Source organism: Anarhichas minor, unplaced genomic scaffold, assembly GCF_050575085.1.
Source record: "Anarhichas minor isolate MPS153535 unplaced genomic scaffold, ASM5057508v1 ptg000051l, whole genome shotgun sequence".
Taxonomy (NCBI): Eukaryota; Metazoa; Chordata; class Actinopteri; order Perciformes; family Anarhichadidae; genus Anarhichas; species Anarhichas minor.
This window is the reverse complement of record NW_027466497.1, coordinates 1607319-1895676: the sequence shown is the minus strand read 5'-3', so window position 1 is coordinate 1895676 and position 288358 is coordinate 1607319. Positions and strand designations below refer to the sequence as shown.

At 41.5% G+C, this 288358-nt stretch overlaps 1 protein-coding gene across 1 annotated transcript; it reads left to right on the top strand.

Moving 5' to 3' along the window:
- Window positions 1–80096: 80096 nt before the first annotated feature.
- On the top strand, window positions 80097–281351 carry csmd2 (CUB and Sushi multiple domains 2). The gene is made up of 71 exons (XM_076075332.1): window positions 80097–80271; window positions 94862–95078; window positions 111528–111640; window positions 136025–136219; window positions 140061–140268; window positions 172527–172639; window positions 175562–175639; window positions 177088–177175; window positions 178375–178499; window positions 182178–182299; window positions 184502–184605; window positions 186457–186569; window positions 190393–190575; window positions 192324–192514; window positions 192766–192901; window positions 195612–195806; window positions 197329–197467; window positions 199469–199656; window positions 200409–200597; window positions 201191–201307; window positions 201790–202005; window positions 203242–203430; window positions 204725–204894; window positions 205007–205163; window positions 205339–205530; window positions 209338–209464; window positions 217550–217752; window positions 217941–218132; window positions 218933–219071; window positions 219307–219494; window positions 223439–223633; window positions 224402–224518; window positions 226412–226525; window positions 229623–229718; window positions 230337–230540; window positions 231403–231527; window positions 234182–234278; window positions 235254–235358; window positions 235824–235942; window positions 237221–237290; window positions 238953–239069; window positions 239221–239430; window positions 240705–240893; window positions 243868–244045; window positions 245277–245422; window positions 245522–245602; window positions 246268–246381; window positions 252669–252857; window positions 253571–253717; window positions 255970–256158; window positions 257279–257464; window positions 257634–257828; window positions 258095–258268; window positions 258388–258561; window positions 259622–259795; window positions 262844–263032; window positions 263299–263472; window positions 264660–264842; window positions 268015–268191; window positions 270207–270386; window positions 270623–270796; window positions 271010–271183; window positions 272898–272971; window positions 273327–273438; window positions 273724–273903; window positions 275392–275457; window positions 275694–275855; window positions 276817–276929; window positions 277572–277659; window positions 280317–280449; window positions 281192–281351. The coding sequence occupies exons 1-71, from the start codon at window positions 80097–80099 to the stop codon at window positions 281349–281351; spliced, it is 10806 nt and encodes a 3601-aa protein (XP_075931447.1).
- The last annotated feature ends 7007 nt before the right edge of the window (window positions 281352–288358 follow it).

Genomic DNA, 288358 nt, shown 5'->3' with positions numbered 1-288358 from the left:
TGTGTGTGTGTGTGTGTGTGTGTGTGTGTGTGTGTGTGTGTGTGTGTGTGTGTGTGTGTGTGTGTGTGTGTGTGTGCGCAAATTATTATTTTTGAAGGTATAATTACAGATCCTGATTTCTGCTTCCGCTTGATTATCCATTTTGAATATTCATTTAGGGCCAAGGTTGCAAAAAGATGAGCAGAGCAGCCCTGACATCATTTTTTACAAGCAATTACCTCCTGCTTCTACCGGAGAAACCCCAAGCGCTCCCAGGCCAGATGGGTGTGTAGTCCCTCCAGCATGTCCTGGATCTACCCTGGGGGTAGACTTAGCAGCAAAGCTACTGTTGAATACATTGTAGTGCTGGGCAATATGGCCAAAATCTTCTATCTCCATAACGGTGATTTCATATCTCCTGAATCATATCACGATATTACATGTTTTTGGTGATTCAATAAATATATAGTCTATATGAAATAACCAAATGGTGAAGTATTTTTGTATCTGTGTGAATCAAATCATTTTTTTGTTCTTGTTTTATGAATAACTTTGTCATCTATTATACTCTAAATGGGACCATACTTTACAAGTGAACATCACACTGTATTGAAGAAGACTTGAAACTGAGAATATAAACTCATGTTTACAAATCTTACTGAGGTAATAAATCATTTTCTTATAGATTTCTATACAATCAGAGTCCCAGCAACCAATGGAGTCCCCCGCCCAATGGTTATTAGAAGGAATGCAAGTTTAAGGCTCTTCCGCATCGGCTGCACTTTTCAGACCTGGAAGTTGCCGCCTGGTCTTGTCTATGAATGTTGCACAGAAGAGGGTTTGCTCTTGCACTTTTGACTCATGAATGAAAATTAAGGTTTTTGCTAAGGTTTCTGGGAATTTTTCCGATCAAACCTCACCAACGCAAACTGTGACTTTAGCTTTGTGCCTGTTTCACACCTTCTGTACACCGTACGTGTTGTGCTCAAGAAACGAATGCAAAACTCTGAGTGAATCTGGCCCTGAATGACTCAAAGAAGCAGAAGTGCTTCAGGATGTAATGTTCTTTAGATTTAAAACAACACACACACACACACACACACCACAAGTTCACATCGACTGCAAGCTTTTCAGATGCCATCGAGGCCTGTTTGTTTGGTTTGTCTGTTTCGTTTAAGTGGTTGTTATTTACAGGAAACCGACATTTGCTGTGATCTGTATTGAATGGAAAGAAGGTGGCAATAGGAGCAAGGTAGATCCACCGGAGAGACAGCCTGGGAGATGAATGAGAGACGTATTGCTTCCCAGATTAGGTTTGTTTTCCAATCATCTTCTGGCCATATACCATATTGATTAAAACCTAATAACCTCATAAGATGATCTCCTCCACCTTTCTCATCCTCCGCCACCCCTCCCTCCTTTTCCGTCTCCTCCTCTTCTTCTTTCTCTCACTGTCCCCAAAGAGAAACGACTCGTCGGCTCTCCTCTCACTATTAAAGAAGCGCTGACAGCAAATCACTCTTCCTGACCTCAAAGTTGAGCCTTTAATTTTGATGATATCTATCAATCATGACAAGGATATCGAATAAAAAAATAAAAAAAGGATTGGCTGGGTTATATATCCGACCCACGATTAAAAGATATTACCCTGCAACACACACATCAATCTGGGAAAAGTGTCAAGCAGACAAGAGGGTTAGAGGGGGAAAACAATCTGGCAAGTTGACGACATTACCTTTGATTGGTGCAACATTTGGCTGACAAAGCTTTGCATTTATTTAGGAGAACTTGCTTGGCGTAAAACTCATATTTTAAACATTGATGCCTCCTTAAAGCTTCATGAAGGTGAAGTTAACCTTGTTGCACAAACTGCTGCACCCTGCTCTAGCGATTTGTTTGCAATTGTTACTCCATGAACCTTACATGAGCCCTGAGTCGGTGTTTACGCTGTCAACACTCTAATTTCACAGGTGTCATTCTGCTGATACTTGCGCTGTCCATATTTCCTTCATTAAACAGTCCGTAATGGGTGTTAAAGCATCACGTAAAACTTTCTCTCCTCCCATCAGCGCTCTTCAGACCCTCTTCTAAGCCTCCTCCATCTGCACCAAAACTTCCTAATAAGACATCCCATTACACTTCAGAAGCCTGATGAGGCTTTCTTTTCAGGAGAGAGACAAATTCAACGGTATTAAAAGGTGTGGCATAATGCACTCACCAACCACACACACACACACATGTATGGAGACATGCAGACACAGGGGAAAATGAGCATAACCTTCCCGTGGGCTATTTTTTACTGCTGATGGACTGCTGTTGGTTTTATTGCCTCTCATCGTGAGTGATGCTCAAATTTCCCCCTTCGCTTCCTGTTGGCTTCTTCTTCTCTTTATGTTTTCACCTCATTGTCTTGCTCACTCTCTGCTATTAAGCTTTCTTGCTTTCCATCTCTGTTACTCTCACTTTAATCTCCAATAAGAACACAATAGTAAAGATTGAGTATAAAGATAGACTATAAAGAAAACACACACACACTTCTGTCTATGTGACGTTTGTGAACCTCTGCTCATTTTCTTGGGATCATTTAAGTTCCTTCCCATTCTATGCCTTGCTCACAGGCAAACACGTCTTGGTATATTAACCTTATTAGTGGTATTTGCATTCTAATTAAAGGGGAATTTACTTGCCCAGCATGGGAGATTAAAGGAGCATAAGGACTACTGGGGCGGCAGACGGCAACCTTTAACAAGGCTCTCTCTTTCATGTTGTAATGATACAGTGGTTGGTTGCCTTTGTAGAAATGCCCCGCTTCGCCTCCATCTATCCATATTGACAACACTATTTCTACTTGTTAAACAGCTTCACAGAGGGGTGCCACATAGCTAAACCCTTAGGCACGCCAAGGTCCCTGTTTCTCAAATTATGTTCCACCAAAACAATTAATCAAAATGTGCTTAGATTATAGCTACAGGAAACTTAAAAAATCTTAAAGGAATAATCTTGGGAGTATCAAACACTTACCCCCCCCCCCCCCCCCCCGTAGACCTGAAAGTTGGCTATAAAAAGTCTGTAGTTTGTTCTTTCCTGGATTGACGGTGGCAGCTATAGAAATTTGACAAACTGTTATTGCAGCATAATCTGCTATACTCACTTTTCACAGAGGGCACTCCAAAAAAGGCCAGTTTGAGTAATAGACTCATGAGTTTGAAGGTTTATCTGATGCTAAAACTCTACACAACAGGATTTCACTGCTCTGGAAAATGACCAAGGCAGCATTTTGTATTTTACTGCGACAATCACAAGGTAATCAGTATGGCGTTCACGTCACTGAGGAATCTGCCAACAATGTGTTGGCCAATGCAGCGTCTGGTGAGCCTGGTTCAGCTTTTTTTTGCTGCAGGCGATCCTGCGTTCTGTCATCGGAACGGGTGGGCTGCTTGGCTTCATGCTCGACTGATGTCAGTCTGAACTGGGCCATAGGTATTCTCAGCAGTTAGCAGTAATGATGAGAGATTGGCATTGCTGATACATTGTGAACAACAAATCCGTGTTGAAATCAGCTTAAGGAGAGCTAGCTAACGTGAATAAATACAGTTGTTTGATGGTTTTCACAGAAATATAAATTAGATATTCGAGTGGGAATCAGGACCTGTTTAACTTCCTAACACCAGCTCTTTGCAGCTTGTAATACATAATTAAAACTACTAATGCCAAACTAAGTAGTCGGCCTGCAAGCAGTGTCTTGCACTGGTTTTCAGTCAGCCCACCCACTATTAAGACACTGTTAAATCTTTCTATTAACTGACAATCTAGCAAGTATATTCAACATACTGTAAGTACATAATTGCTCATATAAATAATGAAGAATGTTGTGACTTAGAGGGCTGGTGGGGAACACTAAGGAAAATGCAGAGAAGGAAGGATGTTGAGAGAAGGGAGCTCTCATTCTGTCCATCCCTGTTCAGTTTCTCTCCAGCCTAAATGTCAGTCTCACGTACATTTGGCCCCATATTGACTCTTTGCTATTTTGTTTCACTGGTTCTGTCAAGCCTGGTCATTTTAAGGCTGAGTGGATCACTGTATCTGTCTCCCAGATGCCCCTTGCTTGCCTCTCTGTTGAAATTTAGCTCACTTTAAAGAGACTTGGAGGAGATCTGAATTGATTTGGTCTTGCGAACTGTCTTATTCTCTCAGTTTCTCTTCTACTCTTCTCCTCTCTTGCCATGTCTTGTCGTCTTGTGTAGTCAGTAGTCCTCTCTCTGCAAGTCTTCCCTTTTCCTTTTAAATAGAAGAGTAGAAACAAAGAGGACGACGGCCCACATAGTTCCACTGCGGGCTTCCTGGGGATACTTATGGTCAGAAGTGTCCGTGGCTGTGTAGATGGTATGCAGCAGTTATAGAGCCAGACAAAAAGCTCAGACTAAAACTCTTAACAGGTCAGAGAATGTAAGTGAGTTCAGCATCGGATCAATAGGAGCCAATGATTGCTTGGAATCAGCCACACATGATAAGTCAAGGACAAATGCAGGACTTCAGTGTAGCTAACCTGATTCCACTGTGGAAAGGGATGATTCAATATAGACAGAAGCTCGACAACGCTACAGTGAAATATGAAGGCAGGGATTCAAGGCAACGGCTTGTGATTTTTTTTTTTCTTTCTTCCTTCATTTGCAAGGTCTTGATGGGATTAAGCAGTAGCCTGTTTGCTTTGGTTCACATATTTGACATGTCTCTTTTGTCTTCTCTTCTTAGTCCTGTTTTTTACGCTCACTCAGCATATATTGTCCCCGACAAAAGCTTGCAAAGCCCAATTCAGACCTTGTAGAGTGCTAAGCCTTCCATTTGGCTGCAGTCAGACCTTTGACTACATGTGCTCATGCACATATTAAAACCGGAACATATACATACTCATCCACTAAGATAAAAATGTAATATAATGAATGATATAAACTGAGGATTGCAGAGATCTACAAGCAGCTGTTGAGCTTTTAAAACTAAACACAAATTGAAAAAAAAAAAAAAAAGACTGAACAAAACGGCTCACTACTTACTGGAAATATCTCCGCAGCGAGGCAGAATGTAAGGTGGGCGGGCTTTTAACAAGTCTGACTTTCATGTAGGAGACCAGAGTTTCCTGTCACAGATCTGCAATACAACATGTATGTTTATGTTAACTATAGCTACGATCTTCCCCTTAAATTCAACTTTTTGCTGCGAAGAACTAACCAGACTTTATCCATGTAGTATTTGCCTTTACCACAATCTTTCCCTAATCTTCATCATGCTGCTACAGTTGCCATTGGACGTAAAATTGACCAGTATTGAAGTTATTGTCTGGTCTCATAAGGATGGGGTAAATGATCCAGCGGAGCACTCAATAAGCAATCCCACAATTTGTAGTCAATATCTACATCTACATCCATTTACCCTCTACTGAAACAGTTCTCCTCTTTTTTTTAATTTCAGTCTGTCTCTCTTTTAAAAATGTCATGCAGTTTCCATGTTTTTGTTTCCCGTTGTTGTCCCTTTTCTCTGCGATTGTCCTGCTGTTAACTCACTCAGACTTAAATAGCAGCCTGCTATTTATTTTTCTATGGTCCTTGCTTTCCAGTCTGATGTCAAACCACTAATTGTTGATTTAAAAGAAGAAAGACACTAGTGACGTGCCCTGAACCCTTAACATTCTTGTTTGGAGCATGAAATGGCTTCAAAATTGCTCTCTCGCAGAGCTATTTAGGTACAGAACAAATAAGCATCCATTTTTAAACTGTTTATAAGACATTTTGAGTGCTTGGGAGATGCATAATTGGACGGTGAAGTCAAAAAAATAGGGGAAGTGTTCCATTTGATTTGCATGACACTGTCAAGGATCATATTTGGACAATGTGTGTGTGGGGGGGAGACAGAATGAGAGGACAAGGACATAGAGAGGCAAAGAGAAAGAGGGTAAGAATATTTTTTTACCAAAAGCACGATCATTTTTTGAGGGTGTGGGACTCGAAATGGAAGAGCTACGGACGTACTGGGCTATGAAAATTTCATTTTCTGCCAAAGGTACTTATTTCATCAGGCAGAATGTCCTGCTCACAAACTAAGGTGGACCAGCGGGGGGTCGAGGCTTCGCATCACAACAACGGCAACACCAAATTCCTTTCAGGCAGGTAGTCCAGACCGCACTGCTCATACAAGGCCCGCTATGTAGCATATCTGTGATACAAATGAAAGCACCACATCAAACGTACGTCAGAACATTTGGACCTCATTCACCTCTTTCTTCTTCGATGTTTCTTCTTTGCAGCCATTATTCCACTCCTTCCTTCTTTCTGTCCTGTTAATAACACTCTGGGTTAGGGTTGTCCTCCTTGGCCCTCCTTTTACTGTACCATTGTCTGCCTCTCCGTTTGTTTTTGATCATGCTGTTTAGAAGAAGTCCGTCTCAACACGCTCCACCATTTTATTTTTACAAAAAGAGATTTCACCACACTGAGTCAACATGCTCGCCGAGGTGTAAAGAATAGCAAGCTGCTCTAAAAAAAAGAAATGGTGTTTTTTTCAAACTTCTTTTCTTCTTATATCTTTGATATTGTAATGGCACGTGGAGGAGTTGGCCTTGGCAGTGACTACTCTGTTAGCTACCTGGAAAAAATGGGATATTGCATCTGTGGCGATAATTAGACTGTAATCGGCAGTAATCTGAAGCGGAACTTTTTTCCAAAGTAAACACTCTGCCGAAGGACACCACAGAATGTTAATGAGGATATAGAGCCCTGTGGCGTTATGTGTGCATATTTTAGTGTGCACCAAGCAATGGTAACATAATACATGTATTGAGAAGAAAGAAGGTTGAGTAGTGAAGCCTCTCATATTACAGCCTACCTAGAAGTATGCCCGCCAAGGAGTGTCACTGTCAGTTGAAAATACACATGTATGTGGTACTCATGTTTAATATGTTAGTGATGTGAAAGATACCAAAGGTTTCTTTCACAGCTAACGGTTTTGGATATTGTTGGGCTCCTGCTTGAGAAGTCACCAATGTGTTGCATGGATCTGGACAACAGTGCCCTTTGATTGTTACCTGGAAGGTGTTCCAAGTGCTGTAGAATCACACTGCTCAGCTTCTCCGGGACAACCTGCTGTTTTGAAAGAGACTCGTTATCTGAGATTCAGAGGGAAAAAATGTGGGTTTTGCCCTAGAGATGAAACGGTGGTCGAGCTTTTTTACCATCTCAAAGATGATCAATATTGTCATGGGAATGTTAATGTGGAAGGCTAATAATCATGTTTACCTCATTATTGTGATCTAAATGGAGTGGTTCATGATTTTTTTGGCAAGTGATAGCAACAAGAATGGACTTCTATTCATGCGTCACCATGGTTGTAAAGCAAGAGTTGAGCAATACAGCAACACCATTGTCCTTCCAACCTTCATTGAGGGTCATGAACTTTGGGTAGTGATCAGAAGAATGAAAGAATGAATCTGATGCAGATTAGTATAAGTTTTATTGGGATGTGGATGTTCTCATTCTCACTAGTCAAGAGACAGCGATTTGGGAGAATCTCTGCATAGAGCTGGTCATCCTTTACATTGAGAAAATTCAGTTGGGGTAGTTTGCGCGCTTGTAGAAATGTCTCCTAGCTTCTGTCCTTTGAAAATGTCTTGGCCTCGGCACAACCACGGAGATCCAAAGGTACACCTTAATGCTGGAGGGACAACATCTTGCCTCAGGTTGCTTGGTACCCCCCAAGAAGAGCTCAAAGAACTTGCTGGGGAAAAAGTTATTTGCCTCAAAAATGGATGAGTTGGATGAAGTAAGTAGAGATATCTACAAAAAAAAAAACATCACTGAAATAAGTTGTTCTGCCTTGGTCATTTATATTTAAAAATAATGTGGCATGGCAGACGTGTATCTTTATTTAAACATGTTGCCTTTTTGAGATGTCGAAAACACATTGGTGTAATTTTCTGGCAAAAACAATGTGATTCATGAAGGATGAAGTCTCTTGTAGCAATGGTGACTTTAGCAATTTAGGGTGTCAGGCTTCAAATGAACAGTCTTGTTTTTAAGTGTACCTTTGCAGACATTGAGAACATTTTATTAATCACACACAATTTTCTGCCCCCATTTTAAATGAGTTCACACAATTTAGATCACCACTCACCGAAGGATTATTTTAGAAAAGCCTAGACACCTAGAGATATTTAATGGTGAAAAAGTTTATTAGATTATTAACAAGAAATTTGGTACTTGGATGTAATCATGTTTGGCACATGCAGCAGGGGTTAATGTATCAGTGTAGGATGGTGCGAATGAGTGGAAACATTACATTCGTCATCGGGCAGGAGCGAAAGCAGTGAAAAAACCCTTTTCGTTAACCCAATTACCATCTGAGACCAATATTACAACAGCGATGTTCACTCATTAAGTCATTGCCAACATATTTTGATTACTTACGCTGTCTCTTTTCTCTCCTTATCTCTCTCTCTCCCCTCCTCCCTTTGCTCTCGCTCCCTCTCTCTCTCTCAGAGAAAATGCATCTTATTATGCAAAGGCCAAGCTGTAGAATTAGCAAGGTAATAGATGTGATCCGCTTGCTAACCTCAGCCAGCAGTCATGCTCAGAATATCAAAGAGGGTCTTACACACAAGTGAGCTGCGTATTGCTGCGTCTGCCTTGTCATCACTCTGTAAAGGAGCATGTGTGTAAGGGTGTTGTGCTCCGTCACACATGTGTCTAACATCTGTTGCCAGGGTACAAAAGTTAGAGGTCAGGGTGTGAGCAAGTGTCATCTCTTAATATAAATACCTGGAGTGTTTGTGGGTGTGCATGTGTATGGGTATGTTAGCCCATACCCATAGTTCTGCAGTGAAGCATTAAATGTATTAAATCCCTCAATCTAACTCGCAAGCCAACTACCACTCACCAAATAAGGAGTCAGAACCATTGAAATGTCTTACGTTTCAAGGATTTTCTTCATCTTTCAGTCAAAATGAGGTCATTCACTGAGTACAAGATAGAATAGAAATGCACACACATGTGGAGTAAGTAACATTCTCAAACAGAATTGAAAGTCAATTGATTGGCCTAGCACTGGCTGCAGTGGCAGCTGTGTGGGCTGACAGGCGCTCTCGCCCAGCTGGAATGACATTGCTCCTTTCAGTTGCATATCAAATTCAAGGCTAGATTCTGATCAGCTGAGGGCTCAATCTGCATAAAAGGCATTTCAAGCCATTGCAATGTGACTTTCAGAGAGCGAGAGAGAGAGAGAGAGAGAGTGTGTGTGCGTGTGCGTGTGTGTTTGCATGTGCGTGTGTATGCATGGCATAGTGTGTGTGTAATTGTGATGAGCGCTCAAATGTGCATCTCGGATGAAATGTTGTGGCGAGAGAGAGAGAGAGTGTCTGTGTGTGTGTGTGTTTGCATGCATCTGTGTCTGCCCGTGCGTGTTCCAAAAATGCTGATTTGCACGCTCGAAGGGAGCAGATTTTCATATATTTAAGGGCAGGCACGTTGCTAAGCTATGACAGACCGAGGGCACTGATGCATTCGAAAAGCTTGTGTGAACCATAAGCTGACGGATAGTGAGAACACACACAACACACAGCTGTATTACTCTCATCCCCTGCTATCTTTACCTATCTTTTTTTTCTTACTGTGTCCGCTTTTGCTTTCTGTTGTTAATTATCTAGCATACTAGCTATCCATCCATCTATCTAGTTATTAGCTCTAGTTATCTAGCTGTCTAGGTCTGTCTAGCTATCTACCTGTTAGTGAGCCTGCTGAAGGTATGATTTCTTGGAATTGTGAAAAAATGGTGAAACTAAGAAAATAGGGAGCAAGAAATGTGGAGGCATAAAAATAAATAATACTGGAGAAGAGGAGAAGGGTGGAGAATTGGAATCTGGAGGGTGCTGAACCTATGGATTGTTATCCGCAGACTGTCAAAGGATGGAGGGGTAGACAGTAGGGGAGACTTTCTGCATGATGAAGCTTTGAACACTCATTGTTGGTTTGGAACAAGCAGAGGAGTGATATGGGGACAAGCCAGAGAGATATATAGAGAGGGAGAAATGCAGAATGTGAGAAATGTAGTCTCTCAAGAGAATACTTGGCCTTGGCAACTCCTGAGCAAAGCAGAACGTGTGCTTTTTGTTTTACAGTTAAAGTTGCATTAAGTAGCAAAAAGTACAAGACGACAAAACAAATTCAGAGCAACAATGTAGTACTTAAAATGACAAATGAAACAATGACCTCAAAGTGACTGAAAACTGCATAGATCTGCAAACTGTGATTCTACTGTTCTAGCAAACCTTTTACATTAGAGAGTCATTGGATTGTCATTGGATTCAAAGTACTAAAATATGGCCTGATGGAATTTATTGTCTATTTCTCTTTAAATTGGTACATAATTTACTAAATGAACATCATGCTGTATTGAAGAAAACTAGCGATTGAAACCATAAACTAATGTTTACAATGTTTTCTGAGGTGATCAAATAAGTGATAAGTAGGGTCATTTTCTCATAGACTTCTATACAATCAGACATCTTTTTGCAAACAGAGGAGTCGCCCCCTGCTGGCTCTTAGGAACAATGCAAGTTTATGGCACTTCCGCATTGGTTTCACTTTTCTGAACGGAAGGTTGCCGCCTGCTTATGCTCTATCTAAAACCAAAGTACTAATTATATATATTTATATATATATATATAACTTTATTAAATTACATAGTTTATCTGAATGCAGTTCCAAAAATAATGGATTGCAAATGTCTTGATTTATAATGATGAGCTATCGAGTGCTTAATGCTACTAAACTTTCACATCTTTCCATTTGAGGTCAAACAAAATGGTACATTACTGGTATATTGTCTCCCAAAGCCTGCGCAGTCTTTCAAGCATTCAGTTGTACTGTAACACTAGAGAGTGAAACACACAAATCAGCCAGCAGATTAGTCTATATATGGTTGTAATGCAGTTCAGATGAATATATGAGTGCACTTAAGGTACCAAAGTATCACTTGGGGAGCCAATGATGGAGAGAGGATTTGATTTTCTTCTCTTTTACACGACCCCGTTTTCCCACAAAGCAGGGCATTGTTCCTGTCCTCCATCCCATCTCTCTGTAGCACCAGGACGAAACCTGGCCTGACCTGCAGGCAAGTGTACAGCAAAGGCCATGAAACCATCCATCTGTATCCATTCCCTGATTCTCTCTCTCTCTAAATATGAGACAGATTTCACCTTGAACATAGACACTTTGTAAATGTACAGCCGAGGAGGTAGAGACACATGCAGACAAGCACTCAGCTCCCGTTGTGTCCTTGTTCATCCTTCACCCTTCCACTCTTTGTATCCTCTCATATCTTTTCCTCCCTACCTGTCTCTGACCCCCTCTGTCCCTTGTTTCCACTTTAACCTCCTCCTTGCTCATCTGTCTTCTGTCCGCCTCAGAGCCAAATGGGCAATGTCATACAGGGAACAGTGGGAATTCCCGTCAGAGCACAATCTATGACCGTCACCACTAGAACATTGTCGTTTAGTGTAGACCAGTTCTTGTAAAACCACAGCACGGCTAACAAAGCCCTGCTACTCTTGTTGTGCTGGTAACAAATACATTGCATTTCCTAACAGGTGCCTCACTATCACAGCTTTCCAGTGGTTCAGCTGTTAATGTGAAGCAGCAGCAGTAACGGCTCGGTCTTGGCTGTAGAAAAGCAGTGAGGATACACTGTACTTTCATGAAATAGATATGTGCCTCAAACAGGAACAAAAGAGTGAAACTCAAAACTGCAGCAATCCGGTGACAAGAAACACAACACCAGAGTGTTGATTGGATTATTTAATTAGTAAAACGACATGTTATTGTCAACAGATTTGGGAAAATAATGAATTGCTTTCGTTGATTACCGATCACAAAAGCCCAACATTCTCTCGTTCCAGCTTCTCAAATGTGAGGATTTGGTGCCTTTTTTGGTGTTACATAATTAATAACAATCTATGACATTTTAACTATTGGTCTAACGGAACAAAGAATTTGAAGATTTTATTTTGGGTTCAGAGGAAATTGTTAGAACCTTTTCACTATTTCTCACAAAGCAACAGTTGACCCCACACACCAAGCAGGAACACAGTAGTCCAGGTCAGTGTTATACCCTGCATTCGGAATGCATTCTCGGCACAGCACAGTCGGGCAACAGTGTGCTAAGGCCGTGCTCATGTAAAGCACTATTGTAGTACTAAATGTACTACTGCAGCTGTTGCTGTTATTGTTACCCCTACTAATACTGCAGGGACTACTAAACATCTGTTTGTATTAATAGTGCAAAACTTATTAACTAGTTTGGGCACACGTGAAACACTTTTCTCACTGCAACACATATTCATGACACCCTTTGCAAAAGCATGTAGTATTCCCTGCTCATTTTTTTTCTGCTGCCAGTGCCTCACTCTCCAGATTCGTCATTGCTCCTGATCACTTTGAATTAAAATCACCTCCACTTCTATTTCCACCTTCAGGCTTTGATTCTTGTCTTGCTGGAGAATAAATGTGTCAATGTCAATCCCCAGGCTGCCCATTTGCAGGCTTAAATCTGTGCTGCAGGGAGGGACAAGGCCAGAGACTAAACTGCGATTAGTCATGCTGTATTCACATATCAATAATGTCGACAGAACTATAGTTACTGCAACCACCGCTTGTTTAGTGCATGTGTGTTGGAACGCTTCAGTACGTTTGGTGGACAAGTGCTCTTTCAATTAACATGTTTTCACCCTTAGTTCACCTTTGTTTAATCTTGGGTGAAGAGGGAATGCCCTATCTGATACCAATGACTGAAAGCTGCCTTTGTGTAACTATTAGATATAGCAATAGTGCTGTTTTTTTCTTTGTGTATAATTAACAAAGAATACTATATGTTAGAAAATGCAAAGTAGTAGTTCAGAACATTAAATTATAGCGTGCCTAATCTTGCTGCATTTGATTCCTTGTCGTTTTTTTTTTTTCATTGTTCTAACTCAGATCAAACATGCTCTTTCTGTTATAAATCGTGTAATTGACCTCTTGATTTATTGGTCGATTGTGTTGCAAAGAAAAGGATTGCAAACACAGCAAGTCTTCAAAGGCCATGTGTTCACCCGTAAAGCACACACACCGACTATCTCTCTTACACACAAACACACACGCACACACACCACACAACCCAGCATGTTTTTGTGAGAAGGCCAGATGCCCTTATTCAGCATCAGTTAACAGGCGATGTGTGAAGACATTAAGAGCAGCACATTTAACATCCCCACCTTGTCTCTCGCCCTATCCAGAGTTGTTTATCTTCCGCCCTTGATAAAGTGAGAGGCCCATTGTCTGTGTGTGTGTGCGTGCGCAGGCACGCAGTGTGTGCGTGTGTGTCATGAACAATCAGTTGAAACATTTCCCACAGTCCCAAACCAGATCAATTGACCTTCCACAGACATGTGGACAATGAAGAGTGATGGACGAAATGGGAAAGAGGGTCAGTACCGTGGAGAGGCGGAAGAAACAACGGGAAAGGGGAGGAAAGCAGGGTACCATGCAGAAAGCAGAAGAACAGGAGAGCAGTCGTGGAGTTAAAAAGATGACGGGTGAGGCTGTCTACACATGATAAGCAGGATGAGCTGCTCCCGCTGCTGGGTTACAGTCTTTGCTGAGAGCTCAGCTTAACACTGATGAGTCACCATATCATTTATGTAATTTATAGCCATCCTAAAAGTTAGATGCAAGCTAAAGAAACACTAATACACACTTGTTTTGAATCTAGACTATACTGTTGTATCTTTGAACTTTGATACACTTCATCTGCTTTTAAGGTTCTTGGTCAGCTGTGGGGTTAAAGTTGGTATAGTTTGGATTTAATACTCCCAAATCTCAAGGTACCACTGACAGGAATATCATATCCATCAACTTTAAAATTGATGTGGCAAACTTGTTCGCAAACTATTGCTTATTTATACATCAAGCAAACACGGAGCAACATTAACATTCATTTGGAGTTGTGCTTCTGGCTGCTAAATGCTATTTTCACCTGCTAGTTGCTGATTTCAGCTTTTCGGTGTGGAGCAAGTACAGCAACGGCTTTTAGAGCTTTTGCAGTAAACAACGAGAGGAGCTGCAGATTCGTCTGATAACCTCTTTCAAATTGACAAAATTTAATAAAAAATGTCGAATAAAACCTGCTTCAACATCCTCAGCCATGCATGTAGCTCTTTGAGGCTTTACTTAGGCACAGGGGTTGCTGTGCTTTGAGCTCAATGCTAACTTCATGATAACATGCTTACAATGACAATGCTAAAATCATGCTAACATTTACTAATTAGAACTTATCGCAAAGTACAGCTGAGGCATGTGGCAGTGCTGTTGATTGCTGCAGGTATTTGTAGAAGACTAACAAAAATGTAACATGATGATGATGATGAAATGTCAGATCAAAATTCACCCTGACGGGGAACATGAAGTGTATCAAACTTCATTGAAATTCATCCAGTTGCTGAGAAATTTCATTAAAAAACAGTAAAAAGTGAAACTTCTGGTGGTGATAGAGAGAAAGTTGGGGGATCATCAAAGACATTAGGATTCATCCTCTGGGCACTACAGATATTTGTACCAAATGTCATGGTAATCCGTCCAACCAGCTGCCCGGTAGGCCAACAGCATGCCGTTTGCGTGAGTAAAAATTGATTGCTCAAGACAATGCGAAGCAACTCCCACTGATCATGTGTAGACGGCCTGAGGAAAAGGGCAACGTGAGATCATGTCGACTCATTCGCAAGCAGAGAGTAAGTCAGTTACAGCAAGGAGGAGAGAAGTAAACCTAACTAGTAAAGAAGGCAGACGAGAGTAGAAATGGGGGAAGGGGAATATGAACCAAAACAAACCAGTGCCAGTCCCCATAAAAGAGCATTTTTCAAACAAATCCTGAGGACAGTGAGATCTCTCAGCGCCATCTCTGGAATCCCTCTAAATCTTTCCCAAATCCGACCTTAAAAGAAACTGTGAGGAAGAGAGGGTGTTTGGGAGTACAGACCGTCTTATTGTGCCTGCTACCACTCTATCCTTACAGTATACTGTACTGGCCATGTGCTCCCAGAGCCTGTGTCGTTTATTATGTCTTTATTAGAATTCTATGCTTAAGGTATGTCCGACATATGCAAAGGTCTTCTGGTTCAAGATTTCAGAATATAAAAAGATGTCTCAAAGAGTTCATAAGAAAGCCTTTTTTTGAAATTTCCCATACAAACATTGCGACTTTTAGTGGAAAGAAGTTTGTTAAAGGAAAATATCTCTCGCTGTTACCAACGACTTCGACAGAAAAGACTTTTATGTCAAATAATGAAGAAAGAGAGTTTCAAATGTGTGGTTGAGTGAACCATGTGTCTAGTTGTCAAACTTTATTGCAAACAAAATAGTTTGTAGCTTCTCTTTCTTATTTAACCTCATTTTCTTCTCAAACTCACTTTTTTTTCTTTTCCGGTTTTGTCTCTGGGTGTTTGCTCTTCCTCTCCGCTCTCTTGGTCCTGGTGACTTGGAGACATAAATAACATCTTTATTTCTTAGCATCACCTTTAGATATGTTGGAGCACAGGCTTTCTTCACCTCCATATGGTAATACATATGGTAAAACACTCTTCAATTACAGGGTCAGTGCCAGAAAAAACACACCCAAATATTATATGTAAATATCACTACCACAATAAAGTCTAAAATATGGATATAGTGGTAAAATATAAAAAGGACAAAATGCTTACTCTGAAGAATGAGAGCTTCAGTGTTAGAATAATGATGCTATAATCTGTAAAATTAATTTTAATGTTGTTGGTGGTCGAACTATTCTGCATCCTTTTGGGTAGTTTACATTTTAACAATGCATTGTATTTTATGAGTTTATCATGTATGCACTAAACATCTATTTTCAGCAAAATGTACCTACAGCCATTATTTCCTTCCGAATGTAGTGGAGCAAGAGAAAATATCACAACATAGAAATGTTTATAGAGCTCAACACTTTTAATTAAGTGCAGGAAATGTGTGTTGTTCTTTCTGCTTTCTTTCAACTCAACTGTGGACTTATTCTCAGAGTTTGTTGTGGTACAAGTCCCTCTCATAACTCGTCAGTAACAAGTAAATACCCACAAAAACAAAACGTGACTGTGACCATGAAAAAGTAATGAATCCTCAACAATATCAGAATAACAAAAGAAAAAAAAAGAATTTCTAACTAAATCAGTCGATATTTTAATTACAAAATTCAGCACAACTATTAACTATTAATATTAATAACTATTAATCTGCTTTATTTATCTTCTTTTGAGTCCACATTTACATTTAAATGACTCAGTTCATCAAAAAATAAGTCAACTGGTCTATATATATATATATATATATATATATATATATATATACACACATTTGTATTCATCAAAAATATTTCCACCTTTCAGTTCATGAAAGAATAGACAGTTTTTGCAGTAAACAAAAGATAATCTAACAATGAATACCCAAACCGTAGCTTTGCCTGTAGCCCGGTGTTCATCCGTCAGTCCATCATTAAACCAGATTGTCAGACGAGCTGAAGCTGCTCCCTTGTTGCGGTGGTTTGGTTGAGTTTTTAATAGTTATTCAGGTAAAGTCGGTGGGAAGTCAACCAGAGATCAATCTACCTGCAGCACTTTTCAAACTGTGCTTTCTACAATAGATATGAGCTCACAACTTATTTCTATACGCACACTAAACAGATAAGGCCTCCCAGCTACTGCTGTACACAGCCGATCGCTGCCATATTGAAAATATCAGAGCATAATGAATAGAGATGAAGTCTTGTTGACAGAAAAATGGATTTAATAGATGACGTCATGAAACCATCCATGAATGGAGTGACTGTCGTGGCTATTTCAAGGTATGTTATTTGTAGCGTGGACCCAACATAATAACACGTGTATCCCTCCTTAGTAACGGTTTCGTTGCTTGGATGCAAAAGCACATTTTCTTGATCGCTGCAGCCTGGCTGAGCACAGCTATTCTTCGTAGATTTGTTTCCTCAGCAGCCTCATGACGCCTCACTGTGTACTGCACTCTGTGCTCTGATGCATTGGTTATGGTGTCCCCAAATGAACCAACAGGTGCCTCTGGAAAGCAAAGAGAGAGTCACAAACCAGCTGGTGCTCGAGACATTGACTCGAGTCTCCAGCTGCGAAGTGGCTGCTGACACCCAGTAGGGTGTCGGGACGGAGATGCTCAGAGACAAGAAGACCGGCAGACTAACAGAGCTGCGTCATAATAGCTGCTGATGTCAAAACATTATTGTTCCCCCGCATACCTCCTCCTCAGTGTCAGACTCCGTCGAAAAAGATTCTAATTCAGGAATCTTTTTAATACATCCATACATTCCTTGTGAGATTCATCCAATGTCCCCATTGTGCTTTTATGACAGACGTGGGGATTGAGGTCATCAGGCAAAATATTGTCTGAATAACTTAATGACTGATCTCTGGATAGAAAGCAATGAAATACGAAACTCTAGTCTATAAAACACTAATATTTAAGACCGTTTATGTCGTACAATTAAGGAGAATTTTGATTTAGAAAGTAGAGGACCTGTGCATTAATATGAAATATATAAAAATATATATTTTACGATGACATTTCACATTCCTCCTTGCTCAAGTGAAACTGATATCAATTTGAATTGTATTACTCGCTGCTGGTCGGTACCGACAACGCTTCTACTATTAATTAGCACAGTAATTATCAGCGCTAGGATTATTTATCATGCGCTAATGAGTCTAGTTCACTTATAGTGAGCACTGTTTATCTCCGGCACTAGACAATGTAATACACAAATGCAGCAATCTCCTGGGACGTTTGGCTTCTGTCACATTCACAGCATATTGTAAACAGTTAGATCCAATTACTGTTGGTGTGTTTCCAAACCCTTTGAAGCAGTCAAATTGTGTAAATGCTATTGGGTGGGATGAAGTCCATCGGTCGATGGTATTGGTCTGTCCTCCATCAAGAGCTCAACTCTTTTAAAATGTTTTAACGGACTGGGTTATGTTGCTTTTACACAATCAATCCATCGCACCCATACATGCACACATTTCACTGAAATACGTAGACTACTGGTGCTTTGACATCTCACAAATGTTCATATTTTTGCCACCAAACACATACTGTCACGATCAGGCTGTGCCTTCTGTGTTCTGTGTGTGTCTTTGTGTAGCTTCACCCTCCTCACTCTACCGGTCAGCCACTCCCTCAGCATCAGCCTAACTCCCTTCACCTGCCTCTAATCACTAATCAAGCACTCCCTCCTCATCAGCACAACTCCCCTCACCTGTTCAAGCCATTTTATAAACCCCTGTCTCTCAGTCACTCACTGCCAGATCATTGTTTATGTCTACCCGCCCGTTTTTGCTCGTCATGTTCCCGGTTTCCCCGTTTGCCTGCCCGGCATTGTTCCTGCTGAATTTTCCCCTTCGTCTCTTGTCTTGTGCTTGGACTCCCTGTTGTGTTCTGGTAACGATTCCTGTTTTGTGTCCATTAAATACCTGCTTCACGCTACTCTGCCTGGTCTGCGTTTGAGTCCTCCATCATGCCCCGTGACATATACTCTACCAGCTCACCTTGTCTTTATTGTTTGCCATGCAAGCTTCAGCTTTTACTGAGGCCGATGCAGTCAGGTCATGTTTCGATGCTGTCATATAATCTGCTCATATTGTATGATTTTTAGAGATTTTTTACAGCATTATTTCTTGGCCCCACGGACAGAAGAAGTCACAAACGCTGCCCTGTACCTAGAAAACTAAACCCCCTGAGAAGTGCGGGGCTGCTTTGTGCGATAGGGGAACATCACTGTTCATCATTTACACACTACTAACAAATACTGCACCTGCTGTGTCAGCATCCACACTATTGACTTTAACCTCTTGAAGTCAGCCTTCCTCATGTCCTCATGTTTGTTTATGCTGTGCTAATGGCTAATAATGACCTGCATCAAGCATCTCATTAAGGAATCTTATTGTAAAGTAGGTAACCCCGGGCACATATGTTATCTGCCCACATTTATAGTACACACACGTGTTACACAGTGTTCCTCTTGCTCTCTAGCGGTGATGCATAGGCTGTTAACTCATTTGTCACATATAATCTCACATCTTAACAATATGTGCCGTATTTTATGTGCATATTCAGCATGTGAACTGCAGTACATTATAATCTGAGGGGTGTAGAAGTGCCAGTTTGACTGTGGTTGGTGAACCTTTTTGCTCATACCCGATGTCAGAATTGTAAAGTCAAATAAAATGATTGTGGTACTGCAGTATGTCTTACATAGACGCAGAGAAAATAAAACAATCCTGCTTGAACAGGTTGTTTTTTTCTCCCCTGGTGCTACATGTATCACCACAGTGCTTCGATGTGTCGAAAGAAAATTTAGGTCAGTCACTCGGGGTGAGACATTTTGCTCCTTCATTCCTTAGGGATGGTAAACTTTGCCAGAGTCGACATTATTTAAGAAAATGGTGTATATTCTTCACTGAGCAGTATGTAGCTGATAAGAGAGAGTAAAATGTTCAAAAGATACCTTCTGTCTTAATCCACTTCTTATTGTATTTGTTTGTGCAACATCTTTGGAGCCCAGTCATCACTTTCATCAGAGAGCATAAAAAGCTGTTATCTGAGGTGCTTGTACTTCACTTGAGTATTTTCGATTCATGGAGGGCCATGAGTTGGTGTCAGACGGCGAGGAGCACTGACCGAGGTGCGGTATCTGACCCCGTATACGGTGCGCTGCTGAAGTGACACTGCATAAGCTCTTGTTAGAATAACTAACTGAAGCATTTTTAGTTGATTACATTTAGTTTTATACAGATAGTTAGCTTCAGTCAGATAGCTAACTGAAAAGGCTGGTGCTCAGTTTTCATAGCCACTGACCCATGGTCTAGGTCAGTGGTTTCTCAACTTGGGGGTCGCCTGGTTTTGGAAAAATAAAAAATAAAAGAACATATTTTACACTCCGAAATAGTTTTTCCATAACATTGCCTCGTGATATAATTTGGCTCAGAATATATTTTATTGAGTGTGAGAGGAGGTGAGTTTCTGACGGGGATCTCCGGCGGGTCAGGGGGAGACAGGAAGTCACGGAACGCATCAAAAATCCACAGAGCCTGGAGCACATTGGACGACGCCAAGGTGCTAGTTTTTCCAAACGGAACTGGGAGGTTGTGAACACCTACCTGACTATTCTGGGTGGGGGGGGGGGGGTCGCAACTCAAAAAGTTTGAGAACCACTTGTCTAGGTGGGCAGTTACCATGGTGATGCTACTCTGTTAGCTCAACTCTGTGTTTGGAAAGCCCACACTTGACATCATGCTACTCTGCTTATCTTGCATTGTACCCCAGGTCATACCTTGGCCTGTTTTCCGAAGATAATCATTCTACAGTGGGAGTGGGTCTCCTACTCTTTCTTTACTACTAGAATTTCTCGTTTGTCTGGCAGATTACACAATTTGTTTTACAAAACTACTCTACCAGCTACCAATGTCTTAATTTTGCAGTAAAATATTTAGTGGAAAATATGTATTATAATGATTATGTGTTTCCTCTTAAGCTATTAATTGGAGACAATCAAGAGCATAATTACATACCTCAATCATTCTACTCCAAAAATGCTTATTCATGAAAAATGTAGACTCCGTTTCTGTGTACTTGTTTCCCTCTTCTATGTATGGTTGATGCTGGAATTGTCAAAAGGATTGAAGATGCTGCAGTGTTCGCCATTACAAACCGTGAACTACCACCGGAGGACCTTTGAAACTTCACCCAACAACAGTCCACACCGGTAGTGTGTAGGTGCCGACAAGTAGGTGCCGATTAGTTTCATGTCAGCCATGATTAGTTGAATGCCCTGAAAAGCCAAATGTTCAAGTTTTCCATTCGTACCCAAACGCAACACGCATTTGAGGATCAGAGGAAGTGAAGAGTTTCAAAACTCCAAATCCGCGTCTCTGGTGATTTTAAACAATTCAAAAGTTTTAAACTTCGCACAGGAAGCATTTTTACATCGTTACATTAATGAACTCAAAGTTAAAAAAATATGTGGAATACTTGACTTATTCAACTTCTGTTGCATTTATTTGTAAATAAGATGTTTGGTGCATGTGGATAGGAGGACACACTTTTGATCACATTTATTTATTTACGAATCACATTACACGTTCCTACAACGTTTCAGTTTTCAGTTCTTAAGATATAGTTCATATGTAGACTCTTTTCTCTCAATACATTGGCCTCGACTTCTTTGTGGACATTGGGACAGTGACATATTTGCAGTAGGTGACATGTCTACGAAGTTATATTTTTTAAAGAAAGTGCCAGTTTTCACATTATGTGGTAAGGGACCCCCCCCCCCAAAAAAAAGAAAACGATTTACACCAGAGCCCATCAATGTCATTTTACACCACCAACTACATGTCACTGTCACAAATGCGCCACAGGATTGTGTAGAACATGCACTTCTTTCATATACACATTCCGTACCCCCAGTAATCATAAATCACAGAGCCGTCTGGGAGCAATGATTGATTCCATCACCGTGACCAAAAGGCAGAATCAGCCTCCTCTCCCTATTCCTGGAAACCCTTGCGCCTCTTCCTGCTGTGCCAACTCCGCCAATCCTGTGAAGGGAGAGTTTGTGTGTTTGTATTTGTGCATTCCTGTGTGCATGTCAGTGGGCGTAATGAAGCAGAGGATGAGGCTGACATGAAGTCTATCAGAAAGTGTCAGTTTGGGTTAATCCTGATGTTATTCTGTCTGTAAAAGTATGAAAGCGTCAGCCTTGTGGACACAACCAGACAAACACACACCCCTATCCCACCTACACACATGCTCTCACATCTCATAATTTTGACACATGAGTAATTGAAGAGGCCATTGTCAATTAACACTATTTCGCTATCTCCCTGAGAGCAGCTAACCTGTCACTGCTTCCATCGTTACAGCTACAACAGAGTTAATCACCATTCCAGTTTATTTGGTTCTCTCGGAAAATGAAGTGGCTGTCTGTGATACATGCCAGTGTAATAGTTTTAAGAACAATGTGCTCCCGGTGTCAGGAGATTTAGAAAATTATAAAGTACGTCAATAATCTCAGCGGGCTTTTTTACACTGGTAATGTGTGCTTTTAGTGACACATAGCATGTGTTCGTCTATTGTGTAGTGTAGCACTTTTCATGATTTTTAATATATTAAATATAAGTCCTGAGGGAATGAAAAGCCAGCTGTCATTGAGTGGGGCCAGATGCGATAATTGTTCAACTAAAGGGATTATAACTGAACACTTTCAGACTCCCTCCTGGAAGGCATTCATTCAAAGAGTGAAATGTTCAGACATTGGCATAGACACCGGAAAGGTGCGGGAGGGGGCTTCAGAAGTGGTTGGGCCATCTATCAATCACTTCAAACAAAGTATACTGGCACCTTTAGCTTGTCTCAAAGGTTTCAGACTTCCCTGCCATGTCTCCTAGAATCAGCTCCCAGCATATTATGTTCCTACTGAAGGCGTAAATCTTTGAAAACTGGTCAAAAATACAAATTTTCACAATTGTAAAGAGACTAAGACATTTTGACACCAGAACATTGTTAAAAATATATAGTTTGGGAAATACCAATGATTTAAATGCTGAATTAATTTAATGAATTAGACGGGGTGTAATATAGTAATATTGTCGCCATATCCGAGGTATATGTTGAAGCAAGAACTTTTTTCTTTTTAATAAAAACCATTAACAAAGACTGCAAACAGACTGTTATTTCAATAGGTCTTTACGGGTTAATAATTTTCGGACAACAATGGAAGTCTATGGCACAGAGGAATGAGCTGTCATCAGGCTTTGGCTACTGTAAGTAGGATGTTAGTTTGATATTTTCATGGGATTTGTCGTCAGTCTTATCGTTCAAATTCAAACATGTTACCCATCTCTCCCTCTGCTGAATATATTAAGTCTAGAAAAGTTCCTCCTTTTTCCTTTAAAATGTATCTGCAATGGCCTTTCTCTGTCTCTCTTCTTCTCTCTGCCCTGCGGCTCTTCCCCACGTGGGTCGACATTTCCCAGCAGTGCTTGATGTATATCTGACCTTTGATGTTGTCGCTGCGTGTCCCGGAGCCTGAGGCCCAATTAAAACTAACAACCCCGGAGGCCCTCCAACCATCCCTCAGACCCACCCTTTGTCTCACCCATTGCTTATCCTCTCTTACATACTTCCTCTGAACTCCTCCCCTCTTGCCCTCCTGCCACGGTACACCTCTGCTCTTCCCTTTCCTCCTCATTTGGGTTTCCACCCTCTCTCTTTCTTATCCTTCATCTATTTCCCCAACATTATTTGCAATCCATCCCTAACACGAGCATGTCTGCCTTGCTCTGCAGTATCATCTTCCTTCTCTATTGTCACATGGCTATGTATCATTTATGGGCGCACAGATTATTCTTTCGCTCCCATTTGGGTAATAGTTATGCTGGATACCTCAGAACACCCATTTCAGAATATTGCTCATTTCCTCACTTGAGACATGGGCCGCTTCATGTGGAGGCAATATCTAGACCTCATTTATTCCATCTAAAGCACATTTGGTAATTTCAACAAGTGCAGATGCTGCAGAGTCCCACAGCATATTCATTATGATGACTAATGGGTCTAATTAATCAGTTTACCTGAGTGTGATTTCAGCCCCCTGCTTCTCTTGTTTATCAGCTGCCATCATCTCTTCTATGGAGAGGGTCAGAACAAACAGGATATTACATGCACATAAACTGTATATGCACGGATAACGCGATAATGTCACATATTAAGGGCTAAACCTGCAGTGTCCTCGCAGCGCTTCTCCGGTCACCGCTGTGACCAGAGAGATCCCCGCCACCACTCTCTGCCTTCAGTGTCTCCTCATCCCTCTGTGTGCGCAAGTGTAGACGTACTTCAAAGTCACGTTTGCGGGCCCTCTCTTCCTAAACGGTGCCGTTTTGAGGGTCCCCACACATTACGCGTCGAGTCTCCAGCAGTGCCCGGCTGCAAACCTGTGTGTCATTTAGCCTCCGAAGGCCCTTTCAGACAGAGCGATCGGATCTAAATCAGACCTCAATGTGGACATTATTATTGTTATTAGGTTAAATTATATCTAGATCCAGTCTGGATACAAGACTAATTTCAAGGATTCAATTTGATCTGAGCGTAGAAGTAGTAGAACTACTGTGTTGATCAGTGTTCCAGCGTTTGGGCTAGACGGAAGACCGGGATTTGCTTTACTTCCCATACGAGCCGGTATTTTATTGCAAGGATATTGTAGAAAATCAAATGCAATACGTTATCAGAAACAAATTTACTCATATGGTAATTGTTGCTGAATATTTTTATATAAGATATAATCTTCCCTTAATGTAACTTTAGATTGAAGCTGAATATGGCTTCTGAAGTCTAAAGTACCATCTGCAACACTTGGCAAGTGAAACGTGTCATTTTAGAGTCTTTGAAAAACATAAAAATTATTTTACATAAGAGAACGACTGCATGTATGGATTCCGTCTGATTCCGACCAGAGGAGGCCGACTTCTGGCACTGAGCCGAGACTCGCATATAGCTTCAGGTCCTCCCACACCAGGTCCTGACCTGCTGTCTGCCTCTTTGCCCCTCTCTGTTAAATAATGCATGCAGACTGGCAACCTCCCCGAGTCCTCCTGACAGCCATGTCGCAGTATCTACCAATCACTAGTACTTACACTCTACAAGGTGAGTGAAGGTCAATGTATGTGGCAGCAGACATGTAAATGTATGGATATATGGTGTCGCTGAGGATAAAGGTGGTGTAAGAGATACAAACCTTTTGCTGAAGAAGACAGATTCAGACAGCTACAGAGACAAAGTGATTTAAATAAAGTGTCGGTGTGTAGTATGTTAGCTTAGCATCCCTCACATCAGATAGTATTGAATTATCAGAAGTGCAAGTTTCAGACAGACAGAAGCACCATTTTTTAACAATAGCTGTCAGCTAGGTTCAGATGGTCTCTATATACGCTGGGCCTCACTTTCGTACATTTTCTCTATGCCTTTCTCTTTTGCCACATCTCTCTGTAATTGGTGAACGATGTGAATCGAGGTGATTACATCATGGATAGCTCTCACCACAAAGAAGCTGCCAGACCTGAACAAGGCACCACTGCTTTTACGTGTTTTATCCTCAACGTTAGCATAATCATGGAGCTAAACATAGGCCGTAGCTCCATTTCATTTTGAAAGGATGTTAAAACATGCCTGCGCTGCAACTTTAACAGATTGTGTATATGTAGAACACACCTACTTAGGACTTGATCCCCCGTGGGAATCCTTTGTACAAGGATTTTTGTGAAAGGCTACTTTCACATTTTTAATCCGTTAAAGTGCTTTAATATTACTCCGCAGATTGCACACCCAATGGAATCCTTAATTTCTCAAAAGTCACCTTTTTTACAATGGAGAACATAATTTTTTAAGACTTGGGTCATGAAAGTCACTCAGCATGAAATCTACGCAGTTTTTGGCTGATATGCAGAATACATAGTATTTACGTCCCATATATCACTTCAGAAGTATCGGGCCAGAAGTTGCTTTTTGAGGTGGCTCATGGGATTGTCAGCCACCCTATGGAGTGTTACGACACAGGCTCATCCATCTTGCCCTACTGCATTGTGGGAAGGTGCTTTGTGTCACCGGTCGGTGGAGTGTGTGTGTGTGTGTGTGCGTGGTGGGGGGGGGGTCAGGGGTGATGGATGCTGAAGAACTCGGGGGCTGTCAGGAAATAGAGTCGACAATCTGGGCTTTCTGGGACGGCGTCACAGTGCATCATCAGGTATGATGGCGAGAGCAGAGGGAACGTGTTGTGAGGATACGTGAAGGATTATTGCTCAAGGGCGAGACGACGACGATGCTGCTGGCGTCTCTTTTATGTCTCCTCTTCACCCCCTCCCTATGAAGGAAGCAACGCCCCTCCAGGTCTTCTTAACAGCCACATTCCAAAAAAAAACAGCGCTGGGACACATTGTTGTCCTGCACACACACACTCACAATACATACACCCACGATTAGATGCAGACACTAAACAAACACTGACCCGCATGCGTACACACACATTGATAGACTCGGCACAGATACACAGACTGTGTCACACGCGCACACACACACACACACACACAGCCTGCTGTTAGTTCCCTCTCTATCTCCATGTGTGACCCCAGATGAAGGAGCAGCGGAGTTGTTGGCAGTTCTTCATTGACATTCAGGATAGTGTGTGTGTGTGGGTGAGCGTGAAGTTTACAGACAACCCCTACACATTCACTGGTGGCCAGATTGACTTGGTATTCCTCATGGCACCACTCCTAAACCACTTACTCACATTAGCAATGCTAATGCAGGGAGGTGCAGGGAGATGGATTCATCATACGAACTACCTCACTAGCTTTTTCTCCCACATGCACACACACACACACACACACATACATACAAGTAGTGGCACTGACTGGCATCTGGCATTTCAAAATTCTCTCATCCCAACTCGTCACATACTGTTGCTTTGTCAGGACCCCTTGGCGTCAGTCAGGTTTTGGAAAAAAAAACATCATGGTTTGGGTTCAAATTACTACATAAAAAAATTAAAAATTAAAACATGCACGGGACTCGAACAGCTGTTTGTAACACATTCTTGGTTTCACACGGGTCACAAACGGCTGTCTCTTGGTTGAAAGTCATGTTTTTATTTGACCCATCCACCTCCAATTCCTCCTGCCATGTGTGGGTGTTTCGGCCATTGTTTACTACGTCATCACACTCCTGGATCATGTTCCCTGAGCGTTTAATGATGATGTGGTTGGGTTTACATTGTAGTCGCTTGAAGGCCCAGTGCGTCTCATACAGGCGCTAAAGGGTGCCTTGTGCGTCGCTGTCAGACACTGAAGGGGCGTGACAAAGCTTTGGTATTTGACGCCCTGGGAGTGAGAATGGGCTGGGCCTCTGCCCAATATGGTGGTAAATAACTATGTGATTAGTGGTTTCTACATGTTGGGGAGTTATAAGGTGGCATGAAGAGAGCCGTTCATTATTACGACAATGATGTGGTACGTTCCTCTGTCGTACATCAAGATACTAGGGGTCCCTCAGACAGTTTGACACATATCTACTGTAGATATTAAAGGTGATTGAGCGTAACACTCTTTACAGCTCCAGTCAAAGGAGTGAATGAAGAAGAATACATGTTTTACTGAAGTGCTGCAGACTGGTTGTTTACCTGGGTTGCTGAAACAATGTCATCTATTGAGTTGAAGTATTGTTACTAAATAGCCGCATGTCATTGTAAGTAAAACAGCTTATGCAGTTGTGTGTGCCTCAGGTACATTTCATTATTATACCTTTGTCTGTTTTGCAGACTGCAAAATACTTTGTCAAGACATGCAGAACTGCACAATATACAGTTGGACATGACATCTTACTTGATCAGTGTTCACACATAGACACTGACACACAGATTTCTGCCCACCATCTTTACAGTTTCAATCCTAATTCTGCAATGCGAATAAACATCTGTTTGCTCCTATCGCAGGCTTATGTTACAACACAGTGAATCAATTGCTGATATGTCCATAAGACCACCCACTTAACGTTGGTGTATAATTTAGGTCTATTTTTAGTTTTGTGTGAGTGCCTCTTTGAAAAAGTCGAACCCCCCCTCTTCATTTTTGAATGTTACACTGTTAGACACCGATAGTAATTTTGCTCTCATTAAGTGAGCATTTTTCATGAAGCTTGGCAGATGAGCCCCTTCGAAACAAGATGTGAAATGTCACAAGCAAACAGATGTCGGGGATGTGCAATTACTTTCATTCCCTCATCACACAGGAGAATTGAATATTACACATTGAAATTCAGCTCGGATAGTGACCTCTGTTTTCAGATGCTGTGTGATCTCTCTAATTTACCAGTTTTTATCAAAAAAACTCACAGCACAGTGGAGGCTTCCTAAAGTGTATGGTATTATAATGAAGCCCAGCAGAAGTTGATACGCAAACCATCACTGTATTTGAGACTGCAGGAACAGTCTGAGCGTGGTCACGAATAGTTTGACAAATTACATTACAATCTTAATAATAGAAGAAATGTCCAAAGTCAAATACTTGAACAAATCCCGTCCCGTAATAGTTTTTCGGTGATGATTTCTTATTCCAAATTATAGTAATTTACACGGTACAGTAATGAGGTTTTATTCAAAATGATTCTAAATTGTGAGGTTCAGCATGTACTTTTGAAAGTCAACTGCTAGGCATCATTAGAAAATGAGAAATAAGCCAAAACGACTAAAAGCAAACGGTAATTACAGAACACGTGTTACATTTGATCACAGCAGGATTATTAAATGATCCTTCAACTGTAACCTCAGCCTGCTTTTTTTGCCTGTTTCTTAACTGTTGCGATGCCATTTGCAGTAACTTGCTCTCAAGAGGATTATATCAGAGACCGGCGTACGAACATGACATTCACCTCATGCATCATGTACGACAAGTCCCATGCAATATCTTATGAAAGAAATATGACAAATGTTTCCCCTTCTCTGTCATGTTACTCTTTCCCTATCCTTGCATTGGAATTGTGTATTCGGAATGTCTACCCTCATTTTCACATCCGTCCCTTTTTTCTTTTTTTTTTTACATTACTCAACAGCATCTTGCAGCTTTGAAATCCTGAGGTGAAAAAAGAAAAACATCTTTGATGTTCCATTGCGAAACTTCAAAGGAGAGCTGCTGTAATTGACCTTGAAGTAATTAGATAGGGAATTGTTGATCCTGACATCAGTTTTTACAGTATGAAGTCCTGCTGGTTTAAGCGAGTTCAGAGCCGCACTGCATCACTACAGTCATATGGACTCTTTGATGGAGGGTCAGAGAGACAAATAGTCTTTTATCTCCGTACACATGTTAACTCAAAGGCATATACATACAGTATGGACATAAAGATGTGCGTACTTATATATAGAATCAGCGAAGCATTTCTGTGTTAATGTGTGTACATGTACAGGGTGCTCGGAGAGTGCTGCTCCTATTGAAAAGGCCTCAGTGTCACTAATGAACCTTCAGGCACAGTGACAGGGAATAAGGTCCAAAGATATTGTGTGTGTGTGGCTGGGTGGGTCATGCGTGGCCGGCGCAAGTAGTGCACACATTTGTGTGTGCGTGCGTTTGTGTAGCTGTGCGTGTGTGGGTGAGCGATATCTTGTGTGGCCGGTGGGGCTGAGGAGGCTGCAAGCCGGCGATAGCACTGGCCTCTGTTGTGCTTCAGCTAATCTACTGAACTGCAAGGCACGGGGGGGGGGGGTGTCAAGGAGAGGCCTCGTCCTCTTAGGGAGCTCGGCCCAGCAATCTAAAACACACTCCCTGGCTTTATGTACTCCTCCTCCTCTTCTTCCACCAATGTGGAACAAAACACAGGTGATATGATCCCAGGAAGCCAGTCCTGTTGTTTTTCATACTTCCAGTAAGCCGCCTTCGAAAAGGGAGTGAGGAAAAGTTAGTGCTGTATGCAGTGTGAGGGACAAGTGGCATACTATGAGTCACTTTTAGTATTGTAAGCTATTTCACTGGCAAATCCTGTGTGTTTATGAGGTGAACAATACAAGCCCCACAATTGCTTTTTAATAACATGTTACACAAATGAAATGTACCATTTGTTTTAATTCAATTTTGTCATAATGCCCAAGGCTTAAAACTAACCATCCATCTTCTGAAACATTGGTTATGATTATTATGCTCTGAAACCGTCAACATTCCTGAACAAATACCATAACCGATATTACACCCGGAATGTCTTTAGTTATTCTCCCTAGTATAATAACGCTGCATTTAGTATATTTAATCCCCATTTTACATGTCCGAGTATCTTCCACGGATCCCTGAACTGAAGTGGCATATGCCATAGTAGCTGCAGCAAAGCATTCGGGCTCAAACAACCATCATTAAACCAAGGTTGAAATCAGTCAAGGGCCTCTTCTCCTGCCCACACCCTGCTATGTCTGCTGTGCCCCACAGGAGTAGAGTTCAGTGATTAAAATGTCTGTAATTACTCCACCGGTGTGTGCACACAGTTGTGTGTCTGCGTGTGAGTGTGTGCGGGTGTGAGTGTTCAGGAATGAGTATGTAGATGTGTGTGTGTGTCCATGATAGTGTTGTTAGCAAAAAGGACACCTTCAATGTAGCCCCTGCGGGGAGAGAGTTGGCTAAGTGCTCCCTGTGTGAAAAGTGTTGGATGATTTGACTCAAGGCATTGGCACCCAGAGAGGTGTGTAAGCAGTTTGTCAGTAGCCAAGTATCTGCAAAGCCGTTATGTGTGTTCGAGTTTATGTGCTCGCACATGTATGGCTTTCTTTATGTTTCTTATTTTCTTTGGAAGAATACACAAAAGCAGCAAATTAGAATGACAATTCAGATTCCTTCTTTTTCTGACCCAATGTTTTCTGATCTCTAGCTGCCTCACTTGAACGTTTTACTCCATAGAAAAGTCACCAGCATGTTAACAAGCCTATCTCTGAAATTGTCTCATGTTAATACGCTGAATGTCCCTGGATTGTTCTGTGCTGAAGCCTCGCTCAGAGCTGACAAAGTGGCAAGAGACAGACAAAGAGGCCTTGATTTAAGTGCCAGAACTAAGGCAACACACAAACACGGTGCGATCGCAAGGTATTGTGTCAAAACCGATGGTTTGTGTCAGGGTGCATTAAGATGGTAGTCGGCGCACAGCTTGGTTCTTTTGTCTGCTAAAATTACCCACCGGCTGTGTGTGTGTGTGTGTGTGTGTGTGTATGTGTGTGTGTTTGTGCGGATGAGGTGGGCTCGCTGTGGTTTCGTTATAGACTAACACGAGCTCTGTGGCAGTACAGTGTGACGCTGTACTTGCCTGTTATTGTTTTATACCCACTGCTCTTCATTGCATTTACGTTTGCATGTTCTTTACTATAAAGCTGAAGAGCCGTAGCTGTTTAATGCCATGTATTAAGCATTTCTCTGTGTGATGAAAGGAGATTTAAAACACTATCTGTGGGTTCTGAAGTGTGGAGGAGATTGTTATTCAGGGAATTTATGTATATCTATAAGACAAGTCTTGGACATGGTTTGTGAAATTGGCATTGTAAATGTACGCATCATTTGCATCATATTTTCTTTCAACATATATGTATTCTTACAAAACGCGTCAGAAATCATCTGCGGCATGTCGAGTTTCATTTTGAATGACATTACAAAGATATTTGCAATCATATTCTTCATGTAGAAGCAAGGAAATTGACTCACACACACTCTAGAATAGAGAATTCTTAATGAATAAAATATATGATTTGTTTGTCAGCCGGCATCCAAACAGACAACGCCCAGGATTGGGTATCACTGTTTTATGCATGCACAAGCAATCACTGAGAGCAACAGATGTCCTCTTTGTGAAAGTTAAACTCAATGTAAACAAAGATGTCTGTTCTATATTTAGATCTGCACTGGTACTGACATGGGTTTGGATGTCATTGATTTGTTCTTATAGTGCTCCTTCTATTGTTGCTCTCTCCCTTAGTAGAGAGATGCAGGATGAGGTGTGGAGGGGGGGGGGGGTAGCAGGTATGGTTTGGAGAGTGAGTCTTGCATAGCCACACAGTACCATTCTGCTATAGGAGAGAAAACGCTCTGTCTAATCACAATCGTCTAAAGGTGGCGCTAAGCACAGGGTGCGGCAACGGTGCCCTTGCAAAATAGATAGCGGAAGGGGAGGAGAATGCTGCATGAGATGTATAGCCAATGGCAGGCCCACAGTCTACATTCGGTAAATCAGATTAGAGAGTGCGGGATATAATAATGATGATGATTATGACAATTATGGTGGTGATGTTGGCCCTCCGCTTAGTCTACTTAACTCAGAAGGGAAGGTCCACTAAGAGCAGAATATCTTTTGACGGAGATGAAAAGATAAGGACGGAAGGAAGAAAGAAATTCCCACAGCCCCTCTATATATTCCTAAAATTCAAGGAATCGGTATCAGACAGGGTGCCGGCTGAAAAATATAATGTTCAAGATGTAGAATTGTTTCCACAAAAGCTATAAGGCTGAAACTTCTGGCTGTAAAAATGCTTTCACAGTTCTACACTGGCTAGGGCTGCACCAGATGTGTGATTTATGATCCACAACCACAGTAAAGAACCATGTAATAAAAACTAACGACACAATAAAGAAATAAAATGATGCGTCACAGTCCTAATGCAACAGACAGTCCACAGTGAGAAAATGACAACAGGAAATTGATTGTTAAATCCAATTGTCTCTAATAAAGCAGATAAAACACTCAATGTGCTACAATACTAATTAAGCAGATAAAATCCACATTGTGCTACAGGAAGACCTCTGTCTATATTAGTCTACGTGTTGGCATGCAGCACAAATAATCCTGTCACTGAGTCTGGATAAATGAGATCTTTATACAACCAAGACACTCTAATACATCTTTAAGGTCTTAAATTGTAGTTTCATCTGTGAGTTTTAGGTCAAACCAGGGTACAGAAACTAGAAGACGGGGGTGGCTGGAGAGAGGGAAAGAGTGGAAATGAGAGGATTTGGGTGATAGGAAGGAGAGGTGAGTAAGACATTTGTGTGAAAAAAGGCAGTTGAAAAGAGGGGCGGTGTTTGTGTGTGCGCGTGTGTGCGCGTGCATGCAGGCATGTGTGTAAGTTCATGTGAAGAATGCAAGTCTACGCCAAGGGGTCATGGGTGCAGAGCGCAGTGAGAGCGATCAGACCCAGACACCGGGGGGGATTACGGTTTAACCACCTACCAGGAGAGAGCCTGCAGAGATGGATATCAGAGAGAAGGTGAAGGAGGTAGAGTGCGTGTGCGTTTGTGTGTGGGTGTGTGTGTGAGAGGGAGAGAGAGAAAAACAGAGCAAGGAAGGAGGGATTTTATTCAAATAAAAGGGAACGTATAAGGCTAGATAAATAGGAATATTGAAAGAAATAAAACGCTTGAAGTCCAAAGACAAAATGCACGTGTGTTTAGCATATTTTAATATGCTACACATAATGAGGAGACAGTATGTAGAAACATTTTATGACGGGATTTTATATGGGCCAACTAGGGCACAGGTACAAGACATCAAAGCCACAACATTACCCCGTACTAACCCTGTGTTTTTGTAGCTTCTCCCCTCCCTTGGCTCCTCTCTTCCCACCACTTCTGCTGCTTCAGCTGACATCCCAGCAAAGATCCACACGGGCTTCTTTCAAAGCATTCATATTGTAATGAGGATACAGATTAGAAAAAGGAAAAAAAAATGTGTTTTAATGCAAAGCCTGCCGGAGAGTAATGCACTCAATCATACAAGATTTGTGTTTACCTCAGGAAACCTGTGAGACCTGGAGAGCGGAAGATACTGTGTGGTTAAAAGTGAACGTGTCAGAGCTATTGTTCTAATTACTCTCAGTATTTACAGTCCACCTGTCACAACCCTTGTTATCGGCCCTAATTCGTTACCATCCGAACCCTTTTACTTGCTTTCTCTTCTTCATCACAGTCTTCGTGATGCTTTCAGAGGGAGAGGATTTAATGCCCTTCGAAAAGGCTGGTTTGACATGTGAACTTGTGGCCCTCTGGTTCGTAAACCATCATCATCAACATGATGAACTCATGTTTCCACTCTGATGCGTCTTCAAAAGCTTTGTGATTAACCTCCTTCCCTGCCTCCCCTTCTTCCACTTCACTTTAACCTCATCGCTGCTTCATTTCATTTAAAAACATTTTTTTACCCCCCGACTCCATCGTCTCCTCCCTCTCTCCCCCTCATCATTATAATGTCCCCTCTTGGCGTGAGGGAAACTGGGGGGGACATTTAACCGATGACCAGCAGCAATTAGAGCGGCTGACCTGCTGAGTCAGTGTCCAACTCTGCCCTTGACTGGCTCGGACCACACTGTGAACCGCACTGCGAACAAACAGTGTGTGTTGGGTGTGGGGGGGGGGGGGGGGCGGGCCGGGTGCTAACAATATAGTCTAATATGTTACTGCATCAAGGTGAATGTTTAAAGACATTTCCATCCTCCCGTTAGAGTGAGCACGCGCAGTCCAGAATGTATGCGCACGTACATGAACGTGCGCAGACGCTCAGCAAAACTTGCAGAGCCGCCATTAGCGAGCCTGACAAAGCTCATTTAGGTTTGATGGTGATGAAAGGAGCACACAGCCCCGTCCCACTGAGCTTCATGAGAAACGTTGTGACAATGCAGAGTGGTCCACTTAGGAGGTGCATAGTGCCCCTCAGGGGGGTGGCAGCCTACTCTGGTGGCTCTCGTTGATATTGTAGATGTAGGCAGTGCACTAAATGCCGCAGCCATATCCCTCCATGTTTCTCAAGGCATGCACGGTGGACACCGCACCGCGCTAAGGAAACCGTGCAGCTAGTAGCGACACAATTAGAAAACAGAGTTGGCTCTGTTTGAGATGCTTGCGTTGTCATCGTGTAAGTGTGCATTTGCGTCTGTGCTGTAGGAATATTGTGTGTTTGTTTAATTAATTATGTCCTATTTTCTTCAGGCCTTAGGAGATTTGTTTACCACTTTCAGAGAGCAATATCCTCAAATGAACTAGCACAATAAGTTTCTTTGTCCTCTTTTCAAGCTTTTGCTTTATTCATTCCTTCCTTTTTTTTGTACCTTGGCTTACATTCCTTATATTCTTTCTCGTTCTTTCCCTTTACTGTTGTTTTTTCTTCGTTCTTCCTTTTCCTGATTCTTTCTGTTATGTAGTTCTCATATGTATCTGTATGAGTGGGCAAGACTGTACACAGTGTGGATTTTGCTTATGGAAGTGTATGAATATGCGAGTGTGTGTGTGTGTGTGTGTGTATATATGTGTTATTGCGCTTAATAAATGTTTTATAACAAGTATAGTTCGACATTCTGAATAAATAAGGTGATTTTTTTTTTTTTTTTTTGCAGTGAGTTATATGAGAAGATAAGTCACTTGGTGAAGTATAAGGAAATAGCAAAAATGTCAAAAGTACAATTCTATCAAGTTATTTTTGATTCTGTTTTATAAAAGTCCAAAGTCTTTGTCTCTTCCTTGCAGAGGGCAGGAGAGAGTGAGACGTGTTCATCAGCTTTTCTGTGCGACACTTGTTGTGTGCCAGGAGTCACAGTGGGCACAGGGGGTGCAGGGGCACAGATGGCAGCGCAGGTGTGGAGATGCCACCACATCAAGCACAGTCATCAACCCCATCTAAACATGCTCTGGTGTGCCTCCATTAACACACACACACACTCACACACATTTTGCATCAGATCAAATGACTTGCAAGTTATGCCTTTAGAATCCTTTCTTCCTACATCTGTCTTTTCTTCCCTGCATGTTCTTCTGACAGGAGGCTTAGCTGTCAACAGCTCTGTTCTGTTAATAATTGAATCCAAAGTGGAGTCGGACTGGCCGTAGCTCTGACACATTAAACATTAACATTAGGAGTTAATGTGTCTTTTATTGAAGCATGCAACAACCCCCTCTGCCCTGCATTACTTTCACGTCGGCACTCTGTATGACAGTTTTCTCGGAGTTTCTCTCCCTGCGTATCTCTTGTTTGTCATTTGAACTGGCAAGCATGGAGGAGTAAACAAAACAAGGCAACTGGAATGATGCCCTGAATTGGCGTCGCATGGGAGAAGTTAAAATGATGTTTGGGAAGTGACAGCTCTCCTGCTTGACACTTAAATATTTTCCATTCTTCTTGGAGGACATATGCTGTTTTTAAACGGTGAATGATGTTCCGTGTCCCTGTTTTTGTCAAGGGTGTCTTCTTGTACAAGAAATGTTTCCTTTCCGCCCTTATTCGTTCCTTTTAATCAATCGGTATGCATTTTTTAAGTAACAGAAGCTGCATTGCTCTCATTTAACATATTTTTGACCCTTCTACCGAGGTAATGAGCAAATGGCGCCCTGTACAGTAATGCGTGTGCGCTGATAGCAGCATTTATACAACACTGTACTGGATTAATTACCTAAAGAGTGCTCTTCATGCTGAATTCCTTAGAGAACAGGGTGATTTGGTTCATAATGAGGCTTCTTCATTACAATGACAAGTCCTCACGGCTCATCAGCCTGACTTTGAGAAGACAAACTCAAGTGCCGAGTCTGCAGTCTTAATTGAAGCTTTTATCAATATCAAATGAACTATAAATGCACAACGACAACTATGAGGACTTTAACGTTTAACCTCCGGCGTTTAGAACTTGTTTGAGATCAGAAAGACATCACATAATATGTTGTGTCAAGTGGTACTGAGCCTTATTATTGACTTGAATAATCTGTGTGCGAGTGCCAAATTAGGAGACAAAGACACTTGATTGCATCAGTTCTCATCTTCTTCTTCAATATTGCAAAGAAACTAATAATAATCTTGGTGGGAAAAATACACATACTTTGATGCAGTACCAACTCTACTGCACTCTGGTGTGTTAAACACTTAATGACTATTAAATACCTCCTAACGGCTTCCTGGAAACAAGATGAATATAACGAGTTCATGAAAATATATTAGAAGCAACAGTGAAAGGGGACAATATAACCATTGTGCCATTTCAGCTTCATCACTGCCAAGTTCCCTGGCTAAAAGAATAAAGGAAAGAAATTCACCCACTGGCCCCAATTCATAAAAGGGACGTTCACAGGGCGATGTTCCCAACGTGAAGCCATTTATAACCAACAGAAACCTGGAAAAACTGGCCCTCCACCTTCATCAAAAGTGGATTAAATGTCCGTCTGTGACTATAGGCGCTGAGCACCGACCGAGAAGATTATGGCTCACACGGTGCTAACAAGATTTCTTTAGTTAGTTTGACTCTCAGTCTCCACCGGAGTCTGCCTTTATCTTTGTACCTCATTCTTTCAACCTCCCTTCTGTCTCCTCTCTGATCCAGTTCTCGCTGTCACGCCTCCGCTCTTTGTAAATCGTTCTGTCTTTACCCCATGCACTGTAGCGCGCAGTTACGTCTATGTGTATCAAGGCTTTACTGTTGTGTTGCGTGGCAACCACAGTAGGCGTGTGAAGATAATGATTATATTTCTAACAACCAGACGGAAAATCAAATACCCTTAAGTCTCGCTGCAATGGGGGTGTAGGTCAGATGAGTATTTTTCGAGTCAAAGAGTGCAGTCTGAAATTCTGATTATTTCTTGTCTTTATAGCTACAGCTACGTGTCTAAAACTCAACATGTTCTGCTTTGAGGTGAATCAAAAACATGTAGGTGAAGTCTGCCGAGGGTTCAATCATCAACATTGCAGACTGAGGCCTGTCAAGTTGCCGGCCATGAAAATAGACAGCGACAGAGGAGAGATTATAGTTGGAAAGTTTGAAAGATATTTAAAGAGAGCATGGATAATAACTGTGGGTTTTCTTTGTGTATTTGTTTTGCTTTTCTCTATGATTACCATGATTATTATTGTACTTACTTCTGACTGATTTCACGGAGATGATGATGTTATTGATGTTGTTACCATTATTATGATTATCGAGAGGTGTGGCTGGGATGGCCATAATAAAGGTTATAAATATTATAGGCACGCTGACCTGCCAGTGGCTCTATCTGCCGTTTGGCGCTGGGCAGGCATTACACACTGGGTTATTCAGAGCTTTCTAGCTGGAACACAGGCTGATCCAAAAGTAACACCTGACCTTATGTATTATTACCTATGTGTTTTTTTTTGGTCTTCACGTGTAGCTACAGCCTCATACTGTTGTGTTGAGCTTGCTTACGGACTGATATTATGTAAATGTCAGAATGAAAGTTCATTATTGACCTTTGGAGTTTTACAAAACAATCATTCTTTCTAGGATGCTCTGGAAATCAAAACAACTAGTAAATGGACCTTGAATTGGTAAATTAGTTTAAACTATATAAATGCAAGATCAATCAATTATATTAGTAGTGAAAAATTACTTTATAGTAAATTCAGCTCAGAAATTAGCCTATTCTTATGGTCCAATATGGTCACTAGAGGGTCCGTCATATCACCTGGAAGTGCTCTACAACTATGTTCATATTTCTCTTGCTTTTTCTCCTCTCCTTTCCTTCTGCCTCACCGCTGTATGCCTCCATTCGCCCCGGACTTCCCCTCTACTTTTTCCACCTCCCCTCCCGAGTCCTATTGATTCCTTCGATTGTGGCAGGTGATGGCAGAGCGTTGTTTGCTGTGAGATAATTGTCCCATCATTGGCACTGTGATGAGTGCTCCACTACCCCTGCGCTTACTTATTTATTAATGCGATGTGTCACCTGCTCCACGCTCTCAAGAGGGAGAGCCAGGAAGGTTGAGCAACTGCAGAGCCGTCCCCCATCGATTAGCGGGGTGGGCTGGGGGGGGGGGAGTGCGTTAGGGTCAAAATGCGTCGTTCGGAATACATATGTGTAATCAGTGGAATGGAAGCAGGATCAACACCCTCGCCGTGATCGGTAGGTTATTCCAGTTATAAAAGCATGGAATGGTTTTATTACTCTATTGATTGGATTGCGCTGCATCGACTAATGAGGAACAAGACACAACACATCACACTTTTTTTGTGCCTCTGGGTGAAGTCTTATGTTGCCCTCTGGTGCCAATTGCTGTTTGGTAAAAGAGTCCATTTTGGATTGATTATGGGGTTGAAGCAACTGATTTTCTCCATCATTAGGTGGATTCAAACTGGTATAACAGCTCTGGCAACGGCTCACACAGCAAACGCTTTGCCGTCGCAGCTGCTGCCGCGGCTGACACCTGGCTACATCGTTAGCCACCGGTTACATCCAATCCTACTGGCCTGTAGACCACAGGCGGCTTCTACTCAGCCAATGTCATCATGCAGTTAAATAGAGCAGGTTGTAGCTTAAAATAGAGGGAACAGTAAGCCATATGACATCATATGACATTAATATAGCAACCTTAGCTAACTTGTCTATGTGTCTAAAAGCACGTAAAGAGTGTTGGGATATGGAATTGATGCACAGTATAACGTTTTGTCTTCTTTGCTTCTCATTCTCAGTCCAGCGACAAGTAAAGCTGTTAAAATGTAACATACACCCATTCATACCATGTGATTGAACTTAACAACGGCTCTGATGACTTCTGCACTGAACACTACTGCAGTGGACGAAGAATATTACAATGCACTTCACTTAGAAATAGGTTTTTAGCAGTCTGTACTTTGGGATGGTTGGCCATAAAATGTAGAAATTATCTAAACGACGCAACATATCCCATCTGCTCCCCTGATAACTGAGAAGGTGTTCATGTGACAGTTCCTGCCATCAACCTTCCCTGATTAAAGCCTTAAATATCCAGATACAACAAACTCTTCTAATGTCCTTAGGCAAAGTAGTGTAGCTGACAGCTGTGACGCAGTGGTGACAGTTTCAGTTGGCACTGATTAGCAGATCGTTTTTTCTCCGTGTGTCTGCTTTATTACTATAAATAACATACAGAACGGAGAAACCAGGGGAGACAAATTAAACTTAGTGTTTATTCCGAATCCATTTTCATATCAGTCGGTGTCCTGTCGTCTGCAATGAAATCATTCCGATATGTTGGCTAACTTTCGCAATGGCATGTTTTCTCTCTGGAGGTTTTCCATTTTGCCTCTGATCTTTGTCTACAAAGTGTGTTTAGTTGAGGATTTTGCTGTGCTGATCCATGATGTTGATCCAGCTGCAAGCTCGAAAAAAACGGTGTGTAGCATGTTGGGGGATCTCTTGGCAGAAATGGAGTACTGATAAGTATGTTTTCTTTAATGTGTTATCACCTAAAATTAAGAATTGTTGCGTTTTCATCACCTTAGAATAAGCCGTTTATCTACATACGGTCCACCTCACGGAGCCAGACGCCATGTTTCCCGACAGTATTCCAGACTGGACACACCAATTACTGGCTCTAGATAGGGCCATTCCTATTTTCAAGTTTTCAAGATGGCCACATTGGTTCTCCTACAGGCATGGCACATGGGAGGAGTTTGACTTGGTTGCTAACTGCAACCTCACCGGTAGATGCTATCAAATCCTACACCCTGCACCTGTATGCCACGTTCACTCTACACAACATTACAAGTCGTCAGTACTGTTCACGATACATACCATGCTGTCTTTTAATCAAAAGTCTTTATGTCACTGTGGTTTTCACACTGCATGACTCGCCGGCAACAGGGGGTCACACACACAACAAGATCTTCCTCTTTACATTTCAAAATAAAAGCCATCCAGTGTCTTTCTGTGGCCAGAATCCCTTCATTTCTTAGCACAAAGCCTTTTATTCTCAAATATTTGCAGTGTTGTTAAAATGCAGTGACATGCATGGCTTCGTAGATTAAATGAGTACTGGCTTCTAATTGTTTCATTGTTATTGACTAATGAGCACACGGATCTAAACCTTTTCTTGGCTAAATTAAATGACATATAATGAAATGAAACAGTCTGGGTATTGTGAAAGAAATAAGCATTTCTAATTGATGTAGAAAGAAGGGATGGCAACAGCATCACAGCAGCAGCAACAACGCTGTTGGTGTGGTGCTTACAATCATCCCCATTTAACAATGTGGTGCGTCCAAGGAATTACATTTCTAGCAGCTGAAGCCAGCCATTTAACTTTTCCTGTGACCAAACTCTGTATGCAAAATGTAAGAAGTAAAACTATAAAACACTCGCAGTCCACAACATTCCCTCCTGCTCAGCGAGGTAAAGTTCTCCACTGAGATGCCGAGCTTATCTACCCATCTCAGCATCAGAAGCAGTTTGAGTCATTAGAAGAGAGGCTTTTCTGCTGTCAAGCAGCTCTCTGATTAGGGCCCTCTTCTCTCCACTGATTGCTGGTGACAAGAGTGGGTGAAAATGTTCCTCCTCTCATAATAAGCATTACTCTCTATCCTTGACACCAGATATGGTGGTAACATGGGAACAGCATATGAGCACCGAATGAAAGGAACACACAAGGAACGTCATTTTTCTAAATTGTAACTTCTTTGTGTTTGTCCTTGCTTTCTTTCACTTCTCTAATGTCACTCTTATTGTTCATTCTTGTTCTGATTCAGAATCCTTCTTGTCAGTGTAAAGCTACATATGATACTGGCAATGAAAGGGATGGTTATGGTATCATTTTGATGCACAAAACAGCACATCTTAGAAAAATGATGTGTCGAAGACAGTATGGTAAATGGTAAATGGACTTGTACTTGTACTTATAGCGCCTTTCTAGTCTTCCCATTCACATCCATTCATACACTGATGGCACCCTCAGGACCATCTAAGCATTCTCACCCATTGACACACCGATGGCACGGCTTTCTGGTAGCAATTTGGGGTATAGTGTCTTGCCCAAGGACACATTGGCGTGGAGCCGGGGATCGAACCGCCGATCATTTGATCTACCTTCTTAGCCACAGTCGCCCATGCAAGAAAAAGTGGAAAAAAGATGAGACCCATGAACAAGCATTGCCGTTGTATAATCTTTTATGATCGAATTTATGATTTCATAAATGTGTTTTTTTTAATGGGGGCAGCATTATGTAGATGCCATTAGAAGGAAGAATTATTTGGGCTGCAGCCCACACAGAGGTCAAAGGTCAAAGGTGAGAGGTTCAACAAAACAACGCCATTGGATCACTGGGTCCAACCAAGCCCAACTGACAGGCTGCATAATTGATCATCTGCACTCAAAACGTTACTCATTCATTATCTTGTTTTGTCATTTGTCCTCAGGGCTGAAACAACCCTGTGTTGTAATTGTTAATGCCACAACATATTGTATAACTCAGGAAAAGTTCTTAAACGTCTCACAAAGATTACTAATTGCAGTTATATCAGTATAACAATTAATTCTGTAAGTTTTGATAAATGTCTTTAATCCAAAGGTTTAATACGTGGGGCATTGATGGATGGATCACAGCATATGCATTAAAATCTCTGATCAGGTTAATGAGATACGCTCTCACTGAGTTAATACGAAGCACAGTGGGGACCAAAGAGCTATTTATATTTATGTTGGGACAACCAAGGGCGTAGGTTTTGTTTTAATATTGGCAGGGACACATATATGTGGCACCTATTTACTTCAATGATACATTTATGCATTTAATTTAAATTTAAAAAACCCTGGAGAGTAATAGCCAACACAATCACACTCCCAACTCGTCAAATACCGCCACTTAGTCAGTGACTGTTGGCATCGAAGATCGATGCACTAGGTACCCTTCTAGTGTTAGTTTTAGGCAATAAAACCACTTGGTTAGGTTTAGGAAAAGAGCTTGGTTGATGTTAACTTTACCTTCTAGCGACTCATGCCACTACCGAGTGACAAACGAGTCACGTGATTAGCGAGTCACGCAAACTTACATGACTAACACTAAGGACTCTCGTGACTAACTGGTGACATGTCAACGTTTACTTTTAGTTTTTTGAAAGTCCTGTTGTTTGCATGAGGAAAAAAAACATGTAATATTATGAGAATAAAGTCTGAATCTATTAAGAATAAATCTGTCTGCTCTGCTTTGCGTTATTAAGACTGATGTATCAGATCTGAATAACATTAATTGCCTCATTTGGAACTCGCTCTGCACGAGACAAAGTTTAGGGAACAGTGCGCTGCTCTTTATCAGAGGTGGAAAACTGAATCTAACAGAAAACACTTCTGATCAGGCACCATTGTGTGGCTTCTTGTCTTCACAAATGTAACTTCACTACTTTAGATAAAGGGCAGCACGCAGCCGCTTCCACAAGCTTTTCAGTGGGAAGCATGCTGGAGAAGAGAGACAGTCCCAAACAGTGCAAAGGTTGCTATAAGGGGACACAGAGACTGTGACATAGAGCTACTGGTCAGAGGAAAGATGCCACGTTGCAGTCCAAACTTTTTACAAGTAAAACAAAGTACACTGATCAGCTCTCGCCTCCTCAGGGTCTGGGAAGTAAAATATCTGCACAAGATGTAAGCTCTCAGATAGTCTCCTCCATTTCAGCTAATCCTCCTAAATCATCTTGGAGACCTAGCCTCTGGGAGGGCACATCAGAATTATCTATTGGACGTCACTCCAAAGTTATAATGCAAAAAGTGTGCTCAATTATTGGTGGGGAATATTTTTATTCTGTATAAAAGAAAATTTCACCATGGGGTCAACAAGTGGCGAGGACGCTTAAGTTTTGAAAGCACTCTTAATGTCACAGAGTGTATTATCCCTGTGAGATGATGATTGTGAATGATTTTAAAAACTAAAAGAAAAACAAATCGGAAAAATATCCAAGGATAGGAGGCTGAAAAAAAAAAAGATCTAACCACAAAGCATTTTGGCTGGTCTCAGATTTCACCTCTAGTAGCCTACACAGTAACAGAGTCACAGAGCAGCAAAAGCAGTCAGGCGTGAAGGGCTGTCTGGTATCATAACTTGAGGGAGAGCCAAAGCCTAGAAGGCAAACTTACTCAAATGTGAAAGCCCTTTCGGTCAAGCTATTGCCTGTAGAATCTGAAACTTGATGGCTTTGGTGAGTTTGTGAACACCTTACCTAAAATAAGTTTGTGTAGGTTATGACATGCATGCAGAGTAGATTTGCCAAAACTGGATTATGGAACTCCAAAAACCTTAAAACAGATAATGATTTTATTTATGTATTTCCATTTTACTGAAGAAAAAAAATTACTTTTACTCTGACCTGTTATGAGGTCAGTCATTTTCACCAAACTGGCTTACAAGATTAAAGTTAAATACTCTGTTACAAGTAAAACTACTGCATCTAACATTTAACTTAAGTAAAAAAACAAAAGTATTTGCATCCAAATATACTTAAATTACCAAAAGTATTCATAATGCATAATGGGTCGAATAAGAATAATATATTATGGGATTATAATTATTGAAACATTGATGTATTTATTACTTTAATGTCAGCGAGAAATGGCTAATTTCACCTATTATATGTACTGCTGGACAGCTTAATCCATAATCATACATCATCATTTATTGTTAGTTGATTTACATTTTGTATTAATAATCTAATTTGCAGAGTAACTAAAGCTGTCAAATAATTGTAATTCATTAATAAAAGTAAAAAAGTACAATATTTGTGTCCAAAAGTCGGGGGGGGGGGGGGGGGGGGTACTATATTTAGAAAGTAGCAGAAATTGGATTACACCGTGAAATGAAAATGTCTTTGCGAATCATGTATTGACATAATTATCTCAAACATACTGTGATTTAAGCCGTTGGACTTGTGTTCTTAGCTGTAATGTGTAAATCAAGTGTATGAGTGAGAGGCTGTGGGTGTGTCGACGGGAAGCCTTGATCACGTCAGGCGAAAGGTTGAAAGCTTCATTGTTTTCTCGCGCGCTCAAAGCCGCCGTGGTGCTAATAAGAGAGAGAGAGAGAGAGGCCATTAAAATGTAATTTGGGCCTCGTGTTCTATTTGAGCAGAGCGGAGGAGTGTACAGATTAGCCACTCGTTCCCTGGCAGAGAGACGACGCGTACAAGCGTGTGTGTACGTGGATGTGTGTCGGTGTTTGAAGCGTGACATATTGATTGCTGACGCCCATTTATTGTTTTGGGGTCATCCTCCGCTCATTGACCTCCGTGTAATTACCTTTGGGATGACTGGGAGTGTTATTTAAACTCATGACCCTCTGATCTTGTTTACCTCCCCTCCACTGTTATAATTGCAATAAATAAGCTAATAATAGACCCTAAACACCATTAGAAGTTAACGCATTGTAGATTTTCTCTCAATATTTAATTGTCAAATGAAGGGCAACCACCTGTGCAATGTTTTATGGCCCCTTTGAGGCACTTTGTATTCATTTTGTTTTCTCTCTCTCAGCCGACTTGTATGTATAACTTCCCATTAATCCACAAGAAACTTACTGTCAAGAACTCCCATGTTTGATCAAATGAAAGTTTGAAACCAAACATCTGAACTACTGATTTTAATTATGACAGTTACCTTTTAAATAATTAATTGCTTTTCCCATGGCATTCAAATGTGCCATCAGAAGTAATCTCACATCAACGCCTCACTGATTGAATCCTGCGTTATTGCAAGGAGAGCCTTCATACAGTTAAGCTTGTTTACTCCTTCATTAATAATGATGTTTTTCCAAATAGATAATGTATAAATGCAAAGTTTGGACAGCTCTTCTTTTTTGTAAGTCAGAGCATTTAAGGGGAATGCTCCCTCTGTTATTTCTGTCCATCTGTATTCATATTCGGTTTAAGGTGACTGTGCATTAGAACTTGCTGGTGAGAAAATAAAAGACAGCCCCTCTGCACTCTTCACACTCCCTGTGGGAATATTTAGTCTGTGGAAACAGACACTTTTGGGATTGTTGGTTTTTGCTTGAAGTGATATATCTCTACAATTGAGGGTAGCTGTGGTAGAGCACAGGTACCCAAGGTGTGCCTACACTATATAACAATCCCTCTGCGAGGCCTCAGAGTGACTATTACATTTTATGCATTATGTACCCAGATACAAAGGCGTGACATTTAGAGAATACTGATTGCTTTGCATGAGTTCCCGGTCTTATTTAGCTGTTAAATTACACTCTTTTATCATTGGCTCTGCCAGCCAATTAAAATGCAAATACCACAGACTTCGGACAACACACTGGGTAGATCTAGATTTAAATGTAGGACCATATCAATTATCTAACCGTTCAAGCGCACAGTTCAAACCTTACCAGGAATCTATATATTTATTAATATTTTCATTATTTTTGAATTAACTGAGTTGAGTTAATTGAGTGAAGAGACTATATTGTAGCACGCAACATTGAATCAGTTTTTCTTCAAGTCTGTCTGAAAACAGTCGCTAAGTGAGCACAAAATCCCTTCAAGACGTTCAGAAGTTTATCTTTGGCTGACACCATACTTCAGCAGTCTGAGGGGGCCAAACCAAGTGAATATCTTTCAGAGTTACTCTCTTTTAAGTACAAAACCCTTTTTATACTTCGTGCTATCCCGCCACCACAGCACAGCACAGAAGCACTGGCCAGTGGAACACAAAGGGGATTTTTCACTAAAACGACTGTAAATTTGGACGATATTTGTATAATTTGTCTAACCCAGACTGATTATACATTTTAAAATATATTTTTGCACAGAATGAGGACTGCAGATTTTGTCAACCATCCCTTACATTGGAAGGGATATTTGAATGGCAAGTATGAACAGGAGCATATATTTGCAAATACATAGTCACAAAACTGAATGGCGGGTAGTTTTTCTAAGATCAAAAAAAGATTACATTTCGGCCAGGCATAGTTATCACAGGGCTCAGCTGCAACTGTATGGTGTGGTTGGCTTTAAATACATCACGTGATATAGGTATAATATATAGCTTCTCGCCGCAAAAAGTACACATGATTCTGCACAACCCTGGATTATGTTCAATGGCAACGCTATTCAATGTGAATGATTAAATTATGTTCCTTTCAAGGTCCTTGCAGAGAGCTTGCCTTTCTTCAATACCATTGCCTGGTAACTACACTATTGTTTAGGTAGGATAAAAAAATATAGAACGAAAAAAAAAAGTAATTGCAGCTCGGTGACCGGAGGCAAACTCTGATCACCCATATTCCAGTAAGGTACACTCGGATCTCCACATCCTAAATTTTCATCTCCCTTACATAAAGGTCACAGTACGTCTTGCAATGGCACTTAATGTTGTCACGTACATGAATCATGACCCGCAGAGCAGTCCATTATGTTCATAATTCCGAGGATAATGGGCTAAATTGTTTAAAGTGTGGACAACATTGCCTTAACCTTTAGGATACATAAAGGGAAGCTTCGTAAATATAATGTTTAAACAGTGAATAACATGCATATGACTATATATGAGCAGGATGGCTAGACTACAACAGTCTAGCTGGATTACAGCCAGGTCATACTACAACAACTCAGTCACTGGAACAATAAACAGAGAGCTAATGGGAGCCAATAGAGCTGAGTGGGCACTACTTGTGACCACCATCCACTGAAATGTTCATCCTGTTCACATTATCTTGTCACAATAAGTGAAAAGGGATTGCCAGTAGTGGTCCACTTTGTTTTTGATAGCGTTAATTTCTCTTTTTTAATAATTTTGTTAGTTTTTACTTTCAATAAATCCCATGAAAAGGCCAAAACCAGCAGTAGACTATGCTGCTAACAAGTCTTGTCTAATACAGCTTCGGCCTCCATATAGAACACCATCGTCATCCAAACATATTTTGCGTATACACTCAAACAGGTTATGTTTAGCCACAGATTGTTTTTATCTTGCAATGCAGTGCCCATTAAGAGGGATTTTACGAAAGCAGGTTTTTGTACTTGTTAAAAAGCCACATGAACTCTGATTTAGACGGGAGGAAGTAAGAGAAAATAAAAGCTCCTTCGACAGAAAATGTATTTTAATCATCACTCAGTGGATGAGTTTTTAAAAACAGGCATTTTTCTCCCAGCAAGCACACATCAGTATGCCTCGTACACACAAGGACACACTCACATAATTCCGCATGCACAAATGCTAAGTGACTGTGGGGGCACACATAAATACAGATACATTTTGGCACCTAACAGTAACCAGCTCCCTCCATCTCAGTCACGTACAGTGTTTCATTGGGCTTTACAGGTTCCAAAGCTAACCCTAGCTCTCAAAGAATATAATTCACAAAAAGCCAAAGCACACTTTCCCAATCCAAAACAATAAACAAAGAAATGTAAGTGCTGTATCCTTTTTGTAAACTGAATTTCAGAAGAAAGAATCTGGTGTGTGCTGTCGGATTAAGAGCACAGAGTACATTCAGTTACAGCAGAGCCCGCTAAAAAGAGTGAGAGCTTTGGGTTTTTTGAGGGCGAGGCCACCTACAAGCAGGTGTTTTGATTGTTTACTCGGAAGAAAGAGCCTGCAGCCCTTTCAAAGCAATGAAATACATATAATGGTGAGAGCAGAACATGCGTTCAGCTTTTACGTCTCTGTCTTCTGTGATTTGTATCTCTGTCGAACGTACCTGCGTACGCCATGTGCACCTTTATGCTATTGTTTCTGTTAAAAAGCAAAACTAATACATGAATGCATAGAAAAGGGACGGCAGCTCGTCACAGCCCCGCAGTCTCTCGGATGTATGCGCCCTTGGGTGCTGAGGAAGTGGGCGGGACACGAGTGTTGACATGAGTCACAAAAGGCATATATAAGCACACACACGCTTTTTGTTTTTTGGAAATGTTTAGCATTTTCAATTTCAAAATGTGCTTGAGGTGATTGGAGATGCATATAGCTGCTCTCTAACAGCCAGTTTGAAATCCTTTTCAAAACTTGATATTTAGGCTGGTATTAAAGAGCCATTTCAGTGATTATTTTTGGACACCTGCATAGAAGCAAAGCATAATCAAATCCATGCCTGTGTCTCACAGGAGCACTCACCTGATACTGCTGAAGTAAAAGAAAAAAAAAATGTTTCATGCTCCCTCTTAAAACCCCTTTTTAGGGCAGAACGTGAGACTAAGTGGACAAAAGCCACAACGTTTATAGTAGAATCAATATATGACTCACTCTAGCTTAGACCCATGATATCATGTGTGCTGTTAGTTTCCATTCTTCTTCAAACAGGCAAGTATGCGCATTCTTTTTTTTTTCCATAGTAACTGAGTACGTTCTATGGGCGCATGCCTGCACGAGCTTCTCAGCGCTGCCACAGCACTCTCTCTTGATGGATGGTCATTTTCATCGGCTTGCTCATGCTTAATGAACCCTGCAGTTCATGTCTTAATTGAATGCTTTTTATGCTCCCATGTTCTGCACTCTCCTCCTCCTCTCTCCCCCCCCCCTCCCGTCCCTCCCTCCCACCGTCCTTCCTGCCCCTCTCTTGTTTGCGAGGTAGGACGCTGACAGCTAATATTTAAAGGTTCTCTCACGTCTCCCAGTCTTATGAGGCCTCGGGGTTACCAAAGCAAACACACAGATAACACTGAGGGGAGATGGGAAAGCCCTTGAATACCATCAGCAAGTTCATGTGCATGGAGCGGAGCAGGTGCTGGACATGCCAAGCTTTTTAAGGCACAGCCCTCATTAGCTAATCTATAGTATGAAGTACTTCACAGAGCACTTCGCTGCAGTGGTATTGCTGCACTGCTTTCTTTTTATCTTTTGCTATTTTTCATTTCCTGTTATATTCATATCTTCTTTGCTGTTTCGTGTTCTCTCTTTGTTTCTCAATGAGTCATCCTCACAAACTGTTGGTCAAGCGAAGCTTTCTCATACAAAGTACTGTCTGTACATGGATATTCAAAATCATAAATGGTGTCCTTGCTCTATTGAGAGTTTGTACTTACATAGACTTCTTGTAAGTTGTTTTTATATATATATTTTTGACCATGATAAATAATTAGTTCCTTTGTCAAATGTCCAAAGCAATTTTTGCAGCTGAAGACAATTCAAAGAGGTCAGGTGGTCCCTGTGATTTGTGGACAGAGTGATTGGTAGAAAATCTATACAGCTTTTAGCTACTTTCCTTTTAAAAAGCTAGAAGACTCAAGGCTGTCTCTAACATGCTGGTAAACGGCTATACAACTAAGTATGAGATGATAAATAAATACGGCCTCATCGCCGCCCTGCATTCAAGGCTCTAAATCATTCCTGTTAGCTTCCAGCATCTCATCAGCAACTTCTTCAGCTCAGTGTCTCCATCAAACAAATCAGTCAATTTGTCACTACTCAACCACACCACTGAACAATGGCATTAGCTGTAATCATTTTTAAAAGAGAGTGTTAATTCATGTTTTTAATGCAGGACTTATCATTTAACATACATTAACACATAATTGAAGTGATTATTATGCAATATGTGTTCAGAAACAACAGTGAAAATTAGCTGAGAGCTTGTACATATGCTTACCAGCCATGAGTACCTCTGCAAATTACACTCTTCAGAGAGAGAACTGCCGTTATATCACAAGTCAGCAAGGTGCTTGAATGACAGAAATATGAAGGTGAGAAATAGTTCAGGCAGAGAGTTTCATTCAACGAATGCATTTCTGCAAAAGCCTTTATTTGGGCTTTTTGTTACAGCCTTAAATAGGAAAAAAACATCAAGAGGTGAAGGTAACTTATAAGGAAACTAACTTAAAATTGATCTTGTAACTTGTTAGCAAATTACTTACGAATGAAATCAATTTGCTTGCTTGTACCCTTTTATAGAGAGATGAATGACGTTTGTTTGACTATATAACATTTTAAACTGTCTGGGATCTGGACTGTACCCGTCTTATAGGGCCAAGTGTGACAAGGTGGTTTTGTGACAACAGCAGAAGATGCTTCTCCACCAGGCTCTAGCGTTAATGTGAAAGGGTTATTTAAGTTATGGCATTTATGTGTGTGTTATTTGCCAGTGAACTGTAGTAATTTTTTTAAATAAGTCCGCAATGTAGAAAGTAACTAAGTACATCTGCTCAATTTCAGTTATTTTTAATGACTAGGTACATTCCTGAGGTACTTGTACTTCACTTGAGTACTTCCATTTTCTGTTTCTTTATATTCTGTTCAACTACATTTCTTTTGTACATTTTACTTATCATTTTACTTAATGATGATCCAAATAATAAATGTATTGGAGGAAAAAGATGGTTTTCTGAGATTTAAATGGTGGACAATGTTGGGGGCTTGGGCTTAAATATGCTACATATAAAATTTTCTTTTTTTTAATTTTTCTCTAATTTGAGCTTTGCTGTTCTTCGCTTATGTAGCTTTAGGAAAAGAACGTCACTTACGTCAACTTGACTGTCATTAACGGCTCTTGTGACTTGCAAATGACAAACTAGTAATGTGACTACAACTGACGTGATAAAATGTCAACTTTTACTTTTAGTTTTGCACGGAACAAGACGAGAATGCCCACCATTTGTGGACCATCTTGCCCTTTATACTACTTCAGTTTCTCTGAGAGTGTGACTCGGGTGTGTTGAGACAGGTGAAGACACAGGATAAGATATAGGTAAAACAGTCTTTACTTGTCTGCAGAGGTTCGGTACGCGAGTAAGCAGTCAGAACAGCAAAACATCCGTAAGGGATCAGGCAAAAACGTTGTAGAGTAAAAACAGGCAGAGGCAGTGAAACCAGGAACATAACATTCCGAAAATCGCTGGAAAACTGGACACAGAGGACGAGGACGAACTGGCACAGAGAGAGGGGAACACAGGGTTTATATCATAGACTGTATATAAGAAGTGGACGTAGTCATCGTGACGTCACCCATTGGTTTGTGGACTGTCGTTATGAAGCCTTGAGTTTGACTATTTTGCCATCGCCATCTTGGATTACGGCCGTCGCCATTCGTTTTTTTTTGCAACCGATGAACAATCGACTTAACTCTGCAGAACTAAAACTACAATTAGTTGGAAGCCCGATGCGTCAAATGCAGACGCTAAACAGTGCCACGTTTTGCCATTATCAGTCTCCAAGTTAACATGATCTTACTCCCAATTGGTACAATACCGATGGTAAGTCAGTGCCCCTTTGCATCTGTAAGAGTAACTAACGTAGTATCAAGAGCAAGATCCTCCACACAGGGCGGGTGGGAGCGGTGGTGGATGGGTCAAATAAACGCAGGACTTTCGTCCAGGAAACCACTGTTTGGGTCCTGTGCTTTAAAAAGATTTTAAAAGCAAACATTGACATTTTGTCAGGTGAGTCGTTAGTGTCGTTGATCACTCACGTCACTCGCTAGTCACGTGGCTGGTTTGTCACTCGGCAGTGATGTGAGTCGTTAGTCAAGTTAACATCCACCAAGCTGTTTTTCCTAAACCTTTTCCTAAACTAAGTGGAAGTGGAAGTTTATTTTGAAAAGACAACACCATCACTGCCACAACCAAAACTGACATAAAGCGTACTTAAAGGGTACTCAAAGCGTCATAGAGTGTGGAGGAAATCCCTCAATCATAGATATGCTTTGACTACTATATTTAACACCATTAATGAGAGTCCCTCAGGGTTATTTATATGGTTGCATGGAAGGTGGTTTGTTGGGGTTTAGTTTGGTGGGCCTGTAATATAAGTTTTAAATTATTTATTTTCCAAAATAAAAGAATAATACACATTTGTCAACGCTCTTGACCCTTTTTAATGCAGTTTAGAACAGTTCAGACTTGAGCAGAGTATGTGAAACTGCTTCATTTTTTGTTCTTACTGATATCAGCTGCAGCTGGGCTAATATTATCAATTTCTACACCTGCCACGCTGGCAACCCGAGTTGTGAGACAACTTCAGCCTTGTTTGTATTCAAATACGAGTGTCACTTTAATGAAATGGATATTGCCAAGACGGAAGAAAATTTGTCAGCCGCTTGCTCCGAAAGTACAGATTTTATTATGGAGATTAGTTTGCAGCTTAATTGACACAATGAGGTCAAACAAACTGTGTCAGACATTTGTTCTGCTGGTTACCAATGGGTTCTTGTAACTCGCATATCAGTTTACTTTTTCCTTAAAAACTTAACTTTACTATCTTTTTAAGTCATATTAAAAGCAGATTCCGACCAGATTACATAAACTCTTCGTTATGGTAGGTGGTAAAGATGCATGTTAGACAGAAGATATGGAAAAGTAGCCTAAATTGAATGCAGTTTAGAGGGTTAATGTATCTGTGTTCTGGTGTTATAACACATTATTGTAAATGCCTTAAAGCGGAACAGTCTAATTAAAAAGCTAAATCTCTGACTGTGATGAGTGAAAACTTCTATATATCTAATCTGATTTTGATAATACATGGACGGATGCTTCATGTTGCAGCGGCTGAGTGGACGTGAGGTACAGCAGGGTGTGCACTTGTAGTTCTGTTAGCTGTTAACCAAAAACGCCTCCAAAAAAACCCCTAAAAAACGGGGCCGCTTAGCAGCGGTCGAGAGGTGGTCAGCAGTGTGTGCACTGGTAGTTCGGTTAGCTGTTAGCCATACACGCCGTCCAAAACAATAACAGTGTGCAAACTGTTTACGCCCCAGTGTGTCTGGGCGCAGAGTAGCGGCTGGGGGGGGTCAGAGATGCACTCAGCTATGTTATCATAGCGGACCCAGTCGGGGGCCAGTTAAGAGTGGTGAGTGAGGAGTAAACAGGCAGTATAAAATGGGCTATAAAATATGTTCTGAGAAAGTGTGAGTCACCGCAACCACAAGAGGTCCTTAAACATGCAGCCAAAGCTGGCCACCCAAAACATTATGCAGTTTGCTGCAGCAGAATGCAAGATTATGGACAAAAAAAACATTCGCTCAGTCACAGACGCACACACACGATCGAACACAAAACTCTCCCTGGGCTTACGCCTGGCGGAGATAACAATACATTTTACCATTTAAACAAATAATAGTTCTTCGTCAGTTAACAGCATATCATGAATGATGCATGATGAAACCCAAATTATTTGCATAATTGCACAAAGGCCATACTGGAGCATCGGATACCGTGATTTTAAAAACTTGCATCTGTGTGATATTAAAGCAGCATAATTAAAGTGGTTAATTGCAGCTATTTGTGTCAACATCCATTCTGTTCGAGTTGAGTCAGGTCCTTCGCGTTTGTGATTGGTGTTGATGGAACTTTTTAACAACACATTCAACGGAAACGCAAAGAATGTACGCTTAGTTCTTAATATACTGTTGACTGCCGCAAGGACAGAAATGCTCATATATTTGAGTGCTGAAAGAAAACGCTTTCATTTGGTTCAAATTAAATTATCGGATAGTGGAAAAGCCACACAGAGATAAAGAAGTGTATGTGTTGAAATCACATTAATGTAGGTCTCTCAAAGGAATAGTTTGACATTTTGAGAAATACTTTCTTGTCAAGATTTATATGATAAGATCAATACCACTCTCATAACTGCCCATTAAATGCCCATGAGCATGGGGACACAGCTAGCCTGTCTGTGTCAAACGATTTATAATGTGTTAATTAGTGAGAGTTAGTGATGCTGCTGGGTGGATTTTTTTCACCTTTAGACAGAGCCGGGCTAGTTGTTTCCCCCTGCTCCCGCTCTTTATGCTAAGCTAACTGTCTCCTGGTGACAGCGGAGTCAGTTTTCTCATCTAAGTCTTGGCAAGAAAACTAATACTTGCTATTTTTATTTGTCATTCTAAATCACAGTGTAATTACTTGCGAGTAGACAGTGTAAATTAGTGTAAATTGCACAAATCTCCCTGAATCATCCCACAAGTTTCCCTTAAATCTCTCAGCTGCGTGGTTCTAAAAGTAACATCACTTGCTCAGCTGCCAGAGGGTGATTTCTTTTTAAATGACAAAAGTGTTCAGCACAAATGTCAGATTTGCACCACATCTTCTGAAACTTTTATACTCGGAAACCTTTTCATATTTAGCAAAGAACAGATTTGACATTCGGATGAAAAGGGATCCTTTTTCATTAGTTCAAGATCATTTCATGACAAGACAGCACCATGAAAATACAGTGCCGTAACTTTGTGTGTAAGATTTCCGAACAATTAACTGTCATGCATTCTAAAATAAGTTTGAGGGGTAAGATGCAGACCTTTGCTTGTAAAATCTTGACATAATGCCCCATACACACCTCTCTCTCCTCCTCCTCCACCAATTTCTCATCAATCTCTCCACATGAATAACGGTTGACATTTGAAATTTTATTGCAAAGGAGGCAGAGAAGCCGCACAGTTTGAGCCTCTCTAATTTCAATCAAATCAGTTTGCCTGAGCCCAACCTGCCATTCAGCGCTCAGCCCACTTACAGATCAATGGCCTCTGAGCCATGATAATCTCTTGAATTGATTGGTTGGCTCATTGATCATTACTCCAACATTAACCAATCAAACATCTCTCCAACAAACAAACATGCCAAATAAAGACATCCCCCGGAAGTTTGGTCCCCGAGGAGACACGAGCGATGTGAAGAAAATATATCAACTGAAATCCCCTTTAGAAGAGAATATCAAATCGTAAGAGTGCTTAATATTTCACTGACTTGATGAAATATGCATTGTAGCCCAGAATGGAGGAAAAATGCAATGATTTGGATGCATTATGTATGAGAAGGTCCGCTGGCGAAAAGGACTGCACTGTTGAATAATCGCCATTTCACTATCACCACAGTACAATGAGATTTTGTTATTACTACGCATCACTCAATTCATTTGCAAAGTGCATACAGTTTGCATTTTGTATTTAGGGCCTCACTTGTGTGTGCACAGCATGCATATGCTCACTAATGAACTAAAGCACCGACTGGTGTCGGCTGTGTCCTTTGCCTCTGCCTCACTTGATGAATCTCACTGGTTCAGTCCCATAAGAGCAGTAGATTACCCATAAAAGTTAACTACAGTTGTATGACGCACATATTTATTAGGCTGCTAACAGGGCAAAATAACAGAGTCTGGAGAGTTGTCACTGTCCAGCAATGTCTTGCACAAACACAATTACTTGGCGTCACACCGGCTGTCGTCACACGTGGCTGTGTTTAGCTCTGAATCCAATGGCCTGAAAAACAGAAAAAAGAGATATTTGAGTGCACATGGAATTCAACGTGACACAAAAATATGGAGTGTGATCTTAAGAAGTAAATAAGCCCTCTCTGTTGTCCTTTTGAATAAACTTCAAGGATCATTACATTTTACATGTTGGACATACAGTATATCAGTGGCGGGCCGTGCATTCTATACCTGGGCCTTCTGTGCTGTCCTACTGAGCTACGGTTATTTGTTTCTAGGGGTGTAACAATACACGTATTAAACCGTTCGGTACGAGGCTTACGAACCGAACAATACGTTTGAATAATACTAGTGCGTTTGGAAAATGCAGAAGCTTAAATTGTGGGAAATATAATGTTTTCGGTGGACTGCGCTCACGTAACAGACAACGGGCTGTGTGACCTTTTGAACCCGGAACAATAACAAAAAACAGCTGAGGCCCAAAATTGCCTTCACTTAAAGACAAAGTCCATCCTCCCAAATCTTCTCCTTACATAGAGAAATAGTGGCTGAATCTGATTGGATAAAAGCTCTCTTTAAAACAAGCTGTGCTGGAAGCAGCGCTGCAGGCTGGAAGCAACAGAGGAAGACAGGAGCTGTGCAATGAGGAAATAAGCTAATGGGGAAAAAAAATTATAATACATGTATTGTATTTATGAAAACTTATTAAATTATAAAATAGCTATAATTTGTGATTTTGTTTAGGCCAGCAGAGAAGGCTTAGCTGGCCCTGACGGCCCACCACTGATATATATATATATAGTCGCTCTTGCATTTTTTGATGTCATTTGACTGACCTGATCTCCGTTTCCCAAAAGCATGTTTAGGCTAAGATTACTGTAAAAAAAACCTTCTTAAAGCAGTAGGAGTGTTTCCCAAAAGCACAACTTAAGATGCTGTTGGAGAAACACTAAAATATGTATCTCTTCCGTCTGAAATGATTGCTGAATGAATGATGTTTTCAGTTCACACATTTTCTTATTAGTTATGGTGTAATTTGCCACATGCTGATATGCTGTAGGTCAAGTACAGATTGATCACATGAAACTCATGGGGACTGTTAGTGTGCATGTGCACTCGCTTTGAGGTGCTGCCTTGGTAAAAACGTGTGAAAATAAAAGAGCTCGTAAAAAAACCACTCTTAAAACCTCTAAAATCAATATTGGTAAACTGGGCCCCGCATGGTCTAGTCCACAAACCGGAGTATCATGATTTGATTTGACATGATCTTACTTCTTAACTTTTTATTAGAACATAACATGCTAATCATTTAAAAGTGTAACTCAAACCAGAAATCATCGAAGCAGAGAAAGGCATTAGTTATTAAGTCATAATTGGTTTGGTATATGTCAACACACAGAGTGCTGAATGCCAGAGTTCAGAGGTTGGGAATTTTATTCACACCTATTAGTGCTGCTTAATGTAATTGTTAGAACGTGTTTGTTAGGAAGTGAAATGAGATTGGATACTTTTTTTTCTCCATTTCACATTTTCATATCACCGCGCACAATTCAACTACATAAAACTAGATGTAGTGACATTATTGCAAACAGAGCTTGACAAGCTACACACGTTTCTTAGACATCCTGACACAAATAAAAAGTTAAGGATTGTGCCACACATGGTGCTGACGTTGAATCAGCGGCGCTTTAAATGTGTTAATATTTGCACACAAATCTTTCGGACAGGAAATAATTGCATCAAAGCAGGAAGGTTTTGATGGGCACAGGCTCCAAGTGTTTGCTATGGACTCGATATACCCGGTGCAGCGCTTAACTCTGAGTAGCACAAACAATGAAATGCTCTCGACTCAAACAAACAATTGTATCGAGTCAGTGTGCAGGGAGGACTGTGATTTGATGTAGCATGTCTATCCTGGGAACGTCTCTTTAAAAAGGGACCGGTTTCCTAAAGTGCACTACTCAACGTTTTACAAGGGTGACTCCTCACTGCCTGGTTTCAACTCGGCATCCCCTACAGATAAAAGAGCTGACTGTCTAGAGTTCCTGGAGATTCAAGTCACGAGGTCTGGCAAGGTAGTATCTTCCCTTTGACTTAATAAAATCTTTACTGCTGCAGCAGCTATTTTCTACAGGTTTGATTACATGGTGTGTCACTCCGTAGCTGCACCCGGTTCGACATAATAAGGGGTTTCTGATACAAAAGCCACATTCGCAATCCGATAGTAGAGTCAAAACTGCACACAACCATTCACACTGCCTCTTAAAAAGGCATCATTGTATTCATGACTTGTAGTATGTGTACTCTACCTAAATTATAATTAACAGATTCAAATATTTCACTGCAAATGACGGACACATTTATTGACCACAAGAGTTCCTTGGACGCATAAAAACTAATGAATGCATAAATGTGCAGTCCCGATAAAATTTGTGAGCCTTGGCATAAGCAAAAGCCTCAGCAGATGAAGGCCAGTAACTGTTTTAGAGCATTAAGTCATGGCTACGACACAATAAATGGAGGTCGGATCTTACATTGCGAGGGGTAAAGGAACTGAATGCGTGGCTTCGTCTCAGATGAGATCCTTGATAGACAGGCGCTTCAGAGGGCTTCAGAGGGCTGGCTTATTACTGGTTTCACTTTCAAGGAGAATAAGACGGCACAATAAAAACCATGCTTCAAACCGGCTTCCCCCCCCCTCCCTCTGTGTGTCAGACTAGAGAGACAATTTTTTCTGATATAACAATCACAAGATCACTCACGGCCTGCACTGAGTCCACAAGCAATCTTCTACCTATCTTGAATCGAGCCGTCCAAAAATGGAGCTTGAATTTACAGGAACCAAGCCTTAAACTACAAAGGGCCCTGCTCCCGTCTTTGGTTTCTGAGATGAGTTGCTTCTGACTGGATCCTGCTGCTTTTTCACGCTCAGTCTTTTCTGTGTGTGTGTGTGTGTGTGTGTGTGCACGATTAAGGAACTGCGATCTGCCTCATTGATATTCATGTATGCATTTGATGTCAAACAGTCTAAATATTTAAGACACGACAGGGCAAAGGGAAGAAATCTGAAAGCAGTCACGAGATGCTATTAATGAATGATTGTCCCCACTCATCTGCACTGTAGTGTATAGGTGCTGCATGCGCTCGTGCACACAAGTCTATAGGAGTGATTAGCTACGTGCACGCTTATGATGGGATGGCTTGTGTGTGAGTATTTGGGCATGTGCATTTCCGTGTCTGTGACAGAGAGACAGACGGAGAAATCTCATAAATATGTATATCTGTGTGTGTGTGTGTGTGTGTGTGTGTGTGTGTGTGTGTGTGTGTGTGTGTGTGCGCGCGCTTGTCCACGTCACTCTGTGCACTGCTGCGTGCGTCTTCGTGTCTTCACTCACGTCCAGACGATGAAATTCAAATAAAGAATATCAAGGCGAGGATAACATTTGGATTCTGTTTGGATGACAGGAAAATATTGGCCTGGCAGTGATCTGCCTTTTGTGCTGTCACTTTGATGGTCAACAGAAAAAGAAAAAAAAAAAGATCTTTCTTGTTCTGACTTCCTCACAGACAGAATTTTCTCACCAGCTCCAGCGCCAAAATACAACTCTATCCAAACAAATGAAGTTGTCAGAAATATAATCTCAAATCAACTTTCTATATTGATATGTAACAATTTTAATTTTGATTGTTTTCATTTTAACTTGGTCTGTAATGATCGGCTTCTCGCACCAATTTCTAGTGCCATGAAATTGCGTATATAAAGCAAATGCTTTAGGGGCCTTGCTTCCTACTTACGAGAACTTAACTGCTTTCTCCATGAAACACCTCTGGGCAAAGGTATGTCCTTATAAAGAGAAATAGGGGTGTGGCAGTCTGCTGACGGCAAACAATCTGCATCCACCCGTCAATTTAGAAGGATCATGATTCATTAACATACGCATGTTGTTACAAACAGACTTCGACAGTAGTTTAGTGAATTTAGTAAATGAGGCTCATTGTTATGCGTAAACTTGTTGGAATAATCATTGACTCACATGCTGTCTTTCGATGATAAATTTAGCGATTATCTGGGGCTAAAGATACACAATGGACAAATGTACCCACCATTCTAACATGCACATGGTGCTGAGCAAAAAGGACACAGGGCAAGAGGGTGTGGGAATGGTGTGAGGGAGATGAAAAGGGAGGTCAGTCGAGACGAGCAGCCAAGAAAAGGTAGCACTGAGGCGGAAAAGAGCATGAAGATGGTGAGACTGAGAAGAAAGGCTCTAATGGCAGTAAAAAAAACAAAAAAAAAACATGTCCCTCTTTTCATTTTCTTTCTCCCTCTTGTGTCCCCGAATTGGTCCTGCTGAACCATAAATGCTGCAGCGCTCACCTCTCACCTGCCTTGTGTCTGACACAGAGCGGGTTGCGACAGTTAGACGCCGGTAGTCACCCCCAACGTTTGGTGTGGAATTCCAGTTATCAAGCCTGCTGTCGTGCGCCTCAATCCTAAATGCTCACCGGAGGTGCACAAAAGGTGGCAGGGAGGAGGAAGTGGCATTTGAAATGTGCAGAAAATACAGTGCCACGGAGAGATTGTTGATGAAAAGCATTGAGGATGGATTGAAAAGGGTTGAACTATTTCATTTCAAAAGACATTTTTTTTTGCACTCTGCCTTTGATGCAACCGAACAGAGCTTCACTTGATGGTAGAAAAGGGAATTGATTTGTAAGGTTCCTTTTTCACGAAACATCCTGCTTCTGCAAATAATGCTGCAACAAAACTAACCTATAAAAACACAATCAATTGGACATTTGCCTCCAGGCCTGGTTCCTTCTCCTTCATCTTTACGTAGTAACCCGTTCCATGTAAAAAAAGACTTTCGCGTTCTTTCAGCTGAAGTGATTCACCTTTACTCGCTTTATGAGAGTACATGGAGGCCTTTTACATTTGCTGTTTTTTTTTTTTTTTTTTGAAAAATCCTCTGACACAGTTTGGTTTGTTCAGAGGAAAGAAAGGAGTTGGCATGAGCATTAGCAAACGACGTGGCTAGATTTGGTGAGCAGAAGCTTTGCAGTGGAGATTGCTTCGCTAATTTGTGTTTCAGCGATGGAGACGATTGCTTTCCTCAGATTTTGTTAATGGTACCCCTTTCGCTGCCAACAATCCCTCCCTGGCATCAGAAGCTCATCAGAGGCGCACGTCAACTACAGCAGAGCTACGTGTGTGTAGCACAGCTATAGATCCTACTTTAATGGTGACAATAATTATTGCCCCCAAAGTTATCTACAAAGAGGATACAGTTCAAGTCAAATTAATTAATTGACCCTAGCTACAAATGTGATCTCTGGAAGATGGGACAATAACACTACTTAGCTAAAAAAAAGCAAATTCACAAAATAACAGGCTTCACGTATTTTTTTGGAACTGTATGCCGTGGTATTAGGGCTGTGTTACTGGACATGAGGTCTCATGTGATTATCAATGAGAGACAGATATGAGGAAAAAAAAGAAGGAAGCAAATTAAAATTTTTAATACACTCTAAACGGGTGCTTGAACCCAGCTTTTTAACATGCAGACTGCAGTAACACTCAGCTTTAATCAGATCATCAGATAAACACAGAGAACGTTTTGGAATAATCTATTAAGCACCCCGCTCCGTTCTCTTCCCCCTCCCCTACTCTATTTACCCCTCATCTACCTCATCACGCTCTTCCTGTGCCTTCATCTCCTCCCCTCTGTCATCCATGCGAAGAGGTGGGTGGAGGCGTTCCACATGACTGTGTGCTATATGCCGAGTTTCGCTGTGCACCTCCGTGCACCACAGGGTGCATGTTTACTCATTTAGCATGTCAAGACATGAGATGGGAAACTGTCACCCTCTCTCCTACTATGGTGATACTACCATGTGATCCACATTGGGTACCTGAGCGCTCCTGCCTGGGACTTACGCTTTATTTAGTCCAGCATCATTATTCCAAGTTCAGATGAGTAGGAGCCAAAAACCCAACCATCTATTCCTAAGTTTCAGAACTCCAACAATCTTTTCCGTTCTCCTTCTTTCCCTCTCATTTACTTCTCCATTGTTCCTCTCCCTCTCTTTTGCTTCAACTAGGCGGTTGTGCCATGTATGTTTAAAAAGCTTTGTTGAATATTAATAAATGGGTTTCATCGACTCAGTCAAATCTTTACTCATTCCACCACAACATGGCACATATCTGCTTTGCTAAAAAGAGAGGAGAGGAAATAAAATTACAGTGTGGAGCTGTTTGAAGCTAACTCAGAAATGGGCCCCTTCGGCAACTGCTGTTAAACCACACAATGCGAATGAGGCCCGCTTTAAACTTCTCTCTAATTTTTATACCCGCCTATCAGATGTAAGATGCATCACAAGCAGGCACATGGGGGACACAAGTGCACACACACAAACACTCGGCGCGAATAAAGACCCAACCTACTGCGGATCAGCTTTTTACTCACAGCAATTACAAATTATGCAAACAAATGACCACAGCGAGGGGATATTTTTTAGGATAAAGTCATCATTTATGGAACGATCAGCATGCAGTGGCTTTGAAGGAGGGAGGCTACACGCAGATGCACTCACATACACGCTGTGCTCAGCGGAAAATAAGCTGATTCAAAGATATGCACTCGACATTTGTACTCAGACACATAATAACAGTAACTGTGAGGTTCATACTGCTTTGATGAATTGGCTTCATTTGGAATAACAGAGACGCATCAATGAAGAAAAGAAAAAACGGAGCGTTGTCTTTGTACCTTTCAGTAGTTGATAAGCTGGCAATTGGACAGTGCTAGTAACAGTGGGCAAAGTCAGTATGGCTGTGATCACACGGGATGGATTTGTCACCTTTTCTGGCACGGCTACGATGCAAGGGTTGCTTCACCCAAATAAGAAAGTAAAAACGTTGCACATTCAATGGCTCACCATGAAGTCAATGAGCTGCATCCATATTGAGAACACTCACAGAGATCGACTGATATTTGGGACTGAGATTCTACTCATACACATAAAAGACATTTATGACATTTTGACAAGTCATTCTCGTTGTAATGCAACAAGTTAACTATATTGTGAAATCTGGAACATGGGCAGCACTTTTGCAAATTGGCATTGATGTCGTTCACATGGCCGTTTATTTCACAGCCAATTTTTTTTTTATGCATCGGACGTGTTCTACATCAATACAGCTGTTTATAGCGGCCATGTGACACCTCGAGCTTCAACACTGTATGTGCGAAACTGCAACCAAAAGCATGCTTTTATAATTTGTCAATTGTCTTGAGGCTTACACATACCACTATAATCATTTTGTGCATAACTGCGAGTACAGCCAATAAGCTTTGAGCGCACAGCTGAACTGTGGCTGAACGCATGCAGTTTAGAAGCTTTTAAAGGTGTGAAGCCACTGCTGTGCGGCTGATGTGCTGCTCTGCTGCAAGGCCAATGTAGACAAAGCGTTAAACTTGTTTTTTTCTTTACATTTTTAATACATGCCCCTGTCTCAATACACATCGTGATACTCAAAGTGCTGTTTAGATTTGATTTGGGAGGTGCGGATATCATTTCCTCTACAAACCTCTGTGACCCACTGTTGACTATTATGGTTGCCCTTATAAAAAGTCCAATGTAGGGGTTACTAGTCTGTTACTGTCCATCATTCACGCTCCATTTGTTAGTCTTACAATGTGTGAATATGTGTACACGGCATGAACCATGTTCAACTCAAAGAACTGTTGTGGTAGCGCCCAAAAACAGCTTACATCCACCAGCTGTTACCTCACCATCTGAAATATAATACAACAATAATGTGGCCTTAAAAAGCCTCTTCACTGATCCTACCCATGCAAAATGTATAGTCTTAGAAGTGGAAAATGATGTATATATGATGGTAGAGCAAACCAAAAAGCTGTCTGTTCCAAAGCTCTGCCATTTTGCATTGCCTTGTGATGGTCATAGGACTTATACTTAAAGACAGCCTGCCTCCCTCTCATCTAGGACAGAACAGACACAACATGTGGCAGCATGAAATTCACTCTGACACCACTAGCTACCAGTGCCAGCAAAACAAAAAAAAATAAGCTTGGTGGGGGGGGAGTAAGGGTTGGGCTCCGGGAATAAAATATGATGGAGAGGAAGTGGAAGGAGTGGGAGGAAAGATGAGGAATGATCCCTGATTGTGCTTGTCTTATGAGGGGCATCCATCAGGAGTGACACCAGGACAAATAAAACCCTTTTTTTCACCATATTCAATTATATAGCATGAGGCAGGTTTTTACACTCAAATGCACACGCGCCCATACATACACGCAAAAAAAAAGAAGCAAATGTACGTGCACAGACACACGCACATGCTCACACTTTCGATTCACGTGTGTGCGACGCATTCATTCCAATCTAATGTGACTTATATTTAGCATCATTCTCACAGAGGATTGTTTAATCTCTACTGAGGAAGATTTATTGCACAATGGCAGCACTTTTATATGTAATACAAGCTGACAGTTTCATGAAATAAAGTAAGAATCAATGGAGGACTGAGTCGCAGCTGCAGTGTGCTCGCACAGACTCCCACATAAATTGCAATTGGACGTCAATTCAGCAATGCAAATGAAAACTGGCTCCAAACTTCAGGGACAGGAAAAAAAAATTGGACTGTTAGCGGCCTCACCTGCTTGAAGGGAAAACGGGGACATCTGACTCCAGGAGGACAGTTGGCATCAATAGCCTGGGCTCCAAAATGCTGGAGGAAGAGAGGAGATTAAACAAGTGATTAGAAGAATATAAACAAGTGGTTGAAGGATGGAGAGAGAAAGAGAGAGGTGGAGAAAAAAAAAGACAGATAAATAATATCCTGAGGATGAGAAAGAAGGAATCAATGTTTAGCTAGTTTGAAAGCCAAGAAAGTGTCAATAAGGAGTAGGTCTGAGGTTTTTCGCAGATAAACAGTCTCACCATGTTCATCTTTGCCTTGATAAACCCAATGAATAAGTAAAGGGATGAATTCAGTGAACTGTCTGTGCGTAATACTTCAGAAACACAATGAAAACACAAAAAAATACGACATTTTCAAGAAAACAATTTGGACAAATAGCTTTGGAGAGTTTCCATAAAGAAAGGTAGCAAAACTCCTACACTGCAATGTCACCGAAATGCCAATGGTCCGGAAAAGTCGTATGAAGTTGTCTTGTCATGACAGTATCCGGCACTGCTTGAGTCTCTTGCTGTTATTAAATAGTGCCATTTCTCGTATGGAACCATATTAAAGCTGAGCGGAATTGAAAATGAGGGCTGCATGGTGGTGTACTGGCGAGTGCTGTCACCTCACAGCAAGAGGGGCTGGATGGTCCATGTGGAGTTATATATACTATATTCTATGTATAATGTTGTTATGTACGTTACTCCATGTCATTGCTGTGCGTTTTGACAGTCTGATCATTTGCTGTCACCTCACCTGTCTTCTCTTATATTACAAAAATAGTACACCGATATGTGTTTCTGAAAACATTTGAGGGTTGACATTCATCAGCAGCAGTGTATTCAGGAGAACATGAGGCTGGCTGTAGGGTGTTAAAGGCTGAACTGGAATCTACAAACAACAGTCTAGCATAGGCCCTCGGATTCTCGAGGTGTTTCGTCACTAGGTGCACTATACTGTTGGCTGCATCATCGGTGCCTCTCTGCTGTGTGTATGCAAACTGGTAGGGATCTAGCTGTGGGCCTACATCCAGCCGTAGTTTGCTCACCGTGAGCTTCTCCATACACTTCATCACAACAGAGGTTAGAGCAATAGGTCTAAAATCATTATTCTCCTGTGGACAGGGTTTCTTAGAGACGTGTGATGATTGCCTTTTTTTCCATTGTGTTGGTACAGTGTGAGAATTTAGGGACCTCTGGAAAATGGGGCACCAGGCAGGTGTCAATTCATCTGCACATGTTTTTAATAGAACAGCAGAGGTACCATCTGGACCTGTGGCCTTGTTGACATTGATTTGCTTCAGGACCTTGTTGACGGATTCATGGTCAATCTCTAGCCTGTCGACATCATCAATAGCAATACCATCAAGCGCCATGTCACATTCAGCAGAGAAGTCATCATTGTCAAACCGCTTGGGTTTCATGTTGGTGGCTGTTTTCATGGAGTTCCATCGTTTTTTTAGAGTTCATAGCCTGGAGGTTTTCCTCTATTGCCTCCGTATGGTGTTCCCGAGCTTCTTTCAGCCTCTGGTTCAACTCCTTTTGTACAGTTTTTAGTTGTAGGTGGTCGTTGGTCTTACATGCCTGTTTTTTTCTGTTAATACAGTCCTTCACCTCCTTTGTGATGTAAGGTTTGTTGTTAGGGTAGACTTGTATTGTCCTTTTTGGAGTCACAGTGTCAACACAAAATGTTATGTAACTTGTGGTAACTTCTGTGGCATTATCCAGGTTTGTTTACCAATGATCTGGTATATATACGTAGTATATCAACAAGTATGAACTCATGTCCAAATTCTGTATTTAGTACTATCAGGGCTTTGATAAGTTCCTTCTGACTCATTATCCAGCTTAATGAAAAGTTTGCCTTGTTTTTGCCAAAACAGCAGTGCTTTACTGGCAACAATTACTTATTTATTTACAAGAATTTTAGAAACTTTAAAGGCAGCACACAGTGTTGAATAGCTTACTGCTTTTACAGACCTGTATTAAGACACCATTATAATAAAAACATGCTCAAGTTCAATCATTCGTATTATGTAATAATTACCATTAATCAAGGTTTATTATATATTTTTGATGGGCTGTATATTATATTAATCATAAAGTCACATTTCCACCGCAGGTGAGCAAATTAGCAAATTAGAGCAGAGATCCAAATGACAATACCAGTGAAGAGGCAATCTATCATGATGCAGCAATAATAATAATAATAATAACGCCGCTTTGTCATTTGCATTTCTGCTGGAGAGTAAAATGTCTTGTGGTGCCAGGCGCTCACTCATAGCACCATCCTCCATCTTTGATGCCAGTGCGTGGGCGGGGGGGGGGGGGAGTTGTTCCAAAACAGACTTGAGAGTGAGCTCTGAAAGCCAAAAGCCTCAACAATTGGTTATCTTTAATCTTTAGTAATACTCAACAAGTCACCGCAAGTATACTCTGGTCATTTTGTGCTTTGTTGCAGTAAGAATGATACTTAACTGTGGCACTGGTTTCTAGTTTGCTTTCTATGTTTTTTTTTAATTATTATTTCATGTGAAACTCAGTGAGGTCTCAGGTGTCTCCCAGAGACTGAAGGGTTAACGTAGGGGCTTGAAAAGAGAAAGGCAGAAATGTCCTGATTATGAACAAACACATTGATTTGAGCTATAAAGAAGTCAGTGTCTCTCGTGCTCACCTCAAAACCAATCTATGGATCTGTAAGGCTGCTACTGTGCTAGCCCTCTCTTTCCACCCCCATGAAACTGCCACAGGAGGGACAACCCTTCCATATTTGTTAAGGGCTTTTACTTTTCCTTTAGACACATACAACCTTGTTTTGTTGCTTAGTTACAAGATTTTTCAGCCTCCTTACTTTGAAGAATGCCTGAGCCGAATGAGTTCATATAAGCAGAATCCACGCGTTAGTGATGAGATGGACATTGAATGCTAACGCGTGCACAAACGCATCTACCGCATCTACACTTATCCAAAGAATGAGGATCTTTTACGTGATCGAAATGCGAGACAAGGTTTCACACTTTGCCTTTTCCGTGTCTTCATACCTTTATCGGGCTGACACACTGATGTCAATGCACACTTGAGTTTACGATCGCAGACACACAGACCCGAGGAAGGAAAAAAAGGGCACCTGCCGGAGAATAACAACAGACCTGTGCAGCCTGGCAACAGCTCGGAGACAGGCTTATTAGCTGGAAGAAGAAAGAAGAATGCAAGAGGGAAAACTTTGGCCTGTGTCTCTGCCACTCACACCAGCTGAAGGGCACACAGGCTCAAATGCGCAAGCCTCATTCACACCAGACCCTCCTCCTCTCACACCCCTCCCAACACGCCGTGTTTCTGACAAACCCATATTTGCAACAGACCATCGATCAGGCTGCTAAACCAAACAATTTGGCCACTCACTTGTTTTTTCCTGTCAGCCAAGAGTGGAACATTTTTTAAATTTTTTTTTTAGTGCGGATGCTGTGGCACCGAACTGCCAGTCGAGGTATGCCAACTCCTTGACACAATAAAAGTAGTTTCACTTAATTGCTCTCTCTTAGAGGCAGTATCCTGGATTTGATTACTGAGGCAGCAAAGGTTTAAATCAATGATAAACAACGGTTAGGGTGGCTGAGTGAAAGGCTGGGAGAACGAAACACTCAGAATTCAGATTGTGGGCATATGTGGGACCTCGGTCCTACCTGAGAGACCTTGGTGTTTTTAAAGAGAAAGTCAAATAGATCCGATCGCTCATTCCCATCCACACTCCTACAGTTGATAAAAAGGTAGCTTCACCGTATCTGCATTCTTATCCTACCCTTTCTCTCTATCTTGTAAGACTTTAATAGCAGAATATTTAGTTTATGGTCAGCGCCAGAGCAAGAACAGGTAGGTGCATGTGAACCAGAGCTTCCGTGTGTGTGTGTGTGTGCGTGTGTGTGTGTGTGTGTGTGTGTGTGTGTGTGTGTGTGTGTGTGTGAGAGAGAGAAACGAAGACAGATTTAAAAATGTGTCAGTGTCTGAAATAGTTCTCATAACTTTTTCACTCTCTCTATAAACAGTACTTGCATCCCTGCATCAGCTGTTTTTCTGCCAAAAATACAACTTTTATAATGTCTCTCTCCATCACCATCACATATTTTACTCTCTCTCTCTCTCTCCCCCTCTCGCTCTCTCTCTCACACACCCAGGCTTCCCTTCTTGCATCTCATCTCTCAGCTGACACCAAGAGACCCCCATATTGCCACTTCCACCCAGGGGGAATGTGCATTGCGGCTTCAGTAATTATCCTGCTGGAATGGAAGTGCTGAGGCCAAAGGGGCAAACCTCAGAGTGCAGTAAGTCTTGCTGTTACTGTCACCACCACACGGAAGTGTGCAACCTAAATTTAAATAGGTCATAGAAGAAAAGGGCAGAGCGAGGAGAGATTGAGAAAGAGAAGATGGAGATGTAAAAATATTCAGTTTTTACATGGAAGGAAGACAATATTTTGCTTATGTGACACTGCAAAACCCTCTACTGGATCACAACAAAAACCTAAATAAAGTTGAAAAAATGGCAGGAAAGTGGATGTTTGAGTCAGAGCATTTTTACAGGAAACACTGTGAGGGGTAAACTTCCAAAAGCTTTTTCTAATAAACGTGTTTGCTGTGTGTTCACAGGTGTAACGTTGTTAAACCAGAAACGGAGCAGAGTTACAGTTTAGTGGTGGATAAATACTTCACATCCTCTTCCAAACTGCCAATGCAAACTTTGTAGTAAGAGACACCAGTCGTTAAAAGCACAGTTCTAAAAAAATGAATTCACTTACTTGCTGCAAGTTAGATGAGAAGTTTGAAACCACTCTCATGTCAGTAGTCACAAACGTTATCTAGAGTGAGCAGACGGTTAGCTTAGCTTAGTTTAGCATAACGACTGGAAACGGGGGGGAAACAACTAGTTAGGCTCTGTCCAAAGGTGAGAAAATCTCCCCACCAGCCCATCTGCAGGTCACTAATTCACATCCTATATTTTGTTTGTTTAAGCCATACAAAAACATTTGAACAGGTTAGCTGTTCCCAGTCTTTATGCTAAGCTAAGCTAACTACCTGCGGGTTCTCGCTACATGTTGAGCATACATGAGGGTGGTATTAATCTTTCCATTTAACTCTGTGAGAAAACAAATGAACGTAATTCTCAAAATGTCTAACTAAACCTTTAATGTTTGGCATTTCAATAACTGCTCAATTATGGAGATTAACGAGACCCATTTCTAAATGCGTTGGGCTACAAACACCCCAGGCGGAGGACAACAGAAATCATAATGCCAGTTGTGAGTTCGAAAATACATAAAAGATTATATGAACATTATCAACAGATTGAGGTATTTTATTATAGTATAAGTGGCAGTGCTTCAGTTGTCAACCAAACAGTTTATTTCTCCCAGCAACAAGTTGGATACACTTTTTAGATTTGGTAGATTCACTATAGAATGACGCAAATGCACAAACATCACTGCAATTCTGAGGCCTTCATAGGCAATTCATAGGCCTTATAACAATTTGCATTGTTCATACAGCTCCTAGCTGTGCTTAGTCGTTGTATAGATGGATCCAGCGGTATACTTGTCACGGTACTTGTACATACAGTACATGTTTACCCCTAGCTGCTACATATAGACTGAATTGTTAAATGATTTCCTGGCAACACGGCAGAACACGGCAGCAAGTACATTTACATATGTTGCTGAAAACATGTCTGTAAGTACCGCTTTGCCTGGTTGAACTTGTATCCTAGAGACCACAACATCTGCCAGCACTCTTCACTGAAGGACAAAAGCAGCATGTATTAGAGTTTGCTGTTACAATGTCAGTCAACATCACACTGGGGAGATGGACAGAGTGGTTTTCAAGACTGGCCTAGAGATGTTACATTCACCAGTATTTCACATGCAAAACACTTATATGCACAGCAGTCCTACCTTCATGGAAGCAATCAATACGTGGGAAAGACTAGAGATGTTCTTGGTGAATATACTGGGTGTGCTAGCTGAACCAGCAACAACATATATATATATATATATATATATATTTTTATTTTTTATTTTTTTATTTTATATATGTACTACAGAAGTCTTTTTTACTGTGGTGTTGGTTCAGTTAAAGTAAAAATAGCAAGAGAGAGCTGGGTAGCAACAATAGCTTTGTTAGATTGAGAGCTCGGTTTAAAAGATATTAGAGTGAGCCTCAGATCAGCTGTGAATGGTGTGTAACAGAGCAATAATACAGGATAAGTAGTGCTGTGATTGTGAGGGTCACTGCAAAGTTATTTCCACATCAAAGCAAGCCTCCTTAATTCCTGTTTCAGATCTGAATTCTGAGTTCTGTTAAAGATGCATATAATCAGTAAGCTTTGGGAATCCAGATAGATGTAGCCATTATAAGTCAGTTGTAGGCTCTATTGAAATGAAATACGTAGAAACAAGCAGTAAAGGTGCAATGTGGCATGGAAAACCATGGAAAGTAGCAATGTGATGCCGCACACATCGACTTACAGGTTAAAGTGCGTATTTGTTGATCAATTTAAATCTCAATAAAATATTCACCTGATGTGTTGGAGGGTAACCAGGTCTAACAGACGGGTTTTGGTTGCCAGGTCGGGGCCCATGACAAAATGGAGAGGCTGGCCGATAGGAAGGAATCACTTTGTTGGGGAAGTTCTGAGCGGCAGAATACCTGGCTGTGAAAGGATGAAAGACACTGACTTGCAGAGTTTCCACAGGGGTTGCTTAACACTCGTTAATGAACTGGTCTTTTAGCACAACACATTCAACCACACATGCCGCAAATCCGAGTTCACACTGAAAACACCCAAGCAGGCTGCACTTCCTGGTCCCCTCCCCTCCCAGTTTAGACTATTAGTATGAACACACAGTATCATGAAGTCAATCCTCCTGAGAGGAAACTGATTGGATCATTTGATTTAGGTGATGGTAAAGTCGGATTTGAAAATATGACGGGCTGACATCACACATACAAAGTCAATAGTAATTCATAATGTCTGTGCTGTCAAGTCAAACTTGATGAGTGAGAAGTAGAAAGAAAGTTTCAACATTTTCCAGTCTGAAAGAAGAACATGCGAGTGTGAACTGCTCAGCAAAGCCATGCTAGATTTGCAACATCTTATATAAAGCAGGAGGATTTATGGAAAATAATGTGATCATATACAGTGAGACGTCTTCGATACACTTCTGTTGGATCCCTGCTTTATAACTGACTAGCATTCATATCGACATCCGACCAAACTGTGCCAGAGATCTGTCAGTGTCCGGCGTTGAGCTTGATAAAAGGCACAGATTAATTGATGTCACCAACAGCAACACAATACCACTGGTGTGAGATGGAGAGACCACCAATCACTTCAACTGCAGCCTCATTTGCATTGCAAAATATAACATCACAATTAATTTGACAGTGATATATTGGTGTTTGAAAAAAAATGCTACACACAGAACCTTTGAAGCACAGTGCATGAAGGCCGAGATGACATGTTGTAGCCATCAGCTCAGTTGGTGTTGCAAAAAATGAATGTGCTCAACCAGTGATCATGATACATTCTTCATGTGCCCACCGTGAAACACAATACCCCTCCTGCACACAACTCCCAACACACACACACACACACACACACACACACACATATTGCCAAAAGATGCCAGGGTATAAACTTACCTTTGGCTCTGTTAATGGTAACTGTCTGCTGAAGGGTACAAGGTCTGGCTTTCTCCTGAGGGGCAGCTGCTTGTTTCATGCCCGCCTTGGCAGCGTCAGCCCAGGACCTGGCATTAGCATCCAGGCCATCTGTACCTGCAACTGCAATATGCACAGCGAGGGGGCGAGGATTACCAGTATACCCATTTCACATGCACATCGTCTTGTCTGGCCTGTGTCATGTTAAGTCTGACGCAGATGGCAGGCTTAATAGAACGGTGTTATTTTACTCTGCAAGGGGATTTTCGGCAGCACCCCCCCCCCCTCAAGGGATCAACAAAGTGCCATTAAATCAACAGGGCTGTGTTATCACACTGCACACTGCTGGAGGAGTGCCAGCAGTATGTATCACATATGCACATTTATTGAGTAGAGCAGAGCTGGCTTCAGGTGCAGCCGTGCACCTGTTAATAAGAAGCAAACTTTTTTTTAAAATCATGAATAGTTACAATAGTAAAGGAATGAACCCACTGCAAAGTGTGTAGGGTGTACTGTATTACTGCATGTACTGTACAAGCAACCCTCCCTTATATGAAAAATGTACAGTGCACTTGAGTTACTGTTGACTTAATTCATATCTGTGTCCAATGTTCTGTTCTGCACCAACAGCCAGTATGGAGGGCTCCCCGTGTAATTCACTTTGCCACTGCACAATAATCCCCTCATTATGAAAACATTTTCCCACTGAGTCATCCCAATGAGGAAGTACTTCCCTGCAACGCCGATGCGGAGTCACAAAGCGTGTCAACACCTACACACAGAGACGCAATGTTTGCATGCATGTGTGTGAGCGTGTGTGTGGGTGGTTGCGGGTGGGCAGAATTGTCTGGGATTACAAGTGACACTGTGCGCTGCACCCTGAATTAAAAGGTTGTTCTGATCTGGCTGTTTCTCTATCGACACGACTTTGTTTCAAGAAGTAGGTCTCAAGTTCAGAAAAGTAAACAAAGTAGTGAAGCTAAGCTGTATGTGGCAGAAACAAAAGAGGTTCAGTAAATTCGTTTTTATTTTTTTTTTTAAAGGCTGAGAGAAAAGGGTAAATCTGTGTGAGGTGGACTTTGGCTAAATTTGCACTCAGCAACTTCTGAGAGGCAGCGTTTCTGCCTGAAACAGGTGCTGCTTCCTCTCCCCTGCCTTTAATTAGCAGAGTATGACAGTGCAATTAATATAAATAATAGAGTCTCAGATGGGGATGTTTGTGCATTTGTAGCTCCAGAGGGTTTTAAGAATGGCATAAAATGATATTAACGATAACCAGAGTAGAGGCATATGAAGAGCAGGGCTAGGAGGAGACACGCGGCAGATGTATTACCTCTAGGAGGCGGCTGGTTGTTGGCCTTCAGCTCCTCACAGCTGATGGTAGGAGAGATGCCTCGGCCAAATGTTTGAAGGTCCAGCACGGATTTCTGATCTCCTGCGTAGATGGAGGAGACCTCATCGGGCACATTTTCCATTCTCCTCTGATGGGAAGCCCCACTCTCTTGGCATTCGTTTTGTGAGTGAGTATGCCCTCTTTTCCCCTCTGCACCTTTGGTCTTGTGATTCCCATCACGCCATACACCCAATAGCAAAGGTTTCTTTGGGGGCTGCAGAGCCGGGAAGTCAGCCAGTAGGTCAGGAGCCTCCTGCCGTGTTGGGGCTGCTGCTGCTGCTGCTGGTGGTGCGTTGTTTTGCGAGTTTGCCTCAGGTGCTTCTGCTTTGCCTTGGACGGGAGCCTGCGCATGGGCGGTCACGCCGCTTGCCAAAGTGGCAGTGGGCATGTCATGTGGGTAGAATGAAAGAGGAATCTCCCACTGGCTATGCATCTTCCCCGAGGCTAGAGGCTCTGTGGGACATGGTAGAATGCCAGCCTGTATGGTAGGTAGTGGTGGAAAGTCGTCTGTGCAAGAAGATGGGGAATCCTGCTCGCTGTCAGAGCTTAATTCATCAAAGGGGTGTGGAATCTCATTTTCCTCTTCATCACCATCATTGTTTTTACTCTCTGAGTCACCATCACTGTTATCAGTGCCACAACTTCTCACCCGAGGTAGAGGTACAAAATCATCATCATCGCTAGAATTGCTGTCACAACTGCTACTTCTACTGCTCACATTCTCATTCTCACTTTCGCATGTAGCAGGCTGAGGATCAAGCTGAGGATCTTCCTCAAAGCAGACGGGATTTGTCGCCGGAGGTTCAGGTTCAGGTGCAGAGCTCCGTTTGGCTCCTCTTCTGCTGGATTGGGGGACCCAAATCCTCTTAGCGTAATTTGCCACACTACTTTGTTTATCTCCCACATCTTCCTCCTGACGTGACTGAATTGTTGATGACAAGAATATTGATAACACTTAATTCAGCTGGTTTTTTTTAATAGTAAAGAGTTAATAATACATTTCTGATATTTCTGGTTTCAAATCTAGAGGCTTACTAGGCTACCGCAAAGAGCTTTTGTCCACAAAGTCATCATGCTCACCAAATTGTTGTTCCCCTTTGCCTCCTCATTTCGTTTCATCTCTTCTTCCATCACAGGGTTCAGTTCCCGTGGAGGCTTGGCAACATGGGGACTTCTGTGGACTGACAGATAAGGGCAAGGAAGGGTGAAGGCTGGAAGGGTGAAGGCTGGAAGGGTGAAGGCTGGAAGGGTGACGTTTGGACGGGTGATGGCTGGACGGGTGAAGGCTGGACGGGTGTAGGCTGGAAGGGTGAAGGCTGGAAGGGTGACGTTTGGACGGGTGATGGCTGGACGGGTGAAGGCTGGACGGGTGTAGGCTGGAAGGGTGAAGGCTGGAAGGGTGAAGGCTGGAAGGGTGAAGGCTGTTTGGCATTGCCGTTCGTACTCCTCATATCGTGCGCTCCGACCCAAATCATCTGGCTCTTTCTGCTGCTCCTCAGCCCTAAACAGACAGAGAGACGCATGCATGTGTGGGAGTGTGGCGGGGTTAACACATCTTTAATACGTAACAGACCACCACAGCAAGAAATCGCCACCGCTACAAGGTTAACTTGCTCATGCAGTCTATTCATAAAGAATGTCAGGTAATTTCACATCTCCAATGCAGTTTGTATAGGAGTTTTATAACCAGGTTATTTTAGAATCTGTAGTATCATGTAGTATAATGTAAAGTTAACTTGTACCAAGAACGTGCGCAAAACAGCTATAATTTGAGGCACTTGAAGAGTTTTCTGCTTTTTCTCATCAAGCTTTTAAAACGAATACTATACCTCTTGTTTAAATGATAATGTTTTGGTAGAACATCATATTCTACACTAACTGGTAGACCGACAGTACACACCGATGAAAAACAGAGGCCCATAGGTTAACCAGTTGATATTGTGTAAGTCACCTTCATTTTCATTGCCCCACTTGACCGGATGTCTGGTTTGAACCCAATGTCTTGCCTCAAAGAGCAGGAATCATTGGGTCTGTGGCTCTATCCCGTATGTGTGGTGCGGCACTCGCTTCAAACCATGACATTTTAATGAGGCTACTCTTTAGTCACCATCCTGTCGACTGTCGGGCCGCGATGCGGAACAGACGGTCCGGTGGGAACGGGGACACTTATGATAACGGAGACGTCACGGGAGCTCCGTGCGGCCGGTGAGCAGATGGTGTACATTAACATTATGCAGGGTCCATGACCGCACAGCAGCCTGACACTACTATGATGAGATCAGGGCTAGAACTTCAACCATAGGCCTATCCAATTTAGGCAAAGACTGTAATGACTTTTAACATGACACTGTAGGCATGCGGACAACAAAACAGCCTGTATAGAAGCTACAGGTCAAAAACTTGAGGACGAACTCTAATTTATATATATATATATTATATATAATATATGTTAGATTTGTAGCTGCAGTGAGAATGTCATAGCCCTATATCAATGAGTAAATACCACTTCACACTTTCTATATTGTGGCTTGTTTTAAAGTGAGGAAATACTGAACATGTATTAACTGATTACCAGCATGTATAATTGCATTACTAACTTCATATTAATGTTTTAAACCTGATCTATAAAGCAACAGTAAGTAATAATTAAATACATGTTATACTACTTGCCAACTCTTAATAAAGGGACTTTATTAGACAGCAGCACCTTGACGATTTATGACGATTTTTTTTCTAATCTCACAATCCATAATTCCATAATCGGATGTATTTAGCCTCACATTGATGTACTGTCTGTCCTGCCTGCTTGTTTCGCCTCTATGTGCTCTGTATATTTGTCTTGTTGCTATTTTCCATTTTGATGTGTATGTTATGTGCCTCAGTGTTTTATATGTGCTTGTAGGCTACTGTAGGTGGGTTTGTTCTGCCTGCCTGTTATGTCTGCTCTGCTCTAGTGTCGCACACTTTTATTTTGCTTATATGTGTATGGGTTTTGTCTATACGTTACTGTCTGTTTATCTATGAATTTTAATTCCATTTTAATTTGAAATTTTGTAATTTTAGGCTGCCTTCAAACATCTGGCCGGGGACATCAGATGGAAACTAGCCTCTCTGGCTCACTTACAGTTTCACTGTTGATTGGTGTGCATTGTCCCTGCAAAATAAACAAATAAAAACATTCAGAGAAATGAAGATGAGGTGATACCAAAATGAAGAACAAAATAATGCAGCTGTATTAGCTTGCAAAGGTAGTAGCATATATGAGTGTATTAAGGGAAAACACACTACAGTTGGTTAGCTATGAAGTTCCTCTCATAGACGACTCTTGAGGACCCATTTACAGCGTTTTTTATGTTACAATGGCCCAGACCTTCTGTGCGTGTCGAGCCTCACCGATGACTTGGTTTGTTGTCTGGTGCCCTGCAGTCTTTATTCATCTGTCTCTCAGGTGAACTATGTCCTCCGCCAAGCTCCTCCTTGGCCTCATTTACTCTTCCCCAGATGCTTTTGCAGACACGATCAAAGTTGTCGTGCGGAACGTGTGGGTGAATCCAGGTGGAGCGCGGAAACGGTGCAAAGGCACTCACGAAGTGTTTCGGAGTCGCTAACTCGCGAGGATTTCCTGATGGCATCATTTTCACTGTGTTTTTCACACGCACGGGCTTGTCAATGGGCTCTGTCACTCTTCACAGCGTCGGGCTGCGTATTTGTGAAGCAGCTTTTTGAAAGGGAACATTAGCTGGTGGATGTGATCTTGGCAGGTTGTCATAGCAGCTAGTTGGGATTTGAGAATGATAATTCAACGACAGCGGTTTTAGTCAGTTGAGGGTTATTGCATAACCTCATTATTGTGCGCGTGCAGATGTATTCTGCTACGTGTGAGGTCGTTCTTCGGTGCTGCTTAAACGCGGTGAACGCTTTGTCTGTGTTATTGTTCGCACTGAATGAACTCGTGCAATGCAAATTCCGCGCACCAAACCGTCAGCTTGTTGCATTACACAACTTAAAAAAAATTAAAATTGAATCAGGGAAATCGAGACCTGGAAACAGCTGACGGCTCGCCTTCAAAGTAAAGGTTGCGCGCTTTCAAACGTGTTTGCTCCAGCGACCAATTTGTGGAAAGCAAAAATTAAAGAAACAAACCAATATTCTAAATAATGAACATAATATATAACGGTCATAAAGCCATATTTCTGTCACTTTCCCACAGTTTACCGTGAATGCACTGCCAATGGGCGCAAACATTGATGTATCTATATGTAATGATTAATTATATTATTTATTTATTTAAATAAAGGCTTCTCAAACTATTTGGGTGAATGCTATAGTGTTGACACTTGTGATGAGTATACCTTGAACTTTGACTGTATTGCTGGCTAATGACGCCACTGGCTTTCCGATGTAAAATCCTTCAAGTGTATTAACTGTTCGCACTTTTAACTCTTCTACATCAAATTAAGTACATTCTTAAATACAAATCCTGTTGCAGGATTATCCTCTGGGCTGTGTACAGAGTGCTTCATCATCATTACTTTCCACTGCATACAAATCATTTTCAAGCATACCCAACCTGACACTGCTAACCTCAATACAACATTCACAGGGTCCATTATGTTTCTGCTCACAACACGGGGCTGCATTATAATACTTATTACCAATAGCATATAAAACATACTCTTAAAATTGCTTTACTTTTCAGAAATTACATATTTTCTACCTGTGCCCGTTGGTATCATAGTAACATGGATTCCAGGCCAGCCAATCAGCTCCTTCCCATCTTCAAACATTATTTCAGACTCTTTTGTCATCTATTATTTATGTTGTACGAATCATTATTATTGCTGCGTCCTTGTTATATAACCTTTAATTGATTCCGTGTAGGCTACACAGAGACACTGCACACATGTAAAGCAAAATGAAGTTGTGCAATAACGTTATGAGAGAAACATTTGCTGGTTCTATGACCTCAGTATTTGTCCCTAAATGGAGGTATCAAAGCTTGTCAAAGCACAACAAGTTTCATGCTGTATAGTCGATCAGTTGTAGGAAAGTGGCAGAAATATGACTTTGTAACAGTTCTATAGTATGTTCATTTGTCATGCTATTTGACTATTTATTCAATTTAGCTCTCCTAAAATTGATCGCTAAATTTATTTATTTTGAAGGATAGTTGTCTCCGTTTCCGGCTCTCGACTTTTTTTTAACTCAAATTACATTTTTCAAGTAATGTAACGAGCTTATTGGTGCGCTGAATTGCATTGCACGTTTTCATTCAATGCGACAATATCAAAGATCGAACTAACACGTAGCATAATACGTTTGCATGAGCACAAGTAGACCAACGAAATTAGGCAATACCCCTAAACTGACACTGGCAAATTAATTATACTTCATGCATGAACCCCTTTCCTATAATAAACCAATCCCTCACATTAGTCTAAATAATGCCGAATCTATGAACAACCTGACCAGGAGGTGCATGAGCAGACCAGGGTTGGCAAAGTTTAATGTAATGTTGCGGGAAGACTATTTATGATCCCCCACCTTAAATGTAGGGTCGAAGGCCAATGCGCATTTCATTATCTCGACTGTTTCCACGCACGGCGCATTGCGGAAAACTAATTATACCGGTCATATGCAGAAGTGGAAATGACATTCAAATTTACGGTCGAGGGTTCCAGCCTGTTAAGCATCAATTTCACGTCTAGTGAGCAGGAAGTGGACATCTATGTTAAACTGGCCGGCAGTTCCATGATTGGTCTTAATGGATGGAGACAATAGCCTCGTTGTGGACCCCTATATTTTATCATAACACATTGGTACACGGTGGATTTAATGCGGAATATTGTATTGCTATTATTATTATTATCATTATTATTACCCTTATTGTTATTGTATCGTTTTTAATTATAATGGAGGAATATTTATCTAATAGAAAAACAAATTTGTTTAGCTTGAAAAGTCGATTATTGGCCTTTTAACTTGAGTTTATCTTAATTACAAATGTGAAAGGGTGGGCAAATGATATGGAGAGGGGTCAGAGAGAGAGTGAGAGAGAGGGAGTGAGAGAGAGAGAGAGAGATAGAGAGAGAGAGAGAGACGCGCAGAGAGGGAGCAGGTCTGCAGTCTGATTCTTGGCGTCGCACAGACCCGAGACGACGCTGTGGCCAAGCGCTGCGATACTGGGAATACATACTGATTATTTCTCTCTATACAGTCAGATCACTGACTACTGACTACGTTGGTTGAGAACTTCTCGAACGAGGCGATTTTTGTCTTGGATCCGGATAACCTGTGTGGCTCTCAATCATTCAGCGTTGGTTCCTGTGAATCTCGGTCTAATGACGAGTTTAAACGTGGATTACCGGCACCGCAAATGTTGTTGCTAAAAGGAGACAAAATCAAGAGAAGGACAAATAAGTGCTGCGGGACGACCTGAAGGAGGGATCTCCTGTGTTTTTGACGTCTGGTAATATCAATTACATATGTGGAGCGGACGAGGGATTTCCGTGATTTGTTTTTTACGCGTGCTGGGTAGATCAGTGACCACTTGAATCACGTCTCCCCCGCGGTTTGCCTTCCCTCCTTTCTCTCCCTTTAGGTGTGAAATATATCCTCTCAGATAAGAGACTCTGAACCCCTCGGTCCCCGCATGACATGGTTCAGTCCAGCTGCGAGATCCGAGCCTCCTCCATGCATTGGGATTTTTCTCAGCGCCGACACCGAGTGAATCTCCCTTTTTTGACCATCTGAGAAGTATCGTGCCTGCCAGACCAGAGAAAAAGCCCTGCCATGACCGCCGCTTCAAATCGGGACGGAGCAACTGGACTTGCGAGAGAACCGGAATGCGCATGCAGGAAAGGGGACGGAATACGGATTTTTTCGCTAATGAAGGCGGGAGTGCAGGCGCACCATTGGAGCCGGGTGCTGTTCTTATACATGGGGCTACTGGCCGCCTCAGTAAAGGGTAAGTCCCCCATCTGTACCGCTGAAGACCTGCAAAATACAGCAGGTTTATCCCACTCCACCGCCCACCCTCCACAATCCCTCACTGAATGCAAATGAGCATCAGCAACACACACGCGCACTCATCCTAAAGGCGCATTTAGAACCTTGCTGCGATGTCGTTGTGCGAGAACCCAAAGTTATTAATAGAGGAGAGGTGGCTATTTTGGTGGCAGCGGTTCCTCTGGAATTGCAACTGAGCCTCTGTCCTACCTTGACTCTGTTGCTGCATTTCATTGCAGGACTGTGTGAGGTGTTTTCTGAGGAAATGAGGGTGGATTTAATGAGCTGTGGGGATGAATAAATAAACATTGTGTGATTCCTGCTACCAGTAAAGGATATTTTACAGGTACAGAGAAACCTTAGGCTGTGTTAGGTAGTCAATCAGGATGCTTATCATTATGCTGTTCAGAGTCCAAAAGAGTGTATGTGTGTGTGAGAGAGTGAATGAATGGGGTGCTATTTTCTTTTCCTTCTCAGTTTCCAACCTCAGACCCTATCAGAACTCCCACGTGCCCAAGTGCCCTATACATCAATTAATACCATGTTGTGTTCTATCTCTGTCTTTCTCTCTTATCTCTCTCTTTCTCTCTCTCTCTCTCTGTGTGTGTGTGTGTGTGTGTGTGTGTGTGTGTAGGCTACACAGTGTGCGCGAGTTTGCGCATGTGTGTGTTTGGCGGGTTAGGCCTAATTAACTGACTATGGAGTTTCTGTCCTCGGTTATAATTGCAAATGGAAATCGTGCAACCGGAGCTGGGCATTCAACAGATTATCATTACTATTCATTTACTTTCACGTCTTCGCAACATAATGGGTTTGTGAAAGGAGAGACTCGGTTACTGATCCATCTTTTTTTTTTTTTCTGTGGACATTCATGAAGAAGAAAAAAAAAAGCCTGTGGCTTTATTTAGAGCCCATTGCTTTTCGGGGAAGAGCCACACGAATGTTTGCCATCCTGAGCATGTTCTTTGGCAAAGAAAGCCAACCGTTGTATCACTGTCTTGGCTCCACACCACAGAATATACACTATTTTTAGCAAAAGGCAAGAATACTGCCACGGCCACAATATGAATTTGACAGTGAGTCATGGCGCTGTGTTCGCCCACTCGTACCTTTTGGTTGGACAGCACATACTCCAAAAGTGAGAGAAAACTGGGCACATTTTCAGCATCACCAAAGCACAGTTTGCGGCATAAGTGTGGTTTGAGCTTGATCATTACTATTCCAACAGAAGCGTCATCCCTCATGTCTCCCACCAACTACCTCCCACGTGTCACCCACTTTTGATCAAACTTGTGTCATCAACCGTGCACCCAGATGGTTTCAGTGAGATGTAGGTTTATCACACACAGCTCAGTGCCAATGATACTGACAAATCTCTCTCGACTTTCATGTGGAGTAAATCTCATTGCGGCTATATTCGTCGGAGGCTTCTTGTTTTATTTGCGTCCGGGGAGCTTTTTATTGCCCACTCCCTTGCCGTTTGAGTCTACTCTCGGAGCCAGTAAAGCGACTCTAACTTATTGCACATGTTTACAAAGAGGAATAGCTGGACTATCTATCTCGCCCTCTGTTACAACGTTTACTTTAAACGGTGTCCATAAATACGTGCACACGCCGGCGTTGAGGTGGTCTAGCGCGTCCCCCCGGTGCTTCTGCAGCCACCAGCAATTGCCCCATCCTCCCATTGAGCGGCACCAGAGCTTCACGCTATGCTGAGAGGCGGAGTGGAGAGGGAAGAGAAGACCCGGGTTTCGTGGCATTTTCCAACCCGCAGACTTTATCAAACCAAAGCAAGACTTGCCAATTAATGACCAACAGTGGCCAACAGATACATGTGATGTGGGATGCGGCATAAAAAAGGCTGTGTTTCATAAGCACCGTGTCTCAGATGTTTAATAGTGCTTTAGTAGGTGTCTTCATTTGTCAACCGGTCTCACTTTAAACCGTTTTCAACCTCCCTTGCAACACAATTACCATTCCCAAGGGCCACATAGCAAAAGATAGATATATGTGGAAGGTTTTAACAGAGATATTGAAGAGAGTAGCGTGCGCTGTCTCCATGCGATCAAAACCAGCTTTCCCAGCGGACTCGTCGCTCAATAAACGGTAATCAACCTCTATTCATTTAATCGTGCAGAGAAGGGATTGCGAGGGCCGGGTGAGAGGAGGAGGAGGAGGAGGAGGACAGAGAAGCCAGGTTGAAGATGACGTGCCTATCTGGTGCATGTCTCGACTCTCCACGCCAACTCGACCGGTATTAGATCATTCGTCAGCGGCGCATAAGACAGTCGCTCAGCATGTCCACTTACACGCAAGATCACGCGTCGTCGTCTTCCCCCTTCTCTGCCACGCTCTCCTTACAAAGGCACCGGGTTGTGCTCATGATGCAACTTGCAGTAATGTTATGATGACTGGAGGGCCCGATGCCCCTTTCCTTTTTATCTTTTTTCGCTTCATGACGTCTGCTTATATTCTCATGATGCTCCTGAAGAAAGAGACAGGGCGAAAGCGTGTCTGTGCGTGCGCAGATGTTTTGTGGATAAGGAGCGCACAGGCGCATGTGGGCGGGCGCGCATTAGTTTCCAGGCAATAAAACAGTGAGAGAAACCCTGGAATTAAGTCGTTTTTGAAGTTGCACAAATCAAAAAAAAAAAAAAGTCAAACTCATACTTGCACTTTTTCATTATAAATACCTCCAGGCACATACAACTAACTGATACCATTTTAATTGGGAACACCTATTTGGAAACACTTTTAGAAATGAAGTATCTAATATCTTCACTTCACGTCAGAATACAATGAGAGATGCGAGTAGAATCTATTAGTTTCGATTTACTTTCTCATACACTTTTACTGCAGCTTTGGTGTATTGAAATACAATTAGTAATGGGCTAATTTAGCGGGAGCTTTCAGTAACAAATGAGATCACCACAAACTCACCATAGAGTGACACTTTCAGCACCCTGGGCAGGGACAGGCGCGGCTGAATTCGCCGCGCAGCTGAAGTTCTCTTCAGCACCAGGGACAGCTCCACCAGCCAGCAGCCTCAGCAACAGCTGCTCCTCAGTGGAGGGCTAGCTGGCTCTTCAAATTGGGATTTCTCCAATGTTTTCATGGCTTTGAAACCTCAATTAGACACAGGCTCCAGACCCATGATTGACAAGATCATATTGCAAGGTTTCTGCTCTTCATTTAGTAGTGAATTAAGTAACCTTTCTATGTTTTAGGCATTTGTGAAAGTGAATTCTAGACAAAGAGCAGTCATATTCCTACATTATGTCTTTGCTTAAAATATCAGACAGGAAAGTAATCTTCAACTAATTTGATTAAGTCATTATGAGGTAAAAAAATGCCCAACATGACGTAGTTCAAGCTTAGAAGATATAGAAGATTAGCTATATCTTTGGATTTTGGACTGTTGGTTTGACTAAACAAGCAGTTTGAAGATGTCAACTTGTCCTTATTGGAATTCTGATTTTATCCTCAACCAAGGATTAACGTGGATCACAAACACCACATTGTAAACCACCATCATGGAGACATGGTGTTGCATGTTTGGTAGATGTTGGCTCAAGATATGTGGAAGCTATAATAGAGCTGGTCTAGGAGTTTTGTGAACACACTTGATCACACCTCTCCATGTAAGTCCAACCAACTTAGCAAACACAGAGTACCGTGTGTCTTATGTTGTTCATACTATGTTTTCATGATGAATATATGGGCTTCTCCCTTCCCTTTTGTTCCTCACTTCTCTCCCACATGTCTGCCTATACTACTCTCAATCTCAAATCCTCCACTATACCTGCACGCTCTGCTGCGTCCCATCTCCCATCTGCTCTCTACATTCACCGTTGAGCAATAAAGGACGGAATGGGAGCCGAGAAACAGATGATATCTATTTACTCGACACAGAAAAAAATAAATGTCTGGAATGCAAAGTAGATGAGTATTGCCACTCTGCCACTTACGCATTGCCTACTTGAGCGAAGGAGAGAGAACTTTGGAGTGGGATGGAGAGTGGTGGTCAAGATGAAGATGGAGATCATAAAGAGGTTTCAAAGGGAGGGAAAAACGGCAAAACAGCAGGACGGAATCAACTGTGAGGGGAAATGAGAGGCAGAGAGGGAAGACGAGTGTTGGAGTAGAGGGGCGATAAGCTTCCACAAGCTGAGAGAAAATCCGGGCCCTATGTTTCTCTGCCTTTTGAGCGCTGGGTGATTTTCTATTTGGAAGGCTAATTTTCTTATCAGGCATCAAGCTGACTCGTATTACAACAACTAACAGCGTGCAAGTAAGCTTGTGGGCACATGTGTGTGTGTGTGTGTGTTTGGATGAGTCTATGAGTTGCCACCCTGTTTCGCTCTGAGATGATTAGGCTAAAGTGTTGACAAGCAGGTCATTAGCTATAGCTCAACGGGGCCACAGAGAGACGTAATGTGTGTGCATGTCCATGCGTTCGTCATTGTGTGTTTCACCCACCTGCTGATGTCATCCTGCTCCTCTCTCTGTCTTCCCCTCGTACCTTCTCCCTCATGTCCTCCTTCCCTCCCATCCATCCCGCCCCCTCCGCTTTCTTCCTCCATCCTCCTCTCTGGTGATTCAAGCTGTCATCTGTCTCCAGATGGCCAGAGCTCTGTCACTGTGCTTCGTCACACACACACACACACACACACACACACACACACACACACACACACACACACACACACTAAGTCACTAATTTATGCAGACTTTCCCACAAACAAAAACAACAAATCCTGACTGCATTCATGCAGCTGCACACACACACACACACACACACACACACACACACACACACACGCTAGCCACACAAATTGGACCATTAGACCTTATGAACTTATAGCCAGATGCGCATTTGCAGAATTTCTTGATTAAAGTGGCACTTAATGAGATGATGAGGTACATCTAATTCATTTTCAGCACAATTCAATTGCTTCCTCTGTCATTTCATCGATTAGGTTTTATGATGTTGCAGTAGTAAATTAGTTAACTTTCATTAAATATTTAAATATGATGCATATACATGACAAAGCCACATTTTACAATGTAAATAGTTCAAATTTGACACAAGAAAAAAAAAAAAAGCAAATGACAAATACATGCTTCCTTCTTATATCACCTTCAGCATGTCCCTTAGGTCTGCGTTAAATTAATAAATGCGTATTTTGGCTGCTTTACTTATTAAGGGGTTTTAAATGTGGCTCTATTCTGGCAGTGCCTGTGCTTTACATTCACAACACACTCATGTGAGCTCTTCTGTGTTCTTCTGTTAGCTTTTTAGGAGTTCAACTCTATTAATACAAACACTAGATAGAGGATGGAGGAGTTATGTCAAAGTCCCTTGCTCAAGGATATGTAAGCAATGATTCTTGTTTTTGTATTATTTTCCTGCACACAATACAATCCCCAGTAGAAGACAGAAGAACAACGTGGTTGTAGTGGGCAGCTCCAAGATGTGAATATGTGCTACTACTGTAACAAGCAACTGCTGCGAGGCAAGACATGTCAGGAAAAAAAGAAACAATGTTCAATCCTCACTAGATAATTACTGGTGAAAATCAATACAATAGATGAATAGAGAAAACAAAACCACGGTTTACATCTCCTTGAGCCATGTGTGGGAGAAAAGCTACATGACAAAAATCTCGATCTTGATTCAGATTCTCTTCTCTCCAGCTACTGTAAATCCTCACAAAGTGAGAGACGGATGTAGATGCCTTGTCTGTCTTGTATAGACACAAAGCTCAGGCAGGGGGTTCTTTTGCTTCCTGATTTACACTGTTCTTATCAGATATCAGTGATCCCAGAGATTGAAGATTAGATCCTGGGCAGGGGGTATCTTGTCCTTGTCTTTTCTCCTTCCCTGTACCGCTCCTCTCTCTATTCAACGTATAGGCAATCTGTCAGTGGTCTTTTTCTGGGAAAGAGGCAGAGTCATCATGTGGGGAGAGGCAGCGAGTGTGTGCGTTCGTCCATGCATTCCTACACTTGTGAGGTCCATAAAGAGTGCAAACAGCCCTAACATTCCTAGGCTAGCAAGCTTCTATCTAAAGTCAGGCGAAAGTGCGTCTGCTCGAGTTAATCACCCTCAACGTTTGTGGTGTCCAAACCAGTTTAACTGAACGTTACAGCAGTTGTGTGCTGGCTCATAGTAAGTATTTTACTGCCAGGGAGAAAATAAATTCCTAATGAGTGGAAATGAGTGGAAAGTGCCTCCTGATGTCTTCACCACCGAAATGGACCAGACAACATTATCGGTCAAGCAGTCAAGAAATGCAGTGTCTTAAGATAGACATATTGTAAGATGGCAAACCCAACAAGGCATGTTTACATTACATTTGGGAGTTTGTTATCTTATGTTTGTGATTACCTATAAAGCTTGCTACTATTAATGATATCAAGGAACAAAGAGACAGATATCAATTGAACATTGCTTGATGCAACCTTGTCCCTGAAGTACATTAGGAAACAAATGTTTAATTTAAATTAGACACAGTTGCTAATCTGACATAGTGCCAAAGTACGTATGTTGTTCTTCTCACTATCTTAATACTTGAAAAAACAACATTGGCTTTAATTTGCACTGCCAATGCAACTATTCCCAATCTAATGCTGTCAGCATTGTAGAAATGCAATATGCAGAGACTTATTTCCTTTAAAATTAATGATCCATTTGAGAGTGATGCATGCAGCCCATTAATCATGACGGTGGTCAACAGTTGACACTCGAGCCTTCCTGGGGGGGGCAGTTAGGATCTGAGTCGAAAGGTTAAAGTGTGCTACAGTAAGTTGAGGTTAGGCTGATTGATCAGCTGCTGCTCATCCATCTCTCAGTGATGGATGGAATAGTCCTGCTGGGACGGTCATGACCTGACCTTTCGGATCAGCGCTTCCTCTCGGGGTTTAATATACACTGCTCAGAGAGGATCAAATGTTCATGAATACCCACACACTAACACACATCAGCACGCTTGTCGTACATTTAACAGATTTATAATTGCCTTTCCCCACCTCCTGTTGATGCTATTGATTGGTTAGAGTCCAGAAAGTGTAGGTTTATTAACTGATTTCTGGTGCAATTTATATGCAAATACACTGCAGGATGTGAGTAAGGTTGGCCATTCAGCATAGGTTCAGTCTAACGTAACTCAAAGGGCCAGCAGCTGTCAGATGTGAGCAGAATGGAAATTAGGCGATAATTGACCTTCAGTGTTTCACACATTAGTGTCACACCCGATTGTGCTTCTTCTCATAAGTACCTGAGAGAATGGAAGGGAAAACTGAAATGATTGGAGGCACGTATGTGTCCGTGAGAATGTGTTTTTGCAGATGTGTGTGTGTGTGTGTGTGTGTGTGTGGGGGGGGTACTTAGAGTACAATTGTGCACCACCACCAAACACAGCAAACCAAGGGAGGTGAATGTGCAATAACCACCACTGTGCAGTAAAAATGGCTTTTGTAAAGAAAATTACAAAATGAAAGCTCAAAGCCAACCAGCTTAAAACATTCACACAAAATAAGGTAATTTTAGGATGATGTGACATATCCACCTACACAGTGTGGCTTATCTGCAAAAAAAAAAAAAAATGAAGATCTAGAAACAAACAGCTTAAATTCATTCTAAAACTCCAAACATACCTCTTGGCTCATTGGGAGAGTGTTTCCAGTTGGGGAGAAACCAGGGCAGAGAGTAAGGATTGTCCATGTCTGAGTGAAGCAGGCCTGCGTTCAAGTGCTGTAGCTCATATCACAAATCCAAATGCGTGCGCACACACAGTCATAAAAACACGCTGACAAACACAAGTATATGTACATTTCTCCCGGCATCTGGCCTCGCTGTGTTTTGTGTGGGAGGCCCATTTGTATCAGCGATGAACAAACTCCCCCACAAAGTGAGGGGTCTGTCTGAAACGGAAGGACATCAACCGTAACATGCCTTCGACTCTGAATGGGCAATTTTTTATTGATCAGCGTGAGGCCTTTGTGCGTGGGTTGTTGAGGAGCTGTGTCATTCACAGCAACACCAACATATACCATGGGCTATTTATATGTATTGATAAGAAGAGGAGGTAATGAGAAAAGGAACACGATGAAGATTACAAAATCTTATCTCAAAGCAGTGTTTGAACTGCAAATGCTGGCTCGGTTTTAGAGATGGGCTGAGCGTGTGTGGGTGGCTGTGTTGCAGGTCGTTTTGGCTGGCATGATGATACTGCTGGTTAAATATGACCCAGCTGGAAGGAACTGCCTGGCTCCCTCCTTCTCTTCCTCCCTGTCTGAGAGAACACTTGCTCCATTGTGCCTCTTTAGCCAGCCATGACAACAGGAGGAATGTGTGCATGCACTTGTGCAAGAGTGAATTTCTGCGTGCTTTCTTCGAAGCTTTAATCTTTGGCTACATGTTTGCGCGTAGGTGTTGTTCATTTCCTACAACACACATTTCTCCCATTTTTGTGTATGAGCGCATGTGTTAACTATGTGTTTTGACATAGAAGTCAACAGACCCTTGACCCTAATATGTGGCAGAAGCTTTTACGTATGCGTTTGCCTAAGTGTCCTCTCTGTATGTGTTTACACAGATCAATATTTTATACCACACATTCATGCAGCAGGAGGCATTTCCAAGCTTCTAATTGTGCACCATCATGGAAATGCAAGCTCCATTTTTTGTGGCCTTTTGCAGGAAACAGCTTTTACCGTTCAGCCCACTGGGCTAAGTGGGAGCAAGCCTATCGCAAGTGCCTTCCACTGCATTTGGCTTGTCTGTAATGGCAGACGGTGTCGTCCTGGCCCAGGCATTAGCCTAATGTATGGAGGCGAGCGTGATAGCTGAGCTCATCCATTTCCATTTTAATGGTGGCCATCTAGAGGTTAATTCGGATATGATGCGGTCAAGGCGTGCATATGCGTTGACACGTCGAGAGACAAATAGTGGTGCTGAGAGGATCTATGGGGCGGAAGGGTTTATCTTGCCACCAGGGAGGCAGTTACTGGTACACATACACACACACAGACACACACACACACAAAACAGTTGGTTGTTTGAAGTTTACTCATGGGGTAGGTTATATGTGATCGTTGATAGCTTTGTTACTCGATAAACCCAAAGGGACGCACTTATTTGGTTCGAAATTATTCACCGTTTCCTCTCATTTTGTATGGATATCGGCCCTGATGGACCGCATGTATGAAGGCTTTATAGTTTCTCTGGAGAATGAGGAAAGAGCTGAACTCTCTTTCACAGCTATATGATGGGAGAGACTTGAAAGAGGTAGTTTATGGTCCAATTTAATGGATGAGTGCATGGTTCTTGTGACCAAGGTTTCCTTTGATATACATACGTTGGAACAATTGCAGAGTAGTTTCCTGTTGCACTGATTTATCATTTCAATACATTGTGTTTCCAAGCTGCATCCTTGCATTTATTAACAATGCCATAGTTCCATGCTAAGCACTGTTGTAATTCTGGAGGGCCCTTATCAAGCAAAAAGTCTTATTCTCTTCAGTTGTGTTCATTATGCGGAACATGAGACGTACAGCATTTATATTATTGACTGCAAAAACAAGACGGTCCCTGCATCTTTGTCTTTTGTCCAAAGGCAAACTTGAACTGAAATGAAGAGATCAGGCTGAGGCAGAGGGGATAAATACAACAGAAAAAAAAGATTGGAGCCCAGAAAGCAGATTTGCAGTTTTGAATTGCAAGTATTGTTTGTGTCTTTATGGTATTATGTGAATGTGATGTGGGGATTATGTTCGCCAAGAGGAAATGTCCTCCCCTTGATAGCTGCTGTTAGCTGTAACGGCATCTCAGCAGAGGAGTTACATGCAGATATGTGACGCTATACCCACACAGGGTATAGGGATTACACTTATACATGTGCAGACAACTGATACCTCCATACACAGACATGTGTGTCTCACTCCACACGCACACATAAAAATGCACTGATTAAGCATCCCTTGAAATAGACCTCTACTTTTGCTAACATTGCAGATTAAGCGCTATCTTGCTTTGAAAGTCACACTGGCTGTCTGTGACCTATAGCGCAGAAGGGCAACAAGATGCAGAAAATAGGTTTAAAAAAAAGCACTCCCCCCTCTACTGTATCTCTCCCATTGGTTGTTGCTCCTCCTCTTGGTGCCCTTCTGACATAATCCTTTTCACACACTTTCATTCCTCCCTCTCTTTGCCCTTCCGCTGCTATTTTTCTATTCCACCTAGTTTGTCCCTCACCTCACCGTTGCCTCTATTATTTCTCACGTCTTCCAGATCTATCTTCTCATTTGTCCACACATTCAGTCAGCCAGTCAGTCTGCTTTGTGTCTGTCGGCCCCCGTAGCCCTCATTCTATCGCTCTCCTTTGGTCTCTCCCTGTCTCCTTCCTCCGCTCTGAGGGGTTGCTGTCCTGCCAGAGCACAGCACACAGTGACCATCGATTCATCAAAGTGTCACGGCGCACTGCCGCAGCTCTGTATGCCCCGCTACTAAACAACTGCCCTGGCAAAGCAAACAATAGCTCCCCCACACACACACACACACACACATACGCATGGAGAACCTGGAGTGCTGCCCCGGCAAGGTCATACCTCTCCCTGTACACCCATTTGGCAGTGTTCACACCGGAGTTTGTTAGTGCCAAGCTGATGCTGCCATTGGCAGAGAGGGCTAAGCAGCGGACAACATATCTGTTGAGCAGCCACATATATCAAGCACAGTTAACATTCCAGTACAAGCCAGTGCAAACAGTTCCCATAAACATGCTGAAGGATAAAATACGCTATCTACTAGAACCAGTTGGCAATTTTCCTAATTGCTGAACCAGCGTATTTCCAATTACCCCATATTCATAATAGTTCACCTGAGCAATTTGACCTTCTACTTTAACGGGGGTCTACCGGGCTAAAACAGCACGGCCAGCAGTCCCTTTATGGGGTCTTTATGGTGTGTCAGTGGGGTCAACTGAAGGATGGGCTCCCCCCCTACAGATTTACACTGAGGGGCTACACAAGGGGTCACCAGCTCCCAAAAGCTAATTTCATAATGCACCCTGGGCGAGGCTTAAATTCAACCGAGCCCAAAGTGAAGGGTCGACTTCTTAACCAAAGGCTCTGGGTTTTCAAAGAACACAGAGAGTAGACTTACAGCACCTCGGTTTACCTCAAACGCACTTCTAAGACTACACGGTGCAGCAAGCACATCTGGCAAAGCAGACCCGCTATTACTGAGTCAACATAAAAATCAAACTTGGTGATGTTGTAAATTGCTTCTTAATGCCCACATAAGTGCAAGTGTCTGCTCTGTGTCCCATTCAATTCTGACCATCTACTTTGCAGCATGGATAAAATCTTTTTCGCTGCAGCCAAAACAGCAGGCTCTCTAAAAACATTGTATTATTCTTTTGTCCCAGATTGTGTGCGTCATTATCGATTTAAGAGTTGGTCACTTAGGCACAGATGCTCACACTTCAAAATAGCATTCGGTCGAGCTCTGGGGGACTCGGTATACTTATTCTCTGTCATGATTGTTTTGGCTTAATTGTGCCCATAAAACACAGAGCCTGTTTTCCTGCCTGGCTGATCATATATCAGTATGTAGCATAATTCTGTGGAGGACTATTGCACTCTAAACACGTTGATATCTCGCATGAGGGATTTGTCCTTTAAACCTGAAGGATCACGTATAATCTTTCCTTTTTGCGATAGCATTTCGAGTCCGTCCTGAAACTTAGTAACAATTGAGCTACTTGAACCTGCCTGGTATTGTGTTGTAATTCATCCCCAGCCCAGACATTATAACTCATTGCATATGTACATGAGGTTCACATTCCACTCTGACCCCCATCAAGCTCTGACATTAGCTGCTGTATGAGCCATTGATTAGCATTTGTCTGATAGAGGCCCGGTAATGAAGGAGATGATGAGGAGATTATTGGCCATGCTGTAGATATGAAAATCAGGTGGGAGAGGTGGATATCGAGGTTTTACCTAGATATTAGTATTGACCTGGAGGTAATTGGGAGGGTGGATGCTAACTTGCAGGGCCTATTTAAAGGCGTTAATGAAAAATCAGATGGAGACAGCTTTCGCTTTGATCTTCTTTTCTTCTCTCGTGTTACTTGTTAAAGATGAGGACTGAGAGAAGACGCAGGGAAAAGAAACATGAATACACACTATGTTGCTCAGTTATTTTCAGCATTCTATACAGTATATAGGTCATATTTAGTTACTGTTCACATCACATTTTACACTATTTTATTCATGTATTCCCACATTTCTTTTCCAAAGATTTCATTGTCACACTTGCAGATCTCCACAGCAAACAAAGATTTGAACTCACCATGCACCATTATACAGCTTGCTGAAGTGTTTTTAAGTGGCCAGGGTTTAATTGCACACACATTAGCATCTTTTGGGAGAGATCGAGTGCTTATGAAGTGCTGAAAAGTGACAGCTGAAAGAGGCCCCTGCCTGTTTGTTTTTTTGGGGGGGGGGAGACAGGCTCCGAGGAGTCAACAGTGGCATGATGACTGGAAATGCTATTATCATTCAGCTCCTACTGATGCCATTCAGACAGTCTGGATCTTTACCTCCTGACACTGTCACCCATTTTTCCCCAACCCAAGAAACATATTGTGGATACTGTTTTGATTTGCTGCCTGGGAAAAGAAATATGCTAATATTGGTTTTGTTCGTTTGGATGCAATTGTGTGTGTCAGTTAGTGTTTTTTCCAGCGGCATTTCAGAATTCATAAACACCCGATGTGGCATGTAGCCCCTGAAATCTTAAACACCGGGCTTGAATATTGCTGTGAAAACAAATGCAGCGTTCCCTCGTCTCGCTAACCAGGGATTATCCTTGTCCATGTGTAATTTTTGGCAATTCATTCTCTTTCCCCCCCCCCCCCTGTACTTACTTAAAAACAATGTTTTATTTATTTTGGTTGATAGTAAGACTGAGAGGAAGGAAAATTGGCCAATTTTATCCTTTTTTTTTGTCTTGTGTTGGTGCGTGGTGCCTTATTACCTGTAAATCCCTGCTGGTTTTTCAGACATGAGGCACAATTCAGAGTGAACATTTGAACAGATTTTTACCTGTGGGATTGCTCTTCAAATCAGAGAGCGCATACAAAGTAGCACAGAATCTGTATGTTTCACAATAATTTAATAAGGGATTCCCCCTGGAGGGTTTACATGCTTTCGAAGCTGCAGTGTGTTTACTCAAGATTCTCATTTTTTGTATTGCCCTGTCTTAATGCCCTCAGGTAGCATAGCTCATTTCATTGCATTGACTTATTCCAGACATTTACACCGTTAAGAGTATGGATGCAAATCTACAAAACAGAAATCATATCTACTGCAAGTGTTGAATAATGTGGGTTATGCAGGTAACAGATGTCCTCTAATTATATTCTCCTAATTACATTTTAATCAGGCTGCATTATCATTCAGGTTTGTGGCTGAAGCAAACAAAGGGAAAATGCCACATAATTTGTATAAATAGCATTTATTCTTGCATGATATTGTAATTCAGTCCCTCTAGAAGGATATGCCTTCATGCAGGGTTTGTATGGTCCTCAGGTTTCTTCTGCAAAGGGAAATTAATTCAGAAGATGTTACATCCCTGCTGTCTTAGTTTAAAAGCTGCACATGAGGCTACTTACAGTATATGGTGTGTGGTGTGGTCCAATGTATTCACACGTTATTCTCTTGTCAGTCCGCCACTGACAGCTGTCTGGAAGACGAAAATAACTTCAACATTCACCTTTTTTGATTGGAGGAGATAGACATTAATTGAGTGGATTATGATCTGCAGGGTGACATACACATACAGACACCAATTAGTACATCAACCCTGACAACCAGCTACACAAAATATAACTGCAATCACACGTCAACAGTGGCATGGTGACTGGAAATGCTATTATCATTCAGCTCCTACTGATGCCACTCCACTTCAGGGATTAGTTACACCTCATAGGTCCCACTCCACACATCTACTCAAAGCTCAGCTCTGATGCATGGCCACATACACAATTAGAAGTTAAGACTGAAGGCAGTTTGAGCGGCTGCTGACGAAAATGCAGGATGAGTAGAATTAATGTAGTACTCATGTGTGTGTGTGCTTCCTCTCCTGTCCTCTCATGTTCCCCTCTCCAACTATGTCATATATTGGGACCTATTACTAATGTGGTGAAAGGGCCAGTGAGTGAACAAGTGTGTGATGATGGAGGTGGTAGAGGTGGGGAAAGCTGGGAGAGGGTAAGCCATTTAGCACTGCAGTAATAATGGCTCAGGCTGCATGATGTAGGTGATAATGGATGTTGCAGCAATTGGTGCGGTTTGACTGTGGGTGTGCATTTAAGCGTGAGTGTGGATTTATATCATTTCAGTTTTTTTGATGCAGAGGCGTGTCTTTTATTTGGTTTCATACTCTATAAATACTTTCTGCACTCTGCTAGCAGTTCTAACACGCCTTGCACCCTTTTAATAACTGCCTGTTTCTTTTTTTTTCTTTCTCTTCGCAGCTCAGAACTGCAGTTACACACTTCACAGTCCCAACGGGACGATAGAAAGCCCCGGCTACCCTTACGGTTATCCTAACTATGCCAACTGTACATGGGTGATCGTGGCGGCGGAGCACAACAGGATACAGCTGGTGTTTCAAGGGTTCGCCCTAGAGGAGGACTTTGACATCTTGTCTGTATATGACGGACCACCCAGCCCGGGGAACCTGCGGACAAGGTAGAGCCTTTTTTAACTGCATGCATGTGTTTACCAAACCAAATGTTTCAAATGTGTCGTCAACAATTTGACATTTGAAGGGTATGTGTAATTTGCTAGAATGTTAAAGGCAAGGCTATAGCAAATTTCAAGGATGATTCAGGATTATTATAATATTGGTCCTATTTCCATTTTGTGGAAATGATTCCCGTTGGTAGTAATGACACTGTACCCAATAAGTTAACCCCCACCCCACTTGCAATAAAGACCATGAAGTATGTACTACATTGTTGGCCTGCCAGTCTGCATTGAAGCTCGGGAGACATATTTTTAAGGTTTCAGTTGTATACTCTGCTTCTGGATTATTTGAGCTCAGAGGGCATTCTTTTTGATAGTAATCACAAAGATCAAAAAGAAGAGAGCGCAGTCTTTTGAAGCATGGTATGTCTACATATTCAGATTCAGACTTTTTGCAACACTAGCAGTCCATGACAGTTGTACATGGTGCCTACAGGCTGAGGCAGAACAGAGATCTGGGAACGCTGTGATCTTGCCAGTAAAAGGCCAAGAAAAGTAAGGATTCAGACAGTCAGACAGGTTTCAAACAAACCCCCCACAATAGCGGAACGTTTGTGGAAGAGAGAGAATGAAAACATTGTTTTCAAGATGTCTGTTGCAAACATCCATCACACGACTTTACAGATAAACATCCTGATTTAACTGCAACCCATACTTAGAGAAGCTGAGCATGAACACAATCTAGGCTTATTAGTGACATTTTAGGCTCAATTTTGTTTTTATCTCCATATAAAGTGATTGCTAATCTGACTAAACTCTTACTCACAACCTCCCTACCATCAGATTTTGGTATAGTTAGGTCACTGTTTTCCCAAATGTCATTGATTACTGTAGGGAGCTATTGTAACCAATACAACTGATTGCCAAAACCATTCAATTAAGATCCAAGTCGTATTAAACTGAAAATGTCCCTGATAGATTTATTTGGACTTAAAGGTTTTGATAAAGTAAACGGACTGGAGACTGGAAAAGAGGCAGTACTATAATCAAAACTGTTATCGGTGTTGCACTCAGAGGCGGTTGAAGCAGATCCTTTGGTGATTAATAGAAGACCGACTCCGCTGACACTTTGACAGCACCCAAAGTTATTCACCGACTCTGGGTACATGTTGTGCGTCAGAGCTACTAGCAAAATGAAATGAAGCTCACTTGGGTGTGAAGGCTCATACAGACAATTTCTGAATCAACAGTGTCATCCTCAACAGTTGATTCACCAGCCTCAGAAAGGGCTGCACTGTGCTAACATTGCGTACTGAAAATACGCTCTCTGGTTTTGCAGAGTTTCCTGCTCACTAAGTTCAAACATTTTCATCCATTTTCAAACAAGTATTGTTCGGATGAATGGCCATCTAAAGAGACAGAATTCCATTTGTAATAGCTGCAAATATAAGATGCAGCCACAGAGCTGCTATTCACTGATGTATTTATGTAATTCGGGATAGTATTGCTTGCAGCATAATATCTCTCAGACCTCTCGGCAGTCCCTCACTTACAGGCTAACTTAATTAGCGGCAATTTCTGCATCTAATCAGTTGAAGCTACACCAAAGCTGCTTTTAATTCCTGTCACCTTCTGGTCTGAGCTTGTCCTTGCCAATATTGTAAATCATGTGTTATGCGATCCCTCCAGCGATGAGATGAGAGACATATTCGCACGGGCTTTTGTTATTGAGACTGTTTTGAGTCTCTGACGGCCTCTCTCTTTCTCCCTGTCATCACCTCTCTCTCGCTCTCTCACCTCTTCTCTGCCCCCTCCTCTACTAGCGCCTCTCATTCTGTGCCAGCGGTGCCTCCACTGCATCTCCCTGCAGAAAGCGAATGAAAGAGAAAAGAAAATCCATTATGGATTTGTGTTGCGCGCTGCTCTCCTCAGCCTTTCTCCTGTTTGGACCTCTGGGCTCTGTTGTATAGTGATGCTCCAGCGGGACGGCGGGAGCGTTCCACTCTCTCCGTCTAAGCGCTTTGAAAATAAGTGAGGGGAAAGAAAATGAATTTTAAGAAAAAGGGGGAAAAAAGGGGGGGGGGGGGGGGGGTGTAGGGAACATAGATCTCCTTTAGATTCTGCTAGTGTAGTCTTTTACCAGAGTTCCTCTCTTTTCAAAGGAGGCATTATTTTGCATTGTCTGTGAGTGAGTTTGGAGATGCTGGGAATAGTCTGGAAGCAGCTCTCACCTGCCAACAGCAGTCTGTCAGGACATGCATGGATATTTACATTCACACCCCCATCTACACCACAGACACCTTTTTAGCACATTTTTGAGATGCAAGTATGATAATTCTGCCCTCCCTTTGCTCTCATCAGCCGCTTGCGTCGAAAGTAATTTTCTTTCCATCTCTCTTGCTCCTCTTCCTCCATTTTCTCTCAACCTCCCCTCATTTCCTCCTCACCTATTTCTTTTTTCTTCTGCCTGTTCTCCATTTAGTGTCCTGCATGCTGCTTTTGCTGACTTTGATCAGCCTTTCATGTAGACCACACTATAGGTTGTAGAGTTTGGAATATTCTGTTTAATCTCAAGAAGTCATCAAAAATGAGTATTTCGCCTCTCTTCACATTCAAATGATCACCTTTGATTCCTTTGTCAAAGCAGTGACTTTTAGATTTGTCTATTTATCCATTCATTTATTCCTTGCTGTCACAACAAATTGATGTTATCAGGAGAATGCTGGCTTACAAATCAGTGCAGCTATAGTATATATATATATATATATATATATATATATATATATATACGTGTGAGCTTTAGCTCCACAGTAAATGTATATGCATGTGTGTGTTTGTGAGGGTGTGTGCTCCTGCAGCAGTTGCTTTATGAGTCACAGGCACTCCTCAGGAAATGCACATCTGAGTCAGTCTGTTGCTGCAGCATTTCATTAAAGATCCGGACTGACACCTGGGAAGCAGAGAGAGAATTTGACAAGTTTCAATTGTTTGAAACGGAGAAACAGGACATGTATACGCGTATACATCTATAAGTGATGTACTGTATGTCCCAAATTGCGAGGTCAGGCTGCTGCCGGTATCTGATTGCTGTTAATTAAGCGTTGCATTTCCAGGATTGTGTAGTGATGAAGTGGTTAAGTCCATCCTGCTCCCTAAGTGTTGTGACTTCACACAGGGAGCAATTGAACCGCAGCGAAACTAACCTCAGGGTTAAATATTTTTTGCTGACTTAAGTTGTTAATATACACAGGTAAAAAAAATGTGCTTATCCATTTTTTTTGCAATATGACATTATGCATTTATGAAATTGCTTCATCTTAACAGCATTAGCATGTTAACGTTTTTCTCTTTAGCTATTAAAAAAATGTTTTCTAATCTGTAACTGTTCAATTCAATGCAAACATGTTGCTGATTCCTCAGCCTCTCCCCTCTCGCTTTCATTATCTTTTTCACAAATGCCATGGAATTGCTCAATGTTCAATGCGAATAATTCGACAGCAGCATAGCGTATAAATGTGATGAAGGAGTATCCTTGAATGCATAATTTGAATGGACCGTTTACAAAGTTGTCCAACTGCAACCCATGACGATAGTGCAACCTTACAAATATAACTTATGGAAATTGTGGCATCTTAAATACAATTTAAAACAACTCTGTAAAGTATGCATTAATTGTAGTTGCCAATTCTTGAAATCCCTGCTGTGGTCCTAACATTTTCCTCAATTGAACCTTTCAAATCCACTTCTCGCTATTTAATTTTGGGCTGTCAACATTTTTGGTGTTCGCAATAGTTTTTGATTGAATGATGTAGTCAAATTATCATCTGGTCGTAGTGAAATTAACTTCCTCCTCGACACCAGTAACCCTGGTGTAGACAGGGCCGGTGGTATAGTAACACAGTTGTCAAACTGACAAACCTCCCATGACTAAAGCAACAGCCAACTTGACCTAAAGCGAGACACTTAACCTCTACCAGCTCACTCACTTTCACTCTGTACAAGAGCACACACATTTCTTACTTGTAAAAAGCAATCCTTTTTTTTTCTTCTTCAATTTTGTGTCACATTTCACCTTGTAACTGCCAATTGGGAAACGCTGAGTACATTTCAGCAGAGGGAAAAGCTGTTGGAGTGTGTGTGAAGGCATCTTTCTTCACATGCCTTCCTCTCCGTGATTGAGTGATGGAACTGAGGAACTTAATGCCTGGCAGTCTGGCAGGGGCGGGGAAGTGAGTGAGAGAGGGAGGGAGGAGGCGTGAAAGGGACAGATTTTCAGCCCACGGCCTCAATAGGACCTAAATAAGGAGCACTAGTGCATGGTGCTGGGAGTGGCATTAACACTACAGTCAGCCGTCAGTGCGTGACTGTAGTCAGTGAGTGTCAGTGAGTGTCACACTATGAGTTTGTGTGTGGAGGAGGAAGAGCGAGGCAGTGTATGTGTGTGTTCTACGCTTACAAAAGGGGATCTAGACTAGTGTGCAGTCCATCCCGGCGAGCTGAATCAGTGTCAACAAAATCGAGGTTTATTGGAATACAGATAAAATGAACACCAAGCACGCTCACAAGCACACAGATAAACACACGCTTTTAAGCACGGATTAAAAGGCAGTGGGCTGGAAAATTGTAATTTTTCAGACACATAAGGTTTCGGAAAGGTGTTTGCTTTTTTGGCAAGCACTGGGGAGCACAAGTGTCTGTACAGTATATGCATTGGAGGGTAAAAATCGTATTTACGTACTTTCATATTGCTTCTGCTTGTAGTTCAAAGTTTTGATTTGAGCTGCGTAAATAGCCTTTCCAAAAAAAAAAGACCTTGAAAGCAGACTGTAAAGGAATTCTCCCAAATGTTGTGAAGATTCTCCGATTGGCCAGTTGAACCTTAAAGCAACACAAACACCAAAATGGGATTTGGATGATAGTTGATTAGACAATTGTCAGAAAGTTAGTTGAAAAAACGAGTATTGTCGAAGGTATTCAAGTGAATATGTAAGACATTATCTGTATACAGCTTCTGAAATGTGAGGTTTTGCTGATTTACTCTGTTTTATATAATGCAAAATGCTTCTCTTTGGATTTTGGACATCAAGCAATTTGAAGATTGCAACTTGATGGGTGAGATGAGATGAGATGGGAGGTTGTTCCTCATTTTAGAGCAGCTATGATTTTCTATTTCATCACTTCTAAGTTAAGTGCATGCCGGTCACTTTCTACAGACTATTATATAGTAATGAATGGGTGGATCAACGCTCATTCGAATTCAGTCCCCAGGCTCCTCCAGCATGTGTGCATGTATCATACTATATGTGTGAGCCTTACAGTGTTAAGTTAATGAGTCAAGCTTGTAAAGAGCCAAAGTCTGCTGCGGGTCAGGGTGGGAGCGGGTGACGTACAACAGCACGTCCTGCCTTGAACACTTGCCACGGCGGTGACGGCATTGGCCATCAATCTCTCCACAACACATACTTGGGCGTATTGACTCCAGTACGTGAACACTGTGGTGGACATGCGTTCAGTGTGTGTTGGCATAGACACGTTTCTTCTTTGTCTGTTCATTCATGCACTGCACGTGCTTGTATGTTAACATGCTGTGCGACATCAATGCGAAGAGTTCATAGCCAAATGAGGAGGAGGAGTGTTTGTGTGCGAGAATTTATGGCTCCAAGGCTGCATAGTTTAATTTGTTTGCGCCGCTCACGTTTGGGCATCTTTTTCAACAGCATCGACACACGCATGCAGATATACACACACACACACACACACACACACACACACTGTAGGATTTATGGTCCCTTTGAGTCTGGGTTGTTAATGGAGAGACTGCCACTTATCAACGCCAGCTTTAACGACAGTCTGCTAAAAACAGGAGGAAGAGTGATAGTTTGTTTTTCATCATCTCATGCTGGGAAAAAGTGAAACGATGTTGAGATTTATGGCATCAACTCACCTGTGAGGCAGAATTATTAGGCCCTGTAACCCCAGATTAGAGAAATAATCAACTAGATGGCCGTGAATTTATATGCCAAATCCTGTGTATCACTCATTGTGTGTGTCGCATATTGACATTCCTCCATCGCCGGGCCTGTCAATGTTCTCAACAGGATACACTTCAGCGGCAGCGTGAAATGAAATGTTTTCCTGCTCAGATAAGAGATTGAATATGCAGCGCACCCCTTCTAAAAGATGTGTCATTTTTTAGCCCTTCTGGGCTTGGCGACATACCGGAGTCAAAAAACTGCGCCAAATGTCTGGGAGGCGAGCCCGTTGGGGCGTTTAATCCTTCGGCGATGAAAACATAATCACTAGAAATAGACGTATGGTACGCCCATGTAGGGCTTAGTTATTACTATAAGACTTAGTTATTACTTTTCTTTTGCCTGAAACATGTTATAAATGTGAACCTTTTTTGACTGTTAAGAGATTTTATGTAAAGAGAATCATGTAAAAAAAAAGACAAAATCAGAATTAAGTCAAGTAATCTCAATTGATAAATAAATAAATGTAATACTTAAAACTAAGGACTGATTTTGTGCTCTACCGGTCATATAATAAAAACATTCAATACTTTGGTTAATAAACACAAGTTCATCTTTAGCCTGTAAACAAAAAGCTAATGCGCACAAGTTGATTTGCAATATTTCTATTTAAATGCTTGTAGTACTTTGTTGATCTTGACAGGTATTCAATGCACAGAGCACCAGCACGTACTGTAATATGACAGGAAGTAAGAGAAAGCCAATCATTTCATGATATGAATTGATAAACACCACCTAACAAAGGGATGGTGGGAGGCGGATGTTATGCTTTTCTCACTGCAGGGAATTCATTTTGTTGATTTGCGCGACAACTTGTGCAAATCACGTCATTTTTAAGATTGCAATACCTAAGGCGCAGTACAAGTCATTAGTAGCAGAGCGCAGCTATTTTAACATGTGGGGCATGTCTGTTTTAACATCGTGGAGGGAGAATAGCAGACTGGGGGATTTTTCACTTGTCATTTTGGATTGATCAATCTCAGAAATTCTCAAATGTAAACTGTGTCTGCTGTTCCTCTGAACAAAATGCACGGTAGCCAGAGTTTTGGTGAAACCGTGCGTAAATGGAGCACCATGTCCGATTTTTTACATTTTCACATTTCACCTCAGTGAAGGTGAGCATTTCAAAGATCTACGATAAGGGCTACAGATGGTTTCACTGCTAATAGTATCCCAATTTAACCAATCATGGACAACCTGTTTTTTGCAGGTCAATGATGATTAAATAGTTAGGTCAATACTTCTAGTCAAAGGCTACTTTGCAGTGACTGTTTAGCAAAAGAGTACACAAAAATACACATTAAATGTTATAGTTCTTGGAGTAACACAGCTCGTTGCCACATTCTTGTATGTTTGCTGTTCTCTCCATAGCTAATAATGCCAAAGCAGTCGTTTAACCATTGTTCCAGACCGAAGTACCCGCAAACTGCAGTTTATCAGGGTGATCAGATTATTTGATTAAAAAAAAGCTACTCCTTTGCTTCTTTGTTTTCTGCAGGGATTTATAGTTCTAGGTTTGATATTCAAAGCTTCGAACTAAAGTCAGTAATATTGATGCTGTTTATATATAAATGCTGTCCTTTACTCATACAAGTAGTGATGAACACCTAGCAGCATGTTCTCAGGCACTTTCCCAAAGTTCATAAACATCTCTAGAGCCTTAGACATTTGAAAAATTCTCTCCATTACTCAATGCCCGCAGCATACATTTTTTTTTTACATTACTTTTTCCAAATAATAGGACATGCTCTGCAATTTTCTTTGAAAAGTGACTCAAATACGTATCTGGTGGTCTGAAAATGGACAATATCGTTGTAGGGCACCATAGTGACTGGTTCAAATAGGGTTTGCCTCCATGAGACAACATTCTAATTGAACATACCTGCAAGCAGTGACTCCAAGCGAAAAGCAAAAAACACATCAAGCACAGCACACGACACATTGACACAATGAGGACGTGTCTGCCTGTTGGGCAATTTCAGTCATATTGGAGGGAAGACATGCGGACCTGCAGCCCACTTCCTGTTTGTCTTCACTGACAAATGTGTTACAGCCAAACAGGGTGAAATAAATGACATAAATCTACTAAGAAAACGGAGGAATATTAAAGATGCCGGCTCATCGGGATCTAATCTAATCTGATGCTCATTCTCACACACTTACACACACCGATCGCATGACCTTCTTTTTAAGACTTCAAATCCTCTTCTCACAATAACATCATCCAAAAGGCACTTCTCTCTACATATAGACTTTTGTATAGACTCTATTTTTGACAAAAATCTAAATGGTGGCCAAAATGATTTGCTGAAATTGACAATTGACCTAAATAGCTCAAAATGGTTGATATGGCAAAATATTTAACACTTATTTGCCACTTTGTGAATTGGCATTTGGACTTGGTCCAATTTTTAAAAAACATTTGCCTCAGACTCTCACTGCAGGCAAAAAAGAACAAAAAAATTAAGAAAGACAACCGACCAAATCAATACGGTGGCATGGTGTGTGCCCCCCTTAACCACAAGGCCACAAACAGAAGAAATACATTCCGTTCCCTTTAGCTGTAATCTATTGGACTGTGAAGCACAGACGTTCTCCTTGTGCGCCATTTGTTTCCCGGCTTAAGCAAATCCCTGGCATATTTTTGTAGCTTGTGTTGATTTTGCTGTTTTTTTCCTCAGTGTTGCTGCAGTCACGTTTTTTTTCTTCCTTGATTTCACCCTTTCCCTTTGTTTTCTCTTGTTCGTCCCTGGGAGACACGGAGCATAGCAGTCGAATTAGTTATCCAAACACCTCGTGAAACGTGATTATGGATAAAGCGCACATATCGTGCAAACACACATGCACATACATAGACACTAGCCACCCTATGTCAAAAGGATTTGTCTGGCATGTAATTAGACACTTGTTGCATGTGACCAGTTGCACTGGTTGTTGGAAAGGTGAAAGTTATCACTCTATGTTCTGCCGTAAACATGCTGTTATGGATATAAATCATAGAGAAATGACATACATGGCAGTGCAGAGACTAAAACAGAACAGATGAATCTGGTATCCATACCAAAAAAAAGCCATAATTAGGACTAAAGCAGAGATTGTTGACAGTATGCAGAAACAAGACAAATAGAAAACGAGTAACTCAGTGTTTGTGAGAGCCTGCAGCTAATTCTAGCTCAGTACCAGTGCTGTACTTAAGTAACACACACAAATACAAATACACTGTTGCCATCCTCTCCTCCTCCTCCTCCTCCTCTCTCCTTTCCCTCGCTGTCTCCTTCCCTCCGCTGCTCTTTGATCATCATTGTTACAGGAATGAAAGGAGAGCGACGGGTAGAAAGTAAATGGCATTGGTTGGGCGCGCCCTCGGTCACTGTATCCCTGCTAGCCCTGCAAGCCCTGCTGGCTAATCAGATATTCTGCCCAACCTTGTTTTGGAGTTTATTAGTGGCATCCCTCTGCGGAGCGATGGAGAAACTGAAGATCACAGCGAGAGAGAAAGAGAGAGAGATGTCAGTGCAAATTATGAAATTGTGAACATAGACTAAGAACCTCACCTTAATGATGTAGATTTATTCGGTGACTCAGGTAGATATGGTGATTTGCCTATTACAACAACAATAATCTAATCTGAGATTTGCAGGCGTCTTTCTAAATTGCTGGACATGGTTGACCACACATGTTTGGCTGTAAACGGTCAAATAGAAGTCAGCGGACGGAGAGGATGAGTCAGAGAGGAAGATGCAGTTTACAATGAAAAGCCTCAACTGGTGAACGAGGGATTGGGTGCGCGCTTCGCTAATTGGCAAACGGCTGCACTTGATTAAGTGACATATCTTTTCAATCTGAAAGATTCTGGGAAGGCAGCATTTCACTCAGCCGTCACATTGAGTGTACATTAGTGGTTTGTTTGTTTGTTTCTCTTATCGCTCATATGCAGCACACTAAAACTAAAACTAAACACACTCTATATGAATATTTAAAGATAATAGTCATATGTAGGTAATATCAATAGTAGACACACTTTCATACAACATATATCTTGTACATAACTACATATCTAAAATGTAGGGCAGCTGTTTAATATTAAGATGTATTTCACCTTGTTGCTTGTTTGCTCTCAACTGGCTCCCTTACATCTGTCCTTCTTGTCTCCTTGATCAATGACTACATCCTTGTGTGTCATAATTATCTACTCTCTCACACACACACACACACACACACACACAAACAGACAGACATGCACAACGATGCGGCGAGTAAACAACGGCATATCTCATGGCTACCATTTAGCGTTGTCACTTTCCCAGGGCCGAGAGTGGCACGACATTGAATTACTTTTATTCTATCCCTAATTGTTTTCTGCCCAAGGATTATTACAAAGCGATTTGAGCGGAGCAGAGGAAACACAGTGGACTTGTGAACGTCACCTTGTTTAATTTGTCAGCCTTGATTTGTTTGCTGCGAGTGTAATTGACTTGTGTCCCTACAACCGGGGAACAAATGAACAAAGACTGCAACTTTCTTTTTAACTTCCTTGCGCCCTACGGTCAGAGCTGTATTACATATCGACTATATTTCCTTTTTTTGTTTTGTTATGTATGTACATAAAATCACATCTGTCATCAAAACAAGCATTGTCAAGTATTGAATAAATAGTAATTGGAGCTCTATGCATGGATTTACGCTCTTTCATTATCAGCTGAATATTCTGTGTGTAAACTAACTCAGAGGGATTATAAAGCCCCCTGCTTTGCCTTGCAGGTATCTATGGCGTTGATGCAGATAGCATCAGGGCAATGTAACAGACTGTTAATGGAGTGCAGATAGCCTGAAGATAAACCAATCACATCACTCACTCACTCACTGACCTGCAGGGGAGGGAGTAATGTTGTGTGTGTTTGTGTGTGTGTGTGTGTGTGTGTGTGTGTGTGTGTAAACCTTGACTCTAAGGTAGATTGCTGAAACAGATACAATTTAGGACTATAGAGCACTTATCTCTGGTAAAGCTATTGATAGTGTTCCAAAACTCCTTCACTCATTCACATGCACACATCTTTTAATTTAGCCGGTGATGACTCGAGCTATTCTGCACAGCAAAAGACAGCTAATCAGTCCTGTATTGCCATCCGTGTCTTTTCATGGCCCCAAAATGAACACAGCTGATGAGTAAGGCATTCGATCACCGTTTTGACAGTGATAGAATGCTGCCCCCCCCCCCCCCCCGCCCAGACACACAAACTTCTATTTAGCTGTTCTTACTTTCTCTGTTCAAATCTCCTCAAGAAGTCACTGTTGATATTTTCTCCACCCACTCCCTCTCTCACCTTCCCTTCCACTCTGCCACTTTCCCTTATAGCAGCCTCTCTCTCTCTCCCTCTTTCTCTAGAGACGTTGGTTTGTTAATGACTTCACTGCGGTTTGTCTCTCAGTTGGCGCTGACTGCGGTTGATTATCCCACCATCAGCATTCAGCATCAGTGACATCTGAGAGACTCTCCCACCCGTGCTGTTCAGCCGCGATGCGCAAATACCTTGTGATGTCACAAACGTATGAATATTAACAAGCAGCCGCCCGTCTTTCTTCACAAGGCAGACATAAATAATTAGCCCGTTCTATTCAAAAAGATGCCAGTCGTGTTGGAAATATTGTTGAGTTGTGGGGTCTGCGGGGAGCTTTGTACAGTATGAGATTTGCAAATTGATGCTGCCTCTGGTTCACCTTTGTTGTGGAGCTGCATGCTTTCTGGACAATGTGGAACAGAAAAACCAGCAGAAATATGTAAAAAAGGAAAAGGGTGCCACATTATGAAGTCTAAATGATTCAGTAAAAGCATATTAGAGGTTGCAATGTCTTCTTCCCCTGCAAGACCACGAACATTACTGGTAACACGTTTGCAGGCTTTCCGATTACACACATTTAAACTGAAATTGAGAGCACTGAAGGCTAACCATAAAACTGCATCAAGGCCAGATCACTCCCTTGGCCAAAGTGACGCGGTACATTACAGCTTACCAAAAAAAGAAAGCATAAGACGGCTGATAGATATACACAGTCTAATTGCTTGTGAAAGTCTCCCTATTAGCTGGAGGAATCAAATCATGTGTGTGGGAATGGAGTGCCATTTTAACCTCCGAAGGCAACACGGTCAGCTTTTTTCACTGTAAGTAGAACCAACGATGAGTCATAGACACACACACACACACACACACACTGAGCAGCAACAGTTTAGATCCAATGGTGCATTTCTTTTTTCTACAACAAGAAAAAGAGCCTAATTTAGCAATATAATAATATTTTCCTTTTGCCAAAAACGCATTGAAGAGCTGGAACTGGAACGATTTGTGTGCGTTGCAATGACTGGGCACTAGTTCTTAGCATTTCTGTAAGTATGATAGGCAGTCAGTGGAGAATTAGAGCTTACAGAGCACAACGGACCATCAGCCCCTGGCCTTGACCACTGACAAGTTATAGCTGCACAGGGTCCTGTCGAGAAGGAATACTCACACAAAAACACATGAAATACACACATAGTTCTCAACTATGCAATTCAACTCCCTCCCTCCCTGTCTCTCCCTTACCACCCATCATTTACTGGCTAATGTCTCCCCTCTCCTCAGCCATCAAAATCTTGCTGCTGTATCTATTTTTCTCACCCCCCCCCCCCTCTCTTCCCTCATTCTGGGGGAAAATCAGCTGCATCAGCACTGTCCTTACCTTCCAACCCTGAGAACATCCACACTCTCTCTCTCTCTCTCACACACACACACACACACACACACACACACACATTCACTGAATAAGATTAAAGGACGAAATGACCTGATTTAGTCTCTGTCTGTTTACAGCTGTAAATACGCATATATTTGATGCAGATCAGAAACACGCACGGAAATGTTTAAATGAATAATAAAACGAGTGCGTTGGCGTGAATCCCTATAGCTATAGCCCAATGAAGGGGTTTCTCACCGTGACTCATCCTCGGTCAACTCGGGTCAACTCATGGTTGCAGTTGTTACATTCCCACGCACCTCCCTTTTCATATTCTCCCTCAACCTGCTCTTCAACACCGCCATCTCCACATTACAATATCTCCACTCTTCTCCTATACGGTCATCTTTCTGCACATAATGCTCAGTGTCCCTCTCTGTCCGTCTCTCCCTCTCTCGGTCCCATGGGTAGTGGTGGGATAATTGGAAGCAGAGGTTCTTCATTGAGATGATGCTGAGGCCAGTCAGGTGGAAATCCCTCTTAATAGACCTATGCTCTCCCCATGCGCCCACCATGCTTATGCAAACACTTGCACACACATAAACTGTTCATTGTGGATGCAGCCATGCACACCAACACCTATTCTTCTCCTCAGAGGCCCTCATTTCTGGAATTACGCAGCTTTCCGCACAGCTGCAACAGCCAATGATCTCGTGCTATTCTTCCTAACTTATCCTTCTCTCTCTCCTTCAATCCTCTTCTGTCCATCGCTCTCTTTCATCCTCCCTCCATCAATTTACCACTCGACACACCTGCGCTGCAAATCCATTCTTTTGTATCGCTCTGTCGCAATCATATCTCGCATCTTTTCCTTGATAACAGGCAATCCCCCCAGCTGGCTTTTTCACAATACCGGCTGCACGCCTCAGATTGCCACGGCCCATATCACATTGCAATATTTAATCTCCCTTCGCATGTGAAGCCAGCTTCTGTGTGTCTTTTGACAGTATCCATTTTGTTTTCTCTTAGCCTGGAAAAATGATTTGGGCCCGTATCATGATTTGGATGCGGCAAGAATCCCTCCAAGTTTGTAGACCCCCCCTCTCAGCACTTTCAGCCCTTCCATCATACCCTCTATCAATCCCCCCCTTCCCTGCAGTGCGCTGCTGAACCAAGATGGCTGCCTTCCAACTCAATTTGTGGTCAGCGAAGGGGCTATTTGCATGAACATGTGTCCCGTAGTTTAGCTGATATCCCACCGTGACAATCTCACAGAGAGGAGTGAAATCATGCATATATTGAAGTCCCCTTCCCTTTTTGGTTCAATTCATCTTTCCCGTACTGGTGTTTTGCAATTTTCCCCACCTCCACTGTGGTACTTAAGGATTAAGTGAAACACTGAGGCCTCTCTTAACACTGAGAGATAAAAGGGAGGGGTGTAATAGATTGTAAAAAGTGGGAAACACATGCAGTGAGAGAGTGCATGTGGGAACATAAAACGAAAATTAAAGTGGCACTCGGGACGGGACATTTTAAGAATTAGATAAAGGTCAGGTGACAACATTATCCTTTATTAAAATCAGTAAATCAGTAGACTGTAGCGTGGACACACATTTGTGTCTATGCACAGATGAGTCAACCTGTGGTGACTGGCAACAAACGATAAGTGGACACCTGTTTTTTAACAAGTATGTGTATGTGTATATGTGAGTACCACCAGTATGTGAGTTGCAAACATGGGAAATGGATTTATTAGCTGAGACTGGTAAAGCTGCTGCTTAAAGCCGGCACTAATAAGACAAGGCTCATTACCCAAAAGTGTATTACTTGTTTCCATAATGCATTGCTTATTAGTCCCCCAGATGTTGTAGTTGCCACACCAGTTTGAACACAATTGTTATGTCTGCTCTTACACATATATATATATATATATATATATATATATATATATATATATATATATATATATATATATATATATATATATATAGATATATATATACATATATACAATGTATGTACATGTGTAAAACCATTTAGAAGACTCAATAATAAAGAGACATAAAATGAACGATGGATGTTTTTTTTATTTTTACACAATTCAGATTGATATTTTTTTAACTGTTGTCTCTCATTGACATTGAATAAACATGTATACTTAGAGATCGCTTTAAAAAAATCACTTTAACATCCTAGCATAGAAGATATTTGTCACCAGTTTCCTTAGTTCCAGGTCAGGGCATCATTATATAAAATCCCAGCGAAACGAGTTATAAGCCAGGCACCTCCGAATAACTCGAAATTATGTTGAAAGTTTTATTAGGACTAAGAATGGTACCACCCCACACCAGCACTTCATAGTTATTTATGGAATTGTGTTAAACACAGATTTAAAATTGTAAGCCGAGTTGATTATCTCAGTTTATTGTCCTATTTGTTGCAGGAAAAACAAAAAGAAACACAGAAAAGACACACAGGCTAAAGATGTGATCAAAACTGAAGTGCTAAAAATGACACAAATTGCATTTTATTTGCCTTTAGACTGTCACGTTAAATTTAGCAAACGATCTTGAACTTATTTGGTTGTATTTTTTTGTTTACTTTGTAATAATTCCTATTAAATGTGCATGGGCCTTTGCACAATGGCATAGGTTAATGTAGGCCCTGTTTTATTGCTGCCTTTGGTCTGCTGTCATAGACTGGGGGTGTCTGTGCGCCATGTGCACCTGGGCCACTTGGCCACAACATCAAAGATGCAAAACAAAACAAAAGTTGCAAAACAACTGCAATTTTTTTGGATTGACCTTCAATCAGGAGATGTTTAAATGTCAGTATCCTTGAAAAAGATCATTATTTTAAACCAAAATTCTCAATTTTGCATTTAAACACCTGCAGGAATGTGTATAGGTGTTTCTCCTGTCATGGTTTACCTGTTGGGAACTTCTCACAGGCTCTGTTTTATCCTACATTTTAAAAGAGTTAATCCTAATGCTAAATGTAAGGACGTTTCAAAACTATTTGTACACCGAGGTCTAAATGTAGGATCAAATACGTGGTAATCTAAACATTTTGGGAAAGTTGGGAGCAATTGCAGATGCTTAATAAATACAGGTCCAGATGAGTAACATTTTTTTTTTTTTTGGAATGGAAAATGAAACCCACAAAGTAAAATTGCCCTAATTAACAAGGGAGTTTTCAGAATTGTGTTAGACTGATGCTCAAACAAGCCTTAATGACATCTAACATGAAAACAACATTGAGTACATACCTTTAGACTGATGAGATGGACATTACAGGTATACATAGAAAACTAATATTCTCTTCCGGTTGAAGTGCATATCTCAAAAGTACTGATTGGTTTTCAGAAGTGGTTGTTTACTCAGTCTGACAATGTTGTTGTCTGTTCAACTGTTTGTTCATTCTCAGACTGGCTGCTGTGTTTCTAATTTACTGCGGATACATGATTGCAGCTACTCTGTCTGTTGCTGATGAAGAAAAATATGTTGAGGTTTTCTGTACCGTTGAGGTCTTGGCATTTTGATAATTTGTGGATGATTCAGAGCCTCGTTATACAAAAAGTAATCCTTGAATACTGAAGGGAACAGCTGGCTTGATAGAAGAGGGCTTCACACCTGACCTTGCAACCAACTGCGCTGTTGATTGAATCTTTTTTTTTTGTCTGACTGTTATTGTCCTGTGCATTTGTTCTTAGGTTAACGGGATTCCAGCTGCCTTCACCCGTTGTGAGTACAGGCTCCAGGCTCACACTGTGGCTACTGTCCGACTACGCCGTCAGCGGGCAGGGATTTAAAGCTGTCTATGAAGGTAACACAACTTCCATCTTGTTGGTTTTTGAGCTAAATGATCATGTTGTGACATATGTTCTAATATGGATGTGATGAATTTATGGTCAATCTCAAAGTACTTGTCAAAAAACGCCACGTCTCTTCTGAGATTGTCCGATTTTCCTCTATTGATTTTTACATCGCACTCATGTAAGTAATTTATGCCAATAATTTCTAACATGGTGTGATCTTTCAGCCACTCTTTGTGGCAACTGTTGATGAGAAAAGGCTACAGAGCTACTGAGCAAAATCCCTTAAGTTTCCTAACAAATGGCAGAAAACTCCACAGTGAGGAGGAGAGAACACGGTACCGTGACTCATGTTGCAGTACAAAAGTAGCTAGTGTGCACTGAACTAATTCAAACGATGTAATTTAAAGCCCTTATATCCATCTATGTTATCGTCTCTCCCTTCACTGGCCATGACTGGGACCTTTATCACGGTGACATGGAATGCTTTATGACCCATGGCGGGATGATATTAATGATGGCACTCATCAAACCCACGCAGGAGGAAAGACGAGCTTCGGGAGGGGAAGGAGATACAAGGGAGTGACTAATTAGGCTAATTACCTGACAGGAGTGTGTCAGTCTTTTTGAGATATCGTGAACGTGGGGAATGGGGATGTGGCTCGATGAAGCCACATCAAGCGACTCGGGAGGCCTAAGACCACATTGCGTGACTAGATAAAACCAAAGACAAAAGAGCAAAGAGACTGTTTGTTAACTCCACCGGGAGGCAACTGCGGCGTCGCGCCTCTCTTTCTCACTCGTGGAAACAAAACTGTCATACTTGTCTAGCTTCTGACCTTGGAATGCTTGCTTCAAATGTGTAAAAAAAATTAAAAAATAGAGGTAACTATATTAAATAGCACGGTAAATGATCATGGTTTTTTTTGTGCTACATGCAGCCATACACTTTCATGCAGTCACACATACATAAATAAAGCCAAGTGAACATATATATATATATAAATATATATGTTATTAAAATAATGTAAATATTTAAGCTCGCAGTGACTTTGGTACCATAGTGACTGTTTCAGGGATATCAAGCCTACTGAGCACGAGGGGAAATGAGTGCAAAGCCATAATTACCTGTCACCCACCTCACATGACGCTAGTGAGACCAACTGCAATGACCCACGTCACATGGGAAGAGAGAGAGGCCCTGTTGTGCTGACATGTGATGCTGCCCTTTAGGTTAGAGTGAATGTTAATTGGAGAGTGAGAGGTACAGGAATAATGACTCAATGTAACTGAATGTATGGAAGACCACCCACAGTTGACATGTAATACGCTGTACAGCGTATGCACACATGTGAATCCTAGCACCACATTCAGATGAGTTGAAACTGCATTCCTATTCTACTTCCATTCATCCTATTTTTTTTAAATGTATTTCTGCTCTTCCTTTGAACCTTTTTGGCAATTTTCTCATGCCACACTTGGGTTTTTTGACTTCTCTGTGTCACTGAAATCCCACTCGGGCTCCCTTGGCACAAACGCCAGAGATAATGAATCTTCACCCTGTGGCTATTGGTTGGACATAATTTATCTGGTTACTGATTAAAATCAACACAATGCTTAAAATCAGCTGGATGGTAGGGAAACAAACAGCATTTCATGCTCGCCAACCAAAACACATATGCCCCTCAAGCCTTTTCCTGTGGTGTCGAAAACATTTAGGGAGGAGATACAATGAGATTTAAAGTTTTAATTTAAATGTATCTTGTCAGTTTCCAGAATATATGTTATCTTCTTCCTTGTTTTATTTGGTGGCTTCATACCTACTGTCAGTAGGAGAATGGGGATGTTCAAATAACTTTTCTGGTATTAAACTACCCAGGAAGTCGAGAAACACCAGGAAGATGTTGCAGAAGCTGACACACTGCTTTGTGCTGCTTTGTTTGAAGTCAGTTTGACCAGAAAGCACTGGCATAGAGCCACTGTTCTGCTTTGATTTGATTAGTTCACAGTTATAAATGGTGCACAATGGTCGGCAGGGGGCTACAACCAAAGATTATACATAATCAGAGATCCCACTGTGTATCATCTCAATATGTTACAAGTATCAGGGTGGCAATTTTAAAGTTATGCTTATGTAGAAACTGACATTATCCTGTATTAAGCCCTTCGGCAATTTCTATTTTCCTATGTTTCCACAATTGCCATTTTTTAAAGCAGTTTGTTGCACTTAATCTGAGCCAAAGATACTCATAAATAAATAACTTGGCACATGGCCAGCCTTATTCCTCTTCTCTATCTCTGTACAAGTCACCCTTTTTATAGTAGTAAAATTTGATGGACACCCACAAGACTAGGGATGATTGGAGATTAACTGTTTTTTGCCACAACAGTGGTTATATAATGTCAACTCATTGCGTATTACCTTGAATTGTTGAAGAAAATGTTTTTGCACAGCTCCACGGGGAACGGAGAACCTAAGAAACGGAGTAAATCCTTGATGAATTGAAGTAAATGGGGTCCAGGTTTAACAACAGCAAAACTCAACCAAAAATCTGTTAACAAACCCTCACACAGTTTGTACAGTATAAGCCAAGTCTAATTTATCCAGTTGTTGAAATAGGTTTGCTGTTGTGACACCTGGACCCTAATTAGGATTTCAATTAATTTCAATTCATCAAGGGTTCACTCTGTTTTCTTTCCGATTCTCCGTTCAACATGGAGGCCTGCAAGAAAAACACATTTTTCTTCAAGAATTCAAGGTAGCAAGTGGTGAGTAATTAACATACAAATGGTCTTTTTTTTTAGTGAAGTATTCCTTTAAGTGAAATTGAACGTATAAGAGGCATCATTAATAAATCTGGCATCAATTCACCACCTCACTATCTGTGTCGCCAATTTACCCTATATCCAAAATCGTTTGCACAGGTGTGCACATTCTCCTTTTAAACTTGTTTCTTTTATAGATCACAACTGTTGCTTGGGAAGTTGAGTTTGTCTCTTTCAGGCCACGTTTTGTGGGTACGCCATGTTTATAACAAAAGATTATTTCTCAATTTGGATCTCGCTCCTTTGGTATTATGCTAATGGTTAATAATAAAACTCCTGTCCTATCTTTAGCTGTTGTTGTGCCTGCTCATTACATATGACCCAGTCCCTAACCAAATAAGTCAACTGTTGTTCTTGGCCTTGTATAAATAGAGTGGTTGTACTTAGCTGTTGTGGGAGAGGATCAATGTAGCCCTGATGAGGTTTTTATCTGTCTGTGTGCCTTAGTATGTCTCAGTGTAGACATCACTGAGTATGTGTGTGAGGCTTTTTTCTTCACTGCTTATCCTTCCATTTTCTCAAATGGGATAAGTGTCTTTCTTTCTTAGCCCGATTGGCTTTTCTCAGCACATCTTTTGGCAGTAAAACCTCAGTATTCTACAGCCTCTTTTTATTTGGACTGCGCTTACCATCCACCATTTTGGTGCAAGCCCATCTTGTCTATATTAGATATCTGTTCAGCCCACACTGCAATAAGCCTAAGTGCTGCACAGTCCATCTCCCCAACACACTGCGTAATGGCTGAGACCACTCTGGAATCTCTCCCCTCTCATCGCCATGGCAACCACCAGACTCCTTGATCCCGTCTCATTCCGTTCTTTCCCTTCTTCATCTCTTTGCGAACTCTTTATTCATGCTTAATCTGCAGCTATGGAGAAGGAGGCTAATGGAGGCAAAGGGAATTAGAAACATTCGCAAAGCCTCTGAAAATATCTACTGGGAGCAGAAGAGAACTCTTATCTCTTCATGTCTTACTGCATTCCTTGCTCTCCATCTTTTTTTCCTCTCCTTTCTTACTTGTCTTTTTCCCCTTTTGTCTGCTCTACTGCGAATGTTTTGTTCGCCCCCATGTTTTGTTGCCTCTTCCTATCGTTCGTTCTCCCTCCCTCTTGAATGTTAAAGTACCGTGGTGTTTCTCTACCGTCTGTGTCTTAGTTGCATATTCTATGTGCCTACCAACTGGGTCAGCCAAAAAAAATAAATAAAAAATACAGCCAGCCCTGCCGCACGACTCACAAAGCCTGCCTCCTCAGCATTAAGTCACTGCAGGTGTCTGAAATAGGAAAAAAAATGGCATGCACATAATATTTCACAAAGTCATTTTGTATTCAAATTGTTTTCAAATGTCCATCTTTGGATACCTTACTTAAGATCTGCATGTGAGTCTAAGGGTAATTATGAATACATTTGGGCGACATATTGGTAGCATTGCATTATGAAGAGGGAGGCTTTAAAACGGAAAATCTAAATTAATTGTTAATTAGTCAAAAGATATGAATGTAGATATATGACGGGTTTGGTGTAAAAAATAGTCATAATAAGCAATAACATGTTTCTGTGAAAGTGGGTAAAGGAGAAGCAGAGGGAGTCTTCTCCTTCTGCATTCATCAGAGCTGATCTACAATAGCGTCTCTATCTACTCCCCTTCGACCACCCCCGCCCCCCCCCTCTCTCTCCCTCCTTCCTATTAGCATGAGAGAGGAAGGTGGGGGCAGAGTAGATGAGGGTGATGAGAAAGCAGTGAAGCATGAGTGAGTCTAGTGCCTAATTGAAAAATGAGACTCGTCCCCTTCAGTCGGGGAGTTGGCCAAATGGAAGTGTGATGACAGAGGCGAAAGACGAGTATAGACCTGGATCAAATCCTACAACCATAGTGTTCTATTTTCCCTCCACAGGAACTAATACACATTTTACTTATAGGTACATTATGGCCCAGTTTGTGTGTTTGCATCTGTAATTTAAAGGGAGGGGTTGAGGGGGTTTAATAACCTGCTGCGTTCCCATGGGATAATTTCCTTGGATGTTGTTTGCTGCTCGCTCTGGTAAAATTGACTTTGATTAGTAACAGTAATTGTTTGCCAAAGAGCAATTTACATGGATTATTTGAATGATTTTGATTATATATTCAGCCTCATTCAATAGCAATATTATATTCCTGTCTTTTTCTCTATTGATGTATTCTGCCGTCTCATAATATTAGCAATGCAGTCTGCTATTAACAGATTACTGTTTGGCTACAAACAAGAGTCCACTTTTTGAATTAAATGACCAAATGAAAAAGCAATCATTGTGCAAGAAGAAAACAAATAAGATAAACAAACATAAAGAGCATGCCTGTAACACATGTAAACAAATTAATGTACCAAAAGTTCAAAATGCTGTCAGTTCAGCTGCTAATGGCTTATTTATCGTCTATTTTTTCAAGAATTTTTCACAGAATTGTGTGTCCCTGTTTGCTTTTAAACAAGAAGGCATTTCATAATACAGTCTGCATGGAATGGATGCATTGTGCAACTGTCCCATGTTGTATCTCTGTAGCTGTTATGGAGCTTTTGCTTTGTCAATAAGCATTAGTTTATGATGGGGTTGGTGCTTCTAGAGGTTTAGCACAAAACCGCAGCTTATTGCTATGTTGCTGCTGAACATGTTTGATATCATAGGTATTATGTCTAAACAAGCACAGGTTCAGCATCACATAACACAGGTTATGCAAATACTTACATTTGAGTACTTACCAATACTGAGTAGACATATGAGTACTTAATAATAACATTAGTTTTAACAAAACCTTTAAAAGCATGGTTTAATTTGCCTATGGAGAATAATTGAGCCTGTAGGCTGACATCATATTTGAAACTTCAGATTATTACATGTAATCTAAACACTGCTTTTTCACTGTTTTGTACTGGCATTTTTGTATACAGACTGTGACTATATTATAAAACATAAATAAATCAAAAGTAGTAGCTTTCCCTAGTTTAGTACATTATTCATGGTAAATATACGGCCTTAAAACATGCTTTTTGGTATGCGAGTGTGCTCTGGCAGACGGTCAGGGACCAGGGAAGGCCACGAACAGTTTAAATGTCAACATGGTTTCAAACTGCTGGCAGCTGCATTAGGCATGGAGTTTGTTATGATGCCCGACACATATTGTTGAATAGAGGCTGTGGATTATAGTCTATAATAGAATAAATATGTTCAAAAATGTATCTCGTACAAGCTATGATATCATTTTCAGCTCAAACATTGCTGTCTGCTGACTGTAATTCTTTCCGGTCTAAATACATTGACTGCTCTCTGCGCTGGGCTGTTTTTGAATGCATTGTAGATGGTAAATGTATGTGTGTGTGTGTCTGTGTGTGTGTGTGTGTGAGAGCACTTACATTCCTATCTAACGTCGAACTTCAGCACTGTAATACATTCACCAACAGGGGACTCCTTAGCCAACAGGGGGCATTTTGGAAGTCCCCTCTTGGTCATGCTCTAAATTATGCTAAAACCATGTCTAAAACCATCTGGTGATTTATTTTTAATTTTTTTTCATTTTTGCCAAGAGGTGTGTGAGTGTTTAAATCAGTGCTCAGCACTGCTCCTGCTGGCTGGAGCAGGGACTATAACGACTTACTTACATATGCCCCTCTTAACACTCCACTGTGAGTGGTTCACAGCCCCAGGCCTGTCTTTCAGACTGAAGATGGGCTGTTGAACAGGCTACTTAGTGAAGAAACCAGTCTCTTGCGACATGATTTGTTTTTAATGTAACAAAACATAACTGCTTAGTTTAGTGGATATCTTAAGTTCAAGCTTGACACTGTATTAAAGTAAACGGCAGGAGAATAACAAGTACTTTAGAATCTGAAAAGGGTAAGAAAATGAGAAAAACAACCAGGAAAAAATGAGAAATAAAATCTGACAGGCTTGATATCACTGCCTATTGCTTACTGTAGCAATTTCTGGTTAACTACCTTGACTGCTCTCTGGGCTGGAAAGGTTATGATGCATTTTTTCCTGGTGTGTGTGCATAATTGACATATGCACAGCGATATATCCTCAGCTATGAAGACAAAGAGGTTAATGCCTCGGCATGCTAGCCAGTTTTTCTCTCTCCCTCTTTCTGTCTTTTTTTCCCCACATTGTAGCAATATATTCAATCTTAGGTTTGCTTTATCACTTTATCAACTTCAAACAACAGCAACAAATGATTCCCTTTTATACTATATAGATATATCTATATATATTAGATGTATTTGTTCACATGGTGCAGCTTTACCCCATGCAGAATGCCACAGTGACAGGCAGAGACACTGTAAGTGCAGGTACTGTAAGAAGCCAGGAACAAGTGCTTCTTATTAGAGTGGGGTTCAAGAGCCTGAACTTAGTTAATATTAAATGGAAGCCCAGCTATTATGGCTTTCATTTTATTGAATGTATACTAATTTTCTTGGAAAATGTGGGCTGTCTGACACGTCCGGGTAAGCAGAGCTTTCTCTCTGGCAGATTGTAGCTGTTATTAGAGTCTGGCATGGGAAACAGCCGCCAGCGTGTCTGACCGTTAAATGCTTCTGACACTTAATTAATGGCTGATTGTTGTGTGTCAGTTCTCAGTCAGCCTAATGAAGACTGTTTCTGCTCACACACATTTATACATAAACACACATATATATTACTATGCCTGGCATGCACACTGACTTTCACAAACACTCTACATCAATATTCCAATGCACCAGAAACATTCAGACGACACTCAAGACATGTCGATGGATTTTGTGCACTTTCCCCGATAATTTGAGATGACTATTAGAAACAAATAATGTTTTCTGGCTCTATCCCTCTTAATCTTGTATTCTCCGCAGATAGTTAAATGTGTTTGATTTCTGAACAAATTTAATTATTTGCGCATAGTGAGTGAAGTTAAACCCTAACTCTTAAGAATAATTTCCCTTATATTCATGCATTATATTCTTTGTAACTAGAAATTACTTGTACCGTGGTGTAGTTGTCGAAATCCTTACAGCAGTCTCTTTCCATGCTTCACATTATGTTAATATTTTATACTGAATCCCACTTTTTGGGATTATCTTCATATTTTCTTTATTTTCTCTCTTTTTATAGAACTGGCATGAGCTAAGAGAGCTCTTGACAGTTCCCATTGCCCCACAAGTCATTGGCAGGCACATCTGCTTTGCAAAGCACAGCAAGACACACACATTATTTTGGGTCTCTATCCTCATTCCATCTAGCCCTCTATTTGTTTGCTGGGTGGCAAGACAAGGTCTAGTCTGTGGTCAGGACAAGTTGTTTTGCTCTCCAGATAAGGAGTGGAATACAACACTCCCACACCATAGTTGCACACAGACACATCTGCACAGAAGACATTCAAGTGCACACATTCGCACAAGTGGACACAGGAGTGCACAGCGCAGTGGAGCATGTACAGAAAGGTCGACCTTCCCTGTGAACCCATGGCGGGTGAATTATTCAACTACTCTGATGTTGGTTCTTTGGGTAGGTATTCGATTTTCAATTTTGGTACGTAGTACATCACCGAACCTTGAGATTCATCACTTCATCCAAATATTTATCAGTTACGCACCCTTTTTTTCTTTTAATTGCAGTTATTGCTATTGCTATTTGAGTCTCCACTTTTTGTATTCATACCTCGGCACCATTGAACATGAAAATCCCTCAAAGTTGTTTCCAAGGTTTTAAATTAAAAGAAAATGAATGATGATGACGATCATCATGATGATGAGTATACCTAGCAACTCGCCCAAGTAACATATATGTGCAGGAACCCTCCTTCCCCTGAAGCTTTGAATATTTGCTGTTTCTGTGGTGTCCAAAAAAATGCAGCCCTAAAATCAATCCATGATTAAAAATGAGCTCAATTTTAAAGAAGACGAAGAGCAATTGTGAAAAAAAGTACATGCAGTCTCCCTGGAAATGTGACCCTGTGGTTTAGGGATGATTGACTGAATGGCCTGGAGCAAAAAGCACCTGTGTGTGTGTGTGTGTGTGTTTTGCTTGTATGAGAGAAAATATGTGTGTGACTTTATAACAAGCTGAACACATGTTGGTGGACCGCAGCAAAGGGAGCCTGTCCCACTGTGGGGAAGCAGCTAAGGTGTGAGCAGTGTGACAGTGGCACAAAGTGACAGACAGACTGAGGCGAATACTAGGGCAGTGGGCGGGATGTTTTGACAGTGTTGTGTGTGTTTGTGTGTGTGTGTGTGTGTGTGAGAGGGTGTGCAGATATTTAATGCACACACATACAAAGTTGTCTGTTTTGCAGTCAGGGAGAGTGGACACTGAGGTGCTTCTCTCATGCCTGTCTCTATTTTGGCTTCTGTGAAAGGCTCTCTGTGCTCCCTCCTGTTTCCACACTTGACAGACTACACACTGGCAAGGCCTACCCTCACTGCATCCTAACAAAGAGAGAGGGGGATTGTGAGGAAGACAAGGGGGAGACACAGGAAAAGACATCAACTGGTAGAGAGGGGTTAGCCGCAGAAAGAAGTGGGAGGGAGATGGAAAGATAGAGCGTATGGATTAGGAGATGAGGAAAAATAGGAATAGACAAATAGACAGAAAGAGAGATAATGATTTTGAAGTGTGAGGGATGGAAAGACAAGGATGACTCACAGCTGTGAGGTAATGGATTAAGCTATGAGGGAATCTTCCTGCAAAAAAGCAGGAGAGGAACTCAAGGAACGCCACATGGCACATTTGCTGCACCGTTACTCATGCACGGCGCTCATCCTCTCCGAAGCCATGCATTTTTTAGTCAGTGAGCTCATCTTCCAAAAAAGGAACCCACACTGCTCTCACTTCCCCTCTGACACTCGCACTTCGTTATTGGGTTTTGACCGCATGAAATGTCACCCAAAACACTTCCTCCCCTTTACTTGTTCTGTTTGACTTCTTCAAAAGGTTGCTAATGTTGATATTCCTTCACTGTTTATGTGTGGTACCACTCTTGCACACTAATTCTGCCACTCTATGAAAGCGTGTAATTAAGTGCCTTGGTTGGCCTCTTGTAAATGTCATCTGTTCAGTCCTCTGGATCGCAGACTTTGATTTTGTCTAATTAATTCCAGCCTTGGGTAACCCTTAGCAGCGAGCGGGTGATAGTTTTCCTTTTGCAGCTGTGACCCCTTTTCAGTGAGGGGTATTGGGATGAATTATATTCTTCCGTTCTATGTATGATGTGCACACTAACTTTACTAACAATGAGGTAAGCCATGACTGGTTTGAGTATTTCATCTTTTGGGGTTTTCATTTTGCGTTTTCCTTTTATGTGCTAACGTAGCTGAGCGAGACCAGGTTATGTTCTCTGTGAAGTTTGCTGAAAGTCATGTAATGTAGCCCCGGTGTGTTTTATGTAGAGTGAGCACTGTGCCGGATTGTTGAATTAAAAACATTTGAATAAATAAAACAACTTTCAAATGCTGCTTTGCTTGTCATTTACCAGCCATAAAGTAACTTAGGAGGTAGTTTGGACTTGTGTGCTGTCATTAATCTGGCATGCAGGTAACACACCCTTCTTTCCAGTCATAAGGGGGAAATCAGCAATCCACAGGTTTCTCAGTTTTAGCCAGCAGCCATTTGGTTTTGAAAAGGCCATTGACATTGGTGGATTTTATCAGCTGTTGCATATTTACATTAATCTGTGAGTTAAAGAAAGTACAAAATGAAATGTACTTGTCTGTTATTGTTGACCATTTAGCTCTGAACCTTACTTCCACTCCTCTCCTTTATCCATTCTTCCATTCTCCCGCTTTGATTTTGCTCCATCTGTCTTGCCCTCCCTAACAGTCATTTTTATCCCTCTCTCCCAGCCTCTATCTCTCATCAGGATTAGCCTCCTTTGCTTGTTAGCGTGCTGACTCTTTCTCTCCCTCTCTCCCACGTTTGTCTCTTCATACAATCCCTGTTTTGTGTGGATTAGTGCCCGTATTGTCCTCGGATTAGGGTGTCATTGTTTCTGAGCTGGGATGAGGTAGGAACTTGCTTCTGAATATTCGTATGAGTGCGTGCGTACGGTATATGCAAATGTATATCCCCACTTGAGACCGAGGTGATGAATCTCCTTTTGTGCGTGGAGCTTCTTCTACAACATGCAAGCAGCACAAAGTAGGAAAGCTCTGTGACTTATGAGCTTTGTCTTCTTCACTGTCAAGAGTCGATGCAACAGTATGTGCTAGGTGTAAGCAATATGGTTGATAAAACTTGGAGCGAATTAGTGTCCACTTCTGCTTTGGTAATTGAAGGTCAGACTGACAAGGAAAGGAGCCCTTGATGGTGTAAGGAAGGGGAGATGTTCTTGGGATTGTCATGTTTTAATGTCATGTTCAGTCACTCATCACAGGCAAGGGAGAGAGAGTATAAAACTATTAAAGGAGATATCTGTATTGATCGCATAGTGGGGGTTCTGCGTTAGCTTGGTGTGACAGAGACACTCAGCGGGTGGGAGGCAGAGGGGGTCTGCGGATATGCTGTGACTACAGAGATGCACATCAAATTCCAGGCGTGTCATCTCAGACTTCTCATCTATTTTGTTTGTTACAGTGTGGGATTTATTGGCTTATTTACTCTCCTCTCTTGCAGGTACATCGGTGTGCCAGTTTATTGATCCAGAAAATGTTCTGCTGTTGTAGTTAAACGTTATTAAGAAAGAGTGTATTGCCATCCTATCTGCAGGTATTTCGTTCCCCTCAATTGCTTCCTCCCTATTAGTGGGATTGGAATTCAACTTTTAACAGCCTAAAATGTATTTACTGAAGACTCAAGTATAGGCAACTTTAATAAACCCACATTTATCATTAAGCAGTTGTGTACTCTAATATATCATTAAGATTGCCTTGCATGCATGTTATTACCCGTGATGAAATACCCAGCGACAGTTATGAACAGTAACCATTGCATTCTTTTCCATCGCTTTAATTGATATCAACCAAGCAGCTCCCTCTTGGCCGCTGTCTTTAATCATTTCTCCATTTACTAGGCTGCTCTAATGTGCAGCCATTCATCAGGCCAGATCATTGTCAATTGCCTCCACTAATCCTTTTTCAGACCTTATTGACCATTGATTATTCACTTGTTAGCCACCTAAATGTTAAAGGTTATGTTTAAGGTCACTGGTAAGCTGTGACTGTAGTCAAAGCTTTGTTGACTGAGTCTTTGTAGATCTTTTTCAATGACACTTTTGAATCTGTCAGTGTGCAAATGCAATTTAATTACCATGGCTGTTAATAAACGCATATGATTGAAGTCATGGTCGCTAGGTATAGGGTTGTGAGTAAATCATTCTTTATTGTGGTTAATTGCATTGGTGTTCATTTGTGAAGATCATCTTGCTGAACAAAACATGTAAATATTATAAACTTGTCTTTGCCACTGAGCCTATTTTCTGCAATAATCCAAACTCCAATGGAAAAATCCCATTGGCTTTTTTTTCGAGGGAACCGGTGTGATGCTAACTTTTGTGGTTGGCCTACAAAAATGATCATCATCCTTGCACCACTCTATTCCCTCTTATTTCCATTTCCTATTGCTAGTAAAATGTATTTATTCAAGTTTCTCGCAAAATAAATACATTGTACAAGATTAAATGTGAACACATCACGATAGTGTTGCCAAATACTCACTTTTACTGAGTAGAAAGCGCCATAATTCAAGTCAATGTAACCCCCGCTAATATTAGCTGTTAGCTCAGTGATAAGCAGGATTTTGCTAGGAAGGAGACCTCATGCTGTTGGCAGACGAGCCGGTCTCTGCGATTACTCTGGGCAGCATCCATGGCAATTAATTACAATAAGTGTCTGAATAAGTCAGTTTTTCCAAATGTTTTTAAGGTTGTTCTTCCACTGACGTTACTGTCTGTGCTTCTGTGTGTGCCACGTACAACATCATGGTGCGCTGGCATAGGTGTGTAAATGTGACCATCAAAACAAATCTGAATTACGAAACTGACCGGCTGGTCACCGGTCTCGGCGAATCGGCAGCTGATTGACCAGTGCATCTCTAAATATAGGCCAGGAAACAGTGGCCAAACATACAGACTATGCACAAGTACTACATAGTATCATTCCCTTAACACAATCCCATGGGACAACTTTGTTTGTTCTACTTCTTCTTCACTTACAGAGAATCAATGTTTTGTTGTACTCAGTGGGATTTGCACTGTTTCGACAGCGACGGTGAAGAAACATCCCGGGCCACTTAAGGTTGTTTTACTAGAGAGAAGAGACACAACCGGGAAGTGTCATGAAGAAATAAACCTTCCTGCTCAGACTACTTGGAAGGAGACAAATATCTTCACAAGTTACAGATAAACTGGCCTTTTAGCTGATTTTGTGTTTATCCTTGTGTTGATGTTTGTCCCTCTCTACCTGACAAGCTCTGGCTCAAGCTCACAGTGCAAACTCGCCGTCACTGAAGCGTAACGTGAAGGCACACCTGTTTGTTTTGTGTTTGTCTCTTACCCATCATTTGGCATTGCTACGTGCTCTATTTGAGGCCTTAATTCACAGCTGCAATTCAGTGTAATGAGGCAAAGACTCGGAACAAGCTGAGGTGTTCTGTCAAAGGGAGGAGCTGGTGGATATTTTTGGGGCGAGTGATCTTTGCAAGAGTGGGTGGGGAGTCAAATTGGCATCTTTTGTGCAAGATAAGAGCAGGGGTGTTTACTTTATACTCTGGATGCACAGTTGTGTCCCGCCTGAGTGTGTTTTGAGTGACAAATCACATGGTTATGTGCTTTACTTGGATCACCTCCAAATGCCACTTGATTTATCTGCAGCATTGAGCGCGGAGCTTTATTTACAGAATGTATTTGTATACATTTTCAGCACTGTTCATTTTGATTGGTGGGTCTGAATAATTATTTGATTATGTTTTTTTCCAAAGTTTTTTGTGTCTGTTACAAAATAATTGTCTTTTTTTAGGACTGGGCAATATGGCTCAGAGATAATATCTTAATTTATAAGGCCATGGTGCAATATACCATATATATATCTTGATATTTCATATTTCCTCTAAAATAATGAATAATGAATTAACCCTTTAATGCATATGTTCAGTGTGATCCTCCCAGTCAACTATTCTGAATTTAGAGGGAAAACAGTTGGTATATTAATTTTAGACTGTTTGAAATGTCACATCAGAATGTCCTGATATTGTCAAAGTGACACTTTGAAGTGGCCTGCTAGTATCTGTTAAAGAGGTTTCACTCTGACACTCTGAGGCGGTGTATTGTCATTTTTAATTCCGAGTCCCTGTAAGTCTGTTTAAAAATGTGTATCCGTCCAATGGAACGACATCAGTTAACTCGGGGACTTTTAGCTGCAGGAAGCAGCCGGAACGCGGATGTTAAGCTCCGGTCTAGTGGCGCAGCCTCTGGCCTCGCTGCCTCAGCGGCCAGAGGCTGAACCCTTGGTGGGACTACCTCGACATGCGACAGCTCAACGTGCTGCTGCACTCTGCTCAACCAGGGCTAGGTTATTTTGGCTTCGCTTTTGTACAGTGGGTGGAAGTGGTGACTGGTCTTCCATCTATACATGCAGTAAATGGAAGAGGGCCATAGGAGAAAGTGAGAGAAGTGAAACGCCCAAAGCGCCGGCATGAGTATCTTTCTTGTGAATGGGAACTTGATGTTTGCGATAAAGTAATTCACTACATCCCATGTGGAACATTGTGCAATACATACGTATACTGTATGTCTGATATATCACCCACAACAATTTCTTTATGATCCTTAAGTTGAAAGGAAACAAAGGATGAAGCAAACATTGACGATAGGATGGTACATCCCCTGGGAACTATACCCCCCCCCCCCCCAGTAGATCTGGAATCAAAAGAAGAGACTAGCTTGGGGAACAGGATGGGATTTGAAGGAATCAAGAAAGCAGTAATAACAGGAAACTTCTCCTTTCACATGAAGTCACCCTGACTCTTTTGGGGCTGGAGGAGGTAGAGTACAGAGTTTTTAGATAAGATGATTGCATATGCAACATGTAGAGAGTGCCTGAAATGTTGAATAATACAAACAAATTACAAATATTTTGCGGAAAGAAGATACAATGTTAAACGGAGGAGAGGAGGCTTGTTCTGATGGATTATTGCATTGTGGTAATAATAGTGAGTCAGAAGTGAAGGAATCTGTCTGCAACAAACCTCTTGGCATTTACTGGAACACCGCAATTTTTGATTGCATGATTCATCCCGTATAAGTACAGTTCAATATTTGGCCAAATGTTACTAATTATAATATTACAAAGGATCTAAATGTGGTTCACTTGATGATAATTGTAGGGTGGATAAGAGAGGCTTTTAATGGAACCGAAGAGCTGAATGGAACCAGTCAAAGCACTTGTATTGCAGGTCTTCTCAGAAACTGGTATTATCAACAAATTATTTTAGGGGTCTTTCACAGCTCCAGATTTTTTGTTAATTTAGTTTATGTCTCCTTATTTTCTCATATGGTAGCAAAGGCAACTAAAGCTTCTTCTCTATTAAAAATAAACTGTAATGCATTGCCAGCTGTCATACAGGCAGATCAGGACACTTGGTCTAAAAAAATTGCGAGCATAAGAAATAAGGATGACAGGATGATTTAACTGGTGAAGTGGAGCGTGCAGACTAAAGGCAGTGCTGTGAGTTAAGAGTTGAGCCAAAAAAAGAACTGCATGGAATTAGGAAGCTTCACTCGTGCACAAGCTACCCGCTCTGTAGGAATGCAATAATTCCTTTTACCTTTTGCCCATGAAGCTCTTTATCGGAATGTCTGCCATTCTTTACATGATCTGTATGATTTATACATTCATATCTATAATTCATCAACAGCTTATAGATGCAGTGAAGAGGTGCTTTTCTTTACCAAATATTTGGAATAGAGCACTCAGCCAGTCTGAGCCAATAATACGCTTGGCTCAATCTGCACTTTCCGCCTCATTTTTGTCTTTGCAAAACTGTCCTTTAATAATTGTTGTTTTTGTTTTGGCCAACTCTGGATTTGATATTTTTGTGACTGAGCATGTAACTTACTTGGCATCTTACTTATATACATAAATATCAAATTAGTAACAATATGATTGTAACATGTCTATTGCCAAATTTTGATAATCATATATAAAAAATCTTCTCCATTTTGTGTCTATAGTCTGTGTACTCTACGGCAGTCATTACCAAAGCCACAGGTTGGTCGCAGGAGATTTTATTTGGGTTGCCAAATAAGTTTGCAGAATTTCTTCCATGGTCTTTTGATTTCACATTTATATCTGCAGTACACATTTGAGCCACATGAGGGAGTCTGAATGTTCGTGTAGTTCTAGTAATTCTAGTCAACTCATAACATTGAATGTAGCGTCTAACATTCTGTTTGTTAGAAACAAGAAAACGAGAGCATGTTTACTTCGTCTAAATGTATATTTTCTATGAAATAAAAAGATTGAGAGAGCCTCGTCATCTCAACTTGAATGCATTTATTTGGTCTCATTTACAAAGTATTTCAAGTGAAAGTTGTGATTTATCAAATATACATCTCTTCAAATATGCTGGTTTACCTATTCAAGATAAGATGAGGTGATGTGGAAATGGCATTGAAAATGGTGAGGAATGTTATTTTACGCACACATTTGCTGTCTCATAATTTATACATAAGGCCTATTTTGAATTGGGTCACAATGGTTTGTCTTTTCTAAAAGTGGGTTCCCCGAAAAAAAGTTTGGGAAGAAACACTGCACCACAGTACATGCAATATGATGGAGACAGAAAGTTATCGGATGTCAATAATAGCCTCAGAAAACAAATCACAGATGGATATGCTTTTCATTCTTCAACGCCTATAGATGGATCAAAGAAATATTTTTCATTCACAAAGTCCGAGGTGTGGTGAACTTAGGATTTTATTGCCAACGCTTACACGATAGCAGGTGACAGGGAAGAAAGAAAGAAAGTGAGGGAACCATATAAATTTAGGGGAAGAGTCAAGGTTAAATAAAGATATTGATCTTTCCAATGCACCTTTGCTTCATCAAGCCACGGGCGCCTTTAATGGGATTTCAGTCTGAATTGGCATTTGACCTGGCAATGTGAGTGATTCCTGTGTATAAACGTTGGGAGGATACTTAGTCTTCTTCTGTATATGATGAAGGCTTCAGCTCCATATCGTAGTTATGTGACGTATGGAATGACAAAATAAACTTGCAAACAGTGGTTGTAAGGCAACCAGGATAGTCATGAGTATATGGTCAAGAAGACTGTTTATGTTGAGAGGATTCTACAGGTTTACTGCATTCTAAGAGAAGAGGTGCGCTTGTTTTTTGCACATTCCCCACAAACCTGCATGTTTACGCATCGACACGTCCCCTTCCACAAAGTCCTCTCTGGTGAGCCTTTACTGTTTCCAAGGCAACCTGCAGAGCGGGGAAGAGAGGGTTTGCTGAGGGAATGGGCAAAGCAAGACAAAATGCAGGAAAACAAGATAGCAGGGTAGAAGGCTTTTAGTTTAGATGTTCCCCCCAATAGCAGAACCTAAGGATGTAGATGTTGGTCTGACTGTGTATGGATCGTGCTTTATGTAGGACAAAATGCTGAAGTGTTGGTCCGATTGCTATGAATTTTGGTATGGGTCTTCCCTTTCCCAGAGGATGAATGCTAAATAATAATCAAAAAATGTCTACTTCAAAATAAAAACTCTAATGGGTAGTAACACACTAGGTATGCATGCACTGATCCATTTGTTTCTCTTCTACACAAAATATGTTACCATTACTTTAACACATTTAGATTACCCTGTTCTATGAAATTATGTAAATTTGTATTACCTTGCTGTACTTTTCTTTCTGAAATGAATGTGTCTCAGATTCCTTCCTATTTCATCCATCTAGTTTTGTATTGTAGATGACTGTTTGCGTTGTAGAGTGCAGGGCCGAATCGACTGCATCTGTGTACCTTCAAGACTACACACTGCAACAGTACAGTATTCCAAGCCATCAGCTGACCCAGTGATACATTGGCAGCTACTAATTAAGCAAACCAGTGTCGTTTGTGTTCACATCTAATCTTCATGATTTTGGATAAACGTGTCTGGGTGCACCTGTGTACTTGAGCTAGCAGGTGTGACCACAGGATTTCTCTGATTCCTGTTTGAAAGAGTAGTGTCAGTGGAGAGATAAGCCTGAAAAAGCCACAGGGATTTAGATGTTTCAAGCCAGCCAGAGTCAAGGCTGTACACAGATGCGTTGATCTCTCTTCCCAACAGCCCCAGCCCTGTCTCTCATCTGTCTTCAGGCTTCCCTTCTCATGCTCCCTGATCCCTCTTAGTTTAGTCTCATATATAGTGAATGGCACATTATTCCATTTTGCAGACATTGTCGGTAGTCATAAATTCTGTATGAGCTCTTTCACACCTCAGCGCCTCCCACACAGCAACTGGCCCTTTTACTGCACCTGCTGTTGTGTGCGTGGGAAATGAGGATATCTAGAGTTCATTCCAGTCGTTTTTTTTTATGCATGTTTGTGTGTGTATGTCTGATTGTCTGTGTACCGAGGTTCAAACCCTCTTTCTCGCTCTAGAATTTCTCTTGTTGTCAAGTTAGAGAAGCATTATGTGCAGCTTAGTTCAAAATCAGACGGGGATTTTCAAAGCCGCATCTCAAACCCCAAACCATTCAGGCAGCGATACGCAGTGCAACATTAACTATTACTGGCACACTCAGGAACACATCTGCTTTTACAGACGTATGAATACACTCAAATGTGTTTACACTCAGCAACTTTGATGAGGGTCTTCCCCTGCGTATCTTAATCTAAGGTGGTTGGGCTAAGTGTTTGTCTCCACCACCTAAAATATTTGGTTAGACAATAGGCATTACAGTAAAGTAGTGCTGAAGAGAACACAGCACATGAATAATAACTTATAACTTGTAAAAAAAAATATGATAATCTCTAGCTTTTATAGTCTCAAAAATCAATACAGCTCACTTGGAGATGTAAAAGGGACAGAAACACTGTGAGGCATTTGGGAACTTGATTTAATTCGTCATTATATAAGATGAAATCCCTATCTATTTGAAATACTTCCCAGTTTCAATTCAGCTATCCCGTAAGCATGAAAGAAAGGACTGAGAATTGCTCCATGGTTTTAGCTTTGTTCTGCTAGCATTTAAAGGTAACCTGTGGAATTATTGAATCATAGCCACTATGGAGCAGTTGTGTGGGTCCCCCATTTTCTTGTCCCATGCACAAGCACCAGGATGCATGTGCACATGGGTGAAGAGATACCTTTTTTTGTTCAATGGTGTCACATTAATTCACCGATCTGCAGGTGGCTATAATGGGCCAAGATGTGCAGCAATGTGACAACAAAGGCAAAAAAGAAGAACACTGCTTGCTAACAAACACCAATGCAGGTTTCAGCATTGTAAGAAAAATCCCAAAAAAAAATTGTCATCATTTGTTTCTTATAAAGAAAACCTTTAATTGAAATAAGTATCATATCTTTTGAGAGAAAGATTTTTTTCTTAAAATGCACATAACACACACTCGCACATGCGCACTCTCAACTATAGGATGCTATCTATGTATTGGATCAAAAGGAGAGTTGATTTCTGCATTCCTCAGCCTCTCTAACCAGAAGTGATGGGAGTTGCCAGCTTCTGTTCAGCCCATGTGTAAGGAACAGGAGGCATTGATTGAACTGCTGCTTGACAAAGCAGAAACTGCTTATTGAGCTAATGCACCTGTGTGTAGGGATCGATCTCGCAATGTCACTTACAAATGCACAGCAGGAAGACGTGAGAAAAGGAACATGTCCAGATGGGAAAGAGTGATGTCGGAACATAAATACCTACTGAGAGTCGAAGGCAAACATTCAATCTGTAGTGAAACTGGGTTGGATTTCTTAAACTCCCGCCAAAATGTGAGTCACTCTATGGTCATGACGTCTTTCGTGTGTCCTGCTTTCTTATGTTGGGAACTAAGTTAGAGTCGGATGCTGCCGAGTGTAGCATCTTCCTATTGATGACAGTCTCCCAAAGCTGCATATTCTGCAGCTGTTCAATACATTCCAGACAGTGATGGTGGATAAACTGTGTTAAAATAGGATTGTCTCTCCAACTGTCATCTACACGTTTTCCTCTGTAGCTCACAGACTTTCTCTCTCCTTTTGTTCTTGCCCTTTCCCTAACCTCAGCATATTACTTCTGATTAACTTCAACTACAGTCTTATAACTTAAAAGACACAGTAAATAATAATAAATATGTTCTTGAACGTCGAAGAGAAATACAATTTTCTATTATTCTACTATCTTATCGTCCACCATTTGCAGCAATTGTATTTATCAATCTATTTAAGATGGCAAGACTTCCTTATACAAAACCGTTTGGTACAAAGTGCTAAGAAATGAACGATCTCTTTATTTTGCAGCATAAGCTTTTTTCAACAAATGGATTTTACAATATTCAAGGGTATACGACTACTATTCCCTTTTCCTGAGGAGACGGTGACACAAATTGAGGAACAAGGCTTGAAGACGCCCAGGAAGAGAGAGCATCACTCTTATTGGGGTCAAATGTCATCCTACAGGAGATGCTCTTCATATCTTCTCCTTCCCCACTGTCCCTTGTCCTATTCACCTCGAATGAGAGGGTATGAAGGGAGATTGGAAGGAATAAAGGAATGTAAGCAGATGATGCAAGTGATGAATGGCATGGCTCCTTGATCTCAGTGTGTATGCGTGTGCACACGTGGTTTGTTCACACTTGAGCGTGTTCATACGCTTTTACTGTTAGCCAGTGTGCGCAGTAGAGAGTAATGCTTTGATGGACGAGGAGCATCCTGTGCCGTTTCAGCAGTGGAAGTGCTTAAAGCATTCGGGCCCCCAGGGATGGGCCATGTCACAGTCTCCCATCCTCGTGACTTATGGACCTGCCATGACAAACACCCAAGGGCTGATGTTGCGGGTTCTGGTGTGGGGGGGTTGGGATATAACAGTCCACGTGATGACAGAAGCCAGACCCCCTGGAAGAAAACCCACCTTTCTGTTCTAAAAACAGAACGTTTTCCCATGAAGGCTGTAAAGCTTGCAGAATCATTTGTGAAATAATTCTGATGTATGAAAGCGTGTGCAGGGGAGGAAATTAATGTAGAGTAATGTGAAGTCATCTCGCAAATATTTAAAATTGTTTTCTCATTATTTCTCCCAAGCTCCGTGGTGTGTGTGCGTCTGTTTTTTTGTCTCTCTTCCTCTCCATCTCACTTTTCATTCTCTTTCTCTGTTTAAGATTTAGCCTGCAGGAAGAAATACATTTTGATAAATAAGTTTAAAGAGCACAGTTCAACATTTTCTTTTATTATTTTTCATTTTCATGCACACGTGCCTTGGATTCCTGATGTTGGCTATAAATATACTTAGCTCTCAGCAGGTTATCCTGCTTTATTGTACGTAAAGAGAGACATTACCTTTTCATGAATTGTATTTTTGACTGCATCAAAATTCTACCACTTTCAAGTCAGTTTTGGGGGGGGAATAATTGTGTCGGAAGAAAGCTGGGAAAGAAAAAAAAACAACCCTACATTTTCGGGTCTTTTGTGCTCGAGCGTCGCTGCATCGATGCACTTTATCAAATACTGTCAATGTTTTTTTACTGTTGATGTTTATTGGTGACAGATAAATTCACATTGTGGGAATAAAGAGAGTATTTGCTGCTTCAGTGATCCAGGCATAGCCCTTTTCTGGGGATTGCCCAAATAATGGCGCTTTTAGACTTAATTTACTGCCCAAACTAATAACCTGAAGTGTGATGAGAAAATCACACACACACACACACACACACACACACGCTCACATACAGCACATGTATGTATGTCAAAACATACACATCTAAAGTCTGACAGTGCCGTCCCTTCAATCAGTTCTAATGCAATGAGGCTTTCTCTCTTACACACACGTTTCCCCCGTCATTCTCCCAGCCTTGCATACACTTCCTCTTTTTCACACATCCATTGTCTTTATCAGTTTGTTTTTTTGTTTCTCCACAAAATTAGGCTGTTCTCAAAGCAAGACATTTTGACTTATCATAGCAGGAAAAGCACAGGTGTCACTAATATCATTAATGATGGCACCGGTCCATTTAGGCGTGCCAGTAATCCATGCCGGTACGCCAGCATGTACAATATGAGGGCGCCGGCACTGGCACAAGTCAAAACGTCTGCTGTGACAAAGTTATCTATTCCTGGACCTCACTCCAACCTTCTGTCTGAACTGACCCGCCTCTTTTTCAATCTCTTAAATCAAACTTTTGTGACACAAGAGCTACGTTGATCCAGCCTTTCATGTTCATAACCGCAGGGATGAAGCCGTTACTTGCATTGCACCAGGGGCCCCTGTGGCCATGCAGCATCACCGACGCCTGAGTCCCGATAGCTAATACTGTATGCTAATCAGACAGAGGCCTTGCGTATATGCTAATGTGGTATAGTGATGGAGGGGAGGCTGTAATAAGGTGGCCTTGGCTGGTCAAAATAAAGGCTATGGCACAGTGGAGCCTGAAAGTGACAAGTCAGCCTGCCATCAGTGTATAGCATTACGCCAGAGGGAGAGTACCCAAGTAGTAACCAGGTACTGCAAAAGATATACAGCATTGAGTCATTAAGGGCAGAATCCTTGATGTTTGAAAAGGTGTTCTACCTTTAATAGATGATGGAAAACGCCTGCTTTGAAGTCACTGATGTATCGAGAAATCCAACATGCAGCTGCCCTAAGTGAGTCACTGCTGACTTTACCCTTTCAGAGCATCTTTAGAAAAAGTAGGTAAATGCGTGACAAGAAGGATTTGGCCGGTATGTTTCGCCATTGGCCAACAATGCTGAAACAGTATTTGTGAAATAAAGTCACTTTGTCTGTTTCCCTCCAAAATCCATCTACACCCACACATTTGAATACGTTCATTTACATTCAATATTTTTAAATAACTTATGGACTACAAATACTGTATGAGACAACTTTTTTCCGGACGTTTAATGTGTAAATCAATTTGTATTCTCTCAGTCAATCATGACTTTTCCCTAATATTGAGACTGACATTGTGTATGAGTGAGACAGCAGTGCATTGCCTTTGTTTTGGACATATCTGCCAACTGCAAACCCCTCAACACGCCATCTATGAATATATACTTCCAAATATTAAAAACCAAACAATCAGAATTCATATCTAGGCTGTGAGATAGCATCACTAAAGCCTTGCACTGTCTCATAACACGCAGCTTCACAGCTAACGTAACCTTTGTGAGGTGTACACACACACACACACACATACACACACCCGAAATCAAGCACTTAGAGGTCATGTTTGTTGTCCGATGGTGGGCTGGACACAAACTGTTTGCATTCTATTTATTTACCAGCCAGTTAATTCCACAGCTCAAGCCCTGTGGAATGCACTGTTGGATAAAAAGATTGATCCAACCTTGCTAGACCTTGCTGTAAGGAAGTCTTAACTTACCGTGCTAGAAAGGGGAAAAGATAAAGAAACAAAACTTTTTTTTAAATTTTATTTCAAACTTGAAATTAACACAGCATGATGTGTGAAAAGATACAAAAATGACTATTGCGAAGACAACGCCAAGCATCCTAATATGTCATTTAGTTTTGTGCTGACTAAACTCAACATAGAGCTTTAAATCCTGTTAAGATTAAAGTTGGACCAAACACAGTGCAGCCAAAACAAACTAATAGCCTATAAAATATTGTAATATTTAGTATAGAAAAAGCAAGTGTGGATTGAGTGTGACGTTGAGGTGCCAGTAAGCTGTGTTGCTGTATAGGAGCCATTCTGTCCTCTCCGGAGTTCAGTCCGGTCCCTGTGGAGAGACTGAGTTTCATCCAAAGTCCAGCAAATGCTCTGGCCACCTCCCTCACTGTGTGGGAGTGTGTGACTGGGGCTGTAAACTGAATGACAGAGTTGTGTTAGTGTGTGTGTGAGTAATAGATTATTGGTTATGGCAGGTTTATTTATACTCCAAGCTTGGGCGTTCTACTGTATGTCACCAAGGAGAACAGAAGCTACAACCGCACACTTTTAACTGCAAGACTGAAGCAAGAGGAGGTGCAGGAGCAAGAGATTGGACTTTATTTGAACTTGATTTGCATTGTAACACACAATTAGACGAGGTTCTGTCAATACTGGGCCCTCTCGCTTATTTGCATGATACAGGAACATGATTGAACAAGCCGAGATGGTCAACATGGCATCCATGAGCGACTTATAAGTGAATTATATAGCTATTTGAAGCACTTCAGGGAGAAATTAATTTAGTCTTCAGTTGTTATAAAGTGTGTTAAATAATAGTGTTGTGTTACATATCTTGGTAACTTTCCATAACCTCGTCTGGTTTGTGGCACTGATTGTCACCACCAGATTCTTTCTGTACTTTTCCCTTGATTTTCTGGCTCTTGTACTAACATGACGCAGTGCCACAGACTGCCTCTTAAACTATCTATTCTCTCTCTCTCTCTCTCTCTCTCTCTCTCTCTCTCTCTCTCTCTCTCTCTCTCTCTCTCCAGCTCTGCCCAGCTACACTTGTGGTAATCCTGGACAGCTGCTCAATGGCCACCAGCAGGGGTCCACGTTCAACATTGGGGACAAAATCCGCTACAGCTGCAGTCCGGGCTCTGTGCTGGAGGGTCACACCACCCTGTCCTGCCTTGCCACTTCAGCGGGTACTGCTGCATGGGATTTCCCCCTTCCCTACTGCAGAGGTATGTCGAAGGGTCAGTGGGAAACTGTCAATCACAACAGGTCCCCCAGGCTAAATCTGGAATACCTTTTGTCCACAAAGTAAATGTTTTAATCACATCTAATTTAAACTCATAAATATGCCACAGATAATCAAATTGATTTTGAATAATTACTAAAGTTATTACAAATATAAAACATAGGGAGGTTATTTTGGCATCAACTGTAAAGCTGGATTAAAGGGTAATACCAACTAACAACGGAATGGCTGGTCCATATGTCCTAATGAACATGCACGAAGATATTCCTTCCATCATTTAAAAATGAAACATTAAACATGAGATTTTATCGATTAACTCTCTAAAAAGGTTGATTGCTCCACATTTCAAAAGCAAACATAGTGTTTTTATTCACTAATTGGTGAAACCTTTCCTCCAGCCCACACACACACACTTGCATGTATTTGCACATGCCTTCACATGACCTGATAACATTTCTTTGCGGTTACACTGATATCTTATTTACCATGACAGGACCTCATGCGTTAGCTCCCAGTCTGGTGCTTATGCCAGTTGTCCTCCCCTCAAAGTTAGCAAGCACCCCTGTGGCAGCGACACCTGCCAGTGTGTGTTGTCTGACCTAGCATGACACTGCTCTAGTAAATGGCTCACTCTAGGCAAATGTGACGCTATTGTACACCATTTTTCAGAATTATTTTCTTCGCAATTAATACGCAACCACATGTCATACACGTGACAGTTTGCATGTCCGTGTATGTCCATTTGCTGTGTCCATGTGGCCAATGGTTTATGTCAGTGTGCATGCTGAGCAGAGCGCTGAGACACAGTGCCATCTGCAACCAGGCTGGGAGTCAGGAAGCCCACATAGGAGCCCACATGGCTGGGCACAACGCGCCAGCACAGTCCCCACCTACCCAATCACATACAGACACATGCACATGCCTGTACTTCACACCCAAATGTGAAATTGTTATGTGCACATTTTGCAATCTGTTTTTTTTCGCAATTTTATATAAAATTGTGAAGAACTCTGTCATCTCCCCTCCCTCTCTTTTTCTCCATAATTCACTGACAATTTGCTGTGCAGATCTAAACTAAGCTCTTTTAAGGATGCGTGTATCTAAAGGATGTGATTATGCTACCTTTTCAGCAGAAATTAAATGCCAACAAGTTTTAGAAACAAGCAATTTCCCCAGTGATTAATTGTGTCCCAGTGCCACACACAATTATACGTGTACACCTGAGTGCTCTTTCATAACGCACGAGTGTATAATTAATGTCACCTTAATTATAGACCCTGCCCATATGTGTAAAAGCACACATGTGACGCTGTACTTTGGGAGCAGGGGACAACACTTTGGCACGGTCGCCATTCTGAACTAAGGAGAGGGCAACCGTGGCAGCGCTGTCGAGCCATACAATGGTAGCCAGATATTGATGGCACAGATAATGTTTTACGTGTCTTATAGTCAGCAATTTGGTCGCTTAGCTATAATCTTAAAAACTACATCACTTGTCATGAGGATACTTAGAAGTGATTAAACATCACTCTTTTATTCAGCTCCTGACACTCTCTCTTAACCCCGAAGCATATCTTTCTAAATGTCACTGCCTATAACTACAGTATCACACACGCTTATTTATCTTTGGTTTGTGCACAAGCTTTATTCTACCAAGTACAAAGGCACTCTGAATTTGAGTGGTATTGTGTCACATTTAGTTGTTCCATTTACAATCTCAGATATAGTTTTAAAGCCATAACTGTGTGAATCTTTGGTGCGTATAAACATGCCTTTTTGATGGCATGAATGCTTTTATAGCTTGCATGCATTGCTTATGCTTCCACATCCATATATGCTTCCACTTTTACACAACAGCCTGAAAATATGTACTGTTGGGAAACATCATGACATCTACAATTGACTGATTTGATAAGTTTGCACACCTCACATATTGCACTTTATTTGGGGGGGGTTTCATGCGGTCCATGGTAGAGCCATTTAAGTTTCCATCGTCACAGAGCACTTGCATCGGCAAGCGGCAGCCAAAAAATGGAGCAACAGAGAGAGTCAAGGTGAAGGGGAGCGTCAGAGACATCCCTTCAAGTGTGAAGAAACCGTCTTGTGTGGAATATCAATGCACTTCCTCATCCTTTCGTCTGTCTACCTTCTACTTCCTGTCACTCCCACTGCAACAATCACCTGTCACCCCTCTCGCCATCTCTCTTTCCTCGTCGTCCACCCTCCCTCTGCACTTTTTTGTCTCGCCCATCCTCGCTTGTCACCTGTCATCCTCTTCATCCCCTTCTTCTTGCCCTTCTGCCGTGGTTTCCCTCCTATTCAAGTTCACACCTCACAAGTTTCCGCTCGCCCGTACACTCGCCTGCCCTCCCTTAGGGGGGTTGCCGTGGTGACAGGTAGGATGGATGATAGACAGGGCCTGGGGCTTCTGAGCTCCTCCTCCCCCCCCCCCTTTGAAACACCTCACACACAGCTAGATGGCCGCCCACAAATGAATCCCACGCCACCCCGGTACTGAGGCGCACCAATAGACATTTCGGGTCATTGAAAACTCATTTTGACGTGTCTCCTTTTTCCCCCGGTACATACTGAAGTGACGTATGCACACAATATTTTAAAGTATTCAAATATTTCCACAAATTCCACGCAGGAATTGCAACGCAGATAGCACATGATACTCTTTTGTTTAAAGCTGTAATGAACATATCAGAAGCTTGGAAGGGGAGATGTCCTGGCAACGTATTAAATGAATGCTTTGTTATTTAATGATCTCCTTAAAGCAGTTTTGAGGATGGAAGAGTTGTGTTGATTTACATTAATCTGAATTAATAAGACTTTAATCACTCCCCCCCCCCCTAATTGCATTAGGTTGCATCACACACTCTACCCTGCTCTGTGCTGATGGTAAACACTCTAGGGCGTTTTGAAATCCTGTGACTAGTGTCTCTCTGGCCTATGGCAAAAATTGCAGACAAAGGAACAATATGCTGTAAGTCATTGCACATTTTCATGCTCCTGAATTTGAAAATCTGCACTTTGGCTAGCGGCTAAAAGATAATTTGCGGCCTTAAAAAAATGTAAAAAAGAATACATATTTATAAAGCACAAACGGATCCTGGTAAAACTTCACCCACTTAAATTAGCCTATGTGACATAGTTTGAAAGACTTCTCTTGCTGAATCATTGCGTCTGCCTCATCAGTGATCAGCATATCTGCCATCTTGATATGTTGCAGCAGCAAAGTGGTTTATTAGCGTGATAATAATTGAGCTTTATCTGTCCAATTAAATTATTAATTTTGACATTGTATACATGTGTGTAATGCCTGCATTGTCCATAATACAGACAATGTATTTCTGTTTGGAAATTCTGGAAAATGATATAATGTTGTTTGTTATGATGTAATGTACCATCGGACGGTCTCTTTCAGTGGAGGAAGTTTTAGCTCTTGTGTTACAGAGTGAGCTTGTTGCTTCAAGAGTGTTGTATCGTGGGTCAGTGTTTGAGTATGCTCTATCGTAAAAAATGAGTGTTCATTTAATCCGTGGCCTTTTATAGTTGGGCCACTATGGTACTGATTAGGTATGAGCTTGCAATAGCCAGTTAGAATTTGATATGACTGATTATGGGTCAAACCTGACCTTTAGCTGAAGTGAAGCTGCAGGTTGTGTTTATTAGCCTTTTACTACCTTGCCACTCATACTGGTTCTGCTTGTCTGTACGTCTTCAGTTATACCTGCAACACAAGTCTGTGATTATTTGTGTTTACATTTCCCTCCTTTACATAGCTTTTCAGCCCTTTCTCTCTCCTGTGCTCCCTGCAGCGGATGATGGCTGTGGCGGGACACTGAGGGGCCAGAGTGGGGTGATCACCACCCCCAATTACCCAACCGAGTACAACAACAATGCCGACTGCACCTGGACTGTGCTGGCCGAGCCAGGAGACACCATTGCCCTGGTATTCTCTGACTTTCAGCTGGAGGACGACTATGACCTGCTCGAGGTCAGCGGCACTGATGGCTCTTCACAGTGGTGAGTAGTCAGTCCCTAGCAATTTGTCTGGAGAGCGAGCCGAGCTTTGGACAGGAAGGGAAGGGGAGTCTACTGGTACACAACCTGCCGACAGGCATTTTTGCAGATTAAGGAAATGGAATTTGACTAGGTTCATTAGATCTTAGCCAGCTTAAAGTGACTGTATCTAGATACATAGCTGTCTGAAATGTCTCTGGGGGATAGCAGAAGAGCAGGCATTGATTCAAACAGCAAGGTAAAACATTATCAAGTACTACTGTTACTATCATTGAAATGAACATAATATATAGAAGGATGAAGTATTTGTTTATTATCTAGTTTTCAGCATTGTACCCTTCGTGGCGTGTCATGTGGTCTGTGGTTTTCAACTGTAATTTGAACACTCAATCTTGGTCACACACCCTCACTCCTTCTCTCAATAACTCAGTCTCACACAAACACACATGCTCAGCTCTAATGATGAAGAGGTAGGATATCCTGGTGTCAGTGTGGGTCTCTCACCATCTGTGGCAGCTCCTCCTCTCTCTGACAACTCTCTCAGCTCAGGAAGTAATTAGTGAGCTTGATTACCACCGCCAGACGTATAGTGTTGTTTCACCCCACACACACACACACACACACACACACACACACACACACACACCTACACACACACACAGTTGAGCCCATATGGGCACAAATGGACATGTACACATACGTATTCACACTTCCAGCCAGACTTCTGTATATTTGTGCTGGCACTCTATAAGAACTTGTGTAAACAGATGTACTCATTCACACTCTCTCTGCCACTTTGTCCCTCCCTCACTCACAAGGCTAATGTTAGCTTGACAAATATACAGTTGTTGCACTTTCTCTGTCTTCGATGAAATATAAAAATGCAGGTTTAGTTTCAGTAACATGTAGGAGACAGGCGGTGTGGATAAACAAGCAAAGAAAGAGACTTTGAAGTTACAGCCACAGGCAGTTGGCAGGAAGGGACGAGGGGTAGCCTCAGCTGAGCTATTAAACAGTTGAAACACACAGACGCACACAGAGAAAGACTGGGATAAAGGACTGTTGATAGAGGGCAGCCCTGGCGGAGGCCAACACCGGTGGGTGTTGGCCTCCGCCAGGGCTGCCCTTTGTCACCGGTCCTGTTCGTGATTTTCATGGACAGGATATCTAGGCGCAGCCTGGGGGCGGAGAACGTCAGTTTCGGGAGTCTCGGGATCGCCTCTCTGCTATTTGCAGATGATGTGGTCCTGTTAGCCTCCTCAGATCGTGACCTCCAGCATTCACTGGGACGGTTTGCAGCCGAGTGTGAAGCGACGGGGATGAGAGTTAGCACCTCCAAATCTGAGGCCATGGTGCTCTGCCGGAAACCGGTGGATTGCTCCCTCCAGGTGGGGACGGAGTGCCTACCTCAAGCGAAGGAGTTCAAGTATCTCGGGGTCTTGTTCACGAGTGAGGGTAAGATGGAGCGGGAGATCGACAGACGGATCGGTGCAGCTGCAGCAGTAAAGCAGGCGCTGCACCAGACCGTCTTGGTGAAGAGGGAGCTGAGCCGGAAGGCAAAGCTCTCAATTTACCACTCGGTCTACGTTCCTACCCTCACCTATGGTCACGAACTCTGGGTCGTGACCGAAAGGACAAGGTCGCGGCTACAAGCGGCCGAAATGAGTTTCCTCCGTAGGGTGGCCGGGCTCAGCCTTAGAGATAGGGTAAGGAGCTCGGTCATCAGGAGGGAGCTTGGAGTCGAGCCGCTACTCCTTCGCGTCGAAAGGAGTCAGCTGAGGTGGTTCGGGCATCTAATTAGGATGCCTCCTGGACGCCTCCCACTGGAGGTTTTCCAGGCACGTCCAACTGGGAAGAGACCCCGGGGAAGACCCAGAACACGCTGGAGAGATTACATCTCCCAGCTGGCCTGGGAACGCCTCGGGATCCCCCAGAATGAGCTGGAACATGTTGCCGGTGAGAGGGAGGTCTGGGTCGGCCTGCTTGCCCTGCTGCCACCGCGACCCGACCCCGGATAAGCGGTGGAAAATGGATGGATGGATGGATGGATGATAGAGGAAAAGGGTTCAGAAAGAATATATGACAAGTCATCTTGGAGTGAGATGGCCCCTGGAAACTTATGTCAGTTTCACTCATTCACTCAGTAGTTAAGGAAAAACACTTCCCGGGAGGAACTTGATTGACTCTGAGTGGTCTTAAAACGGAGAATTGTGCCTTGTAGCCTGATATTGAAGTCTCTTTGAAATTTCTGCTTGGCCAACCGAGAGTTGATTGCTTCCCAGACTCCCACAGTCTGCACCCCGACTTTGCTTGTTTTGCACATTTTACGAATTCATTAGCTCCTTGTCCCGAACTTTGATTTGTTCTCTGTTGTCGTATCGGGCATCCAAATCTCTACTGATTCTGTCATCTGTGTGCCGATTGTTGCCGGGGGCACCTATAGTGGGGCACCTGCAGCATGGCTGCACTGTCTTAAAGAGCAAGGGAAAACAGTGGAAAGAAAGTGAAGAGGGAGAAGGAATATTGGCAAGCGATGCAGAGTGCAAGTCACAGTTGATCGTGCACATTGCAAGGAAAAGGCAGCATGTGGGACAGAGGACACGGTGCAGACATGCTGACTTGCCTCTATTGTTTAATTGTTTTTTCAAAACACGCTGGGTTTTACGCACAAAGTACTGACTTCAAAACTGTTGGTGGTTTTCTTACAAATCATAAATAACTGAACAGTCTATTTTCAAGGCTTTAACTTCATCTCTGAAGTTTCTTAGTGGTTGGGTATCTATCATTTTAAAGTTAGCAGGGAGGAGTAAGGACAGACAAAGGGGGTGACAGGGTCAGCAAGTGAGAATCAGCGGACACCAGAGGCAAGAAGTGTGGGGAAGGGCTGGACCTTTGGAGGGGAGGATGGACTTGGGAGTGATAGATGGGTGGAGGGCGAACGACCTCCCAGCTGGTGGCCAATTAGAGAGGTCAGGAGGAGTGCTATGATGGTGCTGACCCAAAACACACATCTTCTCAGTTAATGGCTCAGTGAGCACTCTACTCAGTGGCGCTAGAGGAAGCTCTCTCTCTCTCTCTCTCTCTCTCTCTCTCTCTCTCTCACCATATAATTGGACTGGTCTGTGATTTAATCACACTGGTTTTTACAGGACTAATTTATCTTTATGTTTAAAGTTTGGTTTCTTTATTTCAGGTCTACTATTAACTGTGAATTAGAGTTTACAATCCAGGCCAGGGTCAAAGTATTGTCTCATTAGGATGATGGTACAAATAAATAAGCATAAACTTTCTGTCAGAAAGACATATAACTTAAACCTGGATTCTTGTTTTTTTTCTCATATCAAACCCTTTATTTGTTGCTTTCAGGGGTAATGTCTCTTATCTGAAGTTAGAAAGCACAAACTGGTATATCCTTGTGGCCTGATCAAATGGCAGGAATGTAGGTGTCCGTGTGCTCTTATTTCACAGCCGTAGAGTCTATATAGTGTTGGAATCCTGCTGGCTGCTTGAATCAAACTGTGGGGAGCTCTATGAGCAGTATTGATTGATACCTGACGGACAGGTTGAGTGGTCCAATGGGAGAAGAGAGGCCAGGGATCAGGGTCAAAACCATGAATCCCTGATCAATCCACAACAGCTCAAAGGAAAGCAGGTCAAGTTACCATGCTCCCAGCTCTCTTGTTGTGTGGATGTGTGTATTTTGAGAGGAAGAGAATAACCCAGGATAAACAACATCAATCACCATCCAAAACGTCACCCCGTGCATATGTGAATCTGATCCTGTTCCCTTACATTCTTGTTTACCATACCATCCACTGCTTTGATTGGCGGCCCTGCAGAGTTAGCATTCTGAAGAGGCAGCCGGAGAAGGCAGCCTTGAAGACTGACTCCAGGAGTTGAGATGCGCATGTGGATTGAATGTGGCAGTGGGAAGGGCTGGTAAAAACAGGCAACTGAATACAACTGAATACGGCCTCTACTCTGCATCACCCCTGACAGGACTTCTTCGTTGTTGCTCGCCATTACACTGGTTGCATCCACATTGATTTTCTTCCTCATCACCATCCACTTTGAGGCAATGTAAATAACGCCTGACGCTCGCCAATTGCCAGATGCTCATTCGCCCGCTTGCTACTAAGTGGAGCTCACATCTATTTGACTTTTAATTGTCTTTGGCGCTCAATTGTTTTGCAAAGGGCCATAATACATTTTGATCCACCAGTAGTGCTCCCTTGAGATGTTGAAAGCAACTCTTGCAACACCTTGGATACTATAAATAGAGTATAACTTGCCTGAAACTGAAGTTGAAACCACTCAGAATATTGCCATTACTCCCCTAGGCTCTAAAAAAAAAAGAGCCATTCTGTTGAAAAAATTGCCGCATCACAGTTCAATGATTGCACCATTTTACAGAAAGTGTTCCCAAACACAACTTATGTCTTCGTTTTCCGTTCTAGTAACTTTTGCAAACTCTATTTCCCTTGAGGGGTATCTTTTTTTTCTTCATGCAAGCCTTTGCTGACAACACAAAGCATCCTGCGTAAATGCAACTCTTTTTTTTTTCCTGTTAGGAGATCTGAGAGCCCAACGCGTTTTTGATCCCTGTAGGTTGCCTCCCATCCTTTGTCCTCTCTCTTTTAACCTTATACCTTACGGACTTGAGACACTGACATTTAGCAAACATATGGATTATGCCTGCAGTGCTGATATGTGTCAGCTTGTCCCCAGCCCGTGGAGGGAGCATGTCTGTTTGTGAGTGAGTTAGAAAGAGATACAGAGCTGTTGCAGGAGAGTACAGAACACTGGATATACTGTATATTGATTGGATGTTAGGTTGACTCACCTGAGAGCGAGTGCAGCTTCTTCGGAACAGCTTTTTAAGCCCAGGGGCTGTTTTCTCCAGTTTCCGATGGGAGTTATAGCAATATGAGCATGTTTCATTTTTTGTGAAGATGAATGCCTCAACTTTTGTTTTTGTGTTTTCAAAGAGAGTGATACGTTTTTCATGTTGGGGCTCCTGAGATTTAAGTTTAGGTTTACTGCAGCACATATTATTTTGTTATTTACCTTAGATGATCCACTGCTAGATCGTGGTGCAATGGTGTATATGTATGCATAAAACCATGAAAGTGTGTATATTTGTATGTGAATGCCAACTGCTATTTGCCATGTGGGGAACACGTTTCATACTCTCTCCTACTGGGACTCAACGGCAGTCCATCAATGTCAAGCAGATGTACGCCGCTTTTAAGAATTTCCTTAAATAAAAAAGTCACAGTGAGAGTGAGTATGGACGTGATTGATTGTGAAACATATCCTCTGACCATTGTTTGCATGGAAGCGCAAGAAGATGTGGCGGCCCACCTGTGATCCCGGACGTCCCCTGCTTGAAAGCGTAATTTATTGAACGTTTGGGCACTATGGCAGTTATGTTCTGCAAGGGAGTGCAGAGTATTGGCAGCATATGCAGGGGCACTTTGAATAGATGTGTTTTTAAATGGATGCTGTGTGCTGGTTGAGTGGGCATATATTGTCTGTGTGACATTTTTTTTCCCCCCCCATTTCTTATGCTGTGGCCTGTTTCTCACAACACGGACTGGTGGAGTAAAGGAAGAGTTTTGCTATGGAGCTTTACCGGTAATTCATCACAGCATCACTAGTCTGGTCACGTATAGGAGGGTCTGAGTCTGGCTTTTCTCTCCCTCTCGCTGTGTCTCTTTATCTTTCTCAGTCAGTCTCTCTCTCTCCTGCTATGTGGGCCCATAAAGCATCTGAGTGGATAGTTTGATCTGATTGTCTAATGAAAGTCTATAGTCTTTCATCATACATCCTATAGTCGTTTACAGTAAGTGGTGCTCTCTTCATAAAACCCACATATAAATCATCCAAAACAATAGTAAACTACAGATAATAAACAGCGTTCTTTGCTTTTTAGTAAAGTTTTCCAGATTCCAGAGTTTGAGATGCAGCCCAATGTACTTGTGAAGTGCATGTCAGAAGATTGGCTTTTGATTTGGGCATTCGCAAACACCGGTTACTGTTGACTCATGTATTCCCCTAACTTTGCATGCCTGTTGCAATGGGAATTATATGCATATACTGTATATGAAAGCCCGCAACTGTACTCCCTAAACTTTACAATGGAGAAAGTTCATGAGGAGATACACATTGGTTGAGATGGAAATGTTTCATCCGCTGATGTGACGGATGGTAATGAAGCCCTGACGCACGTCAACGATCATCACATCAAAGACAACAAAAAAGAGGCCCCAGATCGCGTTGTGAGGGGCTTATATATGCCAGCTGCATCCATCACATCCTCTTATCTTGCTGGATCCCTGTCTGGTTTTTGTGACCTACAAGTTTATTTCTATGTCTACCTCTACAGACTCTCGAGACTCATCTACCGCTTTACCTCTCCCAATTCTCCACCCTGCAGATGACTCAGACCTGCAGCCAAGCTTGCTAAGGTTCTTAGAGATTAATTGCGCAGACCGCATCATTTTGTTTTTTTCATGTTGTCCAATCGGGGTCCCTCAAGATCGCAGATAGGCGATCCGATCGCCAGGGGGCTGTGGCATGGCTCGGCATCTGACGGAGCTTTGAATTAATCAAACCTTTAAAGAGCAACTGCACACCCTTCACTGCTGTAAACTATATGATAGGACTGTACTTTGATGAAACGCACCAGTGCTGGTGTTAAAATGTTCTGCAGAAAAAATCTGCAATTTATGGTTGAAAATACCTGAAAACAGCATCTACGGTTTTAAATCTAATTCGAGCAAATGATGGAAGAGATGATTTATTCAGTGATATCAGTAAACAAGACTAATACACAAAATGAAACATCAAGACACTAATAGCACCAGTAATCAGTTTGCAACTCCTCCTCCCAGCCCTTTGTGGTAGTTGTCAAACTGGACCCACGGCCCTGTCTTCTCTTTACTACTCAAAGAAAGCAGATATTGAAGAAAATTGCCTGTTTGTCATGGGATGACCATGCAGACGTTAACATTAAATATACTACAGGTGGATCTGGTGCGTCCAACAGCTGAATGATAAGGGAACGATGGTCTGAAGCTTACACATTCATCATAAACATCCTTTTTTCTCTTCATCACGGCTAATGTCATCAACATGATACGGTTCATTTTTATTTTTTCACAGATTAATTAGAGCATTTTACAGTGGAGGGAAAGAAAAGACTTCAGGACCTGGCCACATCCTGCTGCCGATGTCAAAGGCAGTATTTTTACAACATAAAAATACATACTCATAATCATGTCTGCATACCACTTCTGGACAGTCCCTTTGCAGCTGTGTGTTGGGGGAACAGGAATGATGTACTGTCTGGTACTAAATGTCCGCCACATGGTTGCGCAAAGCCACTGTTACGTTAGCTGTCACACAGGTACACTGGCACTGCACGGGATGGGAATCCCTAAACACAATCTGAAAATACACAAATCTGTTACAATACATACTGTACTTGCTGCAAGTGCAGGTAAACATTAAAACACTATCACATTTTGTTTTACAGTCAGGATGTCTCAGAGTAGCAAAGCTGCATTCTTCATCATTCAACTGGTATTTTTCATCAGATAATATTTTATGTGAAAAAGGTTTGTCTAAAATATATATATGACAATTATATTTTACTGAACTCACTGACATGTTTAATATAGTCTGATGACTAAAGATGTACATTTGACACAGCAGTTAGACTTAAAAATAAGCATTTTAATCTAAAGAGTTAAACTAGATATAGTATATAGTAGATGCCAAACACAAGACACTGGTCCATACTGTTTGTATTTTGGAATAAATACTGTGTTAGCCTGAGGGAAGAATCAATGTCAGGATTCTTCTGAAATGACTCATGACTTGCTTGTTTGTAAAACCAGGTCGACCAATTTAAATTCCAATGTGCCCAATTAATAGCTTTCAAAAAACATTTCAAAAAGGTCACCTCTGCTGTCTTCTTGAACGCCGTTTGCCCCATTTTCACTCTTTTTCTTCTGCAGTGTCAGCTTTATACATCTAAAACCATAGTTTGGCTTATCGGCCTGTGCTTGACCAAAAGATCAATAGCTGTCTCTGCCAGTCTCCCCGCTGCAGCCCCTTTTGTCTGAGTCAGGATTTATTAACAGCAGCACTTGGTTGAGGACTCAATCTGTAACTCGCCATCGATCAACACTGCAGCTATGATGAACTTAGCGCCACACGCCAAGAAATGCTCCAGCGGAACATTATCTCCAACACCTGGTGCCTTGTTGCAGATTGGCTCACCCCAGCACTCCACACTTTATTACTCCCTCAGTCAAATTGCTCAGGCTAAGAGCTTCGGAGGGGAGGGGATTAGGGGTAGCAGAAAGCAAGGTTAGTGGAAATGGGCCAAAGCATACCCATGTACTCTAGCACACTTCCAAGCTGGCTTGTGGGTTTTCAGTTAGGCTATATTATAAAAATCACACCACAGCAGACGAGTAAGGGAATGCGTTATATTCTTCATTATTACATGGTCATTGATCATCCACGTTGTGTTTAGCAGATGCCGCAATTTACTGGGCAATATTTAGTCAAACCTATAAACCAGCTCCCACGAGGCAAGCAGCCGGGATAGCAATGTGTTTGTGTAAGCATGTCTAGCCATGTGTTACCTCACCCCCATCCCAGTGAGACCAGAGAACACGCAGAGGTTAGACGTAATGGCCCAGATCACTGTGCCCTGACTGGGTGTCTCTTTAGTTGTGTTTACTAAGCACTGCACCGTTGGGATCCAATCTGTCGCTTTTTTACAGTCCCACAGATGCACTAATGGCTTATGATTTGTACACAGAGGCATATTTGAAGTAATGCACATTGGCGCCCTGGGCCTGCAAATGGATTGGAGGCATTCTTTTTTTTTTTGGGATGCCTTTAGATGCAGAACTGAATGTTCATATCTCAGTAGTACTGTAATACGTTAACTCATTTGAAAATACATTTTTGAAAGCTTATCTTATCCAAACACTTAATTCTGCTCTTCAGGACATCACAGCACGGGGCCTCTTTACTTAACAGCGCCGTATGTCTGCATATGCATACTTTTTGATTAATTATACCAACTCTGATGTTGTAAGTAAGGATCAGCGTAGTCCAAACTACAATCACTCTCTTGTTCCCTATGTCTTTCATCTTCTGTCGCTTTTGTGAAAACAATAGTTATACACTTGTGTTTGTTCAGCAGCTTCCACTGATGATTCATCCTACAGAACCGCTTTGATCCCTTAATTCACTCCCTTGGTCAAGGGCCACTAATCTAAAGAAGGATGGCATGCTTCAGTGGCTTTTTGTTATGGTGTGATCAAAAGATAGAGGCTGTATGGAAATTAGATTTTGAGTGCCTTGCTTGGTCAACATCACTGTTTTCTGCCAGGTTGTTATACCTTTAACCTTGGCCACCCTCAATCTTTGAGAGTGTGATTGGTGTGACACACCAAGTTTCACAGGACTGTGAGGGACGTCACACCAGTCAATTAATCAATCACAGTAATTAACCAAGCAAGAGGACGAGGAGGAGGTAGGGCGGTGAAGAGAGGCTTAGAAGGAAAGCAACATATGAAATCAATGGGCCAAATGCACAGTGCACTCAGTGGTCTGTTGTAGAGGACACTGAGTACGGCAATTAGATTGTAAAAGCAGGTCAGTGAGGACGAGTTCACGCATCCCTTTTAATGCCAACTTATTGCATTGCATCTGACTGTGTAATGGCGCACACACATGCACTTAACAAGGTTCTTCTGCACTGCAAAAAACAAATCATTTTAAGGTAGTCCAGTCAAATCTAAATTTAAGTTGTAGAATAAAACCCTTCAATTGACCAGAGGGCTAAATTCTGTATTTTTTTAGGTAGTGTTAGCTAGGAGTGACATTCTAGCATGGCAAGGGCCTTCCTTATAATCTGCTTATTAATCTTGATAGTTTTATTTATACTCAATTTCTTATTGTTTAGGACAAATTTCCAAACCAGACAACAATGGAAAAGAAAAAAAAGAAGATATTTCCATAATACAGACATCATGACATAGCAAAATCAGTGATTCATTTTATGTTCACATGCACGATTGAAATGATCTCAATACAATACTTATTTTTATTAAACAGAATACATAGCAAATTCTAAACAAAGTGACTTCAAAGGTGGATCTTTGTTTGCTGCAGTAACAGCAGAACATTTTGTTCCTGAGCATCCCGAGTGGACGGAGATGTGACTGTCTGATAGAGCTCACTGCTCAACCACAACACATCCCTGTTCTCCGTCTCTAACCTCCCTTTTTTTCATAAAACAACTTGCAAACATAGGAGCAAAAGGGCACAAACACACGAACACCAAATACGTAAAGCTTGCTGTGAAAAACCAGCCCACTTGACAAGTAATTCAATGTGACAACATCAGCCAAGGGGGCGTTAGATAATTCCCCTTCTTTCCAGTGCAAATCAGCTTGCTTTTGTTGAATCAAGCGCCATTGTGTCGTTGATACTATAGTGGAGTGATCTGCTCTTTGTAGACAATGGCACTTGTTTATACTGTACTAAATCCTTAAAACAAGTAAAACTGCATCGGGAAGTAGAATCCACAAAATAATGACTAACAAATGAATGAATAACCTAAAGATTGATGTTTTTTGCGGTGGCATACAGCCAACAATACTGTCAGGTTTCTTTAGTCTGGCTGACTCATTCCAGACCATCTACGTTTGAACCAACGGGCATACTGACTAAGTCATTCTCATCTTTGATGACACATTACTCACGCAGTGGGGGTCTTCCTCTACCCTTTGAAAGTCATGTTCATTCATAAAATATTCCTGTATTTTAGGGTTGGGGAACTCACATTTGTGGCTTGTAATGTAAGAAGAAAAGAGGGATCAAGAGAGAAGGAGGGAACCTGCTAGGACGTGGCTCACTGGTTGAGAGTGTAGTATATCTTAATCTTATTTGGGACAGTTTGCTCTTGTGTGTATGTGAGTTCGCACACTCAGTATGCATTCATTTATCACCTGGTGCTACTGTGAATGCGTTTGTGTGTGTGCAGTGTGGCAGTGAAATACCTCTCGTCTTCCCATTCATCAGACAGAAGCTGTCTTTTTTTTTGTATGAGGTGACACTAGGCCAACCTGAATATATTTACAGAGGAACCTTTATGAACTCCGGTGAGCGTGCTTTGACCGGCAATTACAGGCCGCACAGCAGCGTGCCTCCATAAAAACTCCTCTCAACTGCATCAATAAACGTGGGGCAACAAAGGATGACAGGCAATGTCGGCCTTCACCGTAAAAAGCTCTGTAGACTCTGTAGTAGTATCATACTAACACAAGTTAATACATTATGACTGTATTTCTGGCAGGCAAGTTTTTATACTTCCTATCATATTTTGTGATATGTGTATATATATATATATATATATATATATATATATGTGTGTGTGTGTGTGTGTGTGTGTGTGTGTGTATATATAAAATATATATAACTCATATTTCACTTTGATTCTTAACATTATTACATTTTTTCATGAAAAAATGGCACAAACCATAAAATGTAATAACGTATTAAATTGTAGGTAAAAAAAAAGTTAGTCCATTATTTATTATAGGAAGGCTATTAAATCGATTTTTTTATTGCATTTTTATTACGTTATTAGCAGCTCTTATATTATGACGATTTTTTTTGTGGCTTAGAAGTTGAGTCATATTTGTCTTTTTGAATACTTATACTCATTGCAGACAAGGCTGTTGCTCCATCAGAGGTTCAGTCAAAGCTAAAACGATACAGTGGTTATTTGATACATTAGACCACCTCTGTAAGTGTGATTTTGCTTGGTAGAGATTTTTGGAGAGTGCCAGGGAGGTGTTGGCATTATATTGATCCCACAGCACTGCAATCTTTCTTAATCTCGCTTTCCCCACGGAGAGAATGAGACACAAGCAAAGACAGAGAGACCAGCAAAAACAAGTTTTATCTTGACAGAGCTCTAACATATACGTCCCTGATGGCAGGACTTTGTATTTGCAACAAATTTACTTTTAACACATCATTGGTTTCTTGTAATTATTCTAAAATGCTAAGGTTAATCTGCAGTTGGTCTAATGGAGTTGCAAGGTGTTGACATTCAAATGTTGAAATGTGTGTTGGGGCACACCAACACACACAAAATGCAGGTAATTTCCATGTACCTTGTAGCACAGGTTATCAGTCTCATCCTCTACCAACATGTGGACCTCGTTATATCTTTGTCGACACTGAGGCTGCCGGCTTGCCACTCTTCGTGCATTTTTAATTAGATGGTTCGATTGGAGAACATTGAGAAGAAGGATGGGCAAGGGGAAAAAAAAATAATTAAAAAAGGGATTTGTCTGGTCTGTGGCTCATGCAGACAGATTTAGCTTGCGCTGCCTGGCTCTATCACTTGCAGATCAGTGTTGCTAATATCACAGTGTTATTAGCTCCGCTATCCTCCCCAACTGTGTGATAACAGAGGATTACGGGGGTGCTGTGGCCGCTGAACCAAGAAAAAACAGTGTGATTTTGTATTAGCATGGCTAATTAGTGCGCTCTTTGCATGGATGATTGAGATCAGCGAGGAAGCTGATCCTTTGACACAAGGCCTGTTTTGGAGACTATATAGTAGCATGATACAACAATACATGTACTGTACAAACAAGCGTTGTCTTTTGCTGTTTTGTAAATATGCCTCAATATACGAAAACAGGTATTACATTAGATTGTTTGGTTAGTATGGTCGGGGAAGCAGAGTGGTCATATTTGCAGCCCTGGGTCCAAACTGTGCCCTGTAGTGAGGTTTCCCCTCTCCCTTGTCCACACTGTTCTGTCATGCCACATCATTTTGCTGTGCTGAATACTGCATAATGGGGTACTTTGTTGGATCTATCGGTTTGTATGTGTGCTGGTTGGTAGCGTATTATGTGTTTGGAGTCAGATGTTGGACCTGTTGGGTTCTCAACACATTACTCTTCTCCCCCACCCCATGTAGGTGTGAATATCAAGGGGCATATTGATGAAAATGGAAAGGACCAGACCTATTCGCTGTCATATTTCACTTTGACTCTGTGCTGCTGTTCTCAAGTTAAATGTTGCCCTTTCTTATCTTATCTTGAGTATGGCATCTACAGCGTTCTATCTGGATTAGCTGCAAGAGATGCACAGTGTATTGCATGTGGGACAAGGATATCTCTTTGAAATATTATTGGATGATCTTTGTGGTTAAAAAACGTGCTGTGGTGAAATTACTGGGTCAGCATTAAGTATTGTTTCCTGTATATGGTTATGAATTATCTTTGCAGTGTAAATTAAAATGAAATCTGAACTTAAACGTGCCTTCGCCGATCAAGCAGAATGTTTCTATTTTATTTTATTTGAAGAATATATTTCTGGATAACCTTTAACTCAGAGAGATGCCTTCCGTCTTTGTTTGCCCTTTCTTGTTTGAGTTGCTGTTGCTTACACACTTGATCCTCTTAGTAGAGCTTTAACTTTGAAGGGTTTTTAATGTTTTGTGTCAGAGGTGAAAAAAAGGCGGTTTTAGCCCTTTAATGTGCTATAAATAGTAGCATCAGAGCAAGGCAGATGAACAGTGTTGCTCAGGGATTATTCTGCCTTTTCTTCTCTTGGTGTGGATGCCATGGGGAGGGGATGGGAGGGTTGGCTATAGGCTAAACTAAAGCTTATACATTTAGTTCCTTTGTAGCTTCCTTTTTCATACAGTGTGCTGACACTATTTCGTTGCACTTCCTTCCTTCAGTTCTCTTATTTCCCAGTATGTTACAGCAGATAGCGTTCTCATGGTGGTTTTTCATCTTGTCTCCGTCCTTCATAACAATGTTCCCCTGACAGCAGACTCTTCCTCCAGGATCATTAATTGGACTACTGTAAGCCCTTCTCTTCTATCCACCCCCTCATTAATACTTCTAAAAACGGTATGGATTGTGGCTTACACTTTACATAGTGCCATACAGCTCTCTCTGGCTTATTTATTGACTACTGCCTTCTTTGCCATTTAAAATACACAATATACAGATCAATACATTTGTAACTTTATTTTTAAATGTATTATTTATCTAAAAGTGAAATTGAAATGTTTAAAACAAATGATTTCTCTCAGTCTATTCATTCGGTCTTTCTTTTGTCCCCGTGCCATGTTCTTGGTTCCAACCCTTGGCCTGGTTAGGGCTCAGGAAGCCCCACAGCAGATTAGTTCAGGCTTTAGCTGTGGTCCTGACATCAAAGGTGCAAGGATAGAAGAGGGGAACAGCAGAGGAGCAGGGACACAGGACAGCACAACACTGGCACCAATATGGAAGGGGTGAAAGGAGGACATGGAACAAGGCTGAGTAAGAGATGTGCAGGATGACGGACCACAGACCTGTCTGTCAGTTGAACTGATATACAGTTAAGCAGGAACAAAGGGACTGGTTAGAGAGGAAGTGAATTAATATCGCACAGGGTATTCAGACCAGACAATGGTGAATAGTATTTGTCGAGCTACATTTCTTTTCTTGCTTTACCCTGTCTACTATGGCTGCCAGATCAAATTGATTTTCCTCCTTTTATTCCTCGGCAACTGAGAATTGGACAATGGGTTTCGTTAACTTTTGTTTTACTATCTTACCCTAGCCGAGTCCCCCAATGAGCCCTAACCATTGTGTACTGCGAGCAGATTCAAAGCAGAGGCATATTAATTATTAACATTTCAAAAAAAATATGACTTGGTCTTGTAGAGTATACAGCGGATTTACAAACACTACATGTTCATTACTCCCCAGAGCCAAGCAATTGATGTCACTTGTCAGAAGTAAACTAGCTGAGTAGATGAAACATTAATCATCACATGGGAAAATCTGATCATTATAGACAAACAATATATGCCTTGACTGTTAAATGTTATTTAAATACTCAAGAAATGAAAGTATAAAAGGTACACAGACATGATTACATGATTACATTACTTCCTGTGGGTAATGTTCATACCTGAAATCAGCATAGCGATCAAATGAGTTGATCAACAAGGACCAATTAACTGTTGCATTTTAGATGTAGACTGACAATGAGGGTTTGTTTTTAAAGCGTTGAGAACATTCAGATGTTTACTTGATCTCAAACAGATTGGTGTAATACATATAGAACACTGTGAATACGACCGTATTTTCCGCACTATAAGGCGCACTTAAAAGCCTTTAATTTTCTCAAAAAACGACAGTGCGCCTTGTAATCCGGAGCGCCTTATATATGGATCAATTGGTTAATTGGTTGATCCATACTGGTTGTACACGGCGCTCTGTCAAAATGTTTCAGTACGACTGGTAAACTACAAAGCCGCACCGCGGTAAACACCGGTACTGTGCTTACTCCTAGTCCAACACCACTTGTGTGTATAAAGACCCCAAAATGGCACCTTTCAAGAGACACGCTTACGACGCTATTCTATTCTATGCGCCTTATAATCCGGTGCGCCCTATATATAAAAACAGTTCTAACATAGGCCATTCATTGAAGGTGCGCCTTATAATCCGGTGCGCTTTATAGTGCGGAAAATACGGTACTCTATATCCTGTGTGTTTTCTGGTTATCACATTGAACCTGCAGCTGTCGCAGAGGTTAGCCTGATCAAAAGAGAAGACAATACTCTTTTTTTAATTTTTTCCCCCCCAAAACCTTGATCTCTTTAAGTCGTCACTGGATGCGAGTAGTGGTTGATAGTCACTCATAGCATTCACCCTTCCCTGAGGCAGCCCTTCATGAGCCAACCAGGCATGTGCTCTCTAATTATCAAACACACACTGCTGCTCAGGGAGCTCCATGGCAGATCCCAAGACAGAGGAAGTGTGAACATTAAGTCACACACACAAATACATGCACCCCTGCTCACACCCACACACACACAAGAAATATATTTTTGGTTGGAAGATATTTGGGTGCTCATGGGCAGGGCATTAAAGTCACAGCATTTGTTTAACTGTATCTAATTGAGTCCATAGGGATTGTTTGTTGTTATTGAGCTGTATTTACCAGCAAAGAAAGGGTGGAGGAAGAAACACAGAACTTAACTTGTACATTCATGCATTTTATATAAAGGGGTTTCATTTCTAGAACAGTGCGTAGGACCCACACTAAACATTTGCATATGTACAAATGAAGAAATGTACGTAAATGTAAATGCAAAAACAAAAGCCCTGCTGTTAAAATAACAGCAGCTGTCAGTGGTGGTTAATTGTGAGCATTGGGTAATACTTGTTGAATGTCATATAATTTAACATCAGTCATTGTTTAGACAGTGTAAAGACTCATGTTTTGCTGAGTGATTTTTCTTTTCTTCCTTTGATTAGCTTTGATTAACACTGTTTTTTGTTGAATATCCCCTGGTGACTTTGACATTTTTCACTACAGGATAGCAGAGTCAGGCGGGCCTCTACCATGGCCCTGTTATTCAGGATAGCAACATACAGCACTTCAGCCTGTGTGACTGTCTTACTGCAGGCTCTCTGTCTGTCAGGGAAAGACTGATGCTGATTGACAGCTTACACAAGGTCTCTGTCACAGCTACTGTAATCACATTCACCATAGAAAGGCTGAGGTACACTCAGTCTTTGATGCCCTGATGGCCTAGAGGTATCAAATACATGAAAGATATATATTTTTTCCATAATGTAGTCTTGATATGGGGGAACTCAAGTATGCTGTAGCATGGGTTTTTGGTGCAGTGTTTTCATCGCTGCTTCTATAATTTTACAATACAATCTCTTTTTTTTTTCTTACAAATAAGGTTTTCTGATTTTTAAATGACCCATGGATATCATTTTTTTTGCCACCCTTTGGCAGACCTTGCTGTCCAGCAGACACAATATAATACCATGTCTTTGCATCATCACTGATCAATGCTTCATTTCTAGAGCCATGTTGCAATGCCTCCACACAGAACCTTCTTCTGGTTGTAAAAAAAAGTTACTCTCTTAAGTCAGGAGATAAAAGAGTATGAAGGAAGAATAGCAATACTTGTTCTTGACCTGATTTTGCTCTTTGCAATCCTTTTGGCTGTCAACGGTAACATGCCAATAGACAAATGCAGGCTGTGTAGAAATATGGTGATTATTTGCCACATAAGTTATAAATGCTAGATATTTGATATATAGTTCAGCAAGTTTCTTCTGTATAAGCGGATAGATAGCATATATAAAATAGATATTATGCATATATATTTTTTTTATTTATTTTCTGAATTATACACTGAATACTGATTTAGTTCCAGTCGAAGCCACTCCATCGACACATCCACCCACACAACCCATTTGATTCATTTTGAGTGCTTCCTGCTTTGGGCGACAATATTAATGAGAGAGAAATTAGCGTCAGCCGCCACTGTGCTGCCATTAGGCTACTCCTGTCCCAATTAACTGATGATACTGCTGTCATTTTCATTAATGTGAATTTTGAAGTTGAAATGAATACCAATTATTGTGCACTTGGAACTATTTTGATGGGGGGAAAATAAAGTTGTTTGTGTAGCAGATGAGTGCTGCGACGTCTTAAAAGCTTGCTGCGAAATGAAAAAAGTCTGCGTGATTGGAATGAAAGTTGAGTGGCGTAGTGTGACAGGCAGACAGCTGCCACTAAAACAACAGTTTAAACAACTACAGCTGTACCTGAGAGTGTACTGTACCTGTGCGCGTATGTAAATGTGTGCATCTTTGGATACATTGTGCATGTCTATACACACAGCACAGTGTATGGCGATGTGTTTGTACACATAAATAGACCTGTAACAATGGATTTTGTGGCTTCAAATTGACGTATGAGAGTGAAGGACGGACTGCATACAGAGGTCTGACAGGGAGGTTTGACTCAGCGCTTTCATCAGTAAGGTCTGTTCTTGTCCGTACATTCGTGGAGTCATGCAACTTTAAAAAAGTAATGCATAACATTGCAACTCAAGCAGGCATTAACGGCAGCATTCACTACCATTTGCTACATAAAATATGGTTTATGATATGTTAGTCTTACATATAAAAACCAAGAATGGTGAAACTGGAAAGACTGTTTTACACCTAACCAAGAATAAATGAGTATCGTAACTCACAGTAACTGTGAGCCCTGTGTTGTGAATTATACCAGATGATGAGCCGACTGTGTCGTTGCACCCCTTGTTGGCAAGTTATTTGATTGAGAAAAGCTGGATGTGTTGCGTATACACCAAAAAAATCTCTCATCTTTCCGGAGAAGGGCACGGACATGTCGTCTGGCGCAAAGATGGTAGGCAGCATCTTGATGCATGAGCGTTCAAACACAAGTGTTGCTGAGAGCCACAGAAGGTTGGTGTGGGTTGCTCAGAATAGTGATGAACAGCTGCTCTTATTACACTTATTGTCCCTTTCATATTCTTTTTTCCACTTAGAGTGACATGCACTTTGTTTTGATGACAGAGAAAAGAAAAACCCAGCTCCATTCCCCCCAGTGTTTCTCTCCACTATTGCACCTCACTTCACTCTTCCTCATCCATCCCTTGCTCGACCTGGCATGCTCACTTCCATCTGGCAGACAGGCTGCTGATTAATGCGTTCATAATCACCACGGAGACCAAGAAAGGTGATTAATACTAGTCATTTAACATAGTTAGACCCTCCAGTGTTTGTCTGTGTGTTGGTGTGCTTTCCCGGCCAAGGTTTTTTGTCAAATAATGACTGTACGTGCGCACATGCATACTGTACTGTACTGATTTATGTGTTTCCACTATAACGACGCCTGAGTAACTGTTGTGAAATGATGGCATGTTAATACCTTTTTGAGTGTCATTGTATCAGTGCCTCGCAGCCTCTGGATATAAATGGAATTCAAGGTTGAACAGGCAATGCTTGAATCAGTCTTTTAAAATGTCCACTTGGACTGACAGATGTTTCCTTTGAATTGACAAGTCCTTTGGGACAGGACAGAAAAACACTTCAGCGTCCTGACTTCACACTCTGCTTTATCGCTATATATTGGCCTACAGGATATCATTATGAAAGAATCCCCAGGGTTGTACAGACTAGTCAGTGGCCACCCACCCTAATGGCATGGACTATTTAGGCTTCATTAATCCACACACTGAGGGAATGAGAATGGGAATTATGTGTCTGCCCACATACTGTAACCACTGCAATATCCTCCATGGATTCATATTTGCATATACATCCTACAGTAGGGTGTAGTGACAGAGAAAGAATAGTATGTTTCCCTCTGAGATTGGCTAAAAATAGATGCATGCGGCATGAAATCATTGTAGACACATAGACGCATGCTAAGTGCACACACACAAGCATGCATGGATACACAAAGGCATTGTAATTATTATCATCATCATCTTCATCAGCATCAGCGCGCATACCAAACCTGGGAAATATTTTTCCTTATTAAAAAGTCGAAAACAAGCACAGAGAATGGAGTCAGTGTTTTCTCTCTTGCTTTATGCACTTTTTGTTTATACTTCCTTACAGTAGTGTTTGTGTGTATTCATTTTTTTTCACCTTGCGAAAACCATGTAATGTTTACTTTTTCAAAATGATACCTCATGTCTTATGTGTGGTCAAGTGTTTTCTGTTGATCTTTTTGTGGGTGATTCATCTTTCAAAAAAGGAGTGACAAATCAAATGCTGACATTGCACCATTTTTCCTTTAAATCACTGCAAGGCTGGAAATTGTCCCGAGCTTAGCTGCAGTCGAAGTCAATTATGCACCAAGGCAATCTTTTTTTTGTCATGAGATGAGTGAATGTAGATAGTGTAAACAAGCAAATGGCATGACTCAGAAAATATGTCTGAGAGGCAAAGTGACCCAAAGTCAAAGTGTTGCTTCTTAATTCTTTGCAGGCAATTAATGCTAACTCACACAAAGCTGTGTAACCAGTCAAAACAGCACAAAATAACTGATAAAGCAAGTATCGACTCAGTCCTTAATCGTATACATGCAGTAACCTTTTACCGTTATTGTTCCACATATCTGTGACATGAAAGTAATGCCTTTTTATAGCTTAGTTGTACAACATAACTCTTTCTCATATTTACACCCCCTGTGAGAACACTGACATAGAGTAATGGCATGCAGGTATGACTAAATCTGGCTGTTACATTAGATGTCACACACACACACACACACACACTTAAGCATACACATCTACATTATTTTTATCATCTGTGTCTTAACACGCACACACCTGCAAGTGGATATATCATGGCTAAGGTGGGAGCAGGGTAAAGGTCACCGCTGACTCAGGAGGAAGCAGATAGAGAGACATCTTTTAATTGGATGGCGGTTTTACAACAAATCGGTCACGGTCATGGGTGATGTATAAAAGGTAGCTCTTCTCTTCTGCCTCAAGGTGTTTTCCATCCTTTCTCTTTGAACTTTACCTGATTGATGACTTTAATATTTACCTGCAATCTCCTTCTGTTAACATTGGGCAGGGCGTTAAAAGAAAACAAAGCATAAACTCATGAAATACTGTGATTAATACCTCTAAAGCTGAATGAAGTATAAAACCATAAAAGACTATATGAGCGCATGTTATCTCCCTGGAACGGTTTTGAACTGGAAGACCAATAAAGGCTAATGGAAGAGGAGATCAGGCTCTATCAGCTCGGGCGAATATCTCTCCGCTTTCCGCTGTATAATGGAAGAGAACTTGGCCCACTTCCACTTTGCCCCGATAACTTAAAGGCTTAATTATACCTGGTGTTTTGTAGTTTAGTGTGACATTTGGAAGGAGGATCACAGATTGCGACCAACAAACACCCACAAGCCCAAATTGAGCTGATGTCGTACGTGAGGGTGGGTATTCATCATTTTGTTGTATTTACTGAAATTTGTGTTACATCCCAACTGCAAACAATGAATCCCATGCACTCATTGCGTGTCACCGGAGTCCTCCACAAGCTGCTACCTTGGCACTTAATGTTAATTCAGATAATTTTGGGGGTGTGGCTTTGGAGCAAAGCCTGATTGGAGGGTCTGTCAGTGTTGCCAATTTTCTCGCTTGACTTAGTGACTTTTGAACTTTCTCTTGTCTAAATAAGCTTTATTCATTGTGTATTAATATTAAATGGTAATGAATCCACGTGATGCATTATTGTTTTACTACGTTTCATTGAACATCTGGACCTTTGTGTATCCACGTATCCCTCTTTGTGCATCTGTATGTGTTTATGCTTGTTTATAGACCAAACGTGGGAGAACACCTGTTGGTATGAATCTGTGTACGACTTACTCAGTTTTCATAGCTTCAGATATCCCCATCAACTGCTCTAAGAGGCTGTCATCAAAGCTCGCATCTCAGTCACCTGCTAGTCCACAATAGTTGTTTGAACACTTTCAATTCACCATCTCCCTCTCTGCAGGGCCAGCTATCTGGTTTTGGGATTAGCATTTTCTCTTAGGCCACCTGTCTGATCCAATTTAAGCAATCTGTCCCCCAACTGTCTGAAAGCGTACCTACTTTTTACCCTAAATCGTTTAAAGCCCCTAAATGTAGGACACAGCAGGCACACCGTTCACTGCCATTTTGTTTCTCATCATTGTCTTTCCTTTCTTCTCATTCTTGTGTTTGAGAAAGAAAACGACGGAGCAGATAATACTGAATGTCGCATCCACTTGGATTGTATATTGTCCCAAAAGTAGGCATGCAGCTGCAGACTTAGACAGAGGGAGGGATTACAGGGAGCGATAGCAAAAGAGGGAGAACAAATGCTAATCTCTAAAAAAAAATGAACTGTGAAAGCCAGACAAAGGGCCAGTGAACACAGTGGTGGAATAAAGGCCTCCTCTATCGTTTTTGCATCCCATACTTTGCAGGTCATGCATTAGGTAGAATCTTTGAATGGGTTCACAATAAAATGGCATCGTCAGCGAACCTCAAACGAATTAAAAGAAAACAACTACACAGAGCTCTTGGGGAAACAACTACTGATGGTGGACAACAGGAGGGACAATGCGTAACTGAAAATAGTGGCTGTGGTTACGTTTTGGCAGTTCTCGGTGCCTGGATGACTGATTCCCTATATGTACTATGGAAGTTACTCATCTCTTGCCTGTTTCTACCTTCCGCCATGGAGCCATCTTACTCCCACATTTGCCATTCCCCTATCATGAAAATGTAATCTATTCTCACATCCTCAGTGAGATGTTACGTGATCAGAAAAATCCTAACAAACAAACTGAAGTTATCTTCTTCATAGAAACATAGAGAAAGATAAATGCACTGTTACATGGACAGATGCTGAGTAAGCAATGCCACGAGGGACAGAGGAGTCTGTATGAGATGAAAAGGGACCAACTGGGACACCAGATGTCCATCTCGGGTTCATCCTCTGCCCTTTTCCAGCTTGTCCGAGTGGCTCATTACCACATGCAGGAGGCAGCCAAACATGTTGCTTAACAATCTGAATGGGATAATTGCTTTTGCTTCCTCTTCAGCTCAAGCCAGAGTCTAAATAAGCATTCTCACAAAAGGGGGAGGGGACAGTACAGATTAGAAAATCATGGAGAAATACTAGTGAAGGTAATTTAACCTTTAGTGACTTTTGGCATCATGCTGTCATCAAAACTGAAGTCATTAATGCATCGATTTTCCATCTGAAAGACCATCACATAAAGAGGTGACTTTTATGAGCACAGTTTGGAATGGTGCCTCAAGGCCAGAGAAACACACAGGTGTAGATGAATGTGCTGATGCATTTTCAGGCATTGTAGCTTTGCTACGTATTCAATATAGACTAACATTGAGATTTGTTATTTGTCTTCATGCCATGACTGTGTTGAGTAATTATCCTAATGTAGATGGCTTTTACTTCACAGATCTTGGCTTTGACACCTAACTGTATTCTGTCTATTGGCTCATTTCCTTAGTGGGACCCAGCCCAAAACAAGGATTTGCAAAGGAGTTAATGAGTGGTTATTTCATACGTGGAAAAGGGTTTCTGTATATGCAGCCAGTGTGTGTAACTACAAGACAAGCTTTTTTTTTTTATAAAACTATCTGCATGCACAATTGCAAGCACAAACCTATAACAGAAAGTGTGATCCACTAATGTTGTAGATTTGGTGACTATAGGCACAACAGTGTTACTGGAATAACACAGCACAAACTGGAAAGGAGGCTGAGAAGGATGATCAGCCTCTATTGTTGTCTTTGCCATGTTGGGTACCAATAATGCTAGTGCTCTTCAACAACTAGTCAAAGAGTGATGAGACTTATATTGCTGGATTCTGGGTTTTTGCAGTGTGCTCATTTAGTTGCATAGTGTTTGAATTGTGTTTTGTTTTGGTAACAATGGTTATCGTGAGCTTTTAGCTGAACTTCTTCTCCTTATGTGGCTATGAAGTATGAGCATATTGCTACATGTTTAACTTAATCTGGTGTTTGTTACCTGCCAAAAAAGCATTCAAAAACTACACTGCACCACCTGATCTGCATAATTGCAACTTCAGTTGCTCTACACTACCCGCCTTGGATCAAGGGGAGCTTTTGGATCCTGGAACAGGTGTAAGCACCATAAATAGACTTAAATGTTATTTTGTCCATGTTGGTGTTATTGAGAACTTAGCGCTGGCCCAACACAGAGTTTTAGTGTTATTCATTTCTGTTCAGGCAGCCTTTTCAGCATCCAAGATAACAGAAACTGCAGTGCAGTGGGAATTTGAGTAAGGAATCACAGATAACTAACACTTGTAAACTATGAGGAGACCATTGCAGTTGATGTAAGAGCTAAAATAGTAGTTGTACATCGGAGTGGTTGATTTAGAGTAAATGTGAAGTGTATAGATAATAGCCTATGAATTCAAAAATGGTATAAACTATGTATTTGCATTTTGGTGTGGTAAAAAGCTCTCCCTGACATTAATCCTCTGCTAGTCTATTTTCTCACACTCGTTCTCTACTCATTCAAGCAGGCTGTTGTGTGAGGATTTGTGTCTGGTGTTGAGAAAAAGAGGTCAAATGAAATTTGACCTCTTTTAAGTTATATATATATAGTCATAGACATATAGTCTTTCAAAATAAACGTTTTAATTGCTGGCTTGGATTTTGGATTTTAATGATCGTTATTACTTTGTATATTTTTCCCACTCATAGTTAATTAGTTTACTTTATACTTTATGTCGACCTTTATGTACTGTACTACCCTTTAATACGTGGGTGCCTTGGGGCTTATTGTTTAAAAGGGAAAATTCTGACTCTGCACTATTCAGTGCCTTCATTATAAAAAGTGCACAGGGGCAGATTGTAGAGCAACAGAGGTTTATAAGCCATTTAGTTTTATGAATGCCAGTAAGTTGCTGTAATGGGCTCCTGTTAAATCATGCATGTGTTTAATGACTGTACGAACCTCAAAAATAATTTAAAAAATGATATACTGTATATGTTTTGCCAAAGGAAAGGTAACCAGTCATATTTGTAGGTTAAAATGTGAAAGCACTATAGGAAACACCAGGTCTGAGGTAATTTGTGTTTCCTCTCTTGCTTCCAACTCGTACAAGCTAACGCTATCAACCTTAACTAGCTAGAAAAACTGTCAGTAACTGTCATCACAGAAACTATAGGTCCCTACGTTAATGCTGCCATCGGTCTGTCGCTGTTTAAAAGATCCTTGCCACCGACAAATACAACTTTTCTGGCAGAAACCCTGCATACTGTCTATGGACATGCAATCACACACAGTTCACAAGTAAATACAAACCAAGATGCATGCAAAAACCCATAGATGCTTCTCTCGTAGCATAACAATTGAGTTATTTCGGGATGCTCTGGTATCAAGGGAATACAATGTGCCGGCTGTGTTTGGGGGATTTGACAGTGTTGCCAGGTTCAATATCATTAGCATGGTTTCACCTGTCTGCTCGCATACTGCGTCATCTCAGACTCACTCTGAAAAACGAACAGCTCATACACACAAACCACAGGGGGGTAGAGAGAGACATGAAAATAGAGGGAGAGAGAGAAATTGTCCAGTGAAGCATAGATGTCCTCCTTAACCTGACTGATATTGAATCTTAAGTCGTTAATATTCGTACAACAAACGAAAACCGCTGCAGGCTGTGATGGTTTTACTTGCTTAGATTGCAAATATATATCAATATAACATTAAAAATCCCTTAACACTGTGTTAAGTACACACCAATGGCATGTACACAGCGGGTATCTTTAAGTGATTGCTTATGTTTAACATATGTTTGGAAAACTAAGATTCTTGTGATTCAATTGATGCAACCCATTTCAGGATACAGGAGTTTTAGTCTAATTTAACAGCAGTGGTAAGAGATTAAGATGTCCACATTTGCTTTAAAGTTGGAGTTTGGGTAGTGCACTAATTTGCTTCCTTGCCAAGAATTAGATGAAAAAGTCAATACCACTCATGTCTGTAAGGTAAAGTTTAAGCTACAGCAAGAATGGAAACTGGGAAACGGTTAACCTGGCTCAGAGGTAACAAAAGCATCCTACAGTCACTTCTGAAGCTTACTAATTAACATCGTACATACAAAAAACAAAGTGTAAAAATAAGTGGTGGTTTTACAGGAGGTTAGTCTTGTTGTCAGCATGCTGTTGGTAGGCAACCAGCAGAAGCCTCCAGCACCACCCTCTGTCACACTTTGGTTCTTTAAGGATTAGTCAAACAGGATGTAATTGTGTTAATTGAAGAGGTGCTGGTTGGCAGAATATGTTACCTTTGGACATAACCAGGCTAGCTATTGTTTTTGAGGGAAATCATTTCATTTTTGTAATATATTGTTGATTTGGGGGAAGCGTCAAAGCAATACCACTGATGCTTCAGTTTGCAGTGCTTGTATTGCAGACATCGGGCTCTGGTTATGTGAGTAATTGTAGCCTATTCTTTGATGTTTAACAAAAGCCATTTGCTTCTGAACAGTTGTAGAGCATGACTTTCCAGGTGGGAGAGAAATATAAGTTGAACATCGGAAGTGCCGGTGTCAGGATCATTCAGTGAGCTTTGATGGTAGTGGGAAGTACTACTTTAGAAGCATACCTACTAAATGCAGTCACTGTGCGTTTTGACCGTGGGCATGATTTGTTTAAAGAATGTTCTCCGTGTATATCTCCTCAAACCTCCTGTACAAGATAAGCAAGATGCCCTTGCAGACGGCCCTAGGATATTATAGGCATTTGTTTATTGTTGTGTTTGATAGATCCACAGAGAGGGCTCAATTATCGCTGCCGCTTTTAAGAGTGACCTTGGAAACTCATTAGTACCTCTCCCGTTAACCACAGATCCAATACCGCCCGCAGGCGATTACACCCATTGCGAAGTGCGCACATATTATTTTTCACTTGCATGATGTGATTGATGCCGTGTATGTCCTATGTGTTTTAGGGGGTGACTGTGTGTTCCGCAACCTTGCTCGGTGATGATAGCGAAGTGTCATGTAAGCTGGGTTTGAGAGAAATCAAAACAGAAAGGGGAGAAATGGCGAGAACAGCCACTGGTTGGACATTGTTTGTATTTGTCTTTTGCTTCATCTTAGTCAAACAAGTCATTTGTGCCTGTGTAGGTCATTTTGTTGAAGGCAATAATAATCGAAGCCATTAGGCTCTGTATGGTTTCCTCATCAGCATTGTTCCACAGTCCATTCAATAGCAGTTTAGTCCTATTGCTTTGCTCTCCGTGACTTTGCCTACATCTACCTTGACTTTTTTTAAGAAGAGTATAATAAATCACACTGACACTGGAATCAATTGCAGAACGAGTGGCACTGAATTCTTTACTTCCATGAATTGAGCTTTAGTTCATGTTTCTGCCCCATTTCATCTGCTTGTCTTTGTGCCTTTTTGGCTGTTTTCAGAATATCTCAGAAAGTAACTTTCAACTTAATACTACCAACTGGGGTACTCATTGACCCGAGGGGTATACTTTTTCTTTCTTTATATCTCGAGTTTTTCATGAACGTAATCATTTTTCAAAGATGACAATGATTACATCAATAATAATGTTTTGAGAAAATATATGTTAACATTTTGCTATGACAGTTGTTTCCCTTGGGACCCCAATCTGTCCCATAATGTTGAATATTTTGGTTGGACTAGGGTTAAGCAGTGGAAAGTGCATGGCACAAGAGCAGTTGAAATGGTGTATGAATTATTTGGGTCATCCACTTTGGGTAACTTACTTTGGAGAATGTATTTTTTTAACTTCTTTGGCATAAACAATGTGTTTTATACGTGAGTGTTCTCACATATTTTAACTGAATACCACCAAAGCAAAACAAAATGCAGGTACCATGCAAGGCATTAGTTTGAGTTATGGGTAAAGTTTAGGTTTGCTTTTTAAATGGATATTAAGCCTTTGAAGCCAGCTCCATACCAGTGTTAGGTCTTAAGTTGATCACGGTCGCTTCTAAGAGCTTTATTTTGGTACATTCTACCTTTGAAAAAGGTTTTGATTATTGCGATCCAATTTCACCATATAAATGAACTCTTCAACAATCCCAAACTGTTATTGACTTAAACCTATATTAACCTGACAGTCTTTCTCTACACACAGCTGACAGATGTGTGCCGGTGTTTCCCACTATACATTACTCTTTGGTGAAGGAAAAACAACAACCTTGGCAATCGTCTCTATATTTTCCTCACTTTGATAAAGAGAACTCAGTCGGGGTTTGAGGAGGAAATGTGTGTATGATGATTGGTTATGAATGCCAGGATCATGGGAGGGTCAAATGGCAGTCACAGAGTTATGTGTTATAACTTATTAGAGTTATCCCCAAGCCTGAGGTGGGTTTTACCATCTACTATATTTACACTATTTTTAAAATGACTCACCGAAGTGCATTTGTAGGAAGCTTTAAGATAGGCTTGAAGAAATGTAAAAATAAGGGGAAGATGAAGGCCGGTTTGTTGTTGTTCCCGAAAGGAAATTTCTTTCAATCAGTGTCCATATGATGTGTTCTGTGAGGGCAAAAAATGAGTTGTGGGAAGAGGAAGAAAGGAATCTCTCAGAAGATTTAACAAGGCTTTCTGATGGGGCCAGAGGTCTTCTCATGAATAATACATGAGGGCTGAGAGAGGATGAGGAACAGACATTTTGGCTCTGTTGGACCAGGGAGTCCAAGAGAAAAGTAAGCATACTGGCTCTGATGGGTCTGCAGTTTTGGCCAGTGGAAGTTTAAACCACCTCCGCAAGGCCTTGTTTTTGTGCACAGACCCACGAGACATAACTGCCCTGACGGCCTGTCTTAATACTTTGGCCTTAACTTATAGTAATAGGTTGATGGCTTTTAATGCCTGGGTGGTTGCTGTTTGAAGAAATAAATGACCATCGTTGAGGGTTCTCTGTTGTTTGGAGCAGGGGGGCTCTGGTGGTTCATTTAAATCCCTTGTGTATGTCTGGTCTTGGTTACATCTGAAGGTCACACATACAGCTCCGCTGCCAGGGCTTCAATACTGCCTTTCTGGACTTAAGGGCCTTCCACACTGATTAGCTTTACCCCAAAAGGATGTGGTGTGTGTGTGTGTGTGTGTGTGTGTGTGTAAGAGAGAAATAGAGCGAGAGAAAGAGAGAGAGAGAGAGAGAGAGAGAGAGAGAGAATGATAGTGTGTTTGTGTTATTTAGGGAGTATAACAGAGTTAGAGCGAGAGTTAACGTATTGATATTTGCGTACTTGTTTGAAACTGTGAATGTTTGCTTGTGTGGGTTTGTGAGCCTGCATGCACATCTGGATAGACTGGCCTGTGCTATAATTCACATAGCCTCATTAAAATGCTGAAAGTTTTGGCTTTAAAGTCACTGTGACCCCCGGTCTGCTGTAAGCACCAGGACCTGCATACTGAGCAGAGCTCTGATTGATCTACCTAAGTAGCTGCAATTAATAGGGACGTTCTTCGTCCAGAACTTACCCACCGCATGCATGCAACCACCAACACATGAACGCACATCATCTGATACTACATCACAATGAATTAATTCGCCGAGCGGTTATTTCAAGCCTTTGATCCTAATGTGGAGCCAGTCACCTTTGACTCCTACACTCCGCCCATCACTGATTATGCATGGGGTAATTTGACACCTTCGCCCCTTGAACAGAAAACAGATGACATGAAACGATGAATATAAAGCAGGAAAAAAAAGACCCATTCCACTGGGAAGGGTTGCTGAATTGCGTGATGGCGACGACCTTTGTTCAGAATCCTGAAAGGCATTAACAATTTAATGAGTCACATCTCATCAGTATGGAAAGTATCTCCGCGCTAGTGTTGCGTAAATGTATTCTGACTGGTCTTGTGTAATCCTAAAACTCTAAATCCTAACATGTCAAGGAAAGACAAGTATACGCAAGAAGGATTTGCATATCTGACTTTGGATGTTGCCTATGAAGTTGTGTAACCACTAAATTTCAGGTCTTTTATGAATGCCTTTTATGAGCTGCATCAGAACCTAGCTGTTTCCCAGAAAACTCCGTGTGTCGATGTGTGGTTCACAGCTCTGTCCCCTCAAGAACACCACTGGCCGCCTCTTTCACCTTGCCTTGCCCAAAATACTTTTCTTGGACAATCAACAAAAGTCTGACTCAGACTGAGAGCTTTGGGGCCTGGAAATGGAAACTGATTTAGCACTGCACTCTCAAGACAATTCCGCATAAAATCTAATATGGTCAGCCAGAGAGAGAGAGAGCGTGATAGGGTGAGGTGAAAAAGGAACTATAGAGGTGCCCACAATACCCTTCAGGAGACCTCCATCAGCCAGCTCAGGACTCTTTCTGTTGCTCCAGCATGGTCAAGTTCACCCTAAAACTTTAATGTTTTCAGCAAAAGAAGGAGCGTAAAGTGAAATGGGGAAAGGCAGAGGTGACACTAGGTCAAAGTGATATTTATGGTGGTCTGTTTGCCCCTCATCCTACATGTATTAATCCCCTAATCCTTCATAGCACACATCAGTTCCTTATCCTCTGCCGTTGCTGCAGTTTTTCACAACCGTAAGTCAGTCTTTAGCTTGCCATTTGTGTGTTAATGAAAGTTGAATCCAGCTCATATTGCCCTTTAATTCAAAGGGACATTTTTATTTGTACCCATGGTGAAAATAAGAGTAACTCCAACGGGGATTTTTGCTTTCAAATCTTGGCTCTGGTGTTTTGAGGCCTTTTTATGTGCATGTGGGCTGTGTGGATCAGACTGTAATTTATTGGTGTGAGATTTAGTGCCCAGGATTTTGAGCTGTCTCAGGACCCAGCTATGTACTAAGAGCCAGAGATGATGCTGGCGCTCTCCATCCCAGTAGCACCACGCCAAATGCACATGTGCCAGACACTACATGACCCCCCTCAACGCTTCATTTCAAAGTGATGAAACATCTCCTGAGGCATGCCGTTTCTCTTTATCAATCTCGCACTTGCCGTTGTAAATCAAGGCCAGCGTTTTACAACATGGCTATACATTTCCGCCTGATATTCATTATGCCATGCAGCCCCCTGGCTGCACTGAAATGAAGGAACAAATAATAATCTCATCAGAAAAGTAACTTAATTATGCCCATATATAGACAAAAGAAGATGGCGTTATTGACTTGTTAACAGTAGCTAAAGTGGTTTGTGAGAGGTTAACAACTACAGTATGTCCCAGAGGCTGCTTGAGCAAGTGAGTTTGTGGCTTATACATGCAACCCACATGTTGCACACACACGCTGTGATCTGAGGCCCTACTGAGGCCCTACTGCAGCAAGAGTTTCCCCTATAAACAAGTAGTGCTGTTTTCCTCCAAATCAAAGCTAATCATGTCTACATCTAGACACCCACATGTTTTTAAATGATCCTAAGAGAGCTTTACAGAGGAGTCAGTCACATATCTCAACCAAATACCCTCACTGGACTAAGTATCTCCCCATAGTAGATCCCTGTCTATTTGGTTGGATCAGTATGCTTAAAGCTATTTTAATTATCTTCTATCTGAGGCATCAGCACACAAAAAATGATTTTGCATCCAAAGTGAATAATTATTAGCTTGCAAAATATGTCGCTTTCCATTCTATTTCTCAGATTAATTACATTGTTTGATCACATTTTCTCTTCGCTTGCTCTTTTCCTGTCAGTTTTTTCCCCCCAGTGGTATTAGTGAGAGCTGGTCGGAGGTGTATCTCAGTACAAATCTACTCTATAGAGTGGAGCGGATATGTAGGCGAGGGAGACGAGGTGGACACAGTTGGGGAAATGCAATTTACAGATGGGCAATTGGAATTAATGCACGCACTTGTGGGAATATGTGTGCCTGAGCATATGGGTGCATGTACTGTATGTGTGTGCATGAGATTGTGTTAGTGCGTCTCAAGATAAAGGAGTATGTGTTCCCAAATGACTTTGGCTTTAACAACTGAAGAAGTGCCTGGTAAGCAACATACCTCATTAGCATACAGATCAGGAGGCACTATAAGTGTGTGTGTGAAGTGTAACTCACTATTGTTTTATTTTCCAAGCAGTAAAAGGACTGTCCTTTCTTTGCAAATGCCAATGCTGATTGTTTCCTCTCCCATTTTTTCATCAGGCCACAGTTTGGTTAAGAGTCGTTAACATTATAGTTCCCCTTTAGTACCAGACCTTCCCTTAAATAGATCTTTAAGGTGTAACATCTTAACATAAGCGAAGGCCACAATAATTTTGAAACATCAGTATAATTACTATAAACAGACAAGAGAATTACCGTGAAGACTGTCAGGTTCTGCCAGCCTCTGTAGTGTATAGTCTGCCATTGGGCTTGACTTTATTGGAAATCTGATGGATTACATAATAACTGTATTGCACAAAACATAAGCATGATCAAGTATGATCCTTTCTTACAATGGATGTTGATTGATTGAAGAGATGATATTTAAATTACTTTTGTAAGAGTTACAGTTAGTCATACGGCAGGATATTCCAACACAGTAAACTGTTTTACTCCTGGTTTATGGTGTCCATTAGACCAACCAAACAAATATAACAAATATATAATTCAATCGATAATATGACAGTAAGATTATCCAAAAACAGACTCAGGTCTATCAAAAGATATCGGTCATGAGTGCTTAGACTGATGCTACAGATTACATTGGTACATGCCTGGACTTTAATCTTACGAGTGTACAGAATATGCTAAATACTGCCGCAGCTTGCAATCTGCTACTTTCACATTTGGTTATTAAAACAGTCACGTGGTAAAATGTTAATAATCAAACGCACTCTTCTCTACGTTTCTGTGTCTACAGGTTCACTGGCCCCAACCTTCCCTCACCCATCATTAGCAGCAAGAATTGGCTTCGGCTTCACTTTACCTCTGATGGCAACCACAAGTTGAGAGGTTTCAGCGCCCAGTACCAAGGTGAGATAAAGAGAAGTTTTGATATTACAAAAGGATATTATTAATGTGTACCAGGTTTAACTTTTTACCAAGGGATCCGGCAAAAACATTGCTGGATTTTCATGATATTTGATTCAGATATGGTCCACGAGGGAACTTTTCCCTAGCGCCAAAATCTGAATACCATATTCCACTTGTTCGCAAGAGATAACAATGATCTAGCCACAAACAGCCCTGAAATGAAACATATTTGTACTCCCCAGAGGACTAACTCTTCCATAATGAGCTATCCTCATGAAGATTCCAACATACAGTATATCTCATAATCCAAGAAGCGCGTTGCAATGGAATTTTCTGAGCACATTGTTGCTCCTACGGGAACAAAGCATTCCCAAATGAGACCCTAATGCAGGGGTCACCAACCTTTTTTAGACTGAGAGCTACTTCAAGGGTACCGAGTAGGACGAAGGGCTACTTATTTGATACAAACTTCCTGAATAACAAAATTGCACAGATCACCTTAATAATAATAATATATGTGAAGAGACTGTTTGATCACATGTCAGTTAATTATTCCTCACAATAATTATTAACAATGATTTCCACAACAATGATGGTATAGCTACACATACATATTTAATTAAACATGCAACTTTTATTTCTGTTAATCTGTTTCAACATTTGAAAGTCAGAGGTATCACATCTCTGATATTTTTGTATCATCACATGATTAAAGCCGGTTACTTTTGCACATAGCGCCTGCTGGTGAATGATCCAGTGGTAATGCAGACATTTTGGGAAGTCTGGGTCACCTTTGCATTGCGCAATGAAGCCTGCATGCCGGCCCGTCATCGCGGGAGCCCCGTCTGTTGCCACCGACACCAGCTTTTCCAATGGTACCTTTTTCTCCACGAAGAAACTAGTAACCGGTCTCGTCTATAGCCTGGCGGGGGATCCAACCCTCCGAGGCGCGCGAGCGTCTTCGGGCGCCCGCGTTCAAACCTCTAGTCTGGGCCTTTTCGGTCGGATTGCGTTGCCTGGCCTCTACCCCCGCCACCCCTGAGTTGTTGCCCCGCGGCCTGTACCGAGGATTTACGGACCTGACGACGGGGTGCGCTCGCGGCTCGCGTCTGGCACCAACGGGATGCGCCCGCCATTCAGAACCTGAAAACCTAGTGCGGTGCGGCGGCCTCGTCCTGGCTGTCCGCCGTGCGCCTCCGGGTACCCAACTCTCTTAACTCTCTGCAAGCGTTTTTGATTAAAAAAGAACAGCAACTACAATTTTAGACGGAGCTCCATAATGACTAGTGCTATTTTTAGAACATGTCTTGCGGGCGACTCACGTGGTCCCTGCGGGCGACAGGGTGCCCGCGGGCACCGTGTTGGCTACCTCTGCCCTAATGCCTTTTATTTCACACAATACAATCATCAATATGTTATGAGGTCCAATTAAGAAAATACGATGGTAGACTGACATAATTCATATTTCTTGGGCAAATGAGCTGATATTTCCTGAAATATTATCCGCTTAAATTTTAAGATTTTGACCGTTTTGAATTAATCTTGCGATTTTGGCAGAATAGTTGCTTTCAGGATTTGAAGAATTATTATTATGGGGCCACAAACACACACAAGCACAAACACACACACACACACACACACACACACACACACACACACACACACACACACACACACACACATATCTTGTCTCTCCTGTGCATCCATTTCAGGTTCAAGGATCAACTTTGAGAAGGAATGAGCAGGGAAAAATGATTAGTTCATCCACAAAACAGGTGATCTCTAAGGACCCCACCTCCAGCCATCCGCTGGAAATCTCAGAGCCGATGGGACAAGAATAAGAAGAGAGAGAAATGAAACAGACAGGGAGAGAAAGAGGGGGTTTAGAGGGTTTACAAGTTCAATTTTAGATAAACATGTTTAGAAGGTCAGAGAGAAATTGGAGGCTAATACTTTAATTCGATTAAACACTCTGCCATCCCCAATCTCCTACCAGCCATTTCCATCATGACAGTTCATGATTCCACAGCAATGTTAGAGTAATGCAAAGACTGCTGTCTCTGTTTATTTTATTCTTCAGTGTCCTTCATTGTATGTGGCACAGGAAACAGCCGCACCACATCAAACCCTCCTTTGTAACAAACCTGAAAACAATTATGTGTTGTGATTTTTCATCCAGGCGCATAATGAACCGACTTTTTGACACATGGCTCAGATTGGCTTTGAAATACAATGCAGCTAAAACTGAGCAAAGAATAACATTCAAATTAAAATTCCATCGTCAGGAACCGTGAGTAATTCAATTGGATAAATTGAAAGTGTTGCAGGCACGATGCTGCTGGTGTTTTTGAAATATGTGAGTAAGTATGCATTTATATGAGCCTCCTACTTTGCTATGCTATTTTTTTTTGGTTTTTTTCTCCACAATTATTATGAAACTCAATCATTTTAATTTATTTATTGTATACAACTTTAATTGTATAACGTGGTTTTGCTCCTCATTTACCCTGCCCTCTAATCTTTGTGATGAAATAGTGATTTTAGTTCCTGCAGCTTTCTATCCTTAAAATTGCAAAGATATTGGACATTGTTGAGCTCTCTTTTTCTATGTAAACTAAATGTATAATTGTTATGAACATTACATATCTATGTCATAGATCCTTTTACTATGAAAATGTTTGGTTTTATTGTTGTAAGAACTTCTGTTATTTTCTAATTTGGCAAGTATACTCCATTGTTGTTCAATTGCTTTGTTAAAACTGCTGTGAACATATCTGGGTGGGTGTAGCCAATGGTGTATGGATTGTTTTATATTATGTACTTTATCTGCTGCAAACCTTTTGGCTCTGCAGAAATGTGTGGGTGTCATTATTGCACTTCCTGCTGTCTTACATGCCTCTCTGCTCTGTTTTCCATCTACAGTGAAGAAGATGACTGAACTTAAGTCTCGAGGTGTGAAGATGCTGCCTAGCAAAGACAACCACCACAAGATATCAGTGTGTAAGTTGCAAACCTGAACTGTCAACTTTGTTTTGCAAATAAACTTGTCTGACGGGAATAGTTTCACTTACTCTTAGTGCAGTGTCTCCTGAGCAAAGAAGGGACAAAATCACTCGACCACGTCCTCAGAAAGAAGTGTGGACGGATATTTACCTGGCACAGTGTGGCAAAATGGAAAGCACCTCTAAGTCAGCATCATGTTTATGTCTTCCTTGCCCTTGTTCTGTCTCACCCTCTGTCTGAGCTCACCGCTTATTATCCCATTCAGCTTCATTTGAACATCTCTAACATTAACAACTTGACAGCGATGAGTCACCCAACTAGAGTGACACAGAGGGCTGTAGAACAGAAAAAGAGATGCATTAATGGTAATCCTGCCTCAAGGCCATTTACAATTAAGTTTATCCACTTCTACCTCCAACTTTATCGTTTGCGTACGTCTCTCAAAAAGTTCACTTATTTCTTCTTTCCTTTCATTTGCATTGCTTTTATGCTTTTTTATTTCACTTTACCTGCTTCCACTTTAAAATGATTTGTCCCACATACTTTATTTTACATAATTACACTATACCCATTGCCCCAGATCAAAAACAATATGCATATTATGGGAAATGTTTTAAAGTCTGATCTAAAGATGTTCACATCAAATATAAGTTAAACCAATTGTTTTTATGAATAAGACAACATGCAGTGTCTCCTATAAAGATGTGATGAAGCCTGACAGGCACAGTCACATATTCCTGATTTAAAACAATCCAACAGTAAGTCTATCTTCCCTTTTTTCTGCCAATTTTTAATTGCCTCTGCTGACACCAGTGAGCCTTGTTTAAAATTCATTGCTGTCTTGCTTCACCCTGGAATCCTGGCCAATGAGCAGGTGTCACATTGGTTTGGCCCTGCGGAACTTTGACCCCTCCCAGTCAGTCAGATGGGTTCTCCGCGTTGGCCAAGTTTATTTGACCCCTTCTGGCACGTAACCTTCCACTGTTTTGTACCCGGTGACATGAATAAACAGAGCACCACCAGGGACGGTCAAATTGTATGCCGAATGAACTAATGTGCGCAAAGCTGGTGCAGGGTAAATATCAATAGATCAATATCAATATCAATAGTATCTTTACATTTCTTCTGTAATGATAAAGGGACTATTGGCCACCAGAGGGCAGAAAGTAAACAACAAATTAACTCATAACAATGAGCCTTGATATTCTTTAGCAGTTTCTTATCTTCTTATGGGAACTGTGCTTGTAAAGACTTTTTGCATAGACACCTAGCCAAACCTAAACAGCACAGGCAACACGTGGTGTCGAATAGAAGTCCAATATTTCCTCTAACTAAAGTCGGGCTGTGGTGAAAGGACTGCCCCCATTTATCATGTTTTTTTTTTTGTTTACTTTCTTTTGTTGGACAATCTGTAATCTCACTTTCTCTCTGTATTCTCCCATTAGTGTCTCAGATGGGTGTAGCGCAGGGACACAACATGTGTCCAGATCCGGGGATCCCTGATCGAGGAAAAAGAAAAGGCACAGACTTCAGGTAAAAGTGAGCGGAGGATGATTTCAGGAGCAATTAATTAGGTGGCAATTGTAACTGAATAGATAAAAAAGATTCCTAACAAGAACAGGCTGGTTGACACAATGGGACGGATAGACAATACATTTATTTAGAAAAGATGGTCAATCAGGTTTGTTAGATTTTACAAAATGACAAAGGACCCTATTAAGCTATAATACCTATATTACTAATACTGGCTTGAGCTTTGCAGTAATAATGTATATGGCTTCTGAAAAAATTGCAGGATAGTTTCTTACTTCTGCACTTTTTTTGTAGATATTGCATCCATCTGCCTTATTTTTTAATTGTATATGCGATTCTTGTCATAATTCTTTAAATAAGTAGCTTTAACACAAGGTTTTGAGTTTTCCTAATTTAATGATTGAGGCCTAATTGGGTATGAAAGTGCTCTGTGACAGTTTGTTGTAAATATTTTATTCTACATTTAATGTTGTCAGTTAATTTGTCTTGTGTTTAATATCAGAGTTTAATTAGTTCCACTTCCAATTTCTCTGGGAAGTAGAGAAGAAAAGTTAACTGTTGTAATAATGGGACAACGTTCATTAGTCAATGGGTGTCACAAAACGTCACGGTTTTGACATTTTGCTGTTTAAAATCCAGTTGCAATTAATTCCAAACTTATCTCCCAGGACACCACTGATGATCTTAACTTTGTTCACAGTTGAGATTGAATCAACGGTGAGCTGGGAGGAAACTACTGGGTGCTATAACAATCAGGGACTGGATCTTGAAACGGGCTCGAGCATACAGCACATTACTCGATGGCATGCCCCATAAAGTCAATGCAACCAAACCTGATTCAGAAATGTGTCCACTAAAACAAAATACCCTACCATTAGAGCCACTGCACACTAATAGGCTGCCTCTGTGGCATGGTCATATTACCGGCGGGATTATGGAGTTTTATTCCTGTGAGAGCTATTGTTTCTATTAGTGGTCAACTGTAACACAGACAAATGGTTAACATCTGCCTCCCACAATGCAAAACTTTCTGAAATCAGACCCGGGGAGTTTTAGAAAATATTAGTTCTCTTTTTCAGCAGTGAACATCTTTTTTCTTGGTGCTCTCAGCTCATGTGCACTCCCACTGCTAAAAAGGAGATTTCTACAGGAAGGTTTGTAATGCTGATGTGTTTCCCCCGCATGCAATCTGACTGCAGGCGAGGATCCACAGTGCATTTCTCCTGCGACGAGGGTTATGAACTGCAGGGCTCAAAGAGCATCAGTTGTCTCAGAGTGACAGACAGCTATGTAGGCTGGAGTGACGATCGGCCGATATGCAGAGGTAAGGATTGACATGTGGGTCGTCCATCTATACACGTCTGTAATGGTGGTCGTCTAAATGTGACTCACATTTGTATTTTCATACTGATGTTTGTGAGTTTGCTTGCGACTGTGCTGTCAATTTGTGCAGATGCCCAGTCCATCTCTTTTTTTGCAATTTAGTATTCATCATTTTGTTGTGACTGCCCTGACTTTGTCCTCTGGCCGGCCTCCTTTTGCTTCCTGCTGTTTATCCATGCTGGCATAGTGCTGCCCGTCAGTCATATCTTCCTCACTTTCCCATTCTTCCCCATTTTGTGACAGGCAGGAAGAGTGGTCAGACTCCCTGCTCTGTGTCCCTGATGCTCATGTGCTGCTTGGTTTCAGTTTTTAGCCTCAGTGAACTGAATAATCAGAGTTGATTTGATTTTTGTTTTTTGTGTCGAATAATCATTCAATTGATGGATATCTGACTTGTAAGATGTATTCGTTGGAGCAGGACTTATTCATATTTAAACTAGTGGTAGTGTTCTCTTAGAGGGTACAAGTAAAAAACCCAAAGTATCCAATCAATAAGACATGTTTAGCATACTGGCCCTTAAATGTTTTATTTTAGAAGACTACAAGATGAATACCAACATGTTTTAAGGCATTCTTCTCTGGTCTCAATTTCACAGAGTTAAGTATTAATCTGAAAGCACTCGGGCAGAGCAAAATAGTCCAATGCAGTATCTTTGATCAGTGCAAAGCTACATATTTGTAATGACTCAGCTCATGTTAGCAAAAAACTAAAATGGGCCTTAGTATTTTAAATTATGCATCTTCCACCATCACAAGCAATGTCTTGGTAATAGTTGAGTAGACATTTGGCAAAGGCCAACAAGGAAAAGGTCATTAATCAACATGTTATATCACAATGATTAAAGTGACAATGTGAAAACAATGTGACAACATGAAGGGGGCCCCCTGCTTTGCAGCAGGCAGCTTTTTCAGTGATAATGTTGAACCTGCGCTGTACAGCACCTGCGCTGTTGATGTTTTAAAATGTATTTTAATTTATTCATATGACTGCAGGTAATGCTTTATCATTATTCCAAAAACACCTTTTAATTACAAAATGCTGAGTCATAACTCTATGTGTTTGAAGTAAAAATGCCAAACAATTTCGCAACAGATTCTGCATTCATATGCAGAATTTGTAGTCATCAGGTTTTTGGATATTGAAGATTTCTGGTTTTCGGTTTGTAGTCCAAGTAGTATTGACTGTCGAGCAATCTTTGGTTAAACGTTTGGAGAGCGAAAGTGGCGGAACGCAGTGGCCTGACTGCAATCTCAGAACCCTCTTGCTATCGTCTAACGATGCTTTAGCTTTTTATTGGTTTAATAATTAACTTTTAAACTGGCTACTTGTGAAATACGTCGTCTCTCAACTCCAACTCTAGTCTTGCATCTCAAGTTCCTAATCGGGCTGTAAACAATAAGCCTCTTGTCTACAGAGGATGCCCTACTCTGCCTCTAATTCGCCATATTCCGCCCCTGGTTGGCTTACCTAGATGGTTTTTACCCCAAATTAAACAATCTTCCTCATGCCTAAACCTAACCAATCCAACCAACGAAGGCAATAAGTACTAGCCAATCAGAAATATGCCTTTGCCCAAGCAAGATATGTAAATTAGCATCTCTTGCATCAGCCATTTTATACCAGTTTGCTCATTAGGGCCTTTGAACACCCTCATCTCTGATGGAAATGTGTAATGTAATCACCTGCAGTATCCCCTTTAGCGTCACCTATAGGCCATCATTGTTATTCCACTTCAGTTAATGCGCTCTCAAAAAAATCCAGCTTTCCACAGGTACCTCTATTTTTTTTCTTTTGTCCTAGACTAATCCAGTTTCTTACCAAGATTAAATTGCAGCACTATGGAGTGGGGGGGGGGGGGGGGGGGGGGGGCATGATCTCAGTAGGATTATATGGGTGGGGGGGGGGGGGTGATATATCTTCATCTATCAAAGATAATGTATGTCATCTACATTTCAGAAAAAATAATAAATAAATCACCAAACAGTACTGAAGGCCTGGTACTGACACCTTTGTCTTATGTTCTTCTTTGAACTGAAAAAACACAGAGACGTGATTGTGCCTTTTTGAATGCCTGCCGCAGTATCACATGCAGTTGGTTTTCTTTGTTCTGTAAAGATTGAGAGAATAACGTCCGTGAAATTGCCCTTTAAGAACATCTCATTCCATCATCCTCATTTAACTTTTGATCCTGAGCTTTTGTTCTGCTTCAATGGAGATTCAAAATCATCCGGGAATAATTGAATATCTGTATCCTAAATTAGCATTAGCCATCATTAAATTCTACATCATTATCATTAGCGCAGGACAAAAAAATACGTATTCTCTGGCTGCAAATTCATTCCCCTCACATGAAATCCACGGTTCTCTTTGTGTTCATGTTCCTGTTACACTTTCATGTCACTGATCACATAGGATGTGGGTGTATCAGGCACGATAATGAAAAAAAGAAAAGATAGGAGTGGATATGATAGCTTCAGTGGACATCCTCTCTGCTGCATTATTTTTGTTAAGGTCACCCTAACTGTCAGCAGAGCTCACATTAATTTCGCCAAAGTTCTTTTTACATTTTAATAGGGGTGATTTGGTGGGAGAGGGGTGGAGTATGGAGCCACTGAGTGGGGCCTAAAAACCCATAGGACCTATCTCAGACGTAACTCATTAAATTTAGGGTAGCTGGTTCAGGCTCTTTCAAATACTTCCAGGTTATCCCCACATATGTACACACGTACACACTCACTTCCCTTAAAGTACTCATTAGAAATTCTGCTTTAAATTGAAGGGGTGTTTAACAGTTGGTTTGCTAACTGCTCACCTCCTTTTAAGGAGAATATGAAGTGCAATACTCAATACATTTGATACATGTATTGTTTTCCTCTGATAAAGTCACCCACACATCTCCTATACTATACCTGGGCAGGCCCCAACTAGTATATATTAATTAATGACTGCCTTATTTAGAAGTGTACAATGCAGAGGATCATAAAAACAGTCATATTCTTTTGTTTTATTCTTATAATAAATCACCCTGATAATATTTACTCCCCAGTGTATTTTAGACCTGTGGTAGAACTGTGTGATTTATGGGTTTGATTGAGTTTTTCATTAGTCTATTGTCTCTGGTGCCACACTAAATTGGCAAGTCAAGCGTTTGAAGGATGCACAGCATGTTGATAATGGTTTAAAAAGACAAAAGGCCTCGCTGTCATTGCCAAGCCAAACAGCTTCAACTTTCAAACGTGATGCTTGCTTACAGTTTAGTCAGCAAGCATCAGGACGAAACCTCACATTTGTCATTTTTGCTCATTAGGATTATCTTTAGGATGCAATCCATGTCACTTGGTAAAGATTGAATTGGGAGGTTTGAAACCCCCTCAAGTTGTTTGTTTTTTTTGCACAAATTCATATTACAAGTATGAGTATAAGAAACCTTAACAGGTGGAGGCTGAGGTAGTTGAGGTATGTCTAGCAGTCAAACAGCATAATGACTTGTGGATTCAACATGAAATACATGAGACGGTTTGACGGATCCTCCATCTTTTCTGGTTTATAAATGATTATGTGTGCTTATTAAACTGTCAATAACTAAACATTTGCCGCTTTCTGTGTCTTACCTTGCAGCACCAATGTGTGGAGGACAGTTGAGAGGACCAAGTGGTGTCATCACATCTCCAAACTACCCGGTCCAGTATGACAACAATGCCAACTGCACTTGGCTCATCACAGCCACAGACGCATCAAAGGTAAAAGTCATTGAATGTGGGATTTATGCAACAGTGCATTGCTAATTTAGCTTTGCCACTTTAATCGCCTGCTTCCAGCAGTGTGTTAAGTGGTGTGTTTAGCTGCCAGCAAACTGAAAATCAGTTGACTGGTGTGTTTGCACCTGTTAAAAAAAGGGTAACGCCAAAGGAAGCTCTTCTCTGACACACATGACTCACTTTACACTTTTGATAATTGCTACAGGACATTTAGGGGGCTGTTGAGCACACCATGTGACTGAAGCTCTCTCAGAAAAAATGTGGGACACAGGGAAAATGAAAGAGGTGGGCGAGAATAGTGTATCCAACAGAAGACAGAGAGAGTTGTTAGAGAATCACCTGTGGTCAAAAATGGAGAGAAAAGTAATGGAATGGATTTGAGAGCATGCTCGGAGGATATCATGAAAGTGTCATAGCCACTCTGTTCAGACTATTGACTTTGGAGTTGTGTTCAAGGCCACCCAGCTGGTCTACTGCCAAATATCCTTCTTTGAACTCCAACAAAATGGTTTTACAAATGTGTTCTCTTATTGCACTTTGCCGAGTTAAGGAGAGGCTGTGTGAGGTGAGAGTCAAGGCAGAGGGGGTAATCAGATACAACGTACACCTACCCAACCCCTCCGCTTGCATGCATACATACACACACATATAGACACCGCTGCGTATACCAAGCCGGCAGGCAGCTTGCTGAAACAGACAACGGTACTTTGGGCTGTCTCTCGCTCTGTTGTCTGGTGCAGATGATGATGGAGCGAGGCAGTTTTTTCTGTTTAGAGATGGAATGGGCTCATATTCCTGCCCGTCCGCATAGGCCCAGCCAGAGGAGACGTTAGGTCAGGCAGGAGACTGAGGCGGAACTGCAAAGGGAGGTGGGTAGGACGTGACTCTGCTCTTCTAGACCTAAATGCAGCCTCGTGCCATCATGACTAATGTGGGTTCTTGTCAAGTGTTGCTTCTTCGGTATGTCCTGAAGGCACTGACTGCGGCTGCTTTTTCGCTGGCAATCATTTAAATGTTTATCTGACAGTGTCAGGGACATTGTGGTCTCTTTTCTGAAACAACCAAAATGTCAGACATGACGTCAGAGATGGCAAACAATATAAAGTATATATATGGTTGCTGTGTTTTTTTTCCCCTTTTCTTGTTCATTCCACCCTCACCTCCTGCGTCACCTGTTGGCTTGCACATGGGAGATGAGTTTGTGGTGTGAAACTCTATTTATCTAGTGATCTGACCTATTTTGCCTACACACCATCCATCTCTTCTCTCCTCCTTGGCAATTTTCATTAGGCACTGGGTTTAACATAGGACAGAATGCAATTTGCATTTATATAAGCTTTTTCATTAGGCCTGACTCTCTCAGCCCTCTGAAAACATTAAGAATTTGGCGGAAATCATTGGCAGCCAATTTAAAATAGTAGATAAAGACAGCCCTTGTTTTACTTTTTATTTATTTATATTTTAGTCTCCCACATTACCCTGCTGTTTTCTCTTTATGTATCAACATTTTGCACTATCTTGATCAAACCGTATTTCTCTGTCTGTCTTTATTAGAGTTGCCCCAGCTAGGGCACGCTTATTGATTCTCTTACCTTGTTCCACCTTCTCTCTTACACTCCCACCTGCAGCATAGAAATGAGATGAAATGAATAGGTCTGCCTTTTCCTCGCTGTTAAAATCCAATTCATAAATCTTTTAAAACTTGTGTGTCACCTTTATGATTATATATTCACCTCGTGGATAACCTTAAATTCCCTGCCACATCTCCCGATGTGCTTAAAGTCATTTTGAGTCTGGCTAGATAGGCCACAAAGGCATCTGCAACCTGCTGATTTGATGAGCCAGCTAGTAGGGGTCATGCAGACCGTCTGGCAGGCAATCAGATATTTGATTAGTGGGTGAGGTTTCATAATAACTAGATAGGAAGTCCGATGTAGCAGAATATACTCACACAGTCACATGCAACAACAAAACTCTGTGGCCATATCGAACGGAAAAATATAAACAAATTGATAACATGTGTGGAGATGGAATTGTGCCAGACAAACATTCAAAAGAGACGGATGGATGGACAGCGGGATGGAGAGTCACAGATGTGAAGGGGTCTCTCCTCTGTACCTGGTGTCAGGAGCATTCAGGCATCTGTCGTTTACAGTTGTGTTGGCAATGTCCCTCCTCGTCTAGGTGATCAAACTGACATTTGAGGATTTTGAACTGGAGCGAGGCTATGACACCCTGACGGTGGGGGACGGCAAGGTGGTGGGAGACCAGAAGACCGTCTTCCACGTGTGAGTGACTCCTTCGACCCGTGTCTTTTTCCCTTTAATCTTCCCTCTGTTCTCTAACTTTTTCTGGCTTTTACTTTGCACCATAGTCTCCTTCAGTTATGTTCAGTGTTTGCCACTCAATGTAATCAAATTCGGTCTTTTGCTTTCTCTTTCCTCTTCACCTTTCTTTTATTGGCACACTTGCCTTTTCTCCTCTTCCACTTCCCTGCAACGGGCAGCATCCCTCTCTTTTCCCTTTACCCTCCAGCCCTTTTCTCTCTGTTGTGCTGTGTCTCTTTTATTGCATCACCACCTGATGCAGTAGTGCATGAAAAATAGATGCTGCGCCACCTTGTCAATCATCACTCTTTTCAATGTTAAAAACAAGTTCACAGCCATGTGGTTCAGCATTGCAAACTGCATATTGATTCCCCTAATGGAGTTTGTGCTAGCAGACACTCCATTACAATTCACAGTGTGTTGTTATTAATTGTGCAGAAATTTACCACCTTAATAAAGATTTTATGGATCAATTTTTACGCGAGATAGCCTCACAGGGGTGGGAACTGGAAGGAGGTGGGAGATAAATGAGGGGGAGATTTGTGGAGGAGGGGTTTGTTTTTAAGGGGAGATCTTCCTCACTTTAATATTCTTGTGCATATACTTGCACAACACAGAAACACAGAAAACGACCTAATCTTTTTAATTACGGACTTCCCCTGCCCTCTGGACTCCCTCTTCATGATATGAAAGTAGAGTGAGCAGTTTTGTCACTGGGATCGGATGCGCTCTTGCACACGATCGGATGCACTCTTGCACACAAACAAACTAGAAATAATTTGGAGAATATACTGCAGCTATCTGCACAGCTTTAATTTAGGACTATATTTGTGAATCAGTGGTGCAGGCAAGTGTGTGCATCGTTTCGGGTTTTTTTGTTGTCATTTTAAGATCAGAGGCATGTCACCGTACTGCACCACAGTCATACATGTGGTGGTTAATAAGAAATGAGACACAGCCAATCAAATCCCCTCATTTCACTTGAAAGACACTGTGCTCACTGTACACACTGACCACATGTGTTAGGTCGGATGTTCCATAACATTGTCCATACCTGCAAACCTGTGTTTATAGGAAACATAATTCATGAAATTCTATTGGTCAATCAGGCAGCATTTCATTTGAAAAAATTAGTTAGTCAGCTTTAGTTTTATTAATGCAAACAATATAAAGAAAGGGGAATGGAAGGGTGAATCCCCATAATGTGCTGCACTGTGGTGCTTCTTTGGATATACTTCTTATTGCATTTTTCCTCCCACTTATTCTTCGACAAATTCACAGAAACTCACCACAAATTATAAAATGGCTGCAGGAAAAGACAGACCCAACCTATCCAGACACCACTTCCTTACTACTCCCACCATCCTTTGTGTGCCATCACTAAAATGAGGTCCCCTAATCACTTACTCCACAGCTATACACTTCCTAATTAGAGTTGGGGGAATTACTATTCAAACAGGATTAAATTACTTCTGTGGCATTGACTGATCTTGCCTTCATTTTCCACTTTCTTGTCCCCAACTGTTTTGAATTAAAGGGTTAGGAAAAAAAAAAAAGGCTCCTCAGACTAGAATTGCCTGCAACCATTTTAGAACACGTTTCTTTGATGAGAAAAGTCAGATAGTTTAATATATAACTTCAGGTGTTGTTTTTTCTGCTCCCGTGAAAGTTGTTTTAATGATGCAGTAGAAACAGGGCCTTTGGCTATTAAAGTGACACCAAATTCTGCAGTAAGTGCAAACACAATTGACACACCTAATGTTCTCAATAATCTTAGAAGAAGTTGTCCTCTTGTCTCTTTCTTTTTTTTAGCCTGTCTGGAACCACCACTCCAGACCTTGTGGTTAGCACCAGTCACCTGATGTGGCTAAACTTTAAAACAGATGACACCAGTGGCTCCCTGGGATTCAAGGTGTCCTACGAAGGTAAGGGTGCTTCAAAATGTGTGATTGTCAGTCAGTGGAATGCTTGCTGACATCATTTTAAAAAAAAGTAACTCTTTCTTTGAGAGTCTCGGTTAGAATGACGTGTCTTTTTTTGGTCATTTACCCTTTTGCATTGTGACTAATTGATCAAAGCTGACAACATGGGCACTGATATATTTTGCTTCGGTTTACTCTGTTATTGTCCTTGCCTGTATGGATCATCGTGAGTTTAGTTTCAAGAGCATAGGGGTCAGAGAAGACTTTTGTAGTGAAGCTTAATAGCGTCATAAAACAATAGGCACTCGCTGCCATGTGAGCTGCTTCTTTCGCATAACATGCTGCATCTCTAGATTACAGCTAGACTACAAAGAAGTACTCAGTCTAGTCAAGGATTATCAGTGAATGGAATCCCAAATTGCTGTTTTCTTTGCATATTGTGCAAATTATGCTCTGAGATTAATTGTTTATGTCGTGTTCGATGCCTTGATTCAGGACAATAAAGGTACTTATTTTGGTAAAACAGGCAACGGGCCATCAATGTAGAATACTGCAGATAGCTGACGCCTTCGCCTAATCTGAGTGTGTATCTGTGTGTGCGTGTACCATTATGTTTGTGTCTGTGTGTGTGTGTGTGTGTGTTGGGGGGTTCATGTGTGAAGACCAGAGAGACAGAAATAAGTGACAGTGTGAGTTCGTCGATCTCTATGTGTGTGTTCTGTCTGTCTGTGTGCATCTCTGTGTGAATCTGAGGAGTTTGCCAGAGTTCTTCTTCTAGATAAGTCTGCCGCTTGCCTCTCAGAAGCACAGCGAGTCTTCTCCCTTGCCCGCAGATGCTTATTTATTATCAGTAAAAATAACAGAGAAAGTGGAGCAGCATGCTAAACCAAAGTGTAATTAAAACAATGAGTTCTACTTAATGAAGGGGAAGAAACACTTTGAACCACTTCACCTCCCAGATTGGAGCACCCAGAATCTAATTTGCATTCACAATTACTTGTATTTTAAGCCTGATCATCAAGTGTAATTGCAAACACAGTCATTCCAGTACACACACTCCCACTTTACTCTTCAATTTGAGTGTGGATTGCACACACTCTGCAGTGGCCGCAATCACTTAACTACAATGCTAAGTTTTTAACAGTACGCTTTTTAGAGCCCGATCAGACGGCTTTTAATGGTTGAAAGTTGGAAATGTGCCACGTGTAACTGTCTGGTGGCAAAATGTTGTCGTCAGTGCTTGAATAGGGCTAATACCCACCGATAAGATATGCAATTACTTTTGCATAACTGCACAGTTAATGCAGTTGATATTAGTCGACATTGTCCAAATGTTGTAAACAGGCCACTTCACTAATCTGTAAGGCTTTTATGTGGTATTGGAAACATTGGTCCGTAAAGCCACATTGAGATATTCTATGCGATATTGTGTTTTACCAGTAAACTTTATTATTAAAGTCCTCTTGTCGTTTTAGGCCTTAGGAGATTGCGGTAACTTTGTTGACAGTAATGTGAGTCTGAGTCCCATTACGATGCTTGGATTACTCCAGAATGTCAAACAGACAGGGACAACAAATATACCATCACATCTCTTCGCTTATTCATGAGAATCAAATGCCTTTGCACTCCTACTTGCTCTTATACACAACAAACACACACACACACATTCACAATCTCATGTATACCAAGAGACAGTCCATGAAACACATGCACAAGCCAATGTTCACACTCACTTCAAAGGGCTCTTATTCATTGCCTCCATTTTCCCTCAAGTTCTGATTGTGAGGACCCTTGAGAAAATGCACCGCAGGGGGTTTGAGTTCTTCAGTGTGTCTGTTATAGTGACAAACAAGTGATTGTGTGTGTGCCTGAATGCATTTGCACATGTATGTATTGTTGTGTTTGTCCTATAGCTGTCGTGTTCTTCCAGATGTAGTTTCTGTTGGATCTTATACATTCGCTTTAAATATTTTTATTTTCTCTCAGGCCCAACTCAAAACTCGCTTTCAGCATCCTCCCTTTTAAAGGTGACTTCGATGTGAGATCAATGAGTTGTCTTGTGAATGAGGCTGCCTTAGGACAGCCATACATCCAAACCGCATTGAGCTCTACATATGTGTTCTAAATGATGATCATCATTAGGGCTGAGTATGGATTTATGCCCAGCACTGCCCCTGGTGCGATTTAAAATCGTATTAGGCCATCATTTCCTGGATGGATGAGCTTATTCGCTTTCTGTGTTCCCCCATCCGGATGCCTCGATATGATACCTCAGCATTCCCATCTGCAATATGCAACCTCCGAAAAGTAGAAAGAAGAGTGAGTGAAAGAAAGAGGGATGCATAAATCTTGCAATAATGAAATTGGCGTGTGTGGTTTTAAGGAAGAAGGGTTCATGAGGTGTGCGGGTGTGTGTGTGTGTGTGTGTGTGTGTGTGTGTGTGAGAGAGTTTGTGCATGCACCTTAAAGTGCTCACATCAGCTTCCAACGCAAGTGTGAACGTTTATCACACAGTAAGGGGAAAGATACAGTTGCAGGGGGAGAGAGAGACCGATGTGAGAGAGGTTTGCAACATAAGTGATTAATGTTTTCGGGGGATAAAGAGAAGTAAGGACTACTTGGTGAAAAATGAAATTGTCCTGAAATGTAATAAATTGTTAATGCTAGTCTGCCTCTTCAGCCCAAAATGAACTCTTCACTGATTCAGTCATTGCTAATATTCATTCAAGTTGCTTGACAGGACTGTCTTCGATTCTAAAACCAGGAACAATGAAGCAATGACCCCGGACACTCTTCAGCTAGAGATTCATGAACCAACTAAGGTTACTGCGAAGGACATCTACCTTTAACAGCTAGTTCTCCAAGATGTCCCACTCCATGCAAACCCTCTCTGTTGTTCAAGTATTTCTTCCTCATCTTGCCCTATAGGTCAAAAAATAAATAAAAAATTGGCACAATGTTCCTGTAATAAGAGCTGGTAATAATGTAGAGTGCATCCTATTCTGCATGCAATGTTCACCTTATTGTTTTCCACAAGTTGTAAATGTATTTTCCTCGTCGTCCCTGTGGGAAGATGGGTGGACAATGTGCTCGTGGAAAGTTCCAACATCCAACAGTTGAGAGTTAGCTGCAGAATAGCATTGTACAGAACGATAAGGGAAGTCATTATTTCTCTGGACTGCAGACTACATGACTGCACTATTCTTCCAGGCTTCCACAGTCAGCAAAAGAAAAAAAATATATATATGTAAATGGCAAAGTAAATGAATAAATTCGTTTTTGGGGAAATATTTTTCAATTGGCCACCTAAGGACTTTTGCCCTGTCAAAATATAGGGTCAGACTAAATCGGTAGCGATAAGCTGAATCCACATTTTCCTGAAAAATAGGAATTAATGAGAGACAGCTCTATCTGTTTTAATTGAGTGTGAGGTCCTGCATCTTCATATCACTTATTGCCTGTGTAGTAGTATCTTGTCAAAATCCGCTGGAGGCTGCCGTCAGTAATAACCTTAAGTTGAGATGCCTCTTTTCTCTCTCCCCCACCCTCCTCTTTTTTAACTAATCCATCTAGTATTTGTTAGTAAAACTGTAGAAAGGACACTTCTCATTTACAGGGCCACCATTGTGGTCCATTATGCTAAATAAATAAACAGTATTTTCTTCTTTTTTTTCCAGATAATATAAAGGTTAAAGAGAGGAGGATAGGGCTTGTGTTGAATCTATATCTATTGTGATTCAAACAGGAGCAGGTCTTTATTTGTTTTATGAATTCCTGCTTTGCATACTTCACATTCTTACCTATGTATTTATTTTTACCCAAACAGAAATTGACCAAGGCAGTTGTGGAGATCCCGGAATCCCAGCTTATGGCAAGCGGGAGGGGACAAGTTTTCGTCACGGGGAACGACTCTACTTTGAGTGTCTGCCTGCCTTTGAGATGGTGGGGAAGAAGAACATCACCTGTCAGAAGAACAACCAGTGGTCGGCTAAGAAACCCAGCTGTGTTTGTAAGTTCTCGGATACCGTGTGTCATTTAGATTCTACATGCACCATGTACAGACATGTGCTTCACTAATCAAGAGGAGCATAAGTATGTATGTTTGTGCAGATGAGTGCAGAGGGGGCTGCATAACAAATGATCAGATTATCCCCCACAGTTTGCCCAGCAGAGGCCGTGGATTTTGAAACAGTAAGAGTGCTTATTAAGTAATTAAAGCCACGAAAGACAAACACAGAGAGTGAGAGAGTTAGAGGGGGAGGGCAAAAGGAAAAGAGAGCTGACCATGCAGATAATGGCCACTGTTTGTGTTATTGATATGATAATAGGGTGGCCAAAAAGCTGCAGTACCTAGATAAACATCACTGAGCTGAATGACTTGCTGGCGCAACCTTTGGCCAATAATATTGCTAAACATTGTTTATTTAGTTGACATTTAACAAACTATTTTAGCCATGTAGACACAATGCAGGGTGCTTGTATTCATCATCCAATATGATAATGCATATAGCCTACTTATTTATTTACACATGCATTAGGTATAAGGAATAATTACATCCTGTAGCTAATCATTTTTAAGGGGAAATGGAAGAAGTCCTAAAGTAATCACACATAGATGCAGAACTAATTGAAATTTTGAGATAAAGCCATTCACCGCATGAGTGCAAAAGGTAGAAGGCAGAACCTTTGTCATCTCTCTCTCTTATTTAAACTTAGGAAGATAATATTAGTTATCAACATTGCTCCTGCACTGCTGGGTAAGCATTTGAATAGGATTAATTTAATCATTAATAATAAAACAGGGAACCTTGGCTGCAGATTCTGATAGTTGCATTCATATATTTGAAGCACCAGTGCATGTTTAAGTATCTCTCCAATGTGCATTTGTGAAATTTGGTGCGTCCTTTAAATGCCAACCTACGTCATTTTTCTAAATTTACTGTTAAGTGAAACATCCTTACACAATCGATAGATCGCAGCACCTGGAAGCTAGAACAACCTTCTTTTTCATGGCCTATGTTTCACCTCAAATATATGTACAGACCAAAGGATAGTTGAAGAAGTGGGGGCAAGTGCCAATGACAGCCGAGTCTGTGTATCCCATCAGATGTAGATATCTCCGTGAACGACAGCATCGTCAGTGCTGTCATTTTCATTCCCAAGCATATACAGTACTTGTTTAGCCTTCACAGACCACCATGAACAGAGCAGACATCGTGAGCTGACTCTTCAAGGAAGGCTATCTGCCCAGTAACATCCAGGTATTGTGCCGTTGCCTTCTAAGCACATTAATTGGAGGTACTGGGATCAAGTGACAGCCTTGAGAGTATTCAGGGAGGGAGATGAGTCTTTCATTTTGCTAACACTTTCCCTATAGCTAGACATTGCTTGAAAGCAATGATGTCTCTGGTTTTGTTGTCAGATTTTTGTTGGGCTTAGGTTTCCTCTATGCCCATTTCATTCCACAAGGCTTTCTTATATAAGATGTTCTTTCTAGTGGGTTCGTATTCTCATATAATGGTAGATAAATAGTTCAAGTTTGCCACAAACAACCTCTTCTAAAATAACATCATGGGCAAGTTCCTCACACATATTTTCTTCAATAAAATCTATCAAATCATATTATCTTGTAGTCAGCAAAAGTAAATAGAATCATCCCTTATGATTTCCAGCCTCCGAAACAATTCTCAGTTGCTTTGTTTTATTTCTGTTTCTCCCCATTTCTTCTCTCTCTATATCTCCGTATTCCTTTTATAGTTTCCTGTTTCTTCAACTTTACCACTCCATCTGGGGTGCTGCTGTCTCCCAACTACCCTCAGGAGTACGGCAACAATATGCACTGTGTGTGGTTGATCATCACCAATCCTGAAAGCCGCATCAATCTGGCCTTCAACGACATCAGCATGGAGAAACAGTTTGACTTCCTCTCCATAAAAGATGGTGGAAAGGTAGTGTTGAATTAGAAGCTGTATTTCTCAGTTACTTTGCATAGCTCTTTTTTGCATCAACAACTATTTTCCTGTTGATCAGTCATTGTGCATGTCAGTAGGAGAAGCAGACTATAAATATGTGTACGAACTAAACCCGTCTTCCAGCATCATTGGACTTGCTAGTCCTTCTGTCTACCTCCCCATAGCAGCTGTTTACTCCCTGACTTCTTTTCTTTTTAAGCTTATGATACCTTTAATCTTTTTGTCAGGCTGAGTCTCCTATCCTGGGTACCTTTTCCGGTGACGCCCTACCTCCTCCCATAACAACTAGTGCCCATGTGGCCCGGCTGGAGTTTCTGACTGACCACACCTACACAGACAGAGGCTTTAACATCACGTTTACAAGTAGGTATTGAGTGTGATTGAAGGACGGCCCTGCTCTCCACTTAGCCACGGTCACCCCACAAAATCACAAAATCCTGTACCGACTGGATGTTTTGTATTGTATAATGTGTGTACATATGTACTGTACAGTATGTGTATCTGTATGTGTGCGTGCATGGATGAATCATCTGCCACATCTATGTCTCCCTCAGACCCCATAAACACCTTTCAGCCATCAGCAACACATTCTTTGCACACATAGAGAAATGACAAAAACCCTGTCTTTATTGTATAAATAGAGACTTGACATCTAAATAAAAACCCTAACAAAGACGCAGGATCCTTACCTGACAGATACTTTGCAGCAGTGCTCATTATATTCTATTCTGGGTAGTTGCTGACTTGTGAGGAAATTCCAGATGGGTTTTGTACTCTGACGCAGTAACCGTTGGCTGCATGCTGGTAAACCCATTTCTTGGAGATACTGTACCATGAGGGTTTGGCAGTGGCAGTGCATTCATTGCATTATGCATCATTTTGTAATGAGCCTGATCTTTGCATTGTTACACATCCCAAATTAGATATTCCCTTCCATGGTGTCTAACCCTAACCCTATAAAGCCACAAAGATTGATAGTAATCTTTAAGGTGCCGTTGGGAGGTTTTTCTCAATAACAGTTGGTACTAAATTTAGTAGCAGTGACTCACTTTAATGGAGGCAATAAAGTGTTATTTTTACTTTTACAGTTTGATGCTTTTGTATAATCTTCTTTGTACTTCTCGCCCTGGGGTTACCACATCATTACAGAGTTATCCAGCTGCTTGGGGGAAGCATTTCATTCGTTTATTGTGTTAATGCAATAACATGCACATACAAGTGTCCAGTCCACATGGACAACAAAAATACAGTCCCGGTGGTAAAAGACAAGAACATAACTTCTCACATTCAACATTACTTTGGAAACAAATAACTTTTTCTTGTCCAAAGCTTGACACACACATAAAATCTGCCACAAAAGTTTTTTCCCTAAAATGCAGCTCACGTTTTTTTGGAATCATTCAACTAAAAGAACTCATATGCAATAAAGGATATTTTACTAAAGCATGTAGCCCTTAAATCATCATATGATGAGCAGCAGAACATGAAATGGACTTCATCTTCGATCTCATCTAATGCTGTCTGTTTCTATTACTAACGGTAATGTACCTGAACGTAACTGTGCACACAGAAATATCCATGACTTTTGGTTTAACTGCTTCACATATGGCTCTGCTCTAATCGTTTATCATGAACATGTATGTTCATAGGTTAGGTTTGTATACCGATCATAAACAGCCATCCCTCCTTGTACTTAAAAAACAATGTGTGCTGAGCATCATAGTTACTGTCACCTTTAAAAAAAAAAAAAAAAATGATAGATCCAGGGACGTCCATGCAAAGATCATCTCACATGGATGTCTGATGTTTCTGGGCCTATAAACTTCATACCTGCTATGTAGCTGCTAAGGTGTTTTGACGCAAAAATATTTAGAGAAAGTCTTCAACACAGTGTTAGTAATTAACAAACTGAATATTTTCTTTGTGTGATCATTTGATCCATTTCACTGTGGTAGCTGGTATGTCAAATTGCAATGCACTCTGAGGACTCATCCTGTATTCTGTTTCTAGTTCCTAAAATACTGGTGCTCTAGCTAAAATAACATATGTCAGCCTACCCCGGGGGGCTTTTGGGACCTTGCTCTTGCTCATTTGCAGACATGTCATCAAGCCAACCCAGGTGCCTCTGTAAAGCTGCAAATGGGGACAACACATGGCAACTGCTGCATTAATTAGCCAATTAGATGAATAAATAAATTACCAATGCAGCATGGTGAATGTCAAGACCGGTTAATTGAAGATGACGGTTTGTTCCTGAAAACAGTGTCATCTAACTGCAGGACTGTTTTTTGGGGGGGGGGGGGGGGGGGGGGGGGTTGTGGTGCTGAGCGGTCAACTTCCATCATTCATGCTAATTAAGCACATGCCAAACTGCCACTTTAATAAATAAGATGATCGTGATGGATGAGGTGTGGCTGGCACTCTGTTTGGGTCCAATGGATACAGAAGAGGGATTCATCAACACCTACACGTGTCACCTAGCTGCATGCGTGTACAAGAGTGAGAGCGAGAGAGTAAGTGAGAGAGATAGTGGTGGAGGTGATGTATTTGTTTACATGCCTTGTTCCAGGGTTATGCCTCTTGTTGTGTGACTGCGTTTCTTCGTGGCCTTTCGAACTGGTTCCTGCTTGATAGATAAAATCTTGAGGACGTAGGAAAACTATTTTTCCCTGTTGTGTTTACTCCACGTATCATTCAACAGTGTCATCTGGCCTGATGATCTGCATACGGTGTTGTTGCCCACCCTCTGTAATCACTGCAGCATATTGAATCAATGTGACTCACTAAGTGAAACAAATTTTCTCTCGTTAAATGCTGGCATTGCTAAATGCTGACAGTAGGGGAAAAAAGTTTTGTCCAGAAACTAAGGTAATTATTTTAGAATCTCTATGGAAATTAGCATCCTTGCACGGAAAATGTAATGTGTGACAAGGATTAATACCTGCCGAATTACAGGTGAGCTGTTGTGTTTTCAACAACAGGGCACTTAATGTTTTCTAACAATATTTGAACACTATCACACCTTTGTGCTCTCCTTCATACTAACCCGATCTCCTCTCTGTATGTCCAATAGCATTTCGTCACAACGAATGTCCAGACCCAGGTGTGCCAGTCAATGGGAAACGCTTTGGTGAGAGCCTTCAGCTGGGCAGTTCAATCTCATTCCTGTGCGAGGAGGGCTTTGTTAAGACCCACGGCTCGCAAACCATCTCTTGCATTCTCAAGGATGGCAACGTGGTATGGGATAATGCAGTTCCCCGCTGTGAGGGTGAGTAAACAAGTGTTACCCTTCATGACAGCCATCTTACAACAGGTTTCGGATGCTTGTTGCCTAACCGGAACATCTTAACTACACTCTCCAGCGTTTTTCATTAGGTGGCATGAGATGAAACCTATTACTGGGGACACACATGGGTGTATACAAAAAACAACGCATGAAAAGCATTTGTTCCATGGTCGAGCATCTCATTAGCCCGGTGCCCACTGTGTTATAGGTTAAGTACAACTGTTCTAAACCATCATATTGGAATATGCTTTTTTTCATGTTAACTGTGGCTAATAATTTAGCCTCACTGCATCTCAGGATTGTAAAGAGATTATATCTTCTGCACACCCAAATATTGAATGGATTATTGTTGATAAACGAGAGGACAAGAAATCAATCGAAATAGATTTGCTGCTTCTTCTGGGATGCATTCATTCTATATATTTTACATTTGTTGCAGATATAATTAATTATTGTCATCAACAATATCTATAATAACAATAATAATTCATCCTTCTGGCAGAGATCACAAAGATCTGACTAAAGGGTGGTGATTGCTGGTGGTGATACAGAAGCTTTGCTCTCTCAAGTATCTGTTGCTGCAGACATCCTGTGCTTGCATGCAGGTTGCTGAACCATCCATTTATTCCTCTCTGACTCAATATCAATAAACTATTTCCAGCAAATCAGAAAGACCAATAGAGCTGGCAAAGCTAAAAGGAAGTTAGGTGTTAACCAGCTTAGGCTCGTGGACGCCAGCAGCGTATAGCACATTTAGCACAGACATGCTTAGGGCTCTAAGGGGTCTAATCAGGCTCACTATTCAAGATACGCAAAGTAGAAACCATTATGAAAACATGTCACTTCCCCCTGTGTGCCACAGCAGCGTCGTATTCCCCTGAGACCATCTATCATACCCCTGCGTTTGTAGCTTTAATGCGTTTTATAGATGTCCTTCAGTATGCTGAGTTGGCTGATTAAATCATTCCACTTCAAAGGGAGCGAGGAGCTGGCACTGTAACTAAGCCCTCTACTGTGCCTGTGTTCTGGTTAAGGATAGGCAGTTACAGAGATGTACAGCAAAGCGAGCAGTAGCAGAGGTGAGGGTACGGGAGAGGGGTCGATGTGCTCAAGTGTCTTTTGTGCATGGCGATCAAAGACGTTCTCTTTTCTCTGTTTGATGGGGACGACAGCAGCACTTTTGCAGGAGGGGTTTGATGACAGATTTAGAGACAAAGGGACAGGAGAGGAAACATATGCATACACATGGATATGCAATGCATGCCCGTGTGCACACATGCACACATACAATGAATAGGTGTGCTCCTAGGAGAGACGGTTAACCTTGAAGTGAGCTCTCACCAATTTACATTAGATAGACACTGGCACTAAAAGAAATGGGATGAGCCCCAGCTGATGCATGGGATCTTCTATGGACGTTGTCGTATATCAGATGGGAAAGACATGCATAATTCAATCTATATTTGTTCCTTCTCTCCCTCAATATCTTCTTTCTCTCCATTAGCCCCATGTGGAGGGGATTTGAAGGCTCCCAGTGGAATCATCCTCTCCCCTGGCTGGCCAGAACTCTATAAGGAGGCCCTCAACTGTGAATGGATCATTGAGGCTCCTCCAGGCTACCCCATCAAGATCATCTTTGACAAGTGAGTAACCCAGATAACTTCCTCTACCTCACTGTTGTTGTTTTTTTTTTCTCTCAGAGTAAGCTTGGATTTTCTTTTACCTTCTTACAATCTTAGCAACCATCTCGCTGCTTTCTGTCACTTGTTTTCCTCTCTTCCTCCTCCCTTTCTGTCAGTAATGCAGTCGATCGAATGCACATTAACATAAACCCCCAACTAGGATAACATTATGTTTTATTTAGCTGTTTGATACCCCACTTCCTGAAGATCCACAGATATCCTTAGGTACACACATGTTTGTAAATGTATGCATTCATATGGAATGCATATTTAAGTGGACATGCTCTGTCAAGGGGAACCGGAGAGATGAGAGAGAAGTGAATTCGTCCTGATGTTTTGGTGAGAGACAGAGGGACATACAGTCGTACCATCAAACGCTACATTAGCGTTCCACTAAGGCTCATCCTTGTGAGCCCATCTCATCCTCGTCCCTGCCACGATAGCACAGCAGGCAAAATTAATACAACATAAATGTTTGTTGTTGTTTAATTTTTATGTAACATCAATAAAATATCACAAACCGCTTCATTTAGATGACATGGTACTGAAACTAAGCAATTTATTCGTGGCTTTGAAGATGAAGCTCTGGCAGCAAAGGCAGAGACGCACAACAAGCACGCACACACACACACACACACACACACACACACACACACACACACACACACACATTAATACACATACATACATGCTACACTGATGCACTCACCAAACCGTGCCAAAAGCCAAAGGAGATTATTTGATTTAAATCTAAGTTTTTCAAATGTTGGTTAAAAGCAAAATGTTGACATAAAGAAATCCATACTATGGTCAAAATCTTTGAAATTATTCTCTATGCATCCGAAAAAAAGCATCATTCAAGCATAAATCTATTTTCTTCATTTTTCATGGAATATTACTTTTATGATTTTAAATGTGGCCAAATGTTGAAAAGCTAATAATCTTTTGTTTTTTTGGAAAAGCTATTGTTGTGGAATATAGTACTACCCATTTATCTAAAAAGAGATTAACCCGCTTGGGGGCCCAGGGCAAAAAATAGCTATCGGCCTTATTGACCTACTGTTTGCGGTAAGTAGGTAAAATGCTAATGTGTTTAGCACGGCCCATGTACATTTTGACACAGTGTCCCTCTCTAAGACCCTTATTATTCAGTTAATCTTTAGTTTAAGTGGTGCATCTTTCCAAACTAATAAAAAAAGCTTTTAGGGTCTATGTACTCAGGACATTTGCTCACTATGTCTGGTAGGTAGTCAAGACGAGCACTTTAGCCCACTGATCAGATTTACCAATGAAACGCAGACTAGAGAAATTTAACCACGGTTATGTTTACACAAATACAGCGAGCTTGCTTGGCTAAAAAGCTAATTGTTACAGTCAAACTAAAACAAAAGCTCTCTGTATGTAGTCCAGCTGTTTAGCTTAGTTCACCACATATCTTAGAATCCTTGAGAAACGATCTGCTGACTGAGACAAAGCAGTCCCACCTCCCTCTACCAGCGGTACCTGCAAGCAGTAACATCAGCAGAAGAAAGAGGATAGAAGACAGGATGAATGACTGGTACTGACTAATGTCTTTGTTCCTCCTTCCTGCTAATCTTCACTCAGGAACATGATTTATTTTATTGACATTTTAGAGTTGTTTCCAGTAAGATATTAATTACTTTTTATCCTGACTTTGCTGGTGTACACATCACTGCTTCTGCTCCAGAAACAACATTCAGTTATATGTAAATAAATTCCAATCCTATTCCACCTTTATTATTTTTAAAACAATGATATATATAAAAGCAATTATTTGGTAATGAAAAAGAGACAATTAGAGTTTCGATAAAGATTGGGTGTATCAATAAGTGTCGTAGTATCGGTAAAATCCTAATGATGCCCATCCCAAGTGGGAACATAATGTGACCATATGTATTTGCATTTGTATTTGCATTATTTTTTCAAATGATCTGTTCTCAGGTTCCGCACAGAGGTCAACTATGACGTCCTGGAGGTGCGCGATGGACGTTTTCCCTCTTCGCCTTTAATTGGTAGCTACCAGGGTACCCAGGTTCCCCAGTTCCTCATTAGCACCTCCAGCTTCGTGTATCTCCTCTTCTCGACTGACAAGAGCCACTCGGACATCGGCTTCCGCATACGTTACGAAAGTAAGGGCTTAGAGTTGTGAGTGAAGTTAATAACGCAGAGTCAAACCTTACACCTAAAGATACAGAATACTGTAAAGGAAGGACTCATTTACCCATGCTTCACAGAACCCTAATATAAATGAATCTATTATAATATGCAGCTAATCAGAGACAGCAGCTATAAGCCTTGTTCACCGTACAAGTTATAAAAGCTATACAGTCTTGGTTGTAAATACAATCTCTGCAGGCTCTCAATTTCACCATGAAGTTGTTCTTATTACAACACCTATAATTAGAAGGTAAATGGGGTGGGATTGTTCTTGCAGCTATCTCTGCCTTGCCGCACAATACCATGCTCAAAATTCCATGTGCACACCGGTCATCACTCATGCTGTAAATCCAACCCTTAAAGCAGTCCTGTCCTCATTTCTACCTGTGTGGCTGACACTGGTAACCTTTTGCACTTTCTCTGTGATGAATCTCTGCAAAGCTTCAATAATTCACGACGGTGGTTACTTAGGCAGAACCTGCGCACGGTGGAGTGGGAAATAGAGCTGAAACTTCTCATTTGTTTATTCCTGTTCAAAAATGATGTTCAAGTTAATTATTTATCGGGATTGCTTTCGAAGAGCAAGCTGCCTTTTAACATTTCTAACGTCAACGTGACCTATTGGAAACAGGGTATGAGCCTAATTACACTGCGAGCAGGTGGACTTTCAGTATCTGTGTTTCTGTGTAACTTTTTTCTCTTTTTTTGTCCCGTTCCTTTCTAGCCTTGCAGTTACAGTCAGATCATTGCGTGGACCCTGGTATACCTGTCAACGGCCAGCGACATGGAAATGACTTCTATGTGGGCGCTTTGGTAACATTTAGCTGTGAGGCGGGCTACACACTTAGTGACACGCAGCCTTTAGAGTGTGAACCCAATTTTCAGTGGAGCCGGCCCCTGCCTAGCTGCGATGGTACGTTCCATAATATTGACCTAGAAATGAATAGTCTCCTGCCAGATTTCATCCTATTCATAGACGGGATTAAAGCTACATTCATTGTTGTATGTTATTCCAGATGAAACAGGGGGAAATCTTTCTGAGCACTTTGCTTCATATTGCATCACATTTAAATTCATATATATCTCTGAGTTATTATAAAATCCATTTAAGATAACGTTTCTTTCAGCAACTCTTGTTTTAGGCTTTCAAAGTTTCGGGCTCATTTCATCATAAATGTTTTATATGTAGGGCCTTGAGCTTCCCCTTTGATGTTTCCCTTTTTCCTCATCTGTAAATGCTTTTATATTTAAGGACGGTATTGATTTCTGCCCACTCTGTAATGATATTGATGATACCACTCTTTCCTTTTTATGCCGTCTTGAAGGGCACCTCTTGTAAAATGTATTTTACCGCATTGTAAATGCACAGACAAGTTTTGCTGTTTTTTTGGGGGGGACATTTTATTTCTGTCTTCGTCCACATTGTTTCGCCCTCTGATTTTGCCTCTCCTCTCATTTCTCTCCATCGTCCATCGCCCGCTGTACCCATTCGCCCTGTGTCGTCAGCATTGTGTGGAGGTTATATCCAAGGCAACTTTGGCACCATCCTGTCACCTGGCTTCCCAGACTTCTACCCTCACAACCTGAACTGCACATGGATAATCGAGACCTCCCATGGCAAAGGTTAGCAGAGAAATTCTGTGTAAACACATGCAGCAGTCAAATTCAATTTCCCTTACAATGTCATTTCCCCCTACTGAGTGGCCTTTTCATTTTTTGCCGAACATGCTGTCTCTGTAAGACGCGCTGAGAGGCTGGCCTAGGGCTGCAGCGCCAAGGGACGGCGCTCCAGTCATGTAGCCTTATTTGCAGATCCTCTCTATGCCTGCGTGTAATGTGTTTGATAAGTAGTTGAGAGGGAAGACAGGGAATTGATGCTCTATGCATTATGAAACTGAGAATCTTTTGTTGACTTCAGCCTATTTGACGTGAACATAAGATTTAGTTGTCTTTAGTTTTTTGAATTCCAACTTGCAGGAGTTAATTATTTGGACATATGGGATAATGAGAATACCATTTAATTCTAATTTACTTATGTAAAGGTCGTGAATGTAAATATAATATTAAAAGTGCATTTTACCAGTCTGTCTTCCTCTCTTATTCAGGTGTCCAATTCACCTTCCACACCTTCCACCTTGAGAGCCCTCACGACCATTTGTTGGTGACAGAGAATGGCAGCTTCTCTCAGCCCCTGTGGAGGCTGATGGGCTCCACACTGCCTCTGACTCTCAGTGCAGGCCTATTTGGAAACTACACGGCTCAGATCCGCTTTCTCTCCGACTTCTCTGTTTCCTACGAGGGATTCAACATCACTTTCTCTGGTAAGAGTGGATTTGGGTATTCAAAATGTTGAGAGACGAAAAGAGGGATAGATGAAACAAGTGCTGATCACAGTATTGAGACATGCACATTTTTTAGACGGGGCTGATGCCGAGAGGTTAAGCACTGAAGGGGTTTTTGCGACAAAGGATCCGTCTTGTTCTAGTTGTAATAGAACTGTAAAAGAAACTGGGAAGGGATGGGGATTCCTAGGTCGGTGGGATGCTCTTCGCTGCTTAGAGAGAATGTTACTGTTGTCTTGTCATGTTGTCTTTAGGCTTTTCACTTCTTACTGGATATGAAACAGTCTCCGTGTGATACTGATGCCTCTATAGGACCACCAAAATCAAAACAAAATGGAAGTGTTGTTTTCATTTTAAGCCTAACTTTGAACTTGATTCATGACTTCATTGCATTACTGGAACTTTAATCTAAAGCAGTTTACGCACTGCACTCAAATTAGCATGTAAACATGTCACACAAAACTGCAAATGCAACCTCCCTACAAGTGTAGAACTACAGGATAACGTAAACACATGAACTCTCATGAACGATACAAACAAAAGACATATCTTTTGCTTATGCTTATCTAAGAGGAGCCCACCATAAACAAGAAGCAAATACTTATCTAAGTATGCGTCCTAGAAATATGTAATTGCAGCCACTCGAGAGTGAATTATGAAATGGTTAACATCCAGAGAATTGATTAATTTTAAATGATCAATTAGGATAGAGCACAGATGGGCCTCTACCCACTGAGAGCATCATTTCACCTCCTTTTGCTCTCACAGCATCCCTGGATATGAACACCAAGACACAGTATAAAAAAAGATCACAAAGTCCAGTAGACTGACAGTTTAATGTAAAAATACCACCTATTTAAAAACAACATGAAGCTTTGCAGGATGGATTTAAATCTATGACTCGCTGGAGGCCTAAATGTTGACCCCCTCAATGGCACATGATGCTTTATTGATTTTGATAAATAACACGTTGATTCATTAAAGAATGTTTCACCTTCCTGTTTATCCAGTGGGGAAAAGTTCTAATCCTTTCAAAGCATGACGGAAGTCTTAACCAGTTATATTTGCACACATTAAAAGGTCACAGGTCATGGAAGTAACTATGACGTTATCTTCTAGAAGAAAACAAAACAGACATCCCAGTTTACCTGGTATATATGGACGAATAGATCTGTGGAGACACTACCTTTACACCGTTTCTTTTTATTCTTCCAGAGTATGACTTGGAGCCATGTGATGATCCTGGAATCCCACCATACAGTGCCAGAAAGGGCCTGCAATACGGGGTGGGTGACGCCCTCATCTTCTCCTGTTTCCCGGGTTATCGACTGGAGGGTCCGGCGAGGGTGATTTGCTTAGGAGGCAGGAGGCGGGTGTGGAGCTCCCCTCTGCCAAGGTGTGTTGGTAGGTGGTCACATGCTTTATTTTGGCTTTTGTCACTCCCCTTCTATCCCCCTCGCAACCTCACTAGCCCTTTCGCATAAACCCACCCATCCACTTACAAAACTGTCAGTCACGTTGGAAGACGAGGCATTTCCCTTTCAATTCTCTTCATTATCATCCCTCCATCCGCCCACGTTATGTCTCTTCATTGGATAGCTTCCCAGAAACAGCCTTTTTGACTTTGACCAAATTATATGGAGCAGCAGCTGTAATGAGGATGACATTAACGAGCTGCAATATGTTAATTGTTGATGTTGCTCGTCGCTAATGCCTGGGAAACATGAGTCAATCTGGACAGATTTAGGTCAGTATGTTGATTATATGATGCACCAAACCTTAAGAGTTGGATTAGAGTGTTAATATGGAAACAAATTGTATCCTAATGGTCCTAATGATAGGTAAAGCACAGACCGTCACAATGACTGATCTATTTGTGATTGTCCTTAGCATGGCTCCTTTCTGTATATCCATGCACTGTTAAACAGAAACTGCATATGGTACAGCAATTGTGAACAGCTGCAATTATTTCCAGGGGGTATTTATACCACTTGCCTATTGTTTTGACTCTAAAGTAAGTGAGTCATTTGTAAGCGTTACGATTTTGACACTCTTTTGGCAACAATTAATTACAGTTTAGTCAATGCAATTTGGTGAAGTCACATTTATTTCCTTTACTCGCACACAATCAATCAGATATAAATGTTTGTTGTGACTGTTTGGGCATGTGTTATAAGTAGGTCAAGCAATTTCAGTGTATTCACATTTACTTGATTGTCTCTCTTTTGCTCTGGCTTTTATATTTCCTCTCAATGAATCCAAATATTTAAAGGTTGACAGTGATAAAACATTTACCTCACCTGCACAAGCTAATATTCCAGATACGTTTGTGGTCATTTCAATTCTTGCAGCTATTTTTCTACAGAAAACTTTGCCTTTCTATTTTCACTCTCTTCCTGAAGTGATTCAAACACAAAGCAATTTTCAAATAGAGCTGAAATTACTAGCAATCATATTCAGATTGTATTGCGATTATGATGATGTGCCACTCAACATTCAGGTATAGTCACTGACCGTATCCCTCTCCCATGCCCGTCTCCCGCCTCCCTCTGCATGACAGCATGAATGAATACACTGTGAGTTTCAAGCATATAGCGATTGACATGTCCTCTGCTCTCTCCAACACCACCCACCCTTCTCCCCTCCTCTCTCCTTCTGTCTCTCTGTCCGTCTCTCTGCTCCCTCTCTTTTTCTCTAGCTGAATGCGGCTCATCCGTGACTGGCATGCAAGGGGTGCTGCTCTCGCCCAACTACCCCGGTTACTACAGCAACAACCACGAGTGCATCTACTCCATCCAAACGCAGCCCGGCAAAGGCATCCAGCTACGGGCACGGGACTTCAGACTCGAGGAGGATGACCTGCTCAAAGTGAGGGGGGTTTGGGGGGGGTAAATCGCAGCCTCGTTAGCGTAGCTGTGTGTGCCGACCTGATCATTTTAATGCAGACGCTTCCTCCCACTCTCCCTCCTTCCCTTCCCAGGTCTTTGATGGCAACAGTAATACGGCTCGTCTGCTGGGGGTGTTTACCGGCAGCGAGCTGCTCGAGACCATCTTGAACTCCACCTCCAGCTCCATGTGGCTGGAGTTTATCAGCAATGCGGATAACACCAGTAAAGGCTTTGAACTGCACTTCATTAGTGAGTAACACACAAACACCCACCGTTTTTACATTTAATATTTACATTTAAGTTGAGTTCGTTTGATTATATTTCATGTTCCAACCCCTCACTGTTGCCACATTCATGCTTTCTTCTTAAATACCATCCCACTAATTTTGCTGTCCTTCCTCACCGTTCCCTCTCTCTCTCTAAGGTTTTGAGCTGGTGAAGTGTGAGGATCCAGGTGTTCCCCAGTTTGGCTACAAGCGGGAGGACAAGGGTCATTTTGCAGGAAGCAGTGTGGCGTATATCTGTGACCCAGGCTACACCCTAAAAGGCCCTGAGGTGCTCACCTGCCTGAGGGGGGAAAGGAGGGCATGGAACAGCCCCCTCCCACTCTGTGTTGGTGAGTCAGATGCTCGTTGAATGGGTTGGAGATCGACTGTGTCCGTGCTGCTGGCAGAAATATTAGTGTATTTGCAGTACAGTTTTGGGTTCTGCTGATGTCTTCTTGCTCATTGCATAATATTTACCTAACTTTGTTACATCATGCTGTGTGTGACGCAGGACGTTCTCAGATCCTTTATTGAAGTAAACGTATTTATACCACAACGTAAACATATCCCGGTACAAGATTGGAAAGTAATAAGTACAGAAGTAGGATCAGCAAAAAGTTATATTATTACACTTATAATAAGAAAAAGATTAGTTGTTTAATTTAAAACAACTGATCAAATTCAACTGTAATGTATAAAAAGTCTAAATATGCAATATAACTAGTAGCTAAGGCTGACACAGAAATGTATTGAAGTATAAAGAAATTAAAATATTTTTAATTGCAGCACGAGTAAATGTAATTGGGTACTTTTCACCACTGGTTACGTCAGCTACCTTATGGGAGTTGACCTAGTGCTACTTAATGTTATGCTATTTTCTGCTATCCTGCCTTACATCACAGTGTGTTACATGATGTTAAATTCAGCTACAGTTGCGTAAAACAGCGTTGTATTACATTATGTTCGAGTATTTATCAGGTGCTGCCTTACTGTTTGACACACTAATCCTTACCAGTTTTAGTTTTTTTTCTGGAGAACTAAAATGCCTGACCTAGTTCTTCATCCTAATAATAATGTGAATATGACAGAGCAGGTTTAGGAAAACTGTGTGGTTTGTTTTAGCTCTGCTATTTTGGGACATCCAGCACCTTATTCAGTGCATTATGTCATCGCTCTGTTCAGCTCCTTATATTCATATTGCATATTCATGATTGCAAACACCCTTTTCGTATTATTTATTTTTACCCAAAATAAGATTCTCCCCCGTAATCAACAGCACATAGGCAGACATTTAACCCCTCGTAGTCTGAGACTTATGACTTTCGAAATCAACTTCATGGAGATAATTTTCTCCTGTCGAGAGTTCAACCAATCCGATCGTTTTGTAGAGTTCACCTACAGTTCACCTGTCTGTTGTTGACACCTGACACAAACATGCTAGGCGTTATATTCAAAACTATTAAAGTGACATACATTCACAGACATACTGCCTCATGGTGACTTGGTAAAAAACCCAAAATAGTTTTTGGGGATCTTCTCCTGGGTGACATTTTGACAAGGTCTCTCAGAAACCAGCCAGAAGCTCGGTAAGGAAAACAGGCAGGTTGGTGTTCTTTGACATCAGCCAAGGTGATTAGAATAATATTGCTCGGCTCCCATTTCAACCCAAACTGACAGGTAATTTCATGACTGGGTATAAACAACATTCAGCATACTGTATATCTCTGAGCAGGTTTGTCCTCCCCATGCCCCCTTCCACTGCGGTTGATAGCCTAACAGCCAGAGTGAATTTGGGAGCAGATGAGCGACTGCTCCTGTTTGTAATGGTGGGATTATTTTTCCAGCAGTGGGGACACACCGAACACAGATGAGAAGGATATAGCGAGAAGGAGGAGGGGAGGAAAATGAAATTGAGTTGAAAACAGTGGAGAGAGTTCATATCCTGAAAGTCACAGAAGAGGAAAGTTGCAATACAGAATAACTGAGCAGCTCTGGGGTGGACGCGGAGTTTAAAAACAGGGTTACATTTTATTGACACTTAATATTACAGTGCGTATCCAATTAAATGTAGCGTCATGTCTACATATTAATGCCTCACTGACACGTGTTGCTTAAGTAAATTATTATTATTACTATGCCGTGCATGTGTCTGCTTGATTTGATTGTCACCTAGATGTTTTATTGTCATATATAAACATTACCTTCCACAATATGTCTTGGAGAGAGGGAGAGGCAGAACATGAGTTGATTTTAGAAAGGTGTTTTGTGGAGACATAGATTGAAGGGGTAGGGTAGCTGAGGGAGTTGCACTGCCATGGCAGCACTGAGCAGTAGTTTCTTAGGTCATAAGGCGAGAAGAAAGAGATGGATTTGTCGTGCTGTGATAGATCACCCTCCTCTCTTTTGTCTCCATGAAACAGCAAGTTTCTTTCAACAACAAAAGCATAACAGGGGGAAACAGCTTGAAGAGAGACACATCAGCAATTGTTTAAAGATTAATATGTTCACACTTTCATTATTTTGCATTTTTCCTCTCTTTCCAAAGATAGTGAAAGCAAAAATGACAATCAAATCTTTCAAATCTTTTTTTTTTTTTGCAACCAAGCATAAACTCTATTTCAAGTAGTGTGTATTGTTTCGTGTGTTTGTGCTTTGACAGCAGAAATGATCAGAGGCCAGCTCTGGTGATTATTGCTGTTTAAATGTTTAATGCATGAGGGAGATGGAGAGAATGAAGGAGGGAGACGAGGAGAGAAACAAAGGAAGGATTTATTTGCAAACATTAGGAAAGGCATGTTTGTCAAATGGAAGGTAACAAAACGTTAATGCCTGATGTGTACGGAGAAACCAAAGTTCGTCCCTGTCTGATGGCGTGTTTCTTTGTGCGTGTGCTGTGTTATTAGTTGGTTACTTCCTCCTTAGTATTCTGTCTCTGGTTGTGAGTGTCTGCCAATTCTGCTGTATTTCAGTACTGGGTCTTTTTCTCGCAGATGGATTTCACAACAATCATCATTATCATCTTCATCAGTAGTATGATTCCTTGACCTTCGTTTCTACCTGTTTGAAGGAGCTATTTTCCTGTCAGTGGAAGGAAGAAAAAAAAAAAACATTTGACCCTTTCCTTGTCAGTTTAAAATTGCCTCAAATCTTAACAACACTTCAAATCTGCTATTGTTGGAGAAGGTCTTTTTTTTCATTCACCTTTTTAAATAGAGTAAGAGGTTACAATTGATTGAAGGGGGGCCTAAAATTGCTTCTCAGTCAGTATTTCTGATGGCAATTTATTATTCGAAGCTGAAAATAAAACATCCTTCACACTGTTCTTAACTAAACGTTTTGGCCTCTGCTTTGTAGTTTCATAAATATGTGTTGTTGTAAATATATTGAGAGACTGAGCTTATGTTTGGTGTATGTTGTGTACCTAAGGGGGGCTTATTGAACCGTGTTACTATACTAGAACCATCATGTTGTCTACTACTACTTCTACTACTCCTACAAACACACCTGCAGGCATGCTCAATGACATTCCTCTGATGAACAAATGATTATTGACACTCTCTTGGTGTGATCTATAGCCTACAATATTGCCCAGCAGATGCTGGTATCAGTGATACATCCATAATGGCAACTGTGTATTCGTTCTGAACACTAAATATATTTTCTGATTTATCCTTAAAGATATATTCAATCCGTTGCCATATCAGTGAAAACGTCTTCTTAAAATGTTACACTGAACTTAATATGTTCAATGTTCAGTCAACAAATCCATCAACTTCCAAAGGCAACGGGATGAGGTCATTGGCTGAGACGGTGGATTGCTTTGGCTGAGCCTAGGAGATACACATAGAGTATGTCGAGTTGGCTGCTCTCCCTCCTATCATTCAAATTGCAGGCCATATGATGGAGCACATCATAGTTCAGCATATGACTGCTATGTCAATTATTAATAATAATGAGAGGAAACTGATGTGATGTACTTACTGGAAGTGGGATGATCCGGTTTCTGGCATGTTAAGTATGTTAACCTTGCTGTAACCTTTTAATAATTTGACTTCCAGAACATTGATGAGCTTGTACTTATTTTGCACTTTCTTTTATTTTATTCCGAGTCATTGCTCGCCTCTTTAATCTCTCTCCCTTTTTCTCTGTCTTTTTAGCGGAGTGTGGCGGCAGCATCAAGGATGAGCCTTCTGGGCGCATACTGTCTCCTGGCTATCCAGCTCCATACGAACACAACCTGCACTGCATGTGGACCATTGAGGCCGCCCCTGGAAGCACTATTAGGTCTGTTTGTGCCTTCTAGTTTTCTGATTACATTGTTCTTTTCAGGCATTCTTTCAATCTACCACCTTTCAATATACTTCCAATTTAGCCCCCCATTTTTGCAGTGGTATTCATCACTTTCACAGACTGCTGTGTAATCAATCTTCAGTGAGCTGCTATTGGCCAATAGTTGAGTTACTACTGGGTGAGGGGAAATGCCACCTCAGAGCCTCAAGAAAGTCAAGTGTTTGTATGTGTTATATGCTTTACTTTCCTGAAATTGATTACATTTAAGTAAGAACAAATCCTGCAAGGTGAATAGTTTTGACTCAAGGTTTTTTCGTTGATACCCTTTTCCAACAATTTAAACTTGGGTTATTCTCCAGCACTATATTTTGTTCTTGTTATCTATTGATCAAATATATTTGCTGCATAATTTGTCCATACATCACGAAGGCCTGTCATTGTCAAGCACCTCATGAGGGTCAGGGTTGTAGTGGCAGCAGTTGTTTCCCACACCATGAGCCTGCAGCTCATCCTGCGGGATCAACAGATGTCTGTTGAATGTGTTCTTGGGCTGCCCCAGGGTGTTGATTCCTTGGGGGTTGTGCCGCGAATGGTGCACCCCAAAGAGGGGCACCTGCGATCATTACCTGGGGACACACAGTTAGCTTATCAGCCACACTGTGATGGGGACACTTTCTTTACCATGTAATGACACTTTGGGAATAATTAGCTACATGATTCAGCTTCCTCCACCTACAGCAATGTGGTTTCCAACCGGCTCTATTTGTCTTTCTCCATTGACTCTTCATGCACGCACCCTCGCTCATTTTGTATTCATATGACGGGAGAATACTGTTGGACACAACGGTGCATTTGGGCTCTAAATATGTTGGGTCCTGTTTTTCTTTGGGCCCCTCTGTAGTCTATGCAGTTGTAAGAATAAATAGGTTTTAACTGTGATTTGTCAGTCCATAGTCCGTCTGATATTTATTGATCCAGTTTGAATAGTGCTAACCCTAAACTAACCTCCATTTATATTGTAAAGTTTAAAGAATAGCTGTGCTAAAGGAACACACCTGTTAAAATTCCATCTCTTTAAAGGCATTATTGTGCCCTTGACACTGAAACAGGAACTTATTCCTTTTTAAATCTGCACACGTTTTGATGCTAAGCTTCCAATTTATTTTACCGACGACTGATGATTCCTTCTATTCGTATTCAACTGTTGCTAAGAGGGATCTTTTTTTTCCTCCTGCTCTTTCAATTGTCAGTGTGGTATAACCATTTAACAGCGATGTGTTCTCCCTCTACAAAACATGACTTTATTTAAAAACCCTTTAAAAAAAATTATATATATATATTTGTAAAGAGGACTTTCAACAAGCATGAAAGACCATTTAAAAAAGAGTCGTCCTCTCAGCCATCTGAATGTAACAAATCAAGCTTTACTGGAATATGATTCCAAACATTTGAACAATAGCGTATGTATGTAGATGGATGGATGGATGAATAGATGGATAGGCAGACAACAAGTAAGGGGGCTATAATATTTCTCTTCTCATGAATTGGATTAACTTTTCCTAGATGATCATCATCATCATAATCCGACATTTATGAATCCTCCCAGCACTTTGTATATGCATTTTATAAACAAAACTACAGGGACAGGAAGTAATTCAAAATTCAAGATAAACTTACATCAAAGTGATAATTTTGATATTTGTCCACAAACATCAGCAGAAGTTTTTAGCCTCAGTTTTTTTAAGTCCAATGTTCTAGAATTATTTCAAAACTATGAAAAACATGTCTTGATGCTTTCAGACTGCACTGTATACTTGTTTGTTCACTGTGCCATGTCATTTCTATAATATCGTAGAGTTATGTTTGTTTGTCTTTATGGATCTATTTGTGTGTGCATGTCGCCCCATAGATTACACATCTGACACTCCTAGGTCCCTCATGATAGCTGGTTTAGGTTCATTAGTATACCTTTGCTACCTCTGGGTTTCTGGCTTTCCTCTGCAAGGTATGCTCCATATGCATGCCTTTGATCCTACCCACGCAATTCATTATTGAGAAGAATGTGCTATGCATTAGCCCAGGGATTCATGGTATATCAAATAGTGTAGCTGAAGGTAGCACATGAATCGGACCGGACGGAGAAAAAAGCCTACGGACTGGTTTGTCAAGAGTTATTGATGGAAGATAGAATAGATGGTGGGAGAGAGTGGGAAACAGACATACATAGATTATAACAAAATAAGAAGGAAAATAGTTTATAAGGGAGGCAATGAGCCACTTCTCCGATGGATCATTCAATGGTTACTGCTACAGAGATCAAAGGAGGGATCTAGGCCACATGGTACACTGAACAATGAAGCCATAAGTATTCATCTTAAATTTGGTATTCAGCATTTATTAATAGATATTCCCTTTAATTTGAGAGCTCCACTCCTGTAAAACATGGTGTACTCTGTGGGTTATGATACTGTATGGTGCTTTTGTGACTGTTGTCAATGGGACTAACAGAGTATGTGAAGAGCAGGGAGACCAATGTAATTAGGCCCATAGCTGAACTTTGTCCAAAGTACACTAAGGCTCCAGTGATTTGGACAGTACAATTGATATCTAAAAACATGTATAGCAGTCTTTTGAGAGCTGAGTTGCAAAATGATCCACAAATCTCCAGTATATCATCAATGGTGTTGTCATAGTGTCTTAGTAGTCGTTCCATCGTTCACTGTCTAAGGAGCAGCTCTCGGATTTGTCTTTAAATCAGATCATCAGCCTGATCTGCAACTTTCAGCTTCGGGGGAGACTTGTTCACAACTCATAACTCTTAAGATAGCATACTGTATTTGAAGATTTTTTTTTTTAGGTTGGAGCATATAACTCTTTTCCAATTGAATGCAACCCCCATTCGTCATCCTCTATCACAGAAATAGTGCCCTCAGTCTCAAATTAATATGCACATATATTTCATTGAGTTTGCACAGCCCTAAACAGAGTACCATATATATAATGTTCTTCCAGTTTGTATGTGTGTGTGTGTGTGTGTGTGTGTGTGTGTGTTTGAATGTCTCTGTGCTTTTGTATCTTCCAGAGAACCAATTTGAGTTTTCGACCATTCAAAATAGGGATTATTTTCACACAGTGAAGTTTTTCTGGCTTCCTGTACTTTTTAGCAGGTATGTTCAGAATATTGAGTTGTGTTTTGATCATTTTGAATTTGGGTCAGGTTAGAAAAATGATTGGTGATGGTTAAGGATGGTATTGAGTGATACCGAATGAATGTGGAAAATGGATGGTACTAGTAGAAGGATGTGTGTGTGTGTGTGTGTGTGTGTGTGTGTGTGTGTGTGTGTGTGTGTGTGTGTGTGTGTGTGTGTGTGTGTGTGTGTGTGTGTGTGTGTTCTTCAACCTCTTCTTTTATCTCACTGATTCATTTCTCAATGTCACACCTTTTCCTGGCTAAAAACGATTGTAACTATTCTTTTATCTTCATGATAACTCTTCTTACATGTTATTTCATCATGTGTTCTGCAGTCAATGAACTGGACTAGCTTGCTTCAGGTGTCAAGAAACCCCCTATGCGTTGGTTAAACTACCTGCTGGGCTTTGTGACTTTAAAAGCTCATAGTATGGATGTGTCTCCTTAACAGATGATCCCACAGGGACAGTCGCACAGAGGCCACATCCACACATATTGATGAGGTTTGTGTGACATAGCCTTTGTACATACAATCTCCATCAGTTGTTAAAAAGCAGACCTCATCCCTCTGCACTGTACCACACGCACACACACACACATCCATACACCCCCTACATACTTACTTATTTATCATCTTCATGCACACGTACACATACACTGAAGACTCCCCACAGGACTCGTGATTGCAGCTAGACTATTTTGTATTCGTATGTGAGCGTCTCGGCACTCTATATTTCTCTCTCTCTGTTTCCCTCATATGAATACAAAATGATTCAGGCAGAATCAAAAGAGACCTGAGAAATCTTTTCCATCCCTCTCTTCCCTATCTCATCTCCTCGCGGCAATTCCTCTGACACTTGATTGAGCTACTTTATCTCGTTAAGAAAGGGACAAGTGTAAAGGAGAGCCCTTAGCCGTAAACTTCAAAACATGACTTTCTTTGATTCCACAAAACATTAACCGCACACACATTTCCTATTCCTTGGTGAGACAGTAATTCCACTTCTGTCAACGTGTAGTTTTATTCATCCCTAATGTACCCTGCCCACACCCAACCACTCAGCCTCACCTCCCAGGCATGTGTGTAAAGTTGTCTTTAAATGGACTTTCCCCACCGGAAGCTAACATTTCTCTCCTTGTTCCTCTGAAATAAACAACTTTGGATGACTAACTGTGAAGCATTTTGTTTGCATTTAACATGTGCGAACCTGTGCACACACTCTACAGCTGTGACGGCGGGGTCTGCATCACAAAGCACACTTACAAAGCAAGACAAATGGCCACAAAGAAAGTTATTTTCTTGCCACCGTCCTGCATCACTCATATCCGCTCACCATCTTCTCTTTTTCACTATCTCCTTATCCCGCCCCCCCAGCCTTCACTCTCAGATAGTGACAAGGAGAGATAGGCTATTTAGATCTTGTATAAAAGGAACCAATTATCCTAACATGCAGCCCACGTCCATCCTTTCCCTCCGACCGCTCAGCAGAAATCCCTCCATCCTTCAGAGCTTCCTCTGCTCTCCGTCAACCTCTTATCCTCCTGCCATCATCCTCTTCTTCCAGCAGCCAGGCAATGATTAACGTTGGTCTGTTTTTGTTCCCTCCCTCACCTTCTGCTTTCCTTCAACGTATGCCTTCCTTTCCACCCACCTTTCCATCTTCCTTTTAACACATAAATCTGGAAGTAGAACATGATGCCACTCGGTGTCTGACAGTCCTGAAGGTTGCATTAGCACAAGAGATCAGTCAGCACACGAGCATGGATCCGACACGTGACCCGGTGCTTGATTCCGACATTGCCCATGCAAATCGCACGGAACCATCTGTTACTCAGTCTCATCCTCAAAGCTGTCTTGATAAACATATATTTCACACATACTGTACATACTGTATGCACATTAATAGTTTATGCAGGAAGGCACACACCAGTACATGTATTAGAAAACATGCTCTTTTTCTTTTAATCATGCTGGAAAATCCAGTGAAACGCCTCAGCATCTCCTGTCTAGGGAAGGGAGGTTGAGCATAGGTAAAAAGATGATAGTACCTAAGGGTTTTATCACAGCGTTTGCGTAGCTATGTATTGTGGAATATCGAACAGCAAATGCGACATCTGCAAAAGGTATGGCACCTGTTAGGTAAGAGCTGCCAATGAGCACTGCTGTCTTCAACTGGATCATTGTAGGCTCAATTTCTCTTCTCAAAAAGAAGGATCACTTTCACACTCACATTTTCTTCTTTATTCCAACCTCTGAGTTGTTGACACCCATGTCTTTGATCTTTAAGCTGCAGCCACCCTAAGCAAAATAAATGGGTGCCTTCTCTAACTCTTAATAGACGAAACACTTAGGGGTTTGATTATCAGTGCCACAAGAGAAAACAGAGATGTGTGCCTTGTAATTTAAGTGTGGTACCAAATCAACATAGCTTGTCTGTGAGGCACAGAGCACTGAGGAGAAGTAAACAGGTTTAGCTTACTCTCTCTCTTCTATCTCCTCTGCAGCACATATGTATTTATTTGTTTATTTATTTGCAATGTTTCATTCACAGCGTTGAATGATTACCATATCTCATAGGGTATTACTTATGCTTCAGTGAATATTAGCAAGAGAACTGTGAGCAGAGGAATGGGTACAAATAATAGGATTAGTATTTATGCCATTTCTTTGAGGGTGAAAGTTGGGAACATGTGATGCGCTGCTCTGCAGAGATAAGGAGGTTAATGTAGGTACTGTATGCACGCGTGTCTCTCTCACTGCATCCGTTTACCAGGCGGGGATGCTTATGTACGCGCCATACCCTTCAAATATACTCGTCAGTGCAAATTTGCGTGAATAGGTACTCGTGCAACCTGTCTGCTTCTGTTTGTTTTATGTGCACTTCTTTCACAGGCATTACAACAGGACTTGTCAAGTGGGTTATGTACAGTATCCACACACACACACACACACACACACACACACACACACACAGCACATCGTTGAGTAGCCTCTGGCTACTGCTCACACATCAGACATCAGTCTGACACCAATTATGCAGAAGCAGTGGAAACCTGTTGCTAAACCTGACATATCAGTGGGTTGCTGCTTCTCCTCTGCATAATCTGTAGCTCAAGGCTCTGTGTTTGAGTGTATGTAAAGGGATGATGATACTAACATCTCAAACAGGTAGCATGATTTCCTCTGGTTTACTGGGACAGAGATGACCATTCAACATGTTCAACTTGAAATCAGATTTTGAGAAAATGACTACTGGTAGGATGGATTATTAATAATAAGCTAAGCTTAAGCTTGTCGACGAAATAGTAGAATAAGCAGAGCTCTACGGACTGCTCTCTTTAAGTGGTGTTTGCTTTCTATTAAAACTGAAATTATTGAAACATGAGGGAGAGTCAGGATTTGCTTTGGGGCAAAATGTTTTTTATTGAGTTTTCATGATGAAATCATTTTCATAATAGTTTTTTTTAATGACTCTTTGAATCATTCAAATATATTTTGAAGTCACAAATACCATGCATTTTCATTAGGTTTGGGATGCCCTTTTCTAAAACTTCTAAAGTTTTAACGGCAGTACCAGGATGTTAGGTTGTGTTCCCCATTGAGCTCACATTTACCCAGCGCATTGAAGTATCTCAGTAACACGCAGACAAGATGTCATACATCATCTTAAAGCAACATTAAGAGAAGATGTTTTCTTTTCCTGTCATAAACGAATTGTTTTCCTTCATCTCGGTACATGCCACTGTTTTCTCTTATTTTGAAGGTACGCAAGAGAGCAATGTGTTTCAGAGAAAAAAAATCTTAAGGCGTGAATTGAATGAGCTGACAAACATTTTCATAATTTCTTGTAAGCATTTGAGACTGTGCAGCAGGATAGAGCTGCTGAGAATACTGTTTGTCTTTAAACAAGTTCTTCACATTGAATGTCAACATTACCAGTCTCTTGTTTGTTCTATCCTTCTTGCTGAGCATGTCCAAAACACATACACTCCAAGCAATGTATCATTACAAATCGACTGCATTGAGGCTGTTCGCGTTTACACACAAACACGAGTACACAACTACAGTGCATTTCACATCCAGTGGACCACCAGCTGGCTGACAGCTGTCTGTGCCAAAGTGAAGGGAAGATATTTTGACAGCATCATCTTTCTCATGTCTAGACTCAAACTATTAAATGCTGTGGCAGACGTTTCTGCTTGACTGACATTGTGGAACATCCATTGGATGCTCTGGATCTGACGTCTGTGATTCACTTTGAAATACTATTTGTTTCCCTCCTTTATTCTTGACCTTTACCTGCGTTTTGTCTTTTCCTTTGTTTATATTGTCTCCTTCAATCACATTCATACCTTGTGCGTATTGATTCTTAAATAAATACTCAGTAGTTTGATGAAATCCCTTTGTTTCCTCCTCCTCGGCTCTGATTCATCCTTATTTACATTTTTGAAACAGTGAAATTACCTTTCTGCTTTTTTATAATGACTTTTAATTTTTGCCTCCATATAATAGAAATAAACTGAATCTTGATGGTAGCGGTTTTATAAGATGGAAGATTTTTTACACATCACCAATGAATGGACATTTTTCTCTCGAATGAAGCTGTTAACGGAAACACTGCAAGATATGGCCTTCTGTTTAAATTAGCTTCTATTAAAAGGGCCTAAGGTCTGTTTGAACAAAATAGAATATAAATATGAGGTGGCAATAGTCAAAGCATACGTACTTAAATATTTCTCTGAGAAAAAAATAATTAACAGCATTTATTCTGGCTCTGTATTGTAAGGAGACGTGTGGGTTTAAATAACTTAATATTTCAGAGGCTTCATCTAAATGTCATCTATTAAATGTCATGGCCTCCAATGTATCTTGTCTTTGTCTTTAACAGTCTGCATTTCCTGGTTTACCACACGGAGGAGGTCCACGATGTGCTTCGGATCTGGGATGGGCCCCAGGAAGGAGGGGTCCTGCTGAGGGAGCTCAGTGGCTCAATGTTGCCCCCGGACGCCCACAGCACCTTCAACACCGTCAGCCTGCAGTTCACCACAGACTTCTTCACTAGCAAGCAGGGCTTCGCTCTGCAGTTCTCTAGTGAGTAGAAAAGAGGGAGGGAGGGAGGTGAAAGAAACGTTAGTGGCACTTTGGTTGAATGGCTTGGTCGTAACTGGGTTTAGAGTGGAAAGAATTCACCTCTGAACTATGACGATAATACCTCTTTCTCAATTTGTGATTGAGGATCATTTTCATGTTGATTATTAAGTCTCCTCTTGCGCCTTCAGTCTCCACTGCAACCTCCTGCAATGACCCGGGCATGCCTACTAATGGGACCCGTGGCGGCGACAGCAGGGAGCCTGGAGACCATGTGGTGTTCCAGTGTGATCCCGGCTACATTCTGCAGGGAGCCAACAGGATTACCTGCACGGAGATCAACGGTCGCTTCTTCTGGAAACCAGACCCTCCTACATGCACAGGTAATATAACAGCATGCGATCATCAGTTATGGCTAGTCATGCTGCATGGACTACGACTTTGTAACTAGTAGGTAGACTACTGTAACTCCTTGCTCTCTGGCGTCAGCAAAAAAATCTGTCTGCTGCTGAGATTTTGACTGGAAATAGGAAACATGACCACACATTTTAATAATCCTGAAATCCTGTTGGTTTTAGAAGTTATTATCGATTATGTACAAAGCTCTGGGAGCTGATATATATATATATATATATATATATATATATATATATATACACACACATATACACACCTTTATTTCAAGACAGAAAAGAACAGTATAAAGATTTTTTAAAAATGTATATCTTACTCAGTCCATTGCATCGCCTCTCTTGCTGGTCTAAAACAGGTCGACAATACAGATTCCTAACATGATTACTTAACAGACTCCTTAAGTGAATCTTAAGTGGCAAACCCGATAGCTGTGTTCCCTAGACGTTTCCTGAAGTCACTGCAGCACACAGAGAAATCAGATTATCTTGTCCCTCAATAGCAAAACAGACCTCTCAGTCAGACCTCCACTCTTTTACAGTCTTTATTTTTAATATATGATCACACTTGGTGCTCTACAAAACAATGCAAATTAACAATGGCGATTTCGACCTTGTAAATAGCTGCCTTGTTTAATTAATGCATAGTTTAATTCGTTTGATCAATTCTTTGACTCTGACAACAGATTTTGGATGAATGTACAACAGCAGCAAATTGGTGTTTGAGTTATGTTTACTGCTGCATTTACTTATCAATTTCTCCCATTCCGTAGCACCATGTGGTGGGAACCTGATGGGTCCTAGTGGGCTGATTCTGTCTCCAGACTATCCTGAACCTTACCCGCATGGAAGGGAGTGTGACTGGACAGTTACTGTCACACTGGACTATGTCATCGCTCTTAGCTTCAACCAGTAAGCTTTAGTAGCGCACTAATTCCAGCATGTCTGTCTCCGACATATTTCATACAACAATACACAATACAAACACTATGAGTGTCCATGTATGTTTATTCTATCCTATTGCCTCCTATGGTAACATTGTGTATTTTCTTATTTAAATTGCTGCCAGTGAAGTGTCTTTATACCGTACTAAAGCTCATGCTGCGATGTCTACTTATGTAAGTTGTATTTACACTTCTTTAACCAGGTTCAGCTTGGAGCCCAGTTATGACTTCTTACATATCTACGATGGACCGGACTCCCTCAGCCCTTTACTGGGTAGTTTTTATGGCACAGACGCTCCAGATCGCATTGAGAGCAGCTCCAACACACTCTTCTTGGCTTTCCGCAGCGATGCTTCCCTCAGCAGCAATGGATTTATTCTTCAGTACACAGGTGAGCACCTTTTTGCTTAAAGGAGGTTGAAAGAGTATTTGGCTAATTGGACAAAACTATCAAGCAAGTGGAAACTCACATGTTGCGTATTTTTGTGAAGGAGTTTTTTGTTCTCAGTTTTTTTATCTCCAGCGTCTTAAGATTCTGAGCAAAACAGTGAATTTTAAATAGTATTTGAAGCTTTATCCCCTAAACAATTCATGTTCTAAAATTCTTCCTCTGGCAGAGTGAGAATGGATTTACCCTCTGCTGCTTATCGACCTTGCATATTGTTTCTTTTTAACTTTCTCTTGTGTCTAGTCCAAAGCGAGTGAGATTAGTGGTGTGAAAATTGCTTCAGCTAAAGAGCGGGATGTGCTGCAGCATCCCTGATCACCACCCTCCCATTTGTGCTATAGTCTGCTTCGGCTTCATTATTGATCTCCACCTCCTCTAGTAGCCGAGGAACACATTATGAAAATGAAAGGCCGACAGCATGTGTGCTTTTAATTTTTCTAATACTTTGTGTTACTCTGCACTTTTTGATCAGTGCTTTACAGCTGCACAAAACGCTCCTCGTGAATTGGAGCAAACAACGTTTTGTTGTCTCATGTCTATGCTTAGCAGCATGTTGTTTAGTGTTGTTTTGCTTACTCAAGGTGCTCAAGGTGTGTTCCATGGTGGGGAATGATCGCATACATACTTGAGGGACAGCCAGTTGGTTTAAGGACAACACAACACATCTGTGTTTTCTGCTCTAGTGCTTCAACCTCACAGGATAACGCCTCAGGGCCCGTGTGTTAAAGCCTTTTCCTAACAAATATGCAGATGCTAAACAAACTCTAAATCAAAATGGGCATCTTCATTAAGGGCTATGCTTGAGAGAACAGTGTTGAATCTCCCTAAATCTCCCAGCCTCAATTAGAGCTGTTTAAGATATCAGACGTTTAACCAATTCCAGATCGACCCTGAGCTCTTCGTCTCTTGGCTCGTGTTGTGGTGTGATTTGATCTATACAAGCAATTCAACTGATTTCGGGAACGCAACCTGTTTATGCAGTGCAGCGCCGTGATTCAGTTGCGAAGTGCACATAAATGTATTGAAGCACATTGTTTTGTTAAGACAGTGTTACAGAGTCTACCCCTTAACTCACTCCCAGCAATCTTCTCTGCAGTGTGTGATAGAGTGTGTGATATTGTATGGCCAATCTGTTGGGGCAGATGGACTCAGTGTGTGGCTCAGAACAACTCCCTCTCCCCACTTCCAATTCTCCACACTAATGAACCATAACCAAATAATACATAAATTACCTCCTCAGTTTCAGACAAACAACATGGCACAAAGCATGTTTGGCTGTGGATTTGGATCTGGTTGGTGAGGAAGCAAGCAGGTTGACATGTTGGCCCAGCTAGTATTTAGTGAGCCCGCCACCGGAAATTGCATTACAAAATCTGCCTGAGGTGCTGTCAGCCTCTTTACCAAGCAATCGTTATAGCTTTCTGTTTCCGTGTTTCTGGCCATGTCTGATTAGGCTCTCTAGAGAAATATGTGGGCAAAAACCTGCCATGCCTGAGCCACACTTGAATATCACACATAGACACGGACATGGACAGATACAGACACACAAGTACCCCGATACTCGCATCTGTCTTATCCAATCCCTTCACTAACACCTGGGCTCATTTTCACTTCGCATCACATCACTTAAACTCCTTTGAGTATTTTCCAGAACAGATGATGCCACTCGCACATTTCCCCTCACACCTACTAATGTCCTGCGATAAAGCTTCTTAAATCAGCCATCTTCATTGTGGTGACCGACCTTCTCACCACTCTAGCTTGGGTCCAGGGCCGGTCCACACCTAATGCCTGCTGCTACATCCATCACGCCTCCGCTGTCTCTTGACAGGTGTGCTGGTTTAATGGAGGAGGCAGCAAGGGAAGGTCCAGGTCTACATCAGACTATGAAAGGGCTCAACCTGTCTAGAACAGGTGCTCTAGGAGACAGACCGCCGACAGACCACATGCCTGGGCCCCAGCACTCTGTTCAGCCGTGAAGGGCAGCCACCTGTCTGGTCAGCAGGTCCCCAGCTTTCATCTTAGAAACTAGGCATTTAGCCAAAGTGCTATGTGTACATTTGATCATCAATAAATCATGAGAACTTCACTTAGACAAAGACTTTGCTATAATCACTGGATACAGAAGATTGATTTTGCATGCAATATGCTTATTTAATTGCACAAAGGGAATTTGCTTGATGGCATACAACAGGAAACGGTTGCAAATTGAGTACTGGCAGACGGTGGAACACGAAAAAAACCTAATACAATCATCATCTCCAACATGTTGGTCATCTTCAGTAAAGATAGACTGAAAAGAAGTCGAAGGGAAGTTACACATTATTGACACATTATCAGTTCTTTGGGCGACCCCGAATAGTCGACTATTCAGTGATTCACTCTGAAGAGCCTGATATGAGTACAAAGCTAACAGTCGCATCGTCTCCGTGGCGGGAAAATGTGGTTATGAAACAAAGGATCATTCCATTTGGGCTGTGTGAGGTTCACATTCATTTTACATAGAATGATTTGGTGTCTCCCAACTAATCATGATATATAGCCTATCTTGGTGTAAATATCAGCCAATTAGTACCACTGTTATTAAGAATTTGGAAATAACCATTTTTTTTGTGTGTGAATAAATCACCATGTAGACTAAGATATGCTATCCAAATTTGCTGGAACATAAGAGACCATCAATCAAATATGCATGTAATAATCACTATATGTCGCTGCGTTTCTTTGGACAGCATTGGGTCTATGCACACGCACTCACACAAACAAAGAACAGCACCATTCCTCTGCAAATTATTTTGTTCTGTTTTACTATTTTTCTGTGGATAAATAAAGCTTTAAAAACGGGAGCTCAATGAGTAAAAAGGATTTGACGATTACTCAACCATAGTCAACAATTATTTGTCATTGACATGAAGAATTAATTCTGAGACGGATAATGAAATAACTTTTGAAAATACTATTTGCACGAGAAAGAAGAAAATAGCCGTCTTTGTTGGTATCCATATTGACCTTTTCAAATACGAAGTGTTTCCTACTTAAAATTAGATTTCAGTTGGTAGATATTGATGTTCATTTTGTCTGAGGCACGGAATTGTAAGTTGAAGTTTTCCTGATAAAAGAAAACATTTGACTTCCCTTCCCTTTTGTATGTGCTTGTGTGCGTGTTAAGTCATCAAATATTGACGTTTGCTGTGAGACAAGAGTGAACTGTGTTTAAGATTGAACTAAATTGCTTTGGGCATTTTTTCCTATGTCTATTTTAGCTGTAAGGTTGTGAAGAGTGCCAAATTGACAGGCCTCCTCTCACATGCACATTTTCAACCTAAGAACAATGTGATGGTAGATTGATCGAGACATCGTTCTTACGACCTCAGGAGTGGTGATTGATATGTGGTTGCATACAGTGTTGTGAGTGTGTGTTGAGGCTCAGTGTTTGTGTGTTCGCAAGAGAAAGCTTGCGTATGTGCATTGTCTTCTCTAGTTGACTGCACAGCGAAGCGTGGTGTGAGAGGCGGTTGTGTACAGTCAGCAGACCTTGGGCCTGAGCGTGCCACTCTCAATCAGCTGCATGTCTGTCTCCCCAGCCATACATACCTCGAGCAGCCACAGATGAAAGGGCACCGTCAAGGGCTCGAGAGAAAAGTGGCAGTCAGTGAGATCTATTTACTGAAAGAGGAAAGCACAGGGTTGCGGGAAAATGGGAATGAGCACAGAAAGCGAAAGGAAGGAAGCGAGAAATGTGAGAATATAAGGAACCTTAGGCAGAAAACTATTTCTATTCTAGTAGCACCGCTGCAGCTTGTTGCAAAAAAAATATATTTTTTATTGAATACCAACACACATTCCCTTCTGTCACTGATTTTCCACTGTGTTACCTCTCTCCACAGAGAACCCCAGGGAGTCTTGCTTTGAGCCGGGCCTGGTGCGCAATGGGACTCGGGTGGGCGCCGACCTCAAGCTGAGCTCCACTGTCACCTACCGCTGCGACAGTGGCTACACACTAGAGGGAGACCCAACCCTCACTTGCATCATAGGGGGAGACGGCAAGCCGAGCTGGAACAAACCCAAACCCATCTGCTTTGGTAAACACTGACATCTGGAGACTGTTAGGAACACAAACCACTTATAGATTCATCACATGCAAACACGCATGTATGATCATGTGGATTTTGCACAGAGCCATGTCCTACAGGTGTATGTGTGGAGCTGTGTGGGTTTTGCTAATGTTAATAGATGTGAGGGTGTAGCTTTAATTTAATCGCCAGTTTGAAGAGAGCATCGTATTTTGCATATCTGCTCCTCGCACACACACGGCAAAACCTGCGTCATCCTGGCTTTTCTCTGACGTTCCCACGACACGACTGACACACGCTGTGCATATTCCCCTGAAAAGCTGGTAAAAGATTTCCGGCGCCACCGTATCTGGCTCTCACAGTGTGAGGCCTCGGTTACATGTCAGGTGGAATACAAGTACACACCACGCTTTTTTTTTTTTTCAAACTAGCAAAGCACACTGACATATATATATGGGATCCGCACTTGCACAAAGATTAGAGCACACATAGAGCATTTTTAGGGGCTTTAAGCAGGAGAGGAGATTCGGGCCTGATCTCACCCAGGCTAACCCAGAGGGACACTTGGAAAACATTGCAATTTCACTCTGGCAACCACCAGGGACATCTTCCACCCAAAACCCAATCAGACAAGAAAAGTAATTTAGGAGTAATAGAACAGGGGGGGGATGGACGAGCAGGAGGTAGTGGAGGAATGAAATCGTGCGCCATTGGCTTTAGACCTTCCTTCTCTGTCTGCCCTGTCTCTTCATGTCTCATCTCTGTGCCTTCCTCCAGCTCCATGTGGTGGACAGTACTCCGGTTTGGAAGGAGTGGTCTTGTCTCCTGGTTACCCTGGCAATTACAGCAGTGCGCGAAGCTGTCTGTACACCGTGGTGGTGCCCAAGGATTACGGTAAGAGCCAAGGAAGAGCACTGTATTACTGGATTGGTTCATTTTATCCATTTTATTTGTGCATTTTTGTGTTTGTGGGGATAATTATGTGTGTTTATTTAAGATGCAGTTATTCTACAATGCACAAAAGGCCCATATCAGACTCAAACAATGCTCAGGTGCCTGACAAAATTCCACATATTATTGTACTGTGCAAACTAATGAAAGTAAGAGGAAAACTTTTTAGCTTTTTTTCTCACACCTAAATATTATTAGTGGCAGAGGTGTAGTAGGCAACAAGTTTGTGGAAAACTTGTAAAAGCTCCCACACACATTGTCTTGTATTGCAATTAAAGTGCTTTAGTCTGACGTTTACTGAATGCAATTGTTTTTTTCACATTTTCCTACACACAGTAGAATCACACAGTGATTGATAGTTCCAATATCAATTTTGTCTTATTTCCATACATACATTTTCACATTACTTTGGTCGAACAATTTAATCACTATCTCACACACCAGGCATACAATCTGTCTGTCTCAGACACACACACACACACACACACACACAACCAAACCAAAAAATAATTGGTGTCTGGAAGATCCAGAGTTTCCGGAGTTTCACTACGTTTTGGCATTTCCATCTTAAAGGTCACAGCTTGCTTCCAATATGTAATCTGATACTGTAGGAGCAGCAAATTATTCAGAAAGCAAAACAATGCAGAAGTATGACACGGCTCAAACATGCAAATACAGAAGCAAACATGTTTCACTTAGTTGCCCACCAAGTCTCCCGGCTTGACTTTCTGTCTGTCTTTCTCTCTTTGTATCCCCTGTTTCCTTTTCTCTTTCCTCAAGTTATCAGTATTGTGCCTCTCTAAGGGGAAGCTCAAGTCCTATCATTGTTAAATCACACCAAACAGCAGACGTCGGCATGTGTCTTGGGTACTTAACCCTGGTCTTTTGAATGTCGATGTCATGATGCCCTTTCAGAGGTCTGGCGCTGCTCCAAAATGACTCGGCACCCAGTCATTTTGGACCCTGTCGGCATCATATTTTACTCAATGGATTCAAAGAGTGAGAGGAAATTTTAATTATGAAAGTCCACATTTGCATTTTCCTGGAAAATGACAGGGAGGCCCAAGGCAACACACTTTGTTGTTGCAGAGCCACAATTATTCTCACCTCCATTCTTGCCGCTTCTCATTAGGGCTGATGCACCTGCCCTAATAATAGACAATTTTCCCCCAATGCAGAGGACAGGGCGGCTGTCACTGCAACCACTGGCATCTCTTATCATCAGATGGAGATGAAGAGGATGTACGTGTAAAGGAAACCACCGAAGCTGAGTAGGAGAAAACAGACGCTGAGTCATGTTTTAAGAGTAGCTGCCATTACACCTAATGGAGAGCACAAGTACTCTGTCCCCTCTGCCCTCTCCTCCTCATCCTCTTCATCCTTCTCTTCAACACGCTATATATAAGCAAACTAGACAAAGATTATATGTGAAAGGACTGAATATGAGCAGTGGTATCGGTAGAAAGGATGAAAGCACCATCATGGAGCTTTAGCCGCACATTGTACAACAGTTTGGCTGTCGTTGCCAAAGCCTTTCATCCACTGACAAGCAATCAAGCCCAGAGAGGATTGTTGATTTAGTCGTGTAATACAATTTTTTGGTTGCGTTGTCATGACTGGCAGTATTATCCACTTCGCTTTAAAGAAGACATTTGGATTGAAATTGCTGGTGATATTTCCTTTTGAATGAGGATACTACAGAGTACTTTTTATGATTTGTCTGTGTTATTTTGAATGGGTTTTAGAGTTTCCAGTGTGACTGTGCTGCAGCAACACATTTTAGCTCATTTCAATTTGCTCTGATGTCAATTTTCTGTCCATATCTGTCTTTTCTAGTGGTCTTCAGTCAATTCGCCTTCTTCCAGACAGCTCTGAATGACATCGTGGAGGTTTATGATGGGGCGACACAGCACTCCCGTGTTCTCAGCTCCCTTTCTGGAGCGCACACAGGTACCTAAACAAAAATACACTGGGTAGCTACTGTGGGGGATGTTTCATCAGATACTAAACTTAAGGGGGGTGGTTAATAGAAGCTATTTACTTTGAAATGCAGGTTGGCAAGACATGAATCCAACACACTTGTACAGGTTTTGTTTTATATTCAGCACCAGTATTTAACAAATCAGCAAAGGAGATTGGGCTGTTTGATCGCCTGGCCGTTATTTTTTGACATGACAGGGGACTAAACATAATGTTGTCTAGATCGTATCCCTTTCATAAGGATCCAGGGACGAATTGCTGACACAGGCAGAGCAGCCGTGGCTGCAGGTGGGCTCCAGTGAGCTGTAAAACAATTCAACAGCAACAACAACAACAACTTAAGAGTCACAGGGATAACGTATCAGCAGACAGGCTCAAGAAGACTCGCCTGCACATACACCTGAACTGGTGTTAAACAAACACATGAGAGAGGGGGAAATGACATATTCAGCATTAAGACTTGAAACAAAGACACCTTCTCAAAACTGCATTAACATAACCGCAACTATCATAAATATGAAATTACAATTAGTGGCTCAACTTTTCAGCTTGCATGCAACAGTATCAGCTTCAATTTTACAAATCATATCTTTGTGGTAATACCATTATTTTTGTCATTATTTAAAAACGATACAATATAATCTAACAAACATTAAAGAATGACAAGAATTTTAAACCTCAGCAAAAACATTTCCTCAATTAAATCATTACGCCATCCAAGCCTAATCCTAATTTGAGTTTTTTCCTTGAACCTAAAGATACAATCAAGGTTTCAACTATATCCAAAATTGCCAACAGAACAGAAACACAGCCCATATGAACAAGAATGAAATAAAGCAGTTATGTATGAGAATGGCAAGCGATGATAAGTGAGAAAGGGGGAAGGAGAACGATTGATTTCGGTTCTAACAGTGTTGTGGAATTGCATTATGACAAATGCCACAACTGCATTGAAGGGCTACAACAGAAATAGCTTGAATAGGGAAGGTTCAACCTTTTGAGAGGGGTGGAGTGGAAACGTGTGTGAGTTTAGGGCAGCTCTCCATCTTAACCTGCCCTGTGGCTTGACAAAAGCAAAATGATTACTTTGGTTTGTGTCCAGAGTAGCCTCTGAAAATCCAGTTTACAGCTCAATAAACAGGCCGCTGTATTAAATGAGGACTCCTGGCGGCAGGTTCACAGAGATCTCTAACCAGGCGTGGCAGAGCAGAGCTGACACACTTTGGCAAGAGAAGAGTGAGTTTAAACTCACACAGACGGTGCAGATGAAGAACTGGTGCACACGGGCATAACTAGCATGAATTAGGCATAATCCAGAACTGTGTACCTTCATCCACCATACAGATACATTGAAGCTCACAAATGGACTAACACACACATCTGCAAGCTTATAAAGCAAGAAATTCAACCATACGGTCTAATATACAAGCTGTCATTATGTGCAATAAACATATAGCCGGTAATGAGTATTTTAGTGGCTGGCAGGATATTATATTATATATTGTCACGCATCGTAAATCACAGTTGTCAAAACATAAGGGAAGTTTCCTCTGATTATCCTGACCGTGAATAGCATATTACATTAATGTAGTCTCAGTAAAGCATCCAACAGTAAAGTTCCATTACTCTCATGTGTGGTGAGGCAAATCCCTAGTTTGGAAGAGTAAAGACATTGATTGTGAATTTTCCGAGGCAGTGGTGACAGACGGAATAAAATGAGGAAATGGAGAGTTGAACAAGAAAATGATAAAAGGTGGGAATTAGAAAAGAAAAGGAGACAGCATGTAGGCCGAAACGACAAAAGGACTGTATCAATAAATCAGTGATATTTATCGAAATGCTAATTTTTGTATTAATTTTTTTTTTTTAAAGGCAATTTTCGCTCTCTTGGCCATGTGTGACTAGTGAGTCATATTTCAACCACATTTAACTTTGAACACCTTTGCTTCTTTTGTTTCAGAGCAAGCGTATTGTTGAATAAATGCAAAACACTCATTCATAAAATGTCTTATTCATGAAAGTCTCCAACTGTAATCCGCACAGGGCTGTTTTTAACTTTAAACCTGTTTGAGTTGTGGTTTAGCAGCTGTAGCGTTAACCTCTGACATCTGTTCACCATGACTGCTGTATCTAAACCAGGGCATAACCAACAACCGCCGCTGAATGTTGACTCCTGCCTTCCAGTCAAAGTCATATTTGTCCTTATAAGTCTTTCAAGCAGAATCGTTTTAACGGCAACGTAGTTTGGAGCAGATTATGAAACACTGTCACCATGACAGCACACATGAAGGGCTTCTAATAAACTACCCAGCATGCCTTGGGAATCCGACAGTGGAGCTCGGTGAAGACGCTTTAGGAAAGACTGTGCCATTGGAGCTATCTCCGTACACGGCACCAAAAGGCGCAGAAATGTTCACGCACGCTAAAACGCCAGCTAAACATGCAAACACAGGATAGACTCACTGACACAGACGCACAGATGCTGCCTCTGGGTTTAAGCACGTCTGACTTCCACTACAGTGTGACAGCAAGCAGACACAGAGTAATGAGATCCACTGCAGAGAGCCAGTCAGCAACACACTGAGAGAAAGAGAGCGTGGCAGAGACAGAGATGCTCACACTTTGTGTCATGTTCGGCATCAGTCAAACAAACAGGTTTCCACCACAGCAGAGACATCATGGGGGTGTTTAATTACCCTATGAGCTGATGCATATAGCAGGTGATCATAATATTGTAATCTCAGTGAGAACATACGAGGATCTGATTTATAGTCACAGATTTGACATTTTGGCAGAGATACTGTACATGTTGAATGATTTTAATTAATGAGGAAATATTTCACTGTGAACATACAGGCAGCCCTGTAAAGTATTGAATCCCTAAATGTTTCAGTAAATTGTCGACAATTCAATGTTTAGTTTATGGATATGCAGACACTGCCTTATAAAGCCCTAAAGGCATATTGTACTTCCATCCCAGTAGGTCGTTCTGTGAAAGGCTAATGTGGCCGAGCAGCACTTTGCTAAAAACGGTACAAACTGTGACTTTAACTTTTCCCCATCATAGGTGAGTCTTTGCCATTAGCAACCTCCAACCAAATCATGATCCGCTTCACCTCCAAAGGCCAATCCACCTTGAGAGGATTCCACCTGGTCTACCAGGGTAAGTGTTTACATTATTTTGGATTCCCTCTGTTCTCACAGCCCAATTACCAACTTTAATTGTTGAGTTATTTCGAAAAGGATTCCCCTTCATCCACTATTTCAACTGTGATGTGTGTGTGTGTGTGTGCGTGCTCTCGAGCATTAACACTGTAGAATTATAGCAGTCTGTTGAAAAGATTGTGTTGGAACTCTTACGTTCTTCTCTTCCCCAAAGAGAGACTTTTCTCTTGAACTGAAATGACATTTCCTGCAGATATCCAAAGGCAATATCAGCTCTGGAGAAAGTTTAATGAATAAATAATTCTTTTTTTTGTATTTTATTTTAAGTAAGCTGAAGGAACCATGATACAAAGACCAAGCAAAACGCCATATTTCGTATTATTTATTTGGGACTCAGTCTGATCATTCAGATAGTGACAACTTTTAAAGTAATACTTTTCAAATAAATCACTCCATCAAGTGTTTGGAAAGACGTATTGTTAAAGCTATCGTGAACTGACTATAATCAGCAACAGAGATGGGGCGTTATAGCCTCATTTCTTCTTGGAAATGTCACAGATACGGACTTCAAATCAACACCTGTAATCACCCTGTTTATCACTCTGTCTCTCCAAAGCCGTGCCACGGACCAGTGCCACCCAGTGCAGCTCAGTCCCTGAGCCCAGGAATGGCCGCCGTATGGGTAACAACTTTGCCGTTGGTGCTGTGATCCGCTTTGAGTGCAGTCCAGGTTACATGCTGGAGGGGCCGAGTGCCATTGAATGTTTGACAGTTCCCAATGCCCTGGCCCAATGGAACAGCTCCATACCCAGCTGTATAGGTACGGCATGAATTCTCAAATACAGACACAAACACGCTTTTTTTGTTTGTCTCGCTTTCTTTCCTCATTCATTTGTTTGTGTCTTCGATTATTGTATTCCCTCTCTTTCTTTCCATCTCTCCTACTGTCTCTGTGTCTCCCCCACTTGATTGAGTCTAAAACTCTTGTTACTACGACACAGATGCGAGCTGCCAGCCATTGCCTGTAGCGATTCAGCGAGATTCAGCCATGCAGTACACAGGTGGCAGGCTCTGCTGAGGGTCACAAATTCTCACACACATTCTCACACACACACACACACTCATATGGAGATATCAGCATGTACTTTATATACGGAGGAACGCTCTCACTCACACACTACAGTACATACAGCTGTAGCAGATGCTCCTATGCTGTCACCAGATGTGCGAATGTGCTGAACGAGTCTAGTATGTGTGCTTGCATGTCCAGGTGGTTAAGACTCCAGTCTAGTTGTGGTTTTATGATTCAATTTTAGTGAGTCCGAAAATCAGATTTTTCTTAAAACAAGCTGAAAATGTACCAAGTAAGAAACTTATATAATTAACTATTTTATTATTATTATTTTTTTGCCTTACCTGTTGTGTGATCTTCATCCGGTTTTCTATGATCCTTCTAGCAGAATCACATGAATGTTTGAGGAAAGAGGATTAAGGAGGAAGATTAAGCAATATTTACATATTTGTAATAGTATTTAGTGTGCAAATGTAATGTATGCTTGTATGCATATACCTAATCTTACTCTTGCTGCATCTTTTTACATCCCATCTGTAGCCATTTTTGGTACACTGGTACACCAGTAGTATCCCGCTCATCCCTTTTTTTAAATCCCTTTCTCCTGCAGTTCCATGTGGAGGCAATCTGACCCATCGAACTGGCACCATCTTATCTCCTGGCTTTCCTGAGCCTTACCTCAACAGCCTCAACTGTGTCTGGAAGATCACTGTTCCTGAAGGATCAGGAATCCAGGTTTGCATAACAAAGTTTCTCCCCTGGCATCAACGTTATCCTGTGTGACCGAATTGCAATAATCAGATTACGCAAAACTGAGTTAAATTTTGAGTAAATCAGAGATTACATCCCTCCAAAATACAATCCCACATTTCCAAACTACATGGAACCAAAGGAATTAACGCATCGTTTGTAGTCAAGTCAGGATAATAGCCAAGTCAAAAACTGGGAAGGAGAAATTCAGTTTCGGAAGGTATTCTACATAATTCACGCCGACTAGAAAAGCATCATAATAATGCAGCTTCATAGTACGATACAACTATTGACTTACAGGCATGCAATATAATAGAGACATTTAGATTTATGTTTTTCTATCTCCCTGACGTCAGCGTGATAGTTTCAGATTGTGTCCATTAATGAGTATTCTGAGGCTAATCTGCAGCATATATGAGTTAATAGATTTATTTGACCTTTAGCCTCTAGCTTTTACAGCTATGCATGGTCTTGACAACAAGCTCCTGTGTGATGATGTGTTTTACCGGCTTACCATGGGCTAATTAATAGAAATACCAACATTACATCAAGTTGTAGCATTTACAATTCTCAGGGTACAGGAGAGCTGCTGCACGATAAAGACTACAGACTTTACAGAGGATCCGAATTTAATTTGGCAGATCACTATACCAGAGATTTAAGATTGCACAATTTGAAAATTAGGAAATGAAGTTGTATATAATTGCCTGTTCAATTACTTTACTTTTCTTTCTTGGGAGTTAATTCAGTTTGCATATTCATATTCATTGAAGCACGTGTGATGGAACTTTACCAGGAACATGTGCAAGGTCCCTGTGGATCTGCCGGAAGGAAAGTTTTTAGGCTTATGCTTCAGCCTCCGTGGCTAATGACCTCAGTTCAGTCCCTCGGCTATTAGCTCCTCCACGTCAGCCGGCTGTCCTTGCAGGTCAAATACACGAGATGGCCCACAGGCACACTTAGCATGCTGCACTACACGCTAACATCTCAGTGGCTTAGAGGTGAAATAGACCGAGAATAAGAACAGAGAACTGGCTGCGCACACACTCTCAAGGACAACAGCATGGCACTGGAACGTATACATACCAGAGTGACAACGGTATAGTTTGGAAATGATATACGAGGGTTTGTGTTCTTTGGACCACCACTGCACACCCGGACACACACTCTAACTCGTTGCAAAAGGGTCACTGCCTGCGCTTCCAAAATCTGACATGCTCACTGTAGAGGGTTTTCTGCTCTGTGTCGATGCTCCCTGCAGCTGCGTCCTCCTCATCCCTATTATTTAGAGTCCACCTCATCTCTTTCACACGGTCATTGTCTTTCTCTCTGTTGCTTCCCTTCTACCAGTTAGCAGCGGCAACATTAGATTGGAGTATCACGATCCAGAAGAGAACTTAAAGGAGCGAGGTGCCTTGCCGGCACATTTGTCGTGGCCCCCCCCTAATGAAAGATCAATCTATGATCTGCGTCGTCTCCCCGGGATCCACCGGAGCCCCTACCGCTCCTTTAATTGGCCGGTATCTGATCTATAACCATCAGAGGCAGAGGAGACGGCTGAGTAATGGAGTGAGCGGGAACAGAAAGGGAGGCTTTGAGAGTAAAAGGATGGAATGACATTTTAGCTTTAACGTTAGCTTAAGACAGAGAACAAATATATAGTAGATGGCAGTGTAGCCCCTTTCACACATTTTATTATTAGCTCCTTTCTTGTCTTCCAACCACTCAAAGCGCTGCACACTACATGTCAACGTTCTCCCATTTACATAGTCATACACTGATGGGAGAGGTTGCCATGCAAGGTGCCACCTGCCCATTATAATCTGAACTAAAGCACATTCACAGACAGATGGCAAAGCCTTTGGGAGCAAGTTGGGGTTCCATATCTTGCCCAAGGACATCTACATCCGGACTGGAGGAGCCGGGGATTGAATCACCGAACTTCCGATTAGAGAAGCAACCGCTGTACCCCTCATTTCACTTTAATTTGTTAGGCCATTTTATTTATTTAGGGTAGGCCTCCCACTTCCTTTGGTTAGTATTCAACAGCAAAATAAGTTTTATAATCCATGTTTTAGGCAATCTTTGTGAGAATCCAGAGTGCTATTCTTAAAGTATGTGGTATCTTTTTTTTTTTTCTCAAGTGTTGTTTAGGGACACAGAGACACTTATTTAGAAGACTCAGTCTGCCTTTCTTTGAAAGGTATTATCCATATCCAGCGTTCTCTGCAGCCGTCATTAAGTTTTCTTCAATTCAAATCCAAGGCCCACCTCTTGACTACAGCGTTCCAAAAGGATGTTTGAAATATATAAAAGCTAGCAAAGACATATTATATTGCACAATGTCTATTGTTCTGTTATATTGAGAATTCTGAACTTGCTATTTGTGATGTCCTCACAGCTTTATTAATTCCAAATTTTTAACCTTCTATGTAAAAACTGTATTTACTTATATGCACCTTTAAAGGTACTCTAAACTTTTGTTTCCCTGTGAAACATGTTGTGTTCTCCTACTAATGAATCCTCAACCCTTCAACCTTATTATTGATGTCCATACCCATACACACCCTTGATCCTACTGTTAGTGCTCTGCTCCCTAAATCCCAAACTTTTGTTGTCTTTGGCCTTCGCTGTCTCAGATCCAGGTAATCAGCTTTGTCACGGAGCAGAACTGGGACTCGCTGGAAGTGTTTGACGGAGGGGACAACACCGACACCATGCTTGGCAGCTTCTCAGGTTATTGCTGTATATTTGTTCATATGTGTGCATTTATTTTCTTGCACGTTCTAAATCGTGTTTTCAATGCTTATTCCCACCTCAACCTTGGACATAAAACACTTTTTTTAAATCACTCATACATACCTGCCAAAAGCATAGCCGGACCAACACAATAGCCGAATCAGTTTTCACAGAGCAGAATACAACCTCTAACACATATTGTATTTGTTAAACAACACGTACAGTACTAGTAATGGGGGCCTCATGTGGTACAGTTGGCACTGTAACATTGCTTAATGAAATACGTAGTGGAAACAGGCAGCAGATGTAGTCTTCGGAGAGGTTAAAAATTCCAAACTGGTTGAGCTTCCCCTGGAAAACCTCGGTACAATTCTACAAAGCTTGTCCTCTTCTGTGTGGAATTGAATTGAACCTTTGTTTACAGTATCTGTCTTACTCCCCTCATAGTGCAGATATGGCAACAGGGAATTCTCCTTTTGTTTGTTCTTGGAACCTGACCAAAAGTAAATGTTAGATGCGCCCTGAAGTAAAGAGATGAAAGAGAATTGCCTGGCCCACAAATTTGAGTTATTAAATGACCAATTTTAGGTCATAGAGTATCTGTAGAACATGTGCTTTTATTGAGTGATGTTTTATTTCCCGTTTTTCTGCACACATTTTTGTTTAATTGTTTTACGAGCTGCGTGCATACCCACACATTGGAAGATACAACTGGCTCTGTTCTTTGTGTCATTAGTAGGTCACACTATGCATCTGCTTTCCCAAATATCCTAATACACCTATGCACAATCATTCATGCATGCATTTTTGCTGCATGTACACACAAACACACACAGACACGCACACCCTACAGTCAGCAAATCTAAAAAGAACACGCTTTTGAGCTATTTGCCAGTAGCTTATACAGTTAGTTATGGTCGGCCTATGCAGGAGATAGCATAGCTAAACTACACTATTAATCTTCACCCCAAGGCACCACGGTCCCAGCTCTCCTCAACAGCACCTCCAACCAACTCTACCTCCACTTCTTCTCTGATATTAGTGTGTCTGCAGCTGGATTCAGGATGGAGTACAAAAGTAAGTGAAAAAAACCAGTCCATGGCACTTGATGTAAAGTACTAATGCCCTGAAGACAAGTATTAAAGGGCCAGTGTGCATTTCGGGGATCTATTAGTAGAAATTTAAAATAATGTTTTTATAAGTGAATAATCAACTGAAACTAAGAATTGTTGTGTTTTCCATAACTTAGAATGAATGGTTCATATCTAAAAAGGAAGCGGGTCATTTATACAAAGTCTGCTTTGTCGTAAAGTGAGCAGCAGAGTGCAAAACCTTGTACTGCAAGCTGCCGTCTGACTTCCATTGCTTCTAAAGTAGGCTTGTGTTATTCTGGTTAGGATGGCCTGTAAGCGATGCACGACATAACCACGATTTTTCACATTTTTCATTGTGATTTCTAATCCTGTCCTTCCTGTTTAGGTTAGTTATTACATTTCCCTTACCTTTTCGCTGTTCATGTTGTCTTTTTTATCTATTTCTTAGCGGTGTCTCTGACCAGTTGCCCAGAGCCTGTTGTTCCTATGAACGCCATCAGAGTTGGGGAGCGTCTTCAGATGAATAATGTGGTGTCTTTCCATTGTGAACCTGGATATACTTTACAGGTAATATCTCCTAGTTTCCGATATGGTCAAGACATAAGTGACCCATTGATGCTCATCCTTTTTTAGCCCTTTTTTTGTTTATTTAAAGGTTATCTGTTCATTTTTCAACCTCACTGAAATGTATGCTCTGATAATGTTAATTAGACTTAATTAATGTCAACATATTTGCAATAATACATGGAGTTCTGTGTTTTTAAAATTGATAGACGCCTGTTAGGGGGCCTATACTCCTTATTTGCATCTTTTTTATTGTGACTAAATGATCATGTGCTTATCTCAGTTAATGTCATGATCAATGGATACTTATCAGATCAGGACAATAATTAGATTTGAATAAAAAACGGTTTCCAGGAATTATTCAATCTGGATAATTAAATAATAATGTCTGTTATTACTGTGAGTTTTAAGTTATGCTACTACCTCTCAATCATGTGAATGGACAGAATATTGCTTTGCTCCCAATATTTGCAGTAAAAGCATTATCAAGGACAGTCATGTAAATGAAGCCAGATAGATAAGAAGTCATTCAAATTCTGGCCAACATTGACTACAGAATGACATTTTATTGTACAGGTTAAATCAGTCATACTGTTAAAACACATCCTTCATATTATTGTATGCAGAAGTTCCTCGTTGCTTCCTCGTATCTACTTAAAAAGTCTCTGATTAATTATTGTTACCGACCTAAATTCAGGCCGTAGGCTAAGGTAGATAGGCTAAAGAGGAAATTAAGATATCATCCCTCAACCTTAAAAAGATTTAAAGTCTTTATTAACCATTGCAGTATCAACCCTTAAACAGTGAGACATGTAAAATTGAGCGTCATGTTCAGAAGACTTCACCAGCATGTTGTATTTGTGTCCGTTTTAAACTCATGCAGAATCTTATGGCTCATTACAACATGTGCCAGGCTTTCTCTCACTGCGACACATTTTCAGTAAAGGTCAGCTGGCTGAGTCAGCCCATTATGTTGTAAAATCAATATCAATCAATATGTTATGTCAAGTTAGCTTTGAAACTCAGATGCAGAGCTTTCAGAAAAAAAAAATGTTGCCATGCATATTTTGGCAGTGAAACAGTAAGTGATCATCTATGCCAGTGATGCTCACCCTCTATTATTCTCTGTCACTTCAGATAGATTTAGTCATTACATCGCCACATGACGTCATGTGGAGACAGGCAACAGGTTTGAATAATTGGAGCAACAGTTGAGTGACAGAAGGGGGGACAATTTAATTAATCGGCTGTTTTTTGTTGTTCTTCGCCTGCTCCTTTCAGGGGAACTCGCACATCACCTGTATGCCTGGAACCGTCAGACGATGGAACTACCCACCTCCTCTCTGCATAGGTAAAAATATCCTCTATGTCTGGCCTTCCTTCTGTTTCGTCTCTGCATCTTTCTACATTCTTACTTTTTTTACTTGGAGATTCTTTACCTGGCCAAGCACACCAGCTAACTTTTTAAAACAATATACCGAGCATGTAATGACTTAACTTGTGTTAAGACTCTTTGCCGCTGAATGAAAGCGGAATAGAATTACCATATCACTGCATACTATAGGTGACAAATTGTTATTTTAATCTTTTTTTCAATACTGTTTCACAGCTCACATAAGCAGTCTGTATAGCAGGCATAAGATAGCCCTTTAATCCATCAGAAAATGAAGAAAATATGAGATATAAACAAAAACGCAGGGGTTACATTTCTCTACGTTGTGTTTTTGTTTGAGATTATCGGAGCGTTGGCACTTTTAAAATGAGTTTGATATTTCTACGTTGAAAGCTGGCTGCACACGCTGAAGGAAACTGCGTTAGGTTTCTTCTCTGTTCTCCACCTCAAGTCTCGCTCCCTGTGAGAGTGCCATGACAAACCGGTTCCACTTATTGCAGCAACCTACTATTGCCTAATTAGTTCCATCTCAGACCGTGATTGGTTAAAGTCGAGGGAAGATTCATCGTGTTCACAAGCATCAGCAGTTTCCTGATTACCTCAGGCTTCTGGTGCTGCTACAGGATAACATTTAACAAAATGGTACAGCACACTGGTTCTCTTTGTGTGGTTTCACCCTCCTTTGACTTATGTTGGCTGTTTGTCACATTTATTTCTTAATCTTACACGCAGTGTTTGTCTCCCCCCCCCCCCCCCCCCCCCTTGCAGTACCTCTGTATTCTTTTTCTCATTAGTCTGCAAATTCTTTACAATTACTTTCAGCATCCTTTCATCTTCTTTTTTTAAATTTTGGTGTCAGGATCTCTCGCTCTTTTCATCTTTCTTGATCCAATCATTGCTTTTACTCAATATTTCGGTTCCTTTTTTCTCCTCACTTCACTTCTTTTAGTCTAGAAAACAGTTATCCATCATTCATTTTAAGATGAAAGGAGAAGGATGAAGCGCAGCAAAATATACAGTTCAGTACATGGCACCTTAATATCTCAAGTAGAAAGAAAAGAGCTCCAGAGTTACTTAATAGTGAGATAGAGTCTTTGTATGTCAATTTAAACAATTTAATACATTTTACAATTTTAGTCTTCAACATTGTTTTCATCATTGTTATTGAAATTGTAACTACATTGATATCATTGAAAAATGAAACATTTAATGTCACGAAAGGGTGAGGGTAAAGGGGAATGTCCTTATTTAAACATTTAATCAAGAATAGATTGGAGCAGATTGACCTGCATTAAAAACATCTCTTTCATTTGAAACACCGCAAACAAACCCCAAAATATATTTTCTTTCTCCTCTAGTTATAACTTCAGCTTTGCAGGCTTTGGTATTCGAGTTTAAAATAACTAAATATTTCACCTCTGCTTTGTTTGAACTGAAACGAAATGGAATAACTTTTCTTTTCTCATATAAAGTCACCAAATATTTTCTATTAGTACTACAGTTGTTCAAGACTCCCAATATCACAAACAAAGAACAGCGTTGAACCGTGTTTGTGGTATAATTAAAATCTGGGAGAATCGCCGTGTGCAGATGCTCTCATCAAAGTGTTTTTTCTGCCAGCTCAATCTGGTGGAATTCGGGAGGAGATGGAGGGCATGATTCTCAGCCCTGGTTTCCCTGGCAACTACCCTAGCAACAGCGACTGTACCTGGAGAATCTACCTGCCAGTTGGTTATGGTGAGCATCATGAGAGGCTCTTAAAAGCATTTCCACGCTCAATAACCTTAAATCATACAAATTGTAGTGCTTGAGTGCGGGATGAAATTTGCGGTTGTTGATTTACTCTCGCCTCTTTCTCAATTCTGCTTCTTTCTTCTTTTTTCCCCAGGAGCCAACCTTCAGTTCCTCAACTTCTCCACCGAGGCCAACCACGATTTTCTCGAGATACGCAACGGTCCCCTGGATACAAGCGCGGTGATTGGTCGATTCAGCGGCCAGGATATTCCCTCCTCCCTTCTCACCACCTCCCATGAGACCACAGTGTATTTCCATAGTGACCATTCACAGAACAGACCGGGGTTCAGATTCGAGTACCAGGGTAAGAGACCAAGAGTATTGTTGAAGAAAGCGTACGATTAGCGAGAAATTATGATCAGCCTTAGGATTTTCTCAGACAAAAATAGTCTCTGCTAATATATATTCATAAAAATGATCATAATCAGTTTTGCAGAGTTGAGCCAGTATCAGTATTATGAGTTACGCTCTTCTGCACAGCTTGATAAAACTAGTAATCACGTCAGTTGTCACTGGAGCTTTTTGTCTGCTTCAAACCATCTTTGCTGTCAGTGAAATGGCACGGGTGCAGAGAATGTAACTATAATGATCAGAGCTATTTCTCTAATCGACACAATCACAGAATACAACATAAAGTCTGAGATGAATTATGTTTAGAAACAGCGTCAGTGTTAGCGTAATTTCAGTGTGAAGTGTATGCATGTAAAGCCGTAACATTACTGAATCGGCTCTTGAACTGACTGTCAGACTAATCAGCCCACGGACCCAGTAAATTCCCCAGAATCTATAAATGTCTCTATACACAACTGTTGATCACTTAAAAGATTTCCTCAGCATGTACCAATAAAAGGCTTCACTGCATATCTGTATGGCAGCAAGGAATATATTGCCCATGTCTGCAAATGCAACAAGCACACAAAGTTTTTATTTTTTTTCAACAACCGAGCCAGCAATCGAAAAGGTGTCATTGTGCATTTACATAATTATGTACATTAGCATATAAATCAAGCATTATATTTGCAAATACCCCCCTTTTTGCAGTATTTGCATGAGTTATCTCCTACAAAGGGAAGCTACGATCCATAGAAATCAATTTATTTAGTCATATTTATATCCTGGCTCTTCAAGGCTCACTGCCTGCTTTGCTTTTCTTTCCGAGAGGAAGAAAACAAATAAAAAAAAAAAAGAAGGAATTATTTACCCACACTACTTCTGATGACTGCATCATACTCCTCCAGCACAAGTCAAACCTGCCCCTGGCATTTTCTCACTCCTGTCTGAGAAGGAAGAGTGGGAAGAGAAGTGTGTGGGAGGTTGAGCAAAAGGAGGAACAGAACAGGATCAGAAAGCAGAGCATATTGAGGCATATTCGTAAAGGTGTGAATTGATTACAAGCTTCAGGCAGTCACAGACAATGAGCATATGGGACCCTCTACCTAGTATTTTGTTATAACAGCATGTTTTAATTGTGTCTTAATGCTATGTGAGTGTTTACAATGAGTCTGATTAACAGCATCTATTCAGGAAAAATGTTTACTGATTCAAATAGACTGATGTACATGATGTTCTCTCCCTCAGCTTATGAGCTACAGGAGTGCCTCGATCCAGAGCCTTTCCGTTATGGAGTGGTGGTGGGTGCTGGCTACAATGTGGGCCAGTCTATTTCCTTCGAGTGTCTGCCTGGGTATCAGCTAATGGGACATGCCATCCTAACCTGTGAGCACGGCACCACGCGCAATTGGGATCACCCTTTCCCTCGCTGCGAAGGTAGGGGTTGTGAGATTTGTCATATTAATATCCAAACACTACGTCATATTAACACGTTGAGTAGTCCGACCACTAAGTAGTCTTCCAAACAAGTGGCCCAACTACACTGCAAGTAAGAACATGACTTCCTGTTTAGAACGTAGTGAGCTATTGAGCATCATTAGTGTGAAGTGGGGCTATGGAGATAATGATTATCTATTATGAATAATGCAATTATAGTGAATTATTATCCACTATTAATGAAGCAAAGTATTCTTCAATGAGAATCAATACTGTGCTAAAGATGACTGGAGGCAAACAAAGGAGGAATAACAGAGGGCCTGAATTGAAAAGAAAAGTAATGGGTGCTCTTTCTTTTGCCTCGTCCTTCACCCACATTCTCACGTTCTGGCTGTCGATTGAATAATCATTCAATAAGGCTGGCAAAATTACACAGGGAGGTGATGGCCGTGACACTGGAACTCTGAATGGGCGAGCAGGGAGATAAATGCAAGTGAGATGGGGAGCAACAGAGGGAAAATGAAGAGGGAACAGGAGGAAGTGTATTCTTCCATAGCAATTTTCTTTTTTATAGGCATCTTCAATATTCACATGACGTTTAAAGCTGAAAAATGATTATCCAAGAAAATGATACCTGTGTGTGAGGGATGTAAAAGGACGCGAAGGACTAGGCCCACATACATACGCTTGTGTGATTATTTACTTAATATTTGACTTTACCCCAAAATATCCCAAATAGCCCATGAACTAAGGAGTAGTAATCCCACATTATTCATTATGCATCAACATCGATGCAAGTCTGCAATTCTAATCCAATTGGCCTCCACTTTTTGTCTACTTCAGCAAATATCTCCGATCCTCCTGCCAGGTTTTTCTGCATCATCTTAATCGGGAAAATGCTCATCTTATTATACTTTACTTATATAATACTCTACTTATTATAAGTCATCCAAGGTGACTTTTTTTGATATAAATACCGACATGCACGTTCTCGAGACAGAAGATCTTCAGTGTTAAAGCGCTGCCTCTGGTGGTCACTCATAGAATCGTAGTTACATCGTTAACTCTCAATCCGATGCATATGCGATAGTAGGAAAAGTTTGGTCGGTTGGTAACCAGTTTACCCATTTACTGGAAGATAGTCATTTAGGACAGCAAATTGACAAGATAATATTTAGCTTATCTCCTCTCAGCTCACATGCATAGCTGTTATTACATGGCAGCAAACCATGCTGTTACATCTGTATTTGACCCAGTACAGCCTGCTCTTCACACTCACTGTCACTGCAGTATTTGCACAGATTTTCTCTGAGAGGGATGAGAGACATTGATTTTTGTTACTTGGCCTCCACTCACATACTCGTCTTGGCATTATCATAATACAATGTTCTTACTATAAAGTGATATCACTGTACCCTTCCTTTTTTGGGCTGTTTCTATTTCTCTCTACACCTTCGCTCATCTCTTCCATACATTATTTGAATTATTCTTATCATTGACCAAAGCAAGTTTTAAATTAAACTGATAAAGAGAGAGTTTTTACGAGAATGAATCATCGTAATTTTCCCACATGCAGCTATCATCACAACATAAGCTTTACTGTTTTCCACCCCAGGCACCTGTTTAAAGCCTTGACACATTTTTTCCACACGTCCATATCTTTCTTTTGAACCATTGTTTTTTTCAGAAATACTTTCACACAAAACGTGGATATTACACGGCAAAAAAGGGATGTAATTGTTTTTCAGAACAAAGGCGATTTTTTTTTCCAGGGCTTTTGTACAGCGAATAAAGGCATCACATATGTGAAGCAGGATGAGTTGCGCCTATATTTATTACGTGGATGTTCTGTAGCCCGAGCCAGGAAAGCAAACTTTATTACTCCATTCAACCATGACAAAGGCAGCTCAGACCAGATCCACTTCTTCTGTTATCATCTTTCACAATAAAAGCCATCGACATATTCGCAGGTTTATGTAGCTTGCCTGTTGATGGCGTCAGCCATATGAACAACTCCATAGTGTTCAAGGTTTATTTAACAGGTGAGCCAGCAACACAGGGGTCACAGGGCTAAAGCAGACGGCTATATAACATGAACACACACATAACCTGACACGGAAACAGAAGGATACAACATGCAATCTCTGCATTGGGAAAGATCATATGCCCATAGCCGTCGACGGGTGTGCCGTTAAGCTAAATACTCGTCTGGGTTGCTTAAGATGCCTGCACTTCTGCGATTACCACTCCTTCCTGATTTCTCATGCTTCGCCACAGTGAACATGGGGTTTCTCCAAGGGCACCAGCGGGAATGTTAAGCGTAATCGTTAAGTTGGTTAGAGCCTCCTGAGTTCCTGAGGAATGTTTGAAATATAGTTACAATTTCTATGCATGCAGATTGGATGCTGGGTGCAGGGTAGTTTGTGTGTGTGTGTGTGAGAGTGAGTGTTACTGTATTTGTCAGGCTGTGCAGGGTATTTTCTTTACCTCAGGATGTCAGCCATGTGTGGACTTGTGGGGTTCTATAGTGTCGTCAGCTCTGACATAAACATGCTGTTTTAACCTTTCCTGTCACTCAAACTCATACACAGATATCCACTTCTCATACACTAACTGTATACACACAACCTCAAAAGCCCAGTCCACACCAACCCCTCGCCTCATATCCACACTCTCTCTGTTCACCCCAGTGGGAAAGGGTTGAGGCCTTATCTGAGCAAAACACTCCATCCAAGTCCCCACTTGCTAACAGGCTTTAACGGCTAATCTTTAGCTCAGACAAGCCCCTGGGCACTAGACGAAGAGTAAAGGAGAGGGGGGGGGGGGGGGGGGGGACACTGAGAAGCGAAGCAGAAGAAGCAGGGGATGAAAAATCCCCTTTTTCAACCGATTGCGGCTGAATTATGGATGTGTCCTGTTGTATTCTTGGCCCGCTGATATATATATACTCTGCCTCCCTTTCTCCCTTCCTCAGTGCCTTGCGGTGGGAACATCACATCGGACAATGGGACCATCTTCTCCCCGGGTTACCCAGAGGAGTACCCTAGCTCAGCTGACTGCTCCTGGCTGATCACTGTGGCTCACGGCTTCGGCATCAAAATCAACTTCACTCTTCTTCAGGTTCATGGGCCACACGATTTTATCACTGTCTGGTAAGAAATGACTGCTGCCAGGGGCTACAGATATGTTTATACTACATTTTATGACATACTGTAATATACTTTGAAATGTTGGTTTTTGTGTTAGAACAGGTATGTGGTAGGTGTGTGTCTATTTGCCTGACCGAGTATCAAGGGGGTAAAGCTTCCTTTCATCATCTCCATAATGCGCGGCTGGGCCTGCCATATGTGCGACCAACGACAGGATTTTGCATGCATGGCGGTTGCCAGTCCCAGTTGATCCCCTCTCCCTGAGACAAGCTCCAAAGGTCCCAGCTCTCAGTGAGACCGGAGATCTGACTGCCAGTCAACCTGGCAACTTGACGACCACATGAGAAGTCCACATGGCGTGGGGTGACATCTATGTGTAATGCCTTGGGCTGCTTCTAGAAATTTGTGTGAAGATTTTTTTTCAGTGCATGGGGAGTTTATGTCAGTAGGTATACATGGCTAAAGTGAGCTAAAATGTCCACTTTTAGCGTATTGTTGATCTTCTGTAAATGGCCCCCACTGTCCTGATCTTTCCCAACAAGCTCATGCAGAGCCAAAATGGGGACTATCATGTTCCCCAGTTTCCAGTTACTACCGCTGTGTATCTATCCACTGAACTACTGAGCCAAGGAAATGGACCCCGTAATGGCGGCTTGGCCAGAGGGCTGTCAGGCAGCAGTCCCTAGCCAGCCGTTTCCAGAGCTGCTTGTAATCTCCCATGCCCAGTCTGACAGCCAAAGACAGATGGTTTTTAAGCTGAATGGTTGTGGCAGGAATCTGGGAGCTGGCTTAATCGGCCATGCCCACGCCAGGGGACTGCCAAGGCTGGGCTGCAGCTTCCAGAGACACTCCCATTGGATGGCAGTTAGCAGGAACAGCGCAATCCAGACCTGTCATTTCACGCTCATCTGTAATTCTTACCTTTTTTCAACATAATCACACAGAGCAGCCCAGAGTAATTGCCTCGGGTATGACGAAGTGAGCGCAGCTTGGTTATACTCTGCTGCTGGAAGCTGCTTGACAATAATATGGCATGCGGCTTTGTTTGGTTTTTCTCACAGATATGCGTTACAGAGACTCAAGGTACTTTATGGTTCTAGACCGTGTGAGCATTTGAGCAGAGGCTGCTGACAGAATATCCTCATCGTTAATTATCATCACTTTACTCCAGTGAATTGCTCCAGTTGAAGTTTGAGTTGACCTGTGACCTTTTTCTTTTCTTCTTTTCTTTTAGGGATGGTCCACAGGAGACAGCCAGGAAACTGGGAGTGTTCACTGATGGAGAGCCGAATGACCCGCCCAGTAGCACATCCAATCAGGTGCTGATACGTTTCCGCAGCAACACAGATAAGGGTGGACTATTCCGCATCAACTATCAAGGTATGTAAATTACTCTCCTGCCACGATCATTACTTCCACTAGACATCTTTGCACGTTCTGTGTTTGACTCCTTTCATGTCTTTGATACTCTCAATAAAGCCTACAGACTGCAGTTCTGCCTGCCTCCCCCCATCATTCCTAACGCAGAGATCCTGATGGCAAGCAAAGAGTTTAAAATCGGTAGGTGTGGAAACGCTGTCACTAAAAGGCATATTCATCCACATGCAGCCACCCACAATCACTGCTATCTAGGCACTCCTGACTTTTTTGTATTGGATGTCGATCCCGTCGTGACTTTATAATAGTTATTCACACTGTCAGTTCACATTTTGACTATGATAGGTTACACTCCCCCAGGTTTACTGACTCCTATACTGACTACATATCCCATAAGGCAATTGAACTGAATGCAGACTCAACCCGAACAACAAAACCCGGAGGATTTTGAGGCAGCATTCTAAATGAATAATTATGACAAAATAATCAGAAAGCCAGAGGGACATGAGAGGGTGCTCTCATTCTCCCCTGTAGAAGACAATGGAGATTAATTCTCCTTATCTGTTTATTTGCATACCTCTTTGCCGCATTATTATTCAAAGACACAAAGGAAGCAACACTGACATAGTGTTTCATCTATAGGATCCCCAGTGAGGATTTATTATGGTACGTTTTTTTCACTGTTAACTTTTGCTTTTACTGAGACACACAATGGATCATGATTACTTCTGTATTGTGACTAAGGAGCCCTGGTTGGTGTATGAAGAGATGTTAGCCTGGATTCTTGCCACCATCTCTGACCCCTCATTAACTGTACCTCTCCCTCCCCCCCATATCTCTCTGTTCAGGGGACATAGTGCGCTACCGATGTCTTCCAGGCTACCAGTTAAGTGGAAACAGCATCATGACCTGCCGGTTGGGGACACACTTGGAGTTCGAGGGGCCTCCACCCTCATGTGATGGTAAGTGAATGCACTGGGCTTGAAAACTCTTTTTCAGTAAGGCCATATATACACTCACACGGTTGGCCACCGAGCAACTTCACTTGAACGGTTGGTTAAAGGTGGAGTCAGCGATTCTGGACGGAGATTGTTCATATTTGAACTCAACACCCCAAAGAATAACCCCCTCCGGATTTACCATACTGCTTGCTCTCACTGCCTTCCCCTTTATACATCCATGGCCACTGCTTCTTTAAGGGCCTTGCTCGAGAGCACCTTGGGGGAGGGATGGAGAGGCAAGCACCGCTCTTTCACTGTCCCTGCCAATATTTATCCCGCAGGTCCAAGGATCACACCTACGACCTTGCACTCAGGAGTTCTCCTTTTTCACATCTTGATAACGCTTTCCCTCTTAGCTGCATTTAGTGTGTTTTTCTCATCCTGCTCCTTTTCTTTTAACTCCCTATAATTCTATGGACTATAAAAATACTGTGAAAGGGTTCAGAAATGTCTTTGTGTTTAGTTATATGTAGGCCTCTTTGATACGTGACTGAATGCTGATGATTACTGCAGTTTGTTGTCCACTTGCTGGTGCAATACAGTGTGTCTTTATGTATGCATTATCTCCAAAAAAATGTATATCAGCTGATCAAATAGCAGCAAACACAGAGGACACTATACTCATATAAGCGAGGATCTCTAAAAGTCCAAATCACACCAGCAGTGCAATGCACCAGCGTAGAAACAATAGGTGCAGCTGGTAAATGATGTGCTGTACATGCATTCTTTAGCTACATTTTCTCTATACCACATATAAAGACACTTCATATTGACTACATGACAAGTCATTGTGTTACACAAATGTATCCCAACACAATTGAAACACTCTCTTCCTCTGCCAAGGCATCCTCTGTGAGTTTACTTTCAGCAGGGCTAGCCATGATCATTTCACTCTAATCATAGACTCATGGACTAGTTTGAGTTTTGCCTTTATTTCTGGCTCCCGTGGGTACACTTTCTGCCTGCAGTCATGGAGCCGCAGCTGCATATCAGTTTGGTAGCACTTTCCATCTCTGTGGATGATACTTGGCTCCCATGAGGCTGAGGGTGGCTGTTGTGGTGCCCTCTACATGCTGAGATATTGTCCTCCCAGAGGAATCAATGAGCGCAGTGTTCCCAGCACACCGTATCATCATAGCACTGTATGTTGTGTGCAATACTTTAGCTCTGGGCAAGAGACTGGGTGGAGAGAGGGGTCCCTCTTGTTTTTTCTCAGCCACATAATATCATAAAAGCATATATCCTTCATTCTATCACTTTCTTTAAAATAAAAAAATGTTTTTTATCCTCTGTCATTGTCCTTGTTTGTGGCTCACTCTGTTTTGTGGGTTAAGTGGTGGACATGGGAGAGTAAGTGGAGTTTGATAAATGCAACTAATTTGGAGTGCTAAATAGGAAAAATATGCAAATGCTCTCAGCATGAGGTGAAAAGGGAAGAAGAGTTGGTAAAAGAAAGAGGGCAATGAAAGGGGAAGATTTTGCGCTGATTTTAAAGACGTGGAACCCAGGATACAGAGGTGCAAGTGAGGAAAATAGCGAGTAAGAAAAATCCTTTGTGAGTGCATTTCTTTTTTCGTCGATGAAGTTCTGCCTTTTTCCAGCTAACTTTTCACTGCACTCGCAGACATCTGCAGCCGTGACTATGTGCTTACTGTATGTTCTTGTTTTACGTGGCCCGTTCATTTTTCACCCTATGCTGAGAGACACTTATACTCGGGGACCAACAGTTCCACCATATTCAGTCTTCGTGCAAGCTGTCACGTTGCCTGCATAGACAGACCCGGTTGATGGAGAGGAGAGCCACAGATAGCAGAAGCTGAGGCAGTGCAGGGTAGAGTGAGAGGAAGTTGAGAGCAGGGAAGAAAGTAAGAAGATTGGTTGGGGAGAGAAGAGCGTAGGGTAGGAAGAGAACAGTTGAGATTACTCTGAATAAGCAGAATTCTGAAGGAAAACAAATTAAATCTGTCTGGAAAAATAGAGGAGAGACTGCTAAATGAGCAGAGAGGGATGGCGAGTAAGTGAGAGTAGGACAGGAGTTAAAAAGCGAGGTGAGACACAGAGTGACTTAGTTGGAGGGCAGCAAAGAGACGAAGTGCACAGCTCATTGAAATGCAGAGGACATGCCGGCTGCAGCTGCACCTATCAAATCACCACTTCTAGCTCTGACAAGCCCCCCCCCCCCGTGCGCACGTCTCGCTGCCCCCACCCCACAACACACATACACTTTCAAATTGCACAAATCACACACTCGTATACTGTATAAACATACACACTGGTCTAGCATGTGTCTGGGTTCCACAGCAGTGGATGTTGTCATTGTGAAGCCAGAGAGCAGCACTGGAGCCCACAGGCGGTTCTGCAGTGTTGCTTGCCCCTCAGCGCCAGTATCCTCTCTCATCCTCTGCATTCCCTTCCGTCTGCACTCCCTCCTCCCTCACTCGCCACTTCTCTCCTCTGATTCACTAGCGTCAGACTTCTGTTCTTATATAACACATTATGCCCTTTATTCTCTGTTCTTTTACTTATTTTGTAATCTGTGAGGCTGGTTCAAATCAGAACACAGTGCAAGGTATTTACACATGTTTACCCGCAGGTGTCGATCAATACCCAGATCTGCCTTCTTTCTTTCTCCCAACACTGACAAACAGGCCAATAGATAAAAGTCACCACTCTTGTTTTTTTTTCATTATTTAATCCAGAGAATTATTGTCGGTCAAGATGACAAATGGGTTTAGCCTGTCTTGTGTTTCCTGCCATTGGAGCAACCAGTTGATTTGTGCATTATTTGATTTCCCTGCTGTTTGATTAAACTGGGTTGCATTGGACCCTCAGCCCTTAACTACATTTGCGCTCTGCGACCACGGGGAGTTCCAGCATCACACACACACACACACACACACACACACACACACACACACACACACACAGTGCAACCGCATCAGTACAAAGTGTTGCTTGAATTCCTTATTGAAACACAATGAGCTCTGATGATCCCAAATCCCTGTGTTTATCCCCCAGACAGATGTCTGGTTAAAACCTGCATAATCACTCATCACATTAGATTCACAGCTAGCTCGCTTTCTTCATCCCACTCGGTCCCTTCGCCTCCCTCGCCTCGCCTTTTGTTCCGCAGATTATTTTTTTGCCCTAGCCCCCTTCTTTTAGTCCTACAGAATGGATTACAGCTGCCCCTTTTTTTTCCCACATTGTCATTGTCATCCCTGACTTCCCAGAGTTGTTAGGGCCTGATCCACGCTAATGCTTATGTTGTGGCCCATCCCCTTCAATCAGCTTGTTATTGCTCTTCAGCTTATGCTAATTAAATACCAACATGAGTAAAGACATCTCAACAGCACCGCAGCACTTCAAGCTTGATGTATTGCGGATTTATGCGCGTCCACACTTTCATACTGGAGTGCACAAATGTTCAAGTATGGATGCAGATGCACATCTGTGCTTGTCTGCACGGAAGCCTCCCCACGACATTTTTTTATTGGGGGGCTGTTGCATACTATGAACAATTTATACACAGACAGAAGGGATGCCTCACAGATTGCTGTTCCTGCTACCGGCGTATTCCATTCCTTGTCTCATTAAAGTGAAATTTCATTTTGAGCCCTATCAATGTTGATCTCACCTTTTGTGTTGCTGCCTTTTTCCAGCTGTCAGATGTGTCCCCTAATACCCTTTTGTTTACAACCACACAGAGTAATGCTTCATTTCAAAGATAGCTATAGATAAGAGCCCCTGACTGTCTCTCTCCATCAGCTCCAAGACAAGCTGAAGGCAGTTTTGAAGACACGTTGGAGCTTTCTGAAAGGTCACTGACAACACACATCTCATCCTCGGAGAATTGATTGTTTAAAGAACTTCACTCTTAGATTGTATATGCTACTTCCCGGCACAATCGGTTTCACTATCAATGATGGATTCAAGCTTTTTTTACTCACGTCCACTGAAGTGCTTGATGTTGTAAATGATTTCAGAGACTTGGTGAACTGTCTTTCTGGAATTTGGGATGAAAGTAGATTACTTCTCCTTCTGCTTTCAAAGTTAGATGCTCAGAGAACTTTATAGATTTCTGACTACATTATACAACATGATGGCACTATTATTGCAGTGTGTACCGTTGTACATGAAGGAATTGTATTGGCTGAGATGTTGCTCTCAAACGGCAATTTTACTCTCATACCAATTTGCAAAATGTCCCTTTATTGTTTTGATAACAGCTACTTTAGCTTAATTTAAATCGAATCACTATATGTTGCTGAGAAACACCCCGGTGGTGGAGGGGTTTGATCCCAGTTGAAGACCTTCGTTGCATGTCATTCCCCATCTTTCTCTCCTCTCATTGATTGCGATACTGTTAACTATTCAATAAAGGCATAACCACTAATACAGATTCTTGACCTAAGGTAAACATCTGCAGATATATATATATATATATATATATATATATATATATATATATATATATATATATATATATATATATTTTTTTGTCCTACTACATTTTATTGGGATTTGCTGCTACTGTAATGCCAATATAATGAAAGGCAAAAAAAAGTTTGACTGGAACCTGCTTTATTTTAACATGCCTTGCCTGAGAGTGACAGCTTATCTGACATTTCCTGAGGCAATAAATCCCACCTAGTTGATGCGCCAAGCAGAATTAAAAAAAATGCTAAGGATTATTTGCAAATGCTGTTTAACCCAGGCTGTCTGCCAGAATGTTTTTCCTGGCAAATTTAATAATCTCTTCCCCTATGAACACACAGAGAGGAGGTTAGAGAGGAGGTTGAACAAGCCAAGAAACACCCACACACACACACACACGACGGTGCATTGACAGAAACACACAGCCCAACCACGTACACAAAAACAAGTTTACACATTGTCCCACAAAGGAGGCGCTGCTGGAATGTGATTCGGAGCATCCATTATTTCACTACTGTAATGAAGGACCTGCAAGTGCCAAGTGCTGTCTTACCCTGAGGCAGAACAGGCTCAAGTATTCAAATTGTGGCAAACAACAGGGGCATTTACACCCCCGGGCTAGATATTCTGCTGCACTTGGTTGATAAACACACAGACACACACACAAAATATGTCATGCAAACAACACCTGATCACGTGCACTTTGAAGTGTTTTTTAATCACATTTGCAGCATCTTGTTATGTGTTTCGTTATTTTTGCTATGGATGTAAGGAAAGCTTCTGGCTGCTGTTTAACAAGCGCAATGTATGTTTTTAGTTTTTTTTTCTGAAATGGTCTTTTGTTAATTGTAGAGCTCTTATCAAACTGCTTTCAGTGTTAAATCAGTTAATTCCATTAGATATGCCAAAGTAGGCCCTTAGGATTCTTTGCGATATATAGGAAGCAGTGACATACAATAGAAAACAGTTCATTTCTGAAGGTAGAATGTTTACTTTATGTGGGTTAATGGTATCTTATTCAGCTAGTACAACTCAGGTATACGTATATCTTTCTCTGCTGTGGAAAGAGTTAATTCACAGTCCCCTTCTTCAGCACTCATGGGGCGGTTGCATTGTGACATCGTTCCAGCATTGGCTTCCTGTCATGTTACAGTCCGTTTTTTGGGGGGTTGCACTGTGTGTGTGGACAGCTCTGGCAGATTACAGCACCACAGCAAAAACACAACAGACAGGAGCGCCATGTAACGTCTGATAATGATTGAAACCACTTGGAAATGTCAAAGGATGTCATTGAGATGTCCATTAACAATACCAATGGCAGGGGGGAAATTAGAAGAGCGGATGGATGTGGTCCGCCCAGACCTGCCACAGCAATAGGTCTTCCAGGCAGATGTGAGCATTAAGCGTTAAGTTAGCATCACATCTGTCACATACTGACAATGAGCAAAGAGGAGGGAATATGCCCGTGGCAAGTCAGTAATATTACATAACGTATAGGCCGTTTCTTGGACTGACTTAGCATGGACAGCTTTGTTTGCTGAGGCAGCAGCAGGACCAGGATGACAGTTAGCTTAGATGTGCTTTTAGTCACATTGAGTTGCCCTCCAACAACAACATGGGTCTAACCAATCCAATCTGTGCTTCAAGGTAAATTGGATTCACTAAAAACAATGAGCAACCATGATAAGTTACTTGCATTCTTGAAAAAAAAAAAAAACAGAGAGACCAGTAAACAAAAAAAAAATAAAATTGAATTTGAATTACAAGAATAATGGTTTGTTTATATCTCTGCCTTTTATTTCTCTCAACAGTGACTTGTCCCATGAATGAGGTACTGACAGCTTCCACAGGTGTCATCATGAGCCAGTCACCAGGCAACGGTTTCCCCCATTTTGAGTCCTGCTCCTGGGTGGTAAAAGTAGAACCTGGCTACAATATCACCTTCACGATAGAACAGTTCCAGACCAGCCGTCAGTTTGATGAGCTTGAGATCTTTGATGGTGAGTGAACACACGTGTACCAACATACACAGTACAGTATCATGTCATTTAGTGAGCAGCATTATGCTTATTTTGACCTTTTCTTTATCCTGTTATCCTTTTAGTCCTGTTCTGGGTGATGCCCACCACATTCCCTTGGCCAAAGACTCATTTGCACTAATATCCACAATTAAAGGCTAAAATGAGCCGGACAGATGAATTTACTGCCCCTTACAAAAGTCTCTGCATCTACTAACACAGTCTCCCTTTGATGGGGTCAGCACATCTACATCTCCCTTGCACATTTTAATCTGATCACAGGCACAGACAGCAACTCTGCCAGTCTGCCTTGAGAAAACGGGGGTCGTACACACTAGTGTTCCTACAGACGGTTGCTAACCTTGGGGTTGCCGAGCCAATTATGGAAATAAATCTTTGTTTTCCCATAATTAGGCTGAGCAACTTTTGATTTGTATCACAAGTGTAACAAAATGTGCAATACCTCAAAAGACATGATCAGGGAAAACTATATCAAAATACAGACTTTAAAAAAATCAATCCGTACCAAATGAGAATTTCTATCAATTTACATTTACAAGGAAAATGCAATTTAAATTACTGTTTCGGATTTCAAGTGTGTCTATGATGGAACACAATGCATGCTTTTGAAGACGCAGGAACAGTGGTGGTTTATATGAAAGTATTTTTTTCTCTTTTTCTCTCTCTCAACCCAGGTCCATCACGACAGAGCCCTCTTCTGATTACCCTCAGTGGTAACTACTCTAACCCCCTGAGCATCACCAGCTCCAGTAACAAAGTCTACCTGCACTGGTCCTTTGATCACACCACCAGCCACAAAGGCTTTCGCATACGCTACTCAGGTGAGTCAAGACAAGTCACACGCCAGCCTGAAGTTATAGACCTTTTTTTATATACAAACATCCATTTAGAATTGATTATCAGAAGGACATTGTTACTTCTAGACATTGTTGTGTGTTAGATCTCATCAGAGGTGCCTTTGGTTTACTATGCCAACAAGACCAGCAATGTTGCTGCCAACTGCAGCTGAAATTGCTAGGAATAAGACCCATCTCCATGACAACCTACCGGGGGCGGCAGGCATCTGCAGCACTCCTTTGCTCTGCGGCACAGGCCTGGGAATTAGTAAACGCTGTTTTTTTTTTGTATTGCTTATTATTCTTCTGTACTGTCCTGCTCCCAAGAAAGATCTGCTGGTACACGACACCTGCATATCTTGCTCTGAATTATGACTGTGTAAATATTTAAAAGGCTCCCTCCGTTCTGTATCAACACCACTCAGCCAGATTGACTAATCGTCTCTCTCTCCTCTCAGTGGAGCTCTGTCTCCCCAACCGGATGTTCTGTCGTTTCTCTGCCCTTTTTTTCCCCCCTCTTTGCCATGATGGATTTTGCCATAGCAGACTAAATGACAGACGGACTAAGTGATGGCTGAGAACTCTCAAGTTGCCGTGGTCAATATGGAGTTGCCTTCTGTACTACCTTGGTCGGGAGAAAGAAACAGATGGCACAGGCAGATTCATGTATTCGGCTGTGTGCTTCATCAATCCATCTTTTTATCTCCACGGGCCGGTCTTCCATCAACCAACTTGCAGACATCTCCTCCAGCAACCCGCCATCTTAGTTTTCTTTTCCTTCTCTCCGTCCGTAGCTTCCCTCACTGTGCCTCCATCACATCATTTAGTTCATCTTTTCCAATCTTCAATCAACCTACAATCTGCCTGACTCTGTCACTATCTTCCTCGCTATCTTCCTTATGCTCATATGTCTTTTTCTGTATCACCAACCCCCTCCCTCCCTCTTTCTCCTCCTCTCGATTATCTATTCCAATCCAGTCACCTGCCGATGTAGATCTTATTCCTCTGAGCTGCAGGGCTGATTGCAGTGAGACAAGCTGTATACTATAATAGGCAGAGAGAGGAGGGAAGGAGCGAGGAACGCAGAGAGAGGGGCAAATGAGTTAGACACAGATAGAAGTGAAGAATTGAACTCAAGGGTGGCTCGGAAGCCGCCAGTCACAGTGACTGACAGGAGGAGGCCTTGCCAAGGAAAATGGATTAGCTCAGGTGGTGTTTTAAATATGATTGCCTTTAAGCAGTGGGTTTGTGGGTGTTCTATTCCTTACCTTTGTGAGGGCATAATTGAGATTTTATCCTTTGATGATTGTGAAGTGTTTCAAACTTGAATGCTATACTTGACAAGATGTCCAAAGTTTGAAGGGCACTAACTGTGTATCATCTAACATCTCGTAAATGCTGAATAAATATGACAACGCTGACATGGCTTTAAGTTTTTACACTGTAAAGGAGTTTTGTCTGATTGCATAGCGCTAAATATTCCCGCTGACTTTAAAGAGAGGCCATTTTCATTATTTTCATAGTGTGTAATGTGGTCATAGTGATCAAGGGTAATAATGGATAATACGTTCTTTTGTGTCCATGGTCCACATCTATTTTAATCTCTCCCCACAATGAGCACAATTTTCTGAGTCTCATAGCCATGTTCTGTTGCATCATATATATATATCTCTTCAATATTTTTTATATGTTTTCACAATGTGTGTTCTTGTTTAGGACTGTTTGTTTAGGACTGTTTGTGTGTATTGATGTCATGTTATTGTGAGATCTGCAAAATGCAATTTATGGGATCTGTTGCTGGCATTTGGGATGATACTCCACATGATTATTGCAGCCACCAATTTAGTCTACAAACAAAAACAGATACTTTGTTCCTGTTATTATGTATCTATCACTTTTATGATCCTGCTCTGCTGCCGCTGACAAACTCCTGTTTTGCTTTGCAGAACATTAGTTTCCTTTAATCAATTTTTCTTCACTCTGCAGTCTGCGGTTTTTGCCTTAAAGAGATTGCATTGTAGCGCTTATATTAATACATCCTCCTTTACCACGTCAGGCATGGAAGAAGGATGCAAAAGAGATCGGGGGCTCTGTGCCATTGAAGGCGCATTAATCCTTCTCCACCTCAATAAAAACTTGCATCATCTTGCATCATTTTTGGGATTTTATGCCTGTTGCACTCAATTTTATCGGTATGCATATTTATATCTTTACCTTTTTCTTTTCTTTTTTCATAGTGGCCTACTGTAGCCCTCACAACAACCCTGTAAATGGCACAGTGCACAGTCTTACAGGCACTAAACTGGGCAGCACCCTGCGTTTCAGCTGTGACCTGGGCTTCCGGCTTATTGGTCAGAGCAGCGCAACATGCACTCGGACTGCACAGGGGATCTACCAGTGGAATGCACCGGTGCCACTTTGCCAAGGTAAGGGCCCAATCATAGCAGCAGGTCACGAGTAAGGAAGAGAAGGTTGGAAGTTGTTAAGAAAAACAGATTAGATAGACTAGATTATTTTTTATAAATATAAATTAGACAGATATAAAAAAAACAGCTGGGCCGGATAATTTCATATTGATAATACAAATCAAGCTGTCCAGGAATTTTGCTTTTCGTCAATATCATTATCATTGTGACTGAGTTCATTCAGCATTTAGTCCCACTTCTCAAAAGTAGTGAAGTAGACCTGAAAACAAGATTTTAACAGTCGTTGCCTAAGTGGCGTGCTGAGCTAAAGAACATTTTTTTTGTTGCAAATGTATTTTGTAGGTTCAGTCGTTCGGATTTAAGTTGATTGAAATAAAACATCACTGGATCCGTTTGCTTTGGATCAAAAGTATGATTTCAGCTGACAGTGCGCCATCACCAACAGCCCCTCAGCCTCAGGCATGCTTCAAGGAAGCTCACTTCACCATCCCTCAGATTCACTCTGAAGATAACTTTGACTCAGATTAATGATATTTAGTTTACCTGAATTAAATTGTTTTATATGTCTGATAGTCACAGTTATCTGCAGTTATCTGTCACTGTGCTATTATTACTTTATTATATTTTATTTTTACTAGATTTTAGAAAACTGTGATGCTGTTAAACCATCTTTATTGATTCCTAATTTTAGTAAATTCTCCATTTATTTGTGTTCAGATTTTCCTTTATATGCCATCACAAAACCATCAAATCTAAAAGCTCTACTTCCAGAGTCTAGTTTCCAACCAGAGTTATTATTAGTATCAACTGAAGAGAAAACGGAGCAGGAGGGCTGCCATTCAATGCCTGGTCAAGTCTGTACCAGGTGTAATCTCCACATGAATTGCATGAGCTCTCTCTAGACCTGGTTGTTTACTATTTTGCAGATGGCAGCCTGAGCTAATGTTTACTGCACATCATTGCCGGCTCTGGGAGTGTATTTGTTCAGGAAGCCTATTGTGAGCTAGACACTCTGCATGCAAAGATGGTTATTAAAATACACTTTGCTAAATGTGATTTCATTCTACCAACCACATTTTTTTTATCTTACCTTTCCACCACACCCCTCGTTCCCTTCTAGTCACGTCGTGTGGAATGCCAGTGCCTCCGGTCAATGGCAGTATTGGGGGGCAGGACTTCTCTTTAGGAGCCAGGGCCACGTACCAGTGTAATCCCGGATTTCGGATCGCAGGGCCTGTCACCACCTCAGTGATCTGTCAGGAATCTGGGAGTTGGAGCCCCATTGAGGCCCCTCCCAGATGTGTTCGTGAGTATTTATCTTACTGTCAGTTTATTTCTTTGCAGTATTATCAATTGAACAAACTCTTAAAACTTGGCCATATTTAAGTTTTCCCAAATATTCCCGACAGTTAACTGGTACCAAGCACATATAAATGTGTAATTTAATAATGTTTGTTTATCCTCTGACCTTCCAGCGGTGACCTGCCCTGACATAGGCCACTCTGCTGTGGAACATGGGAGATGGAGGCTGATCTATGGTACTCAGAACCAATATGACACTATAATGATGATCATATGTGACCCTGGATATTACTACAGGGGTCAAAGGGTCATTCGCTGCCAGGCCAACAGCACCTGGAACTACCCAGATCCACGGCCAGTCTGCGAGAGTAAGTGTATACTGCACATCCCATGGTCTAATTTTCCCAGTTTCTTGAGTTCAGTCCCTCAAAAGTAATTTACCAAGCATAAATATAAATATAATCCAAATGTATTTTATTCCACTGTGATAATTAAACAGGCGCTAATCTTCCAACCAAAACGAAATGACTGAAAGCCAATCAAAACCATTTTCCAAACAAAACAAATTAGTATTCTTGTTGATTGTATTTTGAACCTATGGGATTGTAACACATGATATTGTTTCTTCATTCAGTCATCTCCTGCGGGGACCTTGGGACTCCACCAAATGGCAACAAGATTGGAACACTGACTGTCTATGGAGCCACTGCCATTTTCTCCTGCAACACAGGATATACCTTGGTTGGCTCTCGGGTACGAGAGTGTATGTCCAATGGGCTTTGGAGTGGAACACAGGTCCAATGTCTAGGTGAGAATCCTCATTACCCAAAAATGAGTACAACTTCATAAAGTCTTGAAATTTGCTTCAAATTTCTTTAGAAACACTTATGTCTGACCGTTACTCTTTTCTTCTTCACTCATCCATAGCTGGCCATTGTGGCTCCCCGGAGCCCATCGTGAATGGACAGATAAATGGAGAGAATTATAACTATCGAGGCAGCGTTGTGTACCAGTGTAACCCAGGATTTCGTCTCATTGGGGTGTCGGTGCGAATCTGTGAACAGGATCACCGCTGGTCAGGACGTACTCCTGTCTGTGTCCGTAAGTGCCAACAGAACACAGTGACTTGAGTAAAGCTATGAGTGGTATAGTGTATAGTTAAAGGCTTAGATTAGCAGAGGAGGGCTTAAGTCTAATATTTCATACGAGGAACACTGCTAAGATAGCTATATAAGAAAAACAAAATCACAACACAACAAAGTTTCCAACTCTTGGCTTAATTGTGCTTATCAATAACTTTGTAATGACTGCAGACATTTATAAGCTAGGGATGCTCTTACCAGGTCCATACAGACAACCAAAATACACTCTAAAAGCCGCCATTATTCCAAAATGATACACTGTACTCCTCCATAGAACAACTCAATTGACACGATTATTTTAATAGAGGCCCGTGGCAAAAATAGGGACATGCTGTCAGTGCAGCTGCAGCGGGGCCTGTGGCTTCAGAGTTCATTACTTTTACATTAATTTACATTAAAGGGGGAATTCACAAGGAATGGATTGCGGCTGCTGATAGCAGCATGAATTGCGCATCACTTGCAACCGCTATCTGCCCCCTCTCAAGGTCCAATTCACAAAAGATAGAAACTGTCACAAGGCATAACAAAACAAATTTGTATATGGTTTTGAGCTGACCCCTTATGCACTTAAATTAGGCTACCATCAACTTCCCAAAGATGAATAGCATTAACTGCGTGTGGATATTAGCGCTGATCATTGTGAATTTAACTGTTTTTGAAATGAGGTTTATTTAAAGCCAAATTAATGCACATTAAATAATTTAAATATGTGCATATTACAGGACCACCAAGAAGCTATTTGCTTGGCAGAGCAGTTAGCCATGCATTTCACCAGTGGCAGGTTCTTTAAGAATTACAGGTTTCTTGTTGTCTTTTTATGTGCAGGTTTAGCATCCGCAAAAGCCGGAGGATTGTGAATTCGACCCTCAGTGTTGTGTCCGTATAGTTTTATTGTTGTGACATTAGCTTTTCTAATCCAGGCCCTCCATGTTCATTTATCTGATATCAAACCTTTAGATTTCATTAAACTGCATAGCAAATGTGTAACCATGATTTTCTTTCTGCTTGGACTCTCACAGCCATCACGTGTGGTCATCCTGGTAACCCTACCTTCGGTATGACCCACGGAACCCAGTTCAACTTAAATGATGCTGTGCGCTTTGTCTGCAACACTGGCTATGTTCTACAGGGGGCTGTCAAATCTACCTGCCAGGCCAATGGGCAGTGGAGTAACGCCCTCCCCAAGTGTAAAAGTAAGTGTCAAACAGATGCCAAAGCTCATCAGTCAATGTATGTATGACTTTTGGAAAACCTCATATACCAATAAACGGAAGGATAAATGCAAAGAACCAGCACACATGAAATATATGCACCTGATCTTTGTAGCATAGCAACCCTCACATTGGTTTGTTTTTATATTTATCATGCCATGTGTATAATTTGAGAGCTAAATAAACCACCGTCATTGGCTTTTTTCATACCTCATGAGTGAGCACATTTTCGAAACGTGTGCTCGTTTCCACATACTTGCCTGTAGGGCTATGGTTTTGTGTTCTTATCCATCTGTGTAGGTAGGTATTAAATTACCTGTTGTAATGCGCAAGGTCATATGTTATGTGACCGTAGATGACCCCAATCATTGAGAGAGCGGAGATGAAGCGCAGAGACACCCTGAGGTAGAAAGAGTTTAAACGACCCATATTAGGGGAAATTGAAATGAAAAGCCAAAGAGAAGCCTGGATTATTTAATTACCGCGGTCTCAACCATTTGGTCCGTGGAGGTTCCGGATAATATTTACATTTGATGTTATTTCCTCTTACCCTAGCTAACCATGCAGACAACTAAAAACAATCACAGGATCCTTGAGCTTGAGTGAAAGACAGCAGCCTTATGAGACCCGCATCCTGGCTTTCGCACAGAATAAGAAGTACCCTGCTCTGCTTTGAAGCGAGGCAAGGACTTTTAATTTGGCAGTGTTTTTGCGACAAGCGATGTATCTCGGCACCCACGTCTGTCTCTAAGTCCCCACTAACTGAGGGCTTTGTGACAGGCACAGAAAGGGGGCCGCTCGCAAGGTCAGGCCCTGAACGTGACAAGGCAGTGACAGAATCAGTGACGGATTGAGTTATGAGGTTGTTTTAAATGAGAGAACTGAGTTTTTAAGACATTCATGAAGGGATGAGGAGGTTGCAAGTCTCACAGGAATCCTTCTTCACTTTGTTAAAAAAAGAGAACGGTACATTTGGCTGCTGCATACATAAGCAGATGTACGCATTAAATCTGTCCGCTGTGGTTGTGACATCATATTAGCATTGGCCTTGTTTTGATGCAGATGCCGACTCTGAGATGCATCTTATGTGAGGCTGTGTGTGTAAGGGGGGGTGTGGGTGTATGTTTTGATGGCACATTAGCCTCACTGTTTATGTGGAAACATAAGAAGCTTAGGGGGGGTTTTGTAAATCCGATTTATCACCTTTATTGCAGCATTCTAGACATTTTTGATGAGGCGCGCTCTCCTGTCTGCCATGTACTTCCTCCTCTGAGTGGAAAACTACAAATGCTGGGATGACATCCACTTCATCGCTCCTCAGCTAAGCCGAACCATCGGCTTTTCTTTTAGAGGGAGATATAGTAGTGGATAGATACAGAAGGCAGGAAAAAAGGTAAGGGTGGGGTAGGAGTCGGTCAGACAAAGTAATGATTTCCACGGTCCAGATTTTAACTACACGAGTCTATAGGTCCATCAATTATGCAGGGAGCAGGAGAGCACCACCGGCCCAGCCGGTCTTCCTAGCCCCCTCTAATTACCACCAATTTGAGTCACAGCAACAGAGCCACAACACTGCCTTCTTTGGATGACTCGTTTGTTTATTTGTCTTTCAGCGATAGAAAGCTAGAGTCACAGGACAGAAAAAAACAAACTCTGACACACCACTTACAGGGCCGCTATTTGGAAGGAGGCCAGGAGGAGGATAGGTTGACTGGGGTCTCCACTTCTGAGAGGAAAAGAGATGAATTACCTCAGCCCATCTTCCTCGTTCACTTTTATTCTTCTTTTCCTTTCATCCTTTCATCCTTTCGCTTCCCCTCTTCGTGCCCACTGGGCCACACACGAAAATGCACCTGGAGGTCAGTCGCTTTAGATGACTGTTGGATCGCTTTTGAGCCTATGATGCCCGAGCACATTTAACCAAAGCTGAATTCCAAGCTTGGAAAGTCTCGTGCTCGCCACTGCTTCAAACACACTGTATTATGCGTTAAGTTGTAAATGACGGTACCATGGGTCAGCACTCTGCTGGAAGGAATACATCATAATAGGTTTTTGGGGGGTGACGTAGCTGTGCTTGGGCCAACTTGGGAGCATAAAAATGAGCAAGCTTTTAGGCACATTAGCATACAATGGGTTCCTTTTGGCAGTGGCAAAGGCACACTCATGGGGCAAGACTGGCAAGGCAAACTGGGGCATAATGGCTGCATGGATAGGGTTTTAGAAGCAATTAGAGTTTTGGCATCATAATACATACTTAGTTGTGGTTCACAGTATAGACTAGACAGCAACTGCTACTCACTGTATTCTGACTTTGTTGTGGCATTGTAAGGTTTTGGTTTGTGTCTTGTATCTGAGGCTCTCAAGATGGATTGGTGCTGGTAGCAGTCGTAGCCTGACATTATGTCATGAATTTTAATACATTCTGCACCATCAGGGCCTCTTCCTCTCTAACTCTGTTCAGCAAACCCCCCCCCCCCTCGATGCTTTTCGCTCCACACTCATCCCTCATTCTCCCCTTCCCTAAGTCTCTCCATCTGGTGCTAAACTGACATGGTGCCTCTTCTCCTGTGAGCTCCCCATCCATCACCATCTCCGCACCACAGCGGCCAGCAGGAGACTGGCTCTAATGAAGCAAATGTTTATTTCCGGAGTCTGCCTCCTACTTCATTTGGATTGGGGTGGATGGATGGATGCTGAATGAGTGGAACTAGTAATGAGGAAAGGAATGGACAGAGAGAGTAAAAGCAAAAGAAAAAAAAACTCTGCTTCTGAAATGAGAATGCTCCCTGTGTGTGTGATTGTTACATAACTATATTAAAGTATATGGAATAATATTACAAAAAACCTAACCACATGTCTTTCTTGCCATTAACAATTGACATATAATCGTCAAAGAACATTAAGACATTAAGTAATAATTCCCTGGTTAAATATATTCTTAAATCGAGCCTCAAATGCTTACACAAGATGCATTTTTCTTTCTTGTTCCTTTACTCTCTTCCCCCCCCCCCTCTGCTTCCCTTTCTACAGTTGTGAACTGCACAGAGCCGGGTCATGTCGAGAACAGCATTAGGCAGATACTGCCCAGCGGGCCGCATCGCTACAGCTTCCAGACCACTGTGTCGTACCGCTGTAACCCGGGCTACTACCTGCTGGGCACCAGCTCCATCTCTTGTCAGGGGGACGGCACCTGGGACCGCTCCCTGCCCAAGTGCTTGTGTGAGTACCTCAGTGGTTGGTTGTTGGTGGCGCTGCATGATTTCCATATTATTTTGATTTACTGACGAAGAGGACAGTAAAACTGTGTACATTATTCAAAACAAATATCCATAAAGCAAAAAATGCGTTGTTACACTGTATGGTTTTGCTTAATCCAGGCAATCTTTTCAATATGTGGTGTATTTATCCCTTTTTCACCATTACCCTCGCAGTAGTTCCACTTGTTCATTGACTCTTTCTATCATCTCTCTGCTCTGATTGGACAGTGGTGTTGTGCGACCGCCCCAGCATGCCTCCCTACGCCCAGATCTCAGGCGACCGTCGGACAGTAGGCTCAGTCATCCGCTACAGCTGCATCGGCCAGCGTACCATCATCGGCAACACAACGCGCATGTGCCAGCTGGACGGCCAGTGGAGCGGCTCGCCACCACACTGCTCCGGTACGGGAAACTACACCCAGATTGACTGTCTGACAGTTCGGAATGATTGAACTGAAAACAGCCTAATTCTGTGATAGCTTTCAAACCTGCGCTGAAAGAACCAGCACATTCGATCTTTGATATTTGAAAGTATGTGCTGGTGTAGCCCCTTTTTCTCATCCTCTTTCTAGCTCCTTGCTTGTAATACTTGCTTTATTCAGATGTAATATCACCTCACACCGGAGTTTAAGTGTTTGGGGAGGAAGCTGTTAGCGGGCAATGAGCAAAGTAGGTGGACCAAAGATGGAACTGCCTCTCTGATCCATAGGCCCCAAGGGCAGAGAGACTGTCCTCTATAAAACTGTTTTAATCTGCTCATATTACACTGAGGAACAGGGGCGCCCACACTTCAGCTGGGTTATGAAGCACTATAAAGACATCAGCCCCCATACTCTCTCTCCCCATACAGCGATTTGCCTCAGAGCTCCTGGTATCTCTAATACACCTGAGGAAAGCCACAGGGGTGTCCGCCGATGCAAGTGTACATAGACACCGATGCAAGCACATTCACAAAGATGTGACAGGAACATACACAGACTTCGACAGTCACAGAAGCACACAAACTAGCTCACACACAGACCCACAAGCCGACAATATAACAGCATGCTGACAGTTTAATGTCACAATTCATGACATTCATATAAATTCGGGGGATTGCTAGTGTTCTCTCAACGGGCAATGAGCACAGCCTTTTTATAATGATTTCCCAGACTTTCTTAGCTATGCACTATTGAAGCGATATTGACCAGCGCCTTGTAAAATGAGAAGCGAGAGCAGCACGCAGCAGTACTAAACGGTTTGTGAGTGTTTTAAATGGAGAACATGGAATTATGAAGCAAATTGCAAAACATGTGTTGCGTCAATGGAATGAAAAATCACATCTTATTGCACATTTTCTGGATGTTGAACAAATAGATATAATGAAGCTTAGTGTATTTGGGAGGCTTATCACTCCTTAGCGTGGTCGGAGAATGGTATTTTGCCTGTGTTATAATCCTAATCCAATTATTATTATTAATATTAATATTATTATTTGTATGTAGAAAGTACATTTCTAATCTGTGTATCCACATGAGTTGTCAAAAATATTAGCTTTTTTTTCGCTACATTTTTCACAGAATCTTTTGTTGTTTTTTTTATCGTTCCAGGCGATGCAGCCGGGCTGTGCGGAGATCCAGGCATTCCCGTGCATGGAATCCGTCTGGGAGAGGATTTTACAGTCGGCACTGCTGTCCGCTTTAACTGTGAGCCCGGCTATACGCTGAAGGGTTCTCCAGAGAGAACTTGCCTGACTAATGGGACCTGGATCGGCACCCAACCTGAGTGTCATGGTAAGGAATACACTTATGTACTTGAAGTGTGCGTTTTATTTATTATTCACTGGCAAACATGGACTGGTAGATGGGGGTGATGGAACCCAGTTTCACAATCAGGATCACACTGCTCAGAAGGTTTTATGCCAATGTGCTTGGAAGGAGACTCTGGCCAATTGTCAGATTTTAGTTTCTGGAGGATGAATAATGACTTCAACTTTGTCTCCTCATCCCTTTATCCTCGCACAGATACTGGAGGGGTAATGGTAGTTCTGCCTCTAATCTGCATGTGTTGTCCTGTGCTGTTAGCTGTGTATGCATACTTGCTGGTAAGTCAAGTACGTTCACAGTCTGTGTTGTATTTCACAAAGCCTGTGTGTAGTGACCAAAAGAGTACAACCGTTTAGTGATAGGGTGAGCAGCCTATCTGAAATTTTGTTTATGTTTTGTATAGACCGAATCACAAAGTTTCCCCTCCAAGACAGAGAAGTGTATATTAGGGTCTGCTGAAGTGAGGGCAAGATCAATACAGATGCAGATTAGTGTGGCACCCACCAAGAGAAAGCTGAGCGTTAAGGTCTTTCAATTTAGTGGTCGATTCAGGTCCCAACTCTGACTTGTGGCAAGGGAGCTTTTTGAGCTTTGGGTAGTGACCAAAAGACTACAACCCTTTAGGGTCAGGGGGAGCAGCTTGGATATCAAGAAACAGCTGCTCCTCTCCGTTGAAAGCAGCCAGTTGAAGTTGTTCAGAAATCTGATCGGGATGCCTTCCCCTCCTATGTACTGTGGAAGTATTCTGGACACGTCCAACTGGAGACCCCAGAGCAGACCTAGAAGACTATGGAGGGATTGCATATCCCATCTGGCCTTGGAACTCCTTGAGATTCATTATGAGGAGCTGGAGGACATCGCTGGGGAAAGTCATGTGTGGGCTGCTGATTAAATTGCGACCACTCTGCAACCCAAACCAGGATAACTGGTGGAAAATGAATGGATGGATGGTTTGACAGACTTCTTCTAAGCAGTAATGAATGAACACAATGTCTGACCATGTAGTAACACATAAAGCAGGCCAGCTGTTGAGTTTTGATTGTACAGTAACTTAAGCTGAATTTAATGTTCACTGAACAACTACTTTTTTCCAAGCTGTCTTTTCTTTTGTGTATCCCTTTTCTCACTCCCTTTTGTCATCCTTTCCTCAGAAGATGAATTACTCCCACTGCATTTGTTCATCAAACCTTTGTATGCATAGATCTTGTATGGACACCCAAATGATATTCCTCAATTGTAGTTTATTGTTAACTTAGTGAATGTTTCAGAATGTGGTTACTTTGTGAATGAGTATATGTATAAGTCATCATCTCCACATTTGTATGGTTTTTCAGATCTAGCTGATCTAAACAAACCCCACCACTCAATTGCACATTCTAATCTTGTAGATTGTAGATTTATACTGTAGTCAGTGATTGTGTAATTAGCTGCTGCCTTTGCAAATTGAACGAAAGGCACATTGCACATTTGCATGTGCTTTGTGTGTGTTTGCAAAAAGCGATTGAGCGAGGAAGAATGGGAGAAATAACAGAGAATGTTTTCTCTATTGATTAGACCTTATAAGGCTTTTGATCTTTTTTGGCCTTGTGCAACATTGCATCCAGTCTGCTGCTGACACCTGAAAAAGCAGATTCTCCTAAAGTGTAGTGAGTGTGTCCAATCGATCTGGGTCTCAAGGCCCTACGCTATCCATTATTATTGCTGAGACTGGACAAGGAAACTACACACAGTGGGGAAAGAAAGAGTGCACTTCTTTACTGTCAAACATCTTGCATGCAGTAGCAAGAGTAAAATAGGAAGAGGCTGTTAAGGATGAGCTAAAGAAGTGATCTTTGCTGACAGCATGTATGGTTTATGTGTGCTTCAAAAATATCCTTGCAGCTTCAACATTTAATTAGTTGCCTGTCATGTGTATTGTCCATTTTCCTTTCATATTGGGTTTCAAATGAAATATTAATATTGTGTTTTGTTATTTCAGTGCTTGTTTTTTAACCTACATTTTTGATACTGGTGGCAGGTTGTGTCCAAGTGTTTTACTCACTAAAATAATAAAACCACCCATGAACTGGCAGTTGCAGTTTTCCACCTTCAAGTTGGAAAGTTCTATCTGGAGTTCTAATGTATTTCTTGTTTTTTCTGTTATTTTTCTTACTCTCCATGAACTCACAGCCCCTTTTCTTCCCTCATCCCGGCAAACAGCTTGTTATTTTCAGAAGCTTCATCCTGTCTGCCAGGTTGTTTTCACTTGTGCTCTTAACACCCCCTACACACACACACACACACACACACACAACCTCTCTACCTTGCCTCACTCTGTCTCATTCCCTCTCTGGTGTGTGGTATGCCCACTAGCTGAGGTTGCCCACCTGTTCTCGGTTGGCACAGACTACAAGGACCAGGCCGCATCTGGTCATTAAGGGAGGGCAAAGCCCATGGGGCTCAGAGGGCCCGGGGCAAGCTGGAAACTGTAATGAACAGGACCATCGCTGGTGGCAGGACAGACACCAAGGGACTTTGTGAGCAAAGGATCTGTCAATCAAAGGCAGAGCTCCTTATGAAGTAGGACTCAGGAGAAGATGAGGGTGGTGGTAAGGTGGGCGGATGAAGAGCAGATGGAACAGGGAAAATAAAGAGTGAAGAACGCATATCAGACACATGAAGTAATATAAAAGGAATGGATTAGAAAACCAATCTACATATATTTTGTTTAATCAACTGAATAAGTCTTAATTAAAATACACATGAAGAACAGGATGAAGTCAAAGTCAATGGGTAAAGGGTATTTCTTCAGAAACTAAACCTTTCTGATTTCCAGAAAATACAAAATATTTCTGTTGGCAGTTGATTGCCTTTTAGTGATCTCTGAATGGAACTTACACATGATTCGTATCAACTTTATCATCGACATAATCAGAGGTTTTACGCATTTAGGTTGGAGAAATGAGAGTCAAATGAGAAGACTTTTCCAAAAATGCTTGCCAACACTCTCCTCAACCCCCACCTTTCTCCCCATGGAACACCCCACACACTCATTACTAACTTACACTTTCTCCTCTGGTCACTCCGGATTTAGTGCGTAAATGAATATTACCTAATCTACGGTAACTCTGAGCCCTCTCTTTTTCTCTTTTGTCTTCAGTGATCTCCTGTGGAAACCCAGGAACTCCACGTAATGCCCAGATCCTGATCCACGATGGCCTAACGTTTTCCAGATCTATTACTTACACTTGCAGAGAGGGCTACTACTCAACCGGCATGCTTACCCGACACTGCACTGTTAACGGGTCCTGGACCGGCAACATGCCTGAGTGCTCTGGTAATTAACATCCCCGACAGAGAAAGAGCCTCTCTCGTGCTTATCTTTTTGTCCATACTTTAATTAAATTCATGCTCTAGTTGAGGCTGCACGGTGCTATCGTGGCTAGCACTGTCGCCTCACAAAGAGGGGTCCAGGTTTGAACTCGGACTGGACGTGGGTTTTCTCCAGGTTCTTTGGCTTCCACGGTCCAAAGACATGCAGCTTAGATGACTGTAAATTGCCCGTAGGATAAGCGGTTATGGGTAATGGATGGATGGCTTGGCTTATACACATTTACAGGTTGTCTAGCTGTTGGTGTCTCATTTTCATTTGGACTTGAACAGTAGTTTACCCTTTGCAATATGGTGAATAGTTCTGACACCAGCAGAATACATATCAAAATCTTGTAGGGGAGGGGCAGGCAGGTTAAATTGCTAATGTTTTGCAAGATATTTAATGTTGTGCAAGAAAAACAGGAAAACATGGAAGATGTGCAATTGCTTCTAACGGCAGGTTTTCTTTGTAACGAATGACTCACTTTCAAGGACAATGGTCTGAGGACTGGTCTCTTCAAATGGCACAGGCCTGACTGACAGCCCTTTATCATCATGTCTCACAAAAGATACACAGCTGCTATACAGAGCCAAGAGACCCCGGCAAATAGAGGTCACCAAGAGAACCACTTCCTCCTGAATGGAGAGGATAAACCCTAAGCAGCACCATGATGGATTTCAGAACTCTGTAATCCATAGGAGTGAAAGGGTACATGTTGACGCAGTTTGTTAGTCCATCTTTAGTGAGGTAAGGATATGTGAATAGGACCATTTTTGGTTGAATGATTTCTACTGATTTCTTGTGTACTGTATGCTCAAGGGATTTATTTGACCGAGGTGGCTACTGGAATCTCCTCTCCATTTTAGCTGTACATTACTAAATGTAACTTACATTTACATTTGTTAAAAAGAAAAATGACACCTTTAGTATCATGTACCAAAGCAGTGGATAGTTGGCTGTTGACAATCTAAGTATATCGTTGTGCAAGAGGAGAAATCATCTCACTGTATCGCAAGTTCTGTAGGTATTGTTATAGGGTACATAGTCTTAGATAGACGTTATGGCTGCAGGCGACACACTCTTACCAGCCCGGTGGGAAGTGTAAGTGCTTGCTCAGTCAAGGGGAGACACTATACCTTCAAAACGCTCAGTTTCCTCACCCTACTGGGACTTTCGCTGCAATGTTGGTCATATGCAGTTAATAATTCCTTTTGTGTCCCATGGCAACTTAGCGCAAGTTGTCCTTCTGTGCCCTGGATGTTTCTATCTTAGACATTTACAGCGGATGCTGAGCAATGATGCTGCTGAGTCAAACAGTGCAAATCTTACTGTTGTTACGCTGCTTTCCCCGCAGCATGTAAAAGTATACATGCTGCTTTCCCCGCAGCATGTAAAAGTATAATCAAAGACAAATGTGGTTCGTTTTGGAGCTTTAGGGAGCTACTGTAGAGGGATACCCCTCACAAGATGTAGTCTCTCTGCACCCCAAAAGCTCTAAACTGGAGATAATCGAAGTGCAAGGAAAGTTCATTCAGATAATACACATGAAGTCACACTGTCGGGTTATGGTGATTGAAGACTAGTTGCATAGTAAGTGATGTTTTTAAGCAGAATAAATATATCATCCAAAAGTGGCTGTGCATAAATGAATGAAGCGCTAAATACCTGTGAAGACACATCAAATATGTTGCTTTTTAGATTGTTAAATGTTGTTTGTGAGGTGAACTGTGTGATATTGATCTGCGGCTTTACCAAGGACAACCAAATGTGAAACATACTAAATCATCAAATAACATGGCTCTACGTGATGAAATACCGAACTTTATCAAGTCCTCCATTGATTTTCTTCTCTTGCTTGAACCCAAATGAACTCTCTCCACATCTCTGTCCTTGTGTTCCGCTACGTCTGTCTTCATTGTCGATTTGTTTCACCCATTTCCATTCATTCTTATTTCTTCATCCTGTATTTGTCTCTGCAGTAATCAACTGTGGTGACCCTGGAGTGCCAGCCAACGGGGTGAGGCTGGGCAATGATTTCATTTACAACTTCACAGTCAGTTTCCAGTGTTCTCCTGGTTTCACCATGGATGCGGACCGGGCCTCAACTCTTACCTGCACCAAGGACCGTACCTGGAATGGCACCAAACCTCACTGTAAAGGTAAAGTTGTGTAGTATGATCTGAATAACAAAACAGTGATGAGATACATCTCGATGATGGCATAGGTGACATGGAAGGAAGAAGTTATTATGGAAGGCTAGAGCTAATGAATACATATATTGGTCTTACTGGAGTACTCATTACATTAATACTTACTTAGACTGGAACGCATCACATCATTTAAACTAATATGCAGAATCCATGATGTCCTGCAATGCCTCTTTGTCTCCTTGTAGCGATCGTGTGTGGTCCACCACCTATCATCCCTAATGGACAGGTTGTCGGTACAGACTTCACCTGGGGCTCAAGCATCAGTTACTCCTGCAACCAAGGCTACCAGCTGTCCCTGCCCACTGTGTTAACATGTCAGGGCAACGGCAACTGGAGTGGAGAGAAACCTCAGTGCTTCCGTAAGTGGCACCACGCTGAAATTCCAAATTACATTACATGTCATGTATGTCGTTCTGACATTTCTATCACCTAAGTATGTATCCATGTCCATGTGTGTAACATCCCCCCCCCCCCCCCCCCCCCCCCCCCCTTGGAAGATATTGAATTAAAACCCAACATGGTTGGTGGGTCACCTCACATTGTCCTGTTTCTCTCTGTCTTCATCTTTGCAGCTGTGTTCTGTGGAGACCCAGGGATGCCTGCCCAGGGGAGGAGGGAGGACCGAGGATTCACTTATCTCTCCTCTGTCTCCTTCTCCTGCTTCCCTCCACTTATCCTGGTGGGCTCTACCAGGAGATATTGTCAATATGATGGCACCTGGAGTGGCACACAACCCTCTTGCATAGGTAAGATAATTGCTTGTCCATTTACAGTATAGTCTAACAAATTGATGTACTAATCTAAACATGGGCATGGTAGTTTTACTACATATCTGTTCTTTCATATAATGCCCTAGTTTCAGTGTGAGACAGGCCTTCCATTGGCTGGCTTGCATTATTCCCCCTTATGTTCTCCCTTGTAATCCTGATTGCGTTTTGCAATTAAAAAAATAATGCATGCAAAACACATTTGACCCAGCTACAAGCTATTTTGATTCTGTTCTTCCATTCTTATTAGTGCAATCAATTCAACCAACCCTGAACATTTCAGAATTACCGTAAATATAGACATAATGTGGAGAAACTGAAGGTCTGGCAGTGCAGTCAAGAGTGCACCAGGGGCCCCGTTTCACCACATTTACACCATGCAACCTGCGATTTGCAACATGAGATCAATTCCTCGCAAGCAAACACTGCACTCGTGACCCGTGCATGAGCAACAATTTGCAATTTGCGAGCGAATATCATTTGTGAAACTGACACCATTCGTAAACTGCATGTAATTTAATACACTTTTGTTTTGCCCCTGGTGTCATCCGAAATATTGTCCAGTTCTGTAATCAAAATATCTTAAGCAGTACACTTCCTTAAATAAGGAAGAGCAATACCATTTGAGTTACAACGTATACATTTGGAAGATGTAGTTAGAAAGAGTCAAGGAAATCACACAGTGGTCAGGAACATATTGTGAGTAAAGTCAAATGTATTGTGTCAGTCCTTAGGTCCATTGTAGTATTTGAAGTGCTATAACATTATGCACATATGCCAAGTCTTTGACCAAACATGTATTCATTATAGCCAAAATCCACCACCTGTGAATCATTTATCAGCCTCTTTGTTGAAAAACCATAATGCCCGGCATGTGGGAAAGGTTAAACTAAGATTTAGTGAGATGTAATAAATCTGAAATAGAACCTGTGTTGTACATCTACAGTACCTAGCTGCCGCTGACATGGCTTTACATCATATCTGGTAACACTTCTTAGTTGCTATAAATTCACTGGAAAGACTGGCCTCTCGTGGCTTTTTGTTCAACTTCTAGATGTGACAATGAATACTTGAAGCTGATGGAAACCTCTTGTAAATGACATCGTCCATTTATTCCTTAACATTTTTCAAAATGAGCTCAAATGAGCAATGTTTCTGTTCTCCTTTGAAAAGAAATGGCCCAGTCTGTTACTTTTAAGAGCAACAGAGTGCAAAAAGCTCCATGAACTCATGAGTTGATCAATATAATGTTTTTTTTTTTGGCGTCTAAAGAGCACATTCTTGCAAAATGTTAGTTAACTGATGAGCAGGATGTGTGGACTGAAAAGGCCTGACATTCAGGTAAAGGATCATTTTAATCTCAATTAGGCTTTTCCTAGCTAAATCAATTTTGAATAAATAAATTTAAAAAATGAGCAATGACAGAAAGTGGGTTCAGACAACTAAAAAGATGTTGCAGGATTTGTGTATGTTCACTCAGGTCTGTATACTCAAAGTGTGTGGATACAGTATTGTATAGCCTTCACTCCCGCAGTCAGTATTTCACACCAGATATGTAAAAAATGTAATTTCCCCTACATTGTCTCTAAGGTGACATATCCATTTGTTGTGGGTGGCGTATATTAGATGGGACCTGCTTTAACATGACAGCAGTTATCACAGAATTGCTGTGTATGTGTTTGTTTTTTTTCAGATCCCACTCACACTACCTGTGGAGACCCTGGCATTCCTCTCTTTGGAAATCAGAACAACAGTCAAGGCTACCAGGTATGAATATGTGGTCACACAGGAAATTGAATTCATATTAAAGAAAAAAAAAAGCTTTTCATTAAAGGCTGGAAGTTTCAAAATCTGACTGATTAATCGTTTGAGCTCAACACAATGTGTAAGGAGGATGCCATCTGCTGTGTTGTTCCACAACTTAATAGTTCTACAAAAATGAAATACAGTGTCAAGAAAGTAGAAACTAAGTCAATAAATGAATCTTAGTTTACACACAAATACTAATCACAAGGACTAACAAACACCTCTTCTTTTTGTGAGGTGTGCTTGCTGTGATGTATATTACGTATGCTCATAGTCCAGTCCACGTTTTCACAAGCTCTTGTGTGTCCTCTTACAGATCAGCAGCACTGTGTTCTTCAACTGTAGAAAGGGCTACTTACTTCAGGGCTCCATTTCTCGCACTTGTCTGCCCATCCTCACTTGGAGTGGTTTTCAACCTGAGTGCATTGGTAAGTACGCAGTCTGCTCATGTTAACATAAAAGCATGTGTATTGTTAAGTGGAAATCTTAACATTGAGCAAAAGTTTGCATTACTAAAAATGCGGCGCCCAAATATCCCCTATATTCTTCCTTGACCCCAAACCTCCACCTGGGCTGACTTATTCTCTCCCACTATATATGTGTTTTTTGCATTCTTATCTGTTGATCCTCTGATCCCTCTCCCTGTTCATCTCCTCAACCCTCAACTTTCCTTCTTTGGTCCCTCTAATCCTTCCCTCCCTCTCTTTATCCAGCCCACCACTGCAGCCAGCCAGAGATGCCAGCCCAGTCTGACGTTAGAGCCATTGAACTGCCATCCCTTGGCTACACACTGATCTATACATGTCAGCCTGGCTTCTACTTGGCCGGAGGATCAGAGCACAGGACCTGCAGGTCCGATGGGAGCTGGACAGGGAAACAACCTCTTTGTGCAGGTATAAACATGGTTACATTACGTCCATAAGGGAAGACTGAGAAATACTCAATATTAAATATGCAAAGACATGCATACACATGCACCCTGTTTGCGTTTGCTGCTGTTAAATCTCTACAATATTACTTACAAGACTGGAGTGAATGTTAACACATCATTTATCATCTGACCTTGCACATGGGCACAAACAAGCACATTCACCAAACCTCATGGGTTTACAGACGTGTGCACTTGGCCGCCCACTGTCCCACACAGTCGTATTAAACACTTAAAACACTTCACCTCATATTTGTAATGTGCAGTTTCCATTAGCGGCCTCTTTTAAAACCACTGGGGTCTGTGCTGACTCGGGATTTAGTGGTGACTCAAGTTTAGGAAATTTGGGATTCAGCGTTCAACGTTGATGAATAGCTGCGTTATCACTTGCTTATTCTCAGACACATGCCAGGGTAGGACGGCCCATCCATCACACAATTGAACTCCGTGTAATTACACACTCACAGAGTCAAACCTCACCACACACACACACAAGCTTTGAAACATTAACAAGGGTGCAGAACCTGATTAGGCCAATGCATCCCATTGATTAGGTTAGCAGAAGTACCTCTTTGGTGAGGCAGTGTTAACAAGGTCTAGCAGACAAATAGACCGCCATTAAGACACCCCCAAGCGTTGGCCTAAATACATACAGGAAAAAAATAGAGTCATCGACACACAATTATCGAGGGTAGACGGATGCTAATAGCTTGAAGAGAAAGCCGTACAAGAGGAGGACCTCCGTGTGATGGATGCCATGCCAAGCCGTTGCTGAACCATAAAGGGGTGATGGGGTTGTTTTTAAGGCCATGTCATTAAAACTGAGGGAAAGAAAGAGAACTAGCCTTAGCACATTCAGGATATTAACAGCGCCTGTGGGCGCAGTGATGGAAGGGAAGCTCAAAAGACTGGCACCTAATAAAGCACAAGGCTGCAGGAGTGTGTGTGCATGTGTTTTTGTTTGTGTCGATATACACATTTATCCAAGGTGATGTTTGTGCTCATAAACTACCGTCAGTATACCTGTCTTTGTTTGTAGTTGCATGTAAGCCCCCTTCGCTCTGTTTGCCTGTGTGGGTGTATGTTTACTACTGTGGTGTCTTCCCGGGGCCCCGTGTGAGCAGTAAGGCATTATTAAAGTGCTTCCCTCGAAGCTGTGAAACTGTGTCTCTGACTTAGCAAAAGCCCCACAGGGACAACCGGGCTGCTCTCTGAGGCACGAGCCGGGTCCTGTCGCAGGCAGACCTCACTCTGTCCATCACATGGTTTATTAGTCGTGAAAGTAGAGAGGAAGTGCTGATGGTGACATCGTTCTACACTGCAATTACCTTAGGGCTATATCAAGAGAAAATTGTCTTCCATTGTCGCTTTCCTGAGGCATACACTGTACCGGTTCACAGGATAAACTGGGGAATTATTTTTTCAGTAAGTTCTGTTTTGTTGTGCTCTTCAGCTGATAATCGCCCGAGTGGTAAGAGCCCAGTGGGGACAGTGCAGGAGCCACCCTCCAAATTACCAGGTAAGACGTCTCCTTGTTATATTTGAAGATGCTTTTAATTCGATTTGTTTCAATTATTATGTGTTAAGTTATGTGTCTGTGGTTCTCAGTGAGAATCTGAAAATGTTTTAAATTTGACTTCTGTATAGTGGATGGGGAGCCTCATCAAAATAGGTTAAACTTTAGTGCACTTGTATTCAAATGACAGTATGTACTCTTCTTTGTCTGCCCTATATCCACCCTTTTTCTTCTTTCAGTCCCTGGTGGTGTATTTGCTAAGAACTCTCTCTGGAGGGGATCCTATGAGTACCTGGGGAAGAAGCAGCCGGCTATGCTCAGCATCACTGCTTTTGAACCCTTTAGCAATCGTGTTAACGGGACACTCATCGACCACAGCGGAGTGGAACTCAAACTGGCCGGTTGGTACACCAAAAGCAGAAGTCACTGTCGAGACCTTCAAAACATTCTCACACATACGCACAAGAATTCACTGTGTTTGGGTTTAAACAAACAGACAATGTCAGATACGATCCAGTGAGGAACAAGAAAACAGTGGAGTCCCTGCGTTGAATAGATCATTGCTGCTGTTACAGAACAGCCGACGTTTAATTCTTTTTCCCCCTGTCGCATAATTACCGTGCAGCTGTGATCATTACGACTCAAATTTGCATCCGTAACGGCTTGGACAGTTCACTCCTGCTGGCCGCCATCAATCTTCATCACATTGTAGTAAAAATGATTTTCTACAGTTACAAATTGCCCCACTCTCCAGTGAAAGTAATGTTGCTGATGCAGAGTTACGGAGTATTGTTGTGTTCGCACAATATACATATATATATATTTTTTTTTTTTTCAGATAAATAATCCAGCCTTTTTGCGAGCGTTTCTTAACCTGGCATTATTATTGTGCCTAAAAATAAAAATTCTGCAAATGTTATGTTTTAATAAATCATTTACTTAAAGGATACATCTCATGACGCTCTGTAGTTGTCCAAATGTGAATGGAAAAAACACATCCATAAAGGAATTGATCCTACCAACAAGTATTGCCAGTGTAGCTAAAGCCTGATATATCTTCTTCCTCTCTGCCGTTGAGCTAGCCAATTAGCCACACTGTTGCACAGGGTGACATGTTGCTTCATTAAGTAATTAGATACATTTAATGTGATTACATTTATTATACAGGTTTGCTGAATTGGCATCATGATTTCATCTTCTGACAAATGAAAGATTTATTCCTGATTTTAAAAAAAAGTCATGTTGCAAATCTTTAGTTTTTGAATTCCTATATGTGTGTGTAGACATATCGCATGACCCCTTTCAGTTTGTTTGAGTCTGGCTGTTGCTCCAAACTAACTGTTAACATGTTTTTTCTTCTAGGTACGTACAAGAAGGAGGAATCTCAGCTGCTGCTACAGGTCCACCAGATCACAGGCCCTGTGGATATCTTTGTCAACAAGTTCAAAAGAGACTACTGGGCCCTGGACGGACATGTAAGTACAAGTCCAGGGTCAGGTTCAATACAGGACCTGTCTTTGTGACTGCAAAGATGTTCCATCACACTCACAGACACAAACACACAAACACACACGCACCTTTAATGTGAAATATGCACGAGCACACATACACACTAACCTTGTCACTCTGGGGAGATGGAGGGCCCACCAAGAGTTTTCTCTTTAATTAAAATGTCAGTTAAATCATTGCCTGGTAATCAGGACTCGACAGACCCCCTCCACTCCTCTCTCCAGTATTATCCCCCAACCGCAGGCACCTCTAATGCACACCCACTCCATGTATAATTTTAAAAAGCAGGTCACGGTATATACGCGTGCGCCACTGTGTGGCAAGCCTCACATCACTTGAGTGTTTACGTACAGAAGCAAGCAGAAAATTCCTCTTGTGTGTCACATGGCCGAGTGTGTTTATGTTTGTGCTCTTGAGCAGAAAACGTCATATTAAATGTCAGCTATGAGAGCGCCTCTCAGCTCCTTTGACATGGTATTTCAGTTTCTGCGTGCACCAGCTGCTGACACTTTGATGAGACTCTCCTTTGTGAAGCCTGGATGTGACACATAAAGTGTCTGTCTTCCATTCCTCTCTCTCTCTCTCTCTCTCTCTCTCTCTCTCCCTAGGTGTCCTACATCTCTTCTTCCAACTCCGTTGTGTACCAGGGATTTGTCAGAGGAAAAGGCTTTGGCCAATTTGGTCTCCAAAGACTGGGTGAGTAAGCTGTCCACTTGGTTATCGAAACCGCTGTGACCAAGCTGTCTCCTGGGGGGAAGACTGTGTGTCCGTGTTTTTTCCTGTCTGGATTTCTATCACAGAAAGCTTTCTCTTAAAATACGTCTTGCATCCTTTAAGCTTAGCTGCTTCCACAGCATGTCATTTGCTTTGTTGGATTTATAATTTATTTACTTTCACAAATGTGAAAACACTTTTGGAGAATGTGTCTGTGAATCCAGCGTAACGAGGCAAACCCCGGTTCAAAAACATGATTTAATAGTCAGAAAATGACATCCACAGGCACACACACTACACTTATACACACAACACAGCTACAGAAAACCTCTCCTTCACGAGTGCGTGTGTGTGTTGATGCTCGCAGGGTCTTTGCCATGTCAAGTCACCCCACATCTTGCCGTTTTGATACAGTAAATATCATCCATTCTTTGCTGTGTGTCATTCTGTGGTTCCTTCAGCGACTTTAGCTACGCTTTCATAGATATTGAATATTTTTTCGAAAAAGCTGCAGCTATCCAACGAATTCTGCTCCATGTTCGTGACCTAGAAATCCCACCCATATGATCCTCCTTGCTACAGTTTGTATACAGCAAATGCTTACAGCCTGACTCCATGAATCTGTATGGCTGCTGCTGTCATACAGTTATGTGTATGATTCACCTACAACTGCAAACACTCCCTACTCTTCTGCCTGAACTATATAAGGCACATGGGAAAGAGAAACACATGATATATAACATAGACAGAATATATAAGGTTTTACCCATATGGTGTTTGACGATGTGCATTATAATGTGTGCATTTTAAAAAGATGCTGTTATTGTGATACTTGGTATTGATAAAGAAAGGGAAATTGCTTCTTATTCTTCTCATAAGATTTTTGCCAATTCACAACTTTTCTTTCCTGCTGCCACCCACTGTTACAATCCAGTTAAAAACAACCAACGTATGTTTGAATGGAGAAAACATATTAATTGATTTATTAACTACTAAACAGCAATCAAGGCCAGTCTTGTGCCGAGAGATTGAGAAAAGTTTTGGACGTTAAAACGTAATTTCTTCTCCATCTTCATCATCAATTTCACGTTTTTCTATGAAATCCCAGAAGTTGGACTTAATCTCACTCCTGAGTGGACACACACAAGATTGCAGAGTGATCTGATACGCATTAGCTTGAATATGTACTCATGTGTTCTCCCAGTACGAAACCCTCCATCAGCCATCGGGGCTAGTTAATTAAAAACTGTCATTTTTTTCATGTAGCCTTGACAGCCTCAGCCTCTCACAAAGTCCCTGTGGGCACACTGCGTTCATGTAGGAATTCTATACATGGAAGAAATGGCAAGAACTGTTATGTCTGTGTGAGATATAACTAATAACATTTAAATATAAGCTAAAATCCTCTACATGCAGATGTGTTGTATTCCCTATTCCATATCTGACAAGCAGATAACGCTCATACCTTTGCTGTTTTTTTTTTTTTTTGCTAATGCTTTTGAAGTTTAAACGATTTGACAAGAATTTGGCAGCTTTTAAAAAGCAACGCCCAGATTGGAGTGGCTTCCGTGTTTGCTGTAAGGCAGACCCAAGAGCAGCAGTGTAGGTACGGAAATACAACCAATATGGAATTGACTAACACGGATTAAGTGTGTGTATGCACGGGTAAAGTTGTGTGAACATAGTGAAAGTGGATGTGAAAACCTGCTGTAATGAGAGAGGTGCTTGAACAGCAGGTGCAGAACCCTCTCCCCCCCCCCCCCCCCACCCCCCCCCCCCCCCCCACCCACCCACCCCTCTCCCTGCCACAGCACACTGATTGAGCAAACAGCTCTTTATTAATACTGAGGGCTGGGGCTGGTGCCAGGGCATTCATGTGTATGTGTGTTTAAGTGTGTATGACAAAAGCGGATGGGGGGGGGGGGGGGGGGTTAGGGTTGGACGTCTTGGAAATGATCCTACTCAATTTGTCGAGGTTTTCCTGCTTTGTTTTATCTCAGTGGTGGTGTAACTGCAAGTGCAGTTTGCTTGTGCGAGTGCGTTTGTGCATGTGTGTGTGCCCGCGCTCATGCAGCAGGGGGTTGATTTGCAACACCACAGATTCCACTAATTGAATTCCTTCTTGTTTGTCACTCGTCCTTTATTGGAGCCTTTTTGGCGTTCTGTGGCAAACAGGTGGGCTGTCACTCCTCCGGTGTTGCTGTTGCAGACACACTCGCCTCCAGAAATTAGAGAATGAATCTGAAATGACTTAATAGCTTTTGGCGTTTGATGTCCGTAATTACGACTCATTGCTAGGATGATGAAATTTGACATTCCCACGGGGGGTGGAATGAAAATAAAGCATAGTAATAGACTTTAAAAAGTCACTTATTTGCTAGGTCTGTTATGTATAAGTGGAGCCTTCCTGGCAGACCTCTTCAGCTTTTACAATTCACTTTATTTCGCTGTGCTGTGGTTACTGTTTATTTGCCTTAAATTTTTATCACAACTTCTTGGCAGAAGGTGAGGAGCGTTTCCCTTTGTTTCTTTTAATTGTTGTATTCATGGGATATAATTATAATGTCTACCGCTAAAGTGGTATTTCACCGAAGGGAGGCTAAAACAAGGGCTTAATGTCTTTTCTCTTTTTCTTCCAGAGAGCTTAGATCTCAGCAGAGACAACCAAGGCTACAACTTTGCATCCAACAGCAGTTCAGTGGCGGCAGCCATCCTAGTGCCTTTTATAGCCATGATCATTGCAGGCTTCGCTCTGTACCTCTACAAACACAGGTAAGGCTCCTACCGTTGATCTATTTCACAGTACTCCTCATCTGCAGGCAAGATTTTATCTGCAAAGTTAGCTGTTGCCAGATAGGAATCTTGCTTGATTTCATTTGCATTCACCCTTCAGAATATATTAACTTGATATGGATTATTTTAATCCACTAATGCATATGTTGACCGTTTAAAAGGAGATAAAACGACCCTCCTTCCTAGAAAACAAACTGGTTCATAACAGTGAGACAGGCGGAAGTGGTACCTGCTCGATGCAGTATTCGCACACACTGTCCCATAGCTGAGTGAGTGAGTGAGTGAGTGAGTGAGAGAGAGAGTGACCTACCTACGTACAGCACCTACCTCAATTTGCACATGGACTTATCCAATGCAAATCAGTATAGCCATATTAGTGTTGGAACAATTAGTTGATTAATCAATTCGTCGATTAACCAAAAAGTGATTAGCAAAATATTGACAGTGAATTTATTATTAGTCATTTATTTGGCACAAATGCAAAGCGTTGGCTGGTTCCAGCTTCTTAAATGTGATTATATGCTGATCTTTTCAGATATAATGTCACAGACTAGACTAATATCTCATTAATTAATCGACAAAATAATCAGTGGATCAATCAATAATAAAATATTTGTCGATTGCAGCCCTAATAACACATATCTCTGCTTTATACTTGCTGTAGCCACCCCCTTATGGGAGCTGATCTCATTGTTCAATATATTGATTTGTTTCATTTCAGGAGAAGACCCAAAGTCCCCTTCAATAGTTACGTGGGCCATGAGAACACTAATGGACGAGCTACGTTCGAGAACCCCATGTATGACCGCAACATCCAACCCACTGACATCATGGCCAACGAGACAGAGTTCACAGTCAGCACAGTGTGCACAGCTGTATAGCAACTGCTTCCTCCAGAGGTACGAATCGAAACACCACCACGCCTTGTGGGTTCATGATAAAGTAAGGAGGTAGAGCACCAGGCATCTGAAAGTAGAGGAAGTTATCACCATGTGTGGCTTGCTTGAGTCAATCCCGAGCAACAAGACACCGATTCTCAGAATACAGCTGCAAACTAAACCTTTAACGTCCCTCTGGAGTCTTCCGAGAATAGAAAAGTGGATTATTTTCTTTCGGCTGCATTTCCTTTGATCTGTATCTCCCATATTAATTAATTTGATTTGGTTTGTTTATGCTTTATTGAAAGTGATGGAACATGTATTTTTTTAATTTGAACTCTGATGAAAATATTATGTTCATCTTTTTATCTTCTCTCTTCTTTGTGATTTCCCTCACCTTTGTCTCCATTTCTTCGGTTATTGCTTACCTTTTTTTTTCTTTGCCTATATCCCTTTAATCTTTCTTTCCTGTGTATATTTTCTTTTAATTTGTCTCTCTTCCTCTCTTTTCTCCTATTATCTCTCATCTTGTCCTTTTCCCACACACCCCCCTTACATCCATTCCTGTACCCTTGATTCAGTTCTGGGAGGAGAAGTGCACCACATCTTAGCTCGCCTGCCAACAGAGGACATCCATAGTTCCTCGAGCAGAGGGCAAGACAAAGATTATTTTATTTCCTGTAATACATTCAAGAAACATCTCCAATGGCAAAGGCTTTGACCTGCAGGAGACGAGAAAAAAGAGAAACCAGGTGAAGACAACAAGGACTGTAACAAAGGCCGACAACAACAACATGCTTTTTGTAACTTTACATGGTTTCTTGATCATTTTCCATATTTTGAGGAAGAGCTTCAACCTGAAACTGCAGCCTGCAGGAGTAACGCTGGAAGCAAAGCTGTGATGACTTTTCTCACCGCCCTCCGCCTAAACCCAAAGGGAATTTTATGGTCAATTTTAAGTCTAGAAATTGACTTGTAGCGAACAAAGATCTCTGTGCAAGTTAACTGTATGGTGGACGGCCACACGTTGGCCTGGATGAGTCAAAGAGAGACAGTCTGGACTGTTTCCATTCCAATCTTCTCTCTGTTTTCCATTTGCTTTTTTTGGTTCTCTTTTCATACACTGCTTGCTTTCTGTGATGAGTAATTGGGGACCCTGTTATTCCCCAACAGTCTGTTCCTGTGGCTGTTGAAAGTTTTGAACGGAGGCCCCCCGAGTCTCTGGCTGTGGATGAGTTAAAAATTCACTACGTTTTGAAGGCCATGTTCGAGACAAACATTCTATCATTACTTCATTTTTTTTTTTTGAAGCAGGAATGAAATCTGCTTGCGGAGGCAGCTGTATCCAGAGGAGAGGTTAAAAGGTAGCTAGGGCTGCTGAAAAAAAATGCACTTACTGAAGTTGTAATGAGAATGAGAATTTATGTGCATATGTCAGTGAGAGAGGATGTGTGTGTGTGTGTGTGTTTCTTCACACATTTTGGTGGCATCTGCAATCTACCCAAAATATATCCTGTCTGTTTTGGCCCCAAAGATTTCACCAAACACAGGACAGATAATTTGCTAAATTTTCTTAACAATTATTTTATTTAGGATCATCACTGTACCTGGGTGCGCTGGACATCGATAAAACAAAAGGCAACCCAGAACAAATGCTGACAATGTATAGATCCACTGAGGAAAATGATAAAACTAAAGGCAGTGCGACTCTCTACTTCCAACTTGTATCTGCTTCTCTTTGTTTGTGGTGGTTCATGTGCAATCACTTCACATTTGTATGTCTTGGAGGAGACTGAAAAGAAGGCGTGGAAAGAGAAATCCACCTCTCTAACCAATGCACCTATCCTAAAACAAAATGTTAAACAAGAGGCAACACTCTCAAATTTGCTTCACATTAACATCTGTTACGACTTTCCTGCCACTGTCGCTCTGAGCCACTTGAGGAGGAAAAGACACTGGCTGGGTCAAAGTCGGCATGGGAACTACGATACAGTATATTTACATGGATACATGAATGTATCGGGACCATATTTTTTCCCTTTGTTTTCAAAAGTCAGAAAAAACTATAGCACCACCCAGGTTACAGAGAAACATTATGTGGCACACTTTCTTTGGGAATTCTCCACTTTCTGTTTAATCCTGGATCACATGTTTCTGCAGCTTGAAGGTGGTACACGTATTGTATTTTCTCTGAGATCAAGATGCAGTATGAGCTCCCTAAACTTGGCCTCAGGAAAGCAAAGATCAAAGTGTGGCCATGTTTGAACTCCCTCAAAATGTACAACTGAAGGCGCTTGAGTCTGAAGAATGGATGAGTCAGAGATGTGTTCCTCCTGGATTACATGCAGGTCCTTTCCTCCAAGTTAACTTCTGACAGCTCAGTCCTTTTTCTTTTTTTTTAAAAACAGCAGCGTTGCTATGTTCTGTCTTGGAAATGTTGCAGACGGCTTCCTTCGGAGCTGTGACGGCAGGGGAGTTGCTGGCATACTGATAACTCCCATGCATTCAATTTGAAAGGATAAATATGATAAGAAAACAATGTTTATGCTTCTAATGCCAACACTCCTTGAAATCTGTGGCAACTGGGGAGTGATATCCCGAAATATTGTTTTGAAAGTGAGACACAGGAGGGAACTGTCAATAGCTATAACAGCAGGACCCCACCGTGGCAGGTGAACATGCCCAATGAGAAACATTCAAAACGTTCATGCATTTATGACCCTTATAATGTGTGTGTGTGTGTTTGTGTGTATAAAATGTGTGTATGAGCGATGGAGTCGAAGCAGTTGGGTGAATAGTGCTCGAATTTCACTGCAGCAAATTGAGCCATTACATGCAATTTGCTTTAATTTAGCCATGCTTCATTGTCGGACCCATATTGAATCCTGAATTCACCTCACCATTATCACTGACAGGACAGACCATCAATTACATAGTGTCGAAAACATCCACAGTGTTCTACCATGTTGTCATTCTTTTAAGTGTTAGAAACTGGGGGGGGGGGATTTGCCTTGCATGGATTTCACAGTCAAAGTCAACCTCCATACAGTACCAACAGGTTTTCAAATGAAGTCTTTAAAGTCACCCAGAGTACATCGTTTCCCTTTTTGAAATCCAGGCTTTTGAAACCAATCACTGTATTGTTCCTTCAATTAGTTTTGCTGTGGGTCAGTAATTGCTTCTACAATTTTATTACTTTTAAAGCTCTCGCTTATCTCGGCAGTGAAGATAGAATATTTGCCCCTTGCCTGCTCCGGTCGAGAATTGATGGAAAAGGAAACGATTGAATTACCCTGGAGATTTCATGGGGAAAGGAGAAGTTGCTCTCGCATTATCTTGAAGGCATTGTTGCTCAGTTCTCATAGTTGCGACTGGCTGTTCCATTGTGCATTTCATTTTGTTTTTGTTCTGAAATTGCACTAAATATTTCAGCAGAGTCGCTTCATTACGTTCCAGTTAGTTTTCGGTAAGGCCACTTTCAAGTGGTCATTCCCCCTCCGTTCATTCCTCCCCTGGCAACGTTCAGCACACGTATAATAACCGACTCTTTATTGAGCTGCGTTACATTTGGAGCAATAAGACATGATGGAACATGTCTTATTAATTAAGACTGACTAGAAGGAACTGATTCTATTTGACTAGATTTAGACTGTCGATTTGGATAAACGTAATACAGAAGTATAAGCTCACACAACTATGATTGTTTTTACCAAAAAGGGCTCAGTCTCAACAAATTCAGAAACTTATACCTTTTCAATCTTGTTTCCCTCCTCCAGTCTTCAATAAGCACTTTACGTTCATTATAGTGCCTTGATACACCCTCTTGATATCATGAACATGCTTGAGTGGCTCTATTTTTGTGTTCAGGAGTTCCAAACATAATTTATTTTCTAGGATTGGAGGGATTATGAAGTATTTTATGACAGTTATATATCGAAATAAAACTCTTTTTTCAGTTTTTCTGTTATCATCTCAACCTGTTTAACCCAGACACACATATCTACTTTGCATCTGTGTTGTTGAACTGAGTTTGTTAGGATCATTTCAGAGAAATCATACACATCCCCCCCCCCCCCCCCCCCCTTTTTTTGCTTTTCCAAAAAGAGCAATGTTCTTATTAGTGCTGTAAATCTGTGTGCAAGGGTTAAGGTCTTGGATTCTATGTGCTCATGTTTGAGTGTTTGTGTTCTTGAGAGTCACCTTTTCAACCAAAGTCTGGCTGATAATCAATTAAAAGTCCACCACATTAGAATTAAGCAAAATTACATAATTAAGATAAGGTGTTTCAGTCAGTTCTTCATGTGGCTTCATTTAGTTCCACTAGTTAGAAAAGTTTTTAATGGGGAACAAAACATTTTCAAAAATTCATGCTTATAATTTTGAAATATGGGAATTTTCAGTTAATGGGCGCTAAATCGATAGAAATACTTTCTTCTCAACCCATCTGGGTTAGTCCAGAAAGTTTTCAAAGAAAGAGTGCAGTACAGTCATATGAAAGTGAAGATCAGTGAATTCTGGATCGCAGCGCTGTAAGAGTTTGAAGAGACTATTTCTTGATAGCGGCCGGCTACTTCCTGGTTCTCTTTGCATATTTTAAGACAGAAACTCTGATCATCCGAGGCTCATTTTCGTTATCAGCCAGACACAGCTCTTGAGTTCTCTCCTGCTCACCATCTCCTCTATAATGGAACACACCGCAGCTGTGGTCTTTGAGTTCCCCTTCGAGCTCATGGAATTTTCTCACAGTCAGGAGATAGACCAAAAGCTTCCCACTTCTTTCCGCAGCAGCTAGTGCTCTCACTTTTCAGTGCATGTCACAGTGCACATGCATTGGAAAACCAAGCACTCCATCAGTCACGCTTGTGTGCATCAACTATTATTTGTAATCTCCCATCTTCCATTGTCAACGCATATTGACGGCTATGACTAAGCCAAAAATACTGCTGTGTTTTTCAGGCCCATTCCATGCAATTTGCCTCCACTATTCAGCCCATTACAGTGTGTCTAGTGGACCCGAGCATGGCGGAGAGGGTAAGGAGATGTTTTTATGAAAAGTTTTGGAGCTTAGATTCTATAAATGGAGAGTGGAGAGTGGACGAGTAGTTTCATTTAGGATCAGGTGGCTGGAGTTATTACTGGAAAAACTGCTGAATGTATTTCATTTCGCTGAATTCATCTATACTTTGTTCAATATCTGTAATCCCACTACTGCTCCTCTGTTTGTGTGCAGTGATGTTTCATCTTTGGGATAAAAAAAACAGAATGTCCAATTTATTTATATTTAGTATAAAATTGCAAACGTATTTACAGAGAGCTGCTTTTTTATTACCAGAGACTTTACATTCCTGTATTTTTGTTATAGCTACAAAGTTATTACAAGTGGTCCCGTGTTTTTTTTGTTTTTTTTTGTTTTCCCGAACATAATTTCATGCCAGCCCAGTAGATCTCTCAACTAACCTCTAATTGAGACTGAAACTCACAAAATCACAGCGCTGAAGCGGAATCAACATGGCCCTTGAACGCCACAACAAAACAGTAAAAAGACAAAAATTCAATGTCAATGTCTTGCTGTCCACCAAAAGGGTTACCTGTGAAGAAACGGACAAACAAAGGACTGGAGCAGACTGTGTGCGACTACAGAGAGCAACTACAGAAGGAAACTGTCTCTAAGAAAAGAGAATATGTTAACGAATAAAAAAACTTTTTTGTACAGAGATATATTTTTATGAAAATACATTTGTAATATAAAAAAGAAAAAATGGATTGGCATATATGTAAATGTTTTTCTTTTTCATTATTGTAGTACAAATGCTAGTGGGGAGTATATGAAGAATCTCTATATATATAAATATATATATATAAATATATACAAAGAAAAATAGAAACAAGGCTTTTTGTATATGTAAAAAAGATTGTACATAAAAGTTTACATACATACTGTACATATGTAAGACCCACCATGGCTTGTCTGCAATATATAAAATGTATTTTATCCGTCTGTATATGATGCTTTGCATTGTGTCTAAGCTTATTCTACTTTCTTGAACTTAAAACTTATTTTGAAGGTTTTGGAATAAAATATAAAACCTACTTTTCCATTGGTGTGTTTATTGACTGCATGTGTTTATTGCCTAAAGTCCATATTCAACTAGCCGATGATGCACAGTTGGCCTCTGGGGGTAATATTGATAGGAAATAGCATATATAGTGTTCCCGGTGCAGCTCCTCATATAGGCCAAGGTATCTGCCTCCACTTGTTATGTTGGAGTTTCATATTCCTCAAGCATTACGTCCTTTGTGTATAGTATATATGCAAGTATAGTTTGTATGTGTTTGAAGTTCACTTCAGATCTTCTCTCTGCATATTCACCATTTACCTGCACATTTTCAGAGACATCCCAACTCCACTCTTGGATTTATTATTTTGCCTTTGAGAGTTCTCTGGCACAAGAAAAGGAATGTTCAGACTGCAGAAAAAGTGACCTTTTTTTTCATAACAGTGTGAACAGCCCAAATTACATGGAATCTGATCTCTTCAATTCAGACGTGGGCCTCTCTCATGTGTTGTCCTGAATCAGATACAGGTCTGTTTTTTATTGCACTGCGACCTAAGTCTGAACAGTCTTATGGGAATTTATGTGACTTTTACGACACTCCTGGGTCCAACAAACACCTCTAGGCAGAAGTAGCGGCCATTGCTCCACAACAAGCCAAATGAATAGATCTGGCACTCCTTCTCCTTATCTTTCGTTATCATCTGCTTACAAACCTGCTGGCTTCAGTGGCCTCCATTCTGTACCACATCTTGCTGTGTTTGACGTCTTTGCTGTTCTTATGCGCATGTGGGTCAGTTCAGGACCTTGACCAGTTAACACTGGAATCTGATAACGGCCACGTTTATACAACAAAATCGGATTTGAGCATTAAATCTGAATTGAACACTAAAGCTTGCAGCGTGAACGTAGCCATTCCAAGCAACTAGCTAGTTTCAAACTAGTGATTTACAAAAT

Bases quoted from the DNA above. Each gene is read 5' to 3' on its own strand.
- csmd2 (XM_076075332.1), top strand. From the start codon at position 80,097: ATGACCGCCGCTTCAAATCGGGACGGAGCAACTGGACTTGCGAGAGAA. The intron at 219,495-223,438 runs GTGAGCACCTTT...CTCTCTCCACAG, and splicing joins ATTTATTCTTCAGTACACAG to AGAACCCCAGGGAGTCTTGC. The intron at 257,829-258,094 runs GTAAGTGTATAC...TTCTTCATTCAG, and splicing joins TCCACGGCCAGTCTGCGAGA to TCATCTCCTGCGGGGACCTT.